This window comes from Cyprinus carpio, chromosome B7 (assembly GCF_018340385.1).
Source record: "Cyprinus carpio isolate SPL01 chromosome B7, ASM1834038v1, whole genome shotgun sequence".
NCBI classification, from domain to species: domain Eukaryota; kingdom Metazoa; phylum Chordata; class Actinopteri; order Cypriniformes; family Cyprinidae; genus Cyprinus; species Cyprinus carpio.
The window spans coordinates 38,487,298-38,755,576 of record NC_056603.1 but is presented as its reverse complement, the minus strand read 5'-3'; the positions used below and the strand labels follow the sequence as shown (position 1 = coordinate 38,755,576).

Genomic DNA, 268,279 nt, shown 5'->3' with positions numbered 1-268,279 from the left:
ACTCTCCCCCAGGCAATCCAAGATGTAGATGTGTTTGTTTCTTCATTGGAACAGATTCGGAAAAATGTTGCATTATATCACTTGCTCACCAATGGATCCTCTGCAGTGAATGGGTGCCGTCAGAATCAGAATCCAAACAGCTGATAAAAACATCACAATAATCCACACCGCTCAAGTCTATCAATTAATGTCTTGTCAAGCATGTTTGTAAGAAACAAATCAATCATTAAGGCGTTAAGGAGTTTCCAGCTAAAATATGAGTCCTCTCTCCATAATATTGCTTTCTCCAGTGAAAAAGTCAGCCATTTTTGCATTGGTCAGTATTTTGGCCAGAAGTGATTGTTTAAAGTTCACATCCTAATGACAGATTTGTTTCTAACCAACAGCAGCTTTTCACTTCATTAGATGTTAACTGATGGACTGGAGTCGTGTGGATAATTGTGATGTTTTTATCAGCTGTTTGGACTCTCATTCTGACGGCACCCATTCACTGCAGAGGATCCATTAGTGAGTGATGTAATGCTACATTTCTCCAAATCAGTTCTGATGAAGAAGTAAACTCCTCTACATCTTGGAGGGTAAGTTATAAGTAAATTTTTGGTGAACTTTTCCTTTAATGTACAGAAACCATTAAAAAAGGAGGAACAATGATGAGTGCAAGCCATGATCAGGTACTATCAGACTGGTTTTTTTTATATATATATTCTCTATAAAGCCAGCTAATTAATCATATAAGAGGAGATGAAACATAGCATACCTCCACATATACACACAACTAATACAACTTGAGAACACAACCACAATTTTCATTTCTGAGGTATATGTAAGCAGAAAAGATTTTAAGACATTAAAGTGTCTATTCTCCATGAAATACAAAAAGAAAAACAAAAATTGACAAGCCTTCTGGTCCTCAGTGCAGATATGCGATGAAAGGCACTAAGAATTATTCATATTATTATTTTGTTGTTGTTGTTGGTTACTAGTATGAAATGAAAAGGATGATGCTTGGCTTTGACCTAAACATCAGAAGATTTACTGGTGATTTACTGAAACAATTCATCCCAAACAAAAGCATCTGTGTCATTGTTTACTCACCCTATGGGCCATTGTATGGAAAAGAGCAGCATGAACAATCTGCAAAATATCTCCATTTCTGTTCCATAGAAATAAGAAAGGGTCTGGAATGACATGAGGGTGAGTAAATGATGACAGAATTTCAATTTTGAGATGAGCTTTTTCTTTAAGGAGCGTGCATAATACTGTAGGGGTATATTACATATAGTAGCTGATCATGACAACTCATTTAAATGTCTTTCTAAGGGCTTAAATAATGTGATCTGAGATGTACCAAGAGTAACGCAGGTGCTCTGAGCAGAAAAACAGTGCCACACTAAAAATGTGCCACCCAAACAATCACCTACATGACAACAAGAAGCTCCAGCTGAATTCTGCCTTTACCTTTCTTCACCAGTTTCAGTCAAAAACAAAGTCTCACACTCTCACTCACCTCCAGAACTGTCAGGAAACATTTCACACACACAAATGCATCAGAAGCACTGCAGCGGTGTCCAAAATTAACCTGCCACACCTGCACAATGAATTGAGATCATTCTATTGAATAAAAATGCTTTTGTAAAAATCCAGTTTTGTCCTTATGGATTAAATGGTTTTATGTAGGCATTATTTACTCACACTCATGTCCTTCCAAACCTGTATGACTTTCTTTTTCTGTGGAAACTATAAGAAGATACTATGAGGAATGTCTCAGAGATTTTTTTTTTTTTTTTTTTTTTTTATACAATAGAAGTCAATGGCTACCAAAATGCTTGGAAATAGATAAAAATAAAATGCAGATGCTCAACCAAAAATCTCAAATTTCAGAAGAAAAGTGCAGCACTCACTCTGCAAACATACTTTATTTCTTCAAAAACATTGATGTTTCTGCCAACTTCTAGGCCTTCATCAGACGTCCATAGCAAAAAATTTTTAAAAAATCAGCAAAAGAAAAAGTCATATGGGTTTGGAGTGACATGAGCATGAATAGAGGACAGAATTGTCATTTTTTGGTAGTGAATAATTTTTTTAATAATCATAATTGCTCACTGAGGTAAAAGTAATTTCAAGACATCTGAAGACTTAAAGTAATTTATATCCTACTGTGGACTTACACCCTGTATTAAATTACAGTTCCTTATGAAGTTTCCAGCCACTGCTGCATTTAATTTACTTGCCAAAACCAATTTTGACTTCCATTTGTCTCTTGGCAAGCATTAGTTTTGGACTTTGACTGCAGTCATCTCTCAATCCACTGACTGAGGGGGCCAAATAAAACATCCGAAAGGCTGCAAAAGGCTTTCATGAAAAGGCAATCCTATCCTACAGTAACGTTAACACTGCAACAATTCAACACCGCACTAAGAATGGCACTTCAGTCGAACATGTAACAACACACTTAGTGTTTTGGAGTATTTTTGACCGCACTGTCCAAAGCAGGCAAAGACACACACAAACAACAGACCGAACACATCACACACACACATACGTTTCACAATGACACGGAGCTCAGCTCAGGTTCATGATAGTCTCTGGATGAGTCTGGCTTCACTGAATGAAGGGCATTCGCTCTTTGTTGTCATTGTCTTCCTCTTGCTCCTCTTCTTCCTCACCTGCCTCACTGGTCTCTGTGCTGTCATTGGCCATCTGAAAGAGAAATCATTGTCCTTTCACACAGACTGACAGTCTCCTGCTTCTTAGAATGATCTGAGGTGCATGCATCTCCTCTAGCATTTCAGAGATCTCAACAATTGTGAGGATTGCTGATATCGGATTGAACTCAAAAAATTCAACACTCATACATCTCAAATTCTATACATATATTATAACTATAAGGTATATAAATATCTTCTAAACACAGAGAGAGAGAGAGAGAGAGAGAGAGAGAGAGAGAGAACTACAATAGCTGTTTACTCAGTTCCAAACCTGTATGATGTTCCTTCTTATATGGAAAACAAAAGAAAATATTGAATAATAATAATTATTATTATTATTTTGTATAGTGCCTTTAAGAGTTACTTTCTTTACACAAAAGCAAACAATGTAAAATGATACACTTTAAATATAACAATTGACAAATAGCAAAAATTAAAAAAAATAAATAAAAGTAATAGCAATAGTAAAATAAAATGTTAATTTTATTATTATTATTACTATTACTATTATTATTACTATTTTGTCCACAAAATTAAAGCAAACTGCGGTCTAATGATGTTTAGGGTTATTATAGTTAAAAATATTTTTATGTATAAAGCCATTATAATGTAAAATACAGCCTGATGTTACTCATGGTTATTACAGTTACCGGTATCTTAATCTAATACCATAAATAAATTTAAAAAAAAACTAAATACATAAATATATATATATATATAATATATATATTAATTATTATTATTATTATATATATATATTAATTATTATTATTATTATTATTATTTCAGATAGTCGCCAAGGAAACATTTTTTTGTTTTCATTTAGTAAATGAGAAAATGACCAAAAAACATAAATACATAAATACAATTAATGAAAAGATATAGATATAAAGGCATATTAAATAAAAAATATACACCAAAATTACTAAACCTTTATCTAAAATAAAAAATGAAAAATATATAGCTAAAAACTAGTGCTGTCAAATGATTAATCGCGATTAATCGCATCCAAAATAAAAGTTTTTGTTTATATAATATGTGTGTTTACTGCGAATATTTATTATGTATATATAAATACACACACATACAGTATAGATTTTGAAAATATTTACATGCATTTACATGTATATATTTATATAATTTATATTATATTATGTATAAATATATTTAATATAGAAATATAAAATTTTTCTTAAATATATACATGCATGTATGTGTATTTACATACACATAATAAACATACAGTACACATATATTATGCAAACAAAAATGTTTATTTTGGATGCGATTAATCGCAATTAATCTTTTGACAGCACTACTAAAAACTAATTCAAATTGTTAATAAAAACTATAAATAAAATATCAATGATACTAAAATAACCTGATGTTGTTTAGTCAATGTTCTTTAGAATATCTTCTTTAGTGCTCTACAGAAGGAAGAAAGTAAATGATGGGTAAATGATGACAGAATTTTCGTTTTTAGTCAAACTATCACATAAGGCTCCTGAGCTATGAGCGACAGTTTAGACATTATCAGCTGATCCTTCAAACACCTTCCTCATTTGAGGAAAAACATCTAAGACACAGTAGATAAAGGCTTCTGAGCTAGATCAACATCTACACAATCAAATCTTCTTCTGGGAAGGGAGAAAAAGAAAAACTATTTTATCAGATTCTTCTTCAGTTGCTCCTTTGAGAACTTCCCAAGTTGAAGTGAAGACACTAAAGGTAGATTTCATGAAAGCAAGCTGTTGTAGGCCACAATTTCCACAGAGCGTCTCCTCTGAGAACAGCGTCACAAGGCGCAGTCTCCATGGAAACAGCTGAGGTGATGTCACCCGACTCTTGGATCACTGTCATAATACCATTTTTTTGTTCCTTCTTTAAGTAAACAGGTGTAATATTCAGATGTGCCTTTTGTGCTTCTTAAAAGATCCCTTTTTTTCGTCATACAGTTTTGGATACAAACAAAAATAATGATGTTAGAAAACTGAACAATGCAAAACATTATGAAAACAGAAAAATGAAAGGGCAGCACCAACGGTTGACGTGATAATTATAATGTTGTGCACATAATGTTTTGCTCGCCTTAGAACACGGGTCTAAATTCAAAGGCAGGTTTTAGGATGACTCACTCACCAAAGGCGTGGGAGATTTTTCCACGTCCAAAATCAGCTTCCCTATGTTTCCTCTGTCATGGATTCTCTGCATGGCTTCCTTCACCTACAGGTTAACAAGAGCAACAAATCACACACACACAAAACCTCATTAAGTCAAACAAATCAAGAAGTAATGCATAAGCTCCATATTGCCTCATGTCATGTGTGTAGGGTCACAGACAATACTAAAGGGGGCAGCAGAGTCACAATCAGCCATCAGTACAACCAATGCACTTCACCAATTAATTCGGTCAGTATTTTTACGTAACTCATTCTAAATCCTCATTGTTGTTTCTAACCTGTATAAATTTATGTCTCCAGCGGAGCTCAAAAATAACTTTCTATGAATAGAGACTAAGACCCTTCTTCCCCCAGTGTGCCGTTTCAATTACATCAGTGAGTTCAGTGAGGTTCAAAATAAGACTTTCAGGGAATAATAACCATATGGGGTTTGGACCACCCTATTACTCACAATGAATTACCCCAAAAGCTCAATTATTTCTGCAGAAATAACACAGATTAAATATTAATGCAGTACTATGTCTATATTATGTAACATACATTGACTTAATCATATTGTTCATTAACATAAACATTAAGTGATAATATTTCTGTGATATTTCAAAGTGATTTCCGTCATTTTGACAGATAACAAATACTGGATGTTCCTGCTTTAGAAATATTTTAGTAAACACTGCTAATTGGGATTAGAAGTGAAAATGGGAGACATGAAGAGTTAGGGAGGAGAGATTCTTAATACACTCCAGTGAGTTATTCACGGTTTATATCGTAAATTAAATTGGGAGAGAAGACCACAAACACAGAGTATGTTTTCTTTTTTCATACTGTTACAGCAGATACAAAGTAAAAATTCTAATAATAAGAAGGAAAAGAATGCAGCGAATTGAAAAAAACTCTCTGGCCATCTTTTCTTGTTATTCCATGTCAATACCAAATGTTATGTTATCTGAAAACAGAACATGAAGGAACATGTATAGCTCATTTATTCAAACAGGCAGATAAGGATTGTTTGTAGTGCAACATGATTTGAAGTGATTTGTTTCGGTCTTTGTTTCAGGGAAGTGCCACCCAAAATCTAAAATGCGGTAGATTCATTAAAAAAAAAAAAAAAGTGGATAGTGTTTAAATTAGAATTTGAAAAGTTGTGTGGTGCATTTCAGCCTTTATCCACACATTTCACAGCCTAGAATAAAAAAAGCAGTGATACTTTATAGTTAATTGCCAAATGTCAAGATGAAGATGCGGCTACAAAAACAAAGAAAAAGAGCTACTATCTCATCATTAGTTAGGTTGCTTCAAAATTTGTATGGTAGCTTTAATGAGCTTTAAGGATGAAGAGAGATTATTTTCAGTTGTAAGACCGAGATTTTTAAACGAATTACAAGGTGCAAGTTATTCACAGGACATCAAAAGGCACACTACACAACCAGACAGAATACACATGACAGTATTGCACAATATGATTCTCATGTAAGAGTTTATACTGTGCCCACAGGTTATGAACATGACACACATTATGAACACACATTTAAAAGTAACAATCAACAAATAAAAAAAAATAAAAGAATAAACACAACACCTGATAATCAGAAACATAAAATAGAAACATGACAACTGTTAACAGTCCCTGGTATCAGCTTTCTGAAGCCAAAATGATGAAAGAGGAATAAATATCTGTATCACTCGATGGTAATAATCCTTGACGATTCAAAAACTGTTAACTGCCATTTAAAATACGCTTTTCATCCACAGTCCCCTACACCAACCTAGTGTCTTCACTGTCTTGCTCTATTGCACACGTGTTTTATCCTGTTATCCTTTACACCTGAAGACATTGTTTTGCGTAAAAAGTGTCTTAAGTATGTTACAATAAATATTTTCAATATTGTTGTAAACAAATAGAAATATTGCTAGCATTTCATGTTCAAATTAGCACTAACAAAGGCAGGTGTGCCACAAGTGTCTGTTCTAGGCCCATTATCATTAACAACGCAAGTTAACAGTCTCTGTTAGAGCATCATTTGTATTCATCAACACCTTTATATTGGTGATACAGCATCAAAAGAACCTGGTTTTATGCTGATAGTCTGGAGAAAAAACATGCCTTCTGTCTCGAACAATCAATATCCTGTCCATCACTGTCAGATGTACCAGCTGTCAGCCTGGCTATACTCATCAATCTTCTGACTCACTTTACTGTCAGTTTGTTACGAAAACATCATAAGATTGTAGTTGTCTCATCTTAATACACTAGTCAAAACTTTGGAATAATTCAGATTTTTTCTATGCTTTTGAAAGAAGTCCCTAATGGTTACCAAGGCTGCATTTGTTTGATGAAATACAGTAAAAATGAAAAATATAGGCCTACAATATACATATTAATATTGTGAAATATTATTAGAATTTAAAATAACTCTTTTCTATTTTAATATATTTTAAAATGTAATTTATTCCTGTGATGGGAAAGCTGAATTTTTATGAATCATGTGTTACACGATCTTTATTTAAATAAATGTCAAATGAGATTTATTTAAAGTTGAGCTTTGCCCTAACAAGAATAAATTACATTGAAAATATATTAAAATAGAAAACAGTAGTAATATTTCACTGTACTTTTTTTTACTGTATTTTTCATCAAATAAATGCAGCCTTGGTATAAGGAGCATAAAAGTCTTCTTTCAAAAACATAATATATTCCTAATTATTCCAAACTTTTGACCAGAAGTGTAGAGCACTGCCATTATGCATTAATTTCACAAGTATTACTTTCTATATTAGTTTAAACCAAATATTGTGTTGCATAAGACTTTTGAACATCAAAAAGTCCCCTTTGATTATTTTAAACTGCACATTATATAACTGTAAATGGTACTTGTTAAGGCTTGCTAAGTATTAAACTTTTGCATGTAACTCATCCCAAAACACCTCAGCTTTAAAGCAAAGGATGAAGGGTTTTAACTACCAGTGCCACTGTTGTCCTGTCCATTAGGTGAGTAATAAGTCATCGTACAGACATCATCCCATCCACCCTCTTTTCCCATAAAACATCAAGGGCTGTTTCTCCAGCCGTGCCCCTCAGAATCAGTTTCATTTCAACGGTATTGCAAATATGCAGAGGGATTGATTGTGTCTGAATGAGTCACAGTGGCTATGCAGGATTGGAGGCGATAAAATGCATCAGTGGAAGACTCCCTAAATAAATCCCCAGAGGCACATCCAGTCACTCAGGGGTTTCAGCACAAATCAAATTTTCAAAGCCTCACAAATATTCATTTATACATCCAACTTTAAAATGCTTAAATCCCATGGCCCTAGGCCAGAAGCATCATGCCAATTCAAACTGTGGATTCTGAATGCAAATTGCTAAAAAGCATTTAAACTTTTTTGATTAATTAAGGTCTGGTACAACACAGGACAACATAGTTTTGTCAGACTTTCTCATATTAATTGTAATATATTGTTGTTGGTTAAGTCCATATAAGGCCATAAACTTGTCTCAAACATTGTGGGGAAGGAAAGAAGAACATTAAAATAATTATAATTTATTGCAATCATTATGAACTACTATTTGAATATATATATATATATATATATATATATATATATATATATATATATATATATATATATATATATATATATATATATATATATATATATATATATATATATATATAAACAAAATAAATTAAAAAAAACTCTGCACACATTTACTCTAAATTGTTTGCCTAATATGCTGGAAACTGCTCCAAGTTCAACCAAAAATTAAAATTTGATGAAAGACCCAAAACAGTTGATAAAAACATTACAATAATCACAAATAATCCACACGGCTCCAGTCCATCAGCTAATTCTTGTGAAATGAAAAGCTGTGTGTTTGTAACAAACAAATCCTTAATTAAGATTTTTTTTCTAATTTCAAACCATTGCTTCCATCTAAATATGAGTCCTCTATAATACTGCTTTCTCCAGAGCAAAACATTTCTAAACAAATATGTGGATTTTGATGTGTAAAGACAACATGGATGGACTTTTACTAGAGGAACCATTATTATGGATTATGGACTGATATTTTGGCCAGAAGCAATGCTATACAGGTTGCATATCATAAAAATCTGACTGTGCCACAATCGGGTCCCTGGTACATCTATCAACCCAGATGGAAAATTATTTTTCCAATTTGTTAAACTTGAAAATTAAGAAAAAAAGCAAAAAAATAAAGGAACATTCATGCAATTTTCTGTTTTATTTTAATTCAATTCCAAATGTTAATTTAAAAACATGAAATTTAATATGAAAACATTTCAACATTAAAAAACTAGTTTAACAAACTAACATAAAACAGTTTATCTCAGAATCACAACAAACGGCATCAAACTATATGGTTTTATTCCACAATATTGGCAGTACTGAATTTTAGGTGCTAACTCACCTTTTCCGAGGTTGAGCATTACCTGCTGAATAAAATATAAAGTGCTTTTCAAACACTTAGTCGAGGTGCAGGGCATAAATCAGTCTGAAAAATTGGTCATAGAAGGCCTGAGATCAGTCGGTTCATCCATTACAAAGTTTTCTTCCAAGATGTCTCCCACTCTAGATGGGTTAGATGTGGACTTGCTTGATTAACGCTGATAATTCTTACTGGAGTCTGTCCTGTCAGCTGCACCCTAACAGAGGAAAGAACAGATCGATAAAGACATTATCAAGTCAGTTAGATAATGCTGATGTCAAATACTCAAGATTATATGCTGCGTTCACACCATGTTCTGCTTAGAGCTGTTCAAGTCCTTGGACCAGGAACTGTGCATTTCTATGGCAACACAACGGATGCCTAAATTAATCTGCAGCAGTCAGGTACAGTGACGTGATACAAGTAGAAGCTCCAAGAGCTGGCCTTTGGGTGATGTCAGGCTTGTCATTGACAACTTTTTTTGTGTGAAGATCAAACATTAAAGTTACAGTCTTTATAAGGGCATCTGACTTAAGGGTTTACATTTAATTGTGCAGTGTACCTGTCAATAAAGTGATCCTCCTCAGAACAGGTCTCAGTTAACCCACATGACATACAGATGATCTGGAGTTCTGCTGTGAGGTGGCGGAAGTGTACATTTTAGTGCATAAAGTGATTTAAATGTATCTACATGCCTGATGTGAACAACGACATTGTTTCATTCTTGTATAACTTCCATGTTTGAACATAGAGACAGGGTTTCACAGACAGGGCTTAGCTTAAGCCAGGACTAGGCCTTGGTTAAATCAGGATATTTAAATAACTTCTATAAAAAAATGCCTTAAGAACTTTACTGGTGTGCATCTTGAGACACGATAATGGCACTGACATATTTTAAGATGTGCCAGTACAAGATATTTTCAGTTAAGACAGATTGAACATTTTAGTCTGAAACTTCGGGGGATAATGTTTATATAACGTTAGCTGTGCTCTCTTTTCAGAGTTATGAGGGCCATACTTACACTTCCAAAGTATCTCTTCCATTTCTTCTCCCTTCAAAAACAAGATAGTCGTTAAGAGGGCTCTGAACCTAGATAGAACAGAAGTATATTCATCCGTTTTTGTATTCATACCATTAATTAATTTAAACCTTCTCTTTCAAACAACAGCCATGTCTATTAAACGTGGCCTTTAAATTATTGCACTCACCATATTAGCGCCACCATCGTCTCTCCTCCGCTGCAATCACGGCTGCTGTATGAGTAAAATTAACTTACACTCCTCATAAACAACATTGAGTGAAAAAGAAAAAGAAAAAGACGAAAATAATCTCAGTCGATCTCGCTGGTCCGGGGTTCAAGCGCGGTTTTCTCCGCTGCAGGTGCATGAGAAAACTAGTTAACTTAGCTAACGGATGAAAAAAGTCCCGTTGTTTAGACAAAGACCAATTTTTGCCCATCACAAACAGTCTCTCGAAGGAAAAGAAAGTGCGAAAAAAGGTAAATGGCAGAAAATAATGTCCTAACTTATCTAAAACAAAGTTTCCACCTTCTCATCCACAGATCGTGACAAAATGATGTTGTCAACGGACTCGCAGCATCAGTGTGAGGAGTTAATCTAACCTGATATTTTACATTTGACAAAACAAATATGTCTTAGTTGCTCTCTTAATGAAAAATATTTATATTTATCAATGTTTTGAACTAAAAAAATATTGCTTGAAAAATAAAACAAATAATGGTAAATTAAATTGAAAGACAAATTATTAATTGGATTAAGTACTGCTTGAAAAACTTTTTTTCAGTGTTTTTATGCTGCTGCCACACAGATCTAAAATAAACATACGATTTATTTCCCAGCTGTTTACCTTCACAGACATGACTGACTGTTTTTGTAACTCATGAGTGTTTTTAACTTTGTGTATTTGACAGTTAAAGTGCAATAAGACATGAAAAAGAACTTTGTTTAGTACTCACATGCCGTGTGTTACAGCGGCTTTCTGTGCACGTGCTTTGGATGTGTGCACTCAGAAAACCGTATATCAGAAGTTTAAACTAATATGGTTTAAAATGCATGATTTCAGCACAATAGACATGCTAATCAAAACCAAACAGATGTTTTTAGCAGAGATGTGAGCTGTAAAGGCACAGCCCTATTCTGTAAAGGGGGCGGGAAGCACCAGCTCATTTGCATTTAAAGACACATGTGTGAAAACAGCGCGTTTCTGTTTCCACTCGAAATAGCCATTTTCAAAATGATGTGGGGTGTTTTGATCTGAAACTTCACAGACACATTCTGGGGACACCCGAGACTTATATTACATATTGTAAAAAGGGGCATAATAGGTCTCCTTTAAATTTTAAATGCCTTAATGATGGATTTGTTTCTGACAAACATGCTTTTTACTTCACAAGACATTAATTGATGGACTGGAGCCATAAGGATTATTTGTGAATTATTGTGATGATTTTATCACCTGTTTGGACTCTCATTCTGATGGCACCCATTCACTGCAGAGGATCCGTTGGTGAGCAAGTGATTTAATGCTTCATTTCAAAACTGCATCATATAGATGGCCTGAGTGGGAATACATTTTCAGCAAATTTTCTTTTTTGGGTCAACTATTTTTCAATGTTTCTTGTTTTTTTACAATTATATATGAATTACACAAATTAAAGCCATTATTTCAAATTCAAATAGTTTACATTTCTGGACATTACTGTCTGTAATAAACCTTCTTTGATATGAATGGCCACATCGATCATTTGGTCACTGATGAGTGCTGTTAAAATGTAACTTTGAAAACTTTTTGTTATCCTAACAACAAACAGAACATACTGGAGTACAACAGAGCAGCAGAAGATCACATAGTATTATAAGGAACAATTTGACCATTTCTAATTAGCACTCAATGTCTGTGGTGGTTACAGCCATGGTGAAAATAATGTCATTCCAGAAAAGTTAAACTCCGCCTATCAGAACGACCCTCCCCGATCTGTACCCTGAACTTGTTCATTATCACAGGGACAAAAGGTGACCTCAGATCATCCTACAATAAGCTCAGGTTGGCACCGGCTTTCACCCTCTGGAATTCCCCTCCCACACACTGAAGTCATGGGAGTCTGAGCGCCTGGTGTTGAAGCCACTTCCCTCGCTCTCAAATAATACTCAAATAATGCACTTGATCAAGAGTCACTGCACTGGAATGGAAAGACAGTGCCAATCCTGTGACTTCCTGGTTAACTATTAAATATAAATATCATTAAGGTTTTTGAAATTCACTACTAAATGAAGTTTAAGCAGTAAAACCATTTCTAAGCTTTGTAAATATAAATGAGGAGTCATAGGACAGCACATGCTGTCACTAAGAAACAGCTCTGAACTCTTTTATTCTCAAGCATGAGCCACAGAGTGACCTTACATTAGCGTGTTCCCTGGTGCTGTGTGCCAATTTGAGCCTGTTGCCGCCACAGCTTGTGAGGACTATTAGTCTCTTGTCAGACACATCAGAGCACATGCAGTCTCTGACTTTATCAGGCTCCGGCTGGTCGTTCTGTTTAGCTGTTTGAATATAATGATCTAGGTTACTCTGAAAGTGAAAAAAAAAAAAGTGAAAGTGAAAGTGACGTGACATTCAGCCAAGTATGGTGACCCATACTCAGAATTAGTGCTCTGCATTTAACCCATCCGAAGTGCACACACACAGAGCAGTGAACACACACACACACTGTGAACACACACCCGACACACCCACACTCTGTAACTTTAATTAAAGGGACGCTGCTCACAGGAAAAAAAAAAATCAGTAAATATTATCTGTCTTTCCCATAACCTATTAAAATGCCATTTCAAATAGCTAAGCAGTTGCTAGGGTGTTCTGCTAGGATGGTTACATGAGCATTTCAATGCTGAAGTTGCTAGGATGCTCTTGGCGGTTGCCATGTCATTGTTATGGGGTTGCTAAGGTGTTCTGGGTGGTTGCCAGTATAGGGCTGCCCCAGACTTAAGTTTATTCTAGTCGACCAGTAGTCATTAATTTAAGCAAACAGTCGATTAATCACATATCTATATTTATTTAATTACTTATGCTGGGGAGGCCTTAAGCTATTCCACACTCAAGTGCACACATAAAGCTTGCCGCAAAGCACCAGCAATGCGCTTTGATTGTGACTATGATTGTGTCACAAAAATAAAATAATTAGATATTTTAATTATTTGTTATTGAACTAGTGTTTTCTGAGTCAGTGTTGACTGCAAAGATGAAGTCTACGACCATCTCTGCAGAACAGTGGACGCACTTTACATAATATTACATAATCAGAGAGTATTTGTTTTCAGTTTGAATTGGTTAGCTTTAAAGAAGACGTTTCAAGCTTTCTATAGACAGGGATGCACATAAGTGGTGCGCAGATGCGTGTGCGACCAAAATAAAAAATGCACTGGGTAAATAAGTTCAGACCACTCTTTTGTGTACCAACATGGCTGACAGCTGACAAAAGGTTAGTTCATCCAAAAAATTTAATTCTGTCATTAATTACTCACCCACGTCGTTCCACACCGTAAGACCTTTGTTAATCTTCAGAACACAAATGAAGATATTTTTGATTAAATCCGAGAGCTTTCTAAACCCCCATAGAGAGCAACTCAACTACCACGTTCAAGGCCCAGGAAGGTAGTAAGGACATCACTAAAATGGTCTATGTGACACCAGTAGTTCAACTTTAATCGTTGTATGATGAATATTGTGGAAAGCAAAACACTGTATAATTTTATTTGCATCTGCATCCATTGTATTTCGTGCTGTTTTACTTCCTTTTCCAGGTCAAAACGTCTACGTTTGGTAGTTTCAGCAGTGTATAGTGTAAACGCAAAAATCGGATACGGGTCACTTTTAAAAGATGATGTAAGCGGGTTGTCAAAAAAATCGGATATAGGCAGAAAATCGGATTTGGGCATCAAGACCTGCAGTGTAAATGCAGCCTTAATGAATCTTTGCAAATCGCCTTTCCTAATAATGTGCTAGTTAGCAAGTTTCACAATGAATGCAGCTCAAGTTAAGAGTCTCTCAGAGAACGGCTCGTCACCCCACGGAAGAGAGGGGTGGGGTCAGCCGAGCTCATTAGCATTTAAAGGTACATGCACTGAAACAGCTCGCTATGAACAGAGCTGTTTTTGACAGGGTAAAAAGCATGTTGTTTTACACAAGTATGTTATATGTCAAGTATGTTATAGACTGTTATAGACTTTTCATTAAGACCCTAAAGAATCATATCAACTTGTGGAAAATGGGCATCCGATGACCCCTTTAAGCCTCTTCTAGCAGTCTCACGGTCCTCTAAGTGCAGCCTGAACTGCTTCTGAATAGGTGTGTATATCAGCAGTTTCACAAAAGGTCTGAATGTGGCTTGTCCACAATTTATTGGAATTTACAATCTGTTTTACTCTTTTATTTAACTTTATTATTACACGAATACTTAGGCACATCCCACTGAATAAGATTAGAGTGCTTTACATGTTCTCCCAATGTAAATCAGAGAGTGCTCCACAAAAATCAAACAGTGCTTTCAGTAGCACAGTACTGCCTGTCCTCAACCCATGAGATCAGCACAGAGGAATCTGTAGGGCTTTTTTAAGAAGCCTGTGATTAGAAAGAAATTAAAGTGTGTATAGACTCCCCAACACCCAAAGGTCTGCTTTTAATCAGTTTATGGAGAGGTCTTCATCCCACTCCAACAAAACAAAGCTTGCACTGAGAGTTGCTACACTGTTATATGCAATAATAAAATGAGTACTGCTAGCTTTGTAGAGTTATGTATAAAATGTTTTATACATATAAAAAAAAATGGACTATAAAAATTCATATTTTTAAATGGCAGAGAAAAATATTTTCACATTTCCAGCAACATTGTGGTATGAAAATTAAATGTGAAATACATTCTTTTGGCTATTGTTAGTAATGTTTTATTAAGATGCAAACATTTATGCTGTAATGATGCTGATTTGCAAAGTAAATACTATAAAATCATCATTCATAGATCCAAGTGCTTACTTTTAAAATGTTGTTGTCACAGCACTATCATCATGAAACAAGGTTCATAATATCAGTTTATATAATAAAGAGATAAATATATATATATATATATATATATATATATATATATATATATATATATATATATATATATATATATATATATTTGTATTATTTTATTGCAAATTCCCCAGAATATGAAGGAGATTTGAAATTGCCGGTACTGAAAAGGGACAGTCTACACGATACTATCCTGAACATTTCCTCTCTCAAACAGAAATCTCTATATAAAAAAAAATCCATTAAGACTCAATAATCCACTCAGATTCAGTCATTCAGCCATATAAAATTGCCATATTATTACACTTACTGAAAAACATCAACCACAGGAGAAGTAAAAAGCTATTTGCTTCAAGCATGCACTTCAAGTACTAGGGCATATTTTGGGACAATCTGAGGAAGAAAATAGACTGAATAACGTGAAGGGAAAAGAAAAATCACATGCCAATATTGTTTTGGGGACACTGGGGTATTATTATGTTGCAAACTGTATTAGGCTCCATGATGAGAGATTGTCACTCTACAAAATGAAGAACACAGCAGCATCAATAGTGCTGATGAATCCTCAAGGATTCTGCTTGATGGGAAGGATAAAAAATAAACACACGAAACGGTCAACATCTTAAAGGAACAGTTCAATATCTCAGACCCATATGTTTTCAAAGAACACAAAAGGCTGCTCTTTTCCATACAATGAAATGAAGAGATACTGTCAAAAGCCAAAAAGGCGGGGGGGTTGGGTAAAAGAGCCACCGTAAAAGTAGTCAGTATGTAATCTAAATAATTACATTCACACAAGTATCAGGAACAATCAAGATCCAAACATGCAGAAGGTACGATTTGACATGAAACTGATTATTCAAGAGTAACTTCAATAAAATCAAGATGTTTTCTGTCAGCTACAACATCATATCCTTTTAAATTTGACTGTATATTTAGATGAATCATCTGTGTTTGTTGTCTTAAAGCGGTTTGTTTGTATTAAAGGGGTTATATGACACAATTTCATGTTTTCCCTTGACTTTGGAGTGTTACAAGCTGTTCGTGCATACAAGATCCATAAAGATTAAAGTATCAGACCCAAAGAGATATTCTTTATAAGAGTTAAGACTCATCCACACCTTCCTAAAATGCCTCATTCAAACACGCCCCCACAAATCGAAATCACTGTGTGGGAAGATCTGCATAACACCGCCCAATATTTACGTAAAGAAAGAAAGCGGGACTTTTATTCTCGCTTTAGTATTGTTGCCGCCGCCGCAATGTTGTAGGAAGCTGTGTGTTTACAAATATGGTAAGGGGTGTAACATTTCCGTCACGTGCTTTAGGTATTCAGCCAATCACATACTGGATAGCTAGCCAATCAGAGCACACCTCGTTTTTCAGAAAGATGAGCTTTGTAAAAATCAACGCGAGCAACAATAATGTACGGTATGTGGAGAATAATTTGTTTTTGAACCTTAAACCGCGTAAACACATTGCATTACACCAAATAATGTTCTTTTTAGGAGAGTCATATGACCCCTTTAATATTTTGTCAAGGTTCTATAAACTATTTGGATTTTAAAAAATGCTTTTCTGCCTAGTATTTCATATGTCAGGCTTTACAGGGTTAATTAGATTTTCTATCACAGATCTCATGTTCTCAGAGTTTCATGCCCCACTGGATGCAAATAAGACCCAGGTTAAACCAGCTGGTTAACCCAAATTACAAATTTACAGTAAACCAAAGATTAATAAGAAACATGGATGAATTAAGGATTAAAAGGGATCCATGAAGTGTGAAAGCTACTTAAATTCATAATAACTCAAGAATCCAGCTGTAGCCTTGAGCAAAGAACGTCCTTTATCTGCTGTGAAGATGCTGTAATGTGCTTAACAACAAGCTGCTTTATATGTCTGTGGGTGGCTTAGACTGTACAGAACGCAAAACCGATCATTTTTGTGCTTGTTCAAACTATGTACAAATGATTAAGTCCTTGTTTCTTGTTTTATGCATCATGCTCACTTAGCCATGCAGAATGAGGAGCTAACTGGCCAAAGCCCACAGGCACAGACCAATTAAGCAAACGTCCAGCATGCCTGTCAAGCATCATGCTTTGAGATACAGCTCTGCCGTTCCTTTCCACAGGCCTCAGGTCAGTGCTGATCTGAACGTCGCTGCATCTGACTCAAAGTGACTGCCAAGCCACTCTTCTGCCAGGTCACCAGACACCGGCACAGAGCAGGCCCCTGGTTACCACGACAACAGTGCAATCTACGCTGTGATTGAGAAGAAAATGTCACAGAGTGGCTTCTTTGTTGGGCACAGCAGCCAATGAGTTTCGCTGTGGTCAGTGACGTGAGACAGCACTACACGCTGAAGAAGAGCTCAAATGAGCATGAATGGAGCACTTTACGGCCAAATGTTCCCAAAGAAAAGACTCTTGAAATGGTCATTAGGAGGAATGTCTCAATTAGTGTGATTACATAAGTAAATCTCACCAAACCTTTCACAAACGTGGATGGGTCATATTTCAACCTCAAATCAAAAGAAAACGAAGTGTGGCAATCTTCAGTCATTTCAGATTAAAAAAAGTTTGATTCAAAAAGGTTAAACAGTCTCATTTAAATAGTGCATTTTGATTTTATCATTTTTTTTACTGCATCGGAATGGTACAAAACTCGGTGATTTTGTTTCAATTGCTATGTAAATAAATAAATAAATAAATAAATGAAAAAGAATTGTGTACATGATTCAAAAAGGCTAAAACAAAATTTAGAAATTAAAAGACAGGTGCTTGAAATAACTGATTAGGAAGATGAATTAGATCTCAATTAGATCTCACCAAAGCTTTCAAAAACATGACTGGGTCATATTTCAGCCCCAAATTAGGGGAATTTTTTTGAAAATTTATTTTGCCACTGTTTGGTAATTTTAGACTTAAAAGGTTTGAGATATATATATATATATCTATATACACACACACACACACAGTCGAGGCCAAAAATATTGGCCCCCTTGGAAAATATGATCAAAAAAGGTAGTGAAAATTAATCTGCATTGTTAATCCTTTTGGTCTTTTTTTAAAAAAAAATTCCTTTCATTGGATAATAAGAATTTAAAACGGAGGGGAAATATCATTATGAAATTAATGTTTTTTCTCAAATACTCGTTGGTCACAATTATTGACCCCCATAAATTCTTATGAGTAAAATATCTCTGAAGTATATTCCCATTCATATTCACAATTTTGAGCATTCCAGCATAATTATGAACATGAAATCATCCAGCTCTGGCTTCCTGTTTCACAGAAATATAAATAGGAGGGAAAACAAAGCCCAAATTCCCTTAATCATTCATCACAATGAGATAAACCAAAGAATATATTTCTGATGTGCAGCAAAAGATAATTGAGCTTCACAAATTGCTGAAGTGGCTTTAAGAAAAGAGCTAGAGCAGTGAAAATTTCCATTTCCACCATCAGGGCAATAATTAAGAATTTCCAACCAACAGAAAATGTTACAAAACTGCCTGGAAGAGGACGTGTGTCTATATCGACCTAATGTGCGGTGAGAAGGAGAGTGTGAGTAGCTAAAGACTCTCCAAGGGTCACAGCTGGAGAATTGCAGAAAAAAGTTGAGCCTCTGGTTCAGAAAACCTTTAAAAAAATTGTCAAACAGAACCTACATCACCACATGTTGTTTGGGAGGGTTACAAGAAAAATTCTCCTCGCTCATTCAAAAACAAACTAAAGCATATTCAGTTATCAGCCATGACTGGAACTTTAAATGGGATTGGCTTCTATGGTGAGATTAAACTAAAAATGAGCTTTTTAGCAGCAAACACTCAAGATGGGTTTGGTGAACACAGGAAAAAAAGTACCCCATGTGTACAATGAAATATACTGCTGTATCTTTGATGTTGTGGGCCTATATTTCTGCTGGAGGTCCTGGACATCTTGTTTAGACACATGGCATCATCGATTCTATCAAATACCAACAGATAAAAAATCAGTAAGTTACTGACTCTGTTAGAAATCTTATAATGGGCCATGTTTGGATCATCCAACCATACAATAACCCAAACACAAACCTCAAAAACAACAAAGAAAGGGGTCACTGAGCTCAAAACCAAGCTTCTGCTATGACCATTCCAGTCCTCTGACCTGAAACCTACGGAAAATGAGAGGAGTGAACTCAAAAGAAGACGCACCAACATGGAGCTGGGAATCTGAAGGATCTGGAGTGATTCTGGATGAAGGAATGGTCTCTGATCTCTTGTCAGGTGTTCTCTAACCACATCAGGCATTATAGGAGAAAATTTAGACATTTAAAACATAAAAATACATCCCCCATTTTAAATTCTTATTATCCAATGAAAGGATACATTTCAATGAGTATTTGAGAAAAGCATTTATTTCATAATGATATTTCCCCCATTTTAAATTCTTATTATCCAATGAAAGGATACATTTGTGTGAATTTTTTAGGGTTAACAATGCAGATGAATTTTCACAGCTTTTTTTGATCATACTTACCAAGGCAGCCAATATTTTTGGCCTCGACTGTATATGTATGTATGTATGTATATATATATATATATATATATATATCGTCGCTGTCCGATGAAAACCACGTATGTCCATTTTGCCGATTTTGAGATTTTTCGACGGATTGAATGTCCAGGTTCATTTCCGTATACAGTATGCTTCATATATCTAAATGGCCAATGAAAAGTTGTGAAATCATGTCATCTGATTTTCACGTATATCCATCTGGTGTCAAAGCTGTCAATCACGCCGCATATCTCCCGCCCTGTGGAAGCATCTCGCCGGTCTCGTGAAGTTTCATCGAAGCTCAGCACTGGATAGCCGAATAACACTGTGAGGTAAAGTATCAGCAAACGTTTGTTTTTGACAACTGTTCTCAAGTTTATTATATATTTAATAAACTAAGACGTAGGCTATTTAATAAACTGAGCGTATTCATCTGTCAATATGAAACGCGACTTGGCCATTCTAATTAATGATCGGAAGAACGCGTATCGACCGCCGTTACTGTAAAATATGCACGTATATCCATTTAAACTCAATTTTGGTCAAATGTGGATTATATCACTACACTGGCAAGAATATGGTTACATGTAAAGATGCCGTACCAAGTATGACAACGCTACAATCAACTGCTTTTGAAATACGGTGTTTTTTTCACTTCCTGAAAAGTAACCGTTTTGGACATACGTGAGTTTCATCGGGCAGCGACGATATATATACACACACACACACACACACACAGTTTACTGGAATTATATAAAACTTGATGATTTTTGTGGCAATCGCTATGTGAATAAACAATTGTGGACATGACTGAAAAAGACGAGAATGTCTTAGGAAAAAATATATATATATATATATATTTATAAAGACTGGCAATGTTAATGCATCAACGCATGTGATTAGTTCAAAATCCTTAACGCCTAAAAAATAATTTATCGCAATTACCGCAAAATTACTGAAACACAATTTCTATTCTAAACTTTTTTTTTCCGCCAATTTCCCTTCTCTGTTTGCAATCAGATCATTTTAAGCCACTAAACTCTGGGAAAGTTTCCAGTCCAGTGATCCAGCAAGCAAATCCATTCAAGCAATCAGTCCAAAACAGGGCTAATGTAAAGAAAACCAGGCTGATACCATAAGAGATGGTGGAGAGAATACTATAGATACTCACTTTGTGTTTTCAGTGAATTATTAATTCCAGTGTGTTTCGCTTTAAAACACAAGCTCTGTGATTGTTTCTGAAGAGCGCGAGAGAGCACTCATGCCTCGCGCATTGTGAAATATGGACTGAATGTAACATCAAACCATTCCACCACTGTATGATATGCAAACTACGTTTTCTCTGCTGGATAGAGCAAACCAGCTTCTTTTGATGTTTGAGTTTTGATGGTTGAGGATTGCAATCAAGGTAAAGACGATTGCGGTGACGTACAGGATATAGAAAATAATGACAAAATTAACGTATTAAGCAAGATAAATTGTATATGCTTAGTTTCATGATAAGTGTGTGATTAATCGCGATAAAACAATTTTTATCTATCGACAGACCTAATACAGTATATTATATATATATATATATATATATATATATATATATATATATATATATATATATAATGAAAATTTACTATTATTATTATATTACTTTTTATATTATAAATTTATCTCTTTCTTTTTTGGGGGGGATTTTGGGGTGAATATTCTACCATATAAATCTTGATGAAGAGAGAAATCATGTAATATAATTTTCTCAGGAGATTTAAATAAACATTACATTCAGATGAAACACAGGCACAAATATAAGGGCTTTGTCAGCTGTATAATTTGTCAGAAAAACTCAATAAAAATGTAATATCTTCCAGGTAGGAGCTCTGAACGTTTTTAATGTTCGATTTCACATCAGGAAAGCCATCTTCATATCATGCCGAAGGGGAGCCAGCAGCCTGAACTGTAAACACATAATGAGATTCTGGTCCCTCCTGCTGCGCGCTGACAACATTACAGTCTGCCGAACATGCATCGGGCCCATTCAAACTGAGAACACGTGCCCCCTCAGATTTTTACAGCCAATGGATTTTAAACGTAAAAAATGTCAAAGCTGCTGCCTTCTTTAAAATGAACTCCCACAGGTGCCTCTTTTGAAGAAAAAAATAAATAAATAGGTGTATGATGCTCCTGGTTTGCCATCTGTGCTCATCCTCAGGTCACTTATTTGTTGCCTCTCTATTCTTCTCCTTTTCTCATTACAATGCTGTTTCTTTCCCTCCTCCTACTCCCTCATTTTTATTCCCACTGCTTCTTTTCATTCGTTTTGTCTCCTTCCATCCTTCTCTCTTTCTCTCGTTATCAAGTGGGAAGTGTCAGTCTGTGATTAGAGCCACACATGTTGTGTCTTTTGTGTTGTATCTAATCACCTGACGCTGGCTTACAAGGATCTAACTGCTCTACAATCACCCATCTCGAGCCTTAAAGCAGCCATCTGTACTGCCTAAAGCACAGGACATGCAGTACAAGCTTGAGCAAAGTGCTATAATTCAACAGAGAACATTTGCAATAAACCCAAAGGCTCTTGTCGTTTTGTTGCAAGAGTACTGTTGAGAGAGAAGACCTGTGGCGACAGAAGCCAAAGTCAATAATTCATGACAACAATGTTCTTTGTATAAATAAAGATTACAAAAGCATAAACTAGTTTAAAGAAATAGTTCACTCAAAAGTGAAAATTTGCATTCACTCATCTGAATTAGTAGAGAAATATGCAGAAAACAAACAGAATTTACAAGTGAAAACTAAAAGTTTTAAGGTAAATAAATAGTTGATGGTTTTGTTTCTTTTAAACAAGCAGCAGCTGCAGATTATTATCATGTTTTTAGAAGCAGTTTGGTCTCTCATTCTGATGGCACCCATTCACTGCAGAGGATCCATTAGTGAGAATGTTGTGAAATATTAAATTTCTCCAAATCTTTTCTGATAAAGAAACCAACTCATCTACATCTTGGATGGCCTGAGGGTGAGGACATTTTCACAAAAATCAAATTTAAAAAAAAAAAAAAACCCTAAGTAAGCTAGTGTTCATCTAGTCACCCACTATGGCTAACCTGGTGTTTAGCTAGTTTGGGTGGTCATCCAGCTGGTCTCAAAAGTGCCCAAAATCCCTCTAAAATCAACACACACTCTTAAAAATAAAGGTTACAAAAGGAGGTTTTCACAGTGATGCCTTGGAAGAACAATTTTTTTTACATTTTCTTTTTAAGTTTTTTAAAAAAAATAACCTTTTTTCATTTTTTCTACTTTAAGGAACCTTTTGTGCAATTGAAAGGTACCATGGATGTCAAAAGCTTTCATGAACCATAGATGCCAATAAAAAACCTTTATTTTGAACAGTGTAACAGACCAGCCTTACCAGCTTGCTTTAAGCTGTTTATCAGCATTTTATCTGTTCACTAACTGAAATAATGTGCACAAAATAATGTAGAATGAATTAACACAACTTAAAGATTCTTTCATGGTTTTATTTTTTAAAGTATAGCACTGTTTCAAAACCTAGCGAGCTGCCTCGTTGTTTTCTCCTACATACAGGCAGCTTAACAGCATCTAAAATTAAATGAAACCTCAAATAAAGTACACAAATATTGGATAAAATACTTTTAACTAGACTTTACATATAATTAAAGTGAACTAACAACCAATATTTTTCTCACATTTTCCATTACCTACATTTCTTAATTGAGCTCATCACAATCATAATCTTGCTGCCCACTGTTTGGAACGGATTTGATGTCTGTGGGTGATGCCTAGATAGAGTTTTCAATAAAATTTTTGACTTAGTAGGTCAAGAGAACAATATTATAGTGTGATGGTTCAGAAATACAAAAGAAAGAAAAAAAATGTTTCAATCACATTAAAAGGTTAGGTGTAGAAGCATGTTTCCGCCACTGAATAAAAAAACAAATAAAAGGTGATTGCACCTTTTTTTCACAATTCAGATTTTTTTTTTCTCAGAATTGACCCTTTGCAGGGAGTTTGATTGACAGATGATCTGACCAATCATAACGCCAAATTTGCCATTTTTGTCCGACAAACAAACCAGTCAGGAGAGTAGATTAACATCGATGGATTTGAACTTGAAAAAATGGTGTGTACTGACAACTTTCAGCAGCTGAAACAAGATGTTCACTAGACATGTGCCGATATTCGGTAATGCAATATATCACAGTAATGAATATGCACGATATTGTTATCATGGGTACTTCGAAATACCGTGAATCATTTTTTATTACAAATTATTCCGATTTTTTGAATGCATTTTAAGAATATTTTTCTGATTAACTGGTCACAATGTACAACACCGCTGTATGCTGTGTCAAAGACGCATGCATGCACACTCTGATGTAAACAAGTGAAGCACATGAGAGGCGCTCTGGATTAAAGTACATGCACTTTTTGACAGCAGATGGTGCTGAACAGCAGAAATACCGCCATAACCCCGGAAACCAAGCAGCTGCTTTTCTGTTTCTAAAACCTGTTTAAATGATTTAAATTTTTGTATTCACAATGGTGTTAATCAATGTACCAAATACTTAAATATTTAGACTTAACAGGCTATTTATTTTCAAACTTTTTTTAACATTTTAATCTGGACTACAACATGCCCTAGATATTTCCAAAAAAAAATTATACTAAACATTAATTAATCACACTTAACATCAATACTCTATTAGTTACATTAGTTAACATAAACTGCCAATGAAATTCTTCTAAACAGTCATTAATCTTAGGTAATATCGATATTTAATAACATGTTGTTAAAATCAAATGTTGCAACTGTTATTTATTTGAACTAACAGTTGTATTTTTTTAAACAAAGATTAATAACTTCTGTAGCAAATGTAGCTATTGCTCATTATTAATGTTAATGCACCTTATTGTAAAGTGTTACTTATTGGTCTTTATAATTCTTTTGCACTTTAATCTGTGTGAATTTTTTTTTACTTTATACATTTTTTGTGTACTTCTTTATTGTATGTAAATTTTCAGTTCTTTTTGTTATAAGAAAAAAGTTATGAAACCTGTTATACTGTATGACAACACTTATTTGCAACTAAATTTTAATACCGTGATAATACCGTATACCGCGATGAAAGCATTAGCATTTAATCGCAACATGAAAATTTGATACCGTCATATGCCCAATATTCACTCATGTTTGTTTTGTCCTATAATTAGTAAAGAGGAAGAGATGATGGTTTTGGTGTTTGAATTTCTTAGAAAAAAAAAAAAAAAGACAAAATTTGAAAGCTGAAACTTTGTTTCATACGTAAAGTAATCAGCTCTGTCTTGTCTGTCGGTGCGTTGTCAGTTTCCTCTTTGCTCCACGATGTATTTTTCACTGATGTGTTGCATTGAGAGTGCCATGTCATGCTGGGCATAGCAACAGTTACGAAGGGGGGCAGGTCTTTGTGAAGGGTCACTTGTGAGATATAAACTCGCAATTGCAAATTATAAAGTCCTTTTACAAACAAGCACTGGTTGCGGATTATTGTGACGTTTTTAGCAGCAGTTTGGACTGACGGCATCCATTCACCACAGAGGACCCATTGGTAAGAAAGTAATTAAATCAGTCCAAATGACTTGTATGTTCTCAGAATTGCAAGTTTATACCTCACAATTATGACTTTATTTCTCATGCAATTGCGAGTCATTAAGTCAGAATTGTGTGATACAAAAATTATGATACAAAACATATCAGTCTTTTTCCCCCTCAGAACTGGAGTTTATAATTTGCAATTTTGAGTTTATATCTCACAATTCTGAGAAAAATTGTGAGATAAAAACTCGCAATTAAGTTTTTAAAATGTTTTATTTAGTGGCGGAAATGAGCTTCCATAGTAAGGGGAAAAATACAATTTGTAAGAAAAAGATTTTCTTTCCAAGTTTAAGGCTTATAGTTCAATGGTGTGAGCATCAATATTTTATGAAATGTGATGTCATTGAGTAGCATGCCTTGCACAAATCAACATTCTCTGCATCTGCACCAGCTGGACATGCTAATGTTACCAGTACACTGCTTTGAAGTCTCTCCAAAAGATCACAGCTGACAATCAGATTTACAGGTGTGTCCTGCATAATGAGTTCTCGATTGTTTAGATTAGCATTTAGAAGAACACGATTATTTCCCCATACTCACATAACAAGCTCAAAACTACAAACAACTTTTTAATACATCCTAATTGGGGGAAGTCGTGGGCTAGTGGTTAGAGTGTTTGACTCCTAACCCTAAGGTTGTGGGTTCGAGTCTCGGGCCGGCAATACCACGACTGAGGTGCCCTTGAGCAAGGCACCGAACCCCCAACTGCTCCCCGGGTGCCACAGCATAAATGGTTGCCCACTGCTCCGGGTGTGTGTTCACGGTGTGTGTGTGCCCTTTGATGGGTTAAATGCAGAGCACAAATGCTTAGTATGGGTCACCATACTTGGCTGTATGTCACGTCACTCACTAATTGATGTGTGCTGTAATGAATGATTCTGTATGCAATTAAACCGTGCACAAAATGAGTCCTAATTATTTAGTATATAATAAGAATTTTTTTTTTTGAGAATTTAAGAGTCTCCATATAAAATTGTACATTTGAAAATCTTACAAATTTTAATTTGAACTTTCCTTTTCTAATTAAGTACCCTTATGTATATGCATTAATTTGAATTTCAATTCACTTTATTTGTTCGTTCTTAAATTCTGTTTTAATCAGATTGTAAGTTTCGATTCAATTCTGGATGTTCCTGCTTGTTGGGTAGGCCTACTTATTTTGGACATAACCTTATGTTACTTTTCCATGTTTTTGTGTTATAAAAGAAATATAATATAATATTATATTGTTGTATTAAAACCATACCTGTGATATTTTGACTAAAAACTAATCAAGCCTGTGGTCATCTCTTATAAAATAGTCTTTCCTGAGCAGTCGTGATGCTGCCTCCAGGCTCCTCATAGCACTAAAAACATCTGTCAATGATGCATTCTTGTGCTGACAGCCAGCAATTCCCCCTCAAAAGCCAGGTAGGAAAACACAAGAACTGAATTTGATTATACACACAGAAAGACAACAAATGCAGTAATATCCACAAATTCAAGAGTCTGACACATGCTCTCGGTTGATGCAATCAATCAGTGTGATATAAACAGTGCACTCCACCAGCTGCAGGGAAACATTGGTGAAAATGTGTGAAAGAGTTCAGTGAGAGAGTGAATCACAGCACGCAGAGAGTCATGCAGATGACAGCTATTAAATCTTAGTGTATTATATGAGTTCAGCCTAGCATAACACAATTTCACATGAGGAACAGTATTGTTGTTCAGAATATGTGCTTGGCTATGATTCAGCCACAGTCAATTTAACTGTGAATGTCGATGTTCAAGTATTATTTTGGATATAGTTCTTCTGTGGTCTAAAGTATTATTTCCTCTGATTTTAAATCGTATGTCCTTTTTTATCTTTTATGCAGGATGCTATCTGCAGATGTATTAAGAAAATGTAATCACTAAAACTCAAGACTTATGCTTCCTGTTTTTATATGATAAACATAATGCAAGTGAATCGATCTAATTCCAAAGCAAGACAGGCTTTATTTCTCTGTGGCGAATGACTTGATTTGATTTACTCACCAAAACCTTTTTTTTTTTTTTTTTCTTGCAGTTGGCACTTTGCCGAGTGTTAATTTTGGACCCTGTTAATACTTTAGCGGGTGTTTTTTTCTGGTCAAATAGATATGTTTAAAGTTTTTGAAAGAAGTCTCTTATTCTTAACAAATCTGCATTTATTTGATAAAAATACAGTAAAAACTGTAATATTGTAAAATATTATTAAAATGTAAAACAACTGTTTTCTATTTGAATATATTTTAAAATGTATTCCTGCGATGGCCAAGCTGAATTTTCAGCTTCATTAATCCAGTCTTCAGTGTATCATGATCAAAAATCATTCTAATATACTGATTTGCTGATCAAGAAACATTTTATTATTATTATCATCAATAAAAACAGCTGTGCAGTTAAAATTTTTGTGGAAACTGTGATACATTTTTAGGTTTCTTTGATGAACAGAAAGTTCAAATGAACAGTAGTATAGTATAGTACAGTATTGCAGTGTAGTATACTGTATATGTAAGGAAAAGTGATTTCCAACTGCATAATCTAAGAAGCAAAATGTGCCACTACACCACTCAGGATATCGCAGCATAATATTTTTCATTTTCAACATTAATAATGCAATAATCACTCTATGTGCAATCAATCAACTAGACTTCTGCAATGCAAATGAAACATATATGTTAAACACAGACTGGTTTGGCTGCAGACTGTGCTGCTCTGTTGGGTTTCACAGAGGGAGGTCTGTCTGGCTGTGTAGGAAGAACAGAACGACATAAACCAGCCGTAATCAAAGCAAAAAGATGCACCAGGGCCGGACTGCCCACCTGTCATCTGATGGTCTGAGACAGCAGCTGACTGCATGCAGGAATGGAGGTTGGCACGCGTCTTACTTTTAAAAACCGAACTTTCAAAGGGCTTTAGGGAAATCAATTTTCAGGGATTTAGAGGAGGTAAATTTATTGCTTGACTGGTGACAGAAATCCGAAGTGAAATCACACTTCAGACAAGCCAAGCACTAAGAAAGAGAATCAAACTCTAAATATAAAATGAGTCACTGTGTTGAACTGATCAATGAAATTAAAGTCAACATTGAGTCAAATCTGACTAAATTTCATCACATTAAAATGGAAAATGGGTAGTGAATGGCAATTTGCAGACTTGCGAATATTTTAATATATCTATAGATTTCATAGAGATCCTATCGTATATATTTTTTAACTTTTCATTCCCTGTTTTTTCCAGAGGTTCCATGATCTAAAAACAGCCACAATTTTGTTTTACATTACCAATTTTTATTCTTTCTAAACCTAAGAAATGGTCCATCTTTGTTTCCGCCACTGCACCTTTAAGGCTTCTGTGTAAATGATTGGCTAACTTCGTGTATTGAAAAGAGTAAAAATTGTGATACTAAAAGTACAATATGCACGTAAAGATACACTACCGGTCAAAAATTTGTAATATTTCTTGTTCACAAGGCTGTATTTATTTTAACTCTGTAATATGTTAAAATACTTTTACATTTTTTATACAATTTTACAGTTTTCAATTTGAATATATTTTAAAATGTAATTTATTCTTGTGATGCAAAGCTGAATTTTCAGCATCATTACTCCAGTCTTCAGTGTCACATGATCCTTCAGAAATCATTCTAATATACTGATTTGGTGTTATTATCAACGTAGGAAACAGTTTTCACTGATTAATATTTTAGTGGGTACCATAATACACCATTTCAAATTTTTGGGTAAGTAAGATTCAAATAAATGCGGTTATATTGTACTGTTTATTCATCAAAAGATTCCTAAAACAGAACATGCAATAAATTTAATAGAAAATTTATTTTTATTTATTATAATTTTTCACAATTGTATTACAGTTTTCCTTTTGTATTTTGGATCAAATAAATGCAGCCAAAGTGAGCATAACACACTCCTATAAAAACATTACAAAATCTTAATTATTCCAAACATCTGACTGGTGAAGTACATGAGTAAGATGAGTTTATACATTTCATAAGTTGGAAGAAAATTAGATTGCTTTTGAAAGCGCTGTCTCTTACCTCCTCGAGTGCCCATAAGGAATCAACAACAGGCTTGATCTTCTTTTGGTCGTAAAGGGAAAGAAGTTTTTGAACCGCTGTTTTGACTTGGTTGCACCCTCCCTGCTTGAAAAGGAGGTTCAGGAGCGAGAATCCGGCTATGACTTTATTCTCTTCATAGAGTTTGATAGGGTTCACCTTCTCAACCTGCCACCACTGTGAGATAAAGAGCAATGTTTTTAACAATAAACTGATCACCAAAACTTCATTATGGTCCAAAACTTAAGATGTTATAGAAGATAGATATTTTAAACTCTACTCACAGATTTAGCAAAACTGAAGAAACTTTTTGTTTCTCCTGTCACCATGTTTGATGAACCTGGAAATATGTTCACAAAGATATATTTTAATACTGTATATATTTTTCAGAAGCCTTTTTAAATGTGATATAAAAAGGTTTGCACATGTGTTTTTTGTTGAGTATCATATTTGATACACCAGACTTCTATGGCTCATATAGGAGAATATGGAGCTCATACTTCAGGAAGAAAAACACTTCAGTTTTATTCAGAGGCCCAAACTGAGCAAAAAAGGGCTGCAGTTGCTGACATTTTTATGGCCAAAAAGTAAGATGAAATTCTGATAGCTTGTAATGTAAATCAATGAGATCTTGCAGACTACTTGCATAAAATGCATTTAACAGTGTAACACTGTGTCTCTGTGAAGCATTCCAAACACTGCACTGTTTGAACATCCCAACAAACCTATTGGTTCAACGTCTATCAAGCTTCAACTTAACCAATGGCAGATGGGCAGTAATCGGAAAACATGTTTAAAAACAATTATCAATTTTGTAGATGCAAGTGGCTCAGAAATTACTCTGTCTATTTTTAATGGACATAGAATCTTAAAAGATACAAAGTAGAGTCTTGGCATATTAAGCAATAAATCATGGCACTATTACAGCAATGCCAAATGGCTCTCTTATTAATAAGCTCCATCCAGAATTATGTTAACTGACTCATTCATTTGGCAGCAATGTGTTCTTAAACCAAAATTTTACATTATCTCTTCTCTGTGGTGTCCCTCCTAATTAAATATTCCTAATGGACCAGAAAGCTAAGGGAATTGAAGTAATTAAAGTTGCAGGCATTATCCTTCAGGAGAATTATGTGATTAACCTTAATTTGCTGTTGGCCACCTAGAATGTGACACCTTGTGACTGCTTTTAAATGAGGGTCAAGAGGTCACACAGGAACCTTTTGGATATTTCCTACTCATGGGGAATGACATCTTACTACATTTTTTCTCTTTCTCTACAATCCATTGCATGATGCAATAGTTGCCAAAGATGAAAGTTCTGTCATCATTGGTCATGTCCACTTGTTGTGTACTTTAAATCTAAAAAAAAAAATATTTTTAAAATACTGTACTTGCAGATATTATAAGACTGATGAAGTATAAGGTCACTTAAGAGTACTTAAAGAGAGTATGCTATGTTTCCTAACACACTTAGTTATGCTTTTAAAAATGCACTTTGCAATAATGTCAAATTAATGTGTAATTTGTAATAATGTCAAATTAAATATACTTTAAATTACAATTTAAATAATTGCTTTTAGAGCTCAAACGGTATGGTTTTTTGGGGGGCCAATGCCGATACCGATATTAGGGAGTAAAAAAACGATACCGATATATCGGCTGATATTCTTTATGTGTAGGCTATATTATAGGCAGTAGGAAGCGTACGCTATTCTGTGTCAACAGCACCACACGGATGCGCTGTTTTCTTTCAAACGCATAAATACACGTAGAAAACATATCCTTGTGGCACGGCTAATACAGAAGAGCGTACACTTCCTGCTACAGTGATGCAGAGAGACACAGAGGAGACGAATTGTTGAATAAAGTCATTATTTTTGTTTTCTTCACCTACAAAAACTATTCACGTCATTTCATAACGTTACCGTTGAACCACTGATGGCAGATGGACTATTTTGATGATGTCTTTCATACTTTTATGAACCCTGACAGTGTATTTTACTTGGCAGTCTATGGGACAGTCACAAGCCTCCCGGTTTTCATCCAAAATAACTTAAATTGTGTTCCGAAGATGAACAAAGCTTTTACAGGTTTGGAACGACATGGGGTTAAGTGATTAATGACAAAATTTTTGGGGTGGAGTAACCCTTTAATGATGACAGAATTTTCATTTTGAAATGTTTCATTAATTTCAGTGTTATGTAAATGCTCTTCATCCGTTTGTACCAACCATACAGGATGTACGTTCCCATGGGCTTGAGCAGAGTTAGGCTTTTTCCTGTGTTCTCTCCACACAAACAGTCCAGTACAATATCTACTCCATCTGGAGATATCCTGCAGGAGAAAAGAGACATCATTAACCATATTACTGCTCTAAGTACTGGTTGCTTGCTTAAATCGGGGTCTTTGAAAATTTGGAATATTAATATTGCCCTAATATTGAATATTTTTTAGTGTCTCAGCTAATAAGGAATGAGAGGTATGTCTTTAGAAACATGGGCTCTAATGCATTCCTGACTTCATGGATCTTGGACCGCCTGCAAGGCTTAACCATTAGGAGGTCTTGTGATGCCTGGGTCCTGCCTATTGTGGAAGAGAGACCAACTTGAGACCAATTTAATTTTGCTTTGCCCCTGATCCTGAGAGGAATGTGGAACCACAGAGGAGAAAAGAGTCCTAATCTCCTCTCTCATACTCAGTTTACATGAATTGGTATAAACATAAACGTACACCAAGATCAAATCCCTTCAATAAAACATATTTTGATAGAGTAACACTAACAGTAGTTATAAACCAAGATAGTAATACGTTGTTGTTGTTTTTTATATTCTAAAAAAACATCAAGAACTACCATTGTAGGTAATACCATGTTGTAGTTGTTTTGTACTTTAGAATTACCAGGGTATTTTTACCATTTATGCTCCATGGTCTTGCTATACATTTTTTTATTTGTATTTATTTGTATTATTTTTTTGTAAGGGAAACCAATAACAAAATCGAATAAATATGCTTTACAAATAAAATCCACCAGTGTGTTGCAGTTGGCTCTAAATGAGTCAGTTGCTGCATATTTTCTGGCTTTGTCTAAACATAAACATGCATTAAAATCAAATCACTTCAATTAAATAGCCTATATATTTTGTTAGAATAACACTAACAAAAAGTACCAAGTGCCATCATTATAGACATAAACCAAGATAATATCATGCTGTAGTTATTGTTTTCTTATTTTAGAATTACCATGATATTTGTGCCATTTCTGCACCATAGTCTTGCTATAAGACTTTTTTTTGTAAGGGAAACTAATAAAAACAGACCAAATATGCTTTACAAATGAGATCCAGGGGAACTGTTTTCTCAAATCACGTTTTCTCAAATTTCTTCCAGTTGGCTTTGAACGAGTCAGTTGCTGCACATCTTCTGGCTTTGTTCAAACATAAACGTGCAGCAAAATCAAATTATTTTAATAAAACATTTATTTTGTTAGAATAAACCTAACAAAACAATCAAGTACTATCAATCTAGGCATATCCAAGATAATAACATGTTGTTGTTGTTTTGTCATTTAGAATTACCATGGTATTTTTAACATTACTGTAGTTTTTTTTTTCACTTTTTTTTTTTAATGATAAAAAGATGCTTTACAAATGAGATTCACCATAGGAATTTTTAGACATTTTTTTTTTAGTCATTTTTTTATTTTTGTAACAATAAAACTAACAAGAAGCATCACTCTTGTATCACTCTAGGCATAAACCAGAATAATATTATATTGTTGTTGTTTTGTATTTTAGAATTACCATAGTATTTTTAGCATTACTCCACCATTATCTTGCTACAATAATTTTTATTTATCTATCTATTTATTGATTTATTTTTGTAAAGGAAACCAGTAAAAAATAAGGTAACACTTTATTTTAAGGTGTCCTTGATACAGGTGCCTACTATTATAACAGCAGCAATAAATTATGCATAATTACATTCAAGTAACACTAACCCCAACCATATAGTAACTAAACGTAGTAAATAATATACTTAAATGTATCACTGTAACAAGGACACCTTAAAATACAGTGTAACCAAAAATAATAGGTCTATATCAAAAGATTCTTCACAAATGAGATTCACCATATGAATTTTTAGACACCAGCCCTTTAATCTGCTACAAAATAATGTTTTCTCATAATTGTTGCGGTTGGCTCTAAATGAGTCAGTTGCTGCACATTTTCTGGCTTTGTGTGGTTGATCAGAAGGACGTACAGGTGCCCCTCCCCATACTACAACACACTACTTTCCCATCTGCTGGGTGTTGCCATGGGGACTGGAGCCACGCAGGTCTAGAGGAAGTACTGGTGACGTCTGCCTTCTCAGACTTGCACTGGCCTCCCAGTATGACTCATTTTTATATTCTCATCATCCAACCAATCCCGCTTCTCCACGCTCATTTACTTTCCTGTAACAACAACAACAGTTTTGGTGCTTACTTCTTAACTTCTGGAACGTAGTCGATGTTTCTGTCAAACACATGAGTGACTGAATGCTTTATGGCTTCGTGCTTGAAGGGCGAGGCGGTCCCAAACACAGTGACGTTCGGGACAGTGGAACAAAGTTGAGCGACTGCTAGACCCTAATATGGAAATAGAGGAGAAAGTCACAGATTTGAACTCATTTTGATCATATTCCACCAAAAGCCAAATAATGAAGCTGTTTAGAGTTTAATTTGCGAAGCTTGGAAAGCTGAATATCAGTATGGGATCAGATTATATGTTTGTGTCCAAATCCCCTTTTTTTTTTAATAAGCTAAAATAAACATTACTTTAATATCTGCGATATCAAAGTTTCTTTACTAAACCTTTCCCTCAAAGCAACAGACTTACCACCGCACCTCCTGCGGAGTGAACTAATACAGACATCCCCTCCCGGAGATTGGCCACTTCAAACAGCATCATGTAGGCAGTCACAAAGTTCATAGAGAAGGCAGCCGCCTCTGAGAATGTCATGTCGTCTGGGATCTTATACACAAAATCCAACGGTGTGCACACCACCTCTGCCCAAGCATTGTAGTTTACAAAGGCCATCACTCTGTCACCTATCTGAAAGGAGGCAAAACATGTCCTTAAAGGAATAGTTCATCCAAAATAAGAAAATGCTTACAATTCACTCAACCTCAGGCATTCAAGATGAGCAGATGAGTTAATTTTTTAATTGAAACAGATTTGGAGAAATTTAGCGTTGCATCACTTGGTCAGCGATGGATCCTCTGCAGTGAATGGGTGCCGTCAGAATGAGAGTCCAAACTGCTGATAAAAACATTGCAAGTAATCCACACGACTCCAGCTCATTAATTATCATCCTATGAAGTGGAAAGCTGTGTGTTTGTAATAAACAAATTCATCATTAAAACACTTTTAATTCCAAATCTTGCTTCCTGCTAAAATACATACATCCTCTATCTATTATATTGCTTTCTCCAGAGAAAAGGCTGTCTCGTCTAATAAAGTGAGGGTAGAAATATGCAAAGATCAAGCAGCGTTTATAAGTATAAACCATCCAAAACAGTTCTTAACAAATGTGAGAGGACAACAGGGGATGGATTTTTTCATTTTCACTGGAGGAATTCTTTTAATGGATTATGGCCTCGATTATTTTGGCCAGAAGCAATAGTTTATGGTTTAAACACTGGATTTTTTCTAAAATAAAAAAACAAACACATATCTTCCTTACAAGTCACAAGCCGTTAGCTCTTGATCCGTATTCATTACTATTACATTATCATTATTGTGATGTTTTTATCAGGTCTCATTCTGATGGAACCCATTCACTGCAATAGATCTACTGGTGATCCAACGAATAAACTCATCTATATCTTGGATGAAACTTTCATATATGGGAGAACTATTCCTTAAAACTCTATAAAGCAAACGCAGTACCATACTGAAAAGACTGATATTGGAAGCATACAAAACCAGGACCTTTTTTTTTTTTTTTTTTTTTTTAAACCAAGCATTTTTATGAAAGCTTAGAAAAGCACTAACTGCTTCTTGAATAAGTACACAACCAAAACATCAGCATTAAAAACATTTCTGCACATACCTCAAAGCCTTTGGTGTTTTCTCCAACACTCTCTACAATCCCAGAACACTCAAATCCAGGCACAAGAGGAGTTTTTGGAGGATTATCAATATTTCCTTGACGCACCATTAGATCAAGAAAGTTCAGCCCACTGTAAAATGAATGTTGACATCAAGATAAATAGCTAATACTTAATTCTAGTTCATTTCAATCATAGATCAGAAAATTTATTTAGTATTTACACGATATTACTAAAGTTTAAATGTCCCAAAAGCAGTCAAGCACATCAAGAACAAACCAGATGAGGATCTGCTAGCAAATATTATTCCTAAATGTGACACAGAACTGTTAAATCTTTTGTTTCTGTAAATTAATAGTCATAAGCCAGCACAGCATATGGTCTGAAATCTCTGCAGTGTATGCCGAGCTCCGCAGAGGAACCAACAAAACGTTTTTTTTTTCTGATGATTTAATTAAAACCGCGTCTAACCTCCAAAACCACCGACATTCATGTCATGAACTGTTTTGAATGCTTATTAAAATGACTGATATGGATATCATGAAGACACCTGTTCTTTCTGCGGCAACATGTTGCTGCTGTTTCCAGTCGCGCGAAGTCTCAGATGTGCCACATCATAGTCATTACGCATGTGGAAAAAGATTAAATAAATGACTATTTAAGATTAAATATTTACCATGCTTTCACGCGAATTTTGACTTCTCCTCTTTGAGGCTCTGGCATTGGTTTCTTGGTGACTTTGAGTTTGTTTAGACCACCAAAGCCCGTCAGCACCACAGCCCGCATTTCTTTTGGATCTACCGCCGCAGAAACGGGATTGTCCGGCTCCTTCTGGTCTATCATCTGCTCGGTCTCTTCAGCAATCTCAGTCCCTTCCTTTGCCATGTCTGAAGATGATGTGAACAGCCCAACGGTCTGCCGAAGCCCTCCCGGAGACTGCGCTCTCTTTTCTGCTGCCGCCGCACCATCCACTAGCGATGTTCGAATCGTGAACGAGTCGTTCTTTAGAACCGTTCATTCGAACCGATTCGCACAACATTTATAAATCACTGGACTTTTAGAATGTACGAGACTTTTTCGAAATAATATAGCCCCTCCAAAAAATATAGCCCCTCCAAAAAAAAAAAAAAAAAAAAAAAAATTATCCTAAATATAATATTTTCTTTAAAAAATCTATATATAGATATATATATATATATATATATTATATATATATATATATATATATTGTTGGACTTCTTGTACACATTTATTCGGAAATGCAAATATAAACAACAAAATTAAACATAAATACATAAACGCAAATACAAACCCAAATATTTAACTCAATATAACTTAAAGATATACGCCCAAAGTAAATTTATATCTTTCCCAGATATCTAACACTTGACGGGGAAATGTAGCACCTTTAAGCAAACTTTGAGTGAGTCGCAAATATAGACAAAGGGAATGGGCACACCGATTGAAACGAAGTTTATTGTAGAAAATAAATTGAAACATTTAATTTTCAATACGTTATATCCACATTATCATGAAGATTAAATCAACAGATATATACATCTAGTAAAATCTAATTCAAAATGTACACATTGTTGCATTTAGACACTGCAGACACACAGTGTCGTCAAATCGCAATGATAAACCGCAATATTTAACTTAAGGAAACTAGATACCTACCTGGAGATATTTACGTTCGTATGATATACGCCCAAAGTTGGACTTCTGGTCTGGCATAAGGGGTTCTTGGCAACCGGCTTGTTTCCAGCGGGGAATTGGCAGACAGGTCGATGGTGCCATAATATCTGTCGTTTTAAACTGGTAGCCCACTTAAACATTCTGAACCACTTAAACGATTGTCCGAAACAAAAAAAACCCAAAATAACCTAAAACAACTCTCCTAACCAAACTATTCGCTAATGAATCTGATTGAATGCTTTTATCCACACTGGAAAGCAGAACATCATGTGTCACATACGGTACCCAAACAAGCTACAATACCGTAAAACTCATAATAGCCTACATAAGAAACTAATGCAAAAATACTTGAGAAGATGAAAAAATCATAAAGTACTGTAGTTCTGTAGTCCACTTGGAATAATTTTTAAAAAGCATGGCATCTCCTATCATTTGTATGCTGATGATTGTCAAATGTATATGCCAATCAGAAAGCATGAAGGCAGCCCCCTGACACCCCTTCTTGAATGTTTAAAGGAAGTCAAAGCGTGGTTGGCCCAAAAATTTTTAAAACTAAATGAGAGTAAAACAGAGATTATCCAGTTTGGCCCCATTTACCCCATGATAGATTTGGGCTCCCTCAATGATTTTGTGCATCCTGTTGTAACTAACCTTGGGGTAAAAATAGACAGTGATTTTAAACTAAACAAACAAATAAATGCAGTAGTGAAATCTAGTTTTATCCACCCCCTCCATCCAAACAAAAACAAACCATTTTCTTTCAACTAACCTTTTAACAGGAACAGTTTTGAACAAGTAACACATGCCTTTATTTCTTCTCGTTTAGACTACTGTAATGCAATTTATATTGGTATAAATCAAAACGCACTTTCACGCTTACAGTTAGCCCAAAATTCTGCAGCACGTCTTTTAACAGGAACCAAAAAGCGCACTCATATAACTCCAATTCTTGTTTCATTGCACTGGCTTCCTGTTCGTTTTAGAATTGATTTTAAGATTTTATTGTTTGTTTTTAAAGCTGTGAATGGACTGGCCCCAACATATATCTCGGACCTCATCCAAATTTATATGCCAGCGCGGACACTGAGGTCAGAGGGCCAGCTACAGCTTGCAGTCCCTAAGTCAAGACTTAAAACTCGGGGGGACAGGGCTTTTTCTGTGGTTGGACCTAAACTATGGAACGCTCTGCCCCTCCAAGTCCGAACTGCCCCTACAGTTGAGTGTTTTAAGGCTCGTCTAAAGTCTCATTTTTATTCTTTGGCTTTTAACTGCGTGTGAGTTCTGTGGTCCTTTTGTGGTATTTATTATTTGTATTTTTTGTATTCTATATATTTTAATTGCTTTGTATGTTCTGAGTCTTTTGTGCAGCACTTTGGAAACTTTGTGTTTGTAAAATGTGCTATAGAAATAAAGTGGACTGGATTGGATTAGTTCTCTATTATTTAGTCACTGGCAATACGATTCAAAATACGACTGTTAAAATGCTCATTGACATCTAGTGGTGAAAATGGTTTCTGTAGAACCTACCCATGCATTTGGTCATTTAATAAATACAAGCACTGAAGACATTACATATTAAATAATAATCTGGTTTGCTTGTCCTAGAATACAATCAATCTTCTGCCACACAAGGGGAAAGGATGTGATATAATTTAATGGATCAACAGACCTAATGACAGAACAGAAAATAAATCAGACAATGCTACTTCAAGTGTGATCGTACACAAACAACGGGATCAAAAAACTACTGAACAGTGACCGAAGATTCAACCCATGCACATGCCTTGCACACTCTCATTTACATTCTCCTTTCACACTCTAATTCACAGGCACGAAATTAAAAATATGACAGTCTTTTATTTTGTGCGTATTACAGCATTCGTGAGCCATAGCTATATTTCCATAACTGTACATTGCTTATTCATAACATCTGTAAATTACTCCTCTGCCACTGTTATAACTCTGCATAATTTACTTTATATAGAGAGACAGACTGAGGCGTGTGATATGATACGGTAGTGAGACGTCAGACTGACGTGATGTGAGAATGACGCCGAGCAGTTCCTACTTTCTAGGAACGTCAGTGAATATGCGTAGACCGTGCATGGCTTTAATCTCATCTTTGAGAGCCTGTTGAACAACAAACCACAGATTATGATTTACACTGAATACTATTTTAACGACATGTATTGTGTTCTCATAACTTATGCAATAACTACAGGAATAAATTAACCAGACGAATGATAAAATGAGACTAGCGGCCTGTTACACAAAGCTGCTTAGAGTTGACAAAACCAAACAAACAAATCCAATCCAGTTCAGATCAGGTTCGATCCAGAGTTTATGCAATTCTCTCCTCTGTTGAAGGCTAAGAGAGTTTGAATGCATTTGAGAAGGTAAATTAATTAAAATATGAGACTATATTAATGCGAATCAACTGAATTAACTGAATTTTTATAGCTTAAAACATGTAAGATTAGCCATTTGAAATGTTTCCTATATTCTAAAGCTTTCAGCTGTTCACCACATGACCATTTAAGTGATAAAAAAAAAACTAATAGAAGTAGTAGAGCACTATTATACTGAACATAATACTAGATTTCAGATTTGATTTACCTGATTGACTAACTGGTGCTGTTGCACTATTCTCTTTCCTCTAAATTCATCGGACTCGATGTGTATTTCGTACATTGCACCGCAGCCTCCTGAAACGGACGCACAAACATTACAGCACACTGTTTAAACACAAGTCAGATCTTCAGCTTCATTCGGAGTCTGGACTGACCTGATATATCCACAACCTTGAGCGATGAAGCGCGAGGAAACTTCTCCTGCAGCACTCGCGTGAGTCGCGTCTCTCCGTCGGTCAGACTGGACGCAGAGCGCGCGATCAGACTTCTACACAACACTTGAGGCTGAACACACACAGAGAGAGAGAGACACATGTCAGCTGAATGTAAGCATGATTTTACAATGTGACAGTATGCCTGCCTGGTATTTGACAAGGTGACAGAGCAACTTTACGCTCGCTGCGGTCCATTCACAAACAACGCTGTCACGTTAGCGCGTGCAACTGTCATTTTGAGCAAACGCAGGCAAAACACACGCGCTGAGATAAAGAAAGAGAAGATTCAAACATTTACGTTGCGTCTGATGGCTCTGAGCACAGACATTTTGGTGCAGAGGCAGTTCGTCAGTTCTTCAAGATATAATGAAAATATTAAACTGAAAATAGACTTGACAAAGTCATGTCCCGTTTAATTCCAGCGCCTGTCTCAGGAATATGTCGTCACCACCTTCAGGAACACGTTTCCGGCGCCCCCTGGTGATCAATCGAGAGTAGTGGAGGTTTCATTTGAATAGTCCTTTTGATTCGAATCTTTGGAGTCGGTTCTCTAAAAAGATTCATACCGGCTCGTTCAGGAAGGTGTCTGTCCAGATTTCATAGTACAGTTTCAGTGATGAAAATGTAATTGAAATCTCAATTGTTATTATATATGCATTTAATAACAGGCCATAATCTTGCTGTTTCGCATTCTTCAAAGCATTTTATGTTCAACAACTTGAGGGTGAGTAAACGATGACAGAATTTTCTTTGAAATCGCACTTGTTTTTATCTAAGAATTAAATAAGGGGGGTAGAACATTTTTGTGTTTTGTTTTTAGTTCATTTTTGTTGCGGGTCATATAAGGTTATTAGGATTAATAATAATAATCATAATAAGGCCTATGATGTAGGGATGTAACGATTAACCGTGAGCAGGGACGTTGCACAAGATCCCGGGCCCTATGCACAGGCAGTCCTGATGGGCCCCCATGAAAATATCCAGGTAAAATAAAATATATTCCAGACTTTTCAAGGGCCCTCTCTTCCTTTGGGCCCTGGTAATCAGTACTGGTTTTACCCCCAGACCGACGCCCCTGACCGTGAGCCGGTTGAAAATCAATTAAAAATATGTGACGATTCAAATCAGTTGAGATGCTAAATAAATCGCGATTCATTTAGGGGTAGGAGTTTATATGAGGGGAACTTACTGTCTTTAGAAGAGTTTAGATGGTATTTTTTCTTTTCATCTTGCCTCTGTATAATGCATATTAAAGTTCATAAGTGCAGCACTGCTTTGTTTACAGCAGAAACCAAGGAAATGCTTTAAGCACCACCTGCTGGCAGAAAGTGAATCTGCATCTCATTCAACTCATCCTCTGTTTCATGCAGATGTTTTTATGTATAGTTTAAAAAACTGAAGTCAAACCATTCTGTTTTTGCTTCAGAATTTCTAGATTATACAGTCTAATTTAGATTAAAAACTGCTTGTGTTGTATGTATGCAGCATCTTTGTTTGGATCATGATTAAAATGCAGTGGTTGCCTCTAATTTTAAATGGAAAGAGCACAGACAAAGCCTTATTTTGTTTATATGAAGAGATTTATTTTATTTGTGTTACTTATTTATTTGATTTGGGACTTGTTTTAAAATTTCTATTTAGTTTTGTTATTTACATTTACATTCTGTTTAAATTTTGTCATTTAGCAGATTCTTTTATCCAAAGCGACTTATAAATGAGGACTACAGAAGCAATCAAAACCAACAAAAGAGCAATAATATGCAAGTGCTATATTAGTATATTATTATATTCACAAATAAATTTAAAAAATAAATTCAAAACAATAATAAAAAGAAACAAAAAAAATACAAATTTAATTAAAAATCATTCTTAAAAAAAAAATAAATAAAAAATCATAAATAAATAGTGAATCGAATCATGAGTTGAGTGAATCGTTACATCCCTAATCGTGCGTAATCCTAAACTGGTTTTAATGCACTTCACCAAAAATCACACTATAATAAAAATAGTAAAAAGTAACTAAACAGATCAAGACAGTATTATAGTATGACAAATATTTTAAAAACTTCACAAAATTAAAACAGGAATTTCATGTGAGGCCATGATTTTTTCAAGTCCATACACTGGTTTTGTTTCATAGATACAATCATAGTATTATTATAAATGCAGAAATTAGTAATAAGTAGGCAAACTCATACTTTTGACTAGTTGCATACATAATTCATTAACAAAAGAATTACTTTTTTTTCTTTCATTTGTGCCGATATTAATAGCTCAATAACAGATGACTTGAAGCCAACAATAAAGCGCAGTAACTTTATACTGAAAAGATGCAGCCTTTAAAAAAAATGTATTTTGAATGTACAGTATTTTAAATGCACTGGCTATATAGTACTATACTATACTAACACTGGCTCGAACTATAATGACAGAAATAACTTCACTTTATGATTTCTGAATGCAAGCAAAAAAATATAGTTCACGTTTCTGTTTGATATAACTAAATGCAATTAATGACCTTTCAAACAGTTACAGTTTATACAAGTACATATTTTATTTCCAAACAAGAAATCAGAATCATGTTTAGAAACATCTTCATGGCTCGGGGGTTGTCCTGATTTTTTCTTTCGGCTAACAGCTGTATACAGTCAGTCATAAAACACAACTTCATACAATATGTCTTTGACAACTTTGTAACTAGATTATCAAAATCCCAACATTTACAGGAGATTCTCAATCCCTGTTATTATGCCTATGCAGCTGGCAGACATCAAACTCTTAACTGCTGTCTGGTATGAAGTAGCCATGCATGTCCATGTGAAAATCTACATCTATACATGCCCGGGCAACCTCTTTGAAAGACTTGCCATCAAGCACCAGTAGAAAGCCACCCTGCGCTGGTTTGGCGTTAATGATACTAGTCAGCACTACACCTAAAAATTGAGAAAAGAGACAGCAAACAGTTTAGTGTTAAGACAAGTTAAGTTAAAAATGTATAAAAGCATAAAATGAAAATTAAATGCCAGTCAATGTAATTTACACATCATTTTTTTCCTGATGATGTGATCCAGCTGAATGTGACTGTTTTGGTCAAAAGCACAAATGTCACACAAATTATTTATTATGAAAGAGTAAATTACCATCATCTTCTTCAACTGCGTCAGGCCTGGGAATGAAAACAGGCTCGGAGGCAAAACCGTCTCCTCCAGTCCACTCAATCTGCTGCTTTGTCTCAGCATCAAACTTCACAATCTGTAAAAAAAAAAAAAAAAAAATTGCGAGGGCTCACAAAAACTGGTAGAAAATGCCACTAACACTGAAGCCAAGGTCATGGCTTTGATTCTTATGGAATGTATTTGCCCTGAAATTTTGCCAAATTCATAAATGTACTGTAAAAATGAAAATGGTCAATACCTTTTTAGCCACCGGGGATATGTCCACACAACACATATAAGAATATCTGTACTTCTTTCCATTGAAATTGTAATTAATTCTTGGAAGTTCCACACCTACAGTAAATTAAATAAAATTACTTTAGAGGTTAAGAGAGCCTAAGTATTAAAAATAATAAATGTAATTTTATATATATATATATATATATATATATATATATTATATTATATATATTAATATATATAATAAATGTAATTATATATATATATATATATATATATATATACACACACACAAACACTTGGTTTCCATGTTTTATGGGGACATTCCAAATGCATAATGATTTTTATACTGTACAAACTGTATTTCTCTATCCCCTCACACAAAACTTTTAGATTTTTTAAATACTTCATTCTGTATGATTTATAAGCTTGTTTCCTCATAGGGACCAAAATATATCCCCACAAGTGCAAAATTAACTGGTATTACTATCCTTGTTGGGACATTTGTTCCCTATAATATAGGGAATACCAGGACCACACACACACACGCTTAACAAAAAAGTAAACAACTCACTCACTTGGATATCACCGCTTTATATCACAACACATTTAAACTTAAAATGACTTGAAATCATGATCTGTGTGGGTTTTTTTTTTTACTTTGCAATAAGCTTAGTGAAATTAATGGTTTGTGACCATCATGACACTTGGAGTGTTCACCAAATTGAGGACTAATCGTGTTAAAATAATGAAAATAAGATGACTATTACAAAGAACAGCTGTTTGTATGAGAGATTTCAGTACATTTTGCCCCCACTAAGTTTATTTTACGCATTACCTTACATAATAAATAAGGAAATTAGTAGTTAAAACCTACGGTATCAAAGAAAAAACACATGGATGTGAGTGTGACTGAGGCCTACACACACAGAGAGAGAGAGAGAGAGAGAGAGAGGGAGAGAGAGAGAGAGAGAGGAATTAAGCCTCCCCATTGTCATTGGCTTACCATCACAGAGAACCTCGCCCTGACACAGAACTTTTCCATCTTTCTCCTTCACAGCACTTGCTGTTGTGTATTTAAGTTTGACCAGATCTTCACCTGTCTCACCCTGGGTGTGAAAGAAAAAAATAAAAATAAACCATCTGTTTACTGTCTATGATCAGATGCTTTGAAAAGACGTAAAAAGAAGATTTCTATTGATGGTGTTATTTGCACAGCAGCTAAAGGTTTCAAGGTTTTGAAACAAAACCAACCAGATTCAGTGCTGCCTTGCAAAAACTGAACAACATAACATACCATGTCGTTAAGGGGCAACACAAATCTTTTGCACTTTGGCTTGCAGTACGTAGTATCTGCTCCCATCTGCTCCTTCAACTTGTCCAGGTAAAACATTTCATACAAGCTGTTGTCATCATAGCAGATCACATCAAAAACAACATGGCCATCATCTTCAAAGGCATTGACTTGATGGAAGACAGCCATCGCACCCGTGTAGAATTTGATCCCTACTTCCTTCTTTGTCTTTCGGTCAATAAGATGAATCAGGGTCTGATGAGCATAAGCGATGAAAGAATGGTTCAGATAGGTGAGGTAAGCTGTAACACTGTCCAGCTGACAGACACATGTCTAGACTACACTCAGAGATCTGAAAGAGTTCATTCTTACGCTGTCTTCAGGGTGGAATTTCATGCAGCTGGCCCAGCTGACCCTCCTCAGATAGGCTGTGGCCATTTTGAGGATATCCAGCTTTAGGGGCTGCTCAATAAATACGAAGTAGTTGTCAGTCATGCCAAAGCTGTGGTAATAACTGGGCGTGAGGAGGGAACGGCAGGGCACGGTGCACACGACCTCAGCACTTTTCAACGGTGGAGACCCGTCTGACCTACCTGATTTAAAAAAAAAAAATAATAATTGTTGCGGGTTAGTAGTTCTTGGCAAGTCATGTAATTAGTGAGGAAAGACACTGAGCTTACTCACACTCAGGCAATCCAAGATGTAGAGGAGTTTGTTTCTCCATTAGAACATATTTGGAGAAATTTAGCACTTCATCACTTGCTCACTAATGGATCCTTTGCAGTGAATGGGTGCCGTCAAAATGAGAGTCCAAACAGCTGATAAAAACATCACAATAATCCACACCACTCCAGTCCATCAGTTAACATCTTGTGAAGTGAAAAGCTGTTTGTTAGAGACAAATCAATCCTTAAGGCATTTTTAATTTCAAACTACCACTTCTGGCAAAAATACGAGTCCATAATCCATAATTACACTTCGTCCAGCGAAAAAATCCACAATCTCACATCAAAATCCACCAACATATTTGTTTAGAAATGTTTGAATGTTTTCAATTGTAAATGAAGCATGATCTGTGCACACATCTCTCCTGATACAGATAAGATGACTTTTTCTACTGCAGAAATCAATATTATGGATAGAGGACGCATATTTTACCCTGGAAGCAACATTTTAAAGTTACAAATCCGTCTTAATGATGAAATAGTTTTCTGCAAACATGCAGTTTTTCGCTACACAAGACATTAATTGATGGACTGTAGTCCTTGACTGGATTGTACTATTCTGATGTTTTTATCAGCTGTTTGATATCTAAATCTCACCAAAACCACTCACATCAAAAAACAAACTCATCAACAACTTATGTAATGCTACATTTCTCCAAACCTGTTTTGATCAGGAAACAAACTCATCTACATTTTTAATAGCCTATAATTTACAGCAAATATTAATTTTTGGGTTAACTATCACTTATATCAGGTGTTCTAGTTTTTATCATGTTACTATGCATTTGTTATAGTGTTATTGGTGGTTGCTTAGTGGTTCATCAAGTCAAAATAACTACTCTCAAGTCTCTATGAACGGTGCAATCTGAGCCAAGTATATTACTTATATAATACTTGAGGTTACGGATTTGAACAAAGATGAGAAAAAGTAAGGTGCACCATGAAACCGAAATTATGACAGCACACTTACTTCCTCCTGGAACCTTGAACAACAAGTATTTGGTTTTGCCCTTCTCTGCAATGCATGTTCCCATACTGTAGCTATTTCCTTCTGTATCATAATGCGTATGTGATGCCACAATATTTGCAGGAAGGTATTTCAGGTAGTCCACTTGAGTGAATAAAGCCACAGCAATATTCTTTGAGAACATGTAAATATGAAGAACATTTCAATCATGACAGCTCTCAGAAAAGTTTTTACATGTTTGTAGACAATGTTAATGTATTTGGTCTTGGCGGAATAAATCTGCTATACAAGCTGCTGCTGTAAGGATTTGTTAAATCAAATATACGTAGACAAGCTGCTGTGAGCATGCAAGATTTGCTGTTGCTGCATAAACAGGCATACATAAATCCTGTAGCAAATCTAGACAAGTGGAGCTGGGGGAGGTGGGGGATTTCAGAGGAATGAGCTTACAGCAAACACTGAACCAGATTATTTAAATGATGATCCAACAATTTCATTTGCAGCAGAATCACCAGAGGCCAATCAGTTTGTGCCATGTACTAAATGATAGCAGATTGCATGTAAAGGGCATAAAAGTCAGCACCATCTAGAGTTCCATGACTGCATTTTTTTTTACCTTGTCTTGAGTGTCTAAAGTGATGGGGTCAATTTTACGAATATAATTGGTTTCAGATGTCGCATGGTAGTCATTGCCATATTTGATTATATTATTGGCACAGTTGTCAGTGAAGTCCGGGATGGTGTGGCTGAGGAAGGTGATCACTCTGAAAAGAGAGTTAAAAAGAACATTTAGAAATATTTAACATCTGATGAACTGTTTTATATGAAAAGAATACTAAACTCTATACTCTATTCTTAGTCACTAGTTGAATTTTAGCTGTTTGTCTCAGGAGTTAACAGGTTTTTATAAATCTCAATTTTCGGGTACATAGGTTAGTTTCAATAAAAATGAAAAGGTAAAGGTCAAATACTCTTATTGATACCTAGTAGCATGCTATAAAGGATAAAATCTTAAACAAAATAACTGAGGTGAGATTTCTTCTCATTAAGTTGATGCATTTCTGCTTTTCATTGAGGAGTTTTCTTTCTGAATTGACTGAATCAGTCAGTAAGGTTACTTACTTGGAGAATATATTTTTGCATGGGTCTGGGTATGCCATTGTCCCCATCTCTGACACCACTATTCTGTTGGCCTGCGTGTTGGAGTTGTAGGTGTCACCTCGAAGATATTTGCTTCTATATGTCACCTCTCCTGAAAATGAAACAATAATCAATATATTCATATGGAGCACAGAGGTAACGTAACCCTCATGATGGTAGAAATGCACACAGAATGCTGAGAGACATTAAATACCTTTTTTAATAGTGAAACTGTGCAAAAGTGCCATTCCATCAAACCAGTGGTTGTATCTTGTCTCTCCCAAAGAGAAGAGGCCGGGTCCATTGCGTATAAGCGTGCCCTGCAGCCATTCAGGAATCAAGCCTGCAGAGACAACGAAACATGGGGCAGTTTGTTATAATTAACTGCTTATGTCCACTTCTCTGTCCAAACCATTTGCTATCACAAAGTGAAAACTGCTACAGATCTACATGAGCACTAGAATCATAAATAAAGATACCCCTTAAGGCACTTAAAACTATTTATTTCTCTATTTTCTGTAATTTACACTTCTGCTCTACTTGGTTTATTTTTTAAATTCAGTATCATGATGACACATTGTCAGCTTTTGTATTTTTCCTATTTTGTAAGCGACTCTGAATAAAAGCATCTGCTAAATGAGTAAATGCAAGTACAGATTAAACAGAGTGAAATTCAAGCACTTTTCCAGTACTTTCAAGCAGTAGCAGCCAGTGCTTTTCAAGGGTGGGAAAGCGGTTTATATTAAACTATAAAATTACTGTACATTTACTTATATTGTTGCATAAAGCAGTTTCTGTCTAGTGTATAAGCAGCACACATTTTTAATTCAAATGAATCATTGATTTTTTTTTTAAATCACTACTTTTTTTTAAATCACTACTGTATTATTTTGGCTGGTTTTGTTTAATAAAAAGTAATTAAATACAAAGAGATTATGATGTGAATGTCAAAAAAAATGAAAAATGTGGCTTTTGGTCACCATGGAAATGACAGGCCAGGTTTCGGTACGATGATAAGTGTTCTAGTATGGATTTTTAACGTATACACATCAACCTATTTCACAACGCAAATATTTGTCCTAAGTAAATGAGTTATTACTGAAGATTATACCGTGTCTGGGTTACCTTTATAGTGACCGTGGAGAGTTTTTTTCACGTGTACTTCATACGTTATTTGTGCTGGCATTGATTCCAAAGTCTCTTTAAGGGTATTCTATAGTCTTTGTTGATTCAGTGCCATGAGAGCACTGATCTATATACCATTAGTTCTCAATTCCAGTCTGACTCAATTTTTGTTGCTTTAATCATGCTAACTGGATATTCTAAGCAGCAAAAACATTTAAAAAAAAATGCATTTTCATGAAAGATATTGAAAATAATTGTACATTTCAAACCTTGAAAACATAACTGTTAAAATCAAGCACTTTCCAATCTTTCACAACTCTGCATGAACCCTAGAGGAAGTACAGTGAAAACTACCAATTGTATCATGTCTGTGATTACTTTTATTTAATAGATGACAGAGAACTGCATCTAATTATACAGTGTTTTCAGGTATTCTTATTCTCATTCTCTTTAAAGTATTATTTCCTTTGGACTAAACATGGTAATATAAATTTAGATAATATATATATATATATATATATATATTTTTTTTTTTTTTTTTTCTTTTTTTTTTTTTTTTTTTTTTTTCACGTCAGGTTTATTATATGCAATGAATGTATTTAATCACTGAGAATTGTTAATAATTATTATTATTATTTTTTTAATTTAAGAGAAAAGTTACAGTTGCAGAACATTAATTCATGACAATTTTATGCTTTCAGAAACGTCATGTGTATTTACTTTCGGAAAATCGTCTGTCGTGTTGTTGTTTTTGTTAGTCCTGTAATTTCCGATATTATAGTTTTACTGAAGGGACTTTGGTTTTACAATGCGAAGTGATATGGAACTGTGATGCGGTCAAGAGAGCTGCCTGGAACTACGTTCACCGTGTGTTTCCCAGAAAATAATTGCACGCCTCAAAACGCTCGTCAGCCAATCAGATTCAAGCATTCAACGACCCAGTAGTATAAATTTGTTTACTTTGTGACAAAGTTTCTTTTAAAACGCTGTAGGTATTTGACATGTGAGCTACACAGAACGTTAACAACAGTGATCTACTTAATAAAAGACACCAAATAATGCAATATATTAAAAAAAAGAGTGGTTGTGGTAAATTTTGTAGCTATACTTTACAGAGATATATGCTGAACATATTTGTGAATGGCGTAGCCTATTTACAATATCAGTGTTTTACTAAAACCCTCTGCCTCTCGTGAGAAATACAATAAAACACGGAAAAGTGCAAATTAAGAAAATGTGTGTTTCAAGTTTTTTAGTAGACTACTCGGTTTATAAACAGACGGCAGTGATTCAATACAGGCAACGTATTTTTCTCCTCCTACCTTTAACTTCAGCTCTGATGGGCTCCGGATGTTCCTCCTTGTTTTTACTGTAGTCGTACTGCATCTTCCCAAAGTTTCTCCGAAGAAGTGACGGTCAGTGCTCCAACACACACTGTCTATAAAGCCTCCAGGAAGATGAAGACTCCGCCTCTCATTTCAGAACTGAGAGTCTCATGTTTACAATGTGTGCTAACCAGAATTCTTATCTCCTCGTTTGGGGTTATGATTGTTTGTCAAATGTAAACAGTTGCAAATTGTATTTATCTAATTATAGAGACTTCAGATATAAGCAGCAGGTCAGTGTGACCTTCTGTAAAAAAAAAAAAAAAAAAAAAAAAAAAAACTGTATACCAATAGCAAACCGTTTTAACTTTTGTGCATGTTTTTGTGCTGTGGGGTCTGTTTTATTTTAGATAATTCTGAAGACAAAAGTCAGCAGTCATATGGAGGGTTCCCATGTTAAGATCACATGACTAACTTTACTGACTTGGTCTCAGTAACCTTCCTCTTATCAATATTTTTGTTACATAAAATAATTAATGGCAGTGAATAGCATTTTTACAGTTGTATTGGAAACTAAAAACTATTTTTTTTGAGTTAAAGTTGATCCATGCTGATACTGTCAATATGTTCAGATTCATTTAATCACAATGAATTCTACAATAAAATGTATATTTTCTATATTCAATAAACATAAATTTTAGTATATTGTAGTATGCATTGTGATTGGAATCCAGTAAATTGTGAACAAATGGGCATTCGCCTGCATTTGAGGGGACTGTGCATTTAACACAGTTGGTGCTAAACATGCTGAGAATCTGATTCTGAGAACCTGAACCTTAAATATCTTAAGTTTTAAGTTACCAACAAAAAAAAAAAGAAAGAAAAAAAGGCCACAGAATGGACAGTAATTCGTCACAAATAATAGTCATGCAGTCAGCCCACGATAGCATGAGCAAAACAAATCCTAATTTCCACCGTTTCTTATTTATATCTTTGGAGAAGACAGAGAGAAATATCTTATATTGTTTTTTTTAATAACTATCAGTAAACATTTATTTATTGTTTGTTTGTCTGATTAAAACGTAATGAAAGGTGGAGTTGTTTTAGCATCATTTAGATTTTATTATAGCTTTTATTAATATTTGAAATTAATATTTAGTTTTATTTTATTTTTCATTTTACTGTTGTCTTCATAGTTTTTACTAATTTAATTCATTTATTTTGTAATTTTAGTCATTTTAGTACATCAAACTAAATGAAAATTAGAAATGTTGCTTTGGCAACTACTGAATTTATTTATTTATTCATTGGTGTTTTTTTTGTTCTAGTTTTTATTAATTATAATATCCATGAGATGTGCAAAATTTTGCCTCATTTGCTGATACTAAAACAGGAGGTTGTTGTTATTTCTCGTTATTTTCAACCCAACTTATTCAAAATGCTTTTTGTAACATTACAGGATACAACATTCACTGATTTGTTATAATATACCAACCTTCTTGACCTTCAACATTTACAGATAACCACCATAATAATGTAGATATGAAATAAGAACACGTGATCACTGCACTGATAAAAAATTGGCCTTTTCCCAAGCCATAGCCATATGCAGACATTACACGATCTCTCTTGTTTCCAACAAATTAGAAAAGACTTCAAATCAAATGCATTTGTAGCACATGAGATCCACTAATCTCTAAGCCACAGCTTGAACAGAGCATGCTGTTTTAAACATAATTTCAGAGAATGCATGCAAAGTTGCTGCTCATTTCTCTGTAGTGCCCTTTCTCTTCATTAGTGGAATTTGGACACAGACATTTTGTTTGTGGTCAGACTTGTTTGCAGTTTCGAATAAAAGCTGCAAATCACATCCTTCCATTCTATTTGTTTAAGGTCTGCATTTATGATTTGGTAGCTGTCGTAACGTACAAAATTAATACATGCAAACTGTGCCTTTTGTTTCCTTTAAGTAAAACATTTAGCCTACTGCTTCAAGTTTATCATAATTGTATGATAAAGTCCTAGGAAAAATCTTTAAAAGATAAGATGAGAGCAGTGTTCCTAAGAAGACTTGAGTAGGCTATACTCAAACAAGAATTAATGTCTTATGGCACATAATTAACTGACATAATAAACTGTTGAGCAACAACTCTGAGAATATATTGGATGCCAAGCTAAAGCAGAGCAATAAATTCCAATGCTGTAAACCTGATCACCGATCATAAATCTCCTTAAAGTTATCACTTTCAATAAAAAGATTTCACACCATATATCCCAGCTTACCATAAATGCTGATGTTTCAACTGACAAACTGATAGACCTTATGTAGCTCCGCCCCTTTTTTTGGCTCTGCACTCCTTGTCTTCGGTCTTCCGGTTAGTATTTCTACAGCCTGAAGGTACAAGAATTTATGAATTAACTGCTCATTTAATAATCTTCCCAGCCTACTGGCATTTCTTATGACATCCTCTTCGAACATTAGGCCTACAATTCAAATGCAACGCAAACTTTCGTTAACTCTACAATAAAATCCACTTCAACAGCATTGCTAGAGCTACTGCAAAAACGGAAGTTCAAAGATAAATTCTAAAGATGGCTGCGCACTTGTTCCTTTGATGCATGTTTTATACACTAAATAGCTTATATTTGAACAAACACACAACCTTAAAGGGATACTCCCTCCCAAAATTGTAATTTTCTGATTAATCACTTACCCCCATGTCGTTCCAAACCCATAAAAGCTTCGTTCGTCTTCTGAACACAATTTAATATATTTTGGATGAAAACCGGGAGGCTTGTGACTGTCTCTGCTTGAGACTTTGGACTGACAGAGGAGACAAATTGCTGAATAAAGTCATCATTTTTGTATATGGACCTTTAAGGTACTAATATAGGAGTAAATAAGGTATTTTTTTAGATACCATATACAGTAGATATCTAAACTGAACATTGCCCTTTCTGAACTTTACTCTCAGTAGGATTAGTGTCTGAAAATTGTTGTTAAATTGTTGTTGTCAGGCTTGAGCACAGAAGTCAACTACAACCAGTATGACACTCAAAAGATTCGTCACATGGTGGCAGTACTTTCCTTAGAAACAAGTAACAAGCCGGGGAAATTCTAATGGTTTAAGGTCTGGATATGAAATATGATGAATTATTTGGGTTCTGTAGAGACTCTAACCCTACATTAAATCTACCCCTCACAAAAAACTTTATGCATTTTCAGATTTTCAAAAAACTAAATTCTGTATGATTTATAAGGTCGTTTCCTCATGGGGACCAACAAGGACAATTCAGCATTGTGCTTGTAAACATTACGAAATAATACTTGCATATAAACAATGAGACAAGGCTGGCTTTAGAGAGAATTCTGACACTTAAAAGAGTTTTGTTGTTGGCCTTGAAATCTCTTAAGACAGTTATTTTTGGTTGTTTTGGTTGCAGGTGTTACTGATGATAAACAAAGGATGCTGGATTGGGTGACAGATGCAATTGGCTTAATGAGACACGTGGGTTATCTTCACCTCTTGGCATTCGAGCTCACTCTAATAGAGGTGTTGCTTCTTCTCAGGCCTTTTCTAAGGGTGCATCTTTGGAGGATATTTGTGTGGTGGCAGATTGGGCATTCTTATCAGATTTTATTATCTGGATGTTGACTTGACTCATGGTTCAAGACCTCAAAGGCCTTGAGTTCCTGCCTCCTCCTTCCTGTATTAACAATCTATTTTAAAAAAATTCGCATGACAAGGATTTTGAATATTGCCATCTTTGGGGACATTTGGACCCCATAGCATACACATAACATTCCTGTATTTTTACAGTAAGTTACTGGCAGCACAGTTACCAGTAAGTTACTGTATTTTGGTTTTACAGCAATGTAATGTAATGCAATTTACAGTATGTAAAATAGTGTACTGCATAACTACAAAACAGTATTGTACTGTACATTCACATATTCAGCAGTAGTTAAAGAATGCATAAACAGACTAATACTCTATATGAAACATGAATGTGAAAACAACTTAACAATGGCAACTTCTCGTTTTTGGGACACAATATACACAATAAAGGTAAAAAAAAAAAAAAACGTTTTACAGCTTTAAGCTATGACTACTCCAATGAACAGTTCAGAAGATCTTACTAGTTATTTACATCACATATATCACAATAGCCTGTTTTACAGGATGTCTATCAAATTACTATAATAATTCAGTCACCAGATGCTTTTTTTCCAAATTGTCTTACAAATGTGAAACAAAGATACATTTGTCTGAGAGCCAACAATTTTTATAGTGTAGTAAGTTTATAGTGTAAGTTTACTATATGGTGCTAGATTAGGAACAATAAATTACAAAGTTTACAGCTTTAAGCTATTTTTTTTCTACTTAAGAACTACTCAATTGTCACAAACAATCAAGAAGAGATCATTTCATATATGTTACTATGTAACAATAGACTTTTTTTAACAGAATGTCTGTAAACATACAATTAGAAATAATGAAAGAATGATCAATAATGTTTGCATAGGATTTTTGAGAAAAAATATTGATTCCTCTCAAATATCTTTACAAAAAAATTAACAAATAAGATCATTTAAAAAAAATCCTACTCATTTAAAAAAAATCCTACTCCCTAAAAATTAGTTGCTGGATTATTTTTAATGTCCATTTTAGGTTGACTTATCGTGGATGAAAAGCCCATGCAGGTCCATATGAATAGCAGTGTCAATGGTAGCGCGAGCAATCTCTTTAAAGGATTTAGCATCCAGGACCACCAGGAAAGGGGGCTTTTGGGGATTGAATGAAACCACAGAAGACAGGATAACACCTGAAAATGAAGAAAAAGCACTTATGTTATGTCAAGACAGCATGATTACAAAAGATTTGCTCTAATAGTAGCCTAATCATTATGGAACATCACAACTGACCAATCTGGTTCACTCTACATAGGCAGCATCTCCATGTGCCACACAAACAGTAAAAAGCATGGGTGACTCAACTTGCAGTTGATTTAAACAGAGTTCAATCACGATTACTTTCTCAATAGTTTTAGTATGGATAAGTTGTATTTGGTCTAGATCTGCAACACGCTGCTGTATGGACTTTCTACGTACTTCCAATAGATACACAGACACACTGCTATGAGCACATAAGACACATAAATCCTGTAGCAGTGGAAATAGGGGAACTAGGTGGAACTAGGGGAGGTGGAGGGTCTCAAAGCAACTGTTAGGCTGATGATACACGGGGCAACTTTTTGAGCAATTTTGCCGAACAACTTAATAAAATCAAATCTGCATATCAATAAACCCATATATAAATATCAAAAAATTTCTGTGTGGAAACTTTAGATCAGTCATGGGCCCTGTGTCTCACCTGGTTGCCCGTTGATGGTAACATTAGCCAAAGTTGCCCTGCAACGTTGCTCAAAAAGTTGCCCTGTGTAAAAACTAAATTGTACTTAACAAAATGCACTTATTTTGCTTAAAATAAGTAAAATAAACTGCCAGTGTGGTAAGTAAAATACTTGTGTTTTAAGAATATTTGACTTACCCCACCGGCAGAAAATTGTTTTATGCAAAATGCCCCAAGACAGCGGTGCCCACTCACAAAGCTCCCAAAAATAATGGTGCCCGCTCATGATCCTCCTGAGGTGGCAGTGTCTGCTCATAGTTCCCCCGAGGCGGCAGTGTCCACTCACGATCCTCCCGAGGAAGCGGTGTCCACTCACAGTTCCCCCGAGGCACCAGTGTCCGCTCACAGTTCCCTCGAGGCGCCGGTGTCCACTCTCAGTTCCCCCGAGGCGCCGGTGTCCACTCTCAGTTCCCCCGAGGCACCGGTGTCCACTCTCAGTTCCCCCAAGGCGGCGGTGTCCACTCATAGTTCCCCCGAGATGGCAGTGTCCACTCAGAAATCTCCCAAAGCAACAGGGTCCGTGCACACAGTTCCCGAGGTGGCGATGCCCGTTCACGGTTCCCCCGAGGTGGTGGTGTCTGCTCACAATCATTCCGAGGCAGCGGAGTCCACTCACCAAGGTTCCAAGGTGGCAGCTCCACAATCACCGCTGTGGTGGCCGCAGGTTTTGCCCTGGGTCCCCATCCTGCTGGCTCTGCCTCAGTCCCCAGGTACCCCTCCAGCACACAGACCTGGCTGGTTGGGCGCTCGGGAACGTCTGGAAGCCGTTCTTTAGAGGAGGGGTCCTGTCATGAGTCCGGACCCGGTGTTTTCCCTCTCACCACCAGAGGTTGCCATTTCCCATCCTCCCAGACTCCTTTACTTTAACACCACACACCTGTTCACCTACTCACACGCACACAGCTGTTGCCCATCCTGATGGGTATTTATACTCCTTCACCACTCCTCTCTGGGCTGGATGATTAGTTATTTATATGTGGACTGATGCAAGCACTAAGTTGCCGTAGTTGTGTCATATCCCTGTTTCTGTTTTGAGCCTGTTTGTCAAATTCTGATATCTGTGTTTGTTTAGATTTTGTTTTCTACTTTGTTTTCCCTTAAGTTAATAAAGACCTGTGTTAGGACCTTACTGCGCCGTGACAGAATCATCCACCAAACATGGGTCCAGCAGGGAAGTTCCTCAACAACCGCCAGGGAGACCGGTGCATTGAAGATTACGACAGGGACTTTGTGCAAGTGGCTCGCCAGTCAGCTACGGAGAAGACCTGCCTAATGGTCTTTTTCTGGGGAGGCCTAGCCGAGCCCTTCAAATCCCTTATGACATACTGGAACCCCGAGGAGGCGCTGGAGGACTACATCAATCTGACTCTGCAGTTGAGCTGCTCAGCTGTCAGGGTGGAGTTAGCTGCGGAGCCTGCTCACTGTTCTCCCGAAGCGGCAATCCACAGGTCGTCAGAGGCCTCGTCTGTCGCACACAGTACCTCATGCCCGTTCCTGGAGCATCGCGGGCTGATACACAGCGTGCAGGAAGCCCTGCTGATGCCAGTGTGAGCGCCGTGGTCTGCTTGCAAAGCCCCTGAGGTAGCGGTGCCCACTCACCATCCCCCCGAAGTGGGGGTGCCTGCTCATAATGCTCCCGAGGTGGTGGGGCTTGCTTCCGGGCTTTTCAAGGCAGCAGATTCTGCTCATCATGCTCCCGATGTGGCGGGGTCCACCATTGCCTGTTCCAAGGAGGCAGCTCCACATACACCACTGTGGTGACGCTGGTTCTGCCCTGGGTCCCCATCCCGCTGGCTCTACCTCAGTCCCTAGGTCCCCCTCCAGTACACGGACCTGGCCCCCTGTCTCTCCCCCTGCTCCGCCCCTTACTCTGCCGTTCCCCTGGTTGGGCACTGGGGAACGTCAGATTCTAATATCGGTGTTTGTTTCCATTTTGGTTTCCACTTTGTTTGCCCTTAAGTTAATAAAGACCTGCGTGATGACCCAGACCCTTGTTTACATGGTGTGTTCCCTTACCGCACCGTGACACCTGGAAACAAGTCTAAATATATTATGTCGTTTTGCTTATCTAGTAAATGCATGTTAATTTAAGATTTTTTAGATATTTTGACTAGAAACAAGACAAAAATAGTAAGATTTTTTTGCTTTGAATCAGATTGTGCCATGCAAGAAATTATATGTTTGCTGCAATTAAAGACTAGTTATGTGTTTTCAAATCTTTTATTATGCAGAAACATTATTAATATTTAGCAAATGCTAAATGTTAAATAAAATACTCACCCTCATCTTCTTCAACAGCATCTGGAGATGCTACAAACACTGGCTCAGATGGGTAACATTCCTCCTCGATCCACACTTGGTGTGTCCTGGTAGCTATGTCCACTTTTGCAATCTATATAACAGGAGGTCATATTGCTAAATTATTGCATTTTATTGTGCCAACAACAGCAAGGTATTTGGTTTGAATAAATGCTAAATATTTACCTTGCTTGGATATGGTGACCAATCCACCCTGGTGCCATAGAAGTACCTATACTTCTTACTGTTGAATTTGTAGTTAATCCCTGGCAATTCTAAACCTGTAATTATACAAGAAACAATGGTAAAAATGAGAACAAATTAAAAAAAATTATAAAAGTTCTGAATATGGGAATCACCCTCAAAAATAGTGTCAGGGGTGCAGTAGATGGAGCCGTCCTGCTTCAGCACTGCTGTGGCTGTTGTGTCCTGTAACTTCACCAGGTTGGTGTCTAGTGGAGCTTCCTGATAGCATGAGAGAAAAGGTCTGTTATTCTATGAAAAGTGATACAGTAAAGTAAAGCATAAATTGGATATGGAATTTGGTCTCAATTCAGTTTGTTCTATTCAGTGGTTTTGATACAATGAATAATTATTTACAGAAATATGCCAAGAGTTCTCCTGTTACAATTTATCTGCACAAAGCAGATCTAAAATCTGTTCAAGAATTGTGCATTTATGTCTTGCCAATAATACAGCATATTCTGATCAACTATTAAATTCCATAATGATTTGAATTTGAATTATTGTCAGAATAATAATTTATGCATTTACAGTTTTCCTCTTTATATTTCCTGTGTTACCTTGTCTATGATGAGAGGAAGGACAAACCGTTGACATGTTGGTCGAGAGAAGTCCTTGTTGGTCTCTATAAATTTGTCAACATCTTGCTTCATGTTGTGTATGTAGAACATATCATACAGATTGCTGTCCTGGTATGTGATCAAGTCAAAGACAACATGGCCATCTTCTTCATAAGCATTGATGTGATGAAAGACCACAAATGCGTCTGCATAGTACTTTGTGCTCGCAGTTTTCCCAGTCTTCCTATTGACCAGATGGATCAGTGTCTATGTGATGATCAAAACCAATAGTTGTTAGACTATTTTGATGAATGAATGGAGTACTGTTTTACACAAAACAGAAGACATTTTGCTCACAATATCATCTTTGTCGAATTTAAGGCAACTTCCCCAGTTGACATCTCTGAAGTAAGCTGTGGCCAGTTTGAGGATATCCAGCTTGAAGGCCTGCTCTACAAAGATAATGTAGTTCTCCGTCATGCCGAAGCTGTGGAAGTAGCTCGGATACAAGGTGGAGCGGAAAGGAATGGAGCAAATTTGTTCCACATTCCTGAGGGCTGGCTTCTTCTCTTTATCTGAAATAAGAAACGTATGCATTGTTTAGTTGTTCCTTCTGAAATATGGCCCATCTATTAGTTTGGTTATTCCTTATTCGGGGGTCAAAACTGACTGCAGATTTTTTGTTTTAATAAAACATACAAAATTTTATTTCTGTAATATGTATTCTTTAATAATTTGTATTTTGAGGGGATTTCTAAATTATTCACCATCTATTAAGTTGGCTTGAGAAAGATTTAAACGTCAACTTCTTCTTCTTCCTCTTCCAGAGACCCAATTTTAAAATGTATCTCCTCCTAGTTTTTTAATACTACATCCACCAAACTTGGGTCAGACCTTCAGACTGGTCTGAGTCTGGTTGCTATATCTTTTCTAACTGATCCGGCTTATGGTTTTCGTAAACCAGACTATCAAAACCACCTAAAATCCCATAGACTTTCATTGGGTGAAAACTTTTATACAATAAGACTCACCCAACATTTAATCAACTTACTTCTTAACAACTCATTACCAAAAAAGCATCTTAAACCAGCCTAAGCTGATTGACTGCTTTGACTGGTCTCCCAAGCTGGTTTTAAAGTGGTTTTGGCCACTTTTTTAGCAGGTCAGACTGGTCTTAACTGGTTTTTAGTTGTTGTTTTTTTTTTACTGAATCAACTGTTTTAGCTGGATTAGCATAGAAACATGCTAACAACAAGCTAGTAACCTGCTAATCAGGCTAGAAACATGCAAGCGACATGTTAGTAACTTGCTTATCATGCTAGTAAAATGCTAGTCATTTGCTAATCATGCTGGAAACATGCTAGTTACATGCTATTCAATTGTTAATCATGCTAATGACATGCTAGTCACTTGCTAGTCATGATAACAACATGCTAGTCACTTGCTAATCATGCTAACAACATGCTAGTCACTTGTTAATCATGCTAGCAACATGCTAGTAACTTACTAATCATGATAGCAAAATGCTAGAAACATGTAAACAACATGCTAATTACTTGCTAATCATGCTAACAACTTGCTAGCAACATGTTAGTCACTTGCTAATGACATGCTAATGACATGTTTACTTTTCTGTTTGTTCTTTTTAAAACACGTTTTAATGCATTATGCCACGTTAAGCGTTTTCCTTTTAGGCTAATGGTTTTCTATTGGAAGAAAATGCTTAACACGTAATTAAACGCATTGCGTTCTTATTCTGGACTCATCTGCTTATCTGTGAATAGAATACTTTATTAATAATGTGTTTACTGAGTTTGGTCTTTAAAAAAAAAAAAAAAAAAAAAAAAAAAAAAAAAAAAAAAACTTTTTAATGCATTAAGCCACGTTAAGCATTCCAGCTGACTGAAAATAACCGGCTCAATAATGATCACAAAATGGGTATCAGAGAAGATACAAATTTAATATATTAATTTAATATAAATAGATGATACTTTATAAAGTTTATCTCAATATTTGACCGCAGTGGCTGTGAGACAACTGAACTGAAATAAGGACACGATGCGCATGGAATTACGTTCATTAATAGCAACAGATTACAGGTATGTCCTTTCAGAATCATCACTGGCCGATAAAAATAAAAGTTTCTCGATTTCTTCACTTTAAAATAATGAGGAGCAGCATATTTTCCTGAAATAAAGGGGAGGAAAAGTCTATGCTTTGCAATGTAGTAAAGAAAATTCAAGTTTCATAAAAATTGAAATGGCAGACACATTAGCCTGTTGCAGATAATTATACGTAACAATAATTGTCTTGTCATGCTATATAAATTAAAACAATACTTTCTCATACTCTGATGATATGAAATAATCAAATTTACAAAAATTATTTAATTCATAATTCATTCTTCTATCTGAAGACCTGATCCTCCCTCTGTGGGAAATAAACCCAATTCATTTATTAAATGTAGTTGGTTGTTCATCTGTTAGCCTAAAGATCAGTTTAATTTAGCAAAACAATCATTTCAGGGACATGGCGAGTTACAGGTTAATGTTTTATTTTTCTTCTGTGCATTATAATGAAGGCTTTGTAAAACTGCACAGTGTGTGTTTTTAGCTTTGTAGACAACATACTCCGTCCTACACCAACTACACACACATTTCCTATCATGTATGTCTATGAAAGACGATCGAACCAATCAGAGTAGGTATGGGGCAGGGCGACATGTGGTTTTTAGTTGGTTTTTACTGAATCAACTGGTTTTAGCTGGTTTTAACTGGATTACCATAGACACATGCTAACAACATGCTAGTAACTTGCTAATCAGGCTAGAAACATGCTAGCAACATGTTAGTAACTTGCTAATCATGCTAGTAACATGAAAGTCATGTGCTTATCATGCTGGTTACATGTGAGCAACATGCTATTTACTTGCTAATTATGCTAATGACATGTTAGTTACTTGCTAATCATGCTAGCAACATGCTAGTAACTTACTAATCATGTTAGCAACATGATAAAAACATGTGAACAACATGCTTTTTACTTGCTAATCATGCTAATGACATGCTAGTACTTGCTAATCATGTTAACAACATGCTAGTCACTTGCTATTCATGTTAACAACATGCTAGCGACATGCTAGTCACTTGCTAATAATGTTAGCAACATGTTAGAAGCTTGTTAACGACATGCTAATGACTTGCTAATTATGCTAACGACATGCTAATTTAGCAAAACAATCAAATTAGTTAAAACTGAAAACCCTCAAACTTTAAAGGTGACCTATTATGCAAAATTCACTTTTGCATGGTGTTTGGACATAAATGTGTGGTGGAAGTGTGCGTACACAACCACCCTATAATGATAAAAATCCACCCACTCCTTTTTTTTAAACCCCATAAATCATAAGCAGTGTCTCCCAACCTGTTTTCCGACTTGGTGCTAATGTGGCATCACATTAGCCACAGGCTCTGCCTACAAATGTTGACACACGCTGCTGTTTTAACGTAGAACTGCCCTGAGCAAGTTTACAACGAGTTGTACACAGTCCGCCATTTTTATTTGCAAAGCCAGCACCAGGATTTGCTTGTTAAGACTGACGTCACGTGTCACCGCCTCCGTGTCCAAACGCTCTATCAGATACCACAAGAAAACAACAAAAGGTTTCTAATATACACTCACAATGTGATATAATACTACCATAAAAATGATAATCCTAACCTTTAACTCCATACCGAAATCCCAGATAGTCAGACAATGAAAATATAAATGAAAATAAATAAATATAATTTTTTTTTGTGTTTGGGACGCTGTGAGCATGGAGACTGTAGTGTACACCGTAAGTTTGAAAACGTTTAGCCTAAATGTTTAATATAATTAAACAGTGCTCATAAATGGCTGCTGAGCTAGTATTCTCAAGTGAAGTGAGTTGAGGCTTGGACCTGGAAACAGCGCTTCTAACGTCACCACTTAACAACCGAATTGCCAGAGCTTGAGCTCTTGAAGCTCCGCCCTCTTCTCGGGGAGTACCGGCTCATTTGCATTTAGAGGGAAAGAAAAAAGGGGCATAATAGGTCCCCTTTAAGCTTTTAAAACTACTTCAGACTTTCTGGCTAGGCTTTTTCAAATCTAGTTTCTATATAAAATAATAAAAATATATTGGATTCTTCAAGTTATGAATATTTTTAGATATAATTACTTACTTTTATTAAGTTTTGCATTTGGACATATTTATATATTATCAAAGACTACTTCATTGTGGCTGATTTGTCATTTTTGATTGAGGAGTTCACAACTCTGACTATTATTTATGCCATTTCTTATCATGTCTATGTTTTTTGTATTCATACAACAAAGGGCCACAATAGTCACTAATGGTATACATTTCTCTTGTTACCTGTGGCATTGGTTGGCACCTTGAAAATAACATATTTCGGTCTGCCGAAGTTCATGATGGCAGTGCCCATGTTGTACGTGGTCCCTTCTTCATCATAGTGAGGGTGTGCGGTTGCCAAGTTAATGGCAATGTGGTTTCTGTAGTTAGTCTGCAATGATAATAAAGAACAATTTATCTGCAGTGGCATGACAAAACAATCTTGAGATGCAGTAGACCATCAAAATAAATGAATGGATGAACAGATCTGGACTTACTCTTCCTAATGTTTCTAGTGTCAGTGGGTCAATTTGGTTAATGTAGTTCACTTCTGATGAAGCATAATAATCTTCACCATATCTTATGATGTTTATGAGATTATTATCTGTGAAATCCGGAATGGCATTCATCAAGTAACTGAAGGCTCTACAAAGCAATACAAAGCAATTAACCAGGTCATTCTGATTGGACTCTTAATACAAAATTAAAAAGGTTTAGAAGGAATGACCGTTTACTTGGAAAATATATTCTTGCAGGGATCTGGATAAACCATGGTTCCAAATTCAGATACAATGATCCTATTGGCAGCTATGTTCTTTTTGTATGTTTCACTATTCAAGAATTTACTTCTGTAAAATACATCCCCTGAAAACAAAGAGTTTTATTGTTTATGATGCATCCAATACTCTATACATTCCTAGATATAGTAAAATAGCACAAGCACTTTGCAGATTTTGCAACAGTGTTCAGCGTAGTACTGCACTATTTTTCACCCAACATACCATCTTTAAACGTGAAACTGTGGATGAGTGCCATTCCATCAAACCAGTGCTTGTAAGAAGTGTTACCAACTGAAAACAGACCAGGACCATTTCGCAAGAGTGTCCCCTGAAGCCATGGTGGGATGGAGCCTGAAAGAAAAAACAGACCATTTAATATGTAAATCTGACATTGAGGCTTTCAACAAATCTATAAAAAGTGAAGCAAGGAGGTGCAAAATTACAAAAATGTTGTTTCGCGGGCTATGTGACGTCAGAGCTCGGAACTGGGAGTACATCAATCTAGTACGAGTTCACGGGTGGGAAGCCACAGGTTTGACTGCTGTTCCAGTGCACTTTCATGGGTAGAAGGTTGGAAAAACACAGGTAACGGGTTGCCTGGAATGCGGTATTAGTTCTGGTGTTTTTCCAAATTGAGAAATAGGCATACAGGGTCTCTCTCAAACCCTCTAGGGCCACTGACAGTTCAAAATGTTTATGTACATTTTACCTAATAACTTTAGTCCTGAAAGAATGCTTTTCTGGCCCATGCTAATGGATCAGTTTCCTAAACTTTTTTGCAAGCAAACTTTGCCTATGCAGCAGTGTTTGATTGCATCTTCTAATCGTGTCACACTAAACAAGGTGTCAAGGAAGCCAGGAACGAGGAGACAAGGAATTCATGAAAGAGAGTCTTTAATAATCCAACGACAGCAGAGGAGGAGGAAGGAGCGGGTGGGAGGGTGGGCATTTTCGAGGAGCTGGCACTGGAGGGCACATTCTAGGAGCAGGCATTGGAGGCCCGGAAGCCCCCTCAGGGCTGAACGAGGAAACCAAGGATGAAGGAGGGCTGGACAGGACCAGCAGAGAAAAACAAAATAAAAATACAAAAAACTATAAACTTTAATAATCCAAATGGAAAACATAGAGCACATGGAAGACATTTAAGAACCGACAAACACAAACTGAAAGGACTAGGGCTTATAAAGACAGGATAATTGGGGAAACACAGGTGCATAGAATAACTAATTAACAGGGACACGGAACACATGTGGAGGGAAAACACAATGAAATGAGTCCAGGGGCGTGACAGATTGCTTTATTATTTTTTATTTATTTACAGAAAAAAACTCACGTTTTATGATAAGTATCTCATTTTATATTTACCTTCTTAAATGACATTGCTGGCATAGCTCATGGTATATCTGTCTTTACAGGCTAATATGTCAGAATTTAAATTCAATGCTCCTATAGTGAAAATGAAGGAAATTCTTACATTCACATAAAGCCATAGGCTATAAAGGCATATACATATGTCACCATAAAAGTTTTTGAGTATTTCAATAAAATGCTAATATTTTAACAAAAACTGTTTCCTATACACAAACAATCATATTTAATATTTTTATTTGTTACATTTCAGCTATTTGACTAATGCCCAGCTAAAGGTTTTTTTTTTTTTTTTTTTGTTTTTCGCTCAATTCTCTCCAAACGCTCACACACTGCGTCATGGTCACAATCGAGTCGTGGCAAAGGTTTTGTGAACCAGTTCAATCGATTCATTTAAAAGATCCGCTTCAGACGATGGACTCGTTCACGAGTCAGAACAAATCGCTTTCCTTTTCCGTAGGAAAAAAGAAAAGAAAAAAAACCTAGGTGTATGTGTAATTTCTTCAATAAATGTGCATTTCTAAAACACACTGAAATTTTGGATTCAAAACCATCTGTTTTGCATTGCTCTTGCGGCTAAGCTAACATCTGCTTCAGGAGTCTTGATGATACAGCTGTGTTCCTTACTTTGCACAAAAAAAAAATGTTCACTGAAAGAAACCTTACCTGTCACATCTGCTTTAAGCGGCTCCGGCGTCTCCACTCCGTTTCTCCAGAAAAACGACAACATGCTGAGCTGAAGCTGAGCTCTTACACTGACATGGCTGTATTGCCACAGGCTTATAACACGCTACATACAGTATCTGATACACTGCGTGAGCATTTGTGAATCATTATATAACAGTTGGAGAGTTCCGCTCAGGTCACACGTTATTTGGGTCAAGTTCACGGAAGTTCGTACTATAGTTACTCTGCAGAACATTTCATGGAGATAGTAGGGTCTTGTTGCAATTGCTTTTAAATGCAATGTAAATGCATGTACATACAGCGACAACCTGATAATAAACGAATGAATTCCAAAGTCTTAAATGTGAAAAATTATGTACACTACTCAAACTTTTGGAAAAATGATTTTTTAGTGTTTTTAAATTGTTTTTAAAAGAAGACTTTTATACTCTTACTGTATTATTACAAATACATAAATACATAGGCTACATATATATTACAATCTTTAGACCTATAGTGTAAATGGCTTGATTGTTGCCTGTCTAACAGTAAAGCATATTAACCCAATAGGACATAAATGAAGTTAAACTGCATAATCACTAGCCTATATTAACCCAATAGGGCACGAATGAAGGTTAATTGCACAATCAATGTACCTGCATCATAATCAAATAAACGAGGCTTGCCAGTATACAAACATCAATGCACTTTTACCTCAGACTAAAAGAAAAACAGTTTTGATAAGAGTTTAGTTGTAAGCCAGCAATGTTAATTAAGATTTTCACTTGTGGGTCATGATTAAAATTTAATGATAATTTTAAGGTCAAGTTTCTTTCTGAAGACTTTATTTTTACACAGTAAACATCTTTATAATGAATGTCTTTTCTAACGATTCTAATTGATGACTTAACATGCAATGGATTTTGACCTGATTTTGACCTATGAGAATTGATTTGAACTGATTTTGATCAATAAGGACTGACTTGTTTTGGTATATTTGTATATGATCATTATCTCAGATCAGCCAGTGGAGATCTGCTATAGGCATTGTCTCAGTTCTTGGACATTTCTAGCATCATCAGTAGCTACTTCATCATGCAGACGCAATAACATACGTGTATCCTAAAAACCAAGGTTTTTAGACAAGTAGTAATTTTCTGAGCCAGCAATTAGGTGAATGTTTCTCATTGATGGGAAGGGCATAGTTCTGGTATTGAAACTAATCAATATTTCATTCTCCTTTTTGATGTTGGAGAGATGGTGCACTACATTAAAGTCAAAACTCTTCCAAAAATTCTTGCCTGATATTAGTTGCACACAAATTGTACTTAATCTAGATAAAAGAATAATTTCGCAAAAGTAAAACACCCATAAAATTTACAGAGCTATACAGAACAGGAATCAAGGCAAAAAACAAAAACAAAAAAATGGACTTGAAACGTATGCAACAGCAACATGTTAAAAGGATACAGAACACTTTAGCAACCACATAGCTATGCCCTGGAAACCGCCTGAAATCATGTCAGTATCATAAGGCCTTGTGCACAGCCATGCACCTCACACTTCCCTTACGAAAAAGAAGTTTATTCAAGTGTGCTATTAGTATACTTCTTTTAAACTAAAAATAGGAAAGTATGCTTTTAGTTTACTTTTTATGTACTTCTCAGAAATGGGCTTTATGTACTCATCAGAAATATACTTAAAATGACATTTAAGTATACTTGACTTATACTTACAAAAAGTCTAAATATACTTGAACTTTACTTAAGTATACTTAATAAAATAAACTTGAAGTATACTACTTTTTGGTAAAGGTTGTCTTATCTCCCTCTTCCCAGGCTGTGGATGTAGACATCAGTGGTTCTGTGCAGTGTTATTTACAAAAGGGCCTGTGGGGCACAATGCAGTGGGATCCTTTGTGTTAATGCATCTAAGAGCACATCACAAAGGCCAGCCATCATGCAATCAAACCATTGTTGGTGATTGAAATCTATTGATGACATCAGATTCTATTTTGGGGGCAGACATCAGTGTCCTGCCTCAATCTGGATTGATGATGAGGAGGTTCTTTCCTGTCCAGAGCAGCAGCAGGCCTTTGACACCTCCTGCTATGAGTTTGTGGTTTTGCAGCGCAGTTTCCTCAGTGCCAAGCTTGGTGTGAGTGACGTGGTGGGCATCTAGCTTTCATCCAGAATGATGAATACCAGCGGTTTCTACAAAAACACCTGCAGCCCGAGCTGGACTGGTGGATAGGACTTGCTCCTGCCTTCACTAACCTCACTCTGGACTCTGCTGATATTAAAGGTACTGTTTGTTTCTTTACTATGCCTCTAAACCTGTAAAGACAACATGAAAGCTTTTTACTGTTTTACCAACTTAATGTTTATGGCTCAGGTGATTAAATGAAACATTAAGTTTTATTTAGAAACTTAACTTGTTTTAATTAGAAGGTGCAATACTTTGTGTTAAATTGTATATAAATTGTATATAAAAAAAAGAGTCTGATACTGCATATATATATATATATATATATATATATATATATATATATATATATATATATATATATATATATATATATATATATATATATATATATGTAGCCACGCTCCCTCACATGCAGGAGGAGTGCAGCTGGGTGCACATAGTAGATACTGTGTCAGGTACATCCAGGGAAATTTCCCACTTTCCCACTATTATATGACACTTTCCATTAGTAGGTTACACTTTGGTGTTCCATGACATCTTAAAAAAGTTTTAGATCCACGAATGCCATTTTTGAAAACTATGTTGTTATATGTGACCCTGGACCACAAAACCAGTCTTAAGTCAATGGGGTATATTTGTAGCAATAGCCAAAAAAAAAAAAAAAACATTGTATGGGTCAAAATTAATGATTTTTCTTTTATGCCAAAAATCATTAAGATATTAAGTAAAGATCATGTTCCATGAAGATTTTTTTTTAAATGTCCTACTGTAAATATATTAAAACTTAATTTTTGATTAGTAATATGCATTGCTAAGAAATTAATTTGAACAACTGAAAGGGGATTTTCTCAATATTTTGATTTATTTTTTTTTGCACCCTCAGATTCCAGATTTCCAAATAGTTGTAATAGACGAATATTGTCCTTTCCTAACAAACCATACATAAATGGAAAGCTTATTTATTCAGCTCTCATATGATGTATAAATCTCAATTAAAAAAAAAAAATGTAACCTTATGACTGGTTTTGTGGTCCAGTGCCACATATGTTACATTAGATATATATATAAAAAAAGCTATAGTGAAAAATAGCTTAATTTGAACACATTAAATATCTGTTTCGACCCTTAAATGGGGAACTTTAGTTGGTCCAGGTTGGGTGGTCCAGGTAATGACCTTCTTGACCTCATATCTAACATTAAAACAATGTCATATTTTGACTAAATTAAAATGTAATTAATAGTACTAAAAACTATTTGTGATTTCATATATTGTTGCTGACTGCATTCAACCTTATTACCCAAGGTATTTTAAGAAAAATTAAACAAATAAATATAGTTTTCTTCTGAGAAATGTAAAAATAACTACAAACTTTTGGCCCCAAACTAAATGACAGAAGCACTGTTATGTGCAAAATTGTAATGCATTCTTGCATACTTATACTTAAATACATTGTTTTTTCTGTTTGATTTTTTTGTGTTTACTTATAGTTTTATTCCTTAAAATCCAGTGTTGGGGAAAGTTACTTTTAAAAGTAATGCATTACAATATTGCGTTACTCCTTAAAAAAGTAACTAATTACGTTACTTAGTTACTTTTTATGGAAAGTAATGCATTATGTTACTTTTGAGTTACTTTTTAAATCTGGCCAGGGCTTGCTTGTTTGTTTTTAATGTAAAAAAGTTCTTCTCCTATTTGTCTTATTTAACGTATTTAATTATTGCAGATTTGTATAATATTCTGAGTTTGCATTTGACTTTTTATTCATTTTGAGGAATCTGAATCTGTTTTTGTGCAGGTGAGATGAGTAAATACATAGTTCATATTTAGTCTTGAACTACAGTAACATCATATTCACACACAACGCTCTGCACTTACTCCCGATTTCTCTCAACATGGCAACACGAGAGCTGTCAGTCAATACATGGGAAACAAAGTAACTAGCGTTACTTATCTGAAAAAAAGTAATGTGTTACTTTACTAGTTACTTTAGAAAAGTAATCTTGTAATGCGTTACACCAACACTGTTAAAACCACCAAAATCAGGGACATTACCAAATTTTGGTAACAGGATTGCAAGTCCAAACATCATATAAATATAGTCAGTAATTCAGCAGCATATAATATTTTGTTTGACTTTCTAAGATTTACAATCAACAGCAAAGTGTTAAAAATCTCTTACTAACCATTGTCAAAAAAATTGTGTGTTTTTTAAAGAGTAACATGCACCTTTTTGTACCCTAAGTGCCATAAACAATAAAGAACATTTTATGATTTTTTATGCAACCAGTCCCAAACCCTTATACAGTGTTATATTAATGGGGAACATATGGAGAGCTCTCTTTCTTTCATACAGGGCAATCCAGCGCAAAAAGCTCCTCCACCATTTACAAAAACACTCAACGACTATCAGATTAGATGCTTCTTAACCATAAAAAGGAAGTTATAACCAAATGTATGCTTGAGTTCAATATTTACAGAGGGATGGTTTATTTGAGCATGTACTATTGTGTATTTAGCAGCATATAGTGATTAATGTTACAGATGATTTGCACAGTTAATGTAAAACTATTCTGTTTCTTGTTTTCGGTCAAGAAAACAAGCACTGCCATGGACTGCAGGTGTGTCAGGCTGCTGCTGCCAATATTTCATCTTTTGGAGAGCCATACCCTGTGCTGGGAAGCTGTTTGGCAGTGGAATATCATTGCAAAGATAGTCTGAACTCTTTTGTTCCCACCCATTATGACACATGATGTAATGCTACATTTTCCTTACATAAAAACACATATCGGATGTTGATAATATCATGCATTATTGTCTCTTATGTTTTACACACTGTGGCCTTTGGACAGTATGTTTATTACCCCAGTACGTGTTTGATTGCATGGATTCATGTGTGACTGTCAGCTTATCTGTTGCACAATGCTCCATATATTTAGGCTTGTTGGTCAAAAGAACATTTAAGTTACATAAGCCACTGTCAATCAGAGTCAGTAATGCGTGAAGAAATTCTAGCCATTTAGTTACTTTTAAATAAATTGAGTCATGGCAATTTTAGTGGATGAAGTAAGTTCTCCTCAAGTTCACACAGGTGTTCTATATCAGATAAACCACAGGTTTAGGTAATCACATTATGTACATATTCCACTAGTTTCATAACCAGTAAGTGTCCAGTTTTTCTGTGTTAATTTTAAACAGTTGATCTATTATTTTATTGTTTGAAACCCAGCACATCTGTATTTATTTATTTACATACAAATAAATGCTACTTTGTTTTTTTATTGAAACAGATTTGGAAAAAAATTTGCATCTCATCACTTGCTCACCAATGGACCCTCTGCAGTGAATGAGTGCCGTCAGAATGAAGGTCGAAACAGATGATAAAAACATCACAAATTCACAATTCACAAGTAATCCACACAACTCCAGTCCATCAGTTAATGTCTTGTGATGTGAAAAGCTTCATGTTTGCAATAAATCCATTATTAAGTCATTTTAATTTAAACCTTTGCTTCCGGGTAAAATTAGAGTCCTGTAATCCATTACATTGCTTTCCACAGTGTAAAAGTTGTCTTACCTGAATCAAAAGAGAAATATGCGCAGATCAAACATGATTCACAAGTGAAAAATTCAATTCAATTTTTGGGTGAACTTTTCCTTTAAGTGCATTTTGGGACCACCAAATTAGATAGTGCTTTGTCCTTGTTATATATAGGCCTACTTCTATATAGTAAAGACAGTTTCGCATAGTTATATTTAGCTACCCTTAACCAAACCCTAACCCTATCGCATGTACATGATGTTAATTGATTTTACTCTGTATTTGTATAATTACACTGTATCAATGACACACGTAAAATAAAGTGTAACCCCAAATTACTTTGTACATCTTGAAATTTAAAGGGTGTTACTCCACCCCAAAATGAAAATTTTGTCATTACCCCCATGTCGTTCCAAACCCGTAAAAGCTTTGTTCCTCTTCTGAACACAATTTAAGATATTTTGGATGAAAACCGGGAGGCTTATACGGGAGGCAGGAGTGCCATTTTGGAGAATATCCGCTGAACGCAAACTGCGTACGCTATTCTGTGTCAGCCACGACACAAGAATACGTTTTCTACGTGTATTTATGTTTTGATTTGATCGCGGCTGCCACAGAATGCACAGTTTGCGTTCAGCCCATATTCTCCACAATGGTGCTAAAGTAATGTGGAAAGACACAGAGGAGACAAATTGTTGAATAAAGTCGTTATTCTTGTTTTCATCGCTTACAAAAAGTATTCACGTCGCTTCATAACGTTACAGTTGAACCACTGATGGCAGATGGACTATTCTGACGATGTCTTTCATACTTTTCTGGACCTTGACACTGTTATTTACTTGGCAGTCTATGGGACAGTCACAAGCCTCCTGGTTTTCATCCAAAATATCTAAAATTGTGTTCCAAAGACGAATGACGCTTTTACGAGTTTGGAACAACAAGGGGGTAAGTGATTAATGACAAAATTTTCATTTTGGGGTGGAGTATTCCTTTAAGATCCTGTTTGATTGATGCCAAATATGTTTTCTCTTAGCTGTCAAAGGCAGCTTATCTGGATCTGCTAGATACACTGTTCCAATTGTTGATACATCCAGTACTAAGGATTCATCAGTCCAGCCGTTTTTGCCAACCACTGTCTCTCCATCATCTCATACTACTGACAAATCACTCAACTCTGCAATGCCCCCTATCGCCCTGAGTCCTCCCTCCAGCATCATTAGCCCTCTTGTGGGTGATGTTCTCTCTCCTTTTAAGATCTACTGCTCTGACGATCCATCTTTTTGCAAAGTCGGGTCCTGTATTTTCTGCTTCAAAACTGCCAAGGGTGAGAAATGTGATTTTTATTCTAAATTTGGTTCTTCCTGATACAGTTGAAAACAACCTATGTGTATAAAGGTTAACTTCATGTACTTTGACCAATTTGGCAGGTAATTATTTTTATTGCGGTGCGGAGCCCATGGTGGAGTCGCTTTACCTCCCTCTAGGGAATAAACATAACAAATACAGTCTGACAGTGTTCATCACTGTTAAGAAAGCAGCAGGTGTTACTGCTGACACTGCTGTAACCACTCGGGTTTGTAGTTGATTGGTTTATGAGCATCTTTCCAAAAGCAAGTTTAAAAAACACACTTCAATACAGTTCAGCTGAATTAATTAGACAGATGGTTCTTTCTCAGAAAACTGTGCCATTTGTCCTTCAGAAATTGAATAAATCACTGCCAAATTTCAAGAAATTATATTTTTCCACTTCAGGCCAAGAATGCCAGAACTACTACACAGTAAGCAACCAGCATAGAGGAATAAATATTCAGATAATCAAAACATAATTGTTTTCAGACATATATATAAATATGTGGCTATAGTTTTACACAGTACTAATTTTTTGTTTGTTTTGTATCATTTCTAACCTTAACCCTAATTCAACCCTGTCACAATAAGTTTGTAATCTATATACTTATTTATACTTGATAATATGAATAGATATCTAAGTACATTTTGGTAGTTAGGTTAGGTATGTAAATGTGATGAATGAGAACATGCAAATTGCCTGATATTTATGAAAAACATCCATTTAAAATAAATTAATTGTTTAATATTAAACAGAGTTGAATCTATGAAGAAATGCAATGCAAAGTTTATATCTATCAGTACTAGGCCATGGGGACAATGGAACCATTTCCTGAGAATAAGTCAGACAGATAAAATGAAATACAGAAAAAAGGATAACAGAATGAAATGACAGAATTGTGAAAATGAAATTGTTGTGCATCATGTTCCAGGTTAAGGACACCAGTAGTAATCACACAGTTGGAGATCTCCAGGCGCTGGTTTCCAACCAGTTGTCTCAGCTGCAGCAACAAGGTTGACTCACTGGGGCAGTGCTGGCACAGATGTTCCAATCTGTGTCCGACAGACTGAATGATGCTTACCCCTAAGGACAGCATGACAATGTCAAAAAAGTGGTAGTCTATAGGAAATATGCACATTCAGAAGTGCTTTATATACCCACCTGTTAACCAAATATGCCTCTTCTAACTGAAGCTGAGACAGTAGATGTTGCAGAGTTTGAGTGCTGCCACAAGTTCCTTTTCTCCGAAGAATCTAGCAGAGGTGCAGATAAGTGCTAATGTGGTTGCAGTTACAGGCTAGTTATCTGCTTACAAACCTCAGTACGTTTTTGGTCTCCTTGATGCTTTCTGGTAAGAAGTTCTCTGAAGAGATACTGGAAGTGTCACGATCTCAGTGGGGTCTGAGGCTTTTGCTGTCCTGGAGCACATGGGTTTTGTTTTGGTGGCTCGCCAGGTGTTTCACAATCACCGTTATGTTTCTCCGCCCCTCTTGTTATCCCTGTTAACGTATTCTCCCTCACCTGCACCCCATTTTACGCTGATTATCTTCCCTTTATCATGCCTTGGTGTTTGCTGTCTTGTGTCGGTCCGTAAGCATTGTTAGAAGCGCTAACCTTCACCTTGCTTTCTGAGGTTTTTTGACCCTGCTTTATTCATTCGATTTTTTCCCTGTCTTGTCGGTCTGGTGTCCCTGTTTTTGCCCTCTCGGTCTGCCTGATAACTCTAGGACTCTGGGGAGTTTGTCTGCCCTGTTCTCTCTCTTGCTGAGGCCAGCACCAACTAGCAGCCGACTCGACTCACCTCTCTCTCGGCTTGGACGCTGGACTCCACTGCGGGCTCGTCACTTTCCCTCGCCGCTGTCTGGCTGATGCCGGTGAAGTCTTCCTGCTGGTCTTCCTGACGGAGTGCTGGCGGTTTCGTTATCCTACTGATTATCCTCAGATCTAATAAACTCTTAATTCGTTCATCCGCAGTTGGATCCTGGTCTTGTTTCTCACAGTACGGACCGACCAAGAGATGGATCCAGCGGTGAGGAGTTTGTTCGGTCGGCTATCGCTCATCAAGGCGCTCTCCTCGGCCACCAAGCCAGCCAGCTCTCGTCCACCGCTCAGGAGGTGGAGACCCTCACTGCCCAAATGGCTGAATTAAGTGGTCGCTTCCGCGAACTGCAAGATGTCCTGTCGTCCGTCGCTTCGGGGGTTCCCCGGCCTCTCACTCAGCACGAGCCCGAGCCGCACGCTAACAATCCGCCCTTGTATGATGGAGATCCGAATTCATGTCGGGCGTTTCTATCTCAGTGTGCGCTGGTATTCGCGCTGCAACCACGCCGTTACGCTACAGAGCGTTTGAAGGTCGCTTATGTCATCACACTGCTGACGGGAAAAGCTCGCGAGTGGGGAACGGCCGTTTGGGATGCAAAAGCCCATTTCTGTTCGGACTTTGAGGAATTTCGCTGTGAAATGACGAAGCTGTTTGATCGCTCTGTTAAGGGAGACGAGGCTGCATCTAAACTAGCGCGGCTCCGTCAAGGTAAACATTCTGTGACTGAATATGCAATCCAGTTTAAGACTCTAGCGGCCTCTTGCGATTGGAATGAGGGGGCGTTGCGGGCTATGTTTCGGGAGGGGCTGAACTTCGGCATACAGGACGAGATCGCGACACACGAGTTACCTAAGGACCTGGAGGGCTTTATTGATCTGGCCACTCGAGTCGAGAGCCGCCTTCATTTGCGTCAACAACGCTTGGCCTCACGTCCATCTTTGGGGTTAGAAGCAGCCCAGCCTTTCAAGGCTCAACAACCACCTCAATTGTCCCAGACGGATCCTGAGCCCATGCAGTTGGGGCGACTTCGATTATCTGCTCATGAGAAACAACAGAGGTTGGTGCAGGGTCTCTGCCTCTATTGTGGGAGGCCAGGTCACTTTGCTCAATTGTGCCCGTTAAAAGCCAAGGCCCACTAGTCAACCGGGGAGTCCTAGTGGGCGTTTCTCCTCTCACCTCCCCCCAGTCGCGTACCCAGTTGGCCGCCACCATCATGTACCAAGGCTCCGCCCATTCCTGCAAGGCTCTTATTGATTCTGGCGCCGAGGCCAGCTTCCTGGACTATAGCACTGCCAAGGACTGGGGCATTCCTGCCATTCCTCTTTCTTCTCTCCCGTCACTGTCTGGGGTCTCTCTGGTCAGCCTATAGCCACTATCACCCACACCACCCCTCGTGTAAGTCTTGTTGTCTCGGGCAATCACCATGAGTCGGTTGTGCTGTTCCTTCTGGAGTCCCCTCACGCCAGACTTGTTCTGGGGCACCCTTGGTTGGTTCAGCACAGCCCTCATGTGGATTGGTCCCGCAGTCAGATTGTGTCCTGGAGTCAGTCGTGTCATGCATGTTGCCTTGGTTCTGCCTCTCCTTCCGTGTCTGTTTCTCCTGTGTTGCAGGTTGAGGCGGCTGACCTCACTGGGGTACCGGCGGAGTATTGTGATCTGCGGCGGGTTTTCAGCAAGTCCCGGGCCACCTCGCTGCCTCCTCACCGGCCGTTCGATTGTGCCATCGACCTCCTCCCAGGCACTTCTCCGTCCCGGGGTCGCCTATTTTCCCCTGTCAGGTCCTGAACGAGAGGCTATGGACACATACATTCAAGAATCCTTAAAAGCCGGTCTCATTCGCCACTCGTCTTCCCCCGCTGGCGCTGGGTTCTTCTTCGTTAAGAAGAAGGATGGCTCTCTGCGTCCTTGCATTGATTATCGAGGGTTAAATGACATTACTATAAAGAACAGGTACCCCTTGCCATTAATGTCTTCTGCCTTTGAACTTTTGCAGGGAGCCAAGGTCTTTACTAAATTAGACCTCCGCAACGCCTATCATCTCATCCGTATTCGTGAGGGCGATGAGTGGAAGACAGCCTTCAATACCCCCACGGGACACTATGAATACCTGGTCCTTCCGTTTGGGCTTACCAATGCTCCGGCTGTCTTCCAGGGCATGGTCAATAGCGTGTTGGGAGACATGATTAACAGATTTGTCTTTGTGTACCTCGATGATATTCTCATCTTTTCTCCATCCCTTCAGGTACACACTCAGCATGTGCGCCAGGTCCTCCAACGGCTACTGGAGAACCAGCTTTATGTCAAAGCGGAGAAGTGCGAGTTCCACGCCAAGTCAGTCTCGTTCCTGGGCTTTGTAGTCTCAGCAGGGGAGATTAAGCCAGATCAGGCCAAGGTCGAGGCTGTCGCCAAGTGGCCAGTCCCCAACTCCAGGAAGGCTCTGCAGCGTTTCTTGGGCTTCGCCAACTTTTACCGGCGATTCATCAGGAATTTTGGCCAGGTAGCTGCACCCTTGACGGCGCTCACCTCCATCAAGAGACCGTTCACCTGGAGCGCTCCGGCTCAGGAGGCCTTTGATAATTTAAAGTCCCGATTTATCTCTGCTCCTGTTCTCTCCGCTCCTAGGTCTGAACGGAAGTTCATTGTTGAGGTGGATGCGTCTGAAGTTGGGGTAGGCGCAGTCTTGTCCCAGCGTTCCTGTAAGGATGGGAAGGTGCACCCCTGTGCATATTTTTCCCATCGCCTTAACCCTGCAAAACGAAATTACGACATTGGCAATCGTGAGCTGCTGGCAGTGAGGTTGGCCCTGGGTGAGTGGCGCCACTGGTTGGAGGGGTCGGCGCTGCCCTTCTTGGTCTGGACGGATCATAAGAACTTGGAATATATCCGTTCGGCCAAGAGGCTGAGTCCGCGCCAGGCCCGCTGGGCACTCTTCTTTGACCGCTTTAATTTCACCCTTTCGTACCGGCCTGGGGCTAAGAACATTAAGCCCGATACTCTATCCCGCCAGTTTTCGAGCGATCGGAAGAGGAGGCTCCTACGGAGACTATACTCCATGAGGGAGTGGTGGTGGGGGCTCTCTCCTGGAGCATCGAGCGGCGGGTGGAGGAGGCCGGGACGAGGGGTGGAAGTACCAGTTGAGTGTGGATGCGGGTCGGTTGCTCGTGCCAGCAGCGCTACGCCCTGAGGTCCTTCAGTGGGGTCATGAGTCTAGGATCACCTGCCATCCAGGAGTCAGGAGATCTCTGGCTGCCATCCGTCAGCAATTTTGGTGGCCCTCTATGGGTCAGGATGTCAGGCAGTTTGTATTGGCTTGCTCCGTTTGTGCCCAAAACAAAGTCTCTAACCATCCCTCCATTGGTCAACTTCAACCCCTGCCCATTCCCTCTCGTCCCTGGTCACACATTGCCTTAGATTTTGTCTCTGGCTTACCTCTTTCGAATGGTTACACCGTAATTCTCACGGTGGTGGATCGCTTCTCTAAGGCGGTCCATTTTGTACCCCTACCCAAACTTCCATCTGCCAAGGAGACAGCCCAACTGGTAATAGACCACGTCTTCCGTATCCATGGTCTTCCGGTGGACGTGGTCTCTGACAGGGGTCCCCAGTTTTTCTCCCGCTTCTGGCAAGAATTTTGTCGACAGATTGGGGCCTCTACAAGTCTGTCATCAGGTTTTCATCCTCAGACCAACGGTCAGTGTGAGCGAGCCAATCAGGATCTCGAGCGAGTTCTCCGCTGCCTGGCATTCCGCAATCCTGCCTCTTGGAGCCAACAGCTCACGTGGATCGAGTATTCCCATAATACTCTTCCAGTAGCATCCACAGGTATGTCACCCTTTGAATGTTTCTGTTGGTTACCTTCCTCCTTTGTTTCCCTCTCAGGAACCCGATGCTGCAGTTCCATCTGCCCTAGCCTTTGTTCGGAGATGTCGTAGTGTCTGGAGGAAGGCCCTGGTCCAGGCCTCCAGACAGACCAAGGCAGCGGCTGATCGCCACCGGATTCCGGCGCCCCGTTATGTCTGTGGTCAGAAGGTATGGCTGTCTACCAAGGACCTGCCTCTCAAGGCTGTCTCTCGCAAATTGGCACCCAGGTTCATTGGGCCATACCAGATCACAAAGATCACAAAGATCCTTTGCGGTCCGGTTGCGGTTCGGCTCAAGTTGCCCTCCTCTCTTGGTCGGGTTCACCCTGTTTTCCATGTATCCAGGGTTAAGCCTGTTTTCAGGTCCTCCCTTAATACCAACATTTCATCCACTGCCCCCCCTCCCCCTCGTCTAGTGGATGGTTCTCCTGCCTATTCTGTTAGGAGATTACTAGATGTTCGTCGTCGTGGCAGGGGTTTCCAATACCTGGTGGACTGGGAGGGCTACGGTCCGGAGGAGAGGAGTTGGGTTCCGGCTCGGGATATTCTGGATCGGTCGCTGATCGACGACTTCCGCCGTAAACGTGGTAAAACCCTCCCTTAAGTCGCCTGGTGGCGCTCCTTGGGGGAGGGGGTACTGTCACGATCTCAGTGGGGTCTGAGGCTTTTGCTGTCCTGGAGCACATGGGTTTTGTTTTGGTGGCTCGCCAGGTGTTTCCCAATCACCGTTATGTTTCTCTCCGCCCCTCTTGTTATCCCTGTTAACGTATTCTCCCTCACCTGCACCCCATTTTACGCTGATTATCTTCCCTTTATCATGCCCTGGTGTTTGCTGTCTTGTGTCGGTCCGTAAGCATTGTTAGAAGCGCTAACCTTCACCTTGCTTTCTGAGGTTTTTTGACCCTGCTTTATTCATTCGATTTTTTTTCCCCTGTCTTGTCGGTCTGGTGTCCCTGTTTTTGCCCTCTCGGTCTGCCTGATAACTCTAGGACTCTGGGAGTTTGTCTGCCCTGTTCTCTCTCTTGCTGAGGCCAGCACCAACTAGCAGCCGACTCGACTCACCTCACCTCTCTCTCGGCTTGGACGCTGGACTCCACTGCGGGCTCGTCACTTTCCCTCGCCGCTGTCTGGCTGATGCCGGTGAAGTCTTCCTGCTGGTCTTCCTGACGGAGTGCTGGCGGTTTTCGTTATCCTACTGATTATCCTCAGATCTAATAAACTCTTAATTCGTTCATCCGCAGTTGGATCCTGGTCTTGTTTCTCACAGGAAGCATCTACGCTGACAATTGATGCTTTCAGTAACATCATCCGAGTTTATTCCAGTACTTCTAAGCAGGTACATCACAATACTCAGGCCCTGCTCTGTGTGATGGTGATGTCATATTTCTGGAGTTGAAGAATCATTCTTTGAAGTTGCGGCGGAGCTGCGGCTAGAGGTTTTTTCATCACTGATTCAAGCGGCTTGTGATCAGACTCCACTTTGATTTCACGGCCACACACATACTGATGAAAGCACTTGCAGCTGAATACGGCCCCGTTTACACTAGTGCGTTTTCATTTTAAAATGGCGTTTAAGAATGAAAACAATCCTTGTCTACACTGACGTTTCCGCTGCGTTTCAGAAACGGTCTCCGTTTACACTACACAACCTAAAACGCATGTCACGTGACAATTCATGCAGGTGCAGCCATGGATATGAATAGGTAGATTCCCTGTTATTAAGATCGCGGAGGCGTCTACATGCTTGGAGTGATCGAATGGGGAATCTACCTATACATCTATGGGTACAACAATGCGTGTGATGTTATTGTTTACACGGTTGTCAAGGATAAGCAGAGCGAATGTGGGCAGCCACGCCATTATGTTCAAAAGTTTCTGTTTTGGTCCGTTTACACTGAAACTCAACCCCGGAGTTTTCAAACTAAACCGGAGTCTGCAGCATTTTCAAAAGTCTCCATTTTCGAGACACATCCCTAGTCATCATGCTCCAGAACATCATTGACGATCGGGACAACACCATTTAGACATTCGTATGTCCCATTGATTTTGCATTGAAGTTCAACCTGAGCTGAAATTATGCCAAATGGAAGATGCCAAAATCTGTAACATCCAAATATAGTGTTGAATGTTGTCAGCTTGGACAATTCCTCTGTTAGTTTTATTGCAGTACCCTGAACGGGCATTTTAAGGCTCAATAGTGCCTCAGCAGTGCCACAGGCTGATCACTTCCACACCTCACTGATGCTCTAATTTGTGCTAAAGGAGCCCCAACCAAGTATTGAGTGCATAAATGAACATACTTTAAAGAACTTGAACTTTTCTGTTTTGCAAATCCCTTTTTTGATTGATCTTAGGAAATATTCTAATATTTTAAGATGCTGGATTTTTGACTTTCATGAGTTGTAAGCTCTAATCATCAAAATTACAAGAAAAAAACTTTTGAAATGTATATATCTATATCTATATCTATATCTATATATCTATATCTATCATGAAACTCTTAAATGGCGCAGTCCAATAGGTCAGGGGTTCTCAAACCTCTCCATGAAGTATCCCCAGCACTGCACGTTTTGTATGTCCTCTTATATCTGACACACCCACTTCAGGTCTTGCAATCTCCACTAATGAGCCGATGAGTTGAATCAGGTGTGATAATTGAGGGAGACATACAAAATGTGCAGGACAGGGGGTACTCCAGTCTCCCTTCTCTGCAGAATGCGATATATCTGCTCAACCAATCACAGTGCACCATTCCATGCACTCTAGACAGCAGTGGCGGCATCCTAGTTTCCCTCATCCTAGTTTCCCTCATCTATTTTGTACTTTGTACAAAACAATCAACAAATCAACAATCAACAAATCAACAAACAAACTTAGGGCTGCACGATAAATCACGTGTGATTGTCATGCACATCTCGTCAGTAAAGCCAGTTCTGTGATTAATAGTTAATCTCCATCACGTACTTTCAGATGGATACACAGAGCCGTAGATAACTGACAAGTAGGGCTGTCACGATATTAGATTTTTCATATCACAGTTATTGTGGCCATATGAATTCACAATATCGCTTTATCGTGATATCTATAGAAACAAGTTATCAGTCAAATTATTTTTTACTTTGTTTATTGAGTTTTTCTTTTTCACCCAACGAACATAAGGATACTGATAAAGGCAGGGCACAAGACTCTGGCTTTCTCCGTCTTCTATGTAGCTCCTATGAAATAACAAGAGAGAAAATACTGTCAAGTTCAACTGTATGATGAATAAATATTAATGGTAACACTTTACAATAAGATGTATTTTGTTAACATTAATGTATTAACTAACATGAATGAACAATGAACAATACATTATTACACAATTTATTAATCTTTGTTAATGTTAATAAAAATTGTTCATTATTATTTATGTTATTTATATATGTTAACTAATGTAATTAACTAATGTTAACTAATGAACCTTATTGAAGAATGAGATGAGGCATTAAGTGCATGGCACTGTGACAAACTTAACATTTTACCGAGTTTAATGTAGCAATGTGGTCTCTCAGTTTTTCAAGATCTGTTTTAATCGTGTAACTGTTAATAGATTTGAACAAAGAAATAAAGTTTTACTACGCACAGGCCATATTGATTGCAAAAACAAAAATAAGACGAGTAAAGAAAACACGGTACTTTTTGAAATAAACACCCTTTACTCAAAGATATGAACAAAGAAAACTGCTGTTAACAGGTTAATATAACGTTCCCATTCTATGACTAGTAAAATAATGGCAACTTACTCATCGGAGTAGCTGTGAGCGCTGCGTCTTCTTCTTGTGTGACAGTGACAGCGTTAAATCACAATACTGCCACATGGGTGTTATCATAAGAAAACTGTTCATTTTAAATATTGCGGTTATCACTAATACCGGTATATCGTCACACGCTAAATTAACACGATATTAATAATTGATTCTTTGAATATCACGGTTATCGCGACACCCCTACTGACAAGCTATGCAATATCGCACTCATAATCATGATGAGCATTCGAGATTATGATATTGATTTTATTAATGCCATTTATGTTTTTGTTAATACAGCATATAGCACTAGTCAACTAAATGAATGTAACCTGGGAGCACTTTTGGAAGTTGAATGTAAGGTAAATGTCATTTTGGAATTTCTGTGGTCTAACGTGATCTTGTTCATGTTCTTGTTCATGATGAAATTTTCTTTTATTGCTATACTAATTAATTTATAGCATGAACAAGATGACCCGTTGAATTCATTTTGGGAGCGATGACTGATTGAATGTATTTTTAGTCCAGTGCCTGAATATAAGATTAGTATTGACCAAGTTCAGAGGCTGTCATATGTGGATTAACAATGTTGTGTATTTTCAAAAGTTTTAATATGAAAACTAACTTTTATATTGATTCAATGGATTTATTGCATTTTGAGGAAAAAAAGTGTCATGAACTTATTGCATTTTGGGAAAAATAAAATAAAATTTTATAATAAATCTTTGAAAATCAAAATCTGGATTTGAATTTTTAATGTTACTATAACAAATATGCTATGTGAAAGTTTGAAACAGAAAATAGTGGTTTTCATCTTGCCACATTCTTGGTAAAGAAAACACATTTTTACTCAAATTAATCTAATTGGATTTATAGTGTTTTGGAACCAAACCCTTCTTATATATATATATATATATATATATATATATATATATATATATATATATATATATATATATATATGAAGCTGTAATATTGTTTTGTTCCTATCACAGAGAGCAGATTTTGTGAGAGCCCAGAGCAAAATGGAAAACAGCGTCTACAGCCAGTATCTCTACAAACAACTGCAAAATGCGGAGAGAGAGCAGAGACTGCTGGGACCTTCATCCTTCTCAAATCCAGACAGCTACAACCAGGCTGTATTGCAGGTCCAAGGCATGAAGAACCTACTTGAACCTCATGTCTCCTCCTGTTCTGTCAGTGGTCTACATACCCATAGCTCCAGCCCCACAGAGGGCAATAGCAGGGGTGTAAATTTAATCTAACAGTTGGGGGGGGACAATAAACAAAAAATTTCTCAACAGCAATTTTTGAAGGGGACACAAATAATCCTGCTAAAATTGTACTTGTAAGGATAGGTATACACAGAGGAAAGCCGTACTACTATTAGTGCAGCAGGGAGAATTAGACAACTTCAAGCTGTTGTGGTCGTACGGTGACAACACTCGTGTCCATTGTAGACATTACTATCCATCACCATGTGGCCAAGTCTGCCGTTTTCCGGCAAAAAGTGTTGTCAGAAAGGCTTGCCCTGGTGGTTTGTGTTGGTTGGTTGGTTTCTTGTTGTAGCCACCAGTGGTGTTTCAACATACTTAACTATGATGTATGGGTTGACCATACTGGCTCATCTCAATGGTGGTGTCATTCTTTGAAAGTCTCTTCATCACCCAGGCTGTAAAAGTAAGAGATGGAATAAAAAAGACAATTCATGGGACCTTTATTTTTATTTTTTTGGTATTTTATATTGTTTATTTATCTGTATTGTACAATACCACTTTCTGTGCAGCTTGTTGACACTGTCCGCTAGATGTTTTGTTGCTACAGAAACCTGGACTTGATGTGCTTGTATTGGTTTCTTTAGGTACTGGGCTTTGCAGTCTTCTTTGCTTTGGTACTCAAAACTGTTGATCAAGAAGATTATGGAGATGTTTGGATTGATGGGACTCCACCCAACACAGGTAACTGGACCATCAACAACATGAGGGAATTCATCACATCTTATCTGATAAACACTTTTAAGTGACAAAACATCTGTCCACAGATGATCCAGAAGCAATCAGAATTGCCAGGAAAGACAGCACATGTAACTTCTATCAGCCTTCTCCTCCCACCGATATAGCAAAGTTGAGAAATAGAATGATCACCCTTACCAAAAAGTAGTATACTTCAAGTTTATTTTATTAATTAATTATTTATTTTATTATACTTAAGTAAAGTTCAAGTATATTTAGACTTTTTGTAAGTATAAGTCAAGTATACTTTATTGTCATTATAAGTATATATCTTAGAAGTACATAAAGCCCATTTCTGAGAAGTACATAAAAAGTAAACTAAAAGTATACTTTCCTATTTTTTAGTTTAAAATAAGTATACTAATAGCACACTTGAATAAACTTCTTTTTCGTAAGGGCAAGGAGCAGAAAGTTTTTCCAGTCATCCAAGAGATTCTCGGTAAGAAGGTCATCATTACTCTTTCATTAATAGAGTGATCAGCTTGTTTGACTACTTTTTATTATACCTCTCTATCTTTCGGATAGCTCCCATTCTTGTCAGGGGTCACCAAAGCAATGCATTCTGGTTAGAATATTTGTTCGACTTTCGGTGCATTCCAAACGGGATATATCGACCTCTGAAGGGCATTTGGAGTGAAAACAATCATGGCCACCGTACTGAATGGTCGTTCCAAACCGAAGTGCTGGAACTGATGGACACTTTGGGCTCCCGTCTCCGTGTGAGCACGGGGTGATGACGCAGAAGCAGAAGGGCACTTCAAGTCAGTTGTTTGTTTCCCCTCACGTGTGAGAGTACGGGTGACATAGGATGAAGCCCTTCCGAGAAGGGCAAAGAATCTTCAAGAAACAGTTTAAGGGGTTGCGTGCATATTGCATATAAGTTACCGTATGGCAGCAAACAACACCGTGCCATACATGGGGCCTCATATCTCTATCCCTAGCCCAGTCAGGTGTGCCGTGGAAAATGATCCAAACTTCATATCTCTATTATATTTTGATAGAATTATTTTAAATCAGAGGGTTTTACAGATATTTAACATGATAAACATTAAATGTGTCTGTTTTCTAGGAAAATTTCAACCACACCAACTGGCTCAGCCAATGACCTCAAGGACTTGCATTAAAAAAATGGCCTGTGATTGTTTTTCAGGTCTTAACTCTTATATTGCTTAAACAAGACAGTAAGCTCATTCAAATAACCATGTAAAAGAAGAAACTAAAAGGCCTTTGGGTGCCCAGACATTACAGATGTATAGCTATATAGCAGGCATGTACCAGCAAGTAGACCAAAATCAGTCATTCTTACAAACTATTGAGTCCAGCAACAAACCTATTGAACTAATTAGTATGTCAGATAGAGTCTATAGCATTCAAAACCAAATGCAAAATGGTTGTGAAATTTGGTATACTTATATATGGACGGCATTACTGGTAGCAATGTAAGCATCTCATACTTAACCTACAGCTTATATTCAGTTTTCATCACATTCGGATCAGGTAATCTTGATGCTACTTCTATAGTTATTAAGCTCTGATATCCCCAATATTTTGTGTAACACAGATTGTGATTCCTGAACCCAAAGAGCCACTTTCCTACATGTTTATTTGTAACCGTGCCCCAAACACCTGACTGTAATTTTTTTCTGAGTCCAGTTACAATTATTTGTATAGAGCTTTTCACAAAGCACAAATATTTCAAAGCAGCTCTATGGAAAATTATGTTAATCTCTTAATATCTTCATGCCTTATAGTCACATTTAGCAGATATGAGCTGGACATTTTTAAAGACAATCTCAAACAGATGATATTTATTATACAGTATATATCACCCTACATGAGCATATTGTATGTGAATAATGTTGGATATACTATACATCCAACTTCATATACAGAGCAATATGATAATGTAATTTACATTTTGACTATGTTATAAACACACTGCCGAGATTTGCATATATGTTGCTTTACATAAGTATATTGTATGCAGGTAATATCATATATATATATATATATATATATATATATACATACAACTTTTACTATACTGCTGGGTGTTCATAAAGCTTCAAAACTGACAACCAAACTCAAAACCCTGATTAGTTGATTCAATGCATTGATTAAGCTTGATTCTGAAGGAAAGTGGCTCTCCAGGACCTGGATTGAGGAACCTCGGTGTAATGCATAAATAAATGTAAAAGCAGGGATGGCAATCATGAAGTGAGGCTATATTTTATCACTTTGGTGTACAGAAGTAAAATTTGGAAATGATCCTTATCACAATGCCCGCAGAACCTGATTTTACCAAGTGCGACATCTTCCTGGATCAGCATCTTTGTTGACCTTGGAACAACATTGGTATTAACCAGATTTGAAGAACCAGTTTCTAGTTAGGCTTACAATCAGTGTTTGGTGCTTGTACATCAGTGTCATTCATCTATCATTTCCTCTGAATTTAGAGATTACTCATGGTTAAGGTTAGGTTTAGGTGTAGGGATATGGTTGACTCGTTTTTCTGATTAACATATTGTTCCAGGGTCAACAAAATATGTTGACCTAGGAACACATCTGACTCTACAAAATCGGGACGTGCCACAATGCCCTGAGGCTGTCCAAGCAGTTAGGTGACAGCGCCACCTACAGGACAATTTGTACAGCTGTAAAACATAGAGACATCCAAAATGCCCAACAGTTTGAAAACTCCTGGCTCAGAATCAGACAAAGTCAAAAACCTTACAAATTTTCTTTATTATTTTCAAGAAAGTTAGACTAAGTGGTATGGCCAAGAGCATGCCTTACGGGACTCTTTATAGCTCTAAGATTCCAAAAAAAAAAAAAAAGTACTCTGCTTTACAATGTGCATCGCATTGGCATACTTGGCCACAATATTGCTGCTTGCAGCTATATTCTCTGCTTTATTTTTTTACCCATTAATATTGCAAGACTACAAAACTACTATGCAATCATCCTGGGGTGTGTTTCCGAAGTAAAATGGTCAAATCTCCGTCAGTGGAACCATGTTGGTATAAGACGGTTGTAAATTACATTTCATACACAAGTGGTGGAGTAATAACCTCTGCTAATCAAATGATTAGAGATTGTTATTATTGTTAGACCTGTGTCAATTACACAGGTAGAAAGCTGTTAATTTTTTAATTGCGTTAACATGCAGTATGTAATTGCCGTATATGGTCCATTCAGTCAGCAGCTTTCTCCAAAAATAATTTCTCAGAGAGAAGCTGGTCTTAAAAACGTGGCACAAAGGACTACTTCACTGTTTTTGAACCCCGTGGTGTTGTTTTATTTGATGTTACAGATTTACTCACTCTTCAAACATGACGCCGATTGTTTAAACACTAATATATATTTAAAAGAAATGAAAGCGATTGGAACATACTGCATGTTAGCTTGGTTATTGTGCCCTAGAGCATGATCAATGCAAGTCCACATCACGCTAATAAGAAACTATATTTCAAACCACAGTTCAAGAGTTTCAGTTCCAACCACACAACTTTGCAATTTAATGTTCGTTGGAAGTATGGATTCGAAAAACAGAATCATTGAACTATGTTAGAAATGACAAACTGAAAGCATAGTTTGTTAACAATGCTTTTGGGATAATGGAGAAACTCCACCACTAACAAATTACCGGAAGAGGCGAATTGATCAGAAAATATCAGATTTAAAGCTGTTTGTTTTTTTTTAATGTTGTGTATACTGATGGTTCATCCATACATCAACCAAATGCTTGAGACCTCCTCAAATCATGCTCCAATGACTTACAGTGCTTGTAACAAACAATATCTTTATCCAGATCGAACACCAAGTGCATTTCTTTTGGAGCCTAAAACATTATCATTACAAGCAGCAAATGATTGCCAAACACCATTATTGAAGCCCTCTGAACACCAACCATTATAGGAGAAGTTACCGTCCAGGTAACAATGTTCCAATTCTTAAATAGTTTTCAACTGAGTTAAAAAATTTGCAGTCTGATACAGAAGGCTAAGAGACCTGAACAATATGAAAGTGCTAGTCATTAATTTACAGATATCAGGCATCACTGACAAGTATTCAATATGCTACATTTGAATACACTTTGACACCTTACAAACACCTCTGTTTGTTTGACCAAGCAACTTAAAAATCAAGTGCCTTGGCTAGTTATGTACAATATGAGAATTGTTTTTGTTTTTTTGTTTTTTGATGAAGAAAAACGTTGACACACTACTGCCAGAGGTATAATCTTGAAATGGCCCTTTGGCCCATACAGTGACAATAATTTTAACATTATGTCTCAATTTCAATTCATTAGCCCCCGTAGTATGTGTGGGAGCTGCTGTTATGGTATCCCTCTTATTTCTGGATTCCATAAGACAACATTGTTCAGAGCTTTATTTTTTTTTTCCCCCACTTGCTTAGCGTTCAAGTTCTTGGTTTGTTTTCCCAGGCATTGGTTGCGTTTGGTTGCCTTCCCACATCTTCTGGTGCCGTTTAAATTTGATAGTCAGATTGAAGAGTGAGACAGAAGAACCAGTTCTGGAACCACTACTTCAGGAAGCAACACAAGTGTTTTCATTTCACTACATTCAGTCACAGTTAGAAAGGGGAAGGGAAAGATAGGACTCAATTCATCCCAGGGGCACTGCCACCAAAGTTGAAATTGGATGGCACCACCGGATCTGCAAACTTGTATCCTCCGTGCTTCTCAATCATCTTCGATTCTAAAAATCAAGAGAACCAAAAGTGGGATAGAAAAAAAACAAAATCAGGAGTCTGAACAATTGGATAACATTTTGGCAGCATATTAAGGCAACACTGGATAAATTTGAAAATGCATCTTTGTTTTTCTCTTAATGTTGGTCTTTTGACCACACTGAAATGCATTTTTAAATAGCAAAAACTATTTTCTGAATTAAAAAAAGTGTGAAAACTTTTTTTGCTTGTAGTGTAGATGGTGAAAACAGGTATTAAAAAAAAAAAAAACTACGCTAAACTTCATTTAGTCGTGATGCATTTTTATGCATTTTGTACAATGGCATTGTTGCGTCTATCCATGTTATTAATGTTGCTTAAGATCAATGTTATTTCGTACAACCTTTATCTTACACTCCTGCAAAGATGACAATATTTACTTGCAACTGCTGTCTAGGGTTGGGCCAAATTGGCTTAGGACTATGTCTACAGTGAAACATTGCAATGGACGATGACATCCCCAGGGGGTCGGGGTGTGCCTGAAGCATGAATCTGTGGTCAGAAAGCCACGGAAAACAGATGACGCGTTCCAAGGAGCCACTAAAGGGACATGGTTAGCTGCTTACTAGTGGTAGCTTGTTACATTACAGTAAATAAAATTTCCACTTACCACAAAGAAATTAAGGAGAGATGACAGAGGACGAAGGCGAATGACTTCCAGATCCTGAGCACCACTGACAAACTCTGACAATCTAATCTTCTAAAATGTGTGGTAAGTACTGGCGCTCCGTAGTATACACAGAGTAAGTTACGTGTGATCGCCAATCTCGAAAGTAAAAGCGAACGTCTATTCAAAAGTGATTTCAATGACCTACATATTAATAACCCTTTTAGTCCCAACCCTACTGCTGTACCTAGACAATGTACTGAATGCTGATTTTAAGAGTGACCTAGATGCATGAAAAGTGATGTCAGTATGGACTAGTAATCTTTGGAAAATGCTAGTGTGGACTAAGAGTTTGAATCAAAACACCTTCAAATATATCTAGATTAATAGCCCAAGTGTTTCCAGCTTTTCACAGACTAGCATAAAGTATGTTTTAGGTCCAATGTCTGCCAGAAATATACAAAATTAAATATTGGTAGAACGTCAAGGGGGAAAGTAAGTGCTGTGCAAACAATTACTCAACCAGCTTTTTTTTTTGGCCTCACCATGTGCTGCTCGTCGTTGATCTGCGAGTGTTGCAATATCCTGAAGTTGTTTTCTTTGTTCCTCATCGAGACACTGTATGAGTGCCTGGTACCATGCTGGGTCACGGGCCTGGACATCTAGAGGAAAGAGAGCAGTCTCTCAGTAAAACACCCTTTTAAAGTGGCTCATTTAATTCGTACTATAGGTGAAAGCCATACTCTGGATTATGACTTTGAAGATCATGTATTCATCAACAAGGTTGTCCTCGTCGTCAACTGAGGTCGTGTAACTCTCAAGAGCGGTCTCCTCTGCGTCATCTTCCTCCCAGTCTTCATCGTCACCGTCCTCTCCTGCTTGTTTAGCTAGCATTTCAAGGTATTCCTGGCCTTCATCATCTATGTCGTCTTCATCACTGCCTAACTCGACTGCATGGACACACAATGAGTCACATGTCAAAATTACAGTTCATTACTTTGAAACAACAGCAGGAAATAAAGCAATTTAATCAAATATACCAATTCACTCAATTCGACATTACATTTTCCATGTAATAAATTAACTGGAAGACAGACAAGCTTGACTCTTTATTTGATCCAACTCCAAATTGGATTTAATTTCAGAATTGATGCATTTCAAAATTAACCGATTTTCCAGTCTATTACTATGAAGCTGCTTTCAAACAAAATGTATTGTATATAAAAAAACACCCCAGTAATGTTTGATTTGTTTCTTTTTAGTATCATTTGTTTCACATAATGTAAAAAAATGGTATGTACTATCCATGCTAGAATGTATAACTCAATGACTAAATATCAATGTAATCAATATCTAAAACTACTCATTCATTTTATTCAGAAGAATGAAATACTGCTGCTACATAGATAAAAGACTGAAGATTTGCTTAATCTCATTTACCATTCTTACCATTCTCATCTTCCTCCTCTCCATCCTCTTCTTCCTCATCATCATCGTCATTTTCATGTTCAGCCCTGCAGGCATAGGCCCTCTTCAGGCCATTGAACAGGAGAATGGCTGCAGGGAGGAGCTGACCTGCGACCTGATTGACAGCCTGTGGCCTCTGATCAAGATCCATTAGAGCGCACAGTCCCAACACGCACATTTTTCGATCGTGGAGCCTGCAAACAATACAAATCGCATGTTGCAATGACCAGAACTTTGTCACGAGAAATGTTTGAGCTCTTTAGAGTTCAGTGTGTACCCGAGGAAGCAGTCGATGTCTTTGAGCCATTGGGAGATGAAGTGGTTGGTGATGGGCTCGGTGTTGTTGGGGAAGCGCAGATTCTCCAGTGTGTTGAGGAGCAGAGGAGGACTGTAATAGAGTGCAGCGATGGCCACCTGCAGACACATGGTCCTCAACTCGCTGGTCTTCACTTCACGCGTCAAACGCTCCAAAGTGGTCGTTACGAACAAGGGCACCACCTACAGGAACAAGCACAAAGATGAACCTTTTCATTACATTTACATTATTGCCAATATGTTTTGCCCATCATTCAAAGTCGAATGATTCACACAAAAATTAGTTCTGCTCATGTTTCATGAATGAGGCCCACTGGGTTTTTGGTTAAATGTCTGAAATAAGGTCTGTGGTGCACATCGTAACAGGGACAATGTTTAGGAAACACACCTGGTCAATACCACGACCTTTGCACTGTAGAATGATGACCTCCAACAGCTTGGCCGCATGGCATTCTGGGTCCTCCCCTGGGTCTCCTGACAAAATCTGATTGAGCACACAGTCTTACTAACACAGTCATATCACAATTATCTTCAAAAAATACTAAAAAGTTAATAACAAAAAAAAAAACACAAATTCAACTTCAACTTCAATTTATTTGTATAGCACATTTATACACAACTTAGTTGCCCAAAGTGCTTCACAGTGTAGAATAAAACACAGTAGACACAAAAATGTAGCAAGTACAGAAATTAAACAAGAGCTACTTAAAAAGCCAAACTAAACAGATAAGTCTTCAGCTGAGACCTAAAGACCTCCACTGATGAAGCTTGTCGAATATAAAGAGGGAGATTGTTCCACAGTTTAGGGCCTGCTACTGAGAAGGCACGATCACCTTTTGACTTCTTTTTTGGACTGAGGAGTAACTAGCAACAGTTGATTTGACGATCTTAAAGACCTAACTGAAATGTAGGGCTCTATGAGATTGGAAATATAATTTGGAGACAAATTATGTAAAGCTTTAAAAACAACCAGTAAAATCTTGAAATCAATCCTAAACTTGACTGGTAACCAATGAAGAGAACGCAGCACCGGAGTGATGTGCTCTCTTTTTTTGGTGCCCGTCAAAAGTCTAGCTACAGCATTCTGTACAAGCTGCAGACGTGACAGTTGTCGGTGGCTGATCCCTACATAGAGGGAGTTACAGTAGTCCAGTCGCGAAGAAATAAAAGCATGAACAACAGTCTCCAAATCATTAAAACTAAGAAAAGTTTTAAGCTTAGCAATAATTTTAAGATGATAAAAACTACTTCTAACAACTGAGTTGATCTGTTTATCAAAGCTAAGCGATGAATCAATAATGACCCCAAGATTTCTCACATTGTCCTGCACAGTCATCTCCAAAGGAGCAAGAATACTGACTACGCGCTCTTTAAAATTTGATGGCCCAAGTATTATGATTTCAGATTTTTTTTTTCATTAAGCTGAAGAAAATTATTAGAGAGCCAAATTTTAATTTCGTTCAGACAGAGTAACAAAGATTGCAAAGACTGTTCATCTCCAACTTTAAGGGGAAAATAAATCTGTGTGTCATCTGCGTACATATGGTATGAGATGTCATAACGACGACAGATGGATCCCAAGGGGCGCATATACAAAGAAAACAATATAGGGACTTAAAATAGAGCCCTGAGGGAGACCATATTTTAAAGGAACCACAGAAGAGGAGACATTTGCAAAATTAACAGAGAATGTTCTATCCTTAAGGTACGAGTGGAACCATTTCAGAGCAGTACCCCTAAACCCAACCTCGCACTCCAACCTTTTTAAAAGAATCGAATGATCCACAGTGTCAAATGCGGCACTGAGATCTAACATGATTAAAACCACAGCCCTCCCAGAGTCAGATGCTAAAAACAAATCATTCAAAACTTTTACCAGAGCAGTCTCTGTACTGTGACCAGCTCTGAAACCAGATTGAAATTCATCTAAAAGAGCATTAATAGATAAAAAAGGAGTAATTTGTGAAAAAACAACCTTTTCTATGACTTTAGATAGGAACGGTAGTTTAGAAATGGGACGGAAGTTAATCAGTTCTGTAGCTGCTAGGCTTGGTTTTTTAAGTAAAGGAGAAACCACTGCGTGTTTAAGACAAGATGGGACAGAACCATTAGATAGAGAGCTGTTCACAATTGATAGCATACTAGGGCCCATAGTTTTGAACCCAGATTTTAGAAACCATGGAGGAACGGCATCCAGTGAAGTGGATGATGATTTTATATGCTTGAATAAATTTGCAAGAAATGGAAGGGAGACATGATCAAAAGAGTCAAATATGCAAGAACTTAACATGGGGACTTCCAGAACAATATTGGAGGGAACAATATCTTTTCTAATATGTTCAATCTTACTTACAAAAAAGTTCAAGAAATCCTCACAAGTATATAAAGTGGAATCTAAAAAAGGTGTTATCGATGGGTTTAGTACAATGTTTATTGTGCTAAACAAAACTTTTGGGCAATGGGCCGTTCTATTAATTAGGTCTGAAAAATATTTTGTTCTTGCAGCTTTGACTGCATGCTGGTAAGTTCTAAGCGTATCTTTTAGCAATTCATACGAGATCTGCAATCGGTCTCTCCTCCATCTGCGTTCAGCCTTCCTACAAGCCCTTCTGAACCCACAAATTTCATTGTTCAACCATGGCTGAGACTGAGGTTTATACCTTTTATATCTAAGTGGAGCAACATCATTCAAAATGTCCAAGCAAACAGAATTAAAAACAGCAGTCAACTCCTCTGTGTCTAAAGAGGGTCCAGAAACCTCGATGATAGAAGACATTGAATTTGCCGCATAGGCCTCAACAAAACAATTTGCTGTAGTCTCATTTACAGGTCGGACACAACGGACTACAGGTTTGCTTTTTTGACCTTATATTTCTCCGTACTTACTTTATACATACATTGTTTTAAAAAAAGTGCAATGAACTTCACTTTTGGTTTGCATTGAAGTAGCTGTACCTTTTTGCACATACTGTAGATTATTTCAAGGTATTTGGTGTCAGACAGAAGTGTGTCTGTGTCAACTGTGATGTAGTTATGGAGAAGTGGCATCATATCTGAAATAAAAAGCGTACATGAGGAATTATTTTAATATTTATCAGTTAAAGTAAACAATTATCACACGTTTTCAAATTTGTCCAATCATCTGACATTCGGATTACAATTTAAAAAGGAAGTTAATCAAGTGAACATGCAAAGTAAATGCCAGACACTGCACTACCTGTGAAATAGTCAAATCCGTCTTGTTGGAAGACCTCATAGACGAGAGGGAGCAGCTGCCACATCTGAGGCGATACCTGCTGACACGTCAGACTGTGGGCCAGAGACAGGATCTCCTCGTAGAACTCTGGGAAAATTAACCCAAACCAATCAATACACAACCAAAAGCTCACACAAAACAGGTTTTTCCATTAGTGTGTGAAACTCACCCAGGACGTGCTGCTGGAGGACTGTGCCGATCACCTGCAGACAGATGCCCTCTAACTGCTGGGTAATCTGAAATCAATCAATCAGCAGCTTTAATGCACAGTGGCATCTCTCCATACAACGTCAGAATCACAATTAAATACCACTAATGTTTGGCGACCGCAAAGTAAGCAAATACTGAAGAGTATGTTTAATGTGCTATCTGAAAGTGCGCTTGTCCCATGTCTCTCCAAACTCCACATGGTTTGATATCTTCTATAAATAAATGACTCATACATTTTTAAACAAGCATTCAGTTCAAATTCATTGCAATGGGATTAGCATGAAATCGCATACAGTGCAAAGAAAGCGTGTATAAATATAAATGTATATAGATTTCCACAAGGCTATTTAAAGATGCTCTGCAGCCAGTGAGGCACTTTGTCAGAAGTTGGCGTACATGGTTTTTATTTTACGTTTGTGGGTGGCTGGAAGTAATTCAGCAGGGTGCTGCAGGCTAGAGAGACAGGAAGAACTTCTGCAATCCATGTTTCGATTTTCTCACCTCTTTATGGTCCTCCACTACACTCAGCAGTGTGTCAATGGTGTTAAGGATGCCCATGGCGGTCACTGCTTTATCGTCACCTCCTTCCTCATCAGGCCCTGTCTGGATCACCTGGTTGAAGGTCATGGCCTGGGAGAGAGGAATCAAGCAGGAATGTTTACTTCCGAGATGACTCACCACAGCTCTACTTGCCTTGTCTGATTGATAGTTGATACTTTTTTAGCAAGTAAATGATTTATAACTGCAACATTGTCTGATAAAATTGACATGACTCAACACTAAAGAGAGGCAGTGCGGTTTTGGCTACATTATTGCACACTGCCTGTGACTAAGTAACAAACTAAGTGCATATTAACAGACAACCTATGCTCAGATTTATATTTCCAAACAGTCAGTAAGGGACAGGTGCTTGGAAACTTTTTTGTACTCATTTACTGACGAGTCTGCTGCGGTACGGCCAGCTGAATGCACTGCTTCTCTGCTGCTCTCTGCACAGAACAGATGGCGAGAGAGGCGATACTGCGCCGGAAGAGTCAGACCTCACGCGGCAGTACTCATGACATCTTACAACTGAACGATAGCTAAGGTTTATCCAAAAAGTCCCTATGTTTGTCAGTCTGTACCTTTTATGAAAAAAAGCAGTTAAAAAAAGCCGTATTTAAATAACACCTTACTAAGTCATTATTGGGACATAAAGAGTGACATCTGATATTTATATGCAGTTTATTTAGTTTTTTTCCTTAAGTATGAGATTCATATTCTTCTTTATCATATTTTCTCTTTTATCAAATATGATACCAACTAAATAACACACACACACATATATATATATATATATATATATATATATATATATTTTTTTTTTACGATTTTGTCTCAAGTTTCAACAAACTCTTCCATTTCAAAAATACAATTTTTAGGACTGTTATTTTATGTGTCAGGCTTTATAGGGTGAAATGAATATTTAAATGGCTATTACCAAATGCTGTGTCATCTCTACAGCGATCGGTGTGACCTCCTCACTGTACTCGCAGATCATCTTCTGGATGACGTTGGTAAGATCATCATTCTCTGTCTCACGCACAATTTGTAGGAGGGCCTGCATCACGGGCCGGATATGGGGGGTGATGTAATCTTTGGCTGATAGGAAAACCAAACAAAGCCATCTCAAATTCAGCTAATGCAAGAGGAAGACATTAAATAGAAAGAGAGAGACAAATGAGTGAAATCTTACCTTTCTCCTGATTGCTGATGAGGACCTGGAGGGCGATGGCAGCCTCCACTTTAACAGGCATTTCGTTGTCGTTGATCAGACACAGGCGGGTGAGCTCGAGGGCTGTCTGCAAGTTCTGGTCAATCTTGAACTTGACCTCGCAGAAGTAATGAAGAACCCAGCAGGCCTAGAGGCAGAATAAAAATGAACTAAGACAAGTCGACAGTTTGCAGCACTCAAGTCGTTGCTTCTACCTAGTGGTTGAATTATTCTTTAATCAGAGTGCAATGAGCACATCTCTCACCCTGGCTCTCATGTAACCCAGCTCACTGCGGAACAGAGGGAAGACATGATTCTGCAACATGAACTCCATCTGGTCTTTGTAGATCTTCCTCTGATTGAAGAAAAAATAAAAAAATCATCAATACAACTAATCAGGATGTTCAATCCTAGAATAACCAATGCTGCTTTTTAAGTGTTGCCTACACATTCAAGCGATTTTAGACCATCTAAGCACAAGAACATGCAGAAGAACATTATTTGCAAACACCAAATACTTGAAAGGACAAATACAGACAAAAAGTCAAAAAGCCTGTCTTGGCGAGCATCTTCAAACATTTGTCTTAAGTGAATAGAAACTGGATGTGTATCATTACACTTGATTGTGAATTTAGTCCAATATGTCTGCCGCCAGCTGCACCAATTAATCAATTTCTGCTCTTGAATAACACTGTTAGAATTACTTAAGAAAATTTAAAACTATTTTATAGTTTTTTTTCCTGGTAACTGGACTTTTGTGCTACTACTTGTAAATTATTAGATTTGTTTTGGGAGGAGGGGGGGTAATTTTATTACTGACTATTCACTTCTCTTCAATATTATCTGTTCAAGTAGTTCTTGCTGTAGTACTGAGTACATGTCATAAGCTCATTTCTTAGAATGCATGTAAAAACAGCTAAGATTTTCTATTATATTATTGTAATAAATTGCATTATATCTTAAAATCACCTTGAGAAGAATCTCAGCCAGCGAGCCGATCATGTGAAGAGCGCCGTCTTTTTTCCTGGGATCACAGGCCGGGTCTGTTAGTATCTGATAACAGAAGCCCATGGACTTCTGCAACACCTGTTATACAACAAATGTGGTTAATGTAAGATTCAAAATACCACAGCCCTAATGATTCTTGTCATGTGTAGGTTTTGTAGGAGACTATGGAGGCTGGCCAGTGGAGGATGGTCATTTAGACATCACTGGGCCAGTACTATGATCTCCAGTGGATCTGTGGCTGTGAGTGTGGCGTGAGAACCGTCTCACACCCTGTAAGACACAGACCGGAGACGGCACTAAACGCAGATGGACACTACGCACACCGTCCACTCACAGCCAATCGATGGGCACTTTCAAAACACAAGCTGAAACACAAACTCCCACGGTGCTTACACACCTGCGAAAGCTCTAACAGAGCATGTGCACGAATACACAAGATCCAATTTAAAGGTGGGACAGTTTCAAATCGAGCGTAGTAACCCTAAACTAGAGTGGAATTAAGCAATTCTTACCAATTAAACCCGACAATGAATTCTACATGATTAAACACGTCTTTGAGTGAAAACATCAGTCAGTCACATCACTTTGCAGTAGAGCATTATGGACAAATATAGCTGAGGATACAGTGTGAACGGCTGCAGAAAAAGAATCAAGTTATTCAAAACATGAGAATGCATCATATGCTTTTCAAAAAAGCTTTAGAATATAGTGCAGCATGGCTTGTCAAGCGTTCTGACAGATTTATCTGCCATTAAATGCATTTGGAAATTGGTTTTCCCCTGTGCATAACTTCCATTTAACTTCCATTCTGTAAATATTACAAAACCCAGTCAGTATTTACATTTTGCATAAAAGTTTGTCCTGAGAGGAAACAAGTCTCCGTTACACAGGCTTCATGTGCATACAGAAGGACTACATTAAAAAGGCACTGCATGTATATACAGAAAATGAAATGTATATGAAATATTTCGAAATGTTTAATTGAGTAAATCACCACATAAATCGCTTATCAAAATAAATGTTAATTGCAGCCCTAATAAAAACTATAATTCTTATAATAAATAAGAGACAGCTCTTTGGGATGACAGAAGCATCCAACAGTTCTGTGGAAGGAGCCGCAGGGTGCTGATTGGATACATGAGGGTTGGCAGTAAGAGATACACGAAACTCAGCCAAACACAGTCACATCATGCCAGATGGCGCCTCCAAACACCCACCTCCTTCCTTTTGTTGCAAGCGGTGAAGAGAAGCGTCTGAGCTGCAGTGGTGGGGGAGATGAAGTCTTCAAAAACATCTAAGAGGAAGCAGAGAGAGAATGAGCAGATCTATCTGGCTTTGGTGTTCTGCTCAAAGAAACATTTAGTAGTTCAGACAAATAAGGTGATGCTCTAACCAAATTTCATGCGGATGTACTCGTAAGGGTCTTCCTGCCAGAGCTCTTCATCGCTGTCTGTGTAGCACATGAGGGGGAACACCACGTCCTGAATGATTCCCTGAAACCAGATACATTCAAGTTATATACCAAGAACTTGGATTAGGTGTTTGACAATGAGGCCGTGCTTTACAGTAATTTTACACAGGTTTTCAGAATGGACTTGCAGTAAAATCAAATCAAACACAGAGCCACTTATGGCTTACTACCAGCAAAACACTAAGGTACTTCAGTAGCCCCAACAAAGATTAGGAGAAAAAAAAAAAAATGAAGCGTGACTGATTTTAACAAATAACGCACCTTTTAATTTGGCTACCTACAACTTGTGACTTTGACATAATTGACAGATTTATTTTACTGGGATGTCTGATTTAACCCCCTTTCACACTGCACGTTAGTCCCGGAAAATTACCGGATTGCCTTCTGTGTGAACGCAAACACGCCCCGGGACTGATTCCGGGATTGATCCCGGGTTGGGGACCTAGTAGCATTGCCTGGTTTAGTCCCGGAACAAGCGCTGTGTGAACAAAAGCCAGAACCAATGCTGTAAAGGGTGTGTCGTAGAGACGATGGACGTTATCGTGCGACTCTTTTACCTGGTGTTTTGAAGGCAGATCAACGTTAGTGACGAAAAAATTTGTGCAAACTGTAACGAAGCAGAGATCAGTTAGCTCCTCACTATCCGCACTGAAGCTAAGATCATTCGCCAGCATAAGTGAAAGTTAACGTGCCTAGCATTTTCGACTTGTACATTACACGTCACACCCTAATATCACGTGTCTTCACGGGACCTTTACGGGTTGTGTGTGAACGCACGCACAGATTCCGGGAAATCACTGGCAGTGTGAAAGTGCAAAATCTAGCGACCCGGGAACAATTGCCGGGACACATTAACCTTGTATTTTCCGGAATCACAGTGTGAAAGGGGCTTTAGACATCACATTAGATAAAACAGCATTTTAGGTCTGATTTTAAGTCTGATTTATTTCTGAATCAGTTCTTTTGAAGGTTTTTTTCAATCAATCAATCTAACATACTGATTATGTGAACTAGGATTTCTATGGAGGAGATTTATGCTTTAAAATGTTAGAGTTCACCCAAAAATGAAAATTCTGTCATCAAGTACTCACCCTCAAGCTGTTCCAAACCTGTATGAGTTTATTTCTTTATTTTGAAACAACTTGACGATTAGTAAATGACGACAACTGCCATTTTGGGGTAAACTATCCCTGATCTTTATTATCTCTAACTACATTTCACTTCATTTGGCAATACAGGTTTTCCCAGAGTTGGCATGGTAATGAAAATGAACAATATCCATTTTCTAAATGCACGTTATTGATCTTATTGTGAATGATTCATACATTCATGATTTATATATATATATATATATATATATATATATATATATATATATATATATATATATATATATATATATATATATATTTATATATATTTTATTTATTTTTTTTTTTTTAATATTTTGCCTGTAGCCTGTCATAAAGGTCAATATCACAATAGAGTGCCTCTTAACCCTAACAAAACTCAATTTTGGTTTTAATTTCCCATTCGCTTTGTCATATCATAAATAGAAGACACTCAGGTACTATAGAAACATTAGCTGAGCTCCCACATATTTTCTTTTAGATAGTTATGGGCCATTATTCAAAGCATAAACCATAAGATATGTCCACCCTGTCATGGACATGTATATTACTGTTAAATACTTTTTTCAAGATTTCCAGATTCAAGATTTTTATTTGTCACATACATATTCATACTAATAACATAATGCTGTAAATAAGATTCTAAAAATCATTGCAAAATGAAGATGTATATTATATTTTCTGAAAGGTATGATGTCCCTTTCCTAAACAGGGTTATTAAAAAAAAAAAAAAAAAAAATATATATATATATATATATATATATATATATATATATATATATATATATATAATAATATATAAATAAAATTACATCCTCAATCACATTGATATTAGATCTTCCTATATCCATTCACAATCCCTTTTTCAAAATACATGAAAGAAAAAGTGCAAATGTCACTATTTGCATTACATTGCAACTTTATTATATTTTGTCTCTAATACTTCATTAAAAATTTCCTTATGAAAACAAACACTTATAACAACATCTACATACTTGTATGTGTGGCTTTAGGTTCTTCCAGGTAACGGCGTGTGCGATTCCCTGGTTGATGTAATTCAGTGTCTGCTGCAAGACTCTGGGAGCCACGTATTGCTTTTCCTTATACTGATACAACACCTTCAACAGTACCTATCAGAAGCAAACAGTCAAAGGTCATCAGTTATCTCCACTGAGCACACGTCATGTCAACAACCCACTGAAATATCTACTGAAGTCTCCTATTTACCTGCTGTGCAGCCACGGCATAACCCTTGAGGAAAAGCTCTGCAAACTCTGTGTACTCTTTGGTTGTGTTGCCAGGGCTGCCATACTTGGGGCAAAAACATGCATGAAAATTCAGTAACCATTTGAAACACACAAGACCTTCAGCTGAAAATAACTACTCGAGCATTTCCAACTGCTCAGCGTGGGCCAGGATTCAATTGGACCATGAGTCATCTGTGAAAGCTTTATCTTTAGCGTTCCTGGGAGGAAGTGAAGTTATGTTAGTACTGCACCTTTCGAAGAGCCGGGCGAGGATGTGAAGCGCCCACTTCTTGCATTTCCACCAGGGCAGCTCAGGCCTCTCGTCTTCATCCACCTGAAGCGTCTCCTGCAACGCCACACACACACACACACACGTACTTTAGTAGATCAGAGCGACAAAACAGATGTGATGTGTATCATATCATATCATATCAGTGCATCAGGTCTTAAAGGGACAGTGGCCTATAAATACTGCTGCTGTCATTAATGATCATCAAACAAAACAGCTGTGATAAAAATCTATATTTAATTTATACAGTGAATACTCTACAGGGTTATTTTCCCTAATTACTACATTTCTGTATTTGAATACTACCAGCCTTATTTTATTTGTAACACATTCTGTTGTATTTATCTATAGTTGTAATTTGTGTACTTGTTCTTATTTTTACTGGCTGTTCTCGTCTCTTTAATCATGTTTAAACTTTATTAGTTAACCTAGTATTTGCTGTGAAGTATCAAAGAAGTACTTTGCTTTAAGTCATAAATGGAAAGCAAGTTAAATTGAAATATTTTTCTTTTCTTGCTGATCCGAAAAATGATCCGATCCGTGAGTCAAAAACCGTAATGTGATCCGAACCGTGAGATTTGTGATCCGTTGAACCACTAATGCATACTATTAAAAAAAAAATTGTGAAATTTAAGAAACATTCCAAAATGTAGTATGCCACACCTAGGTATTTCGTTCACAGTATACATAATGCAGAAACGCTAGTATGTTTTTCCAAACATAGCCATCGCTTCAGGATCTTTAGGTGGAGTTTATTGGATCTTGTAGGAGACTATGGAGGCTGGCCAGTGGTGGATGGTCATTTAGACGTCACTGGGCCAGTACTATGATCTCCAGTGGATCTGTGGCTGTGAGTGTGGCATGAGAACCGTCTCACACCCTGTAAGACACAGACCGGAGACGGCACTAAACGCAGATGGACACTACGCACACCGTCCACTCACAGCCAATTGATAGACACTAAAAGACCATTAAAACCAACCCTGCCACTATACTAAACTCCTATGTGGGCCCTATCACAACATGCATTATAAACAGAGCGCATCCTTACTGGAGGAACATCTCGGTCCACGACAGTCTTCAGAATCTCCATCCACTCGGTCAGATTCTGGCGATTGATCAGTTCCAGAGGGAGGTTGTACTGTAAAAACAGACCAATCAATTTATGAGACCCAAACCACAAAAGCTTCATTGTGGAAAAGCTGTGAACTTCTTTTGTACATGTATCAGAAGTGACAGTAATACCTGGAAGAGAGCGTAAAGGATCTTGAAGATCTGTTTCTGCACAAGGACAGAGTCGTTGGAGGGGTCTGGCAGCAGCTGTATGAATCGGTCCTTCAACATGGGCATAAAGATCTGCATTGCAGCGACCAATGGCTGGCGCTCCTCAGGCTTCTTATACCTTACAAAAAAAACAACACGCAGACTTATATCAGGACTCCACATTGGTGGTATATTATGGCTGTTCGCACTGCGTATTCAATATGTACATGTGTCAATATCCAGTTAAAACAGAAATTAAACCAAAACGATTTCATCTCATTGTGTAAAACAGTCCTCTTTTCTATGACAGGTATGGGTGGGGCAAAATTTCTCGATTTCCATTTTCGACTGCTACTCAGTCATTTTAGAACAGTGTCACTTAGCATTATGATGATGCCTACATCTGTACCATAGAAACTGAATACATTGTCTGAACTTATCCGATCTAAGCAACTGCAAAATATCAAATCAGGCACTCTGTGTCAAAGCCTGGTTTCTCAAATCCATTCAGAAATCATGCTCAGTTTTAGGGCTGCACGATTAATCGCATGCATTTGTCATGCGTGTCTCATCAGTAAAGCTGGTTGCGTGATTAGCGGTAAATATCCGTCACCTGTTTTCAAATGCACCGGGAGTTCATACACAGAGCCGTAGTTCACTGACAAGCTACGCAATATAGTGTTCATAATCGAATGCGATTCATCTCAATTATGAACAGAATATTGCGTAGCTTGTCAGTGAACTACGGCTCTGTGTATTAACTGCCGCTCCCGTTTGAAAACAGGTGACAGACATTTACCGCTAATCACGGAACCGGCTTTACTGATGAGACACGCATGACAAATGCATGCGATTAATCATGCAGCCCTACTCAGTTTGAACACCACCTGTGAGTGTTTCACGGCTCTCTTACTCGTAATTCTTGACCAGCTGGTAGAGGCACAGCAGGATGCCCAGCCAGCAGCCACTGTTATCAGACTGCAGGTAAAAGCCGATCTTGTCCACAACAGCCGTCCATCTAGCAGGGTAGTCATGCTTGATCATGTGATGAATGCAAGTTGTGAGTTGCACTCTATGAAAGTGAGAAGAAAAGAAAAGTTTTTAAAAGAAAGTAATCTTTCATCCCCCCCCCACTCCATTTACCGCTGTGTTACCTGAGGCGCTCTGGGGATTGGATGATGGCCTCCACTATGTGGTCTCGAATGAACTGCCTGTCCTCTTCTGGGATGTTACTGGTAGACCCTTCGGTGTTTGCATTATCTCCTTCACTCCAGTGCTGTGTCACCATGTTCTTCAGGTAGATCACACCTGAACAACAACAACAGAGGTCAGCGATAGCAGTCCTAAAAGCTATGCTTGGATCACAGGTCCAGTTGCAAGAGTCATAAAATTGGAATTTTCATTACAAGTCATAGAATTTGCCAATGTTTTAATGATTTAATCCAAATTACTGAAATCGTTTAACCATCAAAACGGAATCCAGAAAAAAAAAAAAAAAAAAATCAAATTTATTAGCAAATATTAGCATGACACTTTCTGCAGAATGCATAATTAGTATGAGTGACATGAATGCCTTCTATTATGAACACGTTAGAAAACTTGTTGGCCTTGAAACCTAGCCCAGTTTGTGCAAAGAAAGGATGAGGTTAACACTCTCTGTTTGAACGCCCATTTGATGTAAACAAAACCTGAGCTATGTCAGGCACTCAATGCAGCTGTGCATCTGTTGAAAAACCCCAGCAGGTGCACCTGAGGACTCTCCAGAGAGCAGCTTTTTCATATTTAGAAACACTCAGCATCTGAATAAAAAAAGTTCTCGCAGGCAGCCAGACCACATATGTAGAATACAGACCATGAACGGCTTTAGCACAGTTGCTGGCTCAAGTGCTGAATATGTAACAAGCATTAGCTGACGGGGAGGACGAGTTAGACCGGAGACAATCAAACGGCAGACAGGTTCATAAAGCCGGAACGAGTAATCGTGCCTGCTGCTGCTGAATCAGCAACTCTTCTCATGCCTCCCTCTATCCCGAGTATAATGGTGTTAACTGCAATTGGGCATGTGAACACCAAGCTGCCAAATAGCAGTCAGGTGATGGTTCACTTTAAATGGCTGATGAAACTTCGTGCAAATCCAGCCACTTCACAATACTAAACTGAATACATTTAAGTCAGATGATGTCTCGTATGCAGCATAATGCAATAAATAAAAGCCCTGAGTGGAGTACGCAAAGATAATTCTTGCCTTTTGTAAAAGTTTTTCTTGTAAAATTATAGTTTACAACAATATCTCAATTTTTTCCAAAGGGCTGTTAACCTCCTGACAGTTGTGTTCACAGTTACAAGTTTTCTTTGGGCAGTAAATAGATCCTATGAAATCCACTGTAATATTTCACAAATTCATGTGTTTTCCATTGTATTTACTCTAGATTCAGTTTCAATGGTTTAATTAAATACAAATCATCAAAAAGCATGTCTAATCAATTGAACATCGTAAAATTAACCAATTACTAATTTACTCAAATTAAACATATAATAGGACCCTATGAAATGTTTTTTTTTTTCTTAAAAAATTCTATTTTATTTTTTTCCCACAAATTCATTTTTTAAGATTATTTAACATACATTTATTATCCTAAACAATGACAATTAAACTAAAACTTAATTTGCAAATAAAAGTGACAATTCCTTTAGAACAAAACAGTATTTTTGTCAAATAAATTGCCGCACATCACAGGTTTACTGTATGAATTTAAAAAAAATGGTTGGGGAAAAAAAAAAAATCTTCTAATTGGGTGATATTCCTTAAAAACCTGAAGTACATTTAACAACAGTAAAAATATTTGTCTTAAAAGCTTAATTTATTTGGGCAGTTTAAGGTGAGGACATTTGAGTGTCTGCGTAAATTTGACAACATTTTTATTTAAATGAAATGGTGAAAGGCTAATGAAGATATTCCCAGAGTGGCTCTGGAGATGGTGTTCACATAAAGTCCTCATAAAACAAATCATCAGACGTCAACGTGATTAACTGTACAGCACGATCCCTTGATTTTCATTCTGCTTTATAGTAAATTCTTAAAGACGGGATGCCAGGATTCTGCCTGTTTTCTCCACTCTATGAAAATCATAGGCTCTCAGTTATGAACAGTGTTTTTCTTTAGAATTGTCATTTGTAAAATCATAAAAAAGACAGTCTGGCTATAGAAAAAAAAAAAAAGACAGAATGAGATGAAAAATTGTCACACGGAGCAGCACAAAGGCGTTTCAAAAGCCAACATCCACCCACTTCAGTGCTGTACAGATTGAATTATACTTTTGTGCCACAGTGTGTATTTGTATTTTCTACAGCAGGCCATCTAATAAGCAAAAATAAAAAAAATTAAAATGTAACAACTACGCCCTTGAAATTCCCTTGAATCTGTATTCAAACACACGGTGACAGAATGTCTCAGCTCCGTGTCAACATATGACATCTGATACTAAAGACGGAACAGGGACAGTCACAGACTGACAGGAGGAGGTTTGAGTGTGCAGTTCATCGCCTGAATATGCTAAATATTATAACAGCAGCATTGAGTGTAACACTGGTTTCTGCTGACAAGGGGACGAGAAAGTAGGTCTTAAAGAGCCATTACTGTACCTGCTTGCCGTACAGGCAAATCCAACTGATCAGTCATGGTCACCTGCAGCAGTGTAGACAAAAAGTTCACCTGGGTATGGCCCTGTGGAGCAGAAAACAAATCACAAATGTAAGAAATGCACAACGTAGCATTTGACTGAATCCAGTTCATTTAAAGTACAGTTTGGGTTCTTTATAGATTCATTACAATTCAGGTGGATCAGGTTGCATGAAAAACAAAGTTTGTGATAACTTGTTAAAAGAAACTAAGAGCTATCTGTTTCCAAATACAGCTGTTGTTCTTCAAGTGTGCGGCATGAGACAGACATTATATTAACTGAAAGGGTGAACTGTTTACAAAGAGACCTGCATTGCTTCACTGACTGAACCGAAACAGCATTTCAGGGAACTCCTTTCAAGTTCACTTCCAAATAAACACCACATCTACTTCTGGCCTCTGATACCGAACACCAGAAACAGACAAAATGCACTAGTCAGCGAAGATTTCTGTGGAAAGAACCACTGACATCCAGCCAATTTGACTACAATTTATGAAGAGTCACCATTTATGGCCATTTCCCTCCTTCGAATGTGTTATTTCAAATACAGACTCCCTGAATAAACGGACGCAGCTTAAAATGCCATGACAGCGTTCTCACCCGACCACCACAGCGTCAGCACACAGGAAAATGGGCCGCCTGGAGCCTGGCCAGATAGTGACTGTGTCACAGGAGACCCAACTTGACTTCAGCGGTTCACAACCTTTTGGACTCACAGGCCCCCAAAACGTGCGACAAAGTTTGTGATAATTCCTAAATAACCCCGATAACTTAAATTCCTGTAATTAAATTTAGTATTTTGCCAAAAGAACTCACACTAGGCCCTAAGAAAAAGTTTTATCTAGAAATAAATATTATATATATATATATATATATATATATATATATATAAAAATATATATATATATATATATATATAAAAAGAACATCCTCGCTCTCTCTCATATATGAAAGCAAAGGCATAAAATTTCACAAAACTGGGCAAAAACAAAAGACTTCCATTCAGACTGATGGGCTGGTCTCTCAGGTATTGTCTTACTCATGTTCCTCAGGTAACAACTACTGTATACAGATTACCACTAAATGAGACGCGCTGGTCTCACACTACTAAACAAACTCAAGCACCTAGATACCACACAATATAAGTCGGCTAACAACCTAATTAATATCAATTCCTGTCATACGACGCAAAGCACGCACAAAATCAGATCCAGCGAAGGAAACTGCCACACCAGCCACCAAAAATGTGAACTAACACACATCACAGAAATCATGAGCTCCGGCTCGGTTATTAGAAACATTACTTTAGACAAGAACACATGACGAGGATGCTAAATTTCAGTGTATAAGTTCAATTAAATCTTCATTGCTCACAACCCTGTTCTTGGAAAGTCAGCATTTTTGTAACTACTTTGTAATGAATGACATTTCATGACAAATTTGCTCTAACTAGACAACTTTTCAGTAGAACTAACCTTACGCCACACACTTTGGTGAGAAGTTATTGGCTATTTACACAAAAAGTACTGTGACGGTATGGTACAGCAATAGCATATGACAGATTTTGGGGTTGGCACATCAAAAAAATACCATGAAACAAACAAAAAAAAAAAAACATGCTATTACCTATGTCAATCTCTCAAAAAACATAGTATTGCTGTTATATGTGTGTGTGTGTGTGTGTATATATATAAATATATATAAGATATATATATATATATAATATGTGTGTGTGTGTGTGTGTGTGTGTGTGTATATATATAAAGTTACATACTCAAAACTTCTGGAACAGCTATTATGATTGTCATTAACACTTAACTACAATAAGTTTTCGTTGATTAACATTAGTTAACTACATACGTTACAAACAGTAACAGATTAATGCATTCTTTACGAAATATTGCTCACTGGCCATGTTAGCTACTACATTCACTGGTGCCAACAAATGAGTTATTTATCTAATTATCATAATGTCATCATCGGACACATCGCTGTACCTGGTATCACAGTACTTTTAAAACACTGACGCAGCTCGCTAAAGTAACGGGCCTAAAACACGAGTAAAACAGAGATTTAACACATAATTGAGCATCGAAATCGTTCGTTGTGTTGTTTAAATATGATCACCAGATACTCCGAAAGCTAAGTTGGTGAAACGGTTTACGAAGAGCGTGAAATGACAACAAGCCTCCTGCCTCATGTTGACACGTGAGAGACTAGCGCCTAGCATTTCCCGCGCTAGCACATTAGCGCACTCCAAATAAACCGCTTTAACTCAAGACACATCAGAGTTTGACCTTAAAACATACAGACGTATACAACCTCGTGAATTCTGATCACCTTTTCAAAGTCACGTTACGTTTCAGCGCGGTATCGTCCGTTTAACGCGAACACATTCGCGCGAGCCATTATCGCGGTGACGTAGTACGCGGACACGAGCTGCTAGCGCGTGCTTCAGAACGTTAAAAAATATATAGCGTTTGGCCTTTGATAGATTACCAACTCATATTATGTGTTACTGAAGGGCTATACGCCAACAAAAATGCTTTCAAAAACACATTTTTAACGGTATTAGCGGCTATAGCCATCCTGCTGCGCAAGGCCCGAGGCGCACTACCACCACCACCACCACCACCACCACCACCATCATTATCCGATCACTTTACCTCGTTCAGTTGTCTCTCTGCGGCCTCACGCAAGTTTGCGTCCATGGTGCCCCGAAGGGCCTCGATCAAAGAGTTGAGATCCATCACAAGGTCGCGGTCTGGCTCGGATTCGGAAGGCTCGGTGATCTATGAACTCCAGGGCGCTGCGCACATGGACGCTCGGTTCGTCGTCTACCGGCGCGAAAGGAAGAGCAGTGGAAATGGGCCGGATAGATCAGCGCCAATTTCCCCACAGCGAGTTTCCGTTCCCCGGTAAGACGTGTAGGGAGTTGTAGTTTTTTTGTCGTCGACGCTGCGTTAGCGTCACTAGAGGTCCAGGATACCTCATGCGATACAAAAACAAATGTTACCATGGTGACTGAGGCTGCACTGTGTTCTTTTCTGCACTGTGTTTCTTATCTCTGTCATAAATGTGTTAATGTATTGGACTCAGAGAGAAAAAAACGTATACAAATTTTGGTCAAAAAAAAAGTCCAAAAAGTTCAAAAAAGGTGTTAAATTAGTGGTTCATTATGACAGAAAATTTCTTAAATCTAATGAGCATGTTTGTTGGTGGGCATTGCTTGAATATTTACATATTTTTGATGTGACTTCACTCCAATAGAAAAAATACATTGTTTTTGGAATTTGTTTAAACATCTTAATAGCCTACATCTCACGTGTGTATAGTCATCTGATTTTTCAGTGGAACTGACATTAACTTCATGTTTGTAGAACTTACTATAAGAAAAAAAAAAGAAGAAAAAAAAAAACCTGGTGGTTTTGCATTTTAGCCTGTGGCCCATTATTGACTTTTTGGAACCAGAAGTTATACTTGGAATTGTGAAATGCTAACTTATGAGGCAGAGGCATACATTTTGTACTTCGACTGAGTCTTTATGACTAAAACTCTGTCATGTGCCTTTCCTTGTCTAATGTTACTTCCCCTTGTGCTATTGGCTGTGACTCTATGTGACAGATAATTTTGTAAAGTTGCTCTGTTTCTAGACAGCATGGGTCCTCCAAAGCTGTCAGTGTCATGTCTCTTGGTCTTTTCGTTATGTAACTGTATGGTTCAAAGCTAGCTGGGAAACCGTTTTTGGAGAATTTTTCTTTGCTCTGTAGCTATATGCATTTCTTTGCTGTGTCACAATATGGTTCGCATTGTGTTTGATGGTCACATACTTGGATTTTTTTGTTTCATACTATAATTCCATCAGGTGGAGGATTAAATGGTTTGATATTTTGAGCAAATTTCTTATGAGGCACATGTATTGTGTGTGTGTGTGTGTGTGTGTGTGTGTGTGTGTGTGTGTGTGTGTGTGTGTTCAGAAAGACTTATTTCTTATTTTGGTGTATGACAATCATTTATTGTGTGGTGTTTAGATGTCCAGTTTTTTTCTCTGTAACCATTTTCAAAGTTGGCAAGTTTATGATGCAGTGTTTTAAAAGGTGTTCTGATTTTAAAAGTTGTGTAGTAAAGCTCTGAAGCCTAAATCTGCAGAGCGTTTGTAGAGCTGACTTTGCTGTACGACGAGGTTTACTTTAGGCTTTTATTCACATCTAAACACTGATCAACACACACATACATAGAGCATATTGAAGATGGTAAGTCAAAGCGTAAATCTGTTGCATGATTTCCCTGTGTGCCAGGAGCCTGAAATTGGAGTACATTCGTGAAAATGCAGCCCACTCAGAGTTCACCAAGTTTCATTGAGCTGCAGCAATTCCGGCCTGTGTGAGGCCCGAAAAGTTTAGGTTCACTCCCGTAAAGTCCTTTCTCGTCGTGGCAGAGGGCTGAATCACAAGGATCAGGGGGCTTTGGGAAGATGTTGTTAAGTTTAGGTTTGAGGTCGAGATGTAAAAGTTTCGGTGGGTTCCAAAAAAGCTCTCTCATTTCCAAGATGTCCATGTGTAGGGTGCTGCGGGCACAGCTCCGGAGTCGTATAATTGGCATGCCAAAAAAAAAAAAACCTTTTCAAACTTTAAAAATCCCATGCTAGGTAGGCACCTGTCATGCCCCCATTCTACAGAAAGCTAAAGCTTTGAGCAGGTTGGAACTGAGATGTTGGTAGGGGCTTTTTAAAGTTTATCCAGCTTCCAAGAAGCCCAAGATTTCCCAATAGATACAGCACCACCCACAAAAAATCACTTTGGCAGATGAACCCAATACATACATTCCACATCCAATCAATGTTATGAAATGAGTCATGTAAAAATTTCCCAAAAAAGTCCATTTATACTAATCCTTTTTGATGGGACTTGAAAACTTTGGAAACCTCTGACTTTAAGCCTGCTGTTCACTGCAAGAGCGATGACTACCAAGTGTAACAATAACTACATTGGCTTCCACACCAACTGATATTGAAAATGATATTGTTCATCTGAGTAGTTATTGTTATAGTTGTTGTGTGGACTTCCACATTCTCATATAAATCTAAATCTTTAGTTATAGTTATCATCCTTGGTGTGATCGGCCCTTTAGTCAGTGTTCATGACAATAAGAACGAGTCGAATGGACTTCATGGAAGAGTAGCAATGCAAAAACCACAGCGCATGGCAGGTTTATGGGGCATTTACTTTTGAGTGTGTCTATTTAAATAGGCTAATAAAGTCTGTTTTCACTAACTCCACCCACCCACCCACACTCCATCAGACAATTTACCTAATGTAAAGTAGCTCGGATAATTATGAATGCTTAACCCCCTCTACAATTTTTCATCAACTTTGTTTGTACGACTTACAAGAAAAACTCAGACAAGAAAACCAAGGCTTTTCTCGAAGTTAGCTGTCAACTCATTTTTAGGGAATGACTGACTTGTCAATCATCCTGCCCACAGATAACATTCTTATATACTTTCCATATTTTAGTCGTAAACTTGTTTTTAGGGAATTTTTCTTTACTGTTAAAACTGATTTGTCAATCATCCTTTCATAGTTGAAGGGATACTGCACCCCAAAATGGAAATTTTTGTCATTAATCACTTACCCCCATGTCGTTCCAAACCTGTAAAAGCTCCGTTCGTCTTCGGAACAGAGCATATTGCTTACAAAAAGTGTTCCCGTCCCTTCATATAACCCAGACTGCACGTCTGATGGCAGATGGAGTAGTCTGACGACGACTTTCTTACCTTTTCTGGACCTTGACACTGCTATTTACTTGGCAGTCAATGGAACAGTCACAAGCCTTTTTATCCAAAATATCTTAAATTGTCTTCCGAACAAAGCTTTTACGGGTTTGGAACGACACGGAGGTAAGTGATTAATGACAAAATTTTCATTTTGGGATGGAGTATCCCTTTCACATTCTCATGTACATTCCACATTTTAATTAATTTAAAAACAGTACTATTAGTGTACTACTGGCACACTATATTACACTGTACCAGTCTGACTCATGTTATGAATTGAATCATGTAAATTTGTTGTAAATTTTATCAATTTTCCAAGAAGTCATTGTACCAACCCTTTTTCTAAGTGGGACATGGCATGACAAAGTTTGGAAACCCCTGGCTTAAGGCCTGTTCCTGCCAAGAACGATAAGTATTAAGATAACTACAATGATTACTACGTTAGCACTCACATCAACGGCTTAAAAACATTCGGTTTATTCCATGCATGCGCTGCAGCTCTGTCATCTTCTGCTGCCTAAAATACTCAAGTGCTTTGAGGTTGGGTGGATTCTGATTGGCTGTCAGCATTTTTATCATTCGTTAGCTAAAAAAAACTTTGTAAAAGTGACCCCAATGATATCATTCCTCTGTGTTGTTATTGTAAAAGCTGTGATGTGGATTTCCCTGTATCTAAGACAAAAACCACTGCAAACCTCAAAGAATAGTTTACAAATCATCTGATCTGGATGATTATTTGGGATAATATTTTATGGACAGATGAGTCAACTCATCATTTGACACTTGAATTAAAAACGTTCAAACATGTAACTGGGTAAAGCAGCAGGACAATGACTGATGATAGATATCAGGTCGACATATGATTAGCTAAAAATAAACAAAAGCTTTAGATTCCTGATCACAGTCCTCACTTAAATTCTGGGCAGCACCTTAAAAGAGCAATGCAAGTATGCCAAGATTCCTCAACAGAGGCTCATATCTGTAGTTTTAGTTAATGCGAAATGTTGTCCAATCAGATAACAGGTTTATGGGCGGAATTTACTTTCGGCAGTGTCTATTTACTCAGGCTTTTTGAAAATAAAGCTATTTTCACTAACTCCACCCACCATTGCTGAGATCATTTATTTAGTACCAAATTATTAAGAAATATTTACTTAAGTACAAATAGCATAGTACGTCTCTTTACACTTTATATCACTATTTTGAACATTAAGTGTAAACAAAATGCTATTTATTTCTATTTATTCCTACCATTTTGCACTCATTGTAAAAGAGTATAGATACTTTTTGGGTGATACGATTATTGTAAGTTATTATCACTAAAATAAACATTAAAATAATATATTGGGTTAAAAGTTTATTTTGTACAATAGTTTGCATTTGCAACCATATATTTTACCAAAGTAAACTATTATTGATTTAGTTCGTTTTTGTAGAAAATTCACTTTATTATATCACATTGTATTATATTGTGTTATATGTTATATATTGTTTATAATTTGATGCTTCGATAAATGCCATGCTACTGAACGATTACCAAAACGTAGATAATGCATTACTTCACTAGCGTTACCCCAACACTGTTGACGCAGTAAAGGTGTATTTTTATTTTTTATTTTTTAAGGTTATCTATGTACAGTGGTATTTACGTGGTTCTTAAATGTGCTGCAGAAAAATTACTTTTTGTTGTCAATGTACAATCTAATGTCGCGATATCTTCACTGGATGGCAGTAGCGGCCTGACAAATGCGTTCTCATCTGAGCTGAACAGCGCCGAGGAAGAAGAAAACCCCGTCACAGGTCACCGGTATCCCGAGGAGAAAGCCGGCTGAAGCCTTGCGTTTAGCTCATACACTGACATATGATCTCGGTTAACATCTGAGATCCACCTTCATTGTTTTCTCTTGTTGAAAGCGATCATCATGGCCAAGAAGAGAAGCGGTAACCGCGAGACCGAGAGCAGTCCGCTGGTCGAGCAGGAGCCGAGGCCCTCCAAAGATACTCCAGTCCTCAAAGGTAAGGTTAATTCTGACAGTATGTCCCGATATCAGTCTCACACAGCTATTATGTAGCTTTCCACGATTACTCGGAGTCGGAATAATATATATATTTACTGAGAAATCTGACAGATGGAGGTTGACTATCCAGGACTAGTGTAATATTGATGAACTCTTCAGCTGAACGATCAAAGGTTTGATCGAATATAAGCAGGTTCTGAAGTGTGGCTTACAGTGGAAGAAATCAACACAATTTACAGCAAACCTTCATCTGAAATGGCCCTTAATGTGACTTTATTTGGCTAATAAAATGGACTGAAGGATTGTGTAACGCAATAATGATATCTGTTTCCTTTGGTCCGCATTACTCATACTTTCAGAGTTCAGCCACGTGAACAAGAGCTATTAGATCGTCACATTATTAATAACATTAGATGCTAGAGAGAAAAGTTACAGAAATTTTAGTGCTTTTGAAATATACGTCTTTTTGTTAGTTATGAAAAAAAGTGTATGTATAATTTTAAGTCATTTTAAATGTACAAAATAAACATTGCTATAAAATGTAAATGCTACTTATGTTATTTGCGATAGATTTTATTGTTCTTTATATTTCAAAATGCTATTCTTAAAATAAAAAATACACAAATTCCTATCATGCGTTCCTATCATAGTTTTCTAAATCCTTCCAAAATAATCTTGAGCAAAAACAATGATAAAACAAATGCAAAAATGTTTCTTTTTCTAGTACACAAAATTCATAGGTGTATGTTTAACTTAAATCTTTCCAAAACATGCTTAAATGGAGCGTAGGATTTTGTAGCATACTTTATTAATTCTGCTATTGATACAAAATTTGTTATGAATATTTCATGCTTTGTCCCCGAAGATATTCACATCACATTGACATCACAGGGCTAATTAAAAACACTGCGTATGATTTTTTTTTTTCATTTAGATATTGCTCTGAATGGTCTCTTTCTGATTTATCATAATTCTGAGTGAACCAAATATTTTTTAATACTGAATAGCAGAAATTAAATTAAATTAAATTTATGCATTTAGCAGATGCTTTTATCCAAAGCGACTTACAGTGCATTCAGGCTATCAGTTTTTACCTATCATAGAAATACCCACAAATTAAACCTACTAGATTTGTATGACAGTTTTTGGAAATGCCTATATGAAAAAGATTTGGATTTAATGCGGAAAAACATAAACATCTTCAGTCTAATGACAATTTATGTTAAAATAATTTTAATCTAAATGCACTAAATAAAGACCACAATGCAATGGCTTGTACTTAAGCCTGTAAACCACTTGGCACAGTAAAGAGCCACTTAGATTATCCTCAGAGTTTAAATGTAAACATCTAGTTATTTTTATAAATCAGTTTGGTGTCAATAGTGTGGTAGAATTTACACGCTGCTCCTTTAAGATGATGTCACACTGTTATATGTGATTTGTGGCTTTGTAGTTCTCCAGCTCACCACAAACGAGAGCTCTCACGGGCCTGAATCCCCCTGAGGATTGTGAACAGCTGATGCAAATGTATGCAACACGTTGCACAGGTGATATTAGAGGTTATTCATGATGTGTTTTTGAATCCTTCTCTCAGGAGCCCAGTCACCAGGAGGAGCCTCTGCACGCATGTCAATCCTCCTCCTCGTCACTATCTTTGCCTGTTCGGCTTGTGTCATGTATCTGGTGTTCAGAAATTTCCCAGAACTGAGCGAGTAAGTCTACCTCCCCCTATGAGTGTAGTTTTGTGTACTGAACATAAAGGGTGTTTTACGGGTGACTCAACATACATTTGTTGTCTTGCAGAGACGAGAGAGAAAAAATCAAAATTCCTAAAGACATGGATGATGCCAAGGCATTGGGCACAGTGCTGTCCAAATACAAGGACACATATTACACTCAAGTGCTTTTAGCGTACTTTGCTACATATATCTTGTATCCTTTGTGCCATGATTAATCTTGTTTTTTTTTCAAGGGACTGATAATCAACATTATAGACGAGTTAGACACTACATTGAATTAAATGCAGATGAAAACAGTTTTTGTTTTTACAGTTTAAATTAGTCCCCCGCTGGCAGAAAAATTGCTTGGAGTTTCTGTTATTTAAAGGGATACTCCACCCCAAAATGATAATTTTGTCATTAATCACTTACCCCAATGTCGTTCTAAACCCGTAAAAGCTCTGTTCGTCTTCGGAACACAATTTAAGATATTTTGGATGAAAACCAATTCCTTTGTCAGGAGGCCCTGTGACTGTCCCATCCTTGCCCAAGTAAATAACAGTGTCAAGGTCCAGAAAAGACGTGAAGTCGTATGAAGTCGTATGAAGTCGTCGTCAGAATACTCGATCTGCCATCAGACGTGCAATCTGGGTTATATGAAGCGACGGGAACACTTTTTGTAAGCGAAGAAAACAAAAATAACGACTTTATTCAACAATTTTTTTTCATGTCAGCGGTCTCCTCTGTGTCTCTTCATATCACCGTATGCTCTTCTGTATCATCCGCGCCACAAGGATGCGCTCTTTTCTTTAAAATCAAAGCTAAATGCACATAGAAACCATGCATTCTTGTGGCGCGGATCAGAATTTCTCAAAGCGAGTCTTTTTGACGCTTACTAAAATACAAATGTGATGACACAGAAGAGAAGCATACACAGCATACGGTGATATGGAGAGACACAGAGGAGGCTGTTTAACAAAGGAATTGTTGAATAAAAATCGTTATTTTTTATAGTTTTCTTTGCTTACAAAAAAAGGTGTTCCCTTTGCGTTCGCTTCATATAACCCAGATTGCACGTGATCTGATGGCAGATGGAGAATTTCTGATGATCTTTTACGGGTTTGGAACGATTTTCTGGACCGTGACACTGTTATTTACTTGGCAGTCTATGGGACAGTCACAGGCCTCCTGGTTTTCATCCAAAATATCTTAAATTGTGTTCTGAAGAGGAATAAATCTTTTACGGGTTTGGAACGACATGGGAAAAGTCACAGGCCTCCCGGAACCAAAAATATCAAATTGGGGGTAAGTGATTAATGACAGAATTTTCATTTTGGGGTGGAGTATCCCTTTAAGTTTGTATCAGATACATAACAAATTTTCACTATTGCGGTAAAGCCTTAACTTAGACCCTCTCAGCCTTCAGACGTTTGCCATCCCAGGCTCCATATTTCTCAGTATACTGTCCGGTTATCTCTACCCTTTTCCATTAGCTCTCTTCCTGGTCTGTCTGGTAAGTTCCTTGTTTGTAGACAAATTCATTTCAAATTAGTCTGTCTGCCAAACTTTGTCTTCTAGTGTGACTTTTTGTTGTGTTTTATGGTTTACAGTGTTCAGGCCTCGGAGCGTCTTTTTGCTATATGCTGTCTTATTTAGTCGGCAGGCCGATGGTGTACAAGTACCTCACAGAGAGAGCTGAGAAATGGTCACAACAGGTAGGATTTTCATACTAATAGCTTTCATTTTTGTATGTAAATTGACTGGCCATAATGTTGAGCTGGTGTTGTTTAATGTCATTGCAGGTGGACAAGCACAGAGAGCACCTCATTAATTACATCATTTTTTTGAGAATAACTCCTTTCCTTCCAAACTGGTTCATCAACATCACCTCGCCGGTCATTAATGTGCCCCTGGGTGTCTTCTTCCTGGGCACCTTTCTTGGTAGGATTAATCTTCAAACAAGATCACTTTTACAGAGAAGAATTTACAGTAACACAAGTTTGTTGGTGATGCATTAAACATGCAATGATTAGGTTGTCAAAAGGAATTTTTTTCATTTTTAAATTGCATTTCATGGGACAAAGCATAGTATATGCCATAATTTTTTGGCCAATTTTGTTGGAGGAGAAAGAATGCAGAGTTAAGTTGCAATCTATATTGACCCTGCGTGTTTTCTAATAGTCAAGACCACTTAAGTAAGCCCTTGAGATTCAACTAATGAGATTTTAGGAAGGGTTTCTTCACAATCTGCTGCATTCTTCTAAAAAAACTTGGAAATAAATCACTTTATAGAAGTAAAATTGCTTTTGAATGCCATGTTAGGTTAATTGTGAGTCTGCTAAAAGTACATTTTGTCGACTTGTAGGAGTACATTTGCGTATAGATGCTCTCAAAACTGAAAGATGTGGACTAAAAATCCATGAAACTCTAATATGATTCCATAGAGTTTTTAATATCAGGGTTTCATCTTTTAGAGATCACACCTGTGATCCTCTTCACTAAAATCAGACCAAAGCCAGTAAATGCATGTACTACAGAAATTCATGTACTAGATTTTGTTTTTGAGTGGACTTTATGGTACTACATAAAATTCACTTTGAAATTATGAAGATGAAAATAAAGTATCGTGCAGGGTTAGAGTAGGTGTAGGGAGGGCTTTATTTTCACAATAATGTGGCATCCATTTAACAATTTGAATTCAAATGATAATTTACACTTAACATGGTATTATAATGCACTACAATAATGAGGTGCAGATAATTGCCACTATTTGCAATAAGTAGTATAAATAACAGAAAATCCTGCTATTTTAACAGTGTAAATAGAATTTATAGCTATTTGCACTTAGTCTAAATAGCATATCGCTAAAAAAATACTGCTATTATCATTTAGTGTTAATAGAATCCATTGCTATTAACACTTGCTAAAGAAAATCATATGCACAGTAATGCTATGGGGTAACCACAGACGTAGCTGAACCTGTGTAGCCTTATATTTCTATATATACCATGCTCTTTTTTTTTTTAAACCCATTAGCCTTTTCTAATCATGTCACCAAGTTTCATACCACTCTGATGAACTAGAAGGTTAATTGAGATTGTGCTCACTTTGTTATTTGATCACTTGACAGCTCGTCTAATGGCTGTTATCTGATCTGTACTGTAGGAGTGGCTCCTCCATCGTTTGTGGCGATAAACGCAGGGACGACGTTGTACAAGCTGACCACAGCTGGCGAGGCCGTGTCCTGGAACTCTCTTCTCGTGTTGGGGGTTTTAGCCGTTGTCTCCATCCTTCCCGTCTGCTTTCAGAAGAAACTCCAGCAGAAACTTGAGTAGAGATCACCACCCCTGCTTAATTCAACTCAGGAATGTTACTGGTCCTCTAAACTTCTCCCTGCTTTCTTCTCTCGTTGTACACCTCGTTACCCTCGTTTCATCATATGATGGGCCAGTCAGGACCCGCCTTCCATTGTTTCGACAGCACTTTCATGGAAGGAAAAATCACAGGTTCCCTCTAGCGTTAAGCAATAATTTCCACATCAATGTCTTCAGTGGATTTTCAATATTTTCCACAAAACCGCAATGATTAATGTGAGATGCACTGGAAGAGACACATTTTCACTCCCTCTGAAGTTGCTGAGCTAAAATGGAAAGTGCCAACTGCGACCTTTTTCATTCTTACGGCTAATTTAATATTCAAATGTGTTTGAGAATGAGGTATTACATGCATCAGAAACCTTCTGAGGGTGTGCTTTGTGGGTGTTTCTCATTCGAGCTGAGACTGCAGTAGGGATCTGAACGGACGATCTCTTAACAGTGCCCTGTGTACTGCTGCTAACTGTAGATGATAGTGCTTAGCTCTTGTTATAGACCTAATTTTTCCCAGAAAACTGATAAATATGGATGATTCCACATTAGTATTACAGATCAAGACTGTAGGTTGCATATAATATAACCGCCTTAATATTACAGGTTACTTGAAGTAAAAGAAATGGAACTAATTTACCGACATCACACGTACTGAACTATTAACACCTGTTTTAGCATTTCAAACTATTTTTCTTCCTTTACTTTGGATATAACTGATTAGAATAGTCAAAATGCCAAATGATTGATTTGTGTTTTTTTTTTTTTTTTTAATTTAAGTTGTATAATATTGTGTTTTGCTTATAATATTCATTTTAGCCACGTGACAGGGGGAAGTATTACATTTTGGAAATATAGGAGATTAGTAACTCTAACATCGGGTTTTCTGGACCTAGTCAAGCCAAGCCACTGTAAACGATTTTAAGGAACAATGCACTCACCCTCAGGCCATCCAAGATGTAGATGAGTTTGTTTCTTCTTCAGAACAGATTTGGAGAAATTTAGCATTACTTCTTTTGCTCAGCAATGGTTCCTCTGTAGTGAATGGGTGCCGTCAGAATGAGACTCCAAACAGCTGATAAAAACATCACAATAATCCACAATTGATCCAAACAACTCCAGTCCATCAATTAATATCTTGTGAAGTGAAAAGGACTGTAATTGTGTGGATTATCGTGATTTCTTTTAAACATTTTTTTTATTTTATCTCATTCTGACGGCACCCATTCACTGCACTGGTGAGCAAGTGGGGCTAAATTTTTCCAAATCTGTTCTGGTGAAGAAACAAACTCATCTGTATCTTGGATGGCCTGAGGGTAAGTTATTTTCATTTTTGGGTGAATTATTCATTTAATTGGCAGAACTTTATGCAGTTAAACTCTCTGCAGTTAAAACAGCCATTCAGTAAAATAAATCAGTCTTAAAAAATGTCTTACATTTTGTATAATACCTGTTTTTTTTTCTGAGTACCTGAAAAATATTCTTCAATATACTCATTTCCTGACTGGAAAGGAAAAGGAATCAACAATATATATATATATATATATATATATATATATATATATATATATATATATATATATATATATATATATATATATATACACAATCAAATGGGATCAATAAACCATTTGCACAGAAATGTCTCTTAAGTGGAAGGGTGTGATGAGGGACGGTTCTTATTCCAGATATCATTACCCTGTTACCTCATTTGAGTTGTTCTCTCATGTTGCATTCATTTGTATATCTGCAGTTTTTATTTGAATGTCAACCCTAACGTTTAGTTTCTGTCCTCTGTAAATGTCCCAAGCAGATGGCACTAAACAGAGAGTTATGCGATTGTTTTGCAACAGTTTCAAGCCTCTGCTTACTCTTTATGATGAGGAGTAGTGTGTTGATATACTGTACTCTCTCTGACCCATTTATAATTTATAAAGTTGGACTCATCCTGATTTTTCTCTAGCATATTTTTACGGAACTCTCAATAAATGAATGTTACTGGTTACAGTATTACAAGATTTAATTGACAATGTATGGTCATGTCCTGTATTTTTAAAATCTATTAATTTACGTCTGTCCATCTTCTTGGAACATAATATATTGTATAATATATTGCATATATATGCATAATATATGATGAGATGATTAAAAACGAGTAACATTTGCCTCTTGTTCATTTTAACTGGATTACAGTGTGTGTTATCTTGAAATGAAGGCTGCAAGAAAAGAAAAAATACAGTATATCACATTTTGAGCCATTTAGGATGGTTTATTGATTTACAGTATATTTGTTATTTTATTAGAGACATTTTTGTGAAATGTTTTGTAAATATGGCATTCATAATTAAAAAATAATATTTATATGGCATTCATATTGGTTGATATCTTATCACTTCGGTGGGTTATAAATATAAACTTTTTGTAAAGAGGAAAATGGTTGAAAAGTAAGAGCTCAAATGAGTGATGAAAGAAATAAATATTAAACTTCAAAATCACATTTTAATTCATTTGACATTTATATATGTATGTATGTATATATATATATATATATATATATATACATACACAACATGAGAGAAATTATTGAAAAAGTGACAAATAATTGCTGTCACCAGTACTGCTGTCATTACCATCATACCAAAGAATAAGAACTTAAGTTAATTGATCGCTTGTGTCGCAAGTGCAAGGCACATCCAATTTCTATCCAAAAGGAAAACATCATAACCATTACGTACAATATATCATTACACAATATCTTAAAATCCAAGACACTGAAGTGCTGCTCTGAAGATTCGCGTCTGTTATATTCATTCGATTTCCAAACGCACCACCAGAGGGCAACATCACACAACATATATTGCCTTGCTGCTACAACTCTCAACACTGCACACTAATGCAATTATTTAAAGTTAATTCTTGGTTGACGACTTAATATGCGACTTTACTTGTTGTTAAAGAAGCGATGATGTATTCGGTGTATGGTTCGATGATGCTCCGGGGTTCGGCGCATAACGTCATCCCGAGCAGAGCGGTGCGCATGCGCACGAGCGACCGCCGAGGACCGAGAGCCGCTGTAACGTTAACGGAGGAGGAGGCCACAATGCGACTGGCGCTCGGGGCTCCTGCCTTGGTCCGCATCTGTAATGGCTGCGCAGACTGATCCAGAGAACTCGTACTATGCGCTCCTCTAGACCCGCACACAGAAGAGCACAAGCGGAGCCGTCTCAAAATGAGCACCGGATTCAGCTCGAGCTCCTGCCGCTTCGCGGATTATTTCGTGACCTGCGGTCTGGACACCGAGAGCGGCTTAGAACCAGACGAGCTGTCCGGTAAGAACCGAGCCAGAACGAGGCTGTTCAGGACTCCGACTTCGACAGATTTACGATCTTTTATTGCATATATGCGTATACGCTTTAGTTATGAGATTTATCAATCATTATGAGACAATAAATAGTGAGCACTGTAATAATAACACCAAATAATATGCTAAAATGGCTTTACAGTATGGTGGACGTGCGTAATATTGAACACACGAGTGCTGAGATTTATGTTATTATATTATATTCATAGTGCATAAACAAAAATGTGTAGTGTTAAAGTTGACCTTAAGAGACCCTTTGATTTAGTCTTAGAGGAAATCTGTCAACAGTTTTTTCTTCTTTTATTAGGAAATGCTTATTCTAATGAATTAAACTCAGCAGAAGATAAAGTATCTGCCATTTCATAATAGATCCTTCATATTTATTATTTATACAGGCAAAAAAAACATAACCCAAAGCAGGGAGAATGACAGTATTTACTTACGTAAGACGAAAGATTGAGGATCAGTAGCTGCAAAAGTCATATTATTAATTTATATTCTGCAAAAAAATGTTTTATTTGTTTTTGCGCTGACTTAGTGTGTACAGTAGGTTTTATTCCTTCACAAACAGTTCATCCAGCATTCATCAAAAGAAGGGTTTATTATAATGTAATCTGTTCAGACTATTCCAAGCTAACAACTTATTATGATTACTTCCTCCATCTCTAGCTTCCAGTTAAGTGACATAAAATAATTGTCTAAATATCCTACATATAATTTACATCCAACTGTAGCATGTTTTAGTGTTAACGGTGGATCGTTCGCACCATCGTCTCATCTAAAAGGCTCTTTGAACCAGCACGTGAAGAGTTGTTGGGCGAGAGTGCAGATTTCCTGTGGTTTCGGGCTTCCTCAACTTGCATTTTCTGTTTTTGTAGATTTCCACTGCTGTAATCAGACGCAAATGTTCATGGATTTTTGTGAAGAAGGGTGTTTCATTTCACAAGGGTTCTGTTGCATCAGAGTCAGAGGGTTATGGTTCCATGAACTGCATCGGTTTTAAATCATATGTAAAAGGTGAAACAGGATGAATCAGTCACTGAATTTTGTTTGTTGAATTTAAGTTTCAGGAAGTTCTATTTATGGATGCAGAGCTCAACAAGAGTAGTTTCAGTTCTTGGCCCCTCCACAAAAAAATTAAATAAACTAAAATGTTAAATGTTTAAAATAATTAGCATAATTTATAATAATAATAATAATAATAACGCAATTAGTTACAATGTGTAAAGATTAAAATGTACATATAATTGTAAAAAATTTTTTAAATTTATAAATATGAATCATTCTTTATCATATCATCATATTTATCATATCATCACTCATATAATTTGTGACATTTAAATCTGCAGACTTCACAAGAACAGTGTTCAGTGCACAACAGAAACCAGAGGTTAAAGTTTGCAAGGCACTTAACACTTAAGATAACAAGACAATTTGCCATTTGGCCGTTTAAGTATCAGTGTCCTTTGTGTATTTTGTTAGAGAGTATGATTATACTGTTAGATGTGTGTCCTGCGACTTTGAGTCTTGGAGTTATATATATCTGTTGAGGGTCAAATGCATTGATCAGCAATAAATGATATGTTTAGAGATGGCTGTAGTAGAACTGACCCTGCAGTGAAAGTGACTGGTGTCCAAAATGACGTGCCCTCTGGGGAAGAGCCCGATCAATGGAGCGTGTCCCACACGTACCCTAAGACAAAGAGAGGTCACTGAGAGACTCTGGGGAGAACAAAAAGACATCAAGTCATAAAGCAGCATCCAGTCACAGTGTTGTAGCCAGATTCTACCGACTTGATGCTGTTTTTAAAAAAAGGAGATTTAGAATTTCAGAAATTTTAAAAATGTCATTTGAAAAGTTTTAACATGTCACTGTTTTGGGTAACTTTCTTTGAGTCTGTGTTGGCCTAGTTAGCTGGGGGACTGAAAGTGCTAGCATGCTGTTTTAGAGGAAACGAGGCAGTCAGGTTTTTTCTTTGTCATGCATTTGTAATGATACTGTCTTTTTAATGAATTCACACTCAGTAGTTTTTATCATTGTTGTCAGTTTGAAAGGGTTTTTTTTTTTTTTGGTTAACCTTTGCAAAAAAGGTACTGTAGGAGTAAACTGTTTTTCAGTGATGCTATCAAACTGTAATATTTTGACATTTATTTTCCGACAATTTTTATATGTTAGAAATACAGACAAATACAGAAAGACACTTGAGAAAAGTGCACATGTGAGCGTCCCATGATCCTTTACTGATACTTTCTTCCCACTGGCGATGAGAATGCTGTGCATTGCTGAAGTGTTAGCATATCTCTTGGCAAAGAGACTGAAAATGAGAGCCATTGTCATTCCTTGCATTTCTCTGTTGGGCCAGACGGTTGGGCTTGATTTAGCTGTAATGAAAAACATCCATTAGACCGTTAAAAGTGGGTCACTATTGCACTCGAGCACATTTAAGAGCACACCCAAATTTTCCAGTGTTAAGTTGCCCTCCTTAATTTGAGGTTAAATGAGGACAAAACAGAATAAATATTTATCCTGTAGGTGGGGAGAAGAAGCTTACTAATGTATGTCTTTAACTAAAGTTATCATATAAACATCCAGTCAGTAATGATGTTTAAGTACATGAAATTGGCTTCATTTCGAGTAGACATCAATGAAAGTAATGACAACTTATAATTTAGAGAGTCAGATGATGATTTGTCCAACTAATTTAAGACATATTTAAACAGGTAATTTGTGAGTTAATGAGTCATTTGACTGAGAAACAGGCTTATAAGAGTAATCTATTTGTGAATCACTAGTAACACTTATTTTTTACAGCCTGAAGACAACATAATAGAAAGTTATGTTATCTTGTAATTTTTTTTTTTTTTTTTGCAGTAAGCTTTTTTTCTTTTTTTATCTCATCTTCAGTTCTCATAGCAAGCTCACAGATCGGGGAAAATCTTTATTTTGCCTTTGCACTTGAGGTTCAGAAAAGTACTGTAGAGATTTGGATAAAATCATTTCTTGTAGATTTTTGAAAAATAACTGTTCATCTCATCTAATTTCAGTTATTTACTGGGACTGTTTTAAGGGACACATCTGATCCTGTTCTGTAAGCAGCCCTTTTTGTGAGGTTTTGTGTTTGTGGCTTTAAGTAACTCTTGCTTGTGTGTTCCTCCCACTTCCTGTCCCCTTTAGCAGGTTACAATAACCAGATATTCACAAACAGCAAGAACGACAAGGAGAATACAGTTCGGAAAGATTTGTTTGCTCTGCTCATTAAATGGCAGTGTGAAGAGTGTTTAGACAAACACATATTTTTGAGATGTCATAATGCCGTTTAGAGTAGACCAATGAAGTTAGCGGGCGTCTCTCTGTTAGTTAAACATCACCAGTGCTAACTGATACTTGCAGTAGACCTGCTATGAAGAGTCCTCATACTTTTACTTAACTGGTTTTTCTTTGTTTATTCCCTTGTTCCCAAAGTACACATTAGCATACTTTTAAAAATAGTGCAAATACAGAAATAATGTACTTTACATTCAGATAGCACTTAAGTGTATTCTTTTAATGTTTTCAGAAACTGAATTGCAATTTAAAGGTAATATATTAGATTTAATCTATATTAAATGGAATTAGTTGAACTTAAAAGTGCTTTTTTGACCCGGTTAAAGGGATAATGCACCCCAAAAAAGATGAGAGAAGTTTCATTTTTTGAAGAACTGATAATGTTTTTCAGAATGAACAGTTTTTTAATATATATTTTTGACTACAAGTGTATTTTCATTTCTTTTTCACAGGGGTTTGTGGCTCAATTTTTGGAACTGAAAGTTTGAATGATTCTGGTTTAATGAGGTTCACTTGTGGTTCTTCCTTTCCTTGAAACTCCCAGAGTTACTCAGCCGTAAACGCTGGTGTCCCTCTTGTATTTGTGTTGGGACCCTTGCAACCCTGGGTTTATAAGTACGTGTCAGGGTGGTTTTGATTGTACATCTTTAGTTTTGATTTAATGGATGAACAGCTTTGGTCTGTTCACAATCACAAAGCAGACAAGATCATTGCATCTCATGTTCCCTTTCATGCTTAATTACTTTTTGTATCTTTGCAGCTTAACCTAGTCTCTTAGACACGGATGATTGTCAATGTAAAATGCGTGGTGGGAAGTTATGCTGGAGCTGATATGTTTTTCATTATTTATTTATTTATTTATTTTTGCTCATCAAAGGAGCTTCAGTAGTAGTTAAGATACGTGACGTGACATACTTATACGCTTAGTTTATTTATGCATACAGCTGCACAGCAAAGAATCCTCAATTCGATAGCTTATGCGAATACTTGACACATGTTGTTCGATCTCTTCCTTTTCTTTTTCAACATTGCTTGTTGCAATAACTAGCTTGTTTGCTGGTAATTCAACAACAACATTGGGTTGAAAAAAAATTATCGCATACGCTAAACCCTACCATAGACCTAACCGATAGTGTTAACAAGAGGAAACATAACATAACACGTTAGCTGAATCAACCATGCCGCTGCTTGCTTCTACAAGTCTTTGAAAACTTTTATCATGAGTCTTGTTTGACTGATTTGGTACCCTTTTGCTCTTCTTTGCAAGTGCAGTGCTGTACCAGGTGTGCTACTGAGCAAGTTTACATCAGAAAAGCCATGCATATAGATGGTTATGTGATGCAAATATAAAAATGTGTTAGTTTACAAATGCACAATGGTAAAAGTGTTTGGAGATCTTAACACAATAATATGTAAGGAACCTCACATTATTATTAATCTATAGTCTGCCCCTGCATTTTTAATTTGTGTAAAAATTAATAAAAGTTGTTGGTGTTTTACTGTAACCAGTGCTCATTTCAACTTTTTTTAATTTATTTTTTTACCAAATGAGCATATGTTGGTTTATTTTGTAGTATTGCTATTTGTAATTCGCTACTCTTCAACACGGCATCTTGTACACAGATATCAGGCCACTACAAAAACATAATTAAGTTTCTTGTAGACACTTTTCCACTTTGACATGTCAAAGAAATCCCTTTAGCAACTACTCAAACAAGAAAGTTATTAAAATGTACTTTCATTTTAACCAAGAGGAAACCAAGGGGGCATCAAACCACATAACACATATATTCAAAGAGTGCTAAAACTGTGTGTGAAGAAGGCATTGAATGTTTGCACATTCTCAGAGTCAGACTGTGCATAAATATTGTAAAAAAAAAAAAAAAATCTTCTGTAATATAACTGATCAAATGAATGCTTGTAATTGGGGCTGCAGACTAACATACTTGTCTTCCCAACATAACCTTAGATTACATGGGATACTCATATTATTACCCCTCATCCTCTGTCCTGTTGCTTTTGCATAAAACAGCAGTAGTTCCAGAATGCTGCAAAGTTGGTGACAAAACCCTCTTTTATTCCCAATGACAGGGCACAGGGTGAGGGCTTCATTAGCATATGCATGAGAGGCCCTGCTGGCAGAGCGTTTTGATTGGCTGGCTCACAGCCTGGGTACACCGTCAGGCTCTCAGTACACTGAGGACAGGCAGCTGGGCTCGACACACACTCGCACACATACAGAGTTAAACACTGTCCCCCAGGAGTTCCCATGCACCCCCATCTCCTGAGCTCTTTCTCAGTGACATCACTATGAAAGAGCACTCCTTTAAACTCCTTGGACTCTGATTAGTCATTAATCTAGTGCGCATGATAAAGATGTTTTTAAGAGTGGCTTTATTGGTTAATTTTTAAGCTTCCCTCTTCATTGAGAACACGATAACAAAACATCCATGTAAAGTCCAATTCCTGATTGAAAATCCACATTTTGTAATGGTCTTAACTCTATCTAGCACACACAATTTGAACATGTGTGACCGCTTAATTAAAGCCATTTTAAAGCAGGCCAGCCCTAGCCATTTCATAGTACACCATGTAATTACAGAGATTAGTATGGAGTCAATATAATATCACATATATACGCAAAAAAATAAAGTTTTGCAAAAGAAAATAAAGTTTTGCAAACAAAAATTAAAGTATTGAGGAAAATAATTTTGCTTTTTGCAAACAAAAATAAAGAATTGCAAAACATAAATGATACCGTGCGAAAGCAATGATTTTGCAATACATATTTTCCATGGTCATATCTACAATTTTATTTGCAACACTGATTTTATTTTGCGTGTCAGTCTAGTTTGAGCTTGTGCTGCAGTTTTTCCTTTGCGCTTCATTTTTCTGCGCGTCTCGCTTTGTGACGCTGTTTTGACGTGGGGGTGGAGTCAAGGGGCAGGGGCGTGTACAACAAGCCTCCCTGGAAGTGACGTCATCGGCCCGAGACGCAGCTCACTGATCCAGGTACTGTCATGATGAGCAGATGCATGCGAGTGGATCGCTTCCTTTTATTCACTAGAATTAAAACATGCATGGTTTCGTTTTATTAACTTTATTAACAAATGTATAAGTGTATTAGCAGCGTTTGCTCAAGTTAAAGAAGTTGTTACCATGCACATCTCTTGTTTATTTCTCTCGATGTGCACTCTTTTACTGGCATAAAAGTTGGCTTGACGTTGGACGTTCGATATTCGCAAATCTAGGGACCGTCTCTAAAGTTACATGCGAAACTACTATACACTTCTCTAACGTCAATAGCATGCAAGGAGAATGACTAACAGTCATGAAAACAACTGTTAACTGTTCATCCAGGTGTCAACTATAATGCACACCTTTTATATTTTTTGATAATTATTAAAATAAACTGTAAATCATATGTAAAATATTGCTACTTTTCATTACACTTTTCATTAAAGTGCACTTAAGAGGATGAATTTAACAATAACCCTATAATAATAAATACTAGAATTATAAATGAATAATTCGCTAGTTTCATTTGTAAATGAAAACACTAATTTAACAAAGAACGTTAATTAGGTTAGCAATACACGAATTAAAAGGGGAAATAAGCATAACAATAAATATAAAAATATAGCCCTATTTAATATAATATTATTATCAATTATTATATACGATTAGCCTATATGAATAAATGAATGATGCATTTATATAGCGCTTTATGATGTATTGTTGTACACCCAATTCGCTGTACGATCATGTGGGGGGTCTCTCCTCAACCACCAGCAGTGTGCAGCATCCACTTGGATATATTATATATATAATGATAAAAATAATAAAAAGCCTTATATGCACATATATTACATAAAAAGACACGATCAACGGACTGTGGGATGGATAAAAATATTTTATCAATCTCTGATAATCTCAGGTTGCTATGGTCACGCGGGTTTGTTTATGCATTAAACTCGTGGAAAAATTAAACCAAAAAGATTGGAGCTTAATTTTCTTTTTTTATCTTACAATGACAGTCATTTATTAATTTATGCCAGGAGTTATGTAAATGAAAAACGAAGTCGAGATCGATATAAAACTTGAGTCGTAGACCTCTTTAATGATGTACGTTATAGTTTATGAAGTGAATTGCATAATTTTACATTAAAACTAGCAGTAACTCTGAACTAATGTGAACAAAGAACGCTTCTGTGCACTGGCGTCCTCCCACAGGTTAAGAGATCTTAAACAAACACTGATAATACACATGCAGTTAACCAAATGAAACAATACACATTTAATGCTATAAAAGTGTGTGTGACTGGCATAAAGTTGGCTTGACGTTGAACGTTCTATATTCGCAAATCTAGGGACCGTCTCTAAAGTTACATGCGAAACTACTATACACTTCTCTAACGTCAATAGCATGCAAGGAGGATGACTAACAGTCATTAAAACAACTGTTAACTGTTTATCCAGGTGTCAACTATAATTGCACACCTTTTATATTTTTTTGAAGATAATTATTAAAATAAACTGTAAATCAAATGTAAAATATTGCTAATTTTCATTACCGAATGGGCTCAAATTTAAAATATGCCATAATTTGAAGCTCAATAGCATTTGAACAGAATGACTCACTTTCATAAAAACATACTGTAAAGTGTTCATCTTCGTGTCAACTATAATGCACACCGTTCATATTTTTCATAATTATTCAAATAAACTGTAAATCATATGTAAAATATTGCTATTATTCATTTGAGCTTTAAATTAGTGTTTACGTCCATTTGGTAATGAAAAGTAGCAATATTTTACATATGATTTACAGTTTATTTTAATAATTATCAAAAAATATAAAAGGTGTGCATTATAGTTGACACCTGGATGAACAGTTAACAGTTGTTTTCATGACTGTTAGTCATTCTCCTTGCATGCTATTGACGTTAGAGAAGTGTATAGTAGTTTCGCATGTAACTTTAGAGACGGTCCCGTAGATTTGCGAATATCGAACGTCCAACGTCAAGCCAACTTTATGCCAGTAAAAGAGTGCACATCGAGAGAAATAAACAACAGATGTGCATGGTAACAACTTCTTTAACTTGAGCAAATGCTGCTAATACACATATACATTTGTTAATAAAGTTAATAAAACGAAACCATGCATGTTTTAATGCTAGTGAATAAAAGGAAGCCATCCACTCGCATGCATCTGCTCATCATGACAGTACCTGGATCAGTGAGCTGCGTCTCGGGCCGATGAGGTCACTTCCAGGGAGGCATGTTGTACACGCCCCTGCCCCTTGACTCCACCCCCACGTCAAAACAGCGTCACAAAGCGAGACGCGCAGAAAAATGAAGCGCACAGGAAAAACTGCAGCGCAAGCTCAAACTAGACTGACACGCAAAATAAAATCAGTGTTGCAAATAAAATTGTAGATATGACCATGGAAAATATGTTTTGCAAAATCATTGCTTTCGTGCGGTATCATTTATGTTTTGCAATTCTTTATTTTTGTTTGCAAAAAGCAAAATTATTTTCCTCAATACTTTAATTTTTGTTTGCAAAACTATATTTTCCTTTGCAAAACTTTATTTTTTTGCGTATTTATGTGATATTATATTGACTCCATAGATTAGCTACAATTGTCTTTAACCATGTATGTAGTCTGTTTGTTCCTGTGTAAAAATGAGCTCATGTCTTTCTTCCTGTGGGAGCAGAGGAACACAGCATTCTTAGCCTGCTGGTTTTAACCATGCTGCATGTGTTGCTGAAGGGATGCACTGCAGTAAAGGAAGCTCTGTTCACCAGTGATTCTCCACTGTGCCAATGGTCTTGATTTATTCTCCGGCAATAAAATACCCCTACACCTGTACACCGCGTCCTGCACTCTTAAGAAAAATGGTTCTAAACAGTACCAGAAAAGGGTTCTTAGGCTTGTAACAAAAGCAGAACCCTTTTTAGTGCTAAATAGAAACTTTTTATAGGGTGCCATATAGAACCATGCTTTGAAAATGCTATAGGACCTTAATGGTATTATAAATAGCCTTTTTAATGATAGTTTTTCTTTAATATTAGCTTGTTAATATCATTAATATAAGTATTATTTGTATATATTATTTATTAATATTACTTTTACCCCTCTATCTATCTGGTCTTATAATATCTTGAAGTGTCTATTAGGATTTTTAGATAAAATCAACAACATGTCAATTACCTAATTACCTTTTTTATGACATAAAATTGTAGCAAAATTTACAGTTATTCTAACAGTTATTAGCAGAATACATTAAAGGGATACTCCACCCAAAAATGAAAATTTTGTCATTAATCTCTTATCCCCATGTCGTTCCAAACCCGTAAAAGATTTGTTCATCTTTGGAACACAATTTAAGATATTTTGGATGAAAACCGGGAGGCCTGTGACTGTCCCATAGACTGCCAAGTAAATAACACTGTCAAGGTCCAGAAAAGTATGAAAGACATCGTCAGAATAGTCCATCTGCCATCAGACGTGCAATCTGGGTTATATGAAGCGACGGGAACACTTTTGTGTTCTACATCTATGTGTGAGGAAAGACAAAAATTGTTGAATAATTTTGTTTCACAATAACAATATAAATAAATTAGTTATTTTTCTGGAAATAAGCTTGTTACCAAAACTAATACTCATTGATGTGCTGTTTCTTTTTAGTCATTCAGACTTATGATTTCAGATAAACAGACCTGGGGCTTTTTTGACTTGTTCTATAAGCAACCACTCAGAATGCCTTTGCAACCACCATGGAAAAAACTTAACAGAACACCTAAGGAAAAACTTAGCAACATGGTATAAACCAACTAGAACGCCTTAGCAACTGTGACACAAAGGCTGCATTTACATTACATGGTTCAAGTGACCCAATTCAGTTTATTTTCCTCATGTGCCACAGATCAGATACGACCCACGAACACATAAACAGGAAAAAGCACATGGATTTTTGTCACAGGTTGCTGCAAGTTGTTTTTTAGTTTGCAGGTTAAAGTGATTTTGATGGGATGGACCCCTGACAGAGGGGAAAACCATGAAAAAGATGTGATTGGGCTAGTTTTGATTAGCAGTTGGACTGTTTCATTGACTTGGGAAGTGACAACCCTGTTTTTTGGCCGTACGTCTACCTTGGGTTGTTTTACCAAGTGTACAGTGTAAATGCAGATATCAGGCATGGGCCACTTTTAAATGAAGATATAATCTGGTCATCATAAAAATATGATATAGTCAACAAATCAGAATTGGGCATCAAGACAGTGTAAATGTGGCCAAAGTGACACTAATTATTTTATATTTTCTAATATAAGAGGATGCAGCTTTAAGTAACTGAATGTTTCCATTTGTTGTAAGCCAGTATTCCAGTGAGTAAAATAGGAGAATTGGTTAAGAAAAATATCTGCAAGACATTGCAAGTTACACTGAACTTACAGTAATGGTAACAAATGAGTAGAGTTTGAGCACATGAGCAGAAAGCAATGAACTTTTAAAATATGTGGGGGGTTAATTTTCACAGGAAAACGTCATCTGCCATCTGTTACTCCTCTTCTCTGAAATTCATTTGCTCTCTTTGTCCCCCTGTCTTTGCTCACACATAGATGTAGTTCTACCCACGATCTCTCGCTGTCTGGGCTCCACATTCATTTGACGGCATCGCGCTGCAAGGATCAACACTGTGTCATCACATCAACTCCAGTCCAATTATTCAATAGCAGAGGTGTTCATGCCTCACAAATGATCATTTAATGCATAGCCGATCTGCCATTTCTCATTCTTAAATACCCAGGTTTTTGATATGATGTTTTTGAAATACACAGTTGCTGATATGATGCAACTCTTACCAGACTATAAAACAATCAGATCTTTATAGCAGACAGTCTTTGAAAGATATTATTAAAGTTTTATGATCAAAGCTCTGTAGTTTTTATTGTGGGGCAAAACTTATAATGCAATACAGTACAATGATAATTAAGAGAAGAAACATTCCTCAAAAGTCTGATGATACATACATTTCAACATGATTTTTCTAAAATAAAATATGTACGGATAATCAAGTACACCTAAATTGCTTCAGTATTCATCTTAAAGTATTACTAACAAAATAACATTTATTCTTACGTTTACTTTATTAAACTCATTAGAGATTTTACAGTATTAAAGATTTTACTAAAAGGACTTTTAGTTGCTACAAAAGCATAACGTATCAATCAGACAACAGAAGCCATGATAGATTGTGTACAACAGGTTTTTCAGCAAAGTTTTGATCAAGCTGATAATTCAGAGGCCTTAGAAATTTGCTTATCAAATGTGGTACAGTCTTTATAGGGTTAATTTTGTTCTTTCCTGTTTGAAGTGGGCATCACTAAAGAGCTGTCCCCCTCACAGAGCTCATGCATGCATTCACGTCAGGCCTGTAGCCTATGGCTGTTCTCTGGCCACCATACACAAGTACTTTATAAAATAAGCTTTATCTCTTCCCTCACAGCCTAGAAACAGAAACAGTTTGAGTACTAAAAAAATACATTTTTCCCTTTTTACAGTCCAACTTTTTCCTATATTATATCAAATTAAAAGCATTTTTTCCCCAGATATTTAAAGTCACCATGACTATCACTATGCATAAATAAAATCACTATTGCATAAAATTGCAGGAGTCAGCAAATGCAGTGATCCACTCTCCCTACATTTATTCAATTCTTTTTTTTATTCAAGAAACTGTTTCACTCAGATATACGGCACAAAAAGAAAAAGACAACTTCCATTTCATGCACTTCAACATGTATTTATCAAATATTGGTAAGGTAGGTTAAATTACAATGGGGCAGAAAGAAAAATGCAAACAACTGTAGTTTGTAATAGCCAAAACATGTAAAGTATTGAGGGTGTTTCCATTGTATAGGACTGTGTGGTTTGTTGAACAACTAATTTTAATGTGGTTGATTTGTTATCTATCTGCTCTTTCCCAAATGCAGTCAGAAAAAAGGTCTGATATGTTTTCTAAAGCACTGACCTTTCCGAAAACCACAGCGTCTTGACAGTGTGTTTTCCCCCTCCGCATCATTTCATGGTTTCTTACGGCTCTGATGCTCTTTGTGAAAGTACCAAAGCATTTTTCAGGGGTCATTTCATGAGGAATCAACTTTTGAAAAAAATTCCAAAGAGAATAATATCTCACTTTTTTGTGAATCAATTTTTAGAGCTGTTTTATAATTCATTAAAATCAGATAAAATCACGGTGCATGGGCTTCAATCAGCAGCAAATATAATAAATAATAGAAATAAACTTTTTTGAACCTCTAAGAAACACTGAGAATATATTTGGGGTTGTTTGTTGTGGTTTGAATCTGGCACCCTTTGCCTCTTGTAGTTGAGTTCTTTTGCTTTGTTTACAGCAGCGGTGCTTGTCACCTTGGCCTTATTGATCTGTTTGCAGTTCATAATATCTAATGCTTGTTTGCTGTCGACTAAATGATGAGCGTTTAGTTTTTCATTGGCTTCATTGCCATTGGCTCATCCTCACTTGATCTCGGGCCTTTTGTGCTGACAGTCCCAGGACTGAAACAAATCATGTGTGAGGGGCTGGCAGAGAAATAACAAGGCAGATGAACCATGACGAAGTCTTTTCATTCATCAGAGCTGATTGCTTTTCTACACTCTGCCCGCCTCTGCGTGTGGCACTGCCTCTGAATTCATGCTTAGGTTATTAGAGAAAACATGGAAGGCCTTCCCATGAATCATTATGAGATCATCATGTGGAGATGGATACTGGTGACCACGATTTGCTTGCAGAACCTTTTATATTTGATGGTTGACATCGGGTGTTTTGATAAATGATAATAAATTCTTCAATAATGGTACTGTACAACCTGGTACAATGGTACTGAAAACCGACCAAATTTCTTAATTGCTGCATAACCACTTTAAATATGCATACAATTTTTAATAATTTAGTGATCTGTCTTGTTATTATCCTAGCATTATTGTATTAAAGATAAATAAATGTATTAAAAATGACACAAATCTTAACTCTCGGTATATTAAATTAAGCATAAAAACATTTTGGGCTTAATTATATTGAAGGAGGAGCAGAAGCTTAAAAGCATCCTCATGATATTATATACAGTACTACACAACATATGCCAGTCAATCTCAACTAATGCCAGTGTTTTTCTTAAAGGTCATGATGAATGAAAAGAATCTATTATTTCATTCAGGAAAAAGTTTTTTTGAGAGTGAGAGTTAAAAGCTGAAAAATATTTTAATAATTTAATCATTTGGATTTCCACACATAAAGATTTTAACATCTGCCTTGGTGTTTGCTTCTCAGGCGTTATGTAACATTCCCCTAAGAGTTTGTTGATCTTTTACTAGTTTTATTCCGATTCTCAACTGAATCTTATTTTTAAATATTTGACATATTATAAAGAAGTTGAGTGGAAAGAGAAAAGAACCTACATGGGAACAAGATTGTCATTGAAAATGACGGATCAGATACATTAATAAAGTACAGGAAAATGCATAATTTAGCAACATATTATATATTGTAGCATGTTGTCATATTATGATTGTGATGTTGTCCTTGGTGGTAACTTGTAGCTTGACACTGTCAGTGTTTAAACCAGCCCAGCAGCCCCTAGTGTTTGTGTTGGTTAATTCCACACATTCCTGGTCTTATCCCTGTAGAGATCCCAGACTGGTGAAACCACCGGATTTGATTTGTTGCTTGCCCTTTAAATGCCACACAAAGAATCCATTAACTCTTCAAACACATGGCATCCCTAAAGATTGGTGACAAATAAACACGTTCTTAGCCTCCGCTTAAACCTGAACACATTCCTCAGGGAAATATCCCTCAGAGGCAAGTCTGCTCTTGTTGCATCAAGGCTGTATTGTTCATTGTCTGAGGCAGATCAGTTATATATCTTACACTTTCTCTGATATGGAAGCTGAAATGCTTTAAATTAGTCAGCTTTTACTGTGTGGGCAGCAGAGGAGAGGAAAACACCCGTGACATTCATGTGTGCACTGCGCACACCGCCTTCAGTCTCAGTTGCTGTGTCTAATGTGTGTGACAGCGAGCAGAACAGTCAATCTGTAGAATCTGTGAGCAGGAAAGGGAGTTAACATCTCTGCAACAATAGACAGAATGCAACAGAATTGAACAGAGGGGTTTCAAGACATTTTTAAAGGAATTGTCCACCAAAATGAAAGTTTGGTGAACATGTATTCACCCTCAGGCCATCCAAGATGTAGATGAGTTTGTTGCTTCATCTGAACTGATTTGGAGAAATGTAGCATTTCGTCACTTGCTCACCAATGGATTCTCTGCAGTGAATGGGTGCCGTCATAATGAGAGTCCAAACAGCTGATAAAGACGTCACAATAATTCAAAAGTAATCCACACCACTCCAGTCCATCATTTAACTTTTGCTTCCGGCTAACTTACGAGTCTATAATATCGCTTTCTTCAGTGATAAAGTTGACTCGTCTGAATCAGAAGAGAAATATGCACAGCTCATGGATCGTTTATAAGTCCAAAAACAGTCCAAAACAATTCTAATCAAATATGTTGGTGTCCTAAAAAAGTTGGAAATCCTAAATTCCTCCAAATCTGTTACGATGAAGAAACAAACTCATCTACATCTTGGATGGCCTGAGGGTGGATGAATTTCTGCAAATTAAAATTTTTGGGTGGACTGTTCCTTTGGATTGACATGCTGTTGGAAAACATTTAAAAGCATCTCGCAAATGACTAACAAAATCTATTTTTTTTTTAATTATTATTGATTTATTGTTTGTACATTTTTACCAAAGATTTAAACATGAAATCAAATGCTTTTATATGTAAATTTATTTATTATTTTAAAAATGATTTATTGATTTATTTATGTGACAGTTAACTACGATATAAATATTGCTTTATTTTGTAATTAATAAACTGATATTTTGTTCCTTACTTTTATTTTTAAGCAACACTACTTGTCCTCCATAATGGACTTCAAGAAGTGCCCTTAACGGTGTTGTCTATGAGTAATAAGTGAAGATTACTCACCCTCCTTATGTAAGTGATTAATTGCACTGTTTTATCTTTTGTGTAGCTTTATGCCAGTATATACAGGCTACTAAATTCAGAGATGTTGGCAGAGGAAATTTGGCGAGTGCAGACGCAGGTAACCTCCATCCCCCACTATGCTCTCCTCTCCTGCAGTCAGTGCTCCTGTTTGTATCACAATCAACCACAGCTCGGCCTGTGCCCGCTAACCTTTAACCTTTCCACGCACCTCTTTCACAGCACCGCTGTTTGCTCATGTGTGAGATGGCTGCGTGGTCGGGTAGCGTGGGATCACCTGTCTTCCCGCCCTTTCCCCCCTCAACACCTTTCCCTCTTCCTCTCTCAGCAGCAGCAACTTATTAGCACTCCAAACTGTTTGTCAGTCACTGCTTGGTGAACTTTCACCAAGGTTTGCTTGGTGGGCTGTAACTCCTTCACTTGGAATGATTTTCGAGGCACGTCTCTTCCACGCGTTGCAACACTTCTCTGCTTCAACTGTTCTAGCACTTTTGGCTTTGACTGGGTTTGATTTCTGTTTTCTTATGTTTTTCGCAACTTTATTAACAAATGTCTTCTTCCAGAAATTGTTATATATATTTAATGTTAAGATATACACCAATATATCACTTTTATGTGATGTGAATTTCTTGAATTGACATGAAGGTTTGAGGATGATTGCCAGAAAAGAGCTTTCTGAGCTTATCTGTCTTTTTCTTTTCTCTTTCTCTTTCTGTCCGAATCTCAGGTGAGAATTTTGAGCAGAGTCCACTGCGGAGAACTTTTAAATCTAAAGTTCTAGCGCACTATCCCGACAATGTGGAGTGGAACCCGTTTGACCAGGATGCTGTGGGCATGGTGAGTGACACACATAGAGGTCTACCAATATAGGCTTTCCAAAAACTAGTTCTAATTTTTAGAAAGCAGGGTGGCTGGCCACCAGCAAATAAAATGAAAATTTGCGATAGTTTTGCAATATAATAACAGCTTTGATGCAAAACACCTTTTCAACTGCCTGCTCAGTTATTATACCTTTCAGGGACTATATGGAACTGAAAATATGGTACTCAGTGTATTTTCTGAATGAAATTGGACAACTGTCAACTAATCTTTTGATTGAATGATTCAAAGACTCTCATAATATTCAGAAAGACACTTACTGGTTGTCACATACTGAAAAAATAAGGTAAATTGCAGAAAGAGTCATTAAATTAATCAGTGCATGAACAAGTTGTTGATTCCACTCCAACCTTTAAAGCAACAGTTCACCCAAAAGTGAAAATTACCCCATGATTAACTCACCCTCAAGTCATCTTAGGTGTATATGACTTTCTTCAAATGAATACAATCGTAGTTATATTTAAAATGGCCTGTCTCTTCAAATCTTCATAATGGCAGTGAATGGGTGTTGCGATTTTGAAGTTCAGTAAAGTGCATCCATCCATCATAAAAAGTTTTCCACACAGCTTTGGGGGGTTAATTCTAAAGTGAATTGATGTGTGTGTGTAAGAAAAATATCCATAATAACCTCCCGGAGCCATGTGGAGTACTTTTTATAATGGATGGATGCACTTTATTGGACTTCAAAATCTCAGCACCCATTTACTGCCATTATAAAGGTTGGAAGAGCCAGGATATTTTTAAATGTTATTCTGAGTGTATTCGTCTAAAAGAAGAAAGTCATATACACCTAGGATGGCTTTAGGGTTAGTAAATCATGGGGTAATTTTCACTTTTGGGTGAACTGTTCCTTTTAAAGCCAAGGTATGCTTCATATTCTGTGTTCCACTTTGTCTCAAGCACAGTTAATCGTGCAAGCCTTTCAAAATATACATTTTTGACCATGAGCATGGATAGATGTGGCTAGTAGACCATATTTATTCAAGCACTCATATCAGAAGCTCTGTTTTTTCATTCAAGGACAACAGCAGACTATGCTACTGATGAAAATGACATCACGCAGACGATCTTAGATCCAGATCAAGCCGGCTCTTAGAGTAGACTGACAATTCCTGATTCTTCAAAATTGCAAAAATGTGATTATTTTTAGGATCCACACCAATCCCTCCAGTATCTACACCCTGTCATAAAGCAGAAAGGCACTTGAGGTGGTGTTGTGGGTCATGCCTAACAACGCCCTTTTGCCAGTCTATATTTAGAATAAAGCACAGCCTCCTGCAAAGTATCGCTTAAATATATCATATACTGTTTAATTATTTCCATCAGCACCTCTAAATAAAAGTTGCCAGCCACCACCTGCATTTTTGATAATTTTCACAAATTTTTCAAGGTCCCAAGAATATTTCATTGTGTGAATATCTGAACATGCAACATGCAATATGTGCTTTTAAACAAAACAAACCTTTTTATTCTAGCTTCATGCATTTTCATCAATACTTGAATGTAAGCAAGTTTCATAAAGAGAGCAAAAAGCTGAGAAAATGGCTTTGTTGTAAAACACTACATCTGGATCGGATTCAGAATGATGATCAAAATGTTGGAGTAGATCACTTCCATCAACACCCCCAAGCTTGCACCGTCTGATACCACTTCCTGACTCAACATTTCATTCAGTAACATTGGGCAGTTTTGATTTATATGCTGTTTAATGTTTAATGATCGTGTTGTTTTGCATATGCATCTACATATGTGATCACTCTTTTTGCTGCTTCTTCACTGTGTTTTGTTCTGGCTATTCAATACTATTTCAGAAGATGTGTAATAGCGCCTCCTACCATATACCAGTGAAAATGCGAAAAGTCTGTCAATGCAGGGAAAGAGTTAATGGTAGCATTTGAAATGTAATAAATATGCTAAAATACACTGTTTTCAATGTTTGAAAACAGAAAATATTGCACTCTCCAGATGTCTGTTAATTGTCCAAACAAGTCACTTAATATGCATGGGCGCTATGTTGCAGTGGTTCCCAAACATCTTCCTAAAGGCCTCCCAGCAGTGCACATTTTGCATGTTTCTTTTGTCTGACACGCCCATTTCAGGTCGTGGAGTCTCTACTAAATGTGCAGTCTTGGGGAGCATCCAAGAACATGGTTGGGAACCACTGCTATATTGGTCTATCAGAGTGCCTCCAATTAAGGGAACTTGTTGAAGATCTTTTTAATATCTGTAGAGCCTCAGACTTTTTTGTTATTTCCTCCACAGCTCTGTATGCCAAAGGGCTTGTCCTTCCGCACCCAGACAGACATCCGTGAGCCCCAGTTCCACTCTTTCATTATCACGAGAGAGGACGGCTCCCGAACCTACGGCTTTGCCCTCACCTTCTTCGAGGAGGTGACGAGCAAACAGATCTGCAGTGCCATGCAGACGCTCTACCACATGCACAATGCAGAACAGTACGACATCTTGCACACTCCACCCACACCTCGCAGTCCAGAAGACACCCGTTCCACCCCTCAACAACTGCACGCTGCTCCCTGCTTGTCTCGGCTGCAGCGTTTCAACTCCTACGACATCAGCCGAGACACACTGTATGTGTCCAAGTGCATCTGTCTGATCACACCCATGGCCTTCGCCCAGGCCTGCAGAAGGGTTCTGGAACAGCTGCACCAGGCCGTCACCTCACCTCAGCCCCCGCCGCTGCCGCTGGAGAGCTACGTCTACAATGTCCTCTACGAGGTCCCGCTACCACCGGCCGGGCGTTCCTTGAAGTTCTTGGGTGTATACGGGCCAGTGGTGTGTCAGAGACCCAGCACGGCTGAGCTGCCCCTCTTTGACTTCCCCCTGCAGGAGGTGTTTGAGCTGCTAGGCGTGGAGAACGTGCTACAGCTCTTCACCTGTGCACTACTGGAGATCCAGATCCTTCTGTACTCGCAACGTGAGTAACTATCGCTCATACTTCTGTAGATCTAATGCCTGTTTAGAATTAATCTCAGCGTCAGACAAATCCCACACAAAAATGGCAAGGGGTTTCTCAATACGGCAAGCTCTAATCTGATTGTATGATTTTATGCTGATTGTATGATTTTTAATTTCTAGGAGGGAAAGTGACTGCAGGAAATCTGTGTTGCCAGACTGTTCCTATGAGTTCTTGTAAGGAGAAATTGAATTTGACAGAGTTACCAAGATTTGTGGTGCCTTTTAAAGATGCCTAACAGTGTTTTGGGTTTAGACACTTGGTAGCTCACATGTAAACGCCAGTTACCAAATTCTGGGGGCCTATCATCTCAGCCAGATGGCGCCTTCCTGTTTAAACGGGCCTTTCTTGGCCAGAAGAGTAAAGTGTACCAGACTATTGATGGAATTCTGATTGTTGAGATAATTAATTAAAACTTAGTTTACAAGTTTTGTTGGTGCCGACATATAGTGCTGTTGCGTCCCGAGTTCGAGTCTGTCTACCGTTTGTCCTACAAAAAAAACAACACTTCTGTTTTGATTCAGAGATACTATTGTTGTGGGTATTTGCTTACAAAACCTAGTAAGCTGCCTGCATAGAGATCTGTTCTAAACAATTAAATTATACCTATACTAGATTTTTTAACAGCATTTGAGTGTATGTATTTTTATGCTAAATGGAGTATCATGTTAGCTTAGCATGTGCTAATGTAAACATGCTAGCTTCAAATGTCGATGGAATACATATACATAGAGTTAGGGTTGCAGAGGAGCGGCAACATTTTGGTAAATTTAGAAAACTTCCTAGAATTTTTGGAAAGTTTCAGGAAATTTACCATCCCTTTGCAACCCTACATAGAATAAATGACTACTTTTGAATGACTGTCATTGGAGAAAAAATCAGTTTGTAAGTGTGAGTGACATGCAGCCAAGTATGGTGACCTATACTCAGAATTCGTGCTCTGCATTGAACCCATCCAAAGTGCACACACAGCAGTGAACACACACACACCATGAACACACACTCGGAGCAGTGGGCAGCCATTTATGCTGCGGGGAGCAGTTGGGGGTTCGCTGGGGGTGCCTTGCTCAAGGCCACCTCAGTCGTGGTATTGCCGGCCGAGACTCGAACCCACAACCTTAGTCAAACTCTCTAACCACTAGCCCACAACTTCCCCTAATGGCGTAGTTTACAGTGTCTGCCAACAGTGGCTGACTGTTGATGCTAACTAACCAAACCTTGACCATCTGCATACCACTGACTAACAAGAACAACTAGTTCTGGTTTATGGCTGCAATGTAAGTTAAAGGCTATGGCTGTTTTATTCAATATGTGCCATACAGCTTGCTGTTTAAATAGGACATATAATAGGAAAACCTCATCAAGGTTCTATTAATTTTTAACGACTTGGCTGTAATTTGCTCAAAGTCATAAATCATTGTTCTTAATCATCCAAAGAGAGTAAACGCAGAGACTTTAATTTAGTAAACGCTTTTTGACATAGATTAGTATTGCCCTTTGCTGCCAACTTACACCAGCCTTTTCAAATTAAAGCTGATTTAAATCTGATGACCTTAATGTAACCTAACACAGTTTGGAATGAATGCCATGCAAACATTGATTTTAGCTCATTTTCTTGATTTTTGGCTTGTCCTGTTTAGTACAGGCTAGTTTTAGACGAGAGAATAAACAGGAGCAGTTCTATTGCAGTGTCCTGCGACATGCTCTTTCTCTCTTTTCACACTCTCCCTCCGTCTCAGTTTCCGTGTGAGCTCATCTCAGCGCTTTGTTCGCTCTCGTTCTTGTTAAACTCACAGCCCACCCTTTTCTCAGAAACACCTGGTAGTTTGCAAAATTAAACTCGAAGCTTTCTGTGGAATATTTAAGTGAATAGTACGTTTAGAAGTTGATTAAAATTGTAGCAATTGAGTCTTTCGTGTTTGTCATTGCCATATGCTTGAAGTTTTCGTAATAATCTCACAGTATGTCTCACAGTATGTCAAAATATCATTATTATATTTATGAAAATGCCACTTAACATGTACTTTCTTTGATTCACATGCTACACGAAATATAATTGGCAGTGTTTCCTGCTGGAAATCCTCAGCAGGCCATTTTAGATTGAATTTAAAGCAGCATGGGAAGATTGTTTTGCGATTCAGTGGCAGATGTGCTGATTGGATCAATTACACCAACAAGGAAGAGCGAATTACAGGAGGCAACTACACAGCGACAGGGGGCTGGGTGGATGCATTGCTGTGGTGTTGCTTAGCAACCGTCCTCCAGATAAGGAGGATGGTGGTGATGCAGCAGAAATATGATTGGCTGGAAATGACATCATCCCTTTCTGTATCCAGAAGGCTCGTGCTTGTAGCGAAATGTATGCGGACAGTGAGAAAAGGACTTGATGTCATTAGATTGAGCATCCGCACACACACACAGCAGGGTGTTAGTGCTAAACAACAAGATAGCCTACGTTGCTCTATAAATAACTGGCACATATGTAGCATATATAAATACCCTGGCCCTTTCCCAGGTACGTGAATCCTTGAGACGGGCATCTGCTGCTAGATCAATGGATGTTTGCCGGTCACTGCTCATTTCCATATATAGACTTCTGCCTCAGTGCAGGACAGTCAGTTAGCTTTACATTGATTTCTTACTTGAATTAATATATTATTATAACTTAACAAAACATGATAATAATTTATATTAAATAATATTTAATTGTTTAAAATATTTACATTTATGAAAGCACATTTTCTTTAAAAATTAAATAAAATTATATTGTATTATATTAATATACAAATGAGAAATGCAGGTTTTTTTAAAATAGTATATATATATATATATATATATATATATATATATATATATATATATATATATATATATATATATATATATATATATATATATATAATAATATTATTATTTTTTTTGTAAAATGTGCTCCAGTAATCTTTTTATTTATAAATTCGACAAATAATTTTTAGAACTTTCTACTTTAAAATGGCATATGTAATTCTTAATGTTTCACTGTATTCTGACATTTACTAGCAATTTCTGAGTGAAAATTGTTTCCTTGAAGCCAAGTAAAAATAAGTGTGGGATGTGAGGACTGTGTGTGTGTGTGTGTGAATAGGCTTTTTGTTGTTACTCAGGGTGCTTAGAGACTGGTTTAGTATTCTTGTCTCTCTGACAGTCGTGACACTCTATGGGACTGCAGGGTGGAGACCATCACAAAAAAATTGCCCATTTTGTCTGGATTTTGTGTGTATGAGAATGACATGTAATATATCCTCTTTATTGTGATATTTCTTTTTTAAATGCCCACTTGAGAATGCATTGTGTGCCAGTCACTTATGAAGCACACAATTAAAGCATTTCTACAATCTCCAAATGCGTGAATGCACACACACACACACACACACACAATTTCAGTACTGAAAATGGAAAAATGGAGTAACGTATGTCTGTTGGTTTTCATTAAGAGCAATTAGACAGTTAAATGGTTATTTCACCCAAAAATTAAACATTAGACGTGCATGTCAATTCAAGCCTGTATGACTTTCTTTCTTCTGTGGAACTTAGAAGATATATCGGTAACTCAATAATTGTGGTTCCCATTGACTTGCATTGAATGGACAAAGAAACAATACAATGGAAGTTAATGAGAACCGGAACTGTTTGGTCACCAAAATTCTTCAAAATATCTTCTGTTATGTTTCAAAGAAAAAGAAAGTGGACTGTCCCTTTAAATCTGATGTGTGTGTGTGTATTAAATCTGATATATGGATTTATATCATTCAAAAAAGAATGGTTGACAGTTGTTTATTTTCATTTAATCTGATTTATATCTAGATAGTGATATTAGCCAATCAGAGTCGAAATAGTGATCGCAGACAGCTCTTGCCATTTTTATATGTAATAAACAAAATGTTGTTTCAGTAAACAGACTATGGGCCCTATTTTAACGATCTAAACGCAAAGTGTAAAGCGTACGGCGCATCCACTTTTGCTATTTTAACGACGGAAAAACGGTTGGCGCACCCAGGCGCATGGTCTAAACAGGTTGTCCCTATTCTCTTAATGAGTAATGGGTGTTTTTTGGGCATAACGTGCAATAAACCAATCAGAGTCTCATCTTCCATTCCCTTTAAGAGCCATTTGTGCTCGTGCCATGACTTGCCCCCTATTTACACGGCGGAATTTGGCAAGCGCAAAGACAGAACGCGTCTCCGAGATGAAACGGAGCTCCTCGTGTGCGAGCAAATAGATAGTCTAATTCTGATACATGCGATGACTATCCATTATGACATGTAGGCATTTTTAGATTTAATTAGCCTACAAAAAAATTCTTATGCATTGCAATCCATTAATTTTGAATATTTGGCATGTTTGTGTGCTGCTGTGCATCCCTGTGTTTAATAAGCAGCTTGTACGCACGTTGTGGACCCGCCTATACTAACACGCTCTTTAAATAACAAAGAAAAAACATTGCGCCAGACTTAAGACCAGGTTTGAGTTGGTCTATGGCGCAGTCTATTTTCAGCTCCTTAAAATAGCAATGCGCCAGTAATGCGCCTGAACACACCTCTTTTTTAGACCAGCACGCCCATGGGCGCACAAATGGACGCAAATGCATTTGCTAATTAAACGACGTGGCGCTGGACGGGAAAATGGAAAATGCGCCGGACTGAAACTAGCAAACACACTTGCGCTGCGCCTTCCGTCGCATTGCGCCGGGTGTATGATAGGGCCCTCTGTGGGTGGGCTGTCGGCGCATCACCTAATGCTGACAGTATCCTCTGTGTTACACTCATAAGTTATAATTTGCAAAAATCTGTTTCTGTTGTGGTCTCAGGTTTGATTATTCTGTCTCTGCAGGGATAATCTACATCACTCTGTAAATTAGCTCTGTGTAGAGTAACCCTGCTCAGAGAGTGACGTGTCTGAATGTGTCTCTGTCCAGATTACCAGCGGCTGATGACGGTAGCTGAGAGCATCACAGCTTTAATGTTCCCCTTCCAATGGCAGCATGTGTACGTGCCTATCCTGCCCGCTTCACTGCTCCACTTCCTGGACGCTCCTGTGCCCTACCTCATGGGTCTGCACTCCAACGGTCAGGATGACCGCACCAAGCTGGAACTTCCCCAAGAGGTGCGTGCCACACACTCGCTCCCAGAGAACTGACTCAGTACAGGATGAATTCATGTTCAGGGATGATGTCATGTGGTTTTATTAAAGAATTAGTGCTGCAGCCTTATAGCTGGTGATCATCACAGTCTGTTTGGCCTCACAAGCATCCCAGTTAAAGAAAAGACTCATGCTTAAATCTCATTAGGTCATGCATCAACATCACCCGGCCGTTAGATGTTCGTGGCAGTTAGGCTGAAATCCTAATTCTACCCAATTAAAAGAGATATACATAAATGTATATTTCTGATTTTTAAAATGTTTTTGATAGGCTCTTATGCTCGCCAAGACTGCATTTATTTGATGAAAAATACAGTAATATTGTGAAATATTATTACAATTTAAAATAACTGTTTTCTGTTTTATGGTATTTTTAAATTAAATTTATTCTTGTGATGACAAGCTGAATTTTCAGCAGCTTTTACACTAGTTTTTAGAGACACGTGATGCTCCAGAAAACATTCTTATATGCTGATTTGGTGAATTGTTATTCATTTGGTGAATTATTATTCATATTAACAACGAGAATGGTGTAATATTTGTTTTTCGTTTGTTTTTGGGATTTTTGGATCAATAGAAAGCTCAAAAGAACAGCATTTATTTGCAACAGAAACATTTCCTAACAATAACAATGTCAATTTCATCTTTTCTTTTAGTCATACGTACTGTAAAAATAATGTTAGTTTAATAATATATATACCATATAAAGCTATAATACCATGGAAGTATGAATGTAACTGTAAAACACATACTGGAGTGTATTTTTCAGTGTCTAGAGTAATAATATCTCCCTTTAATACCCTTCTGGTCTTCTTCATCTCCCTACTGAGATGTGACTGAAATGGTAAAACCTTTTGTTGGAAAACAATATCTATGACCTTGCTCACTGATGAGACATGCACTCTTTCCTTGATCTTACCTGAAAAGCAGCAGTAAAAAGTCTGCTCTTCGTGTGGAGTTCCTTTTAGAGTAAATCTTCTATCAAACATTTGTCAGCAACACTGCCACTTTTCTTCTTTTAGTGCTTATGAAAGAAATCGGTGGCACCAACCTGCAGGGAAAGCAAGCTCTCTGATGTATCACTGCAATGTGCCATTTTTTAAAAAAATTTACTGTGGCTGCATCCTGGTGCAATGATGAGAACCATATAAAATGTGATAATAATGGAGTACTGTTATATATCAAAGGTACGACAAAGAATACCATGGTACATAGTAGTGCAATAGTATTATTTGGTACCTTTTTGGTAGTGTGCATTCCTATTTGTGCCTGTTTGTAAATGTATAAAATTGTCAAACCTTGTCCGTTTTTTTAACATGATTATATGAGTATATAAATCTCAACTGAGCACCATTGGTTTGTTAGTTGATGAAAGTCAGTGATACCACATTGTTCCTAATCTCTTACAGAAATTTCTGTTATGTAATCGCATAGATCAATATTTGTAATGAAATAACTCTTGTACCCTTCAGGCCAACCTTTGTTTCGTCGATATTGACAACCACTTTATCGAGCTACCTGAGGACCTGCCTCAGTTCCCCAACAAGCTGGAGTTCATCCAGGAGATCTCGGAGGTTCTGCTGGCGTTTGGCGTATCTTCAGAGGCAAACCCACAGTGCAGCGAGGGCCTGGGCAAGCTCAGGGGCTTCCGCTCGGGTGACATGGCCTCTGACAAGCGCAACGGCAACCTGGCCGGCTCACCGCTCAACTCGTACTTGCTGAGAGAAAACCAAACCATAGCTCGTCTGCAAGCGCTGGTCAAGAGGACTGGAGTCAGTCTGGAGAAGGTGAGCATGGGAATGAGGACACAGAGTGTGTGTCTGTTTTAAATATTAAACAGTGTTAATTAAGTTTTTTTAAAAAGTTTGTTATGATTTTTAGCAGGCAAGCGAATAAACATTTGCAGTGTTTGATTATCACACTGATTGGTATCCACATTAGGATAACATAACAGGGACTTGGAAGGGACACGACATAAAAATTTGTAAAGCACCGTTTATTGCACTGTTGCTTGAGGGAATAGCATGATTAAAGCATAAATAAAATTTTATCCGACTCAAAAAAAAAAAAAAACATCTCAAAATTATCATTTAAACTACTTCAGACCTCAAGCACTAAGTGCTTTAACAAAAAAGCTAAAAAAAACATCCTTAAAAAATCCACCAAGTTCTGGTTGTATGTTGTATCTCAATTCACATACTTATTCTACACATTAAACTTATGTAATTTTCTTGTGATAGGAAATATGTAATAAGACAGTATAGCAGTGCCATCATAAAATTAAAGGGGTCATATGATGTTGCTGAAAATAACATTATTTTGTGTAGTTGGTGTAATTAAATGTGTTTATGCGGTTTAAGGTTCAAAAAACACATTATTTTCAACATACTGTACATTATTGTTTCTCCTCTATGCCCCGCCTTCTGAAACGCGTTGTTTTTTACAAAGCTCATCATTCTGAAAAGCGAGGTGTGCTCTGATTGGCCAGCTATCCAGTGCATTGTGATTGGCCGAATACCTCAAGCGTGTGACGGAAATGTTAAGCCCCTTGCCATACTGTGATGCGTGTCCCAGTCAGAACGCCGACGAGACAAAAACAATAAAACCCATTACAAACGAGGCATTTGTTGCATCCAGTGGGGACATAATTACGGATTATAATGACTTATATTGTCTTTTTATGCGTTTCGTTGCATCGAGCCGTGTAAACATAAAACCATGTCTGCATTTGTGATCGGAGGAACGACAAACAACAAGCTCTACTCTACCCCAGCGGTTCTCAATTCCAGTCCTCGTGCCCCCCAGCTCTGCATATTTTGCATGTCTCTCTTTGTTAACACACCTGATTCAGATAATCATCTCATTAGAAGTGAGCTCCGTGGATGGACTGTGTTCTCATTGACATGGTCCCTACACAGTGTTCATTGCTAACCTACTCCCTGAGCAGGGGAAATCTGTTGAAGTTTACCTCACTTCAGAACATTCATTCACGGATTTGCACTGCGCAGCGTCTTCACTCATGGACAAGTGTGATTCGTGTTTGAATCATCAGTGGCAAATCCTTTACATATGTAAACGTACTTACAGACTGTGAGTCAGAACAGCCAGCACTGTAGTCTTCTCTCCTAGGATCAGAAAACAGTCCTCCATAAAATGTGCTGCACACTAAATATTTGGATTGTAAATTCAACTTAACCACTGATTTCTAGTTGTGTCCTCTTTTGGAAGGCCAAACAAAGTATTTTTACTTTCACAACGAAACAGCGTCTCCACGACATGACGCCGGCGGCAACAGCGAGAATCAAAGGTTACGCCTTCTTTATTTGCGTGAACGTTTGGGTGGCATTATGCAAATCTTCCCACACAGTGACGTAGACATGTGGCGTGTTTAAACGAGGCATTTAAGGGGGGTGTGGTTGACTCTTAACTTTTATAAAGAATATCTCTTTGGATTTGAGACTTTAGTCTTTGCAACTTTACGGATCTTCTTTATGCACCAAGAGCTTGTAACAATTCAAAGAGAAAGGAAAAATTTAAATTTTGATCTTATGACCCCTTTAATATATCAATGACCATGTATAAATATATATTAAAACTAATATATATATATATAGTTTTAATGAAAATGAATTTGTATATTATGCTGTAAATTCTCTCAGACAAATACATTAAGTTCATCTGGTTTCTCTGGGGATTTGCTGTGAATTCAATCATTTTCCTTTTTGAACTGAACAATGACTTGAGCAGTGATGACAGCTGCTTTGTGGAAAATAGATCTTTTCAGTGTGGGCAATAATTATAATTATTGTGTGGGCAATGAAAAGATGAACAAATGGCTGTAAAGACTGAGCGTGCTCTGTTCTGATCCTCAGAAAGCTTGAGGTCTCTCTCGATGACATTAAGCAGCTTAAGGGCACACTCTGTCTAAAGACCAGGGATTGACCCCTTACTCTTAATATAGCTCCTAGAGAGAGTTTGTCACAGCAGTGACAGTGAAATAGTTAAATTCCATCATACTGACTTGATATTCAATGATTTCCTTATTTAGAATGAGCTGTCAGGCACTTGTTTGCTTTTCTTGCTCTCTGTGTACCGCCGCTTGCTCTGTATGGTTATATTCTCTTGGGAACAAGCCTCACTTGCTTCATAAATCAAGGCAGATTTGTAGACTTCCGTTCCCAGCACTCCCTGCTCTCCATTCAGGGTGTTACCATAGAGAATAGATAACTCAGATCAGCTACGAAAGCTGTGCGCTGATATTTGCTGCCACATTTTCCCACTCACTTGTTCCTCCTCTCTTTTAACTCCTATCTTTGCTCTTAAAGTTTATGTTAAATGGAAAATCACCCTATTTTATAAATTGCTTGATTTGATCAATTCATTTATGCATGTTTCATTCTATTAGAAAACAACAACAAAAAAGCTCTTTTTATCTAAAAATGTCATAACTCTGAAAGACTTCTCTCCGGGGATGTATACTGGCATCTCCAATTATTTAGTCTGCTTAAATCCTGCCCTTTTCTTACAATTAAGTTTGTATTCAGATTTGCCTCCATCCAAACAGCAATTGATAGACAATTCCAAATTACTAATTTTTTTTAATTATCCATTTCACTCAAGAAAAGATCTGTTGCTACTTCAGTTACATTGCAACTTCAGCATTTTTCCTGGAAAATGTCAAGAGTGTAATTTAGCATTTGGAAAATGTAGAGTGGTGATTGTGATCTTTTGTTAATTTTTTTTATGCTGAGATTATATTAAGATGACATTCCAAAACAAAGTTTCAAGGATGAAGTACATCATCATCCAGCACTGGAATCTAAGGGCCAGTTTTACTAACAGTTAGCGCCAGCGCAAACAGTCTTCTGGCATTAAAATAGTACTGTCAGGTTTTTCAAAAGACGTGCAGTAAAGAAATAGCGCTGAAAAGGCATGGACACAGTTAGTTTTGCGCCTGACCTTATTGAATATGCATTTCTAGGAGTTTCCCTTTCAGAGCAAAATTTATGGGAGGAGAGTATTCAAATGAATCATAGATTTACTAATGTTTGCGCTCGTCAAATTACTGGTATTTGCGCCATTATTTAACGGCCAACAAAAGCATGTCTTAAACTATGTCAGAACTTAGTATATTGTGTTGGTCGATATGTAAATGAGATGTTGCTTCTGTGTTCTTAATTTGCATATTGTTAGTAAATCACCCGCAGAGATTTCCACGCCCATTGTAGCTCTTTTGGAATTGCGCTCTCGTGCTAATTTGCCCAGTTTAGTAAAACTGGCCCTAAATGTGGCATGAATGAACAATATAACAGTTTGGACCAACACTTGCCATGTGACAGAGGCAGGGTTATTAATGTTAACTAAAAGAAAATCCATAAACAAAATGTGTTAGTTGAAGAAAAAAAAGTCAAATGAAATAAATTTTACAATTTCAGCTTTTTGCCAAAGCAACATTTCTCATTTTCATTTAAAGTTGAAGTACTAAAATAACTGAAGCTAAATAAGATAAAAGTAATAAATAAATAAAAAATAATATCTAGACATATTTAAAAATAAAAACAAATAAAATGACAAAAACACAGGAAAAGTACTAAAACATTCAAATTTAATTGAAAATCTGAAAAATAAAATCAAAATTCAAATGAACAAAAATACTAAGCAAACACTGGACTTACTAAAATCGTTTAGAAAAAACTGTTGAAAAGTCAGATTAACATGGGGGAGATTCGTTGTTTGCCACTTTATTTTATTATTACAGAGAGGTGTTGTTTTCTGTGGGGACGTATTTCCACAAATTATTTAATATTTTTAATCAGAATTAATTTGTTACGTTTCAGTTCTGCCTGAAATGAATAAATACTCTACTACAGACTTGTTTTTTGGTTTGATGCATCACATAGACTGTTTATCAAAACAGTTATATCACAATATCACTTAAAATATTTGAGTTTAAACTGATTAATATTCATGAGCTACACTTTTGACTTGTCATGCCATCACAACAAGCAGTCCCTCTGGTTCGTGTGCCACTGACCCCACCAGCACGTTTTAATACAATGGGGCACTTATTTTGTCCTTCACCTCTGGGCCTGTTTATAAGTGCATTCTTCTTTTGGTGTATTTGACAGTTGGATGTGAAGGAGGATACGAGCACTAATAAGGATTCAAAAGTGCAGTGTGATGAAGAGGAGATGAAAATGCATCAGTTGAACATTCGAGTGCGAGAGGTCTTTGCCAACCGCTTCACGCAGATGTTCTCTGACTATGAGGTGTTCGTCATTCAGTCCAGCCAAGACAAAGAGTCCTGGTTTAGCAACCGAGACCAGATGCAGAACTTTGACAAGGTGATGTTTCTCTATCCATTTATAAATTAAAGTCATGTTGGTTTATTGCCCGGTTCAAATTGGTCAACCACTTATGATCAGCTTTAAGACCTACTACGTTACAACCAGCTCTGACCAAGAAGTTTTAAGAATTAAATTGATTAGCCATTCTTTTCGATAATAAAACAAAAAATAAAGAGTTTTGGAAAAATAAAAGTAAGTAAGATGTTTTGGGATGCTGATACACTTTGTAGCCCACAGCAGCTTCATGCTGTTTGCCATTTCTGAATTCTGCCCACTGCAGGCCTCCTTCCTTTCGGATCAACCCGAGCCTTACCTGCCGTTCCTCTCCCGCTTCTTGGAGACGCAGATGTTTGCCTCTTTCATCGACAGTAAGATCCTGTGCCACGATGACGAGGACAAAGAGCACACGCTGAGAGTATTTGATTCCCGTGTTGACAAGATCCGCATGCTAAATGTCAGGACACCCACCCTGCGGACCTCCATGTACCAGAAATGCACCAATATTGATGAAGCAGGTGAGACGGCATGAACCTGGTGACCAATCTGTTTTAGAAATGGAGCTATTTGGATTACTTAAACTGAAATGCCTTTTTTTACCATAACCATATAGGGCAAATTGAAATTTACTAGCCATAAATGTTTTACTGGTCATTGATCATTTACTCACCCTCAAGTTGTTCCAAACCTACTGGAATTTCTGTCTTCTGTTGAATGCAAAACTATGTAACTCAATGGCTACCAGCAGCTGTTTGGTTACCTACATTCTTCAAAATATCTTCTTATATCTGTCAGCTTTAAATAAAATAATACACTAATTAATAACCAAGCTTTTCACCATTGCATAATTAGAGCAGCCAATACCTCAAATCTGTTTACCAAGCCAATTTTTTTATTGCATTTTGCATTTGGCGGCTGATAAATATGGACACTTCGTGCATTTATTTCTCTCTTTGTGTAATTTTCAAATGTCATAGTGCAGATTTTTCATGTACATCAATCGTGTTATGCACAAATTTGAATGCAAGAAGAACTTATTGATTGTGGTTGTGACTTTTATTTTCAGACGTCTTGCTTTTAAAGTGTTACTGGAAAGTTGATCCGTTTTCCTCATGGCGCCTCATTAATAAGAAAATCTATACGTTTTAGCTTAGTAATACACAGACAGCTCACTTCATGCAACGGTCATGCTAAATTCCTCTTCCTGCAGTGCATTATGGATAGGATTCTTGAATCGCGTGCCTTACATTTAGATGTCTTCCATTAGCTCTGCTGATGAAAAAGGACAGTTCAAGCATAGAGAGCCAAATGGAAATATTATTTATTATTAACGTGAATAATGAAAACCCTTTTAAAGGCTCTCATTTATCATCATAGAACTCATTGGAAAGTTAGTTTATTGCATTTCATTTATTTTGAAAAATATTTTTTTCATTGGTGGTGTTTGCTAAGATGTAAGCCCCTGAATCTAAGGGCCAGTTTTACTAAACAGGGCAAATTAGTGCGAGCGTAATTCCAAAACAGCACCGATGGGCGTGGAAATTTCTGCAGGTGATTTACTAACAACGCGCAAATTAAAGAACACAGGTGCAACATCTTTTTTACATATTGACCAACGCAATATACCAAGCGCAGTGCAAATTATTCCTGTGGCTCAGTGGTAGAGCATTGTGTTAGCAGCCCAAAAGGTTGTGGGTTCGATTCCCAGGGAATACATGTTAGGTAAAAAATGTTAGCCTGAATGCACTGTAAGTTGCTTTGGATAAAAGCATCAGCTAGATGCATAAATGTAAATAAATGCATAAATGTAAATTAGCATAGTCGCAAATAAAGAAATTAAGAAGCCACAGTACGTTGAAAAGATCCAGAGGACAAAAAATGAAGGTTTGCTAGAAGTTTTGATAGACCTGGACCTGCGAGACTCCTAGTTGAGGGTTCCAAGTCGTCTTTTATTTCCTGAAGCAAATTAAAAATAACATGGCTTGGCAAACGATATGTTCGGATAATGTGTTCTTCTGGCATTCCAAATAAATTAATACAAGTGGAAAAAATCCTCTCCCTTCTACCACACTTTCTCTGTTCTCTGCGGTGCCTCTCCTAGCAACACATTATATCCATTTTAAGCGCAAAATAGTTTAAGACATGCTTTTTTGGGGCATTATGAAATAACGCAAATACCAGTAATTAGACGAGCGCAAACGTAAGTAAATATCGTTGCATGATTTATTTGAATACTCTCCTTCCATAAATTTTGCATCTGAAAGGGAAACTCCTTCAATAAGTTCAGGCGCAAAACTGTGTCCATGCCTTTTCAGCACTAATTCGTTACTGAGCATCTTTAGTAAAACTGGACAGTACTATTTTAATGCCAAAAGACTGTTTAACTGTTAGTAAAACTGGCCTCGAGTATGATATTTTGGTGCATAACTTAGCCATAAATCTGTAGTTTGCTTTAGCTACTAAAATTTATTTTAATTTAAGAATTCAGTTTAATTTGACATTTAATTTAAATTTATTTAAATAATTTTTTATATATATATATATTGTTGAATGTTGACTATATTCTTTTTTTTAATGTCTAAAACATTGTTCACAGCTCTCACTGTAGCATCTCTAATGGCTGATAGATTTTGTATTGTGTAAGAGATATTTTGAGCGTGGTGTGTTGGTTAACATCGGTGGCTTAACTGTCTCTTTCATTCTACCACAGTGCTAACTCACACTCCTCCCACCATGTGGGTTTCGTGTCTCTGTGACGAGGACATAATTTCTTTGATGACTCTATACAGGGTTTTTGTGATTCATGAGTAATATGTGTGTGACGTGTTCCTCTCGTGCCGCTTTAGAAAAGGCCATTGAGATGAGGCTGTGTAAGATCGACCACACGGCTCTGCATCCCCACCTGCTGGACATGAAGATCGGTCAGGGCCGCTATGAGCCGGGCTTTTTCCCCCGCTTACAGTCCGATGTTCTCTCCTCTGGACCCACCAGCAACAAGTGAGAATAAATAGCTTGGCTTTTACTAGAAGTGTTGAGACATCAATTAATTAAGTAACTGGAGCACAAAGGCTCTCAGACCTGTTGATGCTGGCATGATGTGATTAAATTGGCTCCTTGATCAACATAATTTGTTAGTCCTGGAATGATTTTCCTAAAATATATGACTGTTTGATCGTAAAGCTAGATGTATTCAGTCCTGTGAGTCAGTGCTTTTAGATTTTAGAACAAGATTTTAATTATTGCTTAAATATTTTGAATCCACAACTGTGACTGATTTGTTGAAATGATGGTAGCAGCTCAACAAAGTATTGGTTTAGCTATATTACTCCAGCTGTAGATCTGTTTGAAGACCAGCAAGGATGCTGATCCAAGAAGTTTCTTGCTTGGGTAAATCAAGCATTGAGACCGGTTCTCATAATCCATATGCAAACTCTGGTGGCCAGTTGTTTGTGATTTTTCTTCTAATCTAATGTTGTTGTTGTGGTGTGTTAGATGGGCGAAGCGCAGTGCACCGGCACAATGGCGGAGGAAGGACAGACAGAAACAACACGCTGAACATCTCTATTTGGACAATGACCAGAGAGAGGTATGGATAGAATTCAAAATGAAATATAAATTGTGGCTACACATGAATTTTAATTTTATTTATAGAATTTATTTATGGTTTATATTTACATTGCTGGCCAAAATATATATATATTTTTTAAAGAAGTCTCTTTTGCTCACCAAGCCTGAATTTACTTGAAGAAAAGTAAAAAGACTCAATATTGCACAGTATTATTACAATAATTTTCTATTTAAATATATTCTATATACAATTCATTTCAATGATGGCAAAGCTGAATTTTCAGCAGCCATTTCTCCAGTTTTTACTGTCAGAAATCTTTCTAATATGCTGATTTGATGCTTAAGAAACATTTCAGTATCACTTTACAATTAGATCCCGTTAGTTAATAGTAGTTAGTGTATTAACTAACATTAAGCAACAACGAGCTAGACATTTGTTACTGTATTTATTAATTTTTGTCAACGTTAGCTGTTGATTGTTAGTTAATGTTAGCTCAGGTCCGTTAAATAATATTAACAGATACAACTTTTGATTTTAATAATGCATCAGTAAATGGAGAAAAAAAAGAAAAAATTTATATATATATATGTATGTAAGTAAGTATTATACAGTACAATATTTTGGTCACAACAATTCCAAATGTGTTATTTCACAGTGTAATATTATTACTATTACCAATACTCTAACTGTTATCTATATTTTATAATAATAATAATAATAGTAAAGAATAACTATCTGTTTCCCAGTTTTTGACTGGTAGTGTACATGTTTGTTAGTTTTGCATTTTTTGCTAGTTAGTTTCTGAATGTTTTTCTCCTGTTCTTTATTTTCCTTTGTACTCTCTGTTGTTTTATTGTCCATTGTCATTATCTTATAGTTTCTTTCATAGCATGATTAATGTGTTTCTTTTGTTTTTGTTCGTTAACTTTCTTGTCCTGGATCTCTTTTCTTCGCCCCTCTTTTTTCACACTTGTTCGTCTCTCTTCTCTATTCCTCTCTCTCTCACACACACACACACACACACACACACACACACACACACACACACACACACACACACACACACACACACACACACACACACACAAACAAACACACACTCTCAGCATGTGGAGTGTCTGTTTTCTGAGCTTCAGCTTCTGCTGGCTCTGGACTACTACTGGTTCTCGCAGTCCTTCAGGCCCTGTCTAAAGTCCGTCAAGGTGGATGTGGTATGTGCGCTCAGGCTGTGAATCTCAATCTGCCAACTTTGACATTCCCCACTGCCTTTCCCATCTCAAAAGCTTGAGCCCTCATCCCCATCAGTGTCTGTAGCTTCCTGCTTTTGACACTTTTGTCAAATGTAAAATGAAATCTCTTCCCTTATGTTTTATTTGGCAGGTGAATACAATTCAGGCAAGATCTAAGAGTCATTTATTTTTACTGCAGAAAAAAAACTAGGTCTTATGTTGCTCCAAAATTAAACAAAAGAAATTAGAAATAATAATTTACACAGAAAATGAAAACATTTATTAAGTCCATTAAGATTTTTGTATTGCCGTATCATTTTTTACTAGAATTAAACTCATTTAAACCCCTCTCCTTCATTTGTCAGTTTGCTTTTATCTTGTCATAAATGTCTACTTGCTTGAGTCTTGTGGACCATTTTTATATTATTTTAAGATTTTTTTACTGTGCTTTTGTGTGATTTTAGACAGTGCCGGTCCTTTTTTATTGTAATTTTATGGTAAAACATCAGAACATTCTTCAAAATGCCTATTTTTGTGCCCCATGGAAGAAAAGTCACATGGGTTTGGAAAAATAATAGCCTTAATTGGCATGAAAAAAAGAGATAAAATTCATAAAATCTTAATGGTCCTTAAAATAGGTTTATATATATATATATATATATATATATATATATATATATTAATTTCAATTGATTGTTTTTCTTTCTTTATTTGATTTTTTTTATTTGGGCTGGGGGGTCATAAAATATGACTTTTCTCATAAGAATTTTATTTTGTGGTTAACTGAACACAATACCAAGATTTAAACGTTTAGAAGTGTAGGTATTGTAGGTGTTCTGTATATTGTAAACCACCTGTGCTTACCGTGGTGTTTAACCCAGTGGACTTGGGGGTGTTTAGCCACCTGAACTCTAAATTTGAAGTAACTCAAAAGCCACAAGCTACATCAGTCGTTTGTTGGGCGTCATGTGACTTTGTGATATTGTCAATGCAGAAGTACATCCAGGAGGCCAGGAACCTGGGCACCACTCTCCGCCAGCCCAAACTCTCCAACCTGTCACCTTCAGTCATCGCACAGACCAACTGGAAGTTCGTAGAGGGACTGTTAAAGGAATGCAGAAATAAGGTGTGTTTTGATCCTATAGATTTTATTAAATAAAACTGGTATTGATATCCATCTGGGTGATCCATATAGACCAGCGTTTAAACTATAACTAACCCCATTTGATCTGTGGCTTAGACCAAACGCATGCTGGTGGAGAAGATGGGACGGGAAGCGGTGGAGCTGGGCCACGGGGAGGTCAGCATCACTGGAGTGGAGGAGAACACACTCATCGCCAGCTTGTGTGATCTGCTGGAAAGAATCTGGAGCCACGGTCTGCAGGTCAAACAGGTACATAGACAATATAGACTGGGCATACAGTCATTGCTTATGAATGTGGTAATGTGTAATATAGTGGGCTTGTTTGACCGGGTTCTTCTCTTTGTGTTTGCCAGGGAAAATCCGCCTTGTGGTCGCACCTCTTACATTATCAAGAGAGTAAAGAGAAGAGAGACGCTACTCCAGCAGGCCTTGGCCCTCCAGGTAATGTTTGCACATTGTAATTCCGCACATTTAGATCTAGCTGCCGACATAGGATTCTTCTTCTAAGGCAGCATGTTAACCTAAATAGATCCTCATAAGTGACTGATTTGAAACTCTCTACATAGGCAACTCCTCACGTTAATCATACAAAAGACTCAACTAACATGAGTTTTTATATTATATGTGCATGTGTTGCTATGCTGACAACTTGAAATTTTGTCAGTGTTGTTATTTTTAACTAAAGGTTTGTTCAAGCCAAGGACAAATCTATTACTATAAAGTTTTAACAATTGTTCTAATACTATGAGAATATGGTAGCCCACTCCACAACTATAGCAATAACAACACAGAAGAACATTATTATTGGAATCACTTTCAAAACATTTTTTTTTATCCAGTTGATGAATCATAAGATCATTGACAGCCAATCCTGACTTTAAAGAACCTGAGCATATAAAACATCAGTTGACAGACTGACTACAAAAAAAAATCTCTTTCTTAGTGTAAAGGGCTTTAAAACTGAAACTTACGACAATTTTCATTAATTGAAATAAAGATGATATCAAATAAACTGTATTAAATCAAAAACTTAAAAAGCTTAAACAAAAATCAGAAATGTTGCTTTGGAAAAAACTGAAATAGAATAAGTTTAAGTACTAAAATGACTAAAAAAGAAATAGATATAAATGAAAGGTAAATTGAAATATTCAATAGAATGATTATAAAAAAATTAAGCAGTGACTCTATAAGACTCTATAAGAAATTTAAAAGTAAAATATTAACATATACAATAATAGCATATCAATAAAACTAAAATAATTCTGTATTCTGTAATGCACAAATTGCACACATATAGGTGAAAATGTAATTTGTTTGAAGATTTTGAACCTTTTTTACGTTTTACATTTGCATTTACATTTTCATTTTAAATACTGACAGCAGTACAAGTGTTTTTATTTTACTTGCATTGAATTTGTTGTAGTGCATTCTGCGATGTGTGCATTGCTTTAGAATTTTGTACAAATTAGCTGTTTGGAACATCCTCCACATCAGATGCCAAAAATCTTTTCTAGGTAGGCATCTCTCTAGGGTTTGGATCAGAGCTTGTATAGTGCTTATGAAGCTGGCTTTCATTGAAAACATGCTGAATAGGTTTGATTTTTCAGCATATTTTCCCTGTTTTGTTTCTCAGGTATCATTCATGACACAGAGAGACGGAAGTCAGATGCTGGCTGTGCAATGCCACCTCTCAAAGTCTCTTTGATCCAGGACATGAGGTGAGAATTAAACCATTATAGTGTAGAGCAAAACAATCACACTACACAGAGAAGTGCTGATACCTTCATTTGTACTCTCAGTTTTTGGTTCTGGCTGTATGGTATGAGTGGTTTTAGTCTTAAATATTATGTTTGCTTATCATATTACCTTTTTGTTCCACCAAAATGGTCCTGGTTCTTGTGGTGGGGCCAGGTTCTGAAGTAGGGGATATAATCTCTCTCTCTTTTTGCTGAGGTGTTTGTTTGCCTTTGATGCAAAGGCAAACAAACGAGACAAAAATCATGTATGGACATCCAATATAAACATCAAAGTTACCATAGATATACAGTGGTATGCCAAAGTTTGGTTGGGAACCCCTTGTAGAATCTGTGAAAATGTGAATAATTTTAACAAAATAAGAGAGATCATACAAAATGCATGTTATTTTTATTTAGTACTGTGCTGAGTAAGATATTTAATGTAAAAGATGACAAAAAAAAGCTGAAATTATTAAAATAACCCCATTCAAAAGTTCTTAAAGAGCAGGTTATATGGTATTTTAAAGTGTCCTAATATTGTATTGGAGTCCCCTACATCAGGTTTAAATTCATCTAAGGTCAGAAAACATTGTAATTTTCTCAGAATATACATTTAATATAAGAGTCATTTGCCAATGATTAGGAAATGATTCGTTCCCAGCTAGTTCGGAGCAAGCCCCTCCCTTCCTCAAGCCTACTCTGCTCTGATTGGTCAGCTGGCCAAACCTGTTGTGATTGGCACAGAGAGGAGTCCTTGTGCCAGTTAGCCAGCGCTACCATTGACAAAGCACCTTTACATAAAACAATATAGTGCTCCAATCCATTCTTATGACATAAAATACAAAAACACTTACGCAAAAGAATCGTGCCCACAGCTAAAGTTTAACTGCTAAACTGTGAACACTTGGTGAAAACGTTAGCCGAGTGACTAACTGATGAAACAATACAGTTTGTAAACCAAAATATGTCTGCTGTAATGTTTGAAGAACAACAGACAAAAGATGCTCTGTCTTTACTTTTAATCAGAATGCAGAACAGCTGTATCAGGCGCACCAGCCCGCACTAACCCTATAACTGCTGGTACAGCAAAATAAACAGCAATTTCACAGCGTCTTCTCAGTGTCATGGACGTTAAACACACTAACTAGCAGAAGTGTTTGTGGGTAGGTCATACTCTGTTCGTATTTCGCGGGCAGGCGGGAATTATGCAAATGTATTACCCAGTGACGTATACCGGTAACAGGCAAAAGATTCGAAAATATAACAACTTGTTAAGGCGACTCTGAGTCGACTTTCTCTTTTGAGAGACAATATCTTTATTTATCATGTACTTTTTTGATTAACAACTTTGCAGATTGTTTTTTTTTTTTTTTTTTTTTTTGTGATGGTTGTTCATGAGTTTGTCATTGTTTGTTCTGAACAGTTAAACTGATCACTGTTCCTGAGAAATATCCACCAGGTCCTGCAGATTCTTCAGTTTTTCAGCATCTTTGGCATATTTGAACCTTTTCCAGCAGTGACTGTATGATTTTGAGATCCATCTTTTCACACTGAGGAAAATTGAGGGACTCAAACACAACTATTAATAAAGGTTCAAACATTCACTGATGCTCCAGAAGGAAACACGGTGCGTTAAGAGCTGGGGGGTGAAAACTTTTGAACAGGTTGAGGATGTCCAAATTTTTCTTATTTTGTCGAAATATCATATTTTTCCATTTTGTACTGCCCTTCGGAAGCAACAGAAGATACTTGCATGTTTCCCTGAAGACAAATTAAGTACAATTTACCTTGATCTTCAAATTCAAAAAGATTTCACCCTCGGTTCTTAACCCGCCAGCATTTTTGAAAAAAAGTTTTCAGCCACCACCAGCGATTTTGATGATTTTCACTCAAATTTGATGGCCTACAGTATATTTTGCTGTATGAATATTTGAATATGCAATACACCAAAATAAAGATCAAAGCCTCTACTTTTAAACAAAATCAGTTTTATTCTAGCTTAAAGCATTATTTTTTTATCAACACTTGAATATAGGTAGGCTTCATAAAAATGTATAATTTTGAGCAAAAAGGTGAGAAAATCGTATTTTTATCAAAAACTACATCTGGATAATATTCAGTATGATTATCAAAGCAGAAATCAGTAAATAACTTCCATCAACTCCTCCAAAGCTTGCGCAGCCATTTACCACTTCCTGGATCATCATTTTACTCCGTAACATTATGCAGTTTTCATTTATATGCTGTCTATTGCTGATGATCGCATTATTTATCATATGCATCTGTTTACATAAGAGATCGCTAGTTTTTCCATCCTGTTAACCTGTATTTTTTGTTCGGGAGGTTTTGTACTCGTTCAGAAGATGTGTAATAGCACCCCGAGTGTTTAACAGTGAAAACACGAAAAGCCGTAAAAACTTGTCTTTGGTGGGGAAGCGTTGTCTTCTAAATTATGAGATAACTCGTCAATGGCGGGGAAAGAGTTAATGCATCGTGTTTCCTTCTGGAGCATCAGCATTTTGATCTTTAAATCATGTAAATATATTCTTGTGGAACCCAAAAAATGTATTATGAGCTTGTAAAATGGATAAAAAAAAGCATAAAATGTGTACTTTCAAAGAAAAAACGAAAGAAAGTGAAAAATAGTGGCTGCAACAGTTACTGCAATAATGCAAAAACAGAAACAGGATGTCTGTCAAATGAACTTACATCACTACATTAGTCATTTAAAGTGTTATCTGTTAATACATCAAAATTAACTTGGTTTGTGTCTAAAAAAATATTAGAAAACAATATAAAAAATCAAAAACAAACTGGAATATTCCTAACATGATAAAAAAAAAAGAAAATATACCCTGAAATCCAAGTTCAAATATGGCATCATGTTTTTTTTTTTTTTTTTTATGTTTTTTTTTTTAATAGTTCTACAGTTTATGAAATCTGAAAGGAAAATACATTTTTACTTTTTTATTGTTATGAAAATAATAGGTAGAGTGCTGTGAGTGCATGCAAAGGGGGGTCGACTCCTCACATTGCGTGAAGAAAGCACCGAGACGTTTCATGTTACCACATTATTTCCAGCCTAATTAGCACCAGACCCCTGCTGAGCTGTGCCGTGACATAGCAGTGCAGGAAAGCCTTAGCATGACATCCCTCTCTTTAGCCATGTCACCATCTCCTCCTGAAAATGCTAACCAATAAACATAGTATTTCAGTAATAATATTTGTGGAAGAAGCTTTTTTTCCTGATGTCAGCATAATATAGCATGACAATGGCTTTGTTTAGTACATTAAGTATATTACATTATGGCTGCAGGTCTACACATTCAAATGTGGATTCAGCAGTCTGTAAATCTGAGGTTTGTAGAGTCTGGAGGGCAGCACTAAAAGCTATAATACATTTATGTAATGGAAGGTCAGACAGTGTTGACTACCAGAGGTGGAGTGGAAGAGAATGTGTCTGGACGTGGCATGCATGATAGCGGCTGCGAGCGATGACAGCAGGCTGGCTGATGCTCCAGGGAGTCTGTGAACCATTTCTCCTGCCCCCATTTTCTCTTCTGAATAGCTCGTGAGTGCACTGAAAGCACGCAGTGGGTTCAGTGAACCTGTGCACGACAGGTTACGGCCGTATCTCAGCAAGAGCTCTTTTGATTCTTATAGAGTCACTGCTTAAGCTGCAATCACATTTACTGTCAGGCAAATTTTCTTGGAAGAAATACAGTATTTTCAATTGGAAAACATGCAATAGGGAATTCCGTGATTTCTCCAGGCAGCTTTCGCAACTTGTTTAAGTTGGTCATGCATATTTGCCACACTGACCAACAGAATGCTGTCTGGTTTGAAAGTGACTTCTGTGTGAGTTGTGCTTCATGCATCAATTAACTATTGACAGTAGTTCTCTGAAATTTTGCTAATGTGACCACACCTGGATACTAATTCTAATTAGGTTTAGGATATTGAGTTCATTTCATATATGACAATATACTAAAAATGGACTATATTCAGTGAATTCCATGGAGTTAAAATGAATCTCAAATCATGCAGCTTTTTGAAAAGATTTGTACTATGGCTTAAGATCTGCTTGGCATTCTAACAAGTTTTGTTCATCATGACAATCTTCAAAAATGTACACAGCTTTTATGAATTTTGAAGCCTAAATACAATCGGCAGAAGTATAACGCTAAAAGAAGAGTATATATGAACTACACCAAAGTCACATGACTTCATCGTCCCTACCATTAAGCTTCTGACAGCTCTTTTAGTCTCAAAATCTCTGAAAGTTTGAGAAGTTTTAGAATAGTTTGCAAGCGTGTGATTATAAACACAGTGAGGATGCGAAAGCAACTAGTAGATGAGTTTACCTGTTAGGTATGATGACGTATTACTAAAGACAAGTAAAAGCTTTAAAATCAATCACAGATTTGTATTACTGATGTATTTAATGTTGTAGAAGAAAACATTGAAATATCCTGAGCTTGTGTTCATCGCAGACCTTATTTCAGGCATTTAACCAAAATAAAACACACTGACACTCTCCTGCAACATTCTAGTATGGTTTACAGGCAAGCACCACTCATATTTTCTTCAGAAAAATGTTGCAATTTTTATAAGCTTTCTTTTCAAACCATCCTTTTGAAGTTTATGTTTTTATGATGCAATTTTTATATTGTGTAATATTTCATTCTGATGGATCTCTGGCATTGTTATTAAAAATTAAATGATTGACACAAAGACTGTGTCCTAAACAGACACGATACGACTAGATACCAGTGACAAGCAATTTGTCTGTCGACACCAGACGCAACAAAATCAATCACAAATCACTCAGCCACTCAGAAGAGTGTGTGGGCGGGCTTTCTCTGCAAGTGCGCTTCTGTCTCGCATTCAAATTCAAATTAAACCATATGAACATTGTTCAAAATACATACCCAGTGACTTGTTTGTCATGCAAATGCAGTTGTTTGTTTACTTTAGAGTTCACAGTTTGAACTGCCCTTTTTCCTTTATGTTATTTTCAAGATCTTAGTTAAATGGTTCAACTGTCGCTTTGACAGTGAATATTACAGTCATGCAAAAATGATATTTGAACTCTGTTCCCCTGTTCCTCGTAGCATATCGCAATTGTGGCTAGTTAGGACAATAACTTGAATAAGATTCTTGTGATAAAGGAAAATATTTAATCGTGTTGGAGCAAGGTTTCATGTCTGGTTAGGACATGCTGAAACTCGTTGACTTAATTCTAGTGGAACTTGAAATCTTTTTATCAATATCCTGTGACCGCAATTCGCTGTATGTCATTCTGTAGGCACATCCAGAACATCAGTGAGATCAAGACAGACGTTGGGAAGGCCAGGGCATGGGTGCGTCTCTCCATGGAGAAGAAACTGTTGTCTAGGCACCTGAAGCATCTTCTGTCTGAACATGAGCTCACCAAGTAAGACCTATTGACTAGTTCTTCAGTGACAAAGAGGGCAGTGTTATAAATTACTGTAGAGGATCACTTGGATATCAGACAGTTAAAATGCAAGAGATGTAGCAGAGCAAAAAATAAGGCACCATTAAAAATGAAGATTTTTTTTAAATTATTAATGCGCCTTGAACCGTAAAGTGGCTCATCCTCAGTAAAGAATGATTTGTGGTGTCCTCTTCTGACCTGAAATGCATTTGAAATGATTTTTTAAGGCTCTTTGCTCATGCACTTAACTTTCAACTGTTTCCTTTAAAGCTTTTGTGTTTAGATTTGTACTGTATGGTTTAATGTGTTTGTATTTGTTTGAAGGAAACTCTATAAGCGCTATGCTTTCCTGCGCTGTGATGATGAGAAGGAGCAGTTCCTCTACCATCTCCTTTCTTTCAACGCTGTGGACTACTTCTGCTTTACCAACGTCTTCACCACGATTAGTAAGAGTCACCAAAATCTCTCTGCAAACACAGTATACCATCAAAGGGATAGTCCACCTAAAAATGAAAAAAATTTCATCATTTACTCACTACTGATGTCGCCAAGAAGATATAGAAGAATGTTTAAGAATGTTGGTAACCATTTTTAGAATGTTGGTAACCAAGCAGTTTCAGTTCCTATTTTATTCCATTATATGTTTTGACCATAACGTGGAAGTCAATAGGAACTGAAACGGTTTGGTTACCAACAAAATATCTTTGCATTTCACAGAAGAATGATCTATATTCTGTATTTTGCATTCTTATATTCATATATATATCTTGAAACTGAAATGTTTTTCTTTCAAAATTTAGGCGAAACAGATGCAAAAAAAAAGTTAGAAATAGTTATGAATAAAAAAAATCCCACTTTTTTCACAAAATAACTGCAAGACACAACGAGGAATTATATTTAATAATTTCCTAGATGTACAAATGATATAGAATAAAAAATGTAATTTTCGTATTAATATAATAAAATAGCATGAACTCTGTGAGAATTTTGGAGGCATGCTCAGGGTCTGACTGCTTAAAGAGTGTGAATGTAATGTAGTTTAAGGAAACATAATGGCGTAATAAAATGTACATTAAATAATAATTTTTATGAGGTTGCTTACTAATATAACATTAGCATAATCGTTGTGACTGTATCATGTATATTAAATATATTAAAGCGATACATAAAAATAAAATTTGTCATTTACTCACCCTGATTCCGTGCCAAATGACCTTTTTTTTAATGGAAGACAAACAGAGATTTTTAGGGAAAATAATCCTATATTATAGAGGTTATTTTTTGAAACATCTTTGTGTTTAGAAAGAAGAAAGAAAGTCATATACATCTGGGACGGCATGAGGATGATTAAATGATGAATGAGAATTTTCATTTTATCCCTTTCATTCTAGTATCAAAAACCTCTGTCTGCACTCTGCTTTTCTTCTCTTGACCTTGTCCTTGTTGTTGTTCACAGTGATACCATACCATGTGGTCATCATTCCCAGCAAGAAACTAGGTGGCTCCATGTTTACAGCCAACCCCTGGGTGTGCGTCTCAGGGGAGCTAGCTGAGACTGGGGTTCTGCAGGTCCCCAAAAACACCCTGGAGATTACGTTTGAGGTGAGCCAATGTTTTTCAACACACACATAATTATGTCTATTACTCTGGTTTCACTATATACTACCAAAAAAAGAAAATGTTGCACTGGAAGACTTCAGTAACTTCCGTCCTATTTCAAATCTTCAGTTTTTGGCAAAATTACATATGCGTACTGTTGCCTCTCATTTGTGTAATCTTTTCACAGTTAGGGTTTATGTAAATTTCACAGTACTGAGAGGGCCTTGGTCAAAGTCACAAATGATTTGTTTATAGCTTCTGACTCTGGTGCAACATCTGTTCTTATTCTTCTTGATCTAAGAGCTGCGTTTGATATTGTGGATCACAGTCTATTACTTACTCATCTTGAAAGAGTGTTTGGTGTGTCTGGGACTGCCATAAGGTGGTTGAGGTCTTATTTTACTGACCGCTCCCAGTTTGTTTCTATGGGTATATATATGACATAAACTATCTCTCAACCAACATCCATCACTCAGGGGTCAGTTTTAGGTCCTTTACTTTTTAACATTTATTTGTCACCTTTAGGCCACCTTTTAAGATCGCTCGGCTTTCATTATCATTTCTATGCCGATGATACGCAGATTTATATACATTCAAAACCTCATGAGTGCCTTGACATTGCTTATTTGTCTGACTGCATTACTGAGATTAAAATATGGATGGATAGTAATTTCTTGTGTTTGAACGATGGTAAAACTTAAGTTATGCTTATTGGTTCCCGTTATCAAATTTCTAAAAAAAAAAAAGCTGGTTGTCTGTCCCTGACTCTTGATGGCCCTGTTTTGGAAATCTAGAGTCGAGTGAGGAATCTTGGAGTTATTTTTGATGCAAATCTGTCTTTTGATTCTTTTATCCAGAGCACTGTTAAAACCTCCTTTTTTCAACCTCAGAAATATCGCAAGATTGTGCCCTATTTCAAATTTTACAGTTGCGGAATTGCTGATAAATTCCTCTGTCGTCTCACGGTTAGACTATGGTAATGCTCTTTTAGCCGGAGCTTCTAAATCTACACTTAATAAATTGCAATATGAAAAATATTACTCCAGTGTTAGAGTCTTTGTACTGGCTCCCGGTAAGGTTTAGAATGGATTTCAAAATTATGATGCTTACTTTTAAAGCATTACATGGACTGGCACCACATTACCTTACAGAATTGTTACATCCATACACTCCTAGTCATAGATTGCGCTCCTCTCAATCAAACTTGTTGGTTGTTCCTCGTCTAAGATCTATGGGTGATAAGGCTTTCTCTTTCTGTGCTCCTGTCCTTTGGAATTCTCTGCCTCTTTAAAACATAGAAACTCACAAAAATAATATGTTTTTTATTAAAGTTCAACTTTACATTTTTTTTTTTTAGACTTGCATTTGCTTGTTGATTTTGTATAGTTTTTTTTTATTGTATTGATTATATTTTGTTCAGTGCTTTGAGAAGCTGCTTTAAAGGTGCTTTATAAAATAAAGTTTATTATTTTTATTATTATTACAGCTGAGTTGAAAATATTGATTTCTCAATTTTAATCGATTCTCATCTTGATTAACCGATGTTTATTCTAAAATACAAAGAATCTAACACTGAAATATTTAGGCGTAATCATAACAAAAAACCCTGAGCTGCTATACAAAGCAAACTATAAGCCAATAAATAATAACATAAAAAAAGATTTGGAGAGATGGTCGACCTACCCGTTAGATTTTAGTAGCAGAAAAAATGTAATAAAATACAAAGAATCTATGCTGTTTTCAGTTGATGCATGAACAAAACTTACTGAAACTTTATTTGTAATGCGTCTCCCATTCAGTAATTCTTAATTAATAATTACAAATTCTGTAAATTTTATAACAAAAATTCAAACAATAAATCCTGTTTTGGCACTCTGTAATGTAGTGTGACATCGTTGTAGCACCTCTGTACAAGTGTACTGATCATCTCTTGTTCTTTACTAATAGTTACTGCACGAAACGAACATCAAAAAACACATTATATTTTCAATGAAACACATTCACCGAAATTATCACTATAATTTCTCATTTTAATCTGCTTAAAAATCGGTGTTTCAACAAACAAGATGTCAAGATTTTTACCTCAGAACACAGTTGTTCATAGACCATAAACCTAATAACCAGCAGTGCTAAATGTAAATACTAGCAGTACATATATATAAGATTCGAGATTTTTATTTCACAACAATCATATAAATAAAATACAACACATTTAAATCTAAAGTACACACCAGCATAGAAAATTAAAAACCAGCATTTAAAATAATGTGCAATGTAAAAGCACAAATTACATGGTTTGTTGTATTTATAACAGTTACTATAATACATTTTTATTATTAAAAACTCTTTAAAAATATCTTATGTGCAATTTAAAAGTCTGATTACAAATCACTTTAATATTGTAATGTACCAAATTACATGGTTTGTTGTATATTTTACAGCATTAGTTGATAGAGTGAGTGTGTGTGTGTGTGTGTGTGTGTGTGTGTGTATATATAAATATATATAGAGAGAGAGAGAGAGAAAGAGAGAGATTTGTTGTTGAGCACCATGCTAGATATTGACTCCAAAGTGAGTTTGTGTTAATCTGTTGGGTCGAGGTTTGTTGTATAATTCTGTCTGTACTTTGCACAGTGCCAGAACCTGGGGAAGCTGACCACAGTACAGATGGGCCATGATAACTCGGGACTGTATGCTAAGTGGCTAGTGGAGTGTGTAATGGTCCGTAACGGGATCACAGGGCACACCTACAAGTGAGTACTAAGATTTAGGTAGCTCCATAATCACATTATTCATTATTATAACCCTTAACTGAATGCCGGACTGTTGTTGCGTAGGTTTCCATGCGGCCGTTGGCTCGGGAAAGGAGTAGATGATGGCAGCTTGGAGAGGATACTGGTGGGCGAATTGGTGACTAGCATGGAGAACGAAGACAGAATGTGCCGGACTCCTCCAACGCAGCAATCCCCTGGGATGATGCGAAGATTTGTCACCATTTCGCCAAACAGCAAACCAAGTACGTACTTTGAAATCTCATAAAAGTCAAAAGTCATATATCATAGATTGTATAACTGCACTTATTGCTGGAGGATATTGCTGTTGTCTCAAGCACGTTTACCGTTGTGTGCCCACTAGAGTTAAACACGGGCCAGATCCAGGAAGGGGTGGGGGAGGCGATCAACGGTATCGTCAAACACTTCCATAAGCCAGAAAAAGAGGTAAAGTCTTTTTTTTTCAGAGAAAACTTGCAGCGGAAAAGGCAAATGTGAATGAAAATGTCACATATGGATGATCTTTCTTCATTCTTCTGTTGCAGAGAGGAAGCCTCACATTGCTTCTGTGTGGAGAGTATGGTTTAGTATGGGCTCTTGAGCAGGTGTTTCAGCATGGCTTCAAGTCACCGCGCCTTTTCAAGAACGTCTTCATTTGGGACTTTTTAGGTAACAAATACTGTTACATTTCATGAAATATTTTTGTTAGAAGAAGTGTTTGTTAATTGCTTGTACTTACAATTTTGTGCATACAGTAGCATATTTTGGTCAAGAACCGCCCACGTGGATCATGTGCCCCCGGAGACTGGAGTTATAGCTGCTGAAAATTCAGCTTTGCCATCACAAGAACAAATGTTATTTTAAAATAAATATAAATAGTGAACATTTATTTAATTTTAATAATATTTCACAATAGTACTGTTTTTTTTTTTTTTTATGGAAGGTTGTTTCTGCCACGGGACAAAAAATAAAAAAGATAATTCTTACCTTTTTTTTTTTACAGTTCTGACTTTATTTCATAATTTATATCATTAACATAATTACAACACAAAGTCATAATTACAAGATGTTAACTCAAAATTGCAAGATATAAACTTGCAATTCTGAGAGAAACATTTCAAATTGTGACATATAAGCTCGCAATTGCGTGGAAAAAAAATCTGAATTGTGAGATAAAAAGTTGCAGTTAACTTTTTATTTTTTATTTCATGGTGGAAACACAAAACAGAATGGTGAGATATAAATTCAGAATTGTGAGATATAAAGTTTTAAATCCAGCCTGAGCAAGCATAAAATACTTTTCCCAAAACACACACAAAAAAAATTCCAAACTTGTGAACAGCAGTTTATATACCACACTAGCATGGAAAAAGCTAATTAAAAAAAAGAAGAAGAAGTAGAAGCTTTTTTCAAAGTGTATTATGAAGTCACTTTTGAGCTTTCATTTTCAAAAGTGCTTACTGAAACATAATGTGTTTCCAGACTGATAGAAAACATCTGTGTCCTTACTCTCTGAGGTTTTGTAAAAACAGCCAATCAGATTTAATCTTAGTATACTGAGAAAGTGCATCAGATGGTAAGAGCAATGGGTGGTTCAAGCAGAGACTAGGAGTTTGTTCAAACCTAAATCTTTCTAGTTACATAAATTATACCTCAGAATGTTGTAAATTGTCCTAAATCCTCCCATTTCTATTCCACAGAAAAAGCGCAGGTCTACTTCGAGAGTGCGGAACAGAGTCAGGTGACCCAGGATGAGAACTGGCAGATGAGGGTGCGTCATTTCTGCCATTTCATGCGTGCCATCAACAGCACACCCAGAAACATCGGCAAAGACGGGAAGTTTCAGATGCTCGTGTGTCTCGGAGCAAGGTTGGTCATTATTTACATTGAATTGTTGACTATTTGAATAGAGCTTTTTGTTGGATGGGAACTTTTAGGCAGCTCAAAACCTGATTCTGACTCTAGAAATCACAATCCGATTCAAAAATGATTCTTAATCTATATTTTTCTGATTAATTAGTGAGATTACTGATGTATTACATTTATTTGTGCATTTTTATTAAATTACTTATACAAGTACTTTTTAGAATAATTACAAATTAAAAATAAATCAAAACAACTTTGTTAAAGGGATAGTTCACCCAATCTGCTCAAGATGTAGGTGACTGTTTCTTCAGTAGAAAACAAACAAAGATTTTTAACTCAAACCGTTGCAGTCTGTCAGTCGTATAATGTAAGTGGATGGGAATCACGGCTTTGAGAGTCAAAAAAACATACACAAACAAAACCAAATGAAACCCTACGGCTTGTGACGATACATTGATGTGTAAAGACACAAAATGATTGGTCTGTGCGTCTTCTTCTTCTTCTTGCTTTATGGCGGATCACAGACTTATAGATCCGCCATAAAGAAAGAAGAAGAAGATGCGTAGTTTCTTGCAAATACTGACAATTCTGCGTGGTTGTTGAGAACGTGTTCAGGACATACTCAGGACAGTTCGGGCATTTTGGTGAATCAGAGGTAAAAAAAACAATATAAATACTGTTCAGTTTCTTGCACAGACCGATCATTTTGCGTCTTTACACATCAATGTATCGTCACGAGCCGCAGGGTTTAATTTGGTTTTGTTTGTGTATGTTTTTTTGACTCTCAAAGCCATGATTCCCATCCACTTACATTATAAGACTGATAGAATGGAATGGTTTGAGTTAAAAATCTTGGTTTGTGTTCTACTGAAGAAACAAAGTCACCTACATCTTGGATGCCCCGGCGGTAAGCAGATAAACATCAAATTTTCATTTTTGGGTGAACTATCCCTTTAAGAATTGTTAACTAACTAAGTATAGCTTCAAAACATACAAGCAAATGTAAAATAATGAAGGAGATTAAAACACAATACAAGCAATAAAGGAAAAGTTTGTTAAGTATCTGAGAATGCTTTAAGTGAATCTGAAAGTTTTCTATTTAAGGGCAGTGAGGCTAAAAACTAACCTCAGAACTGATTCTGAACTTTTCAAAACCATTTAAAAGAATCGCCATGCATTGGAGAATTTATTTTTTTGTACTCTTTTGTCATATCTATCAGTCAAATATGTTTCTGCTTGCAGAGATCACCTGCTGCACCACTGGATTGCGCTTCTTGCCGAGTGTCCAATCACAGCACAGATGTACGAGGACATGGCGCTCTTAAAGGACCATTCTCTGGTGAACTCTCTGATTCGAGTGCTACAGACTCTGCAGGAATTCAATATCACTCTGGAGGCCTCTCTCGTCAAAGGGATCGGGATATAACGCCGTCTGAATAAAGAACTAACACAGATCAGCGGGACCATGGACTAACTTTTTTTTACATGGAGAGACTTGAACAAAAGGACTAAACCTGGTTTTACGTTAAAGCTACTGTCATGTTTGCCATATATTAAGTGCAATGAGCCTTTTCAAACGTGTCATGATTTTTATCAACAACGTTACTGACATTCAAATATGTCTCCTATTTTGATCCATACTTTTCACGAAAGGTGAAAACCCCCACCTGTGCTATAGCGTTTTATTGAAAGCTCAATATTTTTCGTTGTTGTGGACTGCTGACAATGGCTATATTTAAAAGGAAAACATGTAAGAAAGACCGCTATTATATTTTCAAAGAAGAACAGTGTTATTTTGATATGTGTCAGGTTGCTTGCTCTGTGCTCTATTCTAATCCATACTGTCACAATGCAGAGTTCGAAGCAAATGATTTAGAAGTATGCTTTATAAGTACAACTTTGGGGAATTCATATTTTTACTTAAAGAATGGAAAGATGAGAAAAATGGAAAACGGCTCTCTTTTGTAACAATGCCAGGGACTTGTGTCATTTCCCTCTAAATGCAAATCAGTTTAAAGGGACAGTTCACCCAAAAATTACACTACCAGTCAAAAGTTCATCGAGGCTATTTGAATTCATTTTAAAAATGTAATTTATTCCTGTGATGGCAAAGCTGAAATTTCAGCAGTCATTACTCAAATTTTCACTGTTCCATAATTCTTCAGAACTTCTAATATGCTAATTTTTTTGCTCTGTTATTTCAATTAAATGCTGTTCTTATAAACGTTCTGTTCACTAAAGAATCCTATACAAAAAAAGGTTTCCACAAAAATATCAGGCAGCAAAAAATGTTTCCAACATTGATAATAAGAACCATTTTTATAGTTGAGAACCAGAAATAATTGAGCACAAAATCAGCGTATTAGAATGATTTCTGAAGGATCATGTGACAGTTTTTGTAAAAATAATAAATTTTAAAAATTGGTTACAAATTACAAAGAAAACAGTTTTTATATTGTAATAACATTTTACAGTATTGATGTTTTGACTGTATTTTTGGTCAAATAAATGGTGAGCGTAAGAGATTCGTTTCAAAAACAAAAAACATTTAATTATTTCAAACTTTTGACTGGTAGTGTACAAGTTGGTCATCATTTACTCATCATCCTGTCATTTCTCCCCGTACAATGAAAGTGAATGGCAGCCATAAATGTCTGGGAATAGAGCAGCTTGGACTTTCATCTAAATATCTCCTTTTGCTTTCCACACAAGAAAAAGAGTGAACTGTCTTCTTGAGCTTATTGTGAACCCCTAAAATCAAAGATAGGACTCATGAAAGTGATGCTCAGGCATATTTTACAAGATGGACTGTAAAAACTAAAAACAATCAGTGCAGAAAGGATAATATTATAATGTTTCTTCAATGCTTTCAAAGTACCGTAACATTCCTCATCTCTTCAGCCCTCAGGTCTCGACTGTGGCCAACTACAATGCCATATCTGGAGTAGAATTAATTTGCGGCACAGTTGCTGTGTTTGTGTCCCTGTCCTTAGTTAACCCCAGCATCCCCTCTGTTTCTGCTATGCAATATTTACAGCTCCAAAATGTTGTTATTGAATATTGATGAAATATCATTCACCTGTTTTAGAGCGTAGCATAATTGGTAGGACATAACTGGGAGAAGCACATTAAAGGCTGATATTCATGTGCCAATTTCATCATGACTGTTCTGGTACCTGTCCAAACACAGCTGGCATGAGCATTCTGGGAGTTGTTTTTTCTTGTGTTTTATCTCTTGATACATTTATAGACAAAAGCAGTGTAATGTAGTGTTAAATATCGAACAACTGTGTACAGTGTATAGAATGTATTAAAGGTGGCAATTCAATATGATTATGCTTCAGTCTTGACTTTCAAGAGCAGAATCTGTCTGAAAATGGAACTGCAGTACAATCAGTCACATTTATTTAAATTTTTAATTTAAGCATTTAAATTAAATACTTGCATGTTTAATGACTAGTTTCAAAAGCATTTTCCTCCCTATGTATCAAGTTTTATTGTTTAATAACCGTAATAATTAAGAGACTGTGTTTTATTAAAGGGTTTATATATAGAGAGAGAGAGAGCAAGGAATTATTAAATGGATAAAAAATTGACATATTTACACACAATATATAGGCCTATATATTTCAATTAAATGCTGCTCTTATGAACTTTACTCATCAAAGAATCCTGTAAAAAAATTAATTCCACAAAAATATTAAGCAGCAAAAAAATATTTCCAACATTGATAATAAGAAACATTTTTAATAATTGAGCATCAAAAATAATTGAGCACAAAATCATCATATTACAATGATTTCTAAAGGAGCATGTGACACTGAAGATTTAAAAATTAAAGTAATAATATAATTTAAAATGAACCAGTGAAGACAGAAAGGTGATTAAAAATAAGGAAAACTAAAAATATGTGTGAAAACCTAAATATGCTTTATTCACATACATTCATATACAATCTTAAACGTATTACTGTAAGTGTAAACAAAAAGGTCATAATCTTGAACTTAAGCAATATGGGATACTTTTTTATAAGATTCTGTTCAAAATTCATGGACATCTTATGTGTCAAGTAGCCATTTTAAGGCTAATATCGCGTACAAAAAAAAGTATATTACATTTAACTCTATACACAGAGTATAATATCGCTTACAAAAAGGCGCCTGCGTTTCACTAACTCGGTCATAATAAAAGAACGTACAGAAACAATATAGCACATTTTGGAGCGTTCAGCAATTTAATGTCATGCAGCATAATGCTAATTAAATAGAAAAAGGTAGCGTATTTAAAGCATTCGAGCGACAATGTTTTGGGAAAATCGGTCCATTCACTCACATTCAAGACGAACAATACGTGCGGGACGGGACTGGTCTGTACTTCCCCGGATGCAGCATTCTTAACTGGGAAAAGAGCGGAGTGCAGTGATAGGTTGAAATGATGTTTAAACTTGGCGTCTACGCTCCTTATATGGTCTTCCTCCGACAAACCCCTTTACTCAATGTTTGTACGCAGGCCCCGCCCCCACCATTCATCTGTGTATGTGTGTGTGGCCGTAGTAAGGCATGCGCAGTGCAGACGAGTAAAACGGACGGAATTCAAAGTTTCAGACGGTAAGTCCTTTGTTATTGTTACGACCTAGCAGTACGAATGTAGCATTTCGTTTTAATTGTACGTGCTGTCAGTCCTTGAGTGTGTAGCGTGTTGTATGTGTGATGTTAGTGGTTTTACATCTCGGTTATTTACATCAACGATGGTGCTTTGCGCGCTTGGATTTAGAGCGTGGCATGGTCGCGTGCTAACGGGCTAAGTTAGCTGTTATTGTTACTGGGACGCGCGTTTTGGCGCTCTCGCACTGTGTGAAAGTTTAGACGAACGAGACGGTAGCGTTCAACCCGTGTTTTAACTGATAAACCCTCCGTGTGTCGTTTAGAAACAACTTTCGATTTAAGAACCAACGTTTGATTTAGGAACGCGTGTAAATGTTAATTTACGACAGATCTCCCTCCGCGCAGCGTTACCCATTTTTCTTTTGGTTTCCATAGATACAAACACAGTGCGTATGAACTAATACAGAATAAACCAGAACACACAATGCGTCATATAAGGCATAGTTTCTCTGAATAATGATTTTGTAGTCTATGGAGTCTTCGTGAATGAGTGGCTTGTGTCATGCTTGATGTGGTTTCACGCGCTCGCATTGATGCATCAAGCGCGCCGCGTGCCTTATGTTATGCACACAGATCGTCTGAGAGGCGTTTTTGAAAACATTATTACCTGAATATTTGTACTCCAAATGTGCGTTTAGGCTTTTCCGTGTCTTAAACTCTGACAAGAGGCGCCCATTTAATTGTACTTTCGATTTTACAACTGCTTCTGCTGACACCAGCGTCACCTCACGTCACAGCTCCTGAAGGAATTATCATAATTCGAAACGAATGTAAATCATTCTAGAATCCAATAAAGATTCGGGAAAAAAAATCGGTGTATCCACTTAGAACAGATGCAATTCCTGTTCAATATTGGTTCCCAGTTATTATACAAATTCCATTATTATAATTTCTAGGATTTCCGAATTAACTATTTTAGTGCACACATGCTGCTGTTGTTTATTTATTTATTCCCCCCCTCCTCACAAGTCCATGATCATGTGTTAAAGGTGGCTGTAGCGAAAGGCTTTTGTCAAAAGTAGGTCATTGCAGCAGACGCGACAGACTCGAAGCGAACGCGCGCACGTTTCCAGACGCACGCTTGTGATTTGGTGTTTTCGCGTAACTTCTGCTACATTAATGAAGAGAGTGAAATTGTCAAGCGCAAGAGATGAACTCCTGTGACCGCCCCCTTCGATCCCCCGCGCAAACCGTGCAGGAGATCTTTGTTTTAATGACGCTCTCTATTCTTGTCTAGAGCCCGTCAAGATGTTCGGCTTCCATAAATCCAAGATTTACCGCAGCAACGAAGGCTGTTGTATTTGCAAAACCAAGTCGTCCAGTTCTCGGTTCACGGACAGCAGCAGATACGAGGAAAACTTCAGACTCTGCTTTGGGTGAGTGTTTTCCCCTGACACCTCTCGTATCCCAGAAATTCCAGGAATGCTGGTGGAATTTCTATCACAGTTTGGAGCCTAATGAGATCAACCGAATCAATTAATATCATTCTGTATAATCCCATTGAGATTGAGGTTCCAAAAAATCAGAAATTCCATTTAAGATTTTTTTTTTTTTTTTTTTTGATAAAGGGTAATAACATTTCAGCAAAATATGTTCATATTTTTATTTCTAAATCTGAGTAATCTATTCTGTCCTAGCAAATTCATTTTCTGTATTTCATATTGTGATATGTTTGGTAGTCTGTCAGAGGATCGGGTTGGAGACATCTGCAATGCTTGTGTGCTGCTGGTGAAACGCTGGAAGAAATTACCACATGGATCAAAGAAAAACTGGAACCATGTAAGAGACTGTTTTTTTTTTTTTTTTTTTTTTTTTAAATGGAATCATCCATTTCCTTACAGCCATCGTGAGAATAATATTTTATTTATTCCCCCCCCCCAAGTGGTGGATGCAAGGGCAGGACCTGGCTTCAAGCTGACCAAACCCAAGAAAGTCAAAAATAGTGATGGAAAGAAGAAAAGTAAACTGAAAAAGCTTCATAAATTCAAAAGACAAAGTGAGTTGTTTTTTTATTTATTTTTTATTTTATTTATTTTTTAAACTGTGTCTTTGTATTAAAGGTAACGGAAATGATATGTAACTGAAATAAAATATAATAAAATTATAAAAATAAAAATTACGTATACACACGTTTTGTAATATAAACCTATAAAAATACAAAACGTGTGTATACAGTTTTTTTTTAAAATATATATTTCAGTTGCATTTTCATTTACTTTAGTATAAAGGACTAAAATAAAAACTTTATAGATATTTAAATAACAACAAACATGCATGAGTGTTTTTATTTTTATAAAATGTTGTAATTTTAATTGGTGAAAGACTGTAACAATGCTATGGGTCATAAGTTCCCTTACTATACTCACTGAAATCTGAGGCATTTCATGTAATTTTACAGTAAAATAGTTTGTGGAAGTGGAAAAATACATCATCTAGTTTTTGTAGATAGCATATTAATGTTTGCTGTCATGTCTTTACAGATTCAGATGCCCACAGCACCACATCCAGTATGTCTCCCTCTCAGTCTCCCAGCCACAGTAATCAGTCTGACGACGGGTCGGACATCGAGACCAAGCAGAGGCGCCCAAACCCATCCGGATTCTCCTTTCTCGACCTGTCCTACTGGAAGAGGTATTCCTTTCCTTCTTTTCACGAATGCGTGTTAAGAGATGTGCTAGTTGTTGAGCTGAAAAATCACACTTCTTTTCGTTTTCAGGAAAAAGGTGTGCTGTGGGATCGTCTACAAGGGGCGTTTCGGAGAGGTGATCATCGATCCTCGTCTCTTCAAGCCCTGCTGTAATAAGAAGCGTCCAGCTCTGGCATCCTCCTCGGACTCTCAGATCTCACAAACACTTCCTTCCCCTCTTCCGGAGGACATGAAGGAGGCATGGTGAACCAACTAAAACACCCTCCCAACTGTCTCGTTGAGGCCCTCATAGCTTTGTCTCCAGTGGTAGACACTGATATCTTCCCTTTGTTAGATGACTGTGTATGAGTTGAGTTTTCCCCTTGCTTTTGTATTTTGTATTACTCTTTTGTAAAATATAATTTTTGTACTTTTTTTTTTTTATATATAACAGAAAAGGAGAAAAAATTGGGCATTAGGACATATTTATAGGCCTGAGTTAGGAAATTTAATGTAATCCATTTTTTATTATTACTGTAATTTTTTTGGGAGTTACCAGTGTTTTGTAAATATAATCTTATTTTCCATACCAGTGCACCAAAAGACTTCTATTTGGCATTTAGTTTGACGGGTTACAGATGAATAATGTAAAGTGCTGTATCTAACATTATAGCCAAGGCATTAATGAGATGGGTGTACTTTTAAGCAAATACAATATTTTACTCAGCTTTGCAGTCTTCTGCTCTGATTCAAGTTATATCACACACATGCATTTACTGACTAGGATTCTTGGGCACAATATTCACAATGTGAATTCACCTCAGCTTTTGGTCTGTAATATGGACACGTGCTTGTAAAATCTCGTTTTCCTTCTGGTTTGGCATAAAGATGTTGCTCAATATTTAAAAATGGTTACGGGTTTGTAAATCTTTTTAAAAGCAAGATGCAAAAAATACATTATCTCAGAGTATTTAAACGGTTATCATTTACACAATGGCATATGAGAGCATGCATAATGTATTTGTAGGCATGATCAGTTTATGACTTGGTGGTGTTTGTATTTTATTTTAGTGTTGTATGAGAGTGTTATAATACAGAAAGTAAGAGATATTACTGATTGATGAATTTCCAACCAGGCTTTACACTGTGTTTTTACCACGCTTTTACATGTTTCAATATTGTACACTAAATGTAATCGAAAATGAAATTGTACAGTCTTTCAGCCTTAATGTATTGACTGCAGCCTTTTGTATTTTTTTTTTTCCTTGTTTGGATTAATTGAAATATGACAGAATTGCCTTTTTGGGGGGGGGGGGGGTTGACTCTGAAGTTCAACAATATTATGGAGTTTGCAATTGAATTTGGAGGTTCAAGATTTTAGTTGTATTTCAGTGTATTATTTGAATGAATGTTTGTTTTTATTCACCAGCAATACTTTGAGTCCGCATAACTGTTGACTTCAAGCTCTTGTTCTTAAAATGCATGAGAGCAAATACAAGATGTCGATAAATTTCAGGGAAAAATGTTTTCAACCGTTAACGTGGCACATTCTCAGTCAATGTGCCTTACCGGAGATTTAGCTGATCATTTCATTTCGTTAATTTGTCATTTTTAACTTATGCTATTTATTCAAAGCTGTCTGTACAATTAATGCTGTAAAGAAGTTTTTGTGCACTTTTTATACTTTTTGTAATATTACCATTGATAAAATTTTGTATCTCAATTTTCCTCACATTGGTATTTTCATAAATTTTTTAAAGTACATTTTTGTCTTTCTTGTTTGTGTTATTTCTGCATATATTAAATTAGGGGCAAAAAAAAAAAAAAAAAGGAAAAATAGAGAGAAAAAATATTTTCTAATAAGGTCGTTTCCTGTTAAGAAATGTGCTTTCTGAACACTAGGTGATGCCAAACTTGCATCTCTGAAAGCACATTGACTTGTATATAGAGCACTCTATATACTTTAATGGGACAGAGGCTTTCATTTAACAGCAAACACCCCCAAATATGACAATCTTTCAAAAATATAAAGCAATATATTTTATTGTATAAAGCTGCATTTACTGTATATGCGTGATAAAAAAAAAGGAATCACAAAATAAATGATTTCCTAAACAAATACATTTACTTTTATCATTGCACTATATATTATTTAGAACATATTTAGGATTTTTTTTTTTTCACCCAATGTTAGAACAACTTTGGATTTATTTTATAGCATTTTTTCTTTTTCTTGCTTTACACAGATCAGCGTCTCAACTGCCAGCAGAAAGTTGATAGAGGCAATGAAAAGAATGTAAAACACAACAAACTATTCAGATCAACACATTTAGAAATAAATATTCCCACCCCCTATAATACTGTATGCAGATTCCCTTTAGCGCCCCCTTGCAGTCCCCAGGGGCTCTGCAGAGCCCAGCTTGAAAATCAAAAGCTCCAAATGAGTAAAATAAAAATAAAAAAGGACTAGAGTGAAGATTTGGTGTAGAATGGAGGATCCACCTTGAAACTCCACTGTGTGATGTCACTGAACAGCTGTTGGTTATCTTGTGTTCACAGTTTCATCATTACTGTTGAAGCTGACCTGAATGGTGCCTTTTGATGAGCTGTGTTCCTCTTTCCGTGCTTGACACATGAGAGTCAAAAACCACAAGAAAATAAAGAGACCTAGATGATGAAATAGACAGTATTAATGTCAGAAAATATATTTTTTTAATCACGAGCTTTGGCTTCATATGGCAAATTTAGGGCCAAGACCCCGACTCAAATCAAATAAATAAACCACTGCCACTTCAATATGCATTAAAATCAATAATAAAAAAATCACTTCGTCATTTTATTTTAATTTTTTTAACAAATGGTCAACCAAAGGAATAAAAAAAAAATAATACTTTTATTTGAATATAAAATATATAAAACATAAATATAAAAATAAACAAAAACTAAAAAAAAAACTGACAAGGTCAAATTAATAATACATGAACAGTTTTATATTGTTTAACATATGTTACATGTGCACCCTGAAATGATTATAACTTTATAGCAATAAAAATTAAACATGAAAAATCAAATAAAATGAATAAAAAACTGCATTGCAGATTGAGACAAAATTAAACGGTCTCTTAGTATCATAAACTGAAGAAAGATATTTGTAAAATATAAGTTTTCTTACAATAACATTGCTGATAGGGTTGAATGGTTGAGCTTGACAAACACGGTTAGTATTACAATTTGTGCAACAACTGAGAAAATTAAATGAGCTCATTTATTTTTCTTCCTGTCATGCTGTAGAAAAGATCCAAACCATTATTTTCCTGGTGTCACAATGTTATGAACTTTAAAATTGTGAAAATCCAAGAAATAACAACGCTTTTACATATGGCTGTAAAGAAACAACATGTAGCCTAATCTGCACCCAAGACTGGTTAGACCAGTTAGCACCGAGAGATTCTGTAGAGAATTAACTGTACTGAAGAAGAAGCAACAAAGTGCGAGAAAAGCAATAAAAGAGCGTAAACTACATCGGTGAGGGGTTTAATTCTAGTGTAGACCACTCTAAAACTCACTATTATCAGTGTAATGATTGTACTGGACGTCTATAAATGGCAGAAACACCGTGAATCGGATTTAACACTGGTTTGAACGGATCTCGAGTCTGATTAATTACTTGTAGAATACCTTTTCAGTAGGCCTATTACATTTTGTATTTTTCAATGCATTTTGTAGATTACATTTTCATGAACACATTTGCAATTGTTCTGTAAAATGTGTCATTAAGACTATTTGGTGTGAGTTTTAATTGCATTTGCATCGTTTTGACCAGCAGGTGACCAAGAAAAAGCCATAAAAAGGTTTGGCATTTAATGTAATAAAGCTCTGTAAAAACTTATTTACATTTTCAAAACACTGTATTGTAATGCTATACTACAAATGCTGGGTTGTTTCAACCCAACTTTGGGTCATCAAATATAGACTAACCCAGCAGTTGGGTTAAATTTTTAAATTACATTTTTAACCCAAAAGTTGGGTTAGTCCACATATTTTTTTTTAGAGTGTATTCATGCTATACTAAGTTTTGTTTCACATATCTAAAAGTTTTTACACCAAAGTACTTTTTCTCTTTCTTTCAAAAAGTGATGGGAAAGCAGTATTAATGAAAGTGACAGTTATGTATGATTGTACCTAATTAACACCTGCTTCAGTTTCAAAAACACTGTAACAATTTCTTACCCTGTAAACTGTTGAGAATGGTGAAAACATAGAGCGCAGGGAGACTCAAGGGGCCATGGGTGGAGAAAGCTAGTACCCAGGGCACTCCCAGAACACAGCTGAGCCCGAGTAGAGACACCCATTCTTTCCATGCCCTCCTCTGATGGTCTTTAATCTGAAGAGTTTGTGACCTCAATTTGTGCATCTTAACCAGCAGCACCCCCAGCATAACCATGTTAAAGAGCATCACCAGCCCGAGATAACCGTTGACAGTAATGTAGCTCACTATCTGTGTGCTTATCCAGCATCTAAAGGAGAAGAAGCCAATGAAAACACTTCTGTTATAGGCCTGAGAGATGATGGAGAAGTAAAACTGCAGTGCAATTTGAATAGATTGACCTTACAGAGGTGTGATTGTTGAGTTTTCTTCACCCGTGTAAAAGGTATATTTGCCATACACTTTAGTCACACCGCATATTATCACGGTTATGGTAGGTACACCTATTAATACAATAAAACAAGCTTATAATACATGTTAAATTCAAATGTAATTGTTATATAAAGATCAGTTTGCCCCTGTGTTCCTTCATGGAACACACAAAGTTGTTGAGCAGAATGTTCTGTTCTGCCTGGTACGCTATTCAGGATTAAGTTGAGTTTGCCTTTTACAGTCAACTTTGCTTCCAGAATTTTTAATTTAATAAAAAAAAAAAAAAAAAAAAAAAAAAACAGAAAAATAAGAAAATGCCATCTTTTTTCATTTTTCAAAATCAACAAAAAAAAAAGTTTGGCTTGATTTTTTTACATTCAGGGATTAAAAAAAAAAAAAAATGAATAAACAACTTGAATATTTAATCTTTGCATGTGGGAGGGAATTAAACGCCCATTCCCACTGATTGGTCAACCAAACATCATACCCTGTTCCCCAGTTCGGTGATTCATAATATTAATAAATATTTATTAATATTTATGAGATTAACTAATATTAATACAGGTGGGTTGCTGAATTTATGCTAACACGGTTTGTATCAAGCCATTCATTAGCCTGGTTGCCTATAAAGAGAAAGAGATTTAATATAGTTCAAATAAAGCAATTAAGAATCCATACAACTGTAGCACTGGAGGACTATTATTCTGTTGCATGGAACTAGAGAATAATAAGTGATTGCACGGTTTAATGTTTGGTTGACCAGTCAGTGGGAAGGTGTGTTTAATTGCTGCCCACATGCAGAGATCGAATAGTCAAGCTTTGTATTCATTTTCTATCCCTAAACGTAAAAAAGAAAAAAGAAGCCAAATCTTATTTTTCTGCTTTCAATATTAAATAAAAAAAATGAATGAAATGCTAATTTGAAATTAGAATTAAATTTTTTCATTTTAGCTCAGCTCTTGAATGATATTTTTTTTCAAAACAATAAGTTTGGATTTCTGAACAGTTAGGTGTAAATTGAAGTAAAGGTGCAATTTAAGTAAATTACACAGCATGTCATAGGGGTTAATGACTATTTTGAGTAACTTACCATAATCCTAACTAACCGTTTGTGTTTTTGGAAACAGAGTCCAGGATGAAATCTGTTTTATTTATATTTTTTTGGAATTCGATTTTAAGGCATGGTTTAGTGTCATGAAACCCCAGACTGCTTTTTCTGAGATTTTAGCAGAGGTGTTTGTGTTGCATATCAAAGACAAGGTTAGCATCCATTAATTTAAATTGTTGGAGAAAACTGGTCAATTAGCATTTTGTGCTATTTTCATCTTCCGAGTTTAAAATCTACATCATGTCAACATCACAATTTGTACATCGATGAAGCGTCTGTGTCTCATAATTATTCATGAGACTGCATGTCCTTATCCTATGAGAAGACGCTTCGCTTAATTATTCACAACAGCATGTGTGACGGACGCTTCAGACTCAGTGTTGCCAGATTGGGTGGGCAGTTTTGTATTTGACTGTGCGGGTAAAATTTGTCTTGGGCCTATAGACAAAATTTGGGATGGTTTGGGGTCAGTTTGACGGTTTTCAAACATACAAACTGTATAGGCTACGTGGTTAACAAACAAGCCCAATTGTGCATGTACTGCATCCAGTCAGTCATCACAATGATACTAAACACATGCACACTGCAGAGGTGCTGATGCTGATGTTAATGTCAACAGCTGCACTTATAGCCAATGATGTCACACATGATGATTCATGAGTGAAAGGTTTTCAGCGTGATAACGGATCTAATTTGGAATGTATGACTGTATATTCAAGTAATCACAATGCCTGAATATAAGTTTAAGAGTGGGAGAGTGACTCAACTCTCAAAATGAGGATTACTGTGGAGTGAGATGACAAGAGAGCACTGCAACTCCAAAATCGAAACAAAATATCTGGGTCTATGCCAATACAATCCTGTCTGTTCAGATGTGCTAGAATGCTAGACTTGATTACTGTGCAAATTCTGTATTATGTTCTACAATATGAACTTCACAAAAGACTTAGTTCTGTATAAAATGATGGAGTGACACAAAGGTAAGCACATTTTTTTTTAATGGTCGGATTATCGTACAGTAGCTATGTATCAATGAATGACACAGTTTTTTTGACTGTCATGGTGTGTGCATGAACGAGTGTGAAATAGCCTGCTAATTACGTTGCTTTTTCCTATCACTTATAATGGGCACTTTTTGCATTTAAATGGGCTTATTCTGACTCTTGACATTGAAATTGGTGCATGTGTTGTTTCGAGGGTATCTGCTAATTTCTTGATTGCCGTTTTGAAATGGTCTGCCTGCATATTTTATTCATGTTTGGTAATTCTCTTTAATGTATTGTAGGCTATTTGCCCCGATTTGATCCATTTAAATTTATCTTACGTTATAGGCCTATATTTATATTATTTTGTTGTCATTATTTTGTTTTAAGGAGTTAAAATGGCCCTTATCACCCTTGATTTTCAACCGTGATTTGTCAGTTAAAGTTTTGAGCTTTTTATTTTTTTGTTGGAGTGGGAGGGTTTTTGTGAGCTTCTGGACTGGAAATCGTCCATCCAATCTGGCAACACTTATCAGACTGTGAGATTGCACACATTAACTGAGAGAAACATTCATGGCTCGAAGGAGAGTGTTTGTTTTTGCTTTGTAAGAGTTCAGCACATAAACACGATTCATTCATTTAGTGAGTGTAACCGGTTTTACGGTTCCTTGACGCAACCCATCAAAAGACTTATATTAATGCTGCAAAATAAGCCTTAAAAGTGAAACAGGGGGTTTCATGACCCTTTAAATGGTCTTTTTGAGGTATAATATTCACAGACACTAGTCCTTAATATCATAATTTGATGAAATGTACAACCTGACTTTTGATTTATTCATCCAAATGTTGTTAAATTGTATGACATTCTGTGTTAGACAGTAAATTACATTTTTTTTTGACTGGAATTTCATAATTATGGTTTTCCACAATATAGGGCCTTAGATGATTAATGTAGAAATAGTATAGTTACTGTTGATACAGAAAATGTGTATTTGAACTCACCCCATCCCACAAGACTTAGTTTAAGCAAGTATCTCTTGATGTAGATATTGAAGACCCGCACCACCAGCAGGTACAAGTGGAAGCCCTCGATGGCTGTCCAAGTGAAGGTGGCTAAAAGGCACCAGTGTAGGAGAAGTCCTAGAGCTTGACACACTGAATCATTTTCTCTGTGGCCTGAAAACCACACGCTGCACAAGAATGAGATGTGCAGCAAGAAGAGGGAGCCTGAGAGCTGCACATGAATGACGACTGAATGGTCATATTGCTTCCTCCTGTGGGTAGAATGCTGAGAGATATTATCTGATTCTGAAAATTTCAGAACATCTCATTCTTAAAATGTATGAGAAATCTGATTTAAAAGCTTACCTCTGGCACACAAAAATAGCAATCATCAGCGCTGTAAATGCTATTGAAAGGGCAGAGCCGATGTATGAAATGTAGTTGAGAGGGACAATATGGGAGGCTGCAGGAATTTCAGGATTCTTTCAGAAACATTGAGGACAAAAGAGGATATTCAAATGAGTACTGCTAAACAGCCCAGTGTAATTTAAAGGGGTCATGGAACTTTTTACATAAGAGGTCATTGTACTATAAAAACTTCCTTGTTAGTCCTAAAACAGCTTTTATTGAGACCAAGCTCACATTATTACAAGTTTTTTCACATTTGTAGGTGTCCAGGTGCAGAAACCGAATGTAAATGTAAAACATCAATAGTCTTCACTGTACAAATCAAATGTTCTTGTTAAAACTACAAAGTAATTCAGTAAAGAGCAGTGAGTGGTTTATTAACATTAAGGACACTGACAGCAGCTAGTAAATTAGGTGCAGTCACTTTAAGAAACAATGCATCCTATATAATGTTAAACATCCAAATTCTTTCTCAACTGTTTACGTTCACTTAAAACATAACCGACACTTTCGCAGGAGGAAGCGAAGAAGAGCTCAGTTCAGTGTTTGAGCAGTGTCTGACGCGACTCTTTAGTTTGGAGCACGAGCATTGTTTTTCATTTTGTGTGTCAATGCTTTCAACTCTTTTGAATATTTAAGTTGGCAAGGCTTAAAAACACATGCAATTGACAAGCTTTTGTGACGATGCGAAGCAGTGGGCCATCAACTGTCCTGGGGTGCGTTTCCCAAAAGCATCGTTAGCTAAATATGGTAGTTAGTTGCATTGAAATCTATTGGTAATGACGGAACTTGCGACCATAGTTGCTTTTGGGAAACGCACCCCATAGCGACTTTTTAGGCTGGCCTCGGCCAGTCAGTTTAAATCGTCGAGGGGCCCCCCTTCAGCCGTGGGCCCCTAAGATCATCAACACCTTTCACCTCACTAGCGATGTATGTAAGATATGGACCTGACAAAATACCACAACATTTAAGTACGTGTTCGTTCTAATGCCTAATCTGTGATCAATGATTTCTCATATGTAATGATTCGTGTTCAGTCAGATGTTCTTTGTCTCAATATCATTTACTGGTGTTTATGCATAAGTAAATCAAGCCAGTGACTAACTACATGACATTTCTCTTATAAGCATGTAAATAATCTGTTATTTAAATTGTGATTAAATTACATACAGAAAACAATCAATGAATGCTCCCTTTATAATCGCTGGAGCTGTCAATCACGGAGCACAAGTACATATTCAGTGACAGTCTACACTACCCAATTAATATTATTTACATTATGTTTGCACTGTTAGTTACGATGAAAGCATTTGTGAATGTGCAAAACTCGAGTTGCAATGATGAGATAACTGCATGCATGTGCTCAACATTCTGTCATTGGTTACAGTGCTCATCACCGCAACCTTTCATGCGATGGAATAGGACTAGATCTAAATATAATTGAAAGTGAAAGTCTGCCGGTCTGAGACTCAAACCCACAACCTTAGACAACTCTCTAACTCTTAGGCCATGACTTCCCCCAATGCTACAATCAACATAATGCATGATTAGTCTCACAGTGAGCATGCCCCTTCCAATTAGAGTGTAAAATCAGGGTAGAAATGCCCATTTATTTAAAAATTTTGACATGTAAAAATCATATTAACATTATAAGTGCACCTCTGGTAACATTATCAGATAATTAAAAAAAATACAGTTAATGACCCCTTTAAAGGGAACATTTTAAAACAAAAAAAGGTGACTGAAGAGCATCACATGACAAATGCACTTACAATGAGCACTGCAAAAAAGCTCAGATGATTACAACTGCATACAAAGTCTTCTCTGGCAATGGTAGTATTACAGCCGTCTGTCCTCCAGGTACCTGACAAACAGACACAAATACGTACACTAAAACAAAAAGTCAATCCAGAAACATCTATTCAAAACAGAATTGTAATATATTCACATTAATTTTCGCACTCATTATATGACAGTTACAAAATATATAGGACATTCTCAGGAAAAAGTGGCGTTGCAGTGACATTTTTATTATCTTGCATTCACAATGTCTCTTCTCTCAACTCTAAACAGGCCAACACAAGTTAAACCCCCCAGTCTGCCATTCAAGCAGATCTCTCCTGTTACTCGTTCTCATTGACAACAACATAACTCTTATTACTAGCAACTTTCACTCCATAGATAAGCAGGCTTGGGTAATTTCATAGCTAAAACCACTTTAACTATTTGCCATCTCGACAATCAAAACACAGAACACAATAGAGTGCGATGAAGTTAGCCAATTACAGCAGTGGGCATTTATTTCCATTTCTACAAGAGGTAAAGCCCTTTGAAACTGTTTTTCTCAGTGACCGAAACTGATAATTTTTATAAATATTGGACCAGTTTTTGATGGAAAAAAAACATTGCAAATTTATAAACTAACATTAAGAAACATTTTATAAAAATCTGAAACTGCATTTCATGACCCCTTTAAGAACTGTGATGACTGTGTCTATATGAAGAGTCTGAATCCATGCTGGTACTTTGGGCCTGAGATGGGAAAAATGATTGCTTAAGACTATTGCAGTAACAATTTCAAATGAAAAATCAACACAAACACACACACACACACACACACACACACACACACACACACACACACACGCACGCACGCACGCACACACACACAAATGCCACCATCTGAGAATGATCTAGATTATAGAGAATTGAACAGTTGTTTTAGTTTATTTATAGAGGTTTATTTTTGCAGACCTTTGCCATTTTTGTCAAGATGCCAGTAGACACAGGTCCCATTTTTACTCTGCAATAATAAAAGCAAACGTTTACAGAAGTGAAACTTTGCAACTGGTCAGTAAAATCCACAAGGGCCACGGTGTGTTTTTACAATCGCATTATAGTGTGATGTGAAATCATCTCACCTGATTGGTGTTTATGAATCTGAGCTGGACAGGCTGAGAAAGGTTCTGAACTTCATTCTTACCAAGCCAAACTCCCAACACAGTTTGCCCGTGCAATATTGTGTCTGGCTTATTTGAGTCTTTCCCCTTCTGTGTCAACACCACAATGACAAATGATTTAAAGAATAAACCACTGGGTTATGAAAAGCAGATGTTGCCCAAAGTAGATAAAATCACATTTAAAGTCCGCATGAAATCAAAATTGACTTTATTTACTTTATTAGCGCACATTGCTAGTCTTGATGTGAACAATTAATCCGTGCAAGTTAATCCGCTGAAAAAAAAAAAAGTTTGTTTTGGTAATCTTTAATCTGAACATTTACTTCCGCTCAGGAATGGCATTCCTTCTCTGATGACGTCAGTTTGACGGCTTGGGCAGAATATCCTTAAACACACCCCTCTCACTCTAAGTTGCTATGAGTGAGAGACAGAGGAGAAGTGCCAAAAATAAAACCTTGCCCTCTATTTAATATTCTGTTTCAGCTGGAAATACGTGACTACACTAAAATAAAGTAGGCAGCAACTTCAGGTTCATACGGACTTTAAATAGACACAAACAAGTCTTTAAGGGACAGACATACAGTAATTCTGTATACCTTGGTGTTTAAACTGCTGCTGACCCTGAAGAAAGTCTCATTGAGAAGAGACACAATCAAATCTGCATCCCCCCGTCCATTACTGCTCCTCTGTAATGCTTCGCCTGAGATGTGGATTACATATCCTCTCTCTGTATTGACTGTTTCCTGAAAAAAAAGGGAAGACATAATCCAGCGTGTGACCTAACTGATCTTGCTATACTGCTGACTATGTTGCTGACACTTGAACTTTGCTTCTTGATTTTTTGGCCTTTTTTTGAAGTTCTTAACTTCTGTCTTAAACCTAATATACCTTTTAAATTTACATTTATTCATTTGGCAGACGCTTTTATCCAAAGCGACTTACAATTGAGGAATACAACAAGCAATTTACCATAAGATGGAAATAATTTTATAGAATACATAGAATAACTTTTATAGAATAACTTTTTCTAGTATGTATAGATCATAATACTATTCAAACACTGACTTTGTATACATATGGGTTCAGTAAATGTCTACTAGTTTTTTCATCTGCCATTAAGTCTTACCTCTGAGGAAATTTGTCTAGAGAAATATTTTGGGTCGTTTATCCTAGGGCCTTTAGATGAGCAATTTCTCATTCTATCTTCAATACACCTGTTAAAAAATACATTCAACACATTTTATACCTCTAAACATTATAAAATATTACCTGACAGCAAACCTACCTGTCCATTTTATACATTTATTACATATAAAAAAAAAATTTATAAAATAAAAAAAACATTTCTTTATACTTCCTGGCTAACATGGAACGTTCTCAGAACTTTGGTTAATATTCTGGCAAGATCCTCTCCCAATAATGTTACTAGAACATTCTTTTCAAAGTTATTTGGTCTTTAATATTATTCTCAAAACGTTATTTATATATTTCTAATATGTCAAAAGTAAATTTCCCATAATGTTTCCAAAATGATAAACGGAACATTCCATTAATCTTTAATGTTCACTCAGCCAGTTTGCAGTTAGCAAAATGTTACAAGATCAAGAAGATAACAAAACTCACAATGGAACATTCTTTTCCATCTGACAGTTCTCCGGAACTTTATAACAACGCTCACCTGCAAACATGTCATGGAAGGTAAATAGCATTGCAATCAATTATTCAATCCAAATCTTTATCACTACAGTTATTCGCAGATTTATAAAAACATTAATCGAGTTAAAATTACGTGATTATAGTAATGTTTCAGAGCTGAAATTTACAAATGTACAGCATATTCATACTCACTAGTCTCTATTGTGGAAGAAAAAATTGGAAATATCCAAAGAACAACACAGCAAAAGCCTCTCATTTCTCTCTTTGAATGCTCTGTTTCTCTAGTGTGTGCACCCTCTGTCAACCACTCTATAAAAGCAGGTACCATGTGATTGCTGTGGTTTCCTGTCTAAAAACGCTTAGTTTTAATATCGCATCATAAAAACCCATGACACATTTAACTTGATGCATACTTACCAACATACCATCACGGAACATATGTGATGAAAGAACCCAGACATTTCTAAATTAATAACTACTTACATATAAATAAATGCAATAAAAATTTTAATGTACATATATATAAATGCTATTATTGTAATGCCTTTTTTAAAAGGCTCAAACATACATTTCAGATTTATAGATTTATTATGAAATTATTATAAAATTCAAAAACACCATAGAACAACTGTACATTTACCATATTTATTTACAAATCACAGCTTTGAATATTTTTGTTAGATAGGTTTGAGATTAGATTTATTAGATTATAGATAAGGTTTGACAAAGAGGAAATTGTATTTGTTATTTCTTCGATGTACTGTTATTACCAAAGGAAGTACTCTTGCAAAAAAATTAAACCGAACAGCTCATGATGAAACGTTCCAAATGTTCCATTTTTTTTTTTTTTTTTTTTGCCTGTTGTATAAGAGTCATTTTCATTAACCCAGGTGCATTTCTGTAGGTCAGCTGGAAGATGTCTTCTTGTAAAATCACGCCAGAGGTTTTAGTAAGAAAAATGAATGAGAGGACCTTATTTGGAGCTGTCCAGAGTGGATTTAGATTTGGGATGTGATGTTTGTGCTCTGTTTTTCCTCGCTGTACCACACATCCACACAAAGATGTAAAACCCTGTAAACAAACATGATGCTTCAGTCCACCATTTTTTTTTGTTTTCTAAGAGTTTCCATTCCCCTTTTTTAGTTTTTACGTCACTGTATTCTTCTACTTCTTTTACTTCTACTTAACAGGGAAACGAAGATCCCAAACTGTTGTATTTCACATCCTCTTAGACTAGTGTTATGACTTCATAATAACCCCTGTTTTGACCCTAACTGTCTTTTGCTAGCAGATGGCGTATCACTGTGATTAATATTTCCTCCTAATTTTTTCCCTGCTCTTGTTCACCTGACCAGAACACCATGGAAAACCACATCACTTCATTTTTTACAGTCAATTACATGACGATCATGACTTGAACACATCTCTTTTATGACGAGTATTACAATTTATTTGGTATTTTTGGGGGGGAACGCAAGTCAAAAATATCAGGGTGATACGATAATAATGATGAAAAAGCCTCATTAAAAGAATGAAACTCTGGTAAAGATAACTTTAAATGATTTGGTGTAATATTTTAGCAAAACATCTTATTAATATTTGACAAACAAGATCATGTGGTACAACCAACGTGGAAAAAAAATCAAACTGGAAATTAAAAGACTCTCCAAAGACTTATCATAGTCATGAATTTATAATGAATGAAATTTGTAAAAAATAAAAAGCATTTTACATTGAAAAATGTTAATGCGTACATTCATGTCTATTTAAGATGTGACGCAAATAGGTTATTACATTGTACCTAATGGTTACACCATATGACACTTTAGAGTCATTCGATTTGAACTCAGATTGAAAAACTAATTGAAACCAACATTAATATTAAAAGTACTGTGCATTTCTAAGAAACTGGCATGAGTTTTATCATGAACACTCTAATATGTCATTAACCCTGAGTAAACCTACCTTGCATTGTGTTTAAGATGCAGAATAGGTAGAGTATCGGGTAGTTGTTATATCCAGAGCTGAAGAAGGCCAAGCCCCATGTTGTACCCACCAGACACATGAGGCCCAAAACTGTGCCAGCATCCTTCCAAACTGGCATCTTGTCATGCCTGTTGCCCACACGTCGTAGCTTAAAGATCTGTCTGGACACTGTGATTAGGATTGCTAAGTTGAACATGAATATGATGGAGAAGTAGGAAATGTTCACGCCATACAGGACGTGACGGTCTCTGATCCAGCAACTGTATTGTATGAAAGAAAGTTGAGCAGCCTGTACTTCATACACATGTTTGAAAAGCAAAGTGAGCTACATAATTTAACTACATTTGTCTGTATGTAACGCAAAGTTATAATGTAAAGACTTACATTTCATTTGTTGTATTGGTATCAGAAAATGTAATCTCAGTTATACCATAAATGTTATTAACTGACATCAAACCTCCAACAATAACTGCAGGGACTCCTGTCAAGAGGACAAGATCACAGGATAAAAACACCACATTTCAAAGCTCAATTTTGATCACATTTGATTTTTTAAACATTAACCTTTCATCATTTATTTATCGTTATGTTGTTCCAAACCTGTATGACATATAAAGATATTTTGAAAAATGTTTTAACTGTTTTGTCCATTCAGTGGGCAACACTGGACCCTTACTGATCTTCATTGTAAAAATGCACGTACATATGATACATACTTTGAAACAATGTGAATTGTGAAAAATGCTATACAAATGCATTTGCCTTGACTTCACTTGACCAGTGGTTTAGAGAATGAATGGATGGATGACTGTGACATTTTTCTAAATATCTTATCTTGTGTTCTGCAAAGTAAATAAAGGTTTGGAAAAACAAAAAGTTTTTTGAGTTGAAATAAGTTCTGGGGATTACAGCAAAAAGTGAACGTTAGCTGAACAAGAGCAATCAACACAACTCCAGCCCACCAGTAAACGTCTAGTGCAGAAAGCTGCTCATTTGTAATGAATCCATCATTAAGATGTTTTAAACTTCAACCCTTTGCTTTGAGTCTCTCTGTCCATATTTCTTTCTCCAGAAAAAATGTCATCTCGTTTGAATCAGGAGAGAAATGTGTACAGATCAACCATAATTTACAATTGAAAAAAGCTCTGAATTCAGTATAATTTTAATATGAGAGGTCAACGGGGGATGATTTTTATTATTTTTTTTTTCACTGCAGGAGCATTATTATGGATTATTGACTGGTATTATTGACTGAAGAAAAGTATGAAACACTTTAATGATGGAATTTGCTTATTAAAAACAGCTTTTTGTTTTACAATGGTGTTAGTTGATGGACTGGAATCGTCTGGATTGCTTGTGGATTACGGAGATGTGTTTATCAGCAGTTTGGACTCTCATTCTGCCGGCACCCATTCACTGCTGAGGATTAAGTGATGTAATGCTAAATTTCTCCAAATCTGATCTGATGAAGAACAAAACTCATCCACATCTTGGATGCCCTAAGGGTAAGTTTTAAATTTCATATTGAGATTAAAATTTTCATTATTAAGCATCCCTCCAACGCATCCATCTCGTCTACTACTGCTTCTAATGTTTTCTTAATACTATTTTAAAAAATTTTTAAAAATGTTTTTATACTCACCCCATCCGATCAGAGACAGCTTGACCATGTAATATCGGACGTAAATGTTGAAGACTCTGACGAGAAGAAGGTAGAGGTGCAAGGCTTCAATAGCCATCCAGGTGAAAGTACACAGCAGGCTGTAGTGTATCGTCACAGCAATAAACACACACACTTCTTTCACTGTCAGTGTGGCGCCCCACTCACTGAACATGAAGCTTATGTTGAGGAGAAACAGAGCGCCGCTCAAAGACACGTGAATGCTGCTGGACACTTCTGCTCTTGCATTACTGCAAAAACACACATTATGTGAATCAAAGCACACATTCTGGACGCATTCTTATGAAAACAGAAGAAATGGCACCTGTTGAAAATGAATGACAAGACAGTGATGGCAGAAAAGAACGCAGAGACACTGCAGCCTGCATAGCTGATGTACGACAAGATTTCCCATTGCTTTTCGGATATTGTTGAGTCGATCTATTCAGAGTTAATAAGGTGGATAAATGAGAGGGGAAGTATTAGAGGTAAGAATTATTTTGAAGTGCTACTTTTACTGAACTAATTTCATGGACTGATATCTCAGAACTCACCAGAAGCACAGCAAAAGGGGTCATATGGTTACAGTAACACTCAACAACATTATCACTGATCAGAGTGGTGTTACAGCCATCCGTTTTCCAGGTTCTGTCTCCTATGTAACAGTAAACAGAGTTCATATGCGCCTCATAAAGTATTAGCCTCATATAAGAAACCATTAACCATAACTGTACCGTTTTCATCATAGAATTGACAGGACCTGTTGTAGTTCTTTAGATCTAACTACAAAACCGAAATAAATAATTAGCAGGACATTTTTGGGCAATTTGCGAATATTAAAAAAAATAAATAAAATTGTATTCCAAGTTACACTTACAGGTGTGTCCTTTATGTAATTCAATTTGAAGCTAACATTAAGTGGATTGATCAAATTTACAATGTGACGTCCAGGGACTTCAATCCGTATGACATTGGAGGCAAAATATTTATTTTTCACTTTAAACTGTAAAAAAAAGACAATATGCTGATATGTATATTTAAGCTAACTGTAAATTTAATAAAATGTGACAATAACAAGTTTTCTTATCAGTATGACACTCAACAGAACAATACAGACATCATAAATGGGTGTGATTTGAACCTTTAAGTGCTGATCAGAATAATAGGTAACTATGCCAAATTTCCTCTCGCTCTCATTTTTGAAAGCCTCAACTGGGATCTGTGTATCTGCTACTTCATCATAACTGAATACCTTAAAAGCAAAAACAAACACACAAAAAAGTTTAGTCAGCATCTTTTACATTCTTATATATGATGTTAAAAAATAAAAAAATTAAGCTGCAACCAGATGTTATCAAAAACCTGCTGTAAGCCATTTCTTTAAGCCATTTAAAACTGGGATGGAAAAACAGATGCAAGAGATGTGAAATGGCATTTCACCCTTTCAGTTAAAACTAATGCATTCAGCAAATAAATTAAATATACAGCAGCAATAAAATTATGCATTACATAAAATGTCATTCCTGTCTGACGGAGATCGTAGGAGGCATTTGTTTTGATAGCCAGTTACTGCCTACTATGAATGGCGTAGTTCATTCTAAAGCCTGCTTCTAACCTTGGGTAAAGGAACTTTCACACTTGTTATTTATTTAGTGGGGTAAGCACCATATTTTACCCAGGGTTATGCACTGACAACGCCGCATAGCGGTGCCAAAATTGCACAGTGAAACAAAGCGGTGTTCAAGTGTTCAACAGACAGCCTATGCATTGGACACAGTCACAAAAACACTGTACATTGTATAAACCGTCGTTGCAGTGTTTGGGAGGAAAATGTCAAAAGGTGACAGAAAATGCATCAGACGGAGAGAAGAAGACAATTTGCAATAATGTGATGATGCAGACAGGTCACATGCTGTGTTCATCCAATCAATGACAGTGACATCACAAATATACAAATAAGAACATTAACCCAGTGTTTAGGAATGTACATGAAATGTCGACTTATGAATACCCAGGTATCTCACTTGAAGCAGTGCATGTCAGTTTTCACAAATTTTCACGAATGGCACTCTCAAGTCTGAGAGGTTTTCCGTTTGGTCACATGCCATCAAAGTGCCACAGTAGCAAATCAAAAGCAGCAACTTGGCCATGGTCAATTAGATCTTCGTTAGTAGTTAGTGGATATGGTCTCTATATAGGAGCAAAATGGCCAGGATGGGAGTTTCCCAACCACTTCGACCGCCCACTCTGAATGAATGACTGTTCATGCATCTGTTCAGATTCAGACTAACAGAAACATTTGCATGCCGTCAATGTGATATTTTTTTTTATGGGGAAGTTTTCCATTTTGTCACATGCCCAGAGTTGCTGTTATAAGATAAAAACTATGACTTGGAGGTGCTTATGGACAGAGTACTTTGCTAAATATACATACTAACATATTGAATATAAATATATATATAAAATACATACTAGCATACTGGGGTCTAAACTGAGACCCAATTGACCTTCTTTGAAATGGCTATTAGTACTGACAAGATGAAACACTTAATGTTTATTTTGAAGTCAAACACACCTTATACCTTGCTTGCTTGGTTGATGGAAGATTTGTAAGCATTAGCATTAAGCCATACCAAACTATATGGGCCTACCACTGGAGAATGTAATGGTTGCCACTTTTTAACGCTCTCTGATTGTAAGAAACAAAATTTATGAGACAGCTCATCATTTTATTGATAATTTGAATGTGAGTTCGCCAAAAAGAGACTTCAGTATTTTGCCTTTTAAATAGATAAGACTTGGTCTTGCATGACCAAAATAGCTGATCGAAGGCATGGCTGTTGAGTGAACTGACTTTCCTTAAAAAAGTGCTAAAGTGTGACTTTTTAAATATTAAAGTCACTTTCAAGGAAAGTACTTTTACTCCACAGCTGTTACATGTTCCCTGTGTCTTCTCTAGACTTACATGGTGAAGTGTTTCCTGTGCTTTCTTTGTAGTCAGTTTGTATTTTTGATTTTTGATTAATCTCCCCAGGTGTGTCTTTTTATCTTGTTACCTTGTCAGCTTATTAGCCCTGTGTATATAGCCTCTATGTTTCATAGAGTTGGGGTACTCGGACTCGAGTACAACTTTTAGCTACTTGGGCTGTGTGCCACTCCACTGTTAGACACGCACTTGTGAACTTTCCTAAGCACTTCCCCTCAGGGGAATCCCCGCTGCCGTTTTGAAGTGCGTTCCACTTCGTGAGGAGAACTAGGGAAGTTTATATGGACAGACCCTTGACCCCTCGATTTTGACCGAGGGAGCAAGTCTGCTTCATATGCACACTTCCGGCACACTTTACATTTATAACAGCCCAAGCATACCTATATACATATAGAATGCTGCACCAAACAAATTCATAAGGGCAAAAATTTCAACAATAAACCAACTCCATAGCGGATTCTAAGTGATCAAGGGCTTAGGACATTCCAGTTCAGCCCATTCCAAGGGGTTCTCCAGTAGTGGACACTTATGCAATGTAATCAATAATGTACATCTGAGTAAACCCGATGGAGGGAAATTTGCCAGTGAAGGGTATAAAAAAAAAACGGACTGGAACACAGCCTTGGACTTGTCACAGATTCGGATGCATTTTTATTCTGACTCAAGCCTTTGGGACTTATTTCCGAGTCCAGGGACAGTTGACAGAAATGTCACTGACTTGATTATCACAAATCATCTTTATTTAATGTACATGTGCATTGTTTTATTTTTTACATTTATTACTTCATTAAATGTTGGTAGTAGGTTATCACTGTAGTAGCCTTTACTGTATAGACAAATGTGAAAAACTTAATGATTTCATTTGTATTTTTGAATAAAGGTGCAGTGATTTTTAAAAAAACGCTTTTGACCTCTTTGTCGGTCCGAGGTCCAAAACGCACTTGTAGTCAATCAGCAGTAAAGGGGTGTGTCTTGCTATGATAGAGAAAAGACAGTGCTCAATTTGAGTGCACTGACGGATATGAGCAGATCGACTAGAGAGGGATGGCAGATAAAAAGAGCAAAATATCAAGAAAAAAACAAAACATTAAAAAGAAGGGTTACGATCAGACAAGAGGTAAGACCATTGTCTTGGAGTCCCCTACAACAGGTTTAAATTAATCTAAGGTCAGAAAACATTGTAATTTTCTCAGAATAGGCCTTTACATTTAATATTAGAGTCATTTGGCAATGATTTCGATACGATTCGTCCCAAGCAAGTTCGGAGCAAACCCCTCCCTTCCATAAGCTTTCTCTGCTCTGATTGGTCAGCTGGCCAAGCTTGTTGCAATGAGTGCTACCGCTGACAAAGCACCTTTACATAAAACAACAATATAGTGCACCAGTCCATTCTTATAATAATAACATAAAATACAAAAATGCTTATGCAAGCGAATCGTACCCACAGCTAAAGTTTAGCTGCTAAACTGTAAACACTTAAATAAAAATGGTGGATATGTTAGCCAAGTGCTAACGTGACTGACTGATGAAACAGTACAGTTTGTAAACCAAAATATGTCCGCTGTAATGTTTGAAGAATTACAGACAAAATATGCTCTGTCTTTACTTTTATTATTCTACGGGGATTGGCTAAGGAACGTTCTGAGGTGTGCAATTATTTTCAGGGAAACTGTAATAATGGAAATTAGCATACACCTATTCAGCACACAGGACTAACAAAAACATGACAGACGATTTTCCAAAAGTAAATACACATGACATTTCTCACTAGCGAGGTAATAACAGTGCTGTTTAGAGACGCTGCTGCAGAACACTGTTGAGGGATGCACATAGGTTGCCTAATTCACACAAGCTCTCTCTCTCTTTCTCTGTTTGTTTCTGTCTCTCTCACTCTCTTTCTAATAACTTCATTAATAACTGCGTTAGAATGCTATCAATGGCTCAAGCCTCCATTACCAGCTTTAAAATGACGTTTTGGAACCAGCAAAAGAGGCGTTGGATGAATTGTCGAAGAAATAATCCTACTCACAATAGCGATTTAAGTACAAAAACCGGATGAATCCCTTAGATATCATCTGATCGATGTCTTGAGGTGTGGTAACCATGGTATAAGCGGAATAATTAACTCCAGGACGTTGAATTATTAGAAAAATAATGCACACCCGAGGTATAACGGCCACAACGTGCATCACCACCTCTGTTGTGCATTATTTTTCTAATAATTCAATGGCTTGGAGTCAATTATTCCTTACATCAGAATGCAGTACACTCACTCGTGTCTCCCGCATTAACCCTATAACTGCCGGTGCAGGAAAATAAACAGCAATTTCACAATGATTATAAAGTCTGTGTGCAACACTACATTCTTTATTATTAAACGAAGCAATTAGAACAACGGCAGTCTACAATAATCAACATATTCTTAGGTTCACAGCGAATTATCAGAACTACTTCAGTAAGACAGTAATATCGTGCTTTACCTGGAAACCTAAAGCTGCACTATAGGTATACATCACATATTAGCACAAAAACTTGGTATTTTGAGCACTCAGTTGAAAGTGTACACAAAACACATATGCACACATATTTTTCAAAAACCCAAATGACCTGCTCTTTAAATATAAACATTGTTTGGCAAAAAAAATCGCTTAGTGCACCTTTAATATATTTATTTAACCTTTTGATTTTAATTAATAAAGACTGTTTACTTCCTTTAAGCTTGAGAATGTGTAACTTACATTAGGTTAGCATTATTTTTTGCTGTTGTTTCGAAATTATTATTATTTTTAATAGTGGCAGCATCAAGCTTCAAAGAAAAATATTTGCTTAAATAGTTTTTATGGGTCCAAAACCACCTTGGGTGTGAGTTTTCAAATTATTCCTTACATAATGTCATTTATTAACTATAAATGCATTCAAAAATAAAAAAAGTTGTGAGTTGGCTGAGAGTTATGGAAAGTAGTCTACATGTATGGCTTTTATGCACAGTGTGTGCCATTGTAAAGACTAGGTTTATCCCTCACAGCCTTATTTTTATCCAAGAAAAATTCAAAATGCCGTCTACACTTTCTAAGGTATAACCATTTGTCATAATAATAATAATAAAAAAAAGACGCACAGCCACAATCAGAGATAAGAGGTAAATTTTTTGCTCTTCATGTCTCATTCACCAAGCTGTGATCGTGCTTAGTTTGTCTCCTGTTATTTGCCTGTATTGTTTAATAAATCATCCTACAACTAGATCCACGTTTCCTCCTGTTGTCACTTCTGTTCTGGCATCAAAGCAGCCATATTAGCAATGCCTTTGAGCAGCTATTTTGGTCATGCAAGACCACGTTGCTAAGTACACTCGTATTTATGTGAGATTTTGAAATGCCTTTTCTTTAAACCAAAGTTTGTGATGATATGATTTACCTTTAGAGGTGCTTAGTTTGATAAATGCTTTAGAAGACTTCAATTTGAAAATGTTTAAGTCGCTATTGATAAAAATGAAAAATGAAGAAATCACTTACAGCAGTTTAGTAACTTACAGAATTATGTCAGCTTGGACTTTTAGCATATACAATATGGGGCAAGAGTCTTACCCCTGGAGCGGCGATTTGTACAAAATCATTTGTCTTGCTTAAATTCATCTTAACCGCAAGGATGGAAAGATCCTCCTGATAGCACGTCTTGGATTGCTCAGAATTATTCATATTTATAATGCCATGGATGGCTTTCTTTTCCACACTGCAAAAAGGTAAAAAAAGAAGCAAAAAATTCTAAGCAGTGTTTCCAACACAGCTCTTGTAGGCCGCCACAAAAGCAAACACACCTGATTTATTATTAGGTGCTTCCAGTAAAATGGTTTGGAACCTCTGTCCACTGAAAGAATTGTGCATTTTAAAATCTTTACAAGGTTATATTTACCTAATGTAGGTATCCAGAACAGCTTCATGAAAGATCACATTCTTGCACATTGTTTTAATATTGAGAATGTTTCTCATGTCTGTTGGTATATTCATTGTTTTTGCTTTCTCTTCCAGGAGCTTACGTATGTCATCAGGCAAGCAATCTACCACTGTACAGTTGGATGAATGGTTGCCTACAGTAATAGATGACAGGAAAAGTTAACGTCCTGGGAACCACCAAGGTATCATACTCAGTGCACATTTCTTATAAAGCTGTTGTGTAACCGGTTTAATGCAATGGAAGAAAATAATTCTTGCTTACCTATGCTGAAGTCAACTCTTGTGCTATCCCATTCCTTAAGTATTTCCAGGTCAAATATTTTTGGTTCTGTGAAACCTTCGTTTTGACTGAAACTGGAGCACTCAATATAACATGAATTTATTGTTGATTTTGTTGTTGAATTACAAAGCAACTGTGTTGGAGTTTCCCGAACAGTAATTCTGCGTCCAGATGTAAATGAGATTCTCGTCTCCATGGTCTCATTTGTTAATATTAGATGTACTTGACATTACAAAGGGAAAATACACAATTACAGAATGAAATGCATGCGTTTAAAAGAGCTTATCATTTATAAGTTCTGTTGTATGGGAAACCGGGGCTAGTTGTCACACGGGAAATTTGTCATTATGGGTTTATCTATCTGTAAAGCCTTAAAAATACAGTCTATTTATTTAACAACACTTCAGCCTGTGATATTCTTATAAACTGAGGGTCATGTTTCAGGAACTCTGACACTTTGTACTTCTAGAGACTCCAGGTAGTTCTGGAAATGCTGGCACTGGAGACTAAAGGGTTCCTGATGGTTTAATTCTTGGTTTAACACCTAATTCCTCACCTATGTAAATGTTTAACGTCTTTTGCATAAAAATTAAGCTACCTAAAAGAACTATTCAGTGAAGTCAGAAGCGTGAGGACCAGCCTCGGTCTTCCCTGTATCTATTTATCTTTTTATATGTCAACCTGTTTACTGAATGTGAATGTCTATGGAAATTGTCTGCAAATAGTTTCCTTATTAGAACAAAACCAGAGTATCAAAATACAAATTGTGAACACAAGGAAATCAAATATTTAAATAAAGAAAGCATTACTTATTTCAGGAAGAGGGATTTAACCATTTATTACCTCTTTGAGCTTTAATAATATTTTGTAGTTAAACTAGCAATGTGAACCAATTTAATATGATTTCATTGATTTTTTACAAGAAGGTAAATGCTTTCAATAGTTACCCTTGTTATATTCTTCACCATCCAGACCATGAATCAGGATCAGAAGTAGAAGAAGTGACATATCTTTAGCTCTCAGGGACATCTTAGGATTTATGGAGGTAAGAATACAGACATGGAAATGACATAATTTGATCATTTTTTTGTTCATTCAGAAAAATACCCCAAAATTTTAATACAATACGATACATTATATTGTACTTTAACTGTCACCCCCATTTTTGAACATAGACTATCCAAACTTAAATAGTTATAATTCATGAATGAAAACAATTTGAAAAATTATTTTGAAGTTTCCAATGTCTGATTTTAAAATGGTTTGAGGAGTATGAATTTTGAGGTTTTAAGCTTTAAATTGATATATAATTTATGATGATTTATAAAGCATGACAGGGAAAAAGGCAAAATAAAAAAAAATTGTGACAGGTCGGAACTTTTTGAGGTGTACTCTTGTCATGAATTAGTCTATTACTTTTCCTACATAATTTCTAGCAAAACATCTATTCAGTACTCTTAGACCTTTCCAGCGATATATAGTTTGTCATGATTAGATTAGGATTTATTTGTAATATAGTGAAGTAAACTTCATCAGGCATCAGGCGGTGACAGTTTAGACTAGAAATTTTAATCTCTTTAAATAACTTAATTATAAGAACTCCAAAATGATCCTAAAAGAACCTACTTACCTTTCTGTTTTCCTAGCAGGTTGAAGTGCAGTGGCAGCTCTGTATGGAAAGTTCAGAACTCGTGCTGAGAGTTGATCATCAGCCATACTCAAATGTTGTGGCTTCAGATATATCCAATGAGCTCTACTGACAGCAGAGCACAACGACAAGCCTTGTCATAATAGTCATAAATATGAAGTGCTGACATTGCATAACAGACTGTGGTTCAAAGGAAAAGTTCACCCAAAAGTAAAAGTAATTTGCTGAAAATGTACCCAAGATGTAGATGAGTTTGTTTCTTCGTCAGAACAGATTTGGAGAAATGTAGCATTGCATCTGTTGCTCACCAGTGGATCCTCTGCAGTGAATGGGTGCCGTCAGAATAAGAGTCCAAACAGCTGATAAAAACATCATAATAATACACAAGTAAACCACACGACTCCAGTCCATCAGTTAACGTCTTGTGAAGTACAGTCGTGGCCAAAAGTTTTGAGAATTACATAAATATTAGTTTTCAAAAAGTTTGCTGCTAAACTGCTTTTAGATCTTTGTTTCAGTTGTTTCTGTGATGTACTGAAATATAATTACAAGCACTTCATACGTTTCAAAGGCTTTTATCGACAATTACATGAAATTTATGCAAAGAGTCAGTATTTGCAGTGTTGGCCCTTCTTTTTCAGGACCTCTGCAATTCGACTGGGCATGCTCTCTGGGCCAAATCCTGACTGATAGCAACCCATTCTTTCATAACAACTTCTTGGAGTTTGTCAGAATTAGTGGGTTTTTGTTTGTCCACCCACCCCTTGAGGATTGACCACAAGTTCTTAATGGGATTAAGATCTGGGGAGTTTCCAGGCCATGGACCCAAAATTTCAACATTCTGGTCCCCGAGCCACTTAGTTATCACTTTTGCCTTATGGCACGGTGCTCCATCGTGCTGGAAAATGCAATGTTCTTCACCAAACTGTTGTTGGGTTGTTGGAAGTTGCTGTTGGAGGGTGTTTTGGTACCATTCTTTATTCATGGCTGTGTTTTTGGGCAGAATTGTGAGTGAGCCCACTCCCTTGGATGAGAAGCAACCCCACGCATGAATGGTGTCAGGATGCTTTACTGTTGGCATGACACAGGACTGATGGTAGCGCTCACCTTTTCTTCTCCGGACAAGCCTTTTTCCAGATGCCCCAAACAATCGGAAAGGGGCTTCATCGGAGAATATGACTTTGCCCCAGTCCTCAGCAGTCCATTCACTATAGTTTCTGCAGAAGATCAAACTGTCCCTGATGTTTTTTTTGGAGAGAAGTGGCTTCTTTGCTGCCCTTCTTGACACCAGGCCATCTTCCAAAAGTCTTCGCCTCACTGTGCGTGCAGATGCGCTCACACCTGCCTGCTGCCATTCCTGAGCAAGCTCTGCACTGGTGGCACTCCGATCCCGCAGCTGAATCCTCTTTAGGAGACGATCCTGGCGCTTGCTGGACTTTCTTGGACGCCCTGAAGCCTTCTTTACAAGAATTGAACCTCTTTCCTTGAAGTTCTTGATGAACCTATAAATTGTTGATTTAGGTGCAATCCTAGTAGCCACAATATCCTTGCCTGTGAAGCCATTTTTATGCAGCGCAATGATGGCTGCACGCGTTTCTTTGCCTGTCACCATGGTTAACAATGGAAGAACAATGATTTCAAGCATCACCCTCCTTTTAACATGTCAAGTCTGCCATTCTAACCCAATCAGCCTGACATAATGATCTCCAGCCTTGTGCTCGTCAACATTCTCACCTGAGTTAACAAGATGATTACTGAAATGATCTCATCAGGTCCTTTAATGACAGCAATGAAATGCAGTGGAAAGGTTTTTTTGGGATTAAGTTAATTTTCATGGCAAAGAAGGACTATGCAATTCTGATCACTCTTCATAACATTCTGGAGTATATGCAAATTGCTATTATAAAAACATAAACAACAAATCACCAAAACACCAACATTTAACAAATTCCCAAAAAAATTGTCAACGACTGTACAAAGCTGCATTTGTAAGAAACAAATCAGTCATTAAGGCATTTTATATTAAAGCATCGCTTCTGGCCATAATACCAGTCCATAATCCATAATAACGCTTTCTCAGGTGAAAACGTCCATCCCTTGTTGTCCTCTCACATCAAAATCCCCAACATATTTGTTTAGAACTGTTTTGGACACTTGTAAACAGTGCTTGATCTGTTCACATTTCTCTCCTCCTGATTAAGAAGAGATGACTTTTTCACTGGAGTGTAAGGACAACGCACTCTGTTCAAGGAAGGTTTCCTGTGTGTTCGGTCTTTTCAGCGGGTAGAGTTATTCAATTTAGGTTAAACTCAAATCTGACTCCATTTAATGATCTAATCTGACTCCATTTTAGTATGACCTCGAATTTAGGTTGAAAGGCAAATTGGTTGTTTGTCTGTCTCTAAGTTTTATTATTCTTACATTTGATTATTCCATTTATTCTTTAATATTATTGTACTCATTCATTCCGTTGCTCATGTTGCTCAAAGATATCGCTTTGGCCTTTGCGTATCTTACGGTCACATTCTCGTCAGTCTTGGTTATTAGACAGAGGTAATTGGCTAATACTTTAGACGGCCGCTCCTATGCTTGCTCATTCTAAAAGTACTTTTAATAAGCCCCCATAAATTTGTACACACTTAAATAAAGCAACATTATTTCTAGTCAGAGGTCACGACCACTACTATAGATATAAGCCAACCAACATTACTTTACATTACATTACATTCCCTGATAGTAGTTTTGGTATGGTCATGCCATGGTTTCCCCATGTACACTTAGCTAGAGTAATATTACTGTTGTAATATTGTTAGTCTTTTTGACTAACAGACCTCAGTCTGTTAAATGAGATAACCTCTCCTCCTCCATCATCACCCTGAACACTGGCGTGCCACAGGGCTGCGTACTGAGCCCTCTCCTGTACTCCCTTTTCACCCATGACTGCGTTCCTGTTTATGGCTCCAACACCATAATCAAATTCGCAGATGACACCACTGTGGTAGGTCTGATCAAAGATGATGATGAGTCAGCCTACAGGGATGAGGTGCCGCACCTGGCTGTGTGGTGTGCCACCAACAATCTGGAACTAAACACCCAGAAGACAAAGGAGATCATTGTGGACTTCAGGCGGGCTAGGAGTCATGCACACACACCCATCTACATCAACGGAGCTGTAGTGGAGCGTGTGTCCAGTTTCAAGTTCCTTGGCATCCACATCTCTGATGATCTCACCTGGTCCCTAAACACCTCCACCCTGGTCAGAAAGGCACAGCAGCGCCTTTACTTCTTACGGAGCCTTAAGAAAGTTCACCTGAATCCCAGGATCCTTGTGGAATTCTACCGCTGTACCATTGAGAGCATACTCACAAACTGCATCTCAGTGTGGTACAGCAATTGCTCCGCATCTGACCGCAAAGCACTCCAGCGAGTGGTGAAAACTGCTCAACGGATCACCGGCACCCAGTTAACTTCCATTGAGAACATCTATCACAAGCGCTGTCTGGGCAGGGCAAGAAACATCATCAAGGATGCCTCTCACCCTAACCATGGACTTTTCACTCTCCTTCCATCCGGCAGACGTTACAGGAGCCTACGCTTTCGGACTAGCAGGCTTAGGAAGAGCTTCTTCCTCGAGGCCGTGACCCTTCTGAACGCCACACCACCAATCTAACCGGCACCTACTGTACTTTATTACTGCACTGCTCAAAGTACTTTACATACATGTATTTGCACTACTCATATTTTGCACAGATTGCCCACTGTTCTAGTTATCGCACTGTAAACTAAGTTCCCACATAGCAAACGGACTTGGCCCAAATGTGGCCTCAAGCTGGCACTGCTGGCCTCCTGTCGGCACTGGCATGTACCCTTTCAGCCAGAGCTGGGCCATGTGTGGCAATGACGGCAGGGCGGGGATCCGGCAAACAATTTGAGGGCCGATTGTTGGTGGGAGGAGTGTGGCCCAGATCAGTCAGGTGATATTTGGCCCAAATCAGGCTATGATCTGGCAGCATATTATGTTGACCCATGATAAACAAGATGCATGATAATGGTTAAATGATCACATACATTTTTAACGAAGTGTAGTATTGGTAATATGTAGTCTTTGAAATGGCAAGTCAAAACAGAATGAAACATTATCATTTCAAAATTAAGCAAATTAGTCAAGTGCATTAAACTGCACTTAATTAAAATTTTATTAAATTTTATATTATTATTCTTGGTACAAATAATCTTAGAATCCTTACATGAAAAGAGAGAGAGAAATAAATATATAGATAGAGAGAGATCATTTAACCATCATGTAATAATTATTTGGTTTACCATGAGGCACATCATTATTATTAGTATGCTGTCATGCACAAGCATTAAATAAAATTATCATGAAAGTATTTTATTTTTTATTTAAATCCTCTGTATCCATGTAATGCTTGGTGTGAGGAACAGAACAGATCCAAATTCAAACCGCATTCATCGGCGATATGTATCTCCTTCCTCTGTAGCTATAGTAACAATTGAAAAATGTGCTGTTAATAAGTTTTACAACAAGTTTTACGGCAGCGATATCAAACGCTCATTGGCTCTCGCCGGTTTCGTCATAGATTGCGACATGCCGTGTTTCCGGTGATGCGTGTTTTGAATGTGGAACCATGTGTGGAACGCGCGCCTTAACGGAGTGGATCGGGATAGTATTTTCAGCGTTTAACAATTTAGATTATTCCCTGCTCCTCGCACTACTATTATATTCTGCCAGAGAGGACTGCAACTGCAATGTATCGTCATTTGGACTACTGTGGTACTGGTTCTCTTATAGAATGCATTCTTTATATACTCACTCTTTATTGGTTGATTTGTTCTTTATAAAAATAAATAGAAAAATCAATGCAAAAGGTTTTTTTTTTTTTTTTTTTTTTTATTGCACAGTTACATGATGTGTGAGTTTTAAGTCTGATTTTCTATTCCGTTTAATGTACTTTATTGGCATAGTTTGTGTGTACACTAATGTACAGATGTGGGCCGGATCTGGGCCAACACTATGTTGCTGTCTGGTTTACCGAAGCATGTCACAAAATGAATAATTGTGATTATAGTAATATACAAGGCAATAATCTGAAATATTAAGATTCTGTATTCCCAGACAGCAATATAGTGTTGGTCCAGATCCGGCCCACATCTGGCCCGCATGAAATCCAACAAACTGCTTGCTGTCTTGGTTGGGTCTGGGCTATATAAGGCTCAGGTGTGGCTCAGATTTGGAGATTCTGGTTTACTTAAGGCTGAGAATTGGCACCAATAATAAAACCTGTTTTGGCCCAGTTCAGGGTGATTAACTGGCTGAGATTCGGCCCGGTTATGGCCCATGTGTGGCTCTTGTCTGTAATCCAGTTCTGGGCCACTTCAGGGCCGTCATTCTTTGTGGCACTTGGACCGAGGGAAAAGTGATTGTGTGGCCCGGATCTGGGCCAGAAGACATTTGCTATGTGGGTTGTTACTGTACAAAGCACAGTAAACTATTCTATAAAAATCTAATTGCACTAGTTATTTTACATAGAATTCATTTTAACAATACTTTTTGCACATTCATCCAACTGTATTTATTACCAGTTCTCACATTGCTGCTGTTCATAATGTGTATATATAATCCTACATTGCTCTGTTCATAATGTACATACAATCCTTCACTGCATTCCTATTTATATTCTGTATATACTCTGCTCAAAACTGTATATAGCAACCCCACTGTACATTCTGTAAATCATAGCTTCACTTACTCTGCACTTTTATGTATATAAAACACTATATTCTTGCACTTCTGGTTAGATGCTAACTGCATTTCATTAGCTCTGTACTTGTGCTCTGCATAATGACAATAAAGTTGAATCTAATCTAATTACAGTAAACAGAGTTTAGGCTCACCCTATTTAGGATGGTCGAACAACATCGAGTTGACCTAAACGGAAATTCCCTGGAAGCCCTTACAATCTAAGTACACTTGAACTAATACCAAGTGTTAGCCGGATCTCTAAAGATACAATTGGTGTGCCCTATGCTCCATCAACTGAATTTTAGTCCATTACTAACCTGACGCAGGAAATGTGGTAACAAGGATACAGCTTAATCTACTAGAGTCAATAATTACAGAGTAAAACAGAATAGAATCAAATGTAACAATTTATTATCATTCAGGTAAATATGTATTATGCCAATTCAAGTTATCAAGTCAATACAAGACATCAAATTCTCAAGGATAAATCTAAGAGTAAAGGATGCATTCCTGACTTCCGGAAAATACATAGTATGGAGTACAGAGACACACACCACACTACGGGCTTTCTGGCTACAGAATCGCCCTGATCCTCTTGCAATATTCCTTAGGTACCTCAGACCAAGACATGCATCCCCCAAGATGGAGACAGGAACTAACAATTGGCATTAAGCTCAATGGGTGGGTGGCTCAATGGGAACAGAAGGTAATTTACATGGAATACCCTGGGAAAGGGCACTCCCATTACAGTAAGCAAAATATATCTTAACTCTTAGGATCTGTATTATCTTTTAGTCTACTTTTGTAAGAATTGAGACCATTGTACCAGTTGCACTGAGACATTTCAAATGATACCAGACATGACTGTTAGTTCACTTGCATTGACATTTCCATGTAATCATTTTGAGCAGACTGAGTAGAAGGAAGGATGGGTGAAGGGTTTTAAAATGAAACAAATGGACAGAAGGGAAGGAGGTCTCCTGCACCTCCACTCTGTGGTGTCTCGAAGATGCCTGTGTATGTTTGTATTGTCTGTTTCTCGTGAGATCAAAGTATCTGAGGTTCTTTTATCCTTACAGGAGGAAACATTATTATGGAAAAAGGACTCATATTTTAGCCTTCAGTGGATCGCTAATATGTGGATACTGTGATGTTTTTATCAGCTGTTTGGACTCTCATTCAGAGACTGCAAAGGATCCATTGGTGAACAAGTCTCGGTGCTGGCAGTAGTTGTAGGTGGGTGGGGAGTGAATGAACAGCGCTCTCTTCCACTCTCAATACCCATGACTGAAGTGCCCTTGAGCAAGGCACTGAACCCCCAGTTGCTCCCCGGGCACTGGATATAGCTGCCCACTGCTCCGGGTGTGTGTTCACGGTGTGTTCACTTCTCACTGCTGTGTGTGTGCACTTGTATGGGTTAAATGCAGAGCACCAATTCCGAATATGGGTTACCATACTTGGCAAATGTCACAACTTTCACTTTTCACTTTCTTTCATACTGAATTTCTCCAAATCTGTTCAGATGAAGATACAAACTCATATTGGAGGCCTGAGGGTGGGTAAATTCTTTTAAAAGCAAGCATTTATTTGTGATTACAAGGTTGACAGATTTATTGACCACCACTGGATCACTAGAGCTTGTAATTAGTTGGTGGTTTAGTAGAGATGGTAGAGTTAGTCCTGGTCTTAGGTTTGGATATGCAGAACGACATACATTGTGTTGAGCACACTTGTTTTGTGTGCTCTAAATGGCTGTCAGTCTGTGCATTAATGGTGGGAATTTTTCTGTATCTCACTACCTGATCAGGTCTGGTTTATACCACCTCTTGCAAGCCGCTGCTTATTCTGGTCATCAAACACCCACTTGGACAGGAAGACTGTCAGACAGACTGTGATCACTGATGATACATTTAGTTCATATGTGTCATTTGAGGAAGTGCTTGCTAGTTTGACAATGTACTTTTAGTTTCGTAAACAGTATGCATTAGACATTTATTGCACAGACTGTGGTTGGCCTGAGGATGTGCCATCTGACACTTAGACATACTGTAGGATAAATTCAGACTAGCGTATTAGTTATCTGGCATTTCTGGCATTGTAAGAGTAGTGTACAAGTAGCCTATGCTGATTCATTGTTAGGGTAATGTTTACTTTATCCTCCACTGTTAGTGACAAGGGACAGCCTTTATGAGTTCTTTAGTCATTTACTCAACCAATTCATTCAAAAACACCACTGTGTTGATCGGAGACACTCAACAGATGATCGTGCTTTGGCTTTTGTTTGAAAGGGTTTAAATGAGACAGAGCTGATGTTCATGCAAAAACTTCATGTTTGCAAAAATCAGCAAACTGCAACAAAAGTGGGAACAAAACTCCTCTACAATCACCTGTGGACAGAATAGGATTGGAGAGATGTAAAAGGAGAAAAACACAAGAGATTCAAAGGGGAGCTGTTACATAGGCACATATAGCCTACTAAAATATAGGCTATTCGAAACATATTTACTCTTAGTATTAGTATAGGACTACTTTTTTATTACAGCCCGTGATAATTAATAGATTACAAAAACAATGTATAAAATTTAAATTAGGCTAAAAGAAAGTCATCCCACTCCTCTACATCTAGTTCTATCATTGCTTTGATTACAGCGTCACGCGCCTTCTTTTTGAACGTGATTTTCTCCAACGAGGGGGAGGAGGGGCGGGACATTTGCCAAATTACGCTGCAGCACTTATATTATTGCACTGGTTGGCTTTTAACTGCAAGCAGACAGGGTGTTATTCAGTGCACTGGAAAATATATCTTAAGCTATATTTTATTAAATAAGCCCAAAAAATGCAACCCGCAACATTATTTCAGCAACTTTACAATAAAAGAAGCCCAAAGTGGCGTATAATATGCAGACTTGGCCACTCTGTTCCTGATGGTTTAATTCTTCTTTTAACACCTAATTCTTCACCTACTAAAATGTCTAACGTCTTTTGCATTTAATATCTTTTCATTTCAATTTGTTTTTGTGACTATTGTCCCAATAAGCATGTCTTATCCATTAGCCAGACCTTAATCTTACGATTTCTATAGTATTGCTTCATTCTTATAATACTGTTATATTTTGTTTTTCTATTTGAATTTCAATGGAAATCCTATAATAGTTTAAAAGAAAATTGAGTTTCAAAAATAAAGCTACCTAAAAGAACTATTCAGTGAAGTCAGAAGCGTGAGGACCAGCCTCGGTCTCCCCTGTATCTATTTATCTATTTATGTGTCAACCTGTTTACTGAATGTGAATGTCTATGGAAATTGTATGCAAATAGTTTCCTTAGAACAAAACCAGAGTATCAAAATACAAATTCTGAACACAAGGAAATCAAATATTTAAATAAAGAAAGCATTACTTATTTCAGGAAGAGGGATTTAACCATTTATTACCTCTTTGAGCTTTAATAATTGTTTATAGTTAAACTAGCAATGTGAACCAATTTAATATGATTTCATTGATTTTTTACAAGAAGGTAAATGCTTTCAATAGTTACCCTTGTTATATTCTCCACCATCCAGGCCATAAATCAGGATCAGAAGTAGAAGAAGTGACATATCTTTAGCTCTCAAGGACATCTTAGGATTTATGGAGGTAAGAATACAGACATGGAAATGACATAATTTGATCAAATATCTTTGTTCATTTAGAAAAATACCCCAAAATAGCCATTTACATCTATTTTAATACAATACAATACATTTAAATTTATGCATTTGGCAGACGCTTTTATCCAAAGCGATGTAAGGGTGGTTTTATTACAGTGGTTCAGGCTGTAGGATTGCAGAATGACTAAAGAAACGTTAACAGCATGATGGTATAAAACTGTACATTTCTAGTCTATCACCCACTGCCACTTATACCAACAACGTAAATAAGCGCAGTTAGAATAGCTAAATATGTGGGGGAGCGTTGCTATTGGGTGACAATATTGTATGCAATAGGCAGCATTGTAAAGTTAATATTGAATCAAGACTAGTTAGCACACAATTTATCATTTAAATGGTTTAATGACAGTATTTTGTTATGTTTACACTTGAATTGGTTACAAAATAGATGAAGGATGGTAAAACATATAGTTAATTGTACCAAACATGTATGTAAAACGTAACCTGAGAGAGAGATAGAGAGAGGGAGAAAAAGAGGGAGAGAGGGCAGAGCACCAAGAAGAGAGTGTCAGCAAAGGAAAGAGTCCGCAAAGAAAAAGAGACAGAGCAACAGTTACACTCTTCTTTTATCCCTTCCTTGATCAGATTCAGATTCAGATTCAAGCAGCTTTATTGGCATGGTAAAAAAGTATATTTACATTGCCAAAGCATAGAAACGTTTTAAAAGACATTTAACACAAATATACATAAGAATAGATATATATAGAGTCTATATATCTGTATTCAGTCAAACAAAAGTACTAATAAAAATTCAAATAAAGAGACAGGAGAAGGAGTGGATCCTGTCATGTCAGTTTATGTGGGCTGAACAGCTGTGACTTGTGGTTCTGTTCTACTGCTTGTCCTTTTATCATGGCAGGACGCACCTTGCAGCCAGGTTAGAGCTTGTTGAGGTTTCTCCTAGAATGTATGGCAGTTTGTCCTTTTGTTGTATCTGTCTGCCTGTCTCTATAGTGAGGTTATGGTCACTGAGTCTGTACATGGTCAGGACTTTTCTTAGTTTAGGGTCTGCCACTGTGTTTAGGTATTCTGCCAATTTATATTCTCTGTTTACAGACAGATGGCATTCTAATTTACCTTATTGAGCTGTTGCTTCTGTCCAATGTTTCAGATATTTCTCTTTCTGTGTTTTAATGATTTGGTTTAGTCTAGCTGGGGTTTTGGATTGTAAAGTCAGTTCTGAGACCAGCTGGCTGCGGGGGCTTTTCTCTGGGTTCAGTTCTTGGTAGTTTAAGGCTTTATGGTGGATGGTCTCAGTATGATTGCTTTTTAGGTGCGCATGGAATTGAATGGCTTTTGTTTACATTTTAATTATTAGTGGGTACAGCCCTAATTCTGCTCTGCAGGCATTGTGTGGAGTTTTTCGTTGTACACGAAGAATATTTTTACAGAATTCTGCCCGCAGAGTCTCTACTGGGTGTTTGTCCCGTTTGGTGAAGTCTTGGTTTGTGAGTGGACCCCAGACCTCACATCCGTAGAGTGAGATTGGTTCTATAACTGATTGGATTATTTTTAGCCAGATTCCAATTGGGATGTCAAGTTTTATATTTTTCTTAATCATAAGACAGCAGCACTAGATCATTTGCAAACAGAAGACATTTAGCTTCAGTATCTAGTAGGGTAAGACCGGGTGCTGGGGACAGTTCTAGAGCTCTTGCTAGTTCATTGATGTAGATATTGAATAATGTAGGGCTTAAGCTACAGCCCTGTCTCACGCCACGACTCTGGGGGAGGAAATCTGTTTGTTTGTTGCCAATTTTAACTGCAAATCTGTTATTAGTGTACATGGATTTAATGATGTTGTATGTTTTTCCTCCGATGCCACATTGGATTAATTGAAGTAAAAGCCCCTCATGCCAGATGGAGTCAAAAGCTTTTTTGAAGTCAACAAAGCATGAAAAGATTTTTCTTTTATTTTGTTTGGTTTCTTTGTCAATTAAGGTATGTAGAGTGTATATATAGTCTGATGTGCGGTATTTTGGTCTGAAGCCAATATGACATTTACTCAGGACATTCCTGTCAGTAAAGTAATGAAGGAGTCTGCTGTTTAGGATGTTACAGAAGAGTTTACCTAAATTGCTGTTTACATATATTCCGCGATAGTTATTAGGGTCGAATTTGTCTCTGCTTTTATGAATTGGGGTGATGAGGCCTTGGTTCCAGGTGCTGGGAAATACACCTGCACTAAGGATGATATATTAAGCAGTTTAAGAATGGCCAGTTTGAATTTTTGGTCTGTGCATTTAATCATTTAATTCAGAATGCCATCGATACCACATGCATTTTGGGTTTTAAGTGTTTGTATATTATCGCACAGTTCAGCTAGTGTAACGGGATAATCTAGAACACATAGCCTATTGTATAGAGAGTTTTGTTCCTGGTTTTTGTTTATATTGCTGAAGAGGTTAGAGAAGTGGTCTATCCACACATCTGGATCACTCACTTCCTGTTTGTTGCTGCCGTGTGTCTCGAGTTTGAGCTCCGTCACGTTAATTCTTTGTCTATTTTTTAATCTTAAAATCTATTTTATACACCATCATTTTCATTTCTATAACGTGTGAATATATCCTCTATCGTATTCTACAACAAAAACAGTCAAAGTGCCTTGTTATAACTAGTTTTATTTTGATATCCCGAGTCCGCTATTAGCTTATAGCCCGTTAGCATCACCAGCGTGGTTGCCGCTAAAACCGCGTGCATTGCTAATACTCTATTCACACACATTACCATTGCTTTACTTACTGTTACTTGCTTTAATGGCGGATGTATGTCTACCTTTGAGTGCAGGTGACAACACATTCAAGCTGCATTTGTTGCAGCTCGAGCTGGAGGCCATGGAGAAGCAGATTCAGGTCCTGGAGCAGAGTCAGGCCCAGCTGAGAGAGCGGAGAGCCGCGCTGAAAACCTCCCGGGCTGACGCTCACAAGTCCAGGATAAGTATACAGCATGCTGCTAACAGTCCCACCACCTCTACTCCGTGTGTTTCTCTGCACAGACCCGGGGCACCCAGGACGCGATCTTCCCAGATGTCCTTCACTCCGAGGCAGGAGAGGTTGTACTCTAGTCTGTTGACTGTGGATGGGGTAGAGAGTTGATCGCAGGCTTTGATCAGGTGCTGGACGAGGATGCTTTGGTTTTGAGGGGGGTCTTTGGGTCTTTGGCCTGCTTCTGGTGCTGGTTGTTTCCCGGTCTGGTTGGGTTCTGCCTAGCTCTGCTGCTTCTGGGAGTGGTGTGGATGCTACGGTTTAGTGCAACATCTTTTAGTGTCTTTGCAAAGGCAGGAACAGTTGCTCTGTACAGGTGGACGTGGTCGTAGAGGCATATGAGGTCCAGGGAGGGGTGATGTGCCAGGTGTACACGAGGTTGGAGTGCACAGGCTCTGGAGAAGTTTGCATTAACCTGCTGAATTGTATCTGGGTGGAAGTTCTTTCGTGGCAGCAGTGTGGAGATGGTGATTTTTGCACTTGGAAAGGTGGTTGTGGCTTTTCCAACCACCCTCTGTAGTGCTGTCACCACTCTCACAGAAGTCTTCTGTGGGGGTGAGGTCTTTGCGATGAGTGTCTTTCTCCTCTTTCAGTTCTCTCATCTCCTCTCTCAGGGCTGTTATCATGGCCCAGTGGCTCTGAGTCTGCAGTGAGAGCTGGGAATCCAGTTGGGCCTTTAGCCTGTCCCTCTCTTGCTGTAGCTGCTTTCTTGAAATCCTCCCAAACAACATGAGGTGATGTAGGTGCTGTTTGCTGTTTTTTTTGGTTAGGTTTTCTGACCCTGAGACTATTTTCTGCAATTCTCCAGCTGTGGTCCTTGTAGAGTCTTTAGCCACTCAAACTTTCCTTTTCACTGTGCATTACGACGATATAGACACACTTCCTCTTCCAGGCAGTTTCTTAACATTTTCTGTTGGTTGGAAATTCTTAATTATTGCCCTAATGGTGGAAATGGGAATTGTCACTGCCCTAGCTCTTTTCTTAAAGCCACTTCACTAATCTGTGAAGCTTAATAATCTTTTGCTGCACATCAGAAATATATTCTTTGGTTTTTCTCATTGTGATGGATTATTAAGGGGATTTAGGCTTTGTTTTCCCTCCTATTTATATTTCTGTGAAACAGTAAGCCATAGCTGGATAATTTCATTTTCATAATCACTCTGGAGTGCTTAAAATTGTTAATATGAATGGGAATATACTTCAGAGATATTTTACTAAGAATTTCTAGGGATGCCAATAATTGTGTCCAACATGTATTTGAGAAAAACATTTATTCCATAATGATATTTATCCCCATTTTAAATTCTTATTATCCAATGAAAGCTTAGATTTTTGTGATTTTGTTAAATAAAAGATCAAAAGGATTAACAATGCAGATTAATTTTCACAGCCTTCTTTGGTCATATTTACCAAGGGTGCTGATATTTTTGGCCATGACTGTATGTTAGCCTTCAGTGGATTGCTTACATGTGGGTACTGTGATGTTTTTATCAGCTGTTTGGACTCTCATTCAGAGACTGCAAACGATCCATTGGTGAACAAGTGATGTAATACTGAATTTCTCCAAATCTGTTCAGATGAAGATACAAACTTAAAAAAGATACAAAGACACAAAAATCTTGGATGGCCTAAGGGTGGGTAAATTCCTTTAAAAGCAAGCATTTATTTGTGATTACAAGGTTGACAGATTTATTGACCACTTCTGGATCACTAGAGCTTGTAATTAGTTGGTGGTTTAGTAAAGACGATAGAGTTAGTCCCGGTCTTAGGTTTGGATATGTAGAAAGATATACATTGTGTTGAGCACACTTGTTTTGTGTGCTCTAAATGGCTGTCAGTCTGTGCATTAATGGTGGGAATTTTTCTGTATCTCACGACCTGATCAGGTCTGGTTTATACCACCTCTTGCATGCCGCTGCTTATTCTGGTCAACAAACACCCACTTGGACAGGAAGACTGTCAGACAGACTGTGATCATTGATGATATATTTAGTTCATATGTGCCATTTGAGGAAGTGCTTGCTAGTTTGACAATGTACTTTTAGTTTCGTAAACAGTATGCATTAGACATTTATTGCACAGACTGTGGTTGGCCTGATGATGTGCCGTCTGACACTGAGACATACTGTAGGATAAATTCAGACTAGCGTATTAGTTATCTGGCATTTCTGGCATTGTAAGAGTAGTGTACAAGTAGCCTATGCTGTTTCATTGTTAGGGTAATGTTTACTTTATCCTCCACTGTTAGTGACAAGGGACAGCCTTTATGAGTTCTTTAGTCATTTACTCAACCAATTCATTCAAAAACACTCTGTGTTGATCGGAGACACTCAACAGATGATCGTGCTTTGGCTTTTGTTTGAAAGGGTTTAAATGAGACATAGCTTGTGTTCATGCAAGAACTTCACATTTGCACAATATCTGTGTTCGTTATTCACAACAGGAAAAAAAAAAAAAGAGGTTTTCTGCTTGGTAGCCATTGTGTTTCACTGAAGTCATCCATTGAAGTCAGAAGCCTGATGGCCCACATGGGTCTGCACTGTCAACCTGTTTTTTCATTATGGAAATCCTGTGCAAATATTTTCCTTGGAGCAAAACCAAGGTACCAAAGCATAAATTCTAAATACAACATATTCAAGTATTAATAATTAATAATAAATTATTCTTATGAAGTATTACTTATTTCAGGAAGAGCTCATTTATTACCTTATTGCGATTTTGTAAATGTTTAGCAAATGTTAATTATTTACAAGAAAGTGAGCGTGAAACGGGTTCGTTACTAACAGGCTTCAGAATATTATTATGGCATTATATATTATATATTATAATGATTTTGGCATCCCATCTTGATTGTCATACATCACATTTTTCTAACCAGAAATAAATTATGTTGGAAATTATAGTCATTAGAATGAATCCAATGCAAATTGTTAACGGCAGCATTTGAATGAATTTGCCTATTGCCCACTGGTTTTCATGAAAAATAATTCTGCCATATATAGCGTTGTCATTCAAACTACAGCCTTTTATTTATTTATTTATTTGATATGAAAATACTCTTTATGCCATCCCAGATGTATATACTTTCTTATTCAAATGAAAACAACTGAAAATAATACATTTCTATGAGTCTCTATGCTGTAAGGGATTATAGGTTCTGAAATGATGATGCTCCATAAAACACAAACAGTAGGCAAGTCTGAAAAATACAAATACTTTAAACCTATTAACTATGAGCCATGGCTTTTCCCATTCAGTTAAGGAAAAGTTTATGGGAACATATTCATTGTTGTTTTGTATACTTTGATACCTTGATGTTATCTTTATTTTAGTCGGTAAGGTGACACTTTCCACTTCCTAACTGAGCCAAGTAAGGCAACCCTGCAATCTCAACGACAATCTCTATGATCTGATTTAAAGCGAAACATTTTAATTTTCAAACAATGATTTACAAGTCAACTTTCGACAATGTAAGAAGATGTAGTTTCCTTTACCAGCCACTAGATGGCACTAAAAACTCATTTTCATTAATTATTGCCATCGTGCATGCCAGTGTTCCAATATGTTTCACTATTTTTTTTAGTGTTGATTTGTTCAAACCTTCTTAGGTGCAAAATTTGATTCTACCTTTGGGGAAAAACAACAAGAAGGGAAATTATTTAACAAAAAATTTAAAGAGTTTAGTCAGATTACTCAACAAGAAATTTTAAGTTCTGTGATCTAGGAAAAGAAGTAAAAAATAGTAAAAATAAATTCAGTGAATTCCATTATTCAGAGTAGTTTAGTCGGGATTTAGTTGGGATATGTGACAAAAAGTGTTTCACAATTTGAGCCCACAACATACAGTTTGCTTTGTAACTTTAATAAAGAAATTGAATAACATCATCTCTGTCATGATTGTTTGCATGTTGGTGTTTTGACATTTAAATATCTCTCGGAGCTGCTCATTTTCCATATATGCAAATATTATGAACTAAAAGTTTTACATTGGCATACTAACTTACTGTGGAGATCAAAACTAGAGAACAATCTATAAATACTTGATTTTTTTCTGAAATAATTTTAATCTTCATTACTTAAAATTTGAAGGAATATTAGCAGTGCAAACCACTGTTCTACTAACATGTTTGACAAAATAACCAAGGCATTTCAGCAAAAACCTTTATTTTGTGGACACAGAGATCAATTCATTACAGAACAAACCACTGTAGCACGATAGAAGATTCCAACTAAAATCTTGGTTGTGATAAACATTTGCTTTCACTCTGCCATGTATACGCCAAACTCCTGCTGCACAAAACAGGTTTTCAGTCACCTTAGAGCAACACCGCCATCTTGCATTTTCAGTGAAAGTTATAGGAATGCTGCCAGTTAAATACGGTTTGTCAGATAATTAAGAAAATTAGTATCAGGTACCAGATTAACACCACTAAATGGGAGGTATGTTCTGTAATTGTGATCAGAGATCCTTTTATCCAAACCTGCTTAAATGTGGTGGACATTTTTCTTGTTTACCCACTGTTTTAAAATCATATAATGAAATTTAAAATAGAACACAGAACACTGTATGTTGAGCTTGTTCCAACAAAGTAATCAGACCCCTTGATTTTTTTTTTTATTAGGTGTTTGTAGCCTCATGATAAAAGTTTTTAGATTATTTTCATCATCTATCAAAATCATTCTACATTCCTTTCCCCTTAAAGAGGTATGGAGTATAGACTTAAACAAATAAACAAACAAAAATATGAATTTAAAACATCTTTGCATTCCGATGCATCATAAGAAAATATGTTTAAAAAAATTAAGGGGTCTGAATACTTTCTGAATGCATTTTATATTGTAGTTATATTGTACAAAACAACTTTAATTGCATCGAGGGGTATACATTTGATCAGTTTATGCATTCGCTGGAATCAAACCCATGTTGTTACCATTGCTTGTGCCACACTGTACTGTTTGAGCTATAGGAACAGTTAAAATGTACTGACAATATTTTTGTGTTGCTAATGGACTCAACAGACCCACACAGAATTTTAGCTCAGAAGCTCAGAATTTTAGACTTGGCTTTATTGCTAAATGTAAATAAACTTAAAGTTCTAAAGAAATTTAAAGAAACTGCAATTTGAATAAATGTACAGCTTAGGGGAAAAAAGATAAGTTACCCATCACATGTCTTCTTACTTACTATGAATAGAACAAAGGAAATACATAGCACTGTGCATCTGTATCGTAAATATAGTGAAACCTCTATAAAGTTCAACATTGAAATGTTATTTTGCATACACTATTTTCTACATTACAATACACAAAACAGTTTACACATTGTATTCTGCAGAAGAAAGTAAATCACAGATTGAGAACAAAGCAGTATCCAAAATTCGCCCCCAATACCCTCATTCACTATTCCCAACATAAGTCCACTTCAGTGAGTAAATGAAAACAAGTAGTGAACTCAGACAGTGATGTTGCATCTGAATCTGTAGTATTTGGACATTTTATTTTGGGTTAGGGTTAACTTGAATTTGCAAGCCTTTCAGTGTTATTCACTTCCAGTTATTTTACCCCTACAAATACAGTCTGTTATGCTGCTTGATATTGCAATCTGTTATTTTGATATAGTATTTTAATTCATTACCATAATCATAAACACACTGGTTGTAGTGCAAATAGGTAGACTGCACTTATTCTTCTAGTTATTTACCTATAGCGGCAAATGAATCGCATATTCAAAGAAAAAGACTTACTCCCACATTGCAAAATAAGGTGGATAAAGGGTGTGATTTCAGACACAGCGAGAGTGTGGAATTGTTTCGCATTTAGAGGAACCATATGGACTGGGAAAAAAGAGAGATTGTTTTTAAATATAATATAAATATAATATAAATATAAATAAAAAACCTTATTGAGAACAATGGTTTGTAGTCATAAATCTATTCAGCTCATCATGAGACTGGTCATTTTGGTTCCTTTTGTTTTTCAATAGTGAAGGTGTCCACAGTGGATGCAGACTTGGTATGAGCTGCTTTCTGTTTTTCTGACCTTGCTGTCTGACACATCCACAGAAAGATAGAAAAGCCTGTCAACAATAAAGATGATTGACAAACTTTATTATTATATTATCGGAAAGCATTTATATTGTACAGCATTATGTCTATAGGCATATTTTCCCTTTTTTTTTTTTACCTCCACTGTAGTTCTGTGACTTAGAGTAAACCTACCTTGCATTGTGTTTGAAATGCAGAATATGTAGAGTATTGGGTAGCTGGTATATCCAGAGCAAAGAAAAACCAAACCCCATGATGTTCCCATCAGACACATGAGGCCCAGCACTGTGCTGGCATCCTTCACTGGTATTTTCTTATGCTTGTTGTCCACTTTCTTTAGCTTAAAGATCTGTCTGGACACTGTGATTAGAACTATTGTGTTGAACACGAATATGATGGTGAAGTAGGAAAGGTTCACGCCATACAGGATGAGAGGCTCTGTGATCCAGCAGCTGTACAACATATAATAAAAAATGCCGAAAGCTAAAGAAGAGCTAAAAGCAAGGTAAAAAATAAACAGGGTAAGTTATAAAATGAGGACTCACACTGCATTTGTTGCATTCGAATTCGATAAGGTCACACCTATGGCGCCATAGAATGGACGGGAGAGTTGTTGAACTGACAGCAAACTTCCAACAAGAACAGCAGGGATTCCTGTCAAGAGGAAAAGATTACAGGATGAGCAAATCTACACTTAAGTCATAATTTCTTAATGTTTCTATTATAACTTCATAGGATTTATTTCTTTGTAATACTTAACATGTGAACTGTCATTGTTTTCAAATTGGGTGATTTTCTGTGTTTCAAATGAAATGATATTGGAAAGTAATTTATTAAATTTGTTACAAGCACGTATCAAAATAATAAGGCAAGTTCGGACTTTTATTATGAAATCGAGATGTGCATGTAAAATGCAAAGAGTTTATGCGAGTTCAAAAGATGACATTCATTCTAGTTTTGTGTCTGAAAACGTAGAAATAAAGGCAGAATATCCATTCATGACATCAAATCTTCAACATAAACGAACAAATGTCCGGTTGCTTTAAAGTTCTTCGTTGCTTTAATGTCACATCAACTGTCTGGAGATGCTGGCTGTGTATCTAGCATTGAAACACTTTCTCCCAGAACTAAGGGATCGCCATGTGTTGGTGCGCACCAACAACACAGCGGTGGTCTCTTACATAAACCACCAGGGTGGTCTGCGTTTGTGCCTCCTTTACAGGCTGATGCACCAGATCCTTGTGTGGTCCCAGGGGAATCTCCTCTCGTTGAGAGCATTTCACATCCCACCCCTTTCAACCCACATCTCAATATGGGAGCACACATCCTGTCGAGGCAGGGACCGAGGCCCGGGGAATGGAGGCTTCAACCCCGAGGTGGTGAAGCAGATTTGGAGACTGTTTGGCCAGGCTCAGGTGGACCTGTTTGCGACTCAGAAGACATTGCACTGTCCCCTCTGGTTCTCTCTGATGCATTCAGCTCCTCTCAGACTGGATGCTATGTCGACTTGGCTGATGCTTCGTCTGTATGCCTTTCCCCTGATCGCTTTGCTCCCGGGAGTTCTTGAGAGAGTACAGCGGGATGGGGTCTGTCTTCTGCTAGTGGCCCCATTCTGGCTGGGCCAGTATGGTTCTCGGACCTGATTTCCCTTCTCGATCGCTCTCCGTGGGAGATTTCTGTCAGGAGGGACCTCTTCTCTCAGGCGGGGTTTTCCCGGAACTGTGGATGTGGCCCCTGAGGTGGCACAGCTCATAAGATCTGGTCTCTCAACTGAGGTTATCCCACTCCACCTTGGAGGTTTCCGTGGTGGCTCTAGCTGCCTACCAAGCCCCTCTCGGTGGTCGGTCTTTCGGGAGAGACCCACTAGTTTCATGTTTCCTCCATGGTGCGTTGAGGCTGAGGCCTCCAGCCAGAGAAGCTCCCTTGAGGGTCAAGGCTCACTCCTTCAGAAGTTGGCCTTCAGGATGCTGCGGGATGTCCACCCCTCTTACTTTGTCAGGTTCTTACCTGCATTCTTCGCCACTCCTGGCTCCCTTTCTCTCACCTTAGCTGTGCTCTTCCACACTAGGCAGAGATTTGTAAGTCTGGCGGCGTGGTCATACTCGTTCCCATAGTGTTTCGACACAGCTTGAGTTCCTGAAGGGGAATGTCTCTAGGTTACGCATGTAACCATGGTTCCCAGAGGGAACGAGACACTGCATCTCATTGCCATACTTCCGGCATCCCTGCGAGTGCTTACTTCATTTCCCAGAAGCTGCCACTATATCCACCGCACGTGCTTTTAAGTGTGCTGGTCTCTACGTTACCCCGCCCTTGACGTCTTGCCCATCCATTGGACTGATTACACACATGATACAGAGCGCAGTCACACTGAAGGCGTTCCCATAGCGTTACGATGCAGCATCTCATTCCCTCGGGAAACCATGGTTACATGCGAAATCTAGAGACTTTTTCTTAGAGTTGTGAGTTGACATCAAAATTCTGACTTTTTGAATGTCTCACTCTTCTGAGTTTATATTTTATAGTTCTGAGTCTTCTCCTTGGCAGAAAATTTCAGTGGCGGAAATGAAATAGGACTTATACAGCTTCTTCATCTTGATCAAAAGATTCCAATGAAATGAGACACTTGAGTCTATGGCAAACAGTTTAATAATAGAACGGGTTATTACGAGTTATTAGCAATTTCGCAATTTTGATTGCTGTAGGCAGAGTCCTTGTATCTGACCAAGTTTCAAGTCTCTATGTCTTACATTTCAGCCTGGCTGATCAGTTTTATGAGAGAATAATAAAAAGATAAGATAGGGTTTCAATGCTTTGCGCTTGAAACCCTGAATACTGTATGTTGAAAACACTGCCTCCATTGACTTATGAGTTGTTCTATGAGTCTATTTTTGTAATGTTACTGTACATTTAATCTTGATGCTCACCCCATCCGATTAGGGACAACTTGAACATGTAGTATTTGATGTAAATGTTGAACACTCTGGCCAGAAGAAGGTAGAGGTGCAAGGCTTCAATAGCCATCCAGGTGAAAGAACACAGCAGGCTGTAGTGCATCGTCACGGCAATAAACACGCAGACTTCTTTCACTGTCAGTGTGGCGCCCCACTCACTGAACATGAAGCTTATGTTGAGGAGAAACAGAGCGCCGCTTAGAGACACATGAATGCTGCTGGACACTTCTGCTCTTGCGTTCCTGTGAAACACATGCATGCATTTAAATGTTTTTTATTTTTTTTGCCACCCACTTTACATGCTTTAATGTAAATCTATATGCATACTTTTGGGATAAGTGTAAATGTGAATGTGAATTAAAGTGCAGATTATATACACATTTATATGAAAACAAATGGAACAGCACCTGTTGAAAATGAACGACAAGATGGAGGAAGCAGAAAAGACCGCAGACAGACTGCAGCCTATGTAGCTGATGTACGACAAGATTTCCCATTGTTGTACATCCATGTTTTTCACATCAACCTATTCAGAGTGCAGAAGAGATAACGGGAATGTGGTATTGAAGGAGGGAATCAAATTAATATCAACACAGAGTGATTTTTGCTGCCTTAAACGTTTAATAATGGCCTGAATAAATGGATCAGTACTCACTAGAAGCACAGCAAAAGGGGTCATGTGGTCACAGGAGCACTCCACAACAGTATCATTGATCTGAGTGGTGTTGCAGCCATCCGTTTTCCAGGTGTTGTTTCCTACATATTCCATATTATTAATACATTTAAGAACAAAAAAAAAAAAAAAAAAAAAAAAGTGACAGCTTTTGTACCCTTTTTTTCTGAGAGTGCACACAGAAGAATAACTTAAATTCCAGTAAGTTTGACATATATACCATTTTTATGTCAATTTTACAGATTTCTTGTCTTTATGGAACTTGTCACACTACTTGGAAAATAACTGCATGAATATTCTTGATAAATTCTTCTTTTGTATTCCACAGAAAAACTAAAAGCATACAGGTTAAGAGCAACATGAGTGTGTAAATGATGACATAGATTTGATTTTTGAGTGAACTATCACTTTAGTTCCCACCCACCTTGTTCATCATAGTATTGACAGGAATATTTGTAGCTTTTCTATTAATATCAACACAAAACAGAATTAACAAATTATTAAAAATTTTAGGACATTTTGAGAACATTTGAAAAGGTATGCGTACGTTTGAGTCGTTTTTGTAATTATTCACTGGGAAACGTATTTTAAGTGGATTTTTTAAATTCACAATGTCACGTCCAACAACTTCAATCCGTATGACTTCAGACATTATAGAAGCATTTCTCTGCTGTAAATACACAATCACAGACAACATGTAGGTTAATATAATAAAAATCGGAAGGGTTAAGAACAGTTTCAATAGATTTATAAAACAGTCAGAACACCAAATGAAAAACTTTACATTAAACTGCTGACTAGAATTGTAAGTAACTATCCCGAATTTCTCCTCAGCCCCACGGACATTTAGGAAAGGTTCCACTGGGATCCATATATATACTGTCCGAGTTTGATCAGACACTCATTAAAATGAAAAGAAATTATTTTAGTAATTTTGCTGTATCCAGAACTCTAAAATATAATTTATTTTAAATGACCTTTTTAAACAGTGTCAAAAATTGAAGCTGCAAGCGCTTACATAATCTCAGTGTCATCTTAAAGAAAGTCTTCCTAAAATGTTTTATCTCTATCATTTTTTGGAGCTTTGGGAGAAGAGTCTTACTTTTGGAGCGGTGACTGGTAGCAGACCATTTGTCGCTATTATCTTAACTACAGAAATAGCAAGATCCTCAAAATAGTAGTCCTTTGATTGCTCCGTTGTTTGTATAATGTTGTGTATGGCCTCTTTCTCTGTACTGCACAATGAAGTCATTAACAGGGATACAACCAAATCAACACAAGATTCATACAGTGTATAGATTATTTAGATCTTTAAATAAAACTGATGATACCTAGTGCTGTATTCCTCAGTTGTTGGACTGTTTTTTACATAATCACTTAATGGCCCTCTGAAGCAAGCATAGTTTTTATTTGTGTTAGAACGGTTGACTTCACATGCTGGAGTTGCTACAAAAATAGATGAGGGAAGAATGACTGTAAGTAATCAGCAACTTTCCATCTTTTCTCCTCATTTAGGTCTGCTAGAATTCTTATGGTTTGGTAAAAGATTTGTTATTATTAACCCTTTAATTGATTAATTAATTAATTCATTCATGTTTATTTTAGTTATATTTATTATGCATTTATTTTATGTTCTATTTCGTTTAATTTTTCAAAGGAAAAATACAAATGAAAACTGATTAGCTTGAAATGTAAAAAATTAATTTGTGTAAGGAACTTACTCTACAGTCAAAAGACTGGAAAGGAAAGAATCTTTTTAATGTTTTTGAAAGTATACGTCTCTTATACTTCCCAAAGCCGAATTGATTTAATCATTAAAAAACAGTAATATTGTAAAATAGTATTACAATTTAAAATTTCTATTTCAATATATTTTAAAATATAATTTATTCCTGTGCAAAGCTGAATTTTCTTAGTATTATTACTTTAGTATTCAGTGTCACATGATACTTTAGAAATCATTCTAATATGCTTTTTTCAGGAAGAGAGAGAGAGATCAACTTAATCAAGCATCCACACTAAACAAAAGTATTATTATTATTATTATTATTATTATTATTATTATTTAAATCTTACTTTCACCAAACTTTGAACAGTACTGTCACACGGATGCCACAAATATTAAACAAAAACTGTTAAATGTAAATTTATAATAATAATTATAATAATATAAATATAATAAATGTTTCTTAAGCACGAAATTGGCATATTGGCAAAAATCAATTACATGTTAAAATAAATTAAAACAGAAAAAGTGAGCATAAAAAAAACAAAAAAAACAACAACATTCAAAACTTTTGACCAGTAGTGTATATATGTTTACAAAACTGTGGACCACATGCAGACCTTATACAAATACATTCCCTTATAGTGAAGGGGAAAATGATATCTGACTGCTGTTTCTTATACTAAGATTTAAAGTACAAATGTAAGAATGCATAATAGTCTGATTTCAGGAGGGTTTTAGGAACTTACAAGTGGGTGACCAGATGTTGTGTTTTGGATTGATGGTGGATTGTAAATTTCCTGAGATTTTGTTAGATGTTTGCGTATGTGTGTTTACTTCATCCACTACATGGATCATAATCAGAAGTAGCAGGAGTGTCATATCTCTGGTAGAATGCAAACAAAAATGTAATTAAATTAAATACAAAAGACACAGATTACAAAATATTGAATACACAATATATAATACAAAAGGTTTCCTCTTCTCAATGTAAAAATTGTTTGTATAAAAAATACCCTCTAAATACATGAATAAAACATACTGTATGTATGCTATATAGGTTTAATATGTATAATCCAAACATAAATATTTACATTTATCTTAACAATTCTGTTTATATATATATATATATATATATATATATATATATATATATATATATATATATATATAGCTATAACCTGGATGTGGTCTTTCTTACCTTTCTGTTTTTCTAGTCATCAAGGATGAAAATGTGACAGCACTGTGGAAAGTTTGCACATTGAGAAATGAAGAGCTAAATTCAAATTTTGTGGCTTCTGTCATGATGACGGAGCACAATGATGAGCCTTGTCATCACATTTGGTTTTCAGCATTACAGTAAACATAAACATACTGTACACATCTGCATACTACTGGAAAATCACAATGACCAGCACAAAAAGGTTGACTGACTAACTGACATGATATAATTAAACAATATGATGTGACCAAATCTTCAGCACTACTGTTTCTAGATTAAGTGTAATTTACTGTCACTTTCTGATCATATTGTAATAATGTGCTCATTTTGGTAGTTACCTAGCCAGTTGGGATTATTTTACATCATTATAAACATTCAAGTCTTTATCTCAGATAAACAAAACAGAAAAAATAAAATACTATGATAAAGCAAAACTTGAAAATAAAACCTTATACTTACAAAAAGTACTATTGTTTTATTATGATACTTTACTGAAGTGCCACAAAATGCTATATATATATACATACATATAAAGATTTTAACCATGCAATTCTAAATAACATTTCATTTCTTTACAAAAAGATAATAAAAGATGATAACTTTCTTTCAAAGACTTGATTTGAATAAATGAGGTCACTGATGGAAAAAGCAAAAATGTAATTTGACTCACTGTGGAAACCTGAGTTTGGAAACTAACAAACAAACATGTAAATAAATACCAAAGAACATTTTACAAAACTAAGGTATTTAAAAAAAAAAATGTAGCCAATTTTATTTCATGCTATAGCAATGAATTGTGTTTTGTGTTACATACGTAAAACAAATGTGGTATTTTACAATATTTACAATACTCCCGCTAGGACAGGAATTATCATTAATAATTATCACTGCTGCACAAAATAAGCAGTGTCTTTATTTTTAAATAACTTACTTGCATGATATTCATGATAATCATCTTTACGGTAAAAAAAAAAAAAAAAAAAAAACAGTACAATGGGTGTTATCTCTGTTTGTTATCATAACCAAAACAGGATGTTCCATTATTAACACAATATGAAACTACTCATGTGATATTTTTTAACATTTCATGTAAACAAGACAAGCACCAACTCGTTGCTCACTTTCTCGACAACTGGTTTGGCCCTCTACATCTTGATTTAGTTACAGTGTAGATAGCTCTTTATTCAAATTTAAATAAATTAAAACTAATTAAACTGCAATAAAATTGTCACTGTAATATTTGTATACTAAATTGTAACTGACGTTTTATTTTTTCATTTATTTATTTAGCCATTATACGAGATATATTATCACTATTCTTCAACTTGACAGCACATTTCCTTCAGTAATGTGTAAACCTATAGTGAAAACAGTTAGTTCGCTTGTTTTCTCCAATATTACATGGCCTAATTTTAAGTATTAGGCATCTGATAGAACACATGGTTAAACTAAATTATATTTCAGTGTAACTTCTGCTGAAGAGAAATTTAAAAACAACTTGTTTTTGCCAGTGTCTTCCCATTAACAGTTTTATCTCATCTAGAATGTGTGGGTCTGTGTGGGTCTATATGTTCTTTAGGCAGGTCTAACTGCTCTACTTCCATGTGTGTTTGAATAAAGGGATTTGAAAAGAGCCTTCATTTGTTTGCACTGACGGATATTAGAAAGCACTCTAATTTGACGGCTCTAGACACTCTACTGCTCTCAGCACACAGTCAATAATGCTCTTATCTCAGACATTCACTGCAGTCCTTTAATACAGCTGTCTAAAACACAAGACAGTTCAAACAGACTAAGCTTTTTAGAGGTAGGAGTGAACACAAGACAGACGCCCTGGTAATGACAAGTGCAGGAGTCTCAAGAATGCAGACTGTGATAGATTTAAGTGTACAAACTTTACACAAATATATGAAATGAGTCAACAGTTAAAAGCATACTTGTGCTACATTTAAAAGGAAGATTTCATGTAAATCAGTTGTTTTTTTTTTGTTGTTGTTTTCATTAGCTTTGTACAGAATTACTTCTTCAATTACTTAATTACTTAATTCTGCAGTTTTTATTAAGCTGTCATTAAAATAAAAATAAAATTAAGTCATTAAAATATCCAAAAATTAAAATGGTTTAAAAAATATACAGAGCACTCTGTAGCAATTATGCAATTATACACAGATGCAGAGATGACTACTACTAAAAAAAAACAAAAAAAACAATGGAAATGGAAAGGTAACAATGTCATTTATTATATTTGTTTTGCCGAAAATCAGTAGTTTGTGTTGTTCTAATTTTCATGATTGAAAAGACAATTATTTGACTAGGTTGTGTGTGTGTTATTTGGTCTGTTAGCATGTTGTGCATAACAGAATTACAATATGTTTCTATGAAATTAATATGGCCAATTTTTTTGGATATAAATTGGGAATGAAAACCTTTGGGCCTCAGTTAAAAATATAAAACTAAACGTGTCTTGCAGAAGAACATTGTTTTGAACACATGTGGTTAGGTTTGTCTTTTAAAAGCAGATGGACAAATAAATAACTGTTTCTTTGATTTTACAATCAGTGATTTTCTGGAGGTTTACTGATTTGAATAATCCATCTTCAATTTTTCTAGTTTTAATATATTTTTTAAATTAATTAATTAATTAATTAATTAATAAAGATGCTTGTAAATCAAAGCAATTTTCATCACTGTCATACCTTAACAATTCAAGAACCAGTCCTTAAACAAATCATTGCTCTTAGTGCTTTAATGTTTTAGAGAACTCAGTAAATTCAATGTACATTTTCACTTTTGAATCTCAAAAAGAGTTTTGCATTTAGAAAATGTATATTTATGGATGTAATACTTAGCTAAATGAAATTTATTAAATCAGTAATAATAATAATAATATTTTTTCTTTACAGATTCATTAAATCCAAAAACATTTGTATAGGGCCTATGTAATTTCAAAATTATGATTAATATAACATTCAATAAAATCAAGAATGTCGCATCAAAAAATTTTAATTACTGTAAACAAGTTTTACTTTCATCTTCATATACTTTCATCTTCACGGTACTGCCATGCGGGAGAATAACATATGTATGCAATTTCCCATGAAATCCGTCCCCCTAAAATAGCCCATAAATAGCCATTGTTATAGATTTAACAAAATGTATGTGAGTAAAACAAAAACATGGTTTGGAAGATTATTATTATTATTATTATTATTATTATTTTTTGCACTTTCCTATTAGAAATCATTTTAATAAAAAGTTGCATTATACAATTTTAACAAAACTGGAACTCCTTTATCAGGTCATATTCAAGTTTGGCTTGTGAAGATGAAGCACACCACTACTCAAGTTATGCAGCCTATATTATAGCCCATAAGTATTTTGAAATTAATTATTCAAATGCTCTGAGATGCTGTGATTTTGTCAAGTAAGACATGTTACTGGATCAACATCTTTTATGTCCAAAAATATAGACTTAACCTAATCCCTACCCCTTAACCTTCCCCTACCCATAATTTATTCCTAAAACCAGTGTGAAATGACACATGATTAACAAGGGTGTCCTTCTCCTGCACTTACAAAATCTACTGTATAAACTGCATGCTGGTGGTACTCGTGTATGAACCCATGTATAATGGCTTGCTGTAAGTATACATTAAGTATACTTAAATTAACTGTTTTTTCATAGGCCATCATATATGCCCTGGCTGTCCTACGGAATTTGTCCTTACAGGAGGCTGAGCAGGTCTTCCTTTCTGGTCCGGATTATCATTACAGGTCAGAAAGGAATATTAATTATTTTTGCACAATGCCCAGTACACCCTTTTGTTACTTATATTTCTGTTAACCCAAAAGTGATTGTTCTCTGATAACTATTTCAGTGAAGTGGTAGATTTTAATAAAAGGATTGACTGTAACACTTCCTATTAAGCCTGTATTTATAATACATTATAAGGGTATTCTTAAAGCATTATATGGAATGAATAATTCATTTTAAGAAACCTTAAAATATGTTGCATCATCTAATAAATAATCATAAGAACAGTTTTAATGTATTATAATACTTATTTGTGGTTAAGTGTATGATGATTTATAACACAGTGAACATGTTGCATCCACTTAAGTTACAATGGTTCTCATAGTTATAATGGATTATATGTAAGTCTCATATGTTGCCATTGTTTAAGATCTGCATAACAACTTAGTACATCTTAGTGATTTTACTGTAAAATACCAAATACAAAGTCTTCATGAAAACATTCCAAAATGCTTTAATGTGGTCTTATTTATAAGTGCTCTTTTTCTGCATTAAGTGAAGTAACTTCACTGTACTTAAACAACCATAAGATCAGATATCATATCATATGAATGTGTACACATTTGCTTTGAACTATTTTTATTGTAATATCAATTTGATTATTTTGATGTTACCCTTTAGACAACTGTTGATTAGTAACTCTGCAACTACATGTCGTCTAGCAGTCATTAGAGTATTAGTAGTATGTCTGCTAACACTTTTTTGATGGTTCCCCAACAGACAAACTGACTTTAAGTAACTTTGCAAGTACATCAACTTATTTTACCAACCCTAACCTTAACTAAGCCTACTACTCTAATGAGAGTTAGTGTCACGGAATAGCAGGAGAAGGCAAAATTAGATCCAAATGCAGTTTAATTAAATACAAATAATAATCCAGAACAAAGCAACAAGCAAAAACACAGGGTACTAGAAAACACAAAGTAAAAAATTCAATACTGCAGCAACAAAAGATAGAGAGAGCATGGTATAAACAGTGATGAGATAATGAGTAAATGACCTACAGGTGATGATAATCAGAACAGAAGAGACTAGGCAAAGGACTGTGGGAAATAGAGACCAAAGCATGTAACAGTGAAAGGGGAGAGCACCACCAAGTGGCCAGTCCAGGGCACAACAACCAGACACTGTGACAGTTAGTTGACATGTATATAACAATAATAATAAAACACACACACACACACACACACACATTGCATTTTTTTATTTTAAATTATTAAAACTGATCTTAAACTAACTAACAGCAAAATTAATATTAACGTCAAAGGAAACACTCAAAAAACACTCTCAACCACTCCTAACCACACACAAGATGTAGTAAGATACTGTCCAGATCTTAAATAAACAATGTCCATTGATTTGGATAACAAGACAAACAAGATAATCCATTCTAAATTAAGCGGATTTATTATGGTATTCATTGTGTGTTATACGTAATCATACTCTTAAAAGTTATAACCACAAATGTGTAAGTATTATAATGTATTATAATTGTTATTATTATTTATGAGATGATACAACATATTATTAAGGTTTTTTATAATGCTATTAAGAAAACCCTTATAATGTATTATATTGAAAATGTTACCGGATTGACAAACAAATGAGGAAAGAAGGGAGAACAGTTTTTATATACTTAAAGTTTAGAGTTTAGAGTTTAGAGTTAGATGTCAGTAACATGATTATTCTGTTTGGTTCTCTTACTACAACCCCAACAGTGCATAAGTGTTAAATCAGAAATATATATTACAGAGTTTAAACATGTAAAAGCACATGTTTCTTATTTGATTCTCTCTCTCTCTCTCTCTCTCTCTCTTTTATCTCTCTCAGGAGTTGAAGCCTACAGCCTTTCTGTCTGTGCAGCAACTGATGGAAATGTTGTATTATGTGTTAATGCAAAAATGAGTATATATTTATACATTCTTGAATCATCGAGTCTTGTGTCTTGCCTCTCAGCAAACTTTTAAATATCTGTCTGTAATTTAGTGACCGCAAATGCTGATTTCATTTGATTCCATCTGTATTATAGTACCTCATAATGAGCTAATTAGTTAAACTTAAGGTGGCTAATCAATATACAGTATATTTCAAGAAACTAAGACTTAATGTACTCCACTTTTTCAGTTGTTTAAAGACTGAATTACATTTTTCATTTATATTTTAAGTGTGAATTCATTTAAATTTAAAATTGTTAACTCAAAGCAGGTATTTCACACTTTGTAATTAACATCTGATGCATTTATAAATCAAAATTCACAATTGAAATACATAAAAAAAATGTTCCTGGGATTCAATATCTTTAACAACATGTACAAACATTACTATAAACTAAACCACCAGCAGCCTCCAAACTGCAGCCTCCGCTATATAACCCGGTAGGTGGCGCTGTTACAAGAGAATAGGGTCCCAGAAATGCGGCTGTCACACAATCTCATTCTAGTGGTCATATATATAAGCAAAAGAACGATATTGTCTCTCGGTCACAATAACTGAGTAAATTCAACACATATCGCCTACCTGGCATCCTGTTATTTATTTATTTATTTATTTATTTATTTTTTGCATTGTGTAAATAAATAATCTATAATTCAAAGTTCTTACTTTTCAGAGCTTAACCAGAGCATAAGCTATTTCTGAATGTCTGGCCTATAGTTTTAAATGTATTTAATAAAGTGACAAATAAGCGCATATGGGTAGGCTTTTTTTTTTTTTTTTTTTTTTTTTTAATTCCAGAGCTCAAAAGTACTGCAAAGAAGAACTAACAAGTGTCTTTGTGTCTGGATAAATGTCCAGACTGGAGGTGGCACTGGACACTCTGCTGGTGTCCGTGCTGTTGGGCCCCTCCTCCAGCTTCAGCGGGACACACCGCAGGACTCAGTACAAAGTCCGAGTCACTCGCTGCACACACGAGGAGCGACACAACAAGCCCCCGACGACCTGCAACCCGCCCAAGAAAACCGAGAGAAACCATGGATTTTATGGAGAACAAACTCTCGTATTAAATCTTTACAAGCAGGGCGGTGATCCAAGACAGGTGTCGGAGCGTGTCGCGGTCATCTGATAATAATTTGTGCGCTCTTGTATTGTGGTTCCTGCGCGAGTCGTGCGAAGACCGAGTGTCAGTCCCAAGAAACGCAAAGCTCTGTTGCAATAACACCAGCTGTTATTCACGCTTCGTTTACCGAGTCATACTACAAGAGGAAATTGCAGCGTAAGTTTGCACAGCGCTTGCTTTGAAGTAGGTTGTAGCTGTAATTAATTTATAGGCACCACGTGAGTGGGATGAAACGACCATTAAGTGGGCACACCCGCTGGATATGATACCTAACACACTCAGAAACTTCAGCCAGAGCATCGGACCTCTTTGACTCCCGGTGCAGCGCCTGGGACTGGCGTTAAATCTCACTGAATGACTGTAGCGCTGAAGAGCCGCGCGCGCTTCTGCAGAAAGGACGCACCACTACAGAAGACCCTGTCAGAATGATGTTGTTTTTAATCTGAGTGCATTGGACTTCATGCGTTTTTAGTTGCAGACTGTTTGATTTTAACTTCTTTGGTTACACTTCTGAAGAGTTTTAGCTGCTATCACCGATCGAGATGAGAATGATGGCAGTATTATGGGATGACCCGTTCACGTTGCTCTGGAGACGGACTGTAATTTATTCTCTTCTGGTGCTCTTGATGAGTGGAGCGCGCACCTTTGGAGATGAAACCTTTAATGGAGAGGTAATTATACTTATTTACAAATGATCAATGTACTGCACATTTTTGTATCAAAAATCATATCGTAGAATTCATTACTTTTTAAGTTTGAAAACGTGTTTTGGTCACCACTATTAGTGGTGTCAAACGATTAATCGCACCCAAAATAAAAGTTTTTGGTTACATAGTATGTGTTTATGTGTATATTTATTTTGTATATTTTCAAAATATATACTGCAGGTGTGTGTATTAATATATACATAATAAATATACACAGTACATACACACGGATATATTATGCAAATAAAACCTTTATTTTTAATGCGATTAATCGCGATTAATCGTTCGACAGCACTAATATATATAGTTTATAAGTTTATATATATATATAAGTTTTATATATAAGTATAATATATGTTTTTCTTTACATAATATATGTTTGTACTGTGTATTGTGCATGTATATATTTAAGAATAAAATGTTATTTATATATTTAATACGTTTATGTATAATATAAATTATATGAATATAATATATACATGTAAATACATGTAAATATTTTCAAAATATATACTGTATGTGTATGTATTTACACAGTACACACACATACATTATGTAAACAAAATTAATCGTGATTAATCATTTGGCAACACTTAAATATTTGCTGTGTTTCTCATTTAGGTTTAATGCACTGTCTCAGAGTCTCAGGTCTGGTTTTTATATGACAGCTGATTTCAGCTGAATGCTTGTAACTCAGCATGTGAATGGCTGTAATATCCGAGAGCAAATTAGAAAGTTATTTAGCTTTTCACTAAACATTCTGAATCACCAACATTCTTACCTCTTAAATTCTTGTAGCCAAGCTTTGGGATGTTTTTAGTTTGAAGTGGTTGGAGGTATGAAGAGTTTGTAGTCTGTGTGGTCTGAGGTTTGTTAGCGGTGTGCCACTCCATGTATGCAGTGCTGCAGTGGCACAAACCCTGTCATTGGTGGTCTGGCACTGTGCAAAGAGACTGACAGAAGCCAAAGATCTAAACTGTGTCTCTGAAATTATTATTTTACTCATCAGATTCACAAATCTGGCAGGGAGCCTCAACTTGATCCTTTCAGGAATCTGTTGCCTTCCCAAACATTTACATCAGGCCTGACCCAGATTAACCTGAATGATCAGGAATAACATTAACAATAAAACTAGATGAGCTCCACTGGGCTGGAAGTAACACTGACCTCACATTGGGCAGTTCACACACCCCTGGCTATCATATCGGCTATGCTATCGCCAAGCAACTTTCGGACACTGAAGCCAACTTTTAGAAAAAAAAGAACACTCTTAGAAAAAAAGGTACAAAAGCTGACACTTTTTCAAGGCACACTTTTTAGGTACAAATATGTACCTTTAAGTTACCAATATGCACCGTTTAAGTACAAAGGTGAACCTTTTGGAAAAATGCCCTTTTTTCTGAAGGTATACTTGTACCCTTTGAAGTTCAATTCAGTTTATTCATCTTACAGTGTACCTCTTGAAATATCTGGGCTCCTGCATCACTGTCCTTCTTTAAACTTACAGCTGACCCAAACCCTTTTAGATAGAAGCAGCTTATCTCACAAATGTTGAATGACAGCAGATAGGCCTGCACATGCCACAGTGGTAGATGGATTGTTGGGGGATTATGTGTTAAAGCTGTACGTCCCACTGATTTGAGTGTGTGGTGAGACAACTGTGGGGACAAGGTCTTAAATGCAGTTATAGAAAAGTATAGTATGCATGCATTCCCTTTTCTACAGTATATCAGCTTCAAAGGTTGTGATTATGAAGTTGACCGACCCTCTATCTAGTGCTTAAAGTCTATCTTTTTTATAAAAACATTGTTCTGGATCTCGTTCCATTAATTCATTAAGAATTTAGGATGTTTTCGATGTTCACAATTAAGGACATGAATATTATAGAAACTGGGACTCTTTCAAAATGCATGGACTATTTGTCTTTAGAAGCACAAGAGAACTCAGGAGACGAACTTGTGCTTATCCTTATTCTAACGTTCTTGAATTTGGAGTTTTCTGAATGAGCGACCATGTGCCTGAGGTTCGTTGTTTGCAAAAAACACACCCAAGCTTTCTCCATAAGGGTTTTCCACACAACCTTTCTTTAACAGCCATTCATCATTGTGAGCAAACATATGACACTCCTGCCTGAGAGAGCTTGTGCAGTGAGATCCTCAAGCAATGCCAAGTGTATTACCCTCAAAACCAGTTCAAACTGGTTTTATTTGAATGTATTTTAAAATCTAATTTATCCCTGTGATGGTGAACCTGAATTTTCAGCAGTCTTTTTTTTTGTCCTTCTACTTTTCCTCTTTAAGAGATGTTAAGAGACGTTTAGGACTGCAGGGCTCTCAGGCAGCTGAGGCGCAACAATGAGACTTCTTGTGTTGAGCTGACTGTGTTCAGAGGTGCGGGGAGATAGAGAGACAGGAAGAGCTCATGGAGCAGGGAGAGGAGGGGGTTTATGAGGACTGTATTTCATGGAGCAGACTGTATCACTTCCTGCAACCTTATCTCTATCCTGCATTTAACCCTTGGAGTCGTGCTTATCCATTATGTTTTTTTATCCGCCCTCTATATCCATGGAATGTAGCATCATTGTGATTTCCAACAAACTCGTGGTGAGCTGTTTGTGTGGGGTCTGGGCTGCCTCACTTTGACTGAGAGGGATAATGAGATGTGATTGGACCGTGGAGCCGCATTAACTGCTAATTGTGTCCATGTCTCAGTGGATGACTTGTACTTCTGACTGGTAGGTCTATTTCCTCTCTTATTAAGAACCAGGGCCACATGCACCAGCTCAATTACTGCACGGTCATGAGGGGATTGAGCCAGATTCACTAGGCCTGTCTTGCTGTCTACTGTACATAGGCAGCTGCTTTATAAACACAGAAATGGACCATCATTTGTGATTGACTTGAAACGCTCTTTAGGCAGCAACTCTGAATGCTGCACAAATAATGCTCCTAATGTGAAGCATGAAGCAGATGCGAAAATTGATGGAAAATCCAATGGAGTTTGGTGCATGTTGCCCTAAAAAAACAAACACATTTGGTAAAATAGAGAATTTGACAGAACTTTTTAAAGAATTCTTTTTAGTATTTAATGAAATATATTTATAAAAATGACACTGTAATTTGACAACATCTGCCTCAGTGCATCAGGCATTGTCCTCTCAGTGGAGGATACCTGCGATGCTGATAAATTAAAAATCAAATTATATTAAATTAATTAATTGAATTTTGATATTATTGTCAATATTAAAATAATATTTTTTATAAAACAGTAAAAAATAGTAATAAATGCTTTAAATAATCTTATATAATCAATGTTGTTTTAGACTCTTTTTTCTTTTTAGATACTATATTTTTAATATTATAAATTATTTAAATTTTATATTTTCCATTTTAATTCTAAATTTTTTGTATGTCTTGTGTTTGTGATTTTGTAATTTTCTTTTAGTACTTTTAATGTCTGTGAAGTTTTTATTTTATTTTTTTGTACAAAATTTTTAGTACATCAAGCAAACTAAATTAAAATGAGAAATGTTGATGAAAAAACCCCGTTTTATTTATTTTTCATTTTACTGTAGCCCAGTTATATTGTTTATTTTATTTCAAGTATCTACTGAATTTTTGTGGTTATAACTGTTTACTACTTTTAGTTCAGCATGCACAATTAAATATTCTATATCGGCCTATACTGTATGTGTTCAATATGAACCAACATGTAAAAAAAAAAAAAAAAAAAAAAAAAAAAAAAAACACTAATACTCTGATAACTGATATACAGGTATGCTGTGCATCCCTATTTAAAATGTCTTTTGGTGATACTTCCACCTCTTTCCGAGAACTTCTTATTTGATTGTCTATTTAATTTAGTTTGGCGTTGCTGTTCTCATTGATTAAGGTTATTGATTTACACCGCTGGAAAATGAAACTGACAGCTGATTGATGTGCTTTGTCCTTTGACCTTGCTTTGAGTCTCATTACCCAGCTGCCTGCCATTAAAGATATATAGCCTTAAAATATTTTTAAAATCTATTTATTGTATTTTCTGCAGTGACAGAGCTCCCCGTGGCCCAGTAGATTGGTTGTGCAGAGCTGAGAGTGAAGACAACATGGAGTTTAAATGAAATTTGTCATTGCATTATTCCCCAAAGCAGTTACCTGAGATATCAGAGCCAGAATCACATCTGAAATGCCAAAAGCCCAGTCTGCCTTAACTTATTTCACTCCTCCCCTCCTCCATCATGTTCTGTTTTCCTGTCTTCCTCTTAATCTTTTTCACTTGATCTGGTTCGCTCGATCCCTCTTCCCTCTCACTTAATGACCAAAAAATGGCACGCACCCAAAGCTCAGGAATAATAGCGCTCTCTAGTCGTTAGATTCTTGGCTGACATTGTTCTGGACACACAAACGCTCTCTCACACACTGAACCCAAGTCTTTTCACGATGCGCTGTGAATCACAGGTTCCTGGAGGACGTGCTGTTGGCAGCAGCTCTCAAGGTCCCATTGAGCCAGCGCTGGCACAGGGGCTGATGGGAGAGAAGGATGGCTCTCCTTGCCTCGGTTCTCTGCAAAGCCTTACTCTGTATGCATGACATGGGATGTTGTGGTGGTGGAATGGATGCGGAAACACTTTAGATGCTATAAAAGCAGGTCTTCGTTAATTTCATCTGTTTCGACGGCCGGCAACAAATGATTCCAGGTGCCCTTGACCTAAAGAAGGAGCATAAAGCATGAAAGCAAGAGTATTGTTGTCCTTTATGAGCCAGTAAGCAGAACACTAGGGTAATGTCTTTCTCTAGTAGGAGTACACACACCTCCCACCTCCCGCCTGCTAAAAGCCCCAGGGCTCCGAGTGACTGAAAGCGAGGCAGTCTTATCTGTGGGGGTAAGGTGTGTCCTGCCCTGCACAGCCCTTTGGCACTTCCCTCTCTCACAGCCTCATGGGAGACACAAAGAGGATTGTGTTCAGGGAGAGTAAGAAAGCTGGGACTGTTGGATTTGGTGTGGAAATACATGAGTAGTTGACAAATGATATGGAAATGACACTTTTTATGTCTTAATTGTAAATGATTGTGGAAAAACTGTAGATTTTAAATGCTGTAAGTGGCCGCTAAAAGTATACATTTTTCGAAGAAAACACTGTGATTGTACAACCAAAAGGTACACTGTAAAAAATTACTGTGATTTTAACAGTAAAATACTGTAAAAAATCTACAGTAAAAACCTGTTAAATGGTTAACGGTAAGTTCCTGTAAAATTTACAGGAAAAAACACTGACGTTCCCAGAATTCTTCTTAGTTTTTTTCTTAGCAGTTATGTTTATTAGGTTTGTATGTTACATATAATGTTGTTAAATTAATGTTTATTGCATATTTCAGTTTAATGTGTCTCACCATGATGGTGTTTAGTGCTTGTGTGAATGACGCTGTGCTTCTATATGTGTTATTATTTAAAAGCTGCTTGTGATGAGCTTTGGTTCATCATGTGACTTTCTCGTCACCACCTGCATTTGGTGGTTATCAGTGTATTTCAAAGGTACAAAACAGATTCAATACTTCAGTAGGTTGGTATATTAACATTATATCAGTTAATGAAATCACGGTATTTAACTGTAAATTAAAGTTAAAACCGTAAAACCTAAAATGCGGTTAACGTATTTTTATGGTAAATTTCTGGCAACCTCAGCTGCCGTTTTTTTACCGTAAATTTTATGGATTTATTTTACAGTGTACTATCGTGATGCTAGAGTTGTTATTATTTGCTAGAGTATTACTAAATAGTTTTTAGGGTAGATGCTAGTTGCTAGGTGGTTGTTTACTGGCCCAAGTTCAAAGAGCCTATGCCTAAATCTCTTTTATTGTGGTTATTACATCAAGTCCTTTTGTGCTATTTTTTCCTGATAGAAATTGTAATTGCAATTTAAAGTGCGTGTGTCTGTGTGCGTGCATGTTTTAACCCCTTAACTGTCACCGTCCCACCTGTGGGACGCTTGGCACTCTTTTTTTTGTTGTCCTTTTTCTCTATAAAATCTTTTAGTAATCATAATAAATTATATATCATTTGAAAGCTTAGAAGCCCAAGATTCATCCTGTGAAAACCATTTTGAAATCGGACATTGCGTTACCATGGACATGGTACTTTAAAATCTTATGGCGGTCTCCTCCCCCTTAGTGGGCAGTGTCAAGTTTCATATTACAAAATGCATTACGGTCTTTTAGAATCAAAACTTTTTTATAATCTTGGCAACAAAAATATCATTGGAAAGGTCTGAGTCTCAGGATTCCATATTTGGTGGTTATTTTGAGTAGTGAAGTAAAATTGACAGAGAAATCTAGGGAAAAATTCATTAAACAAAATTCAAAGGAGTTTTGATGGCACAAAATTTCTTAGACTTCTTAGAACTTTAAAAATAAAATCTCAAATTAAACACAAACAATTTCATATCAACTTCAAATTTGGAACATAACTTATTTAGACACAAGGCTTAAATTTTATACCAATTTTAGAGTAAAACCTGTTATGTAAAATATTTATAATAAATAAATTAAAATAAAATTAATATAGCGCATATTATTTACAGTACATTTAAACTTCTATAACTTTTTGATACTTTAATTTTTTGAAAAAATTCCACTTTAGCCAAAATCTGCTAATTTTCTTCTTTAAAAAGAGACCAACCATAGGTCTATATTCCAAAGTGTTCATAAAATACAACAATTTAAGTTTGGATAGTGCACTTTAATGCCTATTTAAAAAAATACGACTTTTACAAAAAACCAATTAAGTAGTGCTGCTTAATACCAATACGACTTTTATTAAATACCAATATGATTTTGTAGTAATAATAATAATAATAATAATAATAACAATTATAACAATAATAATAATGACAATAATAATGATATTTACTTATGTCATTACTATGAAATAAGACAAAATAAAATGTTTATTTGCTAAATAAAGCAAAATGAGAAATATTATTATTGTAATATTTATTGTAAATAAAAAGGAATTTAGGGAAAATAATATTTTCACTTTACGGTATGACTGTAAAATTACAGCTGTCTTAATTTCTTCTTATTCAAACTTTAAAACTTTATTTTGGCAAAAAAAAAAAAAAAAAAAAATGATAATCACACTAAGCCATATTGCAATTTTGGTCCATATTTGTGTGGGATTTTCACATATTGTATCATTTAACAAACAAGAATTGTTGGTCTGATGACTTAGAAAAAGTAATAAAACAAGCCGCAGAATTTAAAGCATCATTTGTTCTAAAAACAGATTTAAGTACATAGAAATAGTGATGCATGCTATTGCTAGGGTATAGTCACTTTTTTTTCCCAGAACAGGGCAAGCTATTCAACTGTTAGACTGTTAATCGGCTGCCTTCACAACACATAAGGGCACAAAGGCCTGTGTTTTCTGTGGCTGTGGAAAGTAGAGATCCAGACCAGGCAACTGTGTGACAGGCCCTGGTTACAGAGTTGGAAGAGAAGGGGACGTTATAAAAGTAGTGACCCCTTAACCCCTTGAGTCCATTGGGAGGAACACATTAGCCTTCTGATAATTAATACCAGTTGAAAAACAGCTCTGTAAAGTCATGAACACAAATCCAAGCAATTAATTCTGTTTTGCTTTTAGTATTGCATTTGTTCTCAGTTATGATCAGGTTTTCAGACGTTTCTCTTTAGAAAAACATATAATAGAAACAAATGACACAATTGTTAGAGTAAGAGTATAGCTATAAAATGTATCATTACTCACATCAGTAAGTATTTGATGAGAAGGTTACATTTGTAGATAATGGTGATATTGAACAATTTGTGATATTATTCATACTTTTTGAAACTCTCCAGATTAAACTGTGAAGCAAGACATTTCTCCATCTGCTCTCCATTTGATCTTATTACTGTCTAGGAGAGACAACTGATATAGTAAATTGGTCTGGTTTTCTATTCTGGCTGGTTTAGGACCAGGGTTATTATATTTAACTAAAACTAAAACCCATTTAAAAACTTTAAACTTGAACTAAAACTTAAAACTTGAATTAAATTAAATGTTAACTGAAATAAAATATATTCAATTTATTTTATTTCAGCTAGTTTCAAAGGCAAAATAAAATAAAAAGCACATTTATTAAAGCTAAAAATAAAATAAAAACTAAAATAGTATCTCAGTGATACTATAATAACACTGTGAAGGACAGCCTGTTTACTGTTGCCACAGGGTGGGTTTAATAATGAGGCAGTTTAATTACATAATTTGTGCTGATTACCTGTCTAATGATGATTAGCAGTAGGTGTAACCACATTTAATACAAATCAAAGCATCATGTCCAGCTTTCATCCCCTTTAATGGACCCTCTGGCCTTTTGGATTCGCCCACTGTATCCAACGCGAGAGCCAGATGGGATTGGAGCTGTGCCTCCATGCATGTCTGTGCCCTGAGGAAAGTCCCCCAGCAGTGAGGGAAGAGTGGCTGCTTCTCAAACCTCATAAATTGGCCTGCCCTGCTGGTGCCGTCACCCCTCAATCTGTGTTCACATCCGCCTCAAGTGTTCTCACACAGTCTGTACCAGTATTAGGTGTCGCTTATAACAGGTGTGACACTCTTTCAGTCTCTGACAATATCTTCTTTCTCCTCCATTCTCATGGCAGTGACAGACAGATGTTTTTTGAATTGCTGTGGCATTAAAGGGGTCATGTAATTATTCCAAAAATTGAAGGGTCCTGTTTTACACAGATCATTTAAGACATCTATGTAAACACTAGAAATGAATGATACAGTGTTATCTCCTTTTTAATAATCTTTTGAGTTCTGGAAGTTCCATTCATATCAGTTTTCATACTCTAAACTCTTTCAAATAGGAATGCTAATTTTCAGGATTTTTTTTTTTTAATTTATTAAATATTCCTTGCATTAATATTGCAGAATATGGGAGACTACAAATTACTTTTTCAAATAAATAAATACATATTTTCAGTCCACCAAATTTGGATACATTTTAACTTTGAATTTAATATGCAGTGTATGTTTGCAATTACTGTTAATAACATGCATAACATGCAAAAAAAACAAAAAAAACAAAACAAGTACGACTCTTTCTACATTAAGGCTTCACTTTGTGGATTGTGAAATATTAATATAAATGTTGACAGGATTATTAATGACAATAACCATGAACATCCCTGATCACAAAAGGTCAATTAGATTTCAAAATTAGATTTCTAATGAGATCACTTCTGTCTGTGTTTTTGTCTCAGTCATGGCTGCGGCAGTACGGCTACCTCCCGCAGGCCAGCAAGCAGATGTCCACCATGCGCTCGGCTCAAATCCTGTCGAACGCCATCAGCGACATGCAGCGCTTTTATGGGCTGGAGATCACTGGAGTGTTGGACCCCGCCACCATCGAGTAGGACACTCACTCCACCACATGATCTTAATGTATCAGCTACACTGTTAGAGCTACTACTAATTCCACCTCAGCTCATCTTTATCAAACTATTTCTTTTTCACGAAGCACTTACATCCTGTTAAACATGTAACTGAACAGAAAAATAAAGGTCACCTTACAGAGAAGGAGAACCTTAAAGAAATATTACAGGTTATATAATGTCTATAGGTGGATGATCCTGTGGTCATTCAATATCAGTGGTAACTTTTTTTTTTTTTTAAAAGCTGGTTATGACATGAGTTTGATTGTAAATTTCCATAAAGGTTTAACAGGTGATTCTATTGCACCAATCTATGATAACACAATACTAACACACAACACATAATGTTGAAGTATTTCTGTTAGTTTCAAAACAGGGTGATAGTTGCCTATTTAAAGGAATAGTTCACCCAAAAATTTTAATTGGCTGAAAATGTACAGTGGTGGATATAAAGAGGCCTCCATTTGTTCAGCTTTCTTAACATGCCTTTATTTTGTACATGCCTATTAAAGAAGTTTCTTTTGTACACTAAGCCCTCATCTGTTTCTTTCTTTTTAGATCCATGAAGAGACCCCGCTGTGGTGTCCCAGACAAGTTTGGGGGTCAGATCAAGACCAATGTACGACGGAAACGTTATGCACTCACTGGCCATAAGTGGGACAAGAACCACATAACTTTCAGGTGGGTTTGGATCTGACTCTTCAGTCCACATTATTCTAGTGATTTTGATTGTAATTGTAACACTGTTCTTCTTGTGTCTGCCATGGCTGTAGTATTCAGAACTACACGCCCAAGATCGGGGAGTACAACTCATATGAGGCCATCCGACGGGCCTTCAAAGTGTGGGAGAAAGTGACGCCGCTGACGTTTGATGAGATCCCTTTCCATGAGGTCAAATACGGTCGTCGGAAGGAACCTGATATTATGATCTTCTTCGCGTCTGGTTTTCATGGTGACAGTTCCCCGTTTGACGGAGAGGGGGGCTTTCTGGCACATGCTTACTTCCCTGGTCCCGGGATGGGTGGAGATACTCACTTTGACTCAGACGAGCCTTGGACCATTGGTTCAGAAAACCTACAAGGTGGGTCAAAAGGACTCATTTAGGTTTTATATTGTGTAATATCTAATATGCATATATGTAAAATTACGTTGGTGCACTGACACTAATTTTTTTTTTTTTTTTAAAGAATTCTCTTATGTTCACCAAGGCTGCATTTATTTGATCAAAAATACAGTAGAATAGGAATATTGTGAAATATTGATAAAATCTAAAAGTTTGATTTTTTTTTTTTTATTATAAAAAAAAACAGAATGCCGTTTCATCATTCGAAGGGGTACAGATGGTGTGAATAAACATAAAAAAACTAAGCTGACAGACGCTGAAGAGAGATTCCTTGAAAGTCAGCTTGGTGTATTACGGTCTTAAGATGGGAAGTCGCAGTAATACGGCTCCTGATTTTGAAAGTAACTTGGAAAGACCTCTATGTCTATAAAAGGGTTTAAGGTTAATCATGGGATGTCTAGTTTTTCAAACGCTTCAATGAATCATTACAACATGTCACATTTGATTGATTACCGACACACTGACTGCAACATTCACTGAGGAAACACGTAATGCATCTTCAAAAGGAATCTTTTCCAGAGTCTATTTCCATAGTTTTGTAACGTCTGGCTACAGGATCATCATTGTTAGCAACAGTTGAAGTCTCGGTCACAATGACACAGCTGTTAGGAGAGATGTCTCCTATTGCTCTGAAGTTGCATCTTTTAACAGTCGTGTCTCTCACACAAGAGCAGCTTTGAATGATGAGTGCGTTTGTCTGTGAAAGCCGTCATTGATTGAACTGTCGGAAAGCATTAGGACAGCAAGTTCAGTACTTCTCTTATCTGCACACTTATTAGCCCTAATGATGTTGCCTCTCTGAAAAAAAAAACCCTGAACAAGCAACATTACTGTCTGATGACTTCAGACGTTCTGCATGGATGGTTTGGATTGTCCACACTAGATAATAATGGATATCTTCAGTATTAAAAGGAAGCAGTCAATAATTTTTCCCCCCTGAAATCAGGATTTAAGAATTGCATAGAGCCATTTACACCCGCAGAGTCACAGATCATTGTGACAGCTGGAAAATGGAGAAAGAACGTGATTAGTGCACCGACTGACTGAGTGCACTATCACTGTGAACATTTCAATAAATCTCTGTAGTGTGCAGATAATTGCAAATGTTCTGCACTGATCCACAAACTACTTTCATATGAATATGTATCGAACTTGCTGTATTTTTTTTTTTATGTACTGCAGATTATGTAATATTAATGAAGGCCGCTTACAGTAAGTCTATTAAAAGTGTACACTTTCACAACTATTTCTTAACACACTTTAGTAGTATGAAAGTGCACTTTTTAAAAGTCAAATCTTAAATTAAGAGTTTTTACCTATTTTACTTCTATAAAGTGATGTATTTAGTGAAACTTCAATGAGGGAAAAATGGTAGGGCAGGACTTGACTGAATTGTTGTAACTGTTCCATACTACCAAACATGATCCATACTAGAGTAAGCAGGAATTTTTGGAACCATTTTCCTTATTGAATCACCTGCCAGCACTCATAGGTCAAAACTTAAGCAGTTTTAGTGACGTCAGCCAAAAAGGAAAGTCATTTCAGTCTCATTTTGATTATAGATCACAAAGACAAACATTTTTCTTTGGAAGAGTGTTCATATATTAACTGTTTAGATCAGGAATATGCATTAAGATAATAAAGAGAGTTCATTTTGATTTCATGCCACTTAAAAGTGCACATCATCTCAGCACTAAGCAAGAACTAACAGCGGGAACCCTTTTCCCAACTCCCCCTAAAACGGTCCACACTCTTCTCTTCACTCATGTGTCCTATTTACCCAGTCATCTAAATATAGCTGCACTTCTTTATCTTCTGCAAGACCAGTAGCGATTTTGTTTAATGTGCGCACTTAACTGCAGCAAATGTAATGTTCTAGTTGATACGCAGTATATCATGTGTCCTTAAGTCAGAGTGCCCTTAAAATGCAGCTGTGATCTCCCAGAGCGAATGAAGATTAATAAGCTGTTGTATCAGACATTCTTTACTAGTGACCTCAGTAAATCAGCTCATTGCTGACCGTCAGATCTCTCTAATACCACAGCCTGTGATATTTAATATGTGTCTCCCCTTAGGCAATGATCTGTTCCTGGTAGCCGTACATGAGCTGGGCCATGCCCTTGGACTGGAACACTCCAATAATCCTTTGGCTATTATGGCTCCTTTCTACCAGTGGATGGACACCGAGAACTTTGAGCTGCCTGAAGATGATCTCCGTGGGGTCCAGCAGATTTACGGTAACCTGATGATTGTGATGTCTTAAACATGGCATTTCTGATTTTGCAGCATATTGTCTCTGATCTATGGAAGCAGATTTCAACCTTGGAATAATAATAATAATAATAATAATAATAATAATAATAATAATTCAGACTTTTTGTCTCACAATTCTGACTTTTTCTTGCAATTCTGAATTTCTATCTCAAATTCTGAATATTTCATGAAAATCTGCAAGGTACAAACGTGAAATTCTGAGAATAAAAGTCAGCTATGTGAGGTTAAAAAAATTAAATTGCGATATGTCCAAGTAATTTTTTGTATTTCTTGGTGGAAACAAGCTGTATTTTTTAGAATTGCAAGTTTATACCTCACAATTCAGTACATTTTCCCCCTCAAATCTGACTCGTATAAACTTGCAAAATTACATTAAAAAATTAAATAAAATCTAAATGCAAATCTGAATTGTGAGAAATAAAAATTGTGATGGGGAAAAAGTCAATTAAGAGAGAAGTCAAATACTGTTTTTTTAATATCATTTTTTGTTTGTTATTTTTGTTATAATTGCAAGTTTATAAGTTCATAAGATTTTGTACAAGTCAGAATTGTGAAAATAAGCATTCATACTGTGTGCAGTTTAAAACAGAATAAGTGTTTAGTTGAAGTTATTGCATAGCGGTCAGTGCATTAATCAATGTGCAACATTTGTTCAGGTCTGGTGCCTTTAATTTTCTGGATCCTGTTATGTGTTGTTCTCCTTATCATCTGCCTGTGAGTAAGAAGTGCAGAAAATGTTTATAGGCACTTTATACATTTAGATAGCTGTTAGTTTCCTGGTTCAGAAACATGTTGTGTTGTAAAAGTTTGTTGGTTTGTTTACAGTAAGTCGTTTAAGTGCTATTCAAGCTTATGGTGTAAGGTTTCTAATATTTGTTTTTGCGTTAAGCTGGTTTAGTTTGCATTTGACCAGGTCATGTTTCTTTGAAACTTTGTAGTCTTTGTGGACTCTAGTAATGTTTGTTTTAGCTTTGCATGAGGGAGTTTCAGCTGTGGGGAGAACTGCATGCATCATTCCCACTTTAGAAGAAAGTTATTTTGGTTATCTCATGGCAAATTCATAAATCATTTAACTTATTTTTGGAGTTTGCGAAGGCCAGCATCACTATTATTGCTAATGCATTACAAATTTAAGAAAATATTTTCTATTTTGGCTTACAAAAAAATTAAACCTTGTTTTAGGACCATTAGGATTTAAAGTTTTGTAACATTTGTTTTCATGACAAATAAGCAATTTTTTTTTTTCCTCCAAAATCTCATTATTGTAACAGTTACTATTTTTTCCATATTGATTCTCATTGTTGTCTCTCTAACGCATTGAATTAATTAATGACTGTAATACTGTAAGATTTTTTATTTAAATCTAAATAAAGGCAGTACAACAAATACCTCCATGTTGTTTAAAAATGGTAGAAATAATGGTAAAAATATTGGTAGAAATATCAATTTACCAATACCAATAATACAGAAATACCAATACCAATTTAAATCTATATAAAGAAGCTATAACAAATACTTCATAGAAATAATGGTAAAAAATATTATAATTAAAATAAAAATAGGCTTCATTTATTTTTAATCAAAATATATTTTCTTATTTTATGGGATGGAATGTGACCTGGACGTGTTCTGTTTTGTAAAATTTGCATAAATTCTTATATTTATCAAAGAATGAACTAAGAGGTTGCCACAATGCTATTCTATTATTTATACAAATTCTGCAAGTATATTGAGTTTGTTTGTTTCTTGTAGGACCCCCTAGCAGTTCTCCGACTCAGGCTCTCCCCACTGTGACCCCCCGGCGACCAGCCCCTCCAGACCCCAGGGCACCCCATCCTCCTAAGAACCCTCCCGGAGCGCCCCCTCGCCGGCCGGACAGGCCTCGCACCACCGATCGTCCAGATCACTACGGCCCCAACATCTGCGAGGGCAATTTTGACACAGTCACCATGCTCAGGGGAGAAATGTTTGTTTTTAAGGTGAGCTAAAGACCCTACATATCCCAAAAAATTTCTCTGCATTATGGCAATGAGAATTACATTTCAAATTTTTTGCTTCATAGTAATAAAATCACTAAGTCTAAAATTGCATTTTCTTTATGCAAAATAGAATTAAATTTTTCCCCATTGGATTTTGTATATAATATGTCCCAGGCATGTTTTTTTGACAGGCCTCATGATATTCACTCACTCAGCCGCTGTAGTGCTTTCTGAATCAGATCTGCTCAAGCGCTGAAACAATAACAGTGCACGGTTGCAGGTGAAAGCTTTGCAGGTGGACGCCTGCTGAGGCCAGCCGGCCTGCTCTCAATCAGGCTTTGTTATGGGGCAGAGCTCCATAAAGAGGAAAGAAGTCATGTATTTAAAGTCTGGAGTTGATCAGGAGATACATCAGACTACATCTGCTTTGTGCCGTTTGCGGTTTAGTGGTCACATCATGTGATTTGTTCCTGCATGAAAGAAGTGCTCTCTGTGCCAGAGTGTCTTTAATTCCTCTCTCTATTTATCTGGAACAACACTGTCCACATCATGTGATCTTTCACTTTCTTTCCATTAGATGAAAAGGCTTTAGTCTTGAGGTTGGAGAAATTAGAAGCAATGTATAGTATCTGAAAGAACAAAAAGATGTTTGTACTTGGAAATGCTTGACAAAACATACAACACTAGGTTATTTAAAAAAAAAATTCTCATGAGGTCATTTAGCAAATATGTCAGTGCTAGAGTTAACTTTACTGCAGATAGATATCTAGGGACCAAAATTGCATGGTTTCGTGTGGGTGGGTTGTTTTGACTAATTTGTAAAATGTGAATTTTACATTTGTGTCTTCTAAGATAAGAAAAAAAATGTTTTTAATATATAAGTAATTATTGTTGTTAATAATATTTATAATAATAATAAATTTTGCTTACATCTTTAAATTTAATTTAAATAAATAATAGTACTAATAATCCTTTTAATTTATTGATGTTGTAAGCAAAAAAAATATATATATTTTTTATATTTTATTATTTAAATGTAAATATAATCTTCATTATTAAAACATTGAAATTCAATTCAAATCGTTTTTAGCCGTCTTATTTGTAGATGTGGTGAGCCAGAGGCAGACCTTGGACAAGTACAGTTTGTTGGCAAATATTCATGCGTTTTTGTTACAGGTGTTACTGTTTAACTGGCCACAGAAGTTAAGTTATCCATTGGACAACAATCAGATGCCCTTGCGTGAAGGACCACCCAACAGTAATCTGCATTTTCCATGCTTAAAAAGGCAGTTTTCTGAAATAAGGCCATTCCCCATGTAACACAGTCCTACAAGTTTCCTCATGTAAGATTGTGTTCCTCCGTGGAACAACAAGGGGGTGTGTGTGTGTGTGCACGTGTGTCTGTTTGTGATGAGGTGTTGGGGTTGAGGAGTGTGTAGGGAGAAAGCAGGATAAATTTAGAGTGTGTTGGCCGCAGACTCGGCTCTGGTTTTAATTTGGGCTTGGTTTGGAACATACTGAAGGTCCTGGTGGAAAGCCAGAAGTGTAAAGGATACAATGAGTGTATGTGTGTGCATGTACCTGATGTGTTTGTCTTGATTGTGCTGCAAACATTACTACTAATGCAGCTGCTCATGTTATTGGTCAGACGTCCAAAATATTCTTCTGTGCATAACTTGTCAGTTGAAGACAAAAGAAGATATTTTGAAGAATGCTGGTAAACAAACAGTTGATGGTAGCTATTGACTTTCACGGAGAATCGCGGGGCAAGACGTCTTGGTCTGGTGGAGAACCATAAACCCTCCTATTCTTAGCAGTGCACATGTCAACTGAGGGTTGTGGGACTGCTAATAAACCTGACCACCATTAAGAGAGAAATACACAACCATTATCATGTGGTCGCTGATTCATGTCTTATTGCCTCCTTAGGGCCGCTGGTTCTGGAGAGTGAGGAGGAACAGAGTGCTGGATAACTACCCAATGCCTATTGGACACTTCTGGAGGGGTCTGCCGGGAGACATTGATGCTGCATATGAAAGGCATGATGGGCGATTTGTGTTTTTCAAAGGTATTTTCCCTTTCCGACTGGACTTGAAAACTGATTTAGCTCTGTGCTGTTAAAAGTTAATATAGACCATAAAAATGCTATATTCATGAGAGAAATTATTACCCAAGATGTCAGAATTACATCACATTGAAGTGCTTTTTACATTAGAACAAACCATTGATTTTGACATTTGTCATTTAGTACAGGAAGTGCCCTTGATTCCCCTCAGCCATTAATGTGTTAGTCTGATGGATTTTACAGGTAGAGTTTTAGAGACATGACTTTGCGGTTTATATATGAGTTTAAGGTAAACTGACCAAATTTTATTTTTAAGCCGTATAATTCTGGCCATAAATTTCGCAAAGGAAGCAAAACTCATATTTGCTTTGCTTCAATCAGGACAGTAAGTACTTTTGCCATTTTTTTATTATTTCCGGCTACTTTAACATTTTGCATGATGTATTTTTTATTTTTTTTTGCAGTTCTCTGCCCCACCACCAAAAATAATTTTTTGCATTAAAAATGTTCCTAAGACAATGTTCAACAACTATAGCAAAGCCCCATTATGCCTATAAATTCATAAATATACTTTGCTGTCTGCTCAGTTTGTCACGGTGCAAACACTAATTAGTTTTTAATTTTTATCCATTCATACTGGGGTTTTCAGAACTATTAAAAGTAGAGTTTCAGAGACATAGATTTTTGGTTCGTATAGTATATGGGTTTAAGAACTAAATGTAATTTGGCTCAAATAAGGTGGAGTGAATTTTTTTTTTATTTAGAATTTTAAATTTTTGCATGGGTCTGAATTTTAAATATATATTTTTAAAGTAAAAAAAAAATAAAAATAAACAAATGTTACTCTGTTTTATTTATTTACATAATAATGTAAGTCCATTATGCATAAATGTACTTTGCTGTGCAAACATTGCAGATTGCTTTGTAATTCTTAATCCATTGTTACTAGGGCTTCCAGAACTTTTCCAGGTCATATTTGCAATTTCAACAACATCCATGCTAATATCTCACTAGACAACTTTACCCTGGTGTCATATTTTAATCAGCCCAATTTATAACAGGAAACCAAATGTTTACATTTCCAAGTCATAAAACTACATGAACAGTGTCAATGAATGGCTCTGGTGCAAAGTCAACTGGCCTGTAACTCGGTCAGTTGGCCACTTCTATTTTCAAAATCATCATTATCAAGATCAAAAACTGCTCAAACCACAGTGAACTTCCTGGTGAAGATTTATGTGAAGATGAATGTATAATTGTTACAATTGAGGAAAGCTGGCTCCCATAAGAAAACCGTGTATGGCAAGTAATGATGTCATTTGCAAGACCCTTTAAAATTTGGATTTCTGCCATTGGAGAAAACCAGGAGACCAAAATCTAAGGAGCAACATCTGTTCTTAGTGAGGCGAGGCCATTGAGTCAGCTAGAGCTTCTACCAGATGCTGACAGCAACGGTTGGACTTGGACATGGGCCCATTGAATCAAACGGGTCCATGAGGATGGTGCCTCAGTGTCTGCCATACTGTAAAATAATAAAAGCTCAAGCTTATCCCAGTGTTTCTGTAATGACTCCATGCGATGCTTTCGCTGTTGCTTAAACCACTAAAATGTGGGATTTGAACCAAACCCGCGTTATTGGTGCATCTCTTGTAGTGCAGTTATTTGAGTTATAACAGAGAGTAAACACAAATCTGTGGTTGAGTTTTGGAGTTTGTATTACTGTGCCAAAGGTTGGAAAGTCCCTGCACATGCACCATGAAATCCTGAGTGTTGCTGCCTCCCACTTCTTGTCTTTTCTGCTTCCTTGCCATTGTTTTCCACCTCTGTTCTCTTTCTTCATGTCAATTTTTGAACTTTTGAGGGTTTTGTTAAAACCTGCTTTTTAGTGGTTAACCAATATGTTTTTTTCAAAGGGTGGATGACGTTTAAACCTGTATGATAGTAAATGAGAATAAAGCTGTGTCTCATTTTCTGTATTGGATACAGATTTCGAAGGCCATAGTCAGAGAAGGTCAAACCAAGCTTTGTTAATTGGATAACGCACCATTTCACAAAGCTCAAATAATCTCAAACTTTCTCTCTCTCTCTCTAAAAAAAAAATTAAAAAAATTGAATGAATGAATGAATCGCAATGAATCTAGGGACAGCCTGTGCTGCAAAGGATCCATTCTTTGTATCCTTCATGGCCCAGGAAACAAAGGCTGCATTTGAAGGAGTATTTGAATGGGGACAGACTTTTGTTGTGCCGCTGTGACGCATTCGGTCTTGGAATGCAGCCTCTGAATTGGGACACCACTAAACATAGATTTGCTGAAATATTTTATAAAAAAATCTTTCAAAAAACATTTATACAATTTTTTTTAGAAATTTACAAAAAAGTGTCAGATTATCACTACTTCCCTCTTTCTCTCTCGTGTCCATCCACCTGTAGGGAATCAGTATTGGTTGTTCAGAGAAGCTAACCTGGAGCCCGGCTATCCTCAAGAACTGATGGACTATGGTAGAGACATCCCGTATGACAAGATAGAGACGGCCATCTGGTGGGAACCTTCTGGCTTCACTTACTTCTTCAAAGGAGACTGGTAAGGGGATTCTCTTATTTTTTGTTCTGCAAATAATTCTGCCTCTAATGTTTATTGTCTAATCATTCCCTTGAGTTGTTTTTGATGCCTTACTGACCCTGTTTACACCTGCTCTTAACATCAGTCTCGGGTGACCTGATCACAAGTGATCAGTCGAGACAGACTGATGTTTACTCATGGTATTAACATGTCTTGCATGCTTCTTTAATGACCACCCCAGATCGGATTTCATCAAGGGGAGGGGATCAGGTTTTTTCTTCCATTTTTCATTAAATCGGTCAATGGGACATGACATGAAAATCTATTCTTTTACAATAAATTTTGATTATAAATACAATGACCTCAATACACCCTTTATGTGATATATATATAATTTCTAAATTAAAATTAATTTAAACATTTTGGAGGATACATAAAGTCAACATGGTTGCAACATGTAAAATTATTATTATTTTGTTTAAAATCTGATAAATCTAGATGTCTGCCTTGTTCATATATATTTGGCACAATGATAAAATGTTACACAAGTAGGATTTTTCTGTGTTTGTTTTGCATCAGCATTCATGATAAAAATGCAAAGTGACCACATGGAATATGGTTAGTGATTTCAGTGCTATGCCCTTGTGATCAGATCATCTGTGATGAATGTTAATAGCATGTGTAAATGGGGTCTCTGTGCTGTTGCTTAAATGGCTGCATCAAGAAAAGGCAGAATGAGCTGCATTGAGGTGTGTTTGATAAACTATAGGTACTGGCGCTTTAATGAGCACTCCAGAGCAGCAGATCAGGACTACCCTAAACCAATCAGTGTGTGGGGCACTTCTGTGCCGTCTTCTCCCAAGGGGGCCTTCCTCAGCGATGATGGAGGTGAGTGAGTGAAATGGTGTGTGGGGTTGAGGGGTCATCCAGTGCCTGTCACCTTAATGTACAGAATGGTTGGATATCAATAAGATCAATCAGATGGTGAAACAAAGGAAGTGAGAGAATGTAATGTGTGAAATGTGATTTGAGGAAATAATGTGATTTTACTTAGAAACACTTATATCACTGAAAGCATTTTCCCATTTATTGGAATGTTGCTGGTTTAAAACAAATTAAAATTTGTCGACATGATCTGTGGCAAGCAATCGATTACCATAGATAGACTATAATTTTGCCTTCTAAAAGTCCTAAGTTTGAAAAAAGTAGAGTAATGGACGTGTAATAGTACATTTATGAGTTTAAAAGCAGAAATGTGCAGCTTGTAGATTTGTTAAAGCAAAAATTCTTATTTAATGTTATTTGAGCTGCAAATTTCAGTCTGAATTGTCTGTTTATTGGATTAAGTTCTAGGCATGTGTTACCCATGTAATTCGAGTGGCTGGATTTGTCTTTGTAAATGGTCCCGTTCTGGTATTCTTGTAGGTAATGTGTGAAAGGTATAGAGTTTCATTACAAAATTTGAGACCGCTAGCAATCTGATTATTCAGACCACCTCAGGATCACCTCAGCTGTCTGCCAAATGCATGTAATTTAAATCTGTTGCATAGACCAAAAATAGTAGTTCAGATTTTAATTCATTTATAATGTACTTATTTTCATGTTCAGCTCTAAATGTATTGCGCATAACCTGAGATGGCAGTCTGATCCATCAAGAAGGTGACTAAGTGTCAATAGGCCAAGTGTGTATTTTAATGTTCATCCCATAGACTTCCATTATAAACATTACTAAAAATAAACATTTACAGTTGAGCTTCACATTCATTTAACCTGACAGTCTCAACCCATATGGCAATATATTTTTTAAGTTATTTGTTCCATATCCATATTTTTTCAATCCAAGAAAATGCATTCACGTCACATTTGAAGGAAAACTTTGTGTATATGTATATGTGTGTGTGTGTGTGTTTGTGTGTGTGTGTTATTTTTGTATAGTTTTATAGTTTATAATTTTGGTTTAGTTTTTATGTAATTTCACTGATGCACTTTTAACACATTTTTCTCTCTCCAATCTCTCTCCAATGTTTGTCTCTCACACAGCTTATACGTACTTCTACAAGGGTACAAAGTACTGGAAATTTGACAACCACAGAATGAAGAGCGAGCCGGGCTACCCAAAGTCCATTCTTAGAGACTTCATGGGCTGTAACGTGGACCTCAATCCTGACAGAGACACTGATGTGGATCCGGGACGCAAGTGGCCTGACAGGCCCCCCTTCAACCCAGACGCTGGCCGAGACAAAGACAAAGACAAGGACAAGGACAAGGAAAAGGACAAAGACAGAGACAACACCAATGATGTTGACTCTAAAGAGGAGACTGAAGAGAAAACGAATGACGTGGATGTGGTTCTGAAGATAGACGAGACAGAGCGCACCATGAACATCATCATGGTGACGGTACCCCTGGTCCTGGTGCTGTGCATCTTGGGATTGATCTACGCAATTATTAACACACTACAGAGGAAAGGAGCACCCAAGTATTTAGTTCACTGCAAACGTTCACTGCAGGACTGGGTTTAACCTCTCAGAATGACCCTCGATCCCTGTTCTGCCCTTTCATTTCACACGTCCAAAAACTTTGCACACACAAAACACCACCATAAACATGCTTACAGACACACATACATACAGATACTGACACACATCATGTTCATCTTCACCCTTCTTTTCCTTTCCCATGGTGCTCTCCTAACATATTGACTAGTCTATTTATATCAGAAAGTTTGCACATTGATTTTTTTGTTCAGTTTTTCTTTTAATATTTTCTTTTCTTTTAAATTAGTTGTTTGTGGGTTTTTTCTTAATTTCTAATTTTAGGATGTCACAATTAGTCATCTGCAATCACAGCATGAATGATGAACAGGAAGTCTTGCAGAGCAAAAAGAGAGGAAAAGGAAAGCGGAGAAAGGAATATCTCTCTTAGGAATATTTCTGCATCCATTCACCTTTTCTCAGGACTCTCAGCTGTGGTTTTCCAACTGACCGGGCAAGTCATAATATATCATCATAAAGACTGTAAGGACTGTGGCCACTTGCATTATAACTTGCTGATAAAATGTTGATATACAGTGGGCTTCAAACGTCTGAGACCACACGGACAATCTGGGATTCAAAATCTAACTGAAACCTAAAAATAAATAGAAAGTTTTTAGGATTTTTTTTTTCTTCATTTACATTTTTTATTTTTTTGTTCATACAGCTTGAGTGAAGAAAATCATGGTAATTTTTTTTCAGCTCAAATTGTTATGCTAATAATATTTTAATATAGAAAGCATTTATTGCGTAAAAAAAAATATTACATTAACCTTTTCTACTATAGGTCTCTGACTTTTCGACACCCTCCTTTTTGGATCAGCTAGACCTGGTTAACTGAACCAGTAACTAAGTCCAGTTGCATTTGGCTGAGTTTTACCTGCTATTTGTTTTGATGTTATAAAATAGGGACTTTTCTCTAAATTTTGCTACTGCGATCATAACAAAAAGTCATATTTTATTGCCCCTTGTTTTAACAACTGTGCCTTGGTCGTGCCAGCCAGACATGTTTTATGTGGTTCCGTCCATATTTTTAGAGCCCTCCTGATTTCTTCCTTGCAAGCTGAAGTGTTCTTATCTCCCAAAAGTCCCACGACACTGTGGCAATTATACATTTTATTGTCTGAGAAACATAACACTTAGGTTGCTTTCATTTAAAGGGTTTGAAAAAACTTGAGGCAGTGAGCAAGATTTTAATTTGCTGCTTGCATATTTATATAACAGCATTTTCATATTTTCATTTGATTGAACAAAAGAGCTATAAAATGAGTACCACTAGTGTACGTACACCAATTTGAAACTCCATATAATACACTTGAGAAAGCTTCTCGGGCCCAATTAGAAATAAAAGCCTTAGTGGGGCCCACTGTTGTAGGGGATGTTAGGTAATAGTCTAATTTTAAAAACAGCAGGAGGTGAAAGCCATTGCTAACCTCTTTCTACCCCAACCCAAAGCTCTCCCTACTAAAGAAATATTACTTGCATTGACATAGGTGGGCTTAAATGAGAGGGAAAGAAGCAGGGATAACTGTGAGTTCAAAAGAAAAGGGTTTAGACGCAGAAACCTTATATCTTAAGTCTTTGTGAAAGGGCTTATGGTGTGTTAGTAAGAGTCTGAACTGGATTGTATTACAGTGATGGGATATTTCAGTGGTGGGGGTGTAATAAACAAGCAGGAGTGGGATAAACCCAAAGCAAGCTCCCTCTAGAAGGCTGAAACGTACTCATACGCAAGTATGTGGACGTGTTTAGTTACAGTGCCTCAATTTTATGTTGCATCCTCAGCATTTCCACAAGGGGCGCTATAGCATATAGTAGCATAAATGTAAAAGTAAATTCATTTCCAAATTGGATCTTCTGTGGCTAGATGTTTTCTTCAAGCCTCTTACTGTTAGGCAACATTAGTTTGAAGCGAATCTTGCTGAGCAAGTTTAGGTTAGTTAAACTCTCGACATGTTTCTAGCTAGCTACCTGAATAAAGCTTTCATTAATACTTGACATTATCACCTTACCTTGAGTACTTGAGGTTTGAATATGAACGTACATTAAGTATATCTGATGAGACGGTCCACTTGAAGTGCATTGGCCTAGCATTCACATCTGCTTCAGCATACTTGCGTAGAGTATATTTTTGGCCTAAGCTTGAGATGCTTGGTAGATAGAGTGTGTAGCAATATCATCCGTACATGAGAGCTTGCTGGCACACAATCTCATGGCCCACATTGCCAGGGTCCACTGCCAGTTATTTTTGGAGTGCATTCCTTGACCAGCATCGGAAACAGGATCCCTGTTTCATTCACGACTTATTCATGCTGATGTGATCTACTAGGCAAAGTAGACAAATTAGGCAAGTTTCCTAACATGTAAGATATAACCGCTGTCAGGTAGGTCTGTGTTTGCTTTCTGTGGTGTTTGCTTAGTCTAGTGTCTAACCTACATAAACTCAGCTAGTATACTCGGACACAGAAAGCATTAAGAAACAAACCACCGCCACTTTTTAAAGTGCCTCTGACAAAATCTCAGTCATTTACTCTTCACAATCAGCGAGAGAGTTTCTCCTTTTGCACTGGGAGAGGCAGTCATAGAGGACAGAACGAAAGTGAGTGGTATTATAAATATTGCCCTGTCAGACAAGGTAGAGCAAAAAAGCACTTTGATAAATATTATTGGAAGAGTAGAGGAGACAAAGGACAGTCATGATCGGAATGCTGTCACTGATGAATCCCGCTGAATATCGTTGCCAGGCGATCCGCCCCTCCTCACAGTGCTCCTGTCGTCCGAGGAGATTTGGAGGAGAGTTAATCAGACATAAAAGCTCTTCTGTCCCTCCCCCGACGCCCTCTACCTTCTCCTCCAGTCACCCAGATCAATGAGGAATACATAAACAAGCTTGAAGGATATCTGAAACGCTCACTCTCAGGGGCTCACTCAGGCCTTATGGCTGTCTTATTCCCACTTTAGTCCATTCTTTATCTGATTTTCACACTCCTTTATGGCCTTTTTCCATAATTAGTCACTTTTACAAGGTATTTGCATAGTATTTTGGAAAGACTTTAGTACCACAGTAATAACATTTTTGGACAAAACCAAATACAGTGGTATTCTTTGAAGTATTTTGGAATTAAAATCATACTGAATCATGTATGGCATTCAAGGCCAGATCATGGTTCCTTGAGACCCCTGAGCATGTATCTTTGGAGCCCCATTCCTTCTAGTTCCACCTCTATTGGTAGACTGGATTAGGCAACAAAATAAGAGAACACCATTTGCTAGGATAACATTAGGTGACAAACAACAGTAGCAAAGGGCTGTGGTGATCCAATGGGAGCTGAAAGGTCAGCAAATGCTGTTTTTGCTAAGGTGACCAGGGCCCTAGCTCCTGAGAGGCCATAGTGGTCAGTTCACTCTGTATGCGGTGAGGGGCCTGGAGCCTTAGTAGTCAGATCGGTCTGTATTCGTCAAGGGGCTAGGGGGCCCAATTGTAATGTCCTACTGTATGCACAAGGTTTCCAGGGGCCCTAGCGATCATGTCCCACTTAATTTGTTGGGTAGCCCAGGGTCCTAGTGGTAATGTCTCACCCCATGTGCCCGGGAGTCCAGGAACTGCTGGATAGGTTGTGACCTTGTGGTTCTGTCCAACTGTATACACTGGGGTTCTCGGGGCCCCAGTAGTCTTGTAGCAGTGTATGGGCCCTAGTGGTTATGACTTACTGTATGCGCCAGATGGTCTGGGGCCCTAATGCTCATGTCCCACTCAAGACCCTACTGGTAATGTCCCACTGTAGGCAGGGGCCCTAGTGGGAATGCCCAATTGTATACAGGCAGGCCATAAACATAGTGGTTATGACTTTCTGTATGCACCGGAGGGTCTGGGGCCCAGGGCCTTAGTGGTCATGTCCCACTAAATGCACCGTTATGCCAGGAGCCCTAGCAATCAAGTTCCACTAATGTGTTGGGTAGCCCAGGGCCCAAGTGGTAATGTCTCACATCATGTGCCAGGGAGCCCCGGAAGTGTAGTGGTCATGTTCCACTTGATGTGCTGGGTAGGTTGTGGCCTTAGTGGTTTTGTCCCACTGTATACACTGGGGAGTTTGGTGCCCCATAGCCTTGTCACAGTGTAACTGGTAGTGTCCCACTTTAGGCTGGGGCACTAGTAGGAATTCCCAATTGTATACACTGGGCAGGCCATGAACCTAGTGGTTATGACTCACTGTATGCACCGGAGGATCATGTCCCACTGTGTGCACCCAGGGGCCTGGGGCCCTAGTGGTCAGCTTGATCTACCGAGACTCAAGTATCCTTTGCAGTCCCTTTGGCAATCTTTCACACAGCGGTCCCTGGAAACTGGTCCCACTGGTACAGTCCTGGGTTAAATATACATCTGATACATTCACTGTATCGTGGTATCATTGTGGTAAGGTTGTAAGGGCACTAGTTTAGAATGCATAAAAGTTTATTACTTAGTATGTTTGTTTCTACACAGATTTCTTTAGTTATTATTGTTTTCAGAGACGATAAGGGTGACTAAACAAAATTATGGTAGACAATGACTGATGAATAATCAAAACAGTGTTTAATTGTTAGTATGTGATACTGTAGATTTATAGGTCTAACATTTTCTCCGTCATCTCGAATCAACTCTTGGCCAAGTTTAGGACTGGCTCTTATAACAATGGCCCCTCTCTCTTGCTTCATTATTGTCCTGCACATTGCTTCTGGCCAACAGGAAGATAGACTGGGCCCTCAGCCAGGGCCAGAAAGCTTCCTCCCACCAAGCCTCACACTAGCAGTGCATACTAACAGCAGCCTCTGTTCAGAAGGCTTTTGGTGTGAATCGTGGACGTTGACTGTTTTGGTCACACCGTTCTCAAAAACGCAGCTCAGGAACACTGCTACTTTATGTCTGACCACCCAGTGATGCTACATATGCAGAGTGAATTCTCTCTGTGTCTGTGTATATTCTCCTGATATAAACTTGAGCTCTGATCAGAGGTGCCTCTAAGAACATCCCTCCACACCATTTATTAACCAGCTGCAGTTATTTGACTGCAATCATTGTTGACTTACTAAATAAGTAGCCAAAAAAGGCTGAGACAATATGTTATCTTCATCTTTGTGGAATCAGCTGAGTAGAATGTGACAGTGTATTTGCCTTTGTCTGCATTGTTTTGTGACAAGGGTAGATTCAATATCAAATCGACCTGTTGTGCGACAATGCATCTAGGCAATGCACACTGTCCTGAAGGGAATCTTAATAAGCCTTACAAAAACATGCTGTTTAGAACTAGACAAAGCATTTTCAGACAAAAATGTAGTAGCAAATCACTAACATTTAAAGCAATGCTGTTAATGTGCACAAAGTTGTGCTGCAGTGTTTTCTTAAACACCTCATCATCTTCATTAATGGTGGTAAAATTAAATTTAGTTTAATTATATTTTCAGTTCATATTTTTTCTTAATATCTTAAATTTGGTCATTTTTTTAAATTGTAAATAGTACCTTTTCAATATTTTTCAATACATTTGTGTGTGGGTTTTTTTTTGTTTTGTTTTTTTTGAGATTTTTACCTTGTTAATAACATTCCAATTTGTGTTTTTGATTTTCTTCTTATGTAGAAACTGAGGATTTTATACATTTGTGTTTGTTCACATCTTCTGAGTGTGTTTAACAATCCATGCTGGACATGTAAACAGTAATAAAAGAAAAAAAGATGTTAAAGGATTAAGTCTCCACTTTCTGCTGAATCAAGAATGTCCCATAGTTACTTATAAAAAATGTATGCCTTTTTAACATGTCTCTTCAAAAAACATGAAATAAAAATTGATCTAATTTACTTACTGTACATAAGGCCAATTCCCGGTCTTGTCCACAACTCAACAATGCATCACATCACAAGTAAAATGGGTTGCAAACAATGTCATGTTGACTTGAAACCCTTATATCATTAGACAATCAAAAGTATATGCATGAAAAAAGCATTGTTTCACTTTTATCTGATGTTCATTGTTGTTCTTGCCTTTCATGGTTGCCCATGTTTTGTCCACACTGAACTGTACAGTGCAAACCTCCAGAGATCTCCACTGTAAACAAGCCATATCCCTCCCAACCCCCATCGCTGTGCTCTCCTCTCTCCCAGGAGAAAGATTGGGTCCCTGAATCAGCCTACATTTCCTCTCCCTCAGGAAAGATCAGGGCCGCATGGGCCATGGGAGAGTGGTTGGGATATTTATAGAGGTCTGTTGAAACAAAGAGAAAAGAAGAGAAACAAGTGATCGAAGCATGCAGAACAGGTACCACAAAGTGGACTGCAGGAATCCAAGCAGAAACAAAACATACACAGAAGCATTGAAAACTATGGAAGCCTGTTTCCGCCACAGGATTGTAATAATAATAATAATAATAATAATAATAATAATAATAATAATAATAATAATAATAATAATATATATATATATATATATATATATATATATATATATATATATATATAATTTATTTATTTTTATTTTTTTTAAAAGGTAACTGTTTTTCTCACAATTCTGAGTTTGTCTTTCTTTCTTAGACAAAGATATAAATTTCAAGAGGTTGACTCAATTCTTTGTTTATAACTTTCAATTGTGAGATATAAACTTCTGAGAAGTCAGAATTCTAAGACAAGTCACAATTACCTTTTTTATTGTTTTATCATAGTAATATTTAACAATATTACTGTTTTTACAGCATTTTTTCAGAGAATAGTCTGTAGATTTTACAGAAATAGTCTGAGTACTCAAAAAAAAAAAAAAAAAAAACAATTTTGTGCATTTAACTTCAGTGGCGGCTCGTCGTTGGAGGCAGGGGAGGTACGGCTTCCCCAAAATTTTGAGAGGAAAATGAGAGGAGTAAAATGTAATGTTAATAAAATTCACAGTTCATTTCAGTTCATGTCTCAGAATGTATATTTTTGTTTGTAATTTCACAGCTGTAATACCATAACATGTTACTGAAGTTGGAAAATGCCGCTCTTCTATCGCGAATGTGCTAAATCTGCTGATGTCTCATGCCTCAATTGTTAAAAAAATTAGCCAATCAGCATCGAGTGTTCACTTTCAGCGCTGAAGAGTGTTGAGAAAAGAAACCTCTTAGAAGAGGCTAGCCTCCCTTCTGGTATCAACCAATCATCACAGAGACATAAATGACTTGATATTAGTTTGAACGTCTCCCGCTGCGCTGATAATGTACCAAGTATTTATGATTAGCGATATTGAATATTTGATTGCCAACAGAATCACTAAGCTGTCAATAAAAATAAAGGGAGGACATGCCTAAGCTGAATATAGGCTACAGCAGTTGTGGCTTAATTAAATGGCACAACGGGCAGCTCTCTTTTAGCACAGACTTTTAAGGGATGGATGTTTTTTTCAAGTGATAGGCCAGGTAAGTGAAATGATATTATCTTGCTGTATGTCTGTCGTTTACTTAACGTTTTCTGACTAAAAGCAACCAAAAAGCCATTTTAAAGTGGCAAATAATAATAATAATAATCAGCAGGGATCCCCAGACCAATATAATTAGTGTGCCGCCTCTGTTTTAAAACCCACGAGCCGCCACTGCTCAATTTCACTTTCCATTTCCAGTGTACCAAATGAACTAAATGGCTGCATCTGAAAAGCTGATAGATGCTGTCTCTGCAAACAGTATACGGAGGTAGGAGGGCAACAAGGCCTGTCTAAATCCAACATTTGTGTCACTTCCTGTCTCCTGAGATGCCTTCATCTGATCGATTCTTGAAGGCGGCATAGATGTGTGCTTAGCTGACTATGAAATTCCACAATCCCGTGTTTCCATTCCATAACAGTTGAGTTAACAAATAAAGATGGCATCTGAAAATTGTGGTTGATGGTCATTTGTGTGTAAATGTAA

The 268,279-nt window shown here is 36.7% G+C and overlaps 12 protein-coding genes, 1 long non-coding RNA gene and 2 other non-coding genes across 21 annotated transcripts; 4 read left to right on the top strand and 11 right to left on the bottom strand.

Annotated features, from left to right (window-relative positions):
- Window positions 1-1,758: 1,758 nt before the first annotated feature.
- LOC109110466 (vesicle amine transport 1-like) lies at window positions 1,759-36,854 on the bottom strand. Its single transcript, XM_042728562.1, has 9 exons — window positions 36,460-36,854; window positions 35,786-35,915; window positions 34,570-34,785; window positions 34,177-34,319; window positions 31,923-32,026; window positions 29,974-30,029; window positions 29,672-29,866; window positions 4,848-4,931; window positions 1,759-2,700 (listed from the first exon to the last, which is right to left on the bottom strand). Exons 1-9 carry the CDS (start codon window positions 36,666-36,668, stop codon window positions 2,602-2,604), a joined length of 1,236 nt encoding a protein of 411 aa, XP_042584496.1. The 5' UTR covers window positions 36,669-36,854; the 3' UTR covers window positions 1,759-2,601.
- Window positions 36,855-39,114: 2,260 nt separating this feature from the next.
- On the bottom strand, window positions 39,115-40,795 carry LOC109109926 (bolA-like protein 3). The gene is made up of 4 exons (XM_019122946.2): window positions 40,622-40,795; window positions 40,264-40,393; window positions 40,095-40,183; window positions 39,115-39,608 (listed from the first exon to the last, which is right to left on the bottom strand). Exons 1-4 carry the CDS (start codon window positions 40,649-40,651, stop codon window positions 39,543-39,545), a joined length of 315 nt encoding a protein of 104 aa, XP_018978491.1. The 5' UTR covers window positions 40,652-40,795; the 3' UTR covers window positions 39,115-39,542.
- Window positions 40,796-42,852: 2,057 nt separating this feature from the next.
- On the bottom strand, window positions 42,853-50,447 carry LOC109110468 (beta,beta-carotene 15,15'-dioxygenase-like). Its single transcript, XM_042728561.1, has 11 exons — window positions 50,292-50,447; window positions 48,059-48,187; window positions 47,827-47,956; window positions 47,321-47,468; window positions 46,708-46,849; window positions 45,385-45,605; window positions 45,016-45,267; window positions 44,725-44,827; window positions 43,738-43,832; window positions 43,464-43,575; window positions 42,853-43,256 (listed from the first exon to the last, which is right to left on the bottom strand). Exons 1-11 carry the CDS (start codon window positions 50,353-50,355, stop codon window positions 43,102-43,104), a joined length of 1,551 nt encoding a protein of 516 aa, XP_042584495.1. The 5' UTR covers window positions 50,356-50,447; the 3' UTR covers window positions 42,853-43,101.
- A 4,467-nt stretch (window positions 50,448-54,914) lies between these two features.
- Window positions 54,915-65,939, bottom strand: LOC109110467 (beta,beta-carotene 15,15'-dioxygenase-like). Its single transcript, XM_042728560.1, has 11 exons — window positions 65,776-65,939; window positions 63,964-64,092; window positions 63,697-63,826; window positions 63,460-63,607; window positions 63,206-63,353; window positions 59,167-59,384; window positions 58,810-59,076; window positions 58,366-58,471; window positions 58,193-58,287; window positions 57,989-58,100; window positions 54,915-55,121 (listed from the first exon to the last, which is right to left on the bottom strand). Exons 1-11 carry the CDS (start codon window positions 65,837-65,839, stop codon window positions 54,964-54,966), a joined length of 1,575 nt encoding a protein of 524 aa, XP_042584494.1. The 5' UTR covers window positions 65,840-65,939; the 3' UTR covers window positions 54,915-54,963.
- A 17,446-nt stretch (window positions 65,940-83,385) lies between these two features.
- Window positions 83,386-85,054, bottom strand: LOC122137878. The gene is made up of 3 exons (XR_006155111.1): window positions 84,856-85,054; window positions 84,110-84,238; window positions 83,386-84,009 (listed from the first exon to the last, which is right to left on the bottom strand). It is a non-coding gene; the product is annotated as an uncharacterized LOC122137878 (long non-coding RNA).
- Window positions 85,055-88,027: 2,973 nt separating this feature from the next.
- On the bottom strand, window positions 88,028-109,699 carry LOC109072954 (importin-7). 2 transcript variants are annotated; one of them, XM_042728558.1, is made up of 25 exons: window positions 109,464-109,699; window positions 106,760-106,841; window positions 104,272-104,425; window positions 104,031-104,189; window positions 103,100-103,256; window positions 102,906-102,995; window positions 101,817-101,911; window positions 101,546-101,630; window positions 101,314-101,448; window positions 99,111-99,210; window positions 98,935-99,011; window positions 97,679-97,795; window positions 96,975-97,064; window positions 96,692-96,857; window positions 96,437-96,597; window positions 95,458-95,586; window positions 94,916-94,982; window positions 94,708-94,833; window positions 94,446-94,543; window positions 91,879-91,974; window positions 91,453-91,673; window positions 91,149-91,369; window positions 90,452-90,658; window positions 90,254-90,370; window positions 88,028-89,070 (listed from the first exon to the last, which is right to left on the bottom strand). In XM_042728558.1, the coding sequence occupies exons 1-25, from the start codon at window positions 109,545-109,547 to the stop codon at window positions 88,973-88,975; spliced, it is 3,132 nt and encodes a 1,043-aa protein (XP_042584492.1). In that variant the 5' UTR covers window positions 109,548-109,699; the 3' UTR covers window positions 88,028-88,972. The 2 variants fall into 2 exon arrangements, with proteins under 2 accessions (XP_042584492.1, XP_042584493.1); XM_042728559.1 differs by having other exon boundaries at window positions 91,158-91,369; window positions 109,464-109,698.
- LOC122138099 lies at window positions 97,868-98,048 on the bottom strand. Its single transcript, XR_006155311.1, has one exon. It is a non-coding gene; the product is annotated as a small nucleolar RNA SNORA23 (small nucleolar RNA).
- Window positions 102,615-102,795, bottom strand: LOC122138100. Its single transcript, XR_006155312.1, has one exon. It is a non-coding gene; the product is annotated as a small nucleolar RNA SNORA23 (small nucleolar RNA).
- Window positions 109,700-114,317: 4,618 nt separating the features above from the next.
- On the top strand, window positions 114,318-120,864 carry LOC109110985 (transmembrane protein 41B). Its single transcript, XM_042728557.1, has 7 exons — window positions 114,318-114,589; window positions 116,186-116,303; window positions 116,395-116,523; window positions 117,729-117,822; window positions 117,920-118,024; window positions 118,112-118,250; window positions 119,475-120,864. Exons 1-7 carry the CDS (start codon window positions 114,496-114,498, stop codon window positions 119,642-119,644), a joined length of 849 nt encoding a protein of 282 aa, XP_042584491.1. The 5' UTR covers window positions 114,318-114,495; the 3' UTR covers window positions 119,645-120,864.
- Window positions 120,865-122,707: 1,843 nt separating this feature from the next.
- On the top strand, window positions 122,708-176,538 carry dennd5a (DENN/MADD domain containing 5A). 3 transcript variants are annotated; one of them, XM_042728554.1, is made up of 24 exons: window positions 122,708-123,003; window positions 138,488-138,559; window positions 139,187-139,296; window positions 141,601-142,273; window positions 147,267-147,454; window positions 148,963-149,277; window positions 153,619-153,834; window positions 154,118-154,352; window positions 156,681-156,831; window positions 157,327-157,420; window positions 158,509-158,613; window positions 159,626-159,757; window positions 159,872-160,024; window positions 160,129-160,216; window positions 161,409-161,493; window positions 166,820-166,948; window positions 167,294-167,415; window positions 168,426-168,571; window positions 171,203-171,321; window positions 171,406-171,584; window positions 171,704-171,786; window positions 171,885-172,008; window positions 173,040-173,208; window positions 174,448-176,538. In XM_042728554.1, exons 1-24 carry the CDS (start codon window positions 122,904-122,906, stop codon window positions 174,629-174,631), a joined length of 3,972 nt encoding a protein of 1,323 aa, XP_042584488.1. In that variant the 5' UTR covers window positions 122,708-122,903; the 3' UTR covers window positions 174,632-176,538. The 3 variants fall into 3 exon arrangements, with proteins under 3 accessions (XP_042584488.1, XP_042584486.1, XP_042584487.1); XM_042728552.1 differs by lacking the exon at window positions 158,509-158,613 and having other exon boundaries at window positions 122,709-123,003; XM_042728553.1 differs by lacking the exons at window positions 138,488-138,559; window positions 158,509-158,613 and having other exon boundaries at window positions 122,710-123,003.
- A 1,123-nt stretch (window positions 176,539-177,661) lies between these two features.
- Window positions 177,662-182,259, top strand: LOC109086998 (SIN3-HDAC complex-associated factor-like). Of its 2 annotated transcripts, none has more exons than XM_042728550.1 (6): window positions 177,662-177,812; window positions 179,107-179,245; window positions 179,549-179,648; window positions 179,751-179,865; window positions 180,350-180,500; window positions 180,586-182,259. In XM_042728550.1, the coding sequence occupies exons 1-6, from the start codon at window positions 177,701-177,703 to the stop codon at window positions 180,761-180,763; spliced, it is 795 nt and encodes a 264-aa protein (XP_042584484.1). In that variant the 5' UTR covers window positions 177,662-177,700; the 3' UTR covers window positions 180,764-182,259. The 2 variants fall into 2 exon arrangements, with proteins under 2 accessions (XP_042584484.1, XP_042584485.1); XM_042728551.1 differs by lacking the exon at window positions 177,662-177,812 and adding an exon at window positions 177,850-177,870.
- Window positions 182,260-182,677: 418 nt separating this feature from the next.
- On the bottom strand, window positions 182,678-193,763 carry LOC109086997 (adhesion G protein-coupled receptor G3-like). 2 transcript variants are annotated; one of them, XM_042728548.1, is made up of 12 exons: window positions 193,444-193,763; window positions 193,219-193,273; window positions 192,722-192,809; window positions 192,192-192,338; window positions 191,557-191,685; window positions 191,390-191,438; window positions 190,408-190,499; window positions 188,594-188,709; window positions 188,228-188,499; window positions 185,109-185,205; window positions 184,726-185,012; window positions 182,678-183,162 (listed from the first exon to the last, which is right to left on the bottom strand). In XM_042728548.1, exons 1-12 carry the CDS (start codon window positions 193,577-193,579, stop codon window positions 183,038-183,040), a joined length of 1,593 nt encoding a protein of 530 aa, XP_042584482.1. In that variant the 5' UTR covers window positions 193,580-193,763; the 3' UTR covers window positions 182,678-183,037. The 2 variants fall into 2 exon arrangements, with proteins under 2 accessions (XP_042584482.1, XP_042584483.1); XM_042728549.1 differs by lacking the exon at window positions 182,678-183,162 and having other exon boundaries at window positions 184,877-185,012; window positions 185,104-185,205.
- A 119-nt stretch (window positions 193,764-193,882) lies between these two features.
- On the bottom strand, window positions 193,883-205,964 carry LOC109086976 (adhesion G-protein coupled receptor G5-like). Its single transcript, XM_019101233.2, has 14 exons — window positions 205,744-205,964; window positions 205,061-205,142; window positions 204,096-204,335; window positions 203,793-203,967; window positions 203,468-203,612; window positions 198,039-198,149; window positions 197,775-197,900; window positions 197,632-197,680; window positions 197,452-197,552; window positions 197,223-197,338; window positions 196,880-197,148; window positions 195,622-195,718; window positions 195,217-195,497; window positions 193,883-194,322 (listed from the first exon to the last, which is right to left on the bottom strand). The coding sequence occupies exons 2-14, from the start codon at window positions 205,140-205,142 to the stop codon at window positions 194,225-194,227; spliced, it is 1,890 nt and encodes a 629-aa protein (XP_018956778.2). The 5' UTR covers window positions 205,744-205,964; the 3' UTR covers window positions 193,883-194,224.
- Window positions 205,965-223,005: 17,041 nt separating this feature from the next.
- On the bottom strand, window positions 223,006-228,819 carry LOC109087024 (adhesion G-protein coupled receptor G5-like). Its single transcript, XM_042728546.1, has 9 exons — window positions 228,671-228,819; window positions 228,434-228,556; window positions 228,311-228,350; window positions 227,869-227,969; window positions 227,621-227,739; window positions 227,187-227,455; window positions 224,805-224,913; window positions 224,434-224,711; window positions 223,006-224,291 (listed from the first exon to the last, which is right to left on the bottom strand). The coding sequence occupies exons 2-9, from the start codon at window positions 228,536-228,538 to the stop codon at window positions 224,170-224,172; spliced, it is 1,143 nt and encodes a 380-aa protein (XP_042584480.1). The 5' UTR covers window positions 228,539-228,556; window positions 228,671-228,819; the 3' UTR covers window positions 223,006-224,169.
- Window positions 228,820-237,472: 8,653 nt separating this feature from the next.
- LOC109086971 (matrix metalloproteinase-15-like) lies at window positions 237,473-266,096 on the top strand. 2 transcript variants are annotated; one of them, XM_042728545.1, is made up of 11 exons: window positions 238,247-238,374; window positions 240,986-241,144; window positions 247,671-247,819; window positions 248,400-248,522; window positions 248,615-248,922; window positions 251,040-251,201; window positions 252,991-253,217; window positions 255,147-255,285; window positions 257,714-257,864; window positions 258,613-258,731; window positions 259,884-266,096. In XM_042728545.1, exons 3-11 carry the CDS (start codon window positions 247,716-247,718, stop codon window positions 260,363-260,365), a joined length of 1,815 nt encoding a protein of 604 aa, XP_042584479.1. In that variant the 5' UTR covers window positions 238,247-238,374; window positions 240,986-241,144; window positions 247,671-247,715; the 3' UTR covers window positions 260,366-266,096. The 2 variants fall into 2 exon arrangements, with proteins under 2 accessions (XP_042584478.1, XP_042584479.1); XM_042728544.1 differs by lacking the exon at window positions 240,986-241,144 and having other exon boundaries at window positions 237,473-238,374.
- Window positions 266,097-268,279: the final 2,183 nt, after the last annotated feature.

What these genes read in the sequence shown, in the direction of transcription:
- LOC109110985 (XM_042728557.1), top strand. Translation starts at nt 114,496, where the DNA reads ATGGCCAAGAAGAGAAGCGGTAACCGCGAGACCGAGAGCAGTCCGCTG. An exon ending in AGATACTCCAGTCCTCAAAG is followed by an intron (nt 114,590 to 116,185) that starts GTAAGGTTAATT and finishes TCCTTCTCTCAG; the next exon opens with GAGCCCAGTCACCAGGAGGA. An exon ending in CTCTCTTCCTGGTCTGTCTG is followed by an intron (nt 117,823 to 117,919) that starts GTAAGTTCCTTG and finishes TATGGTTTACAG; the next exon opens with TGTTCAGGCCTCGGAGCGTC.
- LOC109086998 (XM_042728550.1), top strand. Translation starts at nt 177,701, where the DNA reads ATGTTTGTACGCAGGCCCCGCCCCCACCATTCATCTGTGTATGTGTGT. An exon ending in CAAAGAAAAACTGGAACCAT is followed by an intron (nt 179,649 to 179,750) that starts GTAAGAGACTGT and finishes CCCCCCCCCCAA; the next exon opens with GTGGTGGATGCAAGGGCAGG. An exon ending in GACCTGTCCTACTGGAAGAG is followed by an intron (nt 180,501 to 180,585) that starts GTATTCCTTTCC and finishes TTTCGTTTTCAG; the next exon opens with GAAAAAGGTGTGCTGTGGGA.
- LOC109110468 (XM_042728561.1), bottom strand. Translation starts at nt 50,355, where the DNA reads ATGCAGTACGACTACAGTAAAAACAAGGAGGAACATCCGGAGCCCATC. An exon ending in CTTTAGACACTCAAGACAAG is followed by an intron (nt 46,850 to 47,320) that starts GTAAAAAAAAAT and finishes TTATTCACTCAA; the next exon opens with GTGGACTACCTGAAATACCT. An exon ending in TGTTGCCCCTTAACGACATG is followed by an intron (nt 44,828 to 45,015) that starts GTATGTTATGTT and finishes TTTCACACCCAG; the next exon opens with GGTGAGACAGGTGAAGATCT.
- LOC109086997 (XM_042728548.1), bottom strand. Translation starts at nt 193,579, where the DNA reads ATGGTACCTGCTTTTATAGAGTGGTTGACAGAGGGTGCACACACTAGA. An exon ending in GCTATTTTTGTGTGCCAGAG is followed by an intron (nt 188,500 to 188,593) that starts GTAAGCTTTTAA and finishes TTCTACCCACAG; the next exon opens with GAGGAAGCAATATGACCATT. An exon ending in ACTAAGTCTTGTGGGATGGG is followed by an intron (nt 185,206 to 188,227) that starts GTGAGTTCAAAT and finishes TTGTATTAATAG; the next exon opens with GTGTACCTACCATAACCGTG.
- dennd5a (XM_042728554.1), top strand. Translation starts at nt 122,904, where the DNA reads ATGAGCACCGGATTCAGCTCGAGCTCCTGCCGCTTCGCGGATTATTTC. An exon ending in CTTCATTTGGGACTTTTTAG is followed by an intron (nt 172,009 to 173,039) that starts GTAACAAATACT and finishes TCTATTCCACAG; the next exon opens with AAAAAGCGCAGGTCTACTTC. An exon ending in CTCGTGTGTCTCGGAGCAAG is followed by an intron (nt 173,209 to 174,447) that starts GTTGGTCATTAT and finishes TTCTGCTTGCAG; the next exon opens with AGATCACCTGCTGCACCACT.
- LOC109072954 (XM_042728558.1), bottom strand. Translation starts at nt 109,547, where the DNA reads ATGGATCTCAACTCTTTGATCGAGGCCCTTCGGGGCACCATGGACGCA. An exon ending in TCCTTTACGCTCTCTTCCAG is followed by an intron (nt 102,996 to 103,099) that starts GTATTACTGTCA and finishes CTGTTTTTACAG; the next exon opens with TACAACCTCCCTCTGGAACT. An exon ending in TAGAGATGACACAGCATTTG is followed by an intron (nt 95,587 to 96,436) that starts GTAATAGCCATT and finishes CCTCTCTCCCAG; the next exon opens with GCCATGACCTTCAACCAGGT.
- LOC109086976 (XM_019101233.2), bottom strand. Translation starts at nt 205,142, where the DNA reads ATGTCCCTGAGAGCTAAAGATATGTCACTTCTTCTACTTCTGATCCTG. An exon ending in GTTCTGGATACCTACATTAG is followed by an intron (nt 203,613 to 203,792) that starts GTAAATATAACC and finishes ACCTTTTTGCAG; the next exon opens with TGTGGAAAAGAAAGCCATCC. An exon ending in CATCTTAAACACAATGCAAG is followed by an intron (nt 194,323 to 195,216) that starts GTAGGTTTACTC and finishes GTTTGTTTACAG; the next exon opens with GGTTTTACATCTTTGTGTGG.
- LOC109087024 (XM_042728546.1), bottom strand. Translation starts at nt 228,538, where the DNA reads ATGTCTGAAGTCATACGGATTGAAGTTGTTGGACGTGACATTGTGAAT. An exon ending in ATTACAAAAACGACTCAAAC is followed by an intron (nt 228,351 to 228,433) that starts GTACGCATACCT and finishes TGATATTAATAG; the next exon opens with AAAAGCTACAAATATTCCTG. An exon ending in CATTTCAAACACAATGCAAG is followed by an intron (nt 224,292 to 224,433) that starts GTAGGTTTACTC and finishes TATTGTTGACAG; the next exon opens with GCTTTTCTATCTTTCTGTGG.
- LOC109110467 (XM_042728560.1), bottom strand. Translation starts at nt 65,839, where the DNA reads ATGTTGTCGTTTTTCTGGAGAAACGGAGTGGAGACGCCGGAGCCGCTT. An exon ending in CACTAGAAACATTAGGAAGA is followed by an intron (nt 63,354 to 63,459) that starts GTAAGTCCAGAT and finishes TTATCATTGCAG; the next exon opens with ACTAACTACAGAAACCACAT. An exon ending in GGTGCCAACCAATGCCACAG is followed by an intron (nt 59,385 to 63,205) that starts GTAACAAGAGAA and finishes TTCTTATTTCAG; the next exon opens with ATAAAGAGAAGAAGCCAGCC.
- LOC109086971 (XM_042728544.1), top strand. Translation starts at nt 238,246, where the DNA reads ATGAGAATGATGGCAGTATTATGGGATGACCCGTTCACGTTGCTCTGG. An exon ending in AAGAACCACATAACTTTCAG is followed by an intron (nt 248,523 to 248,614) that starts GTGGGTTTGGAT and finishes CCATGGCTGTAG; the next exon opens with TATTCAGAACTACACGCCCA. An exon ending in CTTCCTCAGCGATGATGGAG is followed by an intron (nt 258,732 to 259,883) that starts GTGAGTGAGTGA and finishes TCTCTCACACAG; the next exon opens with CTTATACGTACTTCTACAAG.
- LOC109109926 (XM_019122946.2), bottom strand. Translation starts at nt 40,651, where the DNA reads ATGTCTGTGCTCAGAGCCATCAGACGCAAC. An exon ending in TCAGAGCCATCAGACGCAAC is followed by an intron (nt 40,394 to 40,621) that starts GTAAATGTTTGA and finishes GTGTGTGTTCAG; the next exon opens with CCTCAAGTGTTGTGTAGAAG. An exon ending in AGCACCAGTTAGTCAATCAG is followed by an intron (nt 39,609 to 40,094) that starts GTAAATCAAATC and finishes GTTGTTCAACAG; the next exon opens with GCTCTCAAAGATGAGATTAA.
- LOC109110466 (XM_042728562.1), bottom strand. Translation starts at nt 36,668, where the DNA reads ATGGCAAAGGAAGGGACTGAGATTGCTGAAGAGACCGAGCAGATGATA. An exon ending in AAAATTCGCGTGAAAGCATG is followed by an intron (nt 35,916 to 36,459) that starts GTAAATATTTAA and finishes TTCATTTTACAG; the next exon opens with TGGGCTGAACTTTCTTGATC. An exon ending in TACGTTCCAGAAGTTAAGAA is followed by an intron (nt 32,027 to 34,176) that starts GTAAGCACCAAA and finishes TTTCTCCTGCAG; the next exon opens with GATATCTCCAGATGGAGTAG.